At 40.8% G+C, this 221,559-nt stretch overlaps 2 protein-coding genes, 1 long non-coding RNA gene, 2 other non-coding genes and 1 pseudogene across 5 annotated transcripts; 5 read left to right on the top strand and 1 right to left on the bottom strand.

Moving 5' to 3' along the window:
• Positions 1-12,838: 12,838 nt before the first annotated feature.
• On the bottom strand, positions 12,839-12,900 carry LOC117063123. The gene has a single exon (XR_004428740.1). It is a non-coding gene; the product is annotated as a U7 small nuclear RNA (small nuclear RNA).
• Positions 12,901-42,870: 29,970 nt separating this feature from the next.
• On the top strand, positions 42,871-43,857 carry LOC117062979 (annotated as a pseudogene).
• A 41,449-nt stretch (positions 43,858-85,306) lies between these two features.
• Positions 85,307-193,472, top strand: PSME4 (proteasome activator subunit 4). Its single transcript, XM_033175714.1, is given in 48 exon segments — positions 85,307-86,357; positions 107,084-107,224; positions 107,819-107,935; positions 116,948-116,992; positions 120,035-120,184; positions 120,726-120,789; positions 121,398-121,472; positions 122,483-122,605; positions 124,435-124,527; positions 125,170-125,435; positions 129,544-129,730; positions 130,360-130,449; positions 131,794-131,858; positions 132,124-132,274; positions 134,271-134,369; positions 134,576-134,645; positions 135,430-135,497; positions 136,412-136,627; positions 137,172-137,329; positions 138,610-138,705; positions 147,946-148,001; positions 149,233-149,289; positions 149,507-149,562; positions 149,654-149,752; positions 151,213-151,275; positions 151,384-151,479; positions 154,092-154,223; positions 156,689-156,898; positions 158,252-158,388; positions 159,906-159,959; positions 160,251-160,380; positions 161,620-161,701; positions 163,404-163,472; positions 163,475-163,556; positions 164,063-164,132; positions 165,333-165,458; positions 166,153-166,305; positions 168,526-168,630; positions 169,841-169,932; positions 170,628-170,759; positions 171,140-171,348; positions 173,159-173,244; positions 182,187-182,315; positions 183,440-183,595; positions 188,056-188,218; positions 190,615-190,748; positions 191,272-191,410; positions 191,956-193,472. Coding segments are annotated over 47 exon segments (5,529 nt in total). The 5' UTR covers positions 85,307-86,115; the 3' UTR covers positions 191,407-191,410; positions 191,956-193,472.
• Positions 193,473-196,995: 3,523 nt separating this feature from the next.
• GPR75 (G protein-coupled receptor 75) lies at positions 196,996-204,580 on the top strand. The gene is made up of 2 exons (XM_033175726.1): positions 196,996-197,622; positions 202,271-204,580. The coding sequence occupies exon 2, from the start codon at positions 202,389-202,391 to the stop codon at positions 204,006-204,008; it is 1,620 nt and encodes a 539-aa protein (XP_033031617.1). The 5' UTR covers positions 196,996-197,622; positions 202,271-202,388; the 3' UTR covers positions 204,009-204,580.
• Positions 204,581-207,095: 2,515 nt separating this feature from the next.
• LOC117062312 lies at positions 207,096-208,250 on the top strand. The gene is made up of 2 exons (XR_004428300.1): positions 207,096-207,911; positions 207,994-208,250. It is a non-coding gene; the product is annotated as an uncharacterized LOC117062312 (long non-coding RNA).
• Positions 208,251-217,148: 8,898 nt separating this feature from the next.
• Positions 217,149-217,253, top strand: LOC117063180. The gene has a single exon (XR_004428791.1). It is a non-coding gene; the product is annotated as a small nucleolar RNA U13 (small nucleolar RNA).
• Positions 217,254-221,559: the final 4,306 nt, after the last annotated feature.

Here is a 221,559-nt window from a genome sequence, read left to right on the forward strand (position 1 = left end):
GTTAGAGTTCAACTCTTTTAAATTTATAAGAAATATGCTGTGCATGAGTGTGTGGTGATGATTCACAGATTTGAAAGAACACCTACTCTCCTGCGGTTCTGGCACAAAATGTGTCAGTGAAGCCTGCAATTAGGAAAATTATCTTGGCCTGTCTTGCCACAAGATGGTGACGTCAATATATACATCCAGAGCAGAAATGTGTCCCCAAAATGGGTTTAGAAAACAGTTATCCAGCCTTGCTTGGTGCCTTAGTTACTTTGTGCCTTTGCAATGTCATCTAAATCTTTGTCACTGATGATAACATGAATAATATCTAATGAAAACTGCAATCTAGTTTATTTTAGTCTTCACAACAGTCCTATGAGGTAGATACTACCAGGGTTCCTATTTTACTGATGAAAACAGGTTAAATAAGTTGCCCAAGATTATACAGCCAGGTAATGGTAGAACTCGGATTTGAACCCAGCTCTCTCAGACTCAGATGTTCACTCTTTTGACTAGGATTGGCTATATAATTTGAAGGGTCCAGTGCAAAATGAAAGTATATTGCCCCCTTATTCAAAAATTATTAATAATTTCAAGATGGCAATAACGAGGCATTGAACCAATGGGTGCAAGCCCTTCTAAGCCCAGGGCCCTGTGTGATTAGACAGGTCATACATCTCTGAAGCTGGCCCTGCTCTTGGCCATATCACTTTCTTCCACTGTGGCCTCATCCCCATGCCTCAACCTAATTCAACAAATATGTTGACCAGACCATACCTCCACTGAAAGAGGTCTTATGTTGATCCATGAGAGATACAGATCCAGCCTGGAGACAAACAACATGTATTTCTCAAGCAACTTTTTCTTATTTCTTCTTTTTTGTTTTCATTACTTTTCTTTTCTTTCTTTTTTTTTTTTTTTTGAGACAGTCTTGCTCTGTCACCAGGCTGCAGTGCAATGGCACAATCTCAGTTCACTGCAACCTCTGCTTCCCAGGTTCAAGTAATTATTCTGCCTCAGCCTCCTGAGTAGCTGGGATTACAACTGTGTTCCATCATGCCAAACTAATTTTTGTATTTTCAGTAGGGATGGGGTTTCACCATGTTGGCCAGGTTGGTCTCAAACTCCTGACCTCTAGTAATCCACCAGCGTCAGCCTCCCCGCAAATATCTGGGATTACAGGTGTAAGCCACTGCACCTGAACCTTTGTTTTTTTGACAGCACCTGGCTTTGTCACCCAAGCTACAGTGCAGTGGCATGATCTCCGCTCACTGCAACCTCTGTCTGCTGGGCTCAAGCAATCCTCCCACCTCAGCCTCCCAAGTAGCTGGGACTATAGTCATGTGCCACCACGCCCAACTAATTTTTGTAGTTTTTTAGAGATGGGGTTTTGCCATGTTGCCCAGGCTGATCTAGAACTCCTGAGCTGAAGCAATCCACCCACCTTGGCCTCCCAAAGTGCTGGGATTACAGGCATGAGCCACTACTCCCAGCCTAGCCAATCCTTTTACTTGTTGAGATTTCACGTCATACTGAGCAGCGAAAGTGTTCTACATTTTTTTTTTTTTTTTTTTTGAGACAGAGTCTCGCTCTGTCACCCAGGATGGAGTGCAGTGGTGCGATCTCGGCTAACCACAACCTCTGCCTCCCGGGTTCACGCCATTCTCCTGCCTCAGCCTCCTGAGTAGCTGGGACTACAGGTGACTGCCACCATACCTGGCTGATATTTTGTATTTTTAGTAGAGACAGGGTTTCACCATGTTAGCCAGGATGGTCTCGACCTCCTGACCTCGTGATTCGCCTGCCTTGGCCTCCCAAAGTGCTGGGATTACAGATGTGAGCCACCGTGCCTGGCCAGTGTTCCACAATTTTATGAGTTTTCAATATCAAACCTTCTCTTTGGTTGGTCCCTAAAGCCTCTCTTTTAATTAGCCTGCTTCTCTCTTAAAAACAAAACACAAACTGTGACAAGACCAACAGTTTCATATCCCCACTGCATAGTAACAGACCAATACACTGAGACAGGAGGGCTTGCAGCAGAGAAAGAATTTAATGGCTGCAAGGTGCTGAGTAAGAAGATGAGAGGTGACCCTCAAATCCATCTCCCCAAGGAACTATAGGCTGGGGTTTTTAAGGGGATCAGAGAGGGTGAGGATCTGGAAAATTGGGGTCATTGATCGGTTGGAATAAAGGGGATGAAACCATTAGGATGTGGAAACTGCATTCTTTGGTGAGTCAGCTCCTTTTGGGGTCCTTCAGACCAGCTGATGTCAGCAGTTTCATTGGTATGCAGGACCTGAAGGAATATCTCAAATGGAAAACAATGTTTTATAATGTTCAAGTTGTTACCGATAAAGCACGTAAGGGGAACTATAATCTTGTAACAGGATCTATGAAATTCTAATCAACAGGCACTAAACTATGAGGAAGCAGGTCAAAGAGGGAGCCGACCTCATGATTAACGCCGACTATGCTGCAAGCTTGGTTTATTTTCATTACTGTCCCTCCCTTCTTTCCTGATTAGTTTTGTAAAGTTTATAGGGATGGTTTCACAACAACAACAAAACTTCAACCACTTTCCACTGCAGTTTCTAGCATAAAACATGGCAGCAGATGTGACAGGAGGTCATTGCAGAAAAACAAAAACAAAAACAAAAAAAAGGTGGTGTCATGCATTACTCCCTCCTGCTGTGATTATTTGCAGCTGCTTCACCCTAATTATGGGAAAAGGCCTTATATCCTTGTAATTGTAGGGTCTTGATTAACAAACCATTTGCCTCCCAGGATCTTTCTTTGGTTGGCGGTGGGGAGGGGCTGGGGGCACAGAGTCTTACTCTGTTGCCCAGACTGGAGTGCAGTGGCGTAATCTCAGCTCACTGCAACCTCTACCTCCTGGGCTCAGGTGATCCTCCCACCTCAGCCTGGCACTGTGCCACCACACCTGACTAATTTTTTTTTTTTTTTTCAGTAGAGACAGGGGTTTGCCATATTGCCCAGGCTGGTCTTGAAGTGATCCACCTGCCTCGGCCTCCCAAAGTGCTGGGATTACAGGCATGAGTCACTGCACTCAGCCCTAGATCTTCTTTTGAAAACCTTTCCAAAACTTTCCCTTGGCACCTTTATTCAGTGGAATGTCTGGAGCTGAGTGGATGACATATTCTGGTGTAAACACATATCCTGAGAACAAAGGGAGTCTGTTTGTGGTGTCTATGGAGTAACTGTGACTTGCAGTTGACATTTCTAGAGACAACAATGGGCTGTGTGTGTACATCTGTGGCAGGGGAGTATTTGGAGGCGGAGGTCTAGAAGAGAAATCTCGTCTCTGTCCCTGATGGGGCTTTCTACTTAATTTGATGGCCAGCCCCGAACTCTCCTTTCCCTTGCTCCTGTCACCAGCTGGAGCTTCTTATTTCCCATCCTCACACACATTTTTACTGTGATTCCCTTTTCCCTAAAAAATGTGGGTAGTTCCTGTTTTTAGTTCCCTCCTAATTGGGATAAGGAGGAGGAATCACAGCTAGCCCCCAACCGAGACTCTTCACACCTTAGGATTTAAATGTGGACTGCAGGGTTTGATGCATTGCTACCTTTTATGAATAAGGTTAGATGCAGTTATAGACAACCTGTAAATTTGCCAAGGAAGGATGTCTGGATACATATAAGTATTTAGCATGGTAGTTTTCCATCATATCACACTCATTATCCCCTTTGTGTAATAAAACATTGCCTTTATGATTTTAAATGAAATCATATATCATATAATCTAATTTCGCAAAGGAAAAAAACTTTTTTAATTTGCATAATGCCATAAGTATAAAATAAAGAAGAAAGAAAACTGGAGTTAGGGTCTATGTTGAAATAATTATAAATAGATTTTTCATCCATATCAATGCCCTGCAGGGCATTTGAAAGTCGGGCAGAACAGTTTCTTTGTTCTATGGAACTATTCCACACATCTGTCAGTCTTGGCCCCAGTCACCAAATACCACTGAGCACACCCTCAATCACTGTGATAACCAAAAATGCACCCATAATTCCCAAACCACGTCCAAAAAAGCGGTCCTGCCCCTGTTGAGAACCACTGGTCTGAGTAGGAGTGCCTGTATATTGGAATCCTTTTGATTGTCCCTTGGTTAAGATATTCAGGTAATAGAATAGATGTATTATACTTGCCATCCTCCCAGGCTAAGAGTTCTGGGGTTTGGCAATCCTGAACTCAACCACTCAACCAGCATGCATTTTCTATGTGTACACAACTATTTTTAGGCCACTAGTTTTAAAATAGCAGACACACACACACACCACACACACCCCATATTCACCAAGGTTCCTGGCCGCATACAGTAACATGGCTTTGGTCAGGGAGTGGCTGTGCTATGCATGGACTGATGGCTATGTAGAGCAAGGTAGACAGAGCATTTATTTTGTACTATATTTAACTTATAGGGAGGTGGAAATGGTGGGTGTGCTGATGTGGTTAGGTTCCTAAGAAAGATTGGTTGGTCTTCCACGTTGCTTCTTGGTTCTGTCTGATCTCCAGCTTGGATGAGTGAAAGGAGAGTCTGCATTGTAAATATGTTTTCCCTGGCCAAGGACAGATGGTAGCATTTGCCTCTCTTTCGGCCTGCTGAATACAAATTTGAAGCCAAACAGGGACCCAAAGGTAATAAGGGTCCCCTCACCATCATGCTCTTTGACACACACCCCTAATTAGGATCTACTCAAGTATCATTTACCAGACACTAATAAAAATAGTGAGTCCTGGCCAAAAAGGAAAAGAAAAAAAGTTGTATGTTTGTGGAAACTTCTGTGAGTCACTCTCCAGCATCTACCCTGGGTCAGTGTGTTTTGCTCCCAGAATGAGCTAAAATTTGAATGGAAGAAAAATTCTAAACAATCTAAGGAAAAATTTAAACAGAATAACCCCTGTACACCAGGACCTATGATATAAAATTTGCTCCTCTTAAATTATTCTGATCCAAGAGCAATGTTTACTAGCTTAACACTAAGCTTGTTTTCTTGGGGGTACAGTTCTTATATGGACCACTAAGAATTAAGTGAGTTTGAAGCAATGGACAGGAGACAAAAAATGAATTCCAGAGCTGGGTGAGGTGTCTCATGCCTGTGGTCCCAGTAACTTGGGAGGCTCCAGTGGGAGGACTGTTTGAGCCCAAGAGGTTGAGGCCGCAGTGAGCTGTAATCATGCCAGTGTACTCCAACATGGGTGACACAGCAAGACCCCACTCTAAAAAGAAAAAAAAAAATGCATTCTAAGTGGGGAAACAATTTATTCTTTCATGTATGCGCTCATTTGATACCTCACCCAGCTTAAATTCACTTATATTATATTGCATGTACCCTTAGCTCCCTTGCCCCCTCTGACACTGAGATACTCACTTGACTAAACAATGACCTTTGTTAAAGAAGACATTCCGCACAGTCCAGTCGCACACCTGTGCAGCCAAATGCAACTAGTGAAGAATCAAACCATACTAAGACATCTCACTTTAAATTCATGATCATAAGTTTTGAGCAGGCCCTTAATGCGGCTAACAATCATGCTGAATTTCCCTGGCCCTTTTATTCTCCCACTCTCCTGGGTGACTATTTCACACCTTCTCTGTCCTCAAACCTCAAATACTTACTCACCTCCCCTCATCGTTCTGATGCCCTTGCTTCCTATTTCTCTGAGAAAATAGAATGAATCAGAAGAGAGCTCCCACAAACACCCACCACTGCATCATGCCCATATTCTGGGCTTCCTTCCTGTGACTGTAGAGGAACACTCTGTGCCCCTAGAGAAGGCCACCGCTGGCTGGGCTTGATGGCTCATGCCTGCCATCCCAGCACTTCAGGAGGCAGAGGCAGGCAGATTGCATGATGCCAGGAGTTCAACACCAGCCTGGGCAACATGGTGAAATCCCATCTCTACAAAAAAATACCAAAAAAATATACCAAAAAAAAAAAAAAAAAAAAAAAAGAAGAAGAAGAAGAAGAAAGAGAGAGAGAGAGAGAAAAGAAAAGAAGGAAAAGAAAAGGCCACCGCTCTCCTTGTAAACCGGACACCACCTACTGAAGGACATCACTCCAGCAGTTCTCCTCTCAATCACCTGCATCAGCTCATCCCTTTCCCCTGGATCTTTTCCACCAATCTATGAACATTATTTCTCCCATTTTTTAAAAATCCTCTGTTGACCTCACTTCCTCCTTTGGCTACTACCTCCATTTTTTTCTTTCTTAGGGGTTGTCTATATTCCCCGTGTCTCTTAAACCTAATATAGTCAGTTATGTATCCAATCCACTTCAATTAAATTGCTCTTGTCAAGGTCTGCTCCACTTCTCTGTTGCTATATCCAACAGCCAAGCCTCAATTTTCATCTTACTTGATCAATGAGTAAAATGTGATTACTCTTTCCTTCTGAACCACTTTCCATATAGCTTTTAGAAGGGCACTTATCCAACCTTTCCCCTATTGCTCTGGCTGCTCATTGTCAGTCTTCTCTGTTGGGTCCTGTTCATCTCTCTGACCTCCAAAACTCAGAGCATCCCAAGATTCAGCCCTTGCACCCCTTCTCTTTCCCATCTTGACTGACTCATTTGGCAATCTCCTCTAATCTCATGAGTTGAACAATCATCTAGGATGTGCTAACAGTGTCCAATCTGCATGTCTCCCCTATACCCCAGATTCACACATCCAGCTGCCTCCTTAATATTATCACATCTCAAGTTTAACAAGTCCTAAACTCAACTCCCGATTGCTGCTTACCGCTGCGCTATCACCAAACCTGTTCCTTTTCTTCTCTTCGCCTGTTGCAGAGTTCAAAGCCTTGAAGTCATACTGGATGCTTCTTTTCCTCCCACACCTCACATCTGACCTATCAGCAGATCTGTCTGATTAACCTTCAGCATATGTCCAGAATCTGACCAATTCTCACCACTTCCACTACTACCACTGCTGTCTTTTACCTAAATTACTGTGGGAACCTCCAAACTAGTCTGCCAGCTTCCATCTTTGACATGCTGAGATTCTTCTCGACACAGAAGCCTGGACCAGGCACAGTGGCTCATGACTCTAATCTCAGCACTTTGAGAGGCCAAGGCACAAAGATCTCTTAAACCCAGGAGTTTGAGGCTGCAGTGAGCTATGATTGCACCACTGCACTCCAGCCTGGGCAACAGAGCAAGGCCCTGTCTCAAAACACACACACACACACACACACACACACACACACACACACACAGAAAACAAGTATAAAACACAGAAGCCTGAGTGATACTGATAAAAACATAAATTCAAGAAGATCACTCTTCTGCTCAAAAACCCTCCAAGCTCTCCAAAGGGCTGGATGTGGTGGCTCAGGCCTGTAATCCCAGAACTTTGGGAGGCTGAGGTGGGTGGATCGCTTGAGCCCAGGAGTTCGAGACCAACTTGGGCAACATGATGAAACTCCATCTCTACAAAAATTAGCCAGGCATGATATTGCACACCTGTAGTCCCAGCTACTAGGGAAGTCGAGGAGGGTGGATTGCTTGAGCCCAGAAGTTCAAAATCAGCTTGGACAACATCATGAAACCCCATTTCTACAAAAAATACAAAAATTAGCCAGGCATGATAGTGCACACCTGTAGTCCCAGCTACTAGGGAGGCTGAGGCAGGAGGACCGCTTAAGCCTAAGAGGTGGAGGTTGCAGTGAGCCAAGATCACACCACTGCCCTCCAGCCTGGGTCACAGAGTGAGACCCTGTCTCAAAAAAAAAAAAAGAAAAAAAACAAAAGAAAAAGAAAAAAAGAAAAGCATGATCTAGGCTGGAAGAAAAAAAAAAAAACCTCCAAAGGTATTTTTAGTAAAAGTTCAACTTGAAAATTTATTTTAATGCCCTACATGCTCTGCTCACTGCCCATTCCCTCCCAACCTCATCCTCGACTTCTTTCCCGCTTCCCTGTTCTATTCTAGGAGCATGCTCTCCACCCTTTGCTGTTCCTGGAACATTCCAGGCGCCTCAGGACCTTTGTACTAGCTGTTCCTGGGATGTTCTTCCCCCAGATATGACTCACTCACTCACCTCCTTCCCTCAAATATCTTCTTCTCAGTGAGCCCTTCCCTGTTAACCCATCCAAAATTGCAATTCCAAGGGCTCCTTTTCCCACTTACTGGCTTTTTTTTTTTTCTGCAGAATTTATTGCCACCTATGGAACAAATGTTTATTTTATTTTTCTCTCTCTCTCTTTTTTTTTTTTTTTTGCTTATTCTGACAACCAAAATGTGAGCTCCAAAAGGGTGGTGGTTTTTTTCATCTTTTTTCATTGCTGTATCTTAGCACTTAGAAGAGTATATATATATATATATCTATAGTATTCAATAAATATTTATTGAATGAACGAATGCCTACTGTATGCAAAGAATTACCTTTAGGTTCTGGTGGAACAAGGAGGAATAAAGTTACTGAACACTCTACACTTCAGGTTCCTCATCTACAAAATGGAGATAATAATAAACCTCATGGGACTATTACAAGGATTAAATGACCGAATACTTAAGTGGTGCTTGGAATAGCACCGGACACTTAGTAAGTACTATGTTAAGTAAATAAAATACATATATATATATATATTTAAATCCCTGACCTCAAGAAGCTCACATATAGCGGAAAGTAAGATATATTTGCACAAAATACAGAGTACGCAGTGTTAACAAAGAAGATGGGAAAAGGGTCAACTTACCCTTAGGGTGAAAGAAGCCTTAGCAGAGAAGCTGATACTTAATGTGAATCTTGGAGAATGAGGAGGTGTTCACCAGGCCAAAAATAAAGGCATCCTAGGCCAAGGACAACCAAACAAATGTTTGAATCAGGAGGCTCAGTGGTTAGAATAAATCTGTCCTCCCACCTTCCAGGAAGTGTTGATCCAGAGTTGTCTCAATATATCCAGCTTGTTTTTCCTACTTTATGCTTTCATTTCCTTATTATGTAAGGGAAGGTGTTGGTAACACTGAATATTAAATTGTAGTAATTTCACTGTGTAGGAGAGAAAGCTCAGGAGATTGTCACACCCAGGGAAATATTTATTCCAATCTGCTTGATGCACACAGTGAAAAGCACCTGCTAGCTCTAAGTCACCTTCATATTCCTAAAAGAATTTTCAAGTTTCTTATAGTTTGACATTTATAATGTTGATATTTTCAATCTTCTGATATGACCATTGATAACCACCTAGGTTAAAAGTCTTACATTTCATTTGTTTCAAAAGCACTCTGATTTCAATTTTACTATACATTTTATTCACTTTTTTTTTTTTTTTTTTGAGATGGAGTCTCGCTCTGCCGCCCAGGCTGGAGTGCTGTGGCCGGATCTCAGCTTACTGCAAGCTCCGCCTCCAGGGTTCACACCATTCTCCTGCCTCAGCCTCCCGAGTAGCTGGGACTACAGGCACCCGCCACCTCGCCCGGTTAATTTTTTGTATTTTTTTTAGTAGAGACAGGGCTTCACCGTGTTAGCCAGGATGGTCTCCATCTCCTGACCTCGTGATCTGCCCGTCTCGGCCTCCCAAAGTGCTGGGATTACAGGCTTGAGCCACCGTGCCCGGCCCACTTTTTTAAAGTTAATTAAAAGCATGTTTTAGGCTGGGCATTATGGCTCACTCCTGTAATCCCAGCACTTCGGGAGGCTGAGCGGACAGGATCGCTTGAGGCCAGGAGTTCAAGACTAGCCTGGGCAACATTGTGAGATCTCATGCTTACAAAAAATTTAAAAATTAACTCGGCATAGTGGTTCAGGAGGCAGAGGTGCTTGCATCACTTGAGCCTAGGAGGTTGAGGCTGCAGTGGGCCGTGGTTGTGCCACTGCACCTCAGCCTGGGTAATGGGGCAAGACTCTGTCTCAAAAAAACAAAACAAGCTTGGCGTGGTGGCTCATACCTATAATCCCAGCAATTTGGGAGGCTGAGACAGGTGGATCACTTGAGAACGGGAGTTTGAGATCAGCCTAGGCAACATGGTGAAACCCTGTCTCTACCAAAAATACAAAAAAATTAGACAGGCATGGTGGTGGGCACCTGTGATCCCAGGTACTTGGAAGGCTGAGGACGAAGGATCACTTGAGCCTGGGAGGCAGAGGTTCTAGTGAGCCAAGATTGCACCACTGCACTTCAACCTGGGTGACAGAGCAAGATCTTGTCTTAAAAAACAAAACAAAACAAAACTCTAATGTCCATCGAAATATTTTCTAAAGGAATTTTTCTCTACATTAAAAAATATTAGTTAGGTCCTTTGGCCAGAAACTCAATGTAAAACTCTCTCTCTCCCTAAATAAAAATTAGGGACAACATTACTTCATCCTCTTGAGTGAGTGATCTAGAAATCAGAGGAGAGAGACCTGACCATGAAGCAGTCAAGGTGTCATCCAAGGAAGACCGCAGGAGCCATACAGGAGGTACCAGAGCACCATAGTTGGATGTCCACTTTTCAGGATATGGCCCACAGTCCTGCCAATGTCCTGGGTGTAGGCCCTGACAGATCCCAGACATCCAAATGCCACTTTAGTGCATTGCCTGATTAGTGCATTTTCTCCTTGACGTCAAGGCAAAGAGAAGCCAATTCACCATCAGAAGACACTTTACTAACTTACCATGAGAAATCTCTATCATGGGGACAGAAACTTCAAGGTCTGAATGCTCTGTGCATTTTCTCTCCATAGACAGCCTATGTGGGAAGTCAAGTCATAATCTGAATCCTGCTCAGCAGTAACAAAAAAGATAGATAATCAGATATATGGAAATGGGCGAGAAGACCCCGTGGCACACTGAAGAAGTCCCTCAAAGATGCCCACAGAACCTGTGAGTGTTACTTTACATGGCAAAAGGGACTTTAGGCTGGGTGCGGTGGCTCACGCCTGTAAACCCAACACTTTGGGGGGCCAAGGTGGGCGGAAATCACCTGAGGTCAAGTTCGAGACCAGCCTGGTCAACATGGTGAAACCCTGTCTACTAAAAATACAAAAATTAGCCAGGCCTGGTAGCACACTTCTGCAATCCCAGCTCCTTGGGGGGCTGAGGCAGGAGAATCGCTTGAACCTGGTAGACGGAGGCTACAGTGAGCCAAGATCATGCCACTGCACTCCAGTCTGGGTGACAGAGTGAGGCCCTGCCTCAGAACAAAACAAAACAAAACAAAACAAAACAAAACAAAAACAGAAAGAAAGAAATATGTATGCTAATGGTTAAGACTTTCTTTCCCCTACTGTAAACTTGGAGAGGTACTGCCAGTTTTTTCTATATGTTTACCTAGGCCAATCAATCCTTTTTTGACTGATATCTTTAGATATATTAATATATATTTAATTATATTGCTGACATTTTAGCTGGCCTAAGAGTCAACCTGTCTCCTTCAGAAAATTTAATATTTTTCTGCTCTGATCCTACAGTTTATTCTCAGAGGGCAATCTTATATCCTCATTCCCAAGTCCTTAGAAAGTACTTCTTCATGATCACCCAACATGTTAACAAATTATAAGAAGGGGACATCTACCATTGGGTTAAAACCTGGTGCCAACAGATAAGTTTCACTCTCTTCTATAACCTAAAATTATAGGCAGCCATTCTAATCCTAGAATTGTCCGAAATTTGTCACAAATGGGTCAAACTCTGATCATGTAGATGGTTGAGTATAAATTTAATACTACTACTCAAAAGATAACTGAACAATTTGCTTTTGAAATTGTCTCTACTTAGAGCCAGGGCTGGTCTAAAAAGTAGGTGAAGTGGATATCTATGTTCATGAAATTACAACATGGTAGCAACAGTTGAAATCTCCATTTCACTGAAAAATAAACTGGGGCTTAGAGTTGAGGGATTTTGCCCAAGGCCGGGGCTCTTAAATGTCAGAATGTGAGGATTCAAACCTCTTAACCAGAGTGTAGACTTTTTTTTTTTTTGAGACATAGTCTCATACTGTTGCCTGGGCTGGAGTACAGTGGTGTGAACTCAGCTCACTGCAACCTCCACCTCCCAGGTTCAAGCGATTCTCCTGCCTCAGCCTCCTGAGTAGCTGGGATTACAGTCTCCCGCCACCACGCCCAGCTAATTTTTTGAATTTTTAGTAGAGACGGGGTTTCACTATGTTGGCCAGGCTGGTCTCGAATGCTTGACCTCACGATCCACCCGCCTCAGACTCCCAAAGTGCTGGGATTACAGGCGTGAGCCACTGCGCCCAGATGAGTCTAGTCTTTTAACCATTACACTGCTGATACGATTTGAGAAATATGGGAAACATCCCTGTTGTAAACATACTGTGTCATGTGTCACTTAATATTGAGAATGTGTTTTCAGAAATTCATTGTTAAGCAATTTCATCGTAGTGCAAACATCTCAGACTGCACTTACACAAACCTCGGTGGTATAGCCCACTACACATCCAGATGACAGGGGGATAACCTATCGCTCCTGGGTTACAAACCTGTACAGCATATCACTGTACTGAATACTATAGGCAACTGTAACACAATGGTAAGTATTCATGTATCTAGACATATCTAAACACAGAAAAGGTAGAATAAAAATACAGTATTATAGTCTTTTTGGGAGTGGGGTGGGGGATGGAGTCTCACTCTGTTGCCCAGGCTGCAGTGCAGTGGCATGATCCTGGCTCACTGCAACCTCCACCTCCTGAGTTTGAGCAATTCTCCTGCCTCAGCCTCCCGAGTAGCTGGGATTACAGGTGCCCACTACCACGCCTGGCTAATTTTTGTATTTTTAGTAGAGACAGGGTTTCACCATGTTGGCCACGCTGGTCTCAAACTCCTGACCTCAAGTGTTCCACCCACCTTGGCCTCACAAAGTGCTCAGAGTCTTTTCTTTTATTCTGGGCTTTCTGGCAAAAATCAAAAAGCCTGCTTGACAAATTCTAAAAGAGCTGTGACACAATTATTATAGTCTTATGGAACCACTATTATATTTGGTCTATCATTGATCAAAATGTCATTATGCGACACATAACTGTATTTCCCCATTATCTTTCAGGATGTCTGAAATATTACCATTCAGTTGATCTTGACAGCATATATTTCTGGGAAAAGTGAAGCTAACTCTTTAGAGAATCTAGGGAGAAAATATCATTATGTTCTTTCTGTATTTCTGTTACTAACACCTTACTTCAGGCCATACTCATTTCTCACCTGGAATATGGCAACAGTCATCCAGCTGGTCTTCATGCTACCTTGGCTGGCTCCTTACAATCTGTTCTCCACATTACAGCCAGAGCGATCTTCCCAAAATGCAGGTCTGATCATGTCACTCCCCTGCTTGAACATTTTCAGGGGCTCCCGATTGTCTTCAGCATGGTCTACACCAGTGGTTCTCACCCATTAGGCAAAACCTTATATAACACACAATTTTCATCATTTCCCCACTCTCCTGAAAGGAAATTCATGCAGAAATGTGTGGGTAGGCCAGGCATTGTGGCTCACACCTGTAATCTTAACTCACTGGGAGCTGAGAAAGGAAGTTCACTTGAGCCCAGGTGTTCGAGACCAGCCTGGGCAACACAGTGGGACCCTGTCTCTACCAAAAAAAAAACAAAACAAAAAACAAAAAAATAAAAAATTAGCCAGGGATGGTGGCACACAACCGAGGTCCCAAGTACTCAGGAGGGTGAGATCAGAAGATCGCTGGTGCCTGGGAGGTCAAGGCTGCAGTGAGCCTTGATTAGAACACTGTGCTCTAGCCTGGGCAACAAAGCAAGACCCTGCCTCAAAAAAAAAAAAAAAAATTGCCCACAGGCATGAGTGAGGGGCATAACCATACTCCCACACTCATATCTCTGTGAGCCTGATTAATTTTGCAGACCTCACACAGCTCAGACTGCTCTGATTAGTTTGCCCTGGGCTCTAATCCTCATAAACTGCCTAAATACCCAACATCATACATACAACGGTTTTTCTTACTAGTCTTTGTAGAAGCCACTTTCTCTGCCTGGAGCTCTGTTTTTCCAGCTTACTCTGGCTAACTCCTTCTCATTCAGGTCCCTGCTTAGAAGTGTTTTCCTTGGGCAGTATGGCCAGTTTCACCATATTGATTCTTCCTATCCATGAGCATGGAATGTTCTTTCATTTATTTGTGTCCTCTTTTATTTTATTGAGCAGTGGTTTGTAGTTCTCCTTGAAGAGGTCCTTTACATCCCTTGTACGTTGGATTCCTAGGTATTTTATTCTTTTTGAAGCAATTGTGAATGGGAGTAATGTATAGATTCAATGCCATCCCCATCAAGATACCAATGACTTTCTTCACAGAATTGGAAAAAACTAAAGTTCATATGGAGCAAAAAAGAGCCCACATTGCCAAGACAATCGTAAGCAAAAAGAACAAAGCTGGAGGCATCATACTACCTGACTTCAAACTATATTACAAGGCTATGGTAACCAAAACAGCATGGTACTGGTACCAAAACAGATATATAGACCGATGGAACAGAACAGAGCCCTCAGAAATAATACCACACATCTACAACCATATGATCTTTGACAAACCTGACAAAAACAAGAAATGGGGAAAGCATTACCTATTTAATAAATGGTGCTGGGAAAACTAGCTAGTCATATGTAGAAAGCTGAAACTGGATCCCTTCCTTACACCTTATACGAAAATTAATTCAAGATGGATTAAAGACTTAAATGTTAGACTTAAAACCATAAAAACCCTAGAAGAAAACCTAGGCAATACCATTCAGAACATAGGCATGGGCAAGGACTTCATGACTAAAACACCAAAAGCAATGACAACAAAAGCCAAAATAGACAAATGTCATCTAATTCAACTAAAGAGCTACTGCACAGCAAAAGAAACTACCATCAGAGTGAACAGGCAACCTACAGAATGGGAGAAAATTTTTACAATCTACCCATCTGACAAAGGACTAATATCCAGAGTCTACAAAGAACTTAAGCAAATTTACAAGAAAAAATCAAACAATCCCATCAAAAAATGGGCAAAGAATATGAACAGACACTTCTCAAAAGAAGATGTTTATGCAGCCAACAGACACATGAAAAAATGCTCATCATCACTGGCCATCAGAGAAATGCAAATCAAAATCACAATGAGATACCATCTCACACCAGTTAGAATGGTGATCATTAAAAAGTCAGGAAAAACAGGTGCTGGAGAGGATGTGGAGAAATAGGAACACTTTTACACTGTTGGTGGGGACTGTAAACTAGTTCAACCATTGTGGAAGACAGTGTAGCGATTCCTCAAGGATCTAGAACTAGAAATACCATTTGACCCAACCATCCCATTACTGGGTATATACCCAAAGGATTATAAATCATGCTGCTAAAAAGACACATGCACACATATGTTTATTGTGGCACTATTCATAATAGCAAAGACTTGGAACCAACCCAAATGTCCATCAATGATAGACTGGATAAAGAAAATGCGGCACATATACACCAAGGAATACTATGCAGCCATAAAAAAGAATGAGTTCATGTCCTTTGTAGGGACATGGATAAAGCTGGAAACCATCATTCTGAGCAAACTATTGCAAGGACAGAAAACCAAACACCACATGTTCTCACTCGTAGGTGGGAATGGAACACTGAGAACACTTGGACACAGGGTGGGGAACATCACACACCGGGGCCTGACGTGGGATGGAGGGAGTGGGGAGTGATAGCATTAGGAGATATACCTAATGTAAATGATGAGTTAATGGGTGCAGCACACCAACATGGCACATGTATACATATGTAACAAACCTGCATGTTGTGCACATGTACCCTAGAACTTAAAGTATAATAATAAAAAATAAATTAAAAAAAAGAAGTGCTTTCCTCCAAGAAGCCTTCCCTGACACCAATGAGACATAACCTACTGAACTTCCTCTGTTATGGCACATGTCACACTGTGTTTGCACCCCTTACTGCTTTGGCCACCTCCTAGAGGATGAGTTTCTTGAGGGCATAGAGTATGTTGTGGTCACTGTCACACACACAATGATTGACACAGACTTGACATTCATAATGAAAAGGAAAAGGAAGTTGAAGAGCTTCAGTGACTAATTTGGGTGAACTTGTTTATATTTCTACTGAAGGAAATTTTGGGAAAGGAAAATAATGAGGTTGGGAGTACTAAAGGTCAGTTATTATTTTTTAGAAACATTATTTTGGAAATGTATAAGAATGAAAAAATAAAACCACATATTTTGAAAGTAATAAAATGGCCTTTTGGCTGGAACCAGTAATTCACGAAAATAACGAACACAAAGGGAAAGAGGAGAGGCACCTGGTAGATGTTCTCTAGGCCTTTTAGAAAACGTGGAGTTGTTCCTTTGGCCATGTATATGCGAATCTGTGGCAGGCCAATTCTCCCTGACAATCGCACAGACGGGGCTGCATGACAGTCACACACACAGGCCTGCATAGCACTCCAGTTAGACAGACAGGTTTCCATAGTGCTGCCTTAACACTGAGCAAATCGTTAAACCTAGGGAAATCAGTGCCCAGACATCAAAGCTAGGAATGAAACATACGGTCAGTAGATGCCTTGCGTGGGCTTCTCCCTAACCTGGAGCAAACCAAAATAATAGAGACAGTCATACTTCCCTTGTGCCAGGAGTCAACGAAATCTGAGACGAGTCAAGATAACAGAGGCAGCTGTTTGAATAGATTCATTGGAGAGTCTAAGGCAGCTTGCCAGACCAAGCTGTAAAGGAGATAAGATAGAAATAATCACTCTGGTACCACAGTAGACAGGCCTTGAAAGTACTGAGGCCCCCACAGTTTAATCGGACTTAGCAAGCATTTTTTGCCTCTGATCTTCTAGTTGCAACAAAATTAGTTACCAATAGACTTAGGTGAATGTTAGACTGCTCTTAGGCTCATAACCTCAACCTACAGAAGCACTAAGAAAATTGTAACACTTTGAATTGGTCTGGTGGAATTATCTCCGGCCTTCTCCCTGTGTCTGGTTATAGCAATAAATTCCCTTCTTTCCTAGTTCATCTGCTTCTCATTATTGGTGGGCCCGAGAAAATGCAGCTAGACCCGGCGTGGTTCTGGGAACAAATCTGTAAGAAAGGTGATATTGTAGACATCAAGGGAGTGGGCACTGTTCAAAAAGGAATGCCCCACAAGTGTCACCATGGCTAAACTGGAAGAGCCTACAATGTTCCCCAGCATGCTGTTGGCATTGCTGTAAACAACTAAGTTAAGGGCAAGATTCCTGCCAAGAGAATTAATGTGGGTATTAAGCACATGAAGCACTCTGCAAGCTGAGATAGTTTCCTAAAACACGTGAAGGAAAATGATCAGAAAAAGAAGGAAGCCAAAGAGAAAGGTACCTGGATTCAACTGAAGCACCAACCAGCTCCACCAGGAGAAGACACTGTGTGAGAACCAGTGGGAAGGAGCCTGAGCTGCTGGAACCTCTTCCCTATGAATTCATGAATTTTATATGTATATATACACACACACACATATATACACACACACGTATACATGTATATATGTGTGTGTGTGTATGTATATATGTATATATATATGATCGCTGGACTGTGAAAAGAAAAAAGCAGTAAAATGTAAGAAACCTGGCAACTATGACCTCAGGTAGGTAGGTCATCAAGATAAACATCAACAGTGAGAAGTTATGCTGGTAGTATGTACCCTTGATATGTGTGATGTAGTTTTTGTAGTTTTTGTAGGAGCGAAGGGAAAACGTTCTCTTCACCCTCTGAAGGTTCACTGAAAAATCAGCTGACAAAAGGCAGATTTGTTTTTTTCTTTTTCTGAGACAAGGTTTCCCTCTGGCACCTAGGCTAGAGTGCAGTGGTGTGATCATGGCTTACTGCAGCCTCAACGTTCCAGGCTGAAGCCATGCTCCTACCTCAGCCTCCTGAGTAGCTGGGACACGGGCAAGCACCTCCATACCTGGCTAATTTTTAAAAAATATTTTATAGAGATGAGATCTCACTGTCTTACCCAAAGTGGTCTCAAACTGCTGAGCTCAAGTGATCCACCAGCCACCAGCTCTCAAAGTGCTGGGATTACAGAAGTAAACCACTGTGCCCAGCCAGATTAATAGGGGAAATGGTGTGCAAATGTGTTAACGTGGGCGGGGAAGAACCACAGAGGTTGCTGCAAATGCCATTGTTTTGTTTCCTTTTATGGCTGAGTAGTATTCTATGGTATAGATACACAACTATTTTTTATTCACTCGTTGATTGATGAGCATTTGGGCTGGTTCCATATTTTTGCAATTGCGAATTGTGCCGCTATAAACAAGCATGTGCAAGCGTCTTTTTCATATGATGACTTATTTTCCTCTGGGTAGATGCCCAGTAATGGGATTGCTGGATCAAATGGTAGATCTACTTTTCATTCTTTCAGGAATCTCCACACTGTTTTCCATAGTGGTTGTACTAGTTTACATTCCCACTAGCAGTGTAAAAGTGTTCCCTTTTCACCACATCTACGCCAACATCTATTATTTTTTGATTTTTTAATTATGGTTGTTGTTGATGGTATCGTATTGTGGTTTTGATTTGCATTTCACTAATAATTAGTGATGTCACACATTTTTTATATGTTGGTTGGCCATTTGTATGTCTTCTTTTGAGAACTGTCTATTCATGTCCTTAGCCCACTTTTTAATGGGATTGTTTTTTCCTTGCTAATTTGAGTTCCTTGTAGATTCTGGACATTAGTCCTTTGTCAGACGCATAGTTTGCAAAGATCTTCTCCCAGTCTGTGGATTGTCTGTTTGTTTCTTTGTTTATTGAGACAGAGTCTCGCTCTGTCACCCAGGCTGGAGTGCAGTGGTATGATCTCAGCTCACTGCAATCTCCACCTCCTGGGTTCAAGTGATTCTCCTGCCTCACCGTCCCAAGTAGCTGGGACTACAGGCGCCTGCCATCATGCCTGGATAATTTTTGTATTTTTAATGGAGATGGGATTTCACCACATTGGCCATGCCGATCTCAAATTCCTGACCTCAGGTGATCCACCTGCCTCGGCCTTCCAAAGTGCTGGGATTACAGGTGTAAGCCAGCATGCCTAGTCAGGATTGTATGTTTACTCTGCTGATTATTTCTTTTGCTGTGCAGAAGCTTTTTAGTTTAATTAAGTCCCATCTATTTATCTTTGTTTTTGTTGCATTTGCATTTGGGTTCTCAGTCATGAAGTCTTAGACTAAGCCAATGTTTAGAAGGGTTTTTCTGATGTTATCTTTCAGAATTTATATGGTTTCAGGTTGTATATTTAAATCTTTGATTCATCTTAAGTTGATTTTTGTATAAGGTAAGAGATGAGAATCCAGTTTCATTATTCTACATGTAGCTTGCTAATTATCCCAGCACCATTTGTTGAATAGGATGTCCTTTCCCTGCTTTATGTTTGCTTTGTCAAAGATCAGTTGGCTGTAAGTATTTGGCTTTCTAGGTTCTCTATTTTGCTCTGCTGGTCTATGTGCCTATTTTTATGCCAATACCATGCTGTTTTGGTGACTATAGCCTTATAGTATAGTTTGAAGTCAGGTAATGTGATGCCTCCAGATTTCTTCTTTTTGCTTAGTCTTGCTTTGGCTGTATGGTTTCTTTTTGGTTCCATATAATTTTAGGATTGTTTTTTCTAGTTCCGGGAAGAATGATGGGAATGGCATTGAATTTGTAGATTGCTTTTGGCAGTATGGTCATTTTCACAATATTGACTCTACCCATCCATGAGTATGGGATGTGTTTCCATTTGTTTATGTCATCCGTGATTTCTTTCAGCAGTGTTTTGTAGTTTTCCTTGTAGAGGTCTTTCATCTCCATGGTTAGGTATATTCCTAAGTTTTTTTGTTTTGTTTTGCAGCTATTGTAAAATGGGTTGAGTTGCTGATTTGATTCCTAGCTTGGTCACTGTTGCTGTATAGCAGTACTACTGGTTTGTGTACACTGATTTTTGTATTCTGAAGCTTTACTGAATTCATTTATCAGTTCTAGGGGCTTTTTGGATGAGTCTTTAGAGTTTTCTAGGTATGCAATCATGTCATCAGGAAACAGCGACAGTTTGATTTCCTCTTTACCAATTGGATGCCCTTGATTTCTTTCTCTCATATGAGTGTGCTGGCTAGGACTTCTGGTACTATGTTGAATAGAAGTGGTGAAAGAGGGCATCCTTGTTTTGTTCCATTTTTCAGGGGGAATGCTTTAAACTTTTCACCATTCAGTACAATGTTGGCTGTGGATTTGTCATAGATGGCTTTTATTACCTTAAGATATGTCCCTTCTATGTCAATTTTGTGAGGGTTTTAATCATAAAAGGATGCTGGATTTTGTCAAATGCTTTTTCTGTGTCCATTAAGATGATCACATAGTTGTTTTTAATTCTGTTTATGTGGTGTATCACATTTATTGATTTGCATGCATTAAACCATCCCTGTATCCCTGGTATGAAACTCACTTGATCATGGTGGGTTATCTTTTTTTCTGTGTGTGACAGTGTCTTGATCTGTTGCCCAGGCTGGAGTACAGTGACAGGATCTTGGTTCACTGCAACCTCTGCCTCCCAGGTTCAAGTGATTCTCCTGCCTCAGCCTCCCGAGTAGGTGGGACTACAGGCGTGTGCCACAGCACTCAGCTAATTTTTTTTGTATTTTTAGTAGAGATGGGATTTTGCCATGTTAGCCAGGCTGGTCTCAGACTCCTGACTTCAGGTAATCCACCCACCTTAGGCTCTCAAAGTGCTGGGAGTACAGGCATGAACCACAGCACCCAGCCTGGATTATCTTTTTGATATGCTGTTAGATTCAGTTAGCTAGTATTTTGTTGAGGATTTTTGCATCTATGTTCATCAGATATACTGGTCTGTGTTTTCTTTTTTTGTTATATCCCTTCCTGGTTTGGGTTTTAGTGTGATACTGGCTTCATAGAATGATTCAGGAAGGATTCCCTCTTTATCTTTTGGAACAGTGTCAACAGAATTGGTACCACTTCTTCTTAGAATGTCTGGTAGATTTCAGCTGTGAATCCATCTGGTCCTGGACATTTTTTGTTGGCAATTTTTTATTACCATTTCAATCTCGCTGCTTGTTATTGGTCTGTTCAGAGCTTCTATTTCTTCCTGGTTTAATCTAGGAGGACTGTATATTTCCAGGAAAAAAACTTAAAGTTTGTCTTTAAAAATTTGGCAAAAATACATACAATACCCAAAAATGGTATATAAACGCAATAAGCCTATGAAAGGACACTCAACACCTTTAGTCACAGACAAATGCTAATCAAGTCACAACGCAATACTGTTAGCAATACACTAAAATGGTTAAAATGCAAAAGACTAGAAAATTAAAGGGTTCATGTGGATAGAAAGCACCTGAAATTCTCAAACATTGACTACAGGAAAACAAAATGATACAGTTGCTCTAAAAATCAGGTTGGCTATCATCTCAGGTACTCAGGAGGCTGAGGCAAAAGGACCTCTTGAGCCTAGGAGTTCAAGACCAGGCTGGACAACAAAGGGAGACCCCTCTCTTAAAAAAAATTAGTGTGACATGTCTTATAAAGTTAAACACATACTTTCTATAAGAGCTACCAATTCCACTTCTGGGTAATTACTCAAGAATAATAAGATGTATGGTCACAACACACACACACACCACACACACACACACAAAATGTAAAATGAAATGATCAACAACAAAAAGCATAATCACCTGGAAATGAACGACAACTCTTTGAAAGGTTATGAGGCTATGCATGCTGGGTAAGGAAAGAAAAAACATTTTTTCTTCTACCCTTTTTGGTCAGGTTAGATCTCAAAAGCAAAAGACAGATTAACAAGAGAAAAGAATATACATTTATTTAATGTAAGTTTTATATGATATGGGAGCCTTAATAAGGAAAACCAGAGCTGAAGAAACAATTAAACCTGTGTGTTTAAACACTAGGTTTGATGGAGATTGGAAAGTCGTGAAAAATATGGTAGAACAAAAGAGGTATGAGCTAGGGAAAATAAACTGAGGGAAACAGTAAGGCCTGTCCAATCGGATTCCCCTTGCGGGGCATCTCTCCATCTTCAGAGAAAAGGGGAATGGAGAGGGCACCTCTTGCCTGAGAGTCCTATGACTTGTTTTAGTGAATGGTCCGAGACTCCTTTCTGCATCTACCACTTCTCAAATTCCTTCAGCTTAAAATATTAAATATGGGCCTGGCACAGTGGCTCATGTCAGGGTAATTCCAACACTTTGGGAAGCTGAGGTGGGAGGATTGCTTGAGCTCAGAAGTTCAAGACCACCCTGTGCAACATAGGGAGACCCCACATCTACCTTAAAAAAAAAAAAAAATGAGCCAAGCATGGTGACACCTGCCTATACTCCCAATTACTCAGAAGGTTGAGGCAGGAGGACCACTTGAGCCCAGAAGTTCAAGGCTGCAGTGAGCTGTTATCATGCCACACTGTACTCTAGCATGGGTGACAGAATGAGACCCTGCCTCAAAACAAAACAGAACAAAATAAAAGCCCAAAATATTAAATACGACAGATCACCATATGTTGGGGTAGCGAATCCTGAACCCTGTCAGGGGTAAGATGTCATGGCATCTGCAACTTCTGAAAGAATTTAACAAAAGAAAAAAGGAAGGAGGGAAGGAAGGAAAGAAGGGAGGGAGGGAAGGAGAGAGGGAAAGAAGTAAATGTGGCAAGACATTCAAAATTGGTGAATCAAGATGACAAATATATGAGTTGCTATTCTTGCAACTTTCCTATAGATTTGAAAATTTTCAGAATAGGAAGCTGTGGGGGACAGCAAGCTTAGTAATAACACTGGTAAGATGACAGGAATTTCTCTAGGGGTCATTTTTGTATTTTTTACTTGGCTCACTGGCTCAAGGCTGGCCAAAGCATTTATGTTGCCCGAGCACTTAAAATGTGCCTGTCTTCACAGAACAGTCTGTTCTCACTGTTTATTAAGAGTTGCCCAGATGGTTCAACTAAATATAGGATTATGTGTTTAACGCCAGTACAACCCAGTTGTAAAATAAAAAGCTCCCTCATATAACTTCTTCTGTACTCCATGACTCCAAATAATGCTCAATTTATTTGTCCAGTTGTTTTGGATTATGTGGACATTTGTATTCAGCATCAATTTTTAAAGAAAGCAGAGGAAGCAATAAATATGCTTATGTCAACAATGCTACTGTTGCTTAGACATTTCTGGGAACCCCACTTTTGTGCTTCCAAGCCTTTTAAGAACCTCATAATAAAATTAGTATAGTTATTTTAAATACATCCACATTTTATTTTGGATGAAACAGAATCAGAACAAGTGATCAACCAACTTATTTATGGTAGGATATAATAAATTCTTCTTCAAAGATTTTAGACTGTAAATTGTTAAGTACAGTGAGTTCTGAGATTCTCTCCAAAGAACCAATGTATCAGTATGTTCAGCTACCCTGTTCTTCATTCTCCATTTTAAAGGTTAACTTCCTCTTTCTGCTTGCCCCTAGTTTCAGTAAACAACCTTTCCTACCATTTCTCATCAGTAGTCCACATCTATTCCCCTGGTCACCTGCTCCGTCCTGAGACACCTGTGGTCACCTGCTCTGACCTGAATCATCCTGAGTCACCTTTTCTGTAACGGTCCTTCACACCAAACAACTCACCCTACCACTCCAGCTCATACCCCTGCTCACTTTAAAACAGTCAACTGGAATTAGCTTAGACTGTATGGTCCAACCCTAGCCAATAGAGGAATAACATAGCAGTAGGGGCTACCTGGGTCAGGAATAAAAGCCCTTCCCCTCCCTTGCTCAGGTGTGCTCTCGCCATTGCTCCATCTGTGAGCTACACACTTTTATAGAAGTAAAAATTGCCTTGCTAAGAAAATTAAATTGATGTTCGAATGCTATTTCCTTGTGGCACCGAAATTTTATTTTAACATTTACCATTCTTTAACACAAATGACTGCTGGCATTTCTGAAAAATCAAGTCTATTTTAACAAATTAAAATTTGCAACATTGATGCTATTCAGAAAACTTCCCATGTTTCTAAAATTCAACAAGAAACAAAATAAGAGCTCCAAAACTATTTTAGGCCAGGGATTGGTAAACTTTTTCTGTATATATTCAGATGATAGATATTTTAGGCTTTGTGGGTCATATGGATTCTCTTACAACTAACCAACACTGCTGTCGCAAGAAAGCAGCTGTAGACAACACTTAAAGTGAGTTTAGATGTGTTCCAATAATTTTATTTACAGGAGCAGTTTGTGGATATTTGACCCACAGTCCGTAGTTTGCCCACCCTTTTTTTAGGTAATGACAGGATAATTGCACTAATTTGATAGCCTTCCAATGTGACAGTAATTACTGAGCTTTGTAATTTTTGGCTTTTTTTTTTTTTAAGCAAACATTTGAACCACTGTTTATAGTCTTTGGTAGGGCATTTTAAAATCTTGTTTAGGAGCATTATTTTTTAATAGCATTTAAAGAAAGTATTGTACTGATACTTCCTCTCGTGGAGGGAAAACTATTACAACACAATTACAGTTTTATCATTCAATCAGCAGGAGCTGTATTCTGATTAAGAAGCATCATTAAGGCCAGGCACATTGGTTCAGGCCTATAATCCCAGCACTTTGGGAGGCTGAGGCTGGCGAATCACCTGAGGTCAGGAGTTCGAGACCAGCCTGACCAACATGGCTAAACCCCGTCTCTACTAAAAATACAAAAATTAGCCAGGCACGGTGGTGGGCACCTGTAATCCTAGCTACTCAGGAGGCTGAGGCAGGAGAATCCCTCGAACCCAGGAGGTTGCAGTGAGCCAAGATCACACCATTGCACTCCAGCCTGGGCAACAGAGTGAGACTCCGTCTCAAAAAAAAAAAAGAAGCATCATTAAAAAGATAACGCCAGGTGCAGTGGCTCATGCCTGTAATCCCAGCACTTTGGAAGGCTGAGGCAGGTGGATCACCTGAGGTTAGGAGTTCAAGACCAACCTGATCAATATGGCGAGACCCCATCTCTACCAAAAATACAAAATTTAGCTGGGCATGGTGCTTCATGCTTGTAATCCCAGCTACTTGGGGGTGTGAGGCAGGAGAGTAGCTTGAACCTGGGAGGCAGAGGCTGCAGTGAGCTGAGATCATGCCACTGCACTCTAGCCTGGGTGACAGAGTGAGACTCCATCTCTAAATAATAATAATAATAATAATAATAAAAGCACAGGGGCCAGGTACGGTGGTTCATGCCTGTAATCTCAGCACTTGGGGAGGCTGAGGTAGGTGAATTGCTTGAGCCCAGGAGTTTGAGATTAGCCTGGGCAGTATGCAAAATGAGGCCAGAGGATTGCTTGAGCCCAGGAGGTGGAGGCTGCAGTGAATGATGATTGCACCACTGCACTCCAGCCTGGGTGACAGAGTGAGGCTGTGTGTCAAAAAAATAAAATTAAACTAAAGGCCAAGCTCAGTGGCTCAATCCTGTAATCCTAGCACTTCAGGAAGCTGAGGTAGGAGGATAACTGGAAGACAGCAGCTCAAGAGCAGCCTGGGTGACATAGGGAGACCCCCCCATCTCCACAAAAAACATTTTTAAAAATTAGTCGGCCGGGCGCGGTGGCTCAAGCCTGTAATCCCAGCACTTTGGGAGGCCGAGACGGGCGGATCACGAGGTCAGGACATCGAGACCATCCTGGCTAATACGGTGAAACCCCGTCTCTACTAAAAAATACAAAAAAAAAAACTAGCCAGGCGAGGTGGCGGGCGCCTGCAGTCCCAGCTACTCGGGAGGCTGAGGCAGGAGAATGGCGTGAACCCGGGAGGCAGAGCTTGCAGTGAGCTGAGATCCGGCCACTGCACTCCAGCCTGGGCAACAGAGCAAGACTCCGTCTCAAAAAAAAAAAAAAATTAGCCACGTGTGGTGGCATGCACCTATAGGCCCAGCTACTAAGGAGCCTGAGGTGGGAGGACTGCTTGAGCTCAGGAGGTCGAAGCTGCAGTGAGCCATGATTGTGCCACTGCACTCCAACCTGGGTGACAGAGCAAGGCCTTGTTGCCAAAAAATAAAATAAAATAAAATAGGCCAGGCATGGTGGTGCACGCCTGTAATCTCAGCACTTTGGGAGGCCAAGGCGGGTGGATCACCTGAGATCAGGAGTTTGAGACCAGCCTGGCCTTAGTGAAACCCCATCTCTTCAAAAAATACACAAATTAGCCAGACATGGTGATGCACACCTGTAATCCCAGCTACTCAGGAGGCTGAGGCAGGAGAATTGCTTGAGCCTGGGAGGCAGAGGTTGCAGTGAATTGAGATGGAGCCATTGCACTCCAGCCTGGGTGACAGAGTGAGACTCTATCTCAAAAAGTAAATAAATTAAATTAAATTAAATTAAAACTATTTACTCAGATAGAGACTGATTTTGCAAATGCTTAATATAAAGAGCAAAAGCCATAAGCAGTTTTATTTTGTATTTTACTTTTACTTATTTATTTATTTTTGTAGAGAAGGGGTTCCGCTATATTGCCCAGGTTGTTCTCAAACTCTTAACCTCAAGTGATTCTCCCATCTCAACCTCCCAAAGTGCTGGGATTACAAGCATGAGCCACCACACCCAGCCCCCACCCTTTTTTGTTGTTGTTGTTTTAACCTGTGCCTTTTATTTTGTTCATTTTGCAACAATTATTTGAATTAATTGTTACAATTTTCACACTGTCAAAAGAAAAAAGACATCAGAAAGAGCCTAATTTAAAGTTTTGTGTTCATTGGGTTCTTTTTTTCCCTTTTGATGTTTTCTTTCCCACTATAACAGGGGCTCTCAAGTATGGCCCTTGAATCGGCAACATCAGCATGACATGGGGACCTAATGGAAATACAAATTCTTGGGCCTCACCCACTGCAGACTTCCTGAATCAGAAACTCTGAGGATGGGGCTCAGTGAAACCCTCTAGGTGATACTGATGCTTCCATAGGTTTGAGAACTACTGTTCTACATCTAGGCAGATGGCTACCTAGCTATTGCAATACAGAAGAAAACGTGCTCTAGGTTGCTGGGTTCCAACACAGGTCCATCGTTTCCCCATGTTCAGTAGATCTAAAGGAGAGGTGCTCAGATCTAATGGAGGGGAGAGTGAAGATGTGTATTCAAATAGGAACACTGGCCAGGTACAGTGGCTCACACCTGTAATCCCAGTATTTTGGGAAGCCAAGGAGGTAAGATCACACGTGGCCAGGAGTTCAAGACCATCCAAGACAACAAAGTGAGACCCTGTATTGAAAAAAATTTTTAAATAAAACAAATAGGAACACACACTCACTCATAACTGCCACTCCTTCCACTCACCCCTGACTATCAAACCCACACAGACATAATACAGCAGCATGTGAGATGCCTATACTTTCTCACTCAGCAAAAGATCAAGGACCAACAACACAAGACAGGGATAAAGGAATATTATTTTTCATAAGAAGAATTACAGAGCCACTGACTCCTAAACTATGTCTATCTATAACATTGAATGCAATAGTATCAGAAATATATTTTTAAAAAATTTCTATGGGCTGAATATGTTTTCCAAAATTCATATGTTGAAACTTAATGGCCTGGCCAGGCACAGTGGCTCATGCCTGTAATCCTGGCACTTTGGGAGGCTGAGGTGGGTAGATCACTTGAGGTCAGGAGTTCAAGACCAGCCTGGACAACATGGTGAAACCCCGTCTCTACTAAAAATACAAAAATTAGTGGGGCGTGGTGGTACACACCTGTAATCCCACCTTCTCGGGAGGCTGAGGCAGGAGAATCACTGAACCCGGGTAGCAGAGGCTGCAGTAAACTGAGATGGTGCCACTGCACAGAGTGAGATTCTGTCTCAAAAAAAAAAGAAAAGAAAAGAAAAAAGAAAAGAAACTTAACGGGCAATATGACAGTATAAAGAGGTGGGGCCTTTAGGAGGTAATTAAGACATGAGAGCTGATCCCTTATGGATAGGACAAGGGCCCTTACAGAACGGCTTGAGGGAGTGGGTCCATTTGCTTCTGCTCCTCTGCCATGTGAGGACAGTGCTTGTTCCCTTTTGCCCTTTTTGACCATTCTGCCATGTGAGAATCAGCAAGAAGGTCCTCAAAAGACACTGAAGGGCAGGGTGCGGTGGCTCACACCTGCAATCACATTACTTTGGGAGGCCCAGAAGGGTGGATCACGAGGTCAGGAGATCCAGACCACCCTGGCTAACACGGTGAAACCCCGTCTCTACTAAAAATACAAAAAAGTAGCCGGGTGTGGTGGTGGGCACCTGTAGTTCCAGCTACTTGGGAGGCTGAGGCAGGAGAATGGCATGAACCTGGGAGGCAGAGCTAGCAGTGAGCCAAGATCGTGCCACTGCACTCCAGCCTGGGTGACAAAGCGAGACTGCATCTCAAAAAAAAAAACAAAAAAAAGACACTGAAGGCAGGTGCCTTGACCTTGGATTTCTCAGCCTTCAGGACTCTGAGACATAAATTCCTATTGTTTATAAATGACCCAGTCTGTGGTGTTTTTAAGTAGGAGCACAAACAGACTAAGACAGAGATCTATTAGAACCTTCTTTCTAGAACACTCCCTTATATAAAACTCTTCTTTGGGTAATGATGCGTAGTCAAATGTCTCTGAAATAACTGCACCCTTATTAGGGTGTGATGAAAATCCAAAGACACGTGAGCACATTGCTTCCAGTTTCTCCCTGTTTGGCCTTAACTCCTGCTTGGTTAGAGAAATCAGAGCCTCATAAATTAGCAAGCCTCTTCTGAATAATAAAAAAAAAATTAATAAGAATGTAACTAGACTGGGTGCAGTGGCTCACACCTGTAATCCCAGCACTTTGGGAGGCTGATTTGGGTGGATCACGAGGTCAGGAGATCGAGGCCATCCTGGTTAACACGGTGAAACCCTGTCTCTACTAAAAATACAAAAAAATTAGCCGGGCCTGGTGGTGGGCGCCCGTAGTCCCAGCTACTTGGGAGGCTGAGGCAGAAGAATGGCGTGAACCCGGGAGGCGGAGCTTGCAGTGAGCCCAGATCTCTCCACTGCACGCCAGCCTGGGCGACAGAGCGAGACTCTGCCTCAGAAAAAAAGAAGAAAAAAAGAATGTAACTAATGAATCAAAAAACTAATACATGCACTGTATTGTGTTAGGTATTCATGAGTGGGCAAGTCTACTTTTTTTTTTTTTATGGCACTGGGACAGCTACAGATGTTTAGAGAATGAGACAGCACTGTGAGCTAAGCCAGGCAGCAGTGACCTCCAAACAGATGTGGACACTGAGCAGACAGACAAAGCAAAGACCATGAACATAGATCCGGAATATGTTTAGCATATTTGGAGAACAATTAAGCCAAGCAATTTAGGTGAAATAGGATATTAATATAGGAAAGACTGGGGAAGTAGGTAAGGTCCATCTTACTGTGGCCATAAATGTCAGGCTGGGGCTTATGGCTTGTTATGAGACCAATGAGAAACATTTAAAATTCTAGTTACCTGGGTGTGGTGTCTCCCATCCGTAATCCCAGCACTTTGGGAGGCTGAGGTAGGAAAATCGCCTGAGGCCAGGAGTTTGGAGATCAGCCTGGGCAACATAACAAAATCCCATCTCTCCAAAAATATAATAATAACTCAATGTAATCTTCTCTAGATTACAGAGTAGATTACAGCTGGGCCTCTCAAACTGTCATATGCATCTGAAATCACCTGGGATCTTGTTAAAATGCAGATTCTAATTCAGCAGGTCTGGGGCGTAGGTTGAGATTCTGCCTTGTGTGTGTGTGTGTGTGAGACGGGGTCTCACTCTGTTGCCCAGGCTGGAGTGCAGTGTCACAATCATGGCTCGCTGAATCCTGTACCTCCCCAGACTCAGGTGATCCTCATCTCAGCCTCAGGAGTAGCTGGGACTACAGGCACTCACCACCACACCTGGCTGACTTTTTGTTGTTTTTTTTCCCCGAGAGGGAGTTTCACTCTTGTTGCCCAGGCTGGAGAACAATGGCACAATCTCAGCTCACTGCAACCTCTGTCTCCTGGGTTCAAGCGATCTCCTGCCTCAGTCTCCCGAGTAGCTGGGATTACAGGCACACAACACTACACCAAGCTAATTTTGTATTTTTAGTAGAGACAGGGTTTCTCCATGTTGGTCAGGCTAGTCTCGAACTCCCAACCTCAGGTGATCCGCTCACCTCAGCCTCCCAGAGTGCTTGGGATTATAGGCATGAGCCACTGTGCGCAGCCTGTAATTTATTTATTTATTTTTTTTAGCAGAGACAGGGTTTTGCCATGTTGCCTAGGCTGATCTCAAACACCTGACCTCAAGTGAGCTGCCCGCCTCAGCCTCCCAAAGTGCTGGGATTACAGGCGTGAGCCACCACGCCCAGCAAGACTCTGACTTTCTAACTCACTCCCAGTGATAGCTAGTATACTGCTCCCCAGACCCCACTTTGAGTAGCCAAATATTAGGGTATTGTCCTAAATTCAAGGCATCTACTACGATATAATATTGAAATAGAAAGAGAAAACACACCAAAATATACGAAAAACATGGAGGGGCTGGATACAGTGGCTCATACCAGTAATCTGAGCACTTTGAGAGGCTGAGGTGGGAGGACTGCTTGAGGCCAGGAGTCCAAAGTTGCTATAAGTCATGATTGCACCACTGCACTCCAGCCCAGGGGACAGAGCAAGACCCTATCTCAAAAGATAAATAAATCAAAAGAAAAAAAAGAAAAAAATTTTTTTTACAAATTTATTATTCTAGTTTGCTAACTTATTTGCAAGGAACAAGCATTTCTCACTCAATCAGCTGAAGTAAAAAGAGCTTGTTCAAAAAAAGGCATAGGGGATGGCTGTACGTGGTGGCTCACGCCTGTAATCCCAGCACTTTGGGAGGCCAAGGTGGGCGGATCACTTGAGGTCAGGAGTTTGAGACCAGCCTGGCCAGCATGGTGAAACACCGTCTCTACTAAAAATACAAAAAATTAGCCAGGCATGGTGATGGGCACCTGTAATCTCAGCTCCTCGGGAGGCTAAGGCAGGAGAATTGCCTGAACCGGGGAGGCGGAGGTTGCAGTGAGCCGAGATCGTGCCACTGCAGCCTGGGTGAAAAAATGAGACTTCACCTCAAAAAAAAAAAAAAAAAGAAAAAAAGAAAGGAAAAAAAAAGAAATAAAGTGAAGATAATCCTGACGCTAGCCCCACCCTCATCTTCACGGCAGGAGGTGAAGAGGAAGGAAAACCACAGAAACTGAAAGGTTTGCATTCCCCAGCCTGCCCCGCCTGCCTTAATTCTACTGAGTTTCTTTCTTTTTTTTTTTAGACAGAGTTTTTTTTGCTCTTGTCCCCTAGGCTGGAGTGCAACAGCGTGATCTCAGCTCACTGCAAATTCCGCCTCCCAGGTTCAAGTGATTCTCCTGCCTCAGTCTCCTGAGTATCTGGGATTACAAGTGCCCGCCAGCACGCCCAGCTAATTTTTGTATTTTTAGTGGAGATGGGGCTTCACCATGTTGGCCAGGCTGGTCTTGAACTCCTGACCTCAAGTGATCTACCCGCCTCGGCCTGCCAAAGTGCTGGAATTACAGGTGTGAGCCACCACACCCAGCCTCCACTGAGTTTCTTAAGCCTTCCATTGTAACCACAAATTGTTATCCAGTTCCCAGTGTGTTACTTCATCTAGTACAATTTCTTATTCCTCAAGCTAACTACTAAGTGAATTCACTCAACTCTCTCTTTTTTTTTTTTTTTTTCTTTTGTAGCGCTTCTGTGTCTGGAACTGTTAAATAAACTCCTCACAGAACTTACAGTCAAGGCTTTGTATAGCAGTGCAGGCAATAAATAATACACAGGTTAAAGTTTATTAGATGGTGACCGTGCGCAGTGACTCATGTCTGTAATCCCAGCACTTTGGAAGGATGAGGCGGGTGGATCACCTGAGGTCCGGAGTTCAAGACCAGCCTGGCCAACATGATGAAACCCTGTCTCTACTAAAAACACAAAATTAGTTGGGCCTGGTAGTGTGTGCCTGTAATCCCAGCTACTTGGGAGGCTGAAGCAGGAGAACCATTTGAATGTGGGAGACAGAGGTTGCAGTGAGCCGACATTGTGCCTCTGCACCCCAGCCTGGGCAACAGAGCAAGACTCTGTCTCAAAAAATGTATATAATATATATTTGTATATATATATTTAAATATATTAAAAATTTTTTGTATATTTTATGTGTGTGTGTGTGTATATATATGATGGTGGTAAACATTATATTAACCAAAACATGGCAGGGGAAGGGAACAGAAATTGCTAAGGTTGTGGAAGCTGGGGAGCAGGGGCGGGTGGGGAGAGCTGAATTTAAAAGGGGTTCGGAGAAAGCCTCCCTGAGAAAGTGACATTTTGAGCAAAACCTTGAAGGGGTAAGGGACCATGTCATGCATGCAGATAGATAGATATATCTGCGGAATGTGTTTCCTGCAATGACAGTGCACGTCTTGAGGTAGGAGCATCTTGGCGTATTCAAGGAACAGCTAGGAACTGGTGTAACTGGAGCAGAGGGAGAGGGAGAGTGGGAGGTGAGATCAGAGAGGAAGACAGGCCAGAGCACTCATGGCCTCATAGGCTGCTGTGAACACCACCTTTCACTCTGAACGAGATGGGAAGTCACTCCAGCGCCAAGAGTGACTTGACCTGTCTTAGATTTTAATAGGAAAACTCTGGCTGCTAGTTGAGTAAAAGGATGGTGTAGGAGTGCCAAAGCTGGCCAAGCAACTGGAAGGCTGGGGAAACAACTCACGCCAGACAGAGATGACGGAGGAAAGGACCGTAGATCAGACGAGTAACAGAGGAGCTGAGCAAGGAGAAGTCACCAGATTCTGGTGACTGACGGCCTCAGTGCTGTACCAAGGGGGACAGTGTCATGCTTCTAGTCGGCATAGGGAGAGCAGAAAGACAAATACAAAACACTTTATTGATTGATCGATTGATTGAGACAGGGTCTTGCTCATGCCTAGGCTAGAGTGCAGTGGCACAGTCATGTCTCACCGCAGCCTCAACCTCCTGGGCTCAAGTGATCCTCCTACCTCAGCCTCCTGAGTAGCTGAACTACAAGCATGTGCTACCATGCCTGGCTAATATTTATTATCTATTTACTTAGTAGATAGGAGTGAGGTCTTGCTATGTTGCTCAGACTGGTCTTGAACTCGTAAACTCAAGTGATCCTCCTTCCTCAGCCTCCCAAAGTACAGGTGTGAGCCACCATGTCCAGCCCAAGTATTTATTCATTTATTTATTTTTGAGACAGAGTCTCACTCTCTTGCCCAGGTTGGTATGCAGTGGCACAGTCCCGGCTCGCTGCAACCTCAACTCCACAGGTTCAAGTGATTCTCCTTCCTCAGCCTGCTGAGTAGCTGGGACTACAGGCACACACCACCACGCCTGGCTAATTTTTGTTTTTTTAGTAGAGATGGGGTTTCACCATGTTGGCCAGGCTGGTCTCAAACTCCTTATCTCAAGTGATTCACCCACCTCAGCCTCCCAAAGTGCTGGGATTACAAGAGTGAGCCACTTCACCTGGCCCCAGGAGTATTTTAAATCAGAAAGGCTTATAGTTATGTTTCAAGTTAAAAAAATTTCTGAGGTAGACAACCTAAAAGCTAGAAGAGACTTGAAACCATTTAAAATTCAAATCAAATGATCTGAAAGCATTTATGTATGTGAGAAGATAACTTACTGTGCCGGGCGTGGTGGCTCAAGCCTGTAATCCCAGCACTTTGGGAGGCCGAGATGGGCGGATCACGAGGTCAGGAGATCGAGACCATTCTGGCTAACACAGTGAAACCCCGTCTCTACTAAAAATACAAAAAAACTAGCCGGGCGAGGTGGCGGACGCCTGTAGTCCCAGCTACTCGGGAGCCTGAGGCAGGAGAATGGCGTGAACCCGGGGAGGCAGAGCTTGCAGTGAGCTGAGATCCGGCCACTGCACTCCAGCCTGGGCGACAGAGTGAGACTCCGTCTCAAAAAAAAAAAAAAAGATAACTTACTGAGCTACTCGAGAAGAAAATGCTCTAGAATGGAGAAACAAATATTAGATTTAAAAAAACACACACACCAAAAAAGACATGAATATAAAATGGCTGAAAATACACTGATGTTTCCCAATTTGTCAGAATATCTTTTGTTATTTCTAATAGCAAAGCTTATTGCTAAATGACACAGAGCATTTTCCACTAGGGAAAGGGCAATCAGTAGAAATAAAAAGGTTCCCCAAAATGCAAGATACAATATTAAATGTCTGTGGCTTTAAAAGAGATTAATAAATGCATATCAGAGTTATCTTCTCCCTATTATTATGAGAGAGAACTACAAAAAGATGCTGGGTACTCATGGAGGAAGATGTAACACAAATCTAAGAATGGAAGCAAGAGACACTTTTGAAATGTCATCAAACAGTGCCAATGAATATTATTTCTGCTAAAGAGCAGGAGAGAGAATGTTTTATTCAAAAATATCTAAGGAAATAAAAATTACGTTTAAATGGGATGTGTCAGCAACATCAAAAAATTTTAATGAAAAACAGAAAAGGAGCTCCTGGGAGTAAAAGCATTCTATTTTTATTCTGGGAATAAAAGTGTTATGTTATTTCCTATATATTCTTATAACTGATTACTTAGACATTTAAACTTGATTCTCAATGCTAAAATGAGACAAGCCAAGCAAAGAAAGATTTAACAATGTATTGAGAGTTTTTATTTTACTTTGTTACAACTAGCCAACATTGTTAATAATGCGACATGTCTTTCAGCCTTTCTTTGTTCCTCACCTTTCTCTTAAGTAAATAAAGGAGGCATGTGTGGTCCAAAGTGGAGGGAGGGGCTGGGTGAGGCAGTTCAGGCCTACAATCCTAGCACTTTAGGAAGCCAACGTAGGCAGATCACCTGAGGTCAGGAGTTCGAGACCAGCCTGGGCAACATGGTGAAACCTGGTCTCTACTAAAAATACAAAAATTAGCCAGGCATAGTGGCACATGCTGGTAATCCCAGCTACTTGGGAGGGCTGAAGCAGAAGAATCACTTGAACTCGGGAGGCAGAGGTTGCAGTAAGCCAAGATCGTGCCACTGCACTCCAGGCTGGGCAATAGAGTGAGACTCTGCTGCCGAAAAAAAAAAAAGAAAGGAAAAAAAAGGAAAAAGGAAAAAGGAAGGAAAGGAAGACCAAAGTGGAGGAAGGGGAGAGATGATAATGGATTACATAGTCTCCTTTGAAATTTAATCCAAATACTGACACCCACTCTTCTCTTTCCTATCAAATTTGTCTACCAGCTTTGGGAATATCCCTTATATTCCTCAGTACCTTCAAGAACTTCACCTTTTCTCTCCAACTGTATCATCCTTGGCAGCTTCAACATCCCTGTTCATGACTTCTAAAAAATTTTTGATTAAAAAAAATTTTGGGGGTACATGGTAGGTATACATATTTATGGGACATATGAGATATTTTGATACAGGCATACAATGTATAATAATCCCATCAGGGTAAATGGTTCATGACTTTTTTTTTTTTTTTTGAGACAGAGTTTCACTCTTGTCACCCAGACTGGAGTGCACTGGCACAAACTCGGCTCACTGCAACCTCCGCCTCCCGGTTCAAGTGATTCTCCTGTCTCAGTCTCCCGAGTAGCTGGGATTACAGGTGCCCACCATCATACCCAGCTAATTTTTGTATTTTTAGTAGAGACTGGGTTTCACCATGTTGGCCAGGATGGTCTTGAACTCCTGACTTCAGGTGATCCACCTGCCTTGGCCTCCCAAAGCGCTGGGATTACAGATGTGAGCCACCACGCCTGGCCAGTTCATGACTTTTTGACTGGTTGATCTCACATCATTTCAGCTTTATTGACTTCTTACCATCCACCTTCCTAGGATATCATATCTGCTCAACCTCCAAGATTTTTAATTTAAATGCCCATTCCTAGCCATCCTCTTGTTTTGTCATTTTTCCCATTCTACTGAACCTGGTATTTGTTCTCAGAGTAATTAGAATTTAGTCATCCCTCAACCAGTAGGACTGAGGTTAAAGCTGCAGATTTTAGGGGCAAACTGCCTGGGTTTAAACTGACGCTGCCCTTCACTAGCTGAGTGGCCAGAGACAGATTACTTAATTCCTCTTTGCCCTAACTTTTTTTTTTTTTTTTTTTGGGACGGAGTCTCGCTCTGTCGCCTAGGCTGGAGTGCAGTGGTGCGATCTCCACTCACTGCAAGCTCCGCCCCTCGGGTTCACGCCATTCTCCTGCCTCAGGCTCCCGAGTAGCTGGGACTACAGGTGCCCGCCACCTCCCCCGGCTACTTTTGTATTTTTAGTAGAAACGGGGTTTTACAGTGTTAGCCAGGATGGTCTTGATCTCCTGACCTCGTGATCCGCCCGTCTCGGCCTCCCAAAGTACTGGGATTACAGGCGTGAGACACCGCGCCGGGCCTGCCCTAACTTCCTCACAGACTTCCTGTGAAGGGTTAAAGAGATAATTTACATAAACCTAGTACAAATTAAGTACATGATAAATGTTAGCCAGTTAGTGTCTATTCCATTTAGATTCATTTCTCCTCCATGTAACCTGGTTGCTATGTTCATCCTGGCTGTCTCCCATGCCAGGTGGTACAAGACAGGATTTCACCATGTTGGCCATTGTTCATGTTTTTCATCCCAGCTCCTGGATTGTGTTGTACCTTGATTTCTTCCTGAATCTAATTGCACTCTAACTCTAAATCATCAGGGACACTCAGGAATTTATTATTATTATTATCTTTTTTTTTTTGAGACAGTTTCGCTCTTGTTCCCCACGCTGGCATGCAGTGGCGCAATCTTGGCTTACTGCAACCTCTGCCTCCTGGGTACAAGCGATTCTCTTGCCTCAGCCTCCCAAGTAGCTGGGATTACAGGTGCGTGCCACCATGCCCAGCTAATTTTTTTGTTTGTTTGTATTTTTAAGTAGAGACAGGGTTTCATCATGTTGGCCAGTCTGGGTTCGAACTCCTGACCTTAAGTGATCTGTCTACCTCAGCTTCTCAAAATGCTGGGATTACAGGCATGAGCCACTGAATCTGGCCAGGAATTTTTTAAATAATTAATCTCTCTTTGGCTCCTTATTTCATTCCCCACAATAGTATTCTAAACCACCCCTACTTTCCTCAAGTACTCAAATCTTTTGCTGCCTGAATTTTTTTTTTTTTTTTTGAGATGGAGTCTTGCTCTATTGCCCAGACTGGAGTGCAGTGGCACAATCTTGGCTTACTGCAACCTGTGCCTCCCAGGTTCAAGCGATTCTCCTGCCTCAGCCTCCCAAGTAGCTGGGATTACAGGTGCCTGCCACAACTCCCGGCTAATTTTTATTTTAGTAAAGATGGGGTTTCATCATGTTGGCCAGGCTAGTCTCGAACTCCTGACCTCATGTGATCTGTCTGCCTCAGCCTAGGAAAGTGCTGGGATTAAAGGCATGAGCCACCATGCCCTGCCTGCCTGAAATATTTTTTTGACAAAACTTTGTCTCCTACTTCACTGAGAAGATAGAGGTTACCTTGCTAGCAGAGAATGCTTCTCTTATACACTTGTGTCTTCCCACGTAGAAGGAACATTTCTCAGTGGATAGATCACAGGAGTTCACAAGATCAGCCTGGGCAACATGGCGAAACCCCATATTTACAAAAACTAATAATAATAATAATTAGCCAGGTGTGGTTGGATGTGCCCTATAGTCCCAGCTACTTGGGAGTCTGAGGTGGGAGAATCACTCGAGCTTGGCCAATGAATGTAATTCTTGGCCTCTGTGCCTCTGTAGTCACTCTGCCTTAGCAGAAGTGGAGTGATTCTCTTGATTGGTAAATTTGGTAGAATAAACCAATATTTTCTAATTAACCTTCAGATTATTCACGTAGTCTGGATTTATTTGCCGTCTTCCTGGCCATAAGGTGCACGTGAGGCAACCTCTGTCACTGCCGGGCAAGGGAAACCTGCAGTTTGGAAAGGAAGTATAGCTCTGAAATCTGAAGACCTCCAATTGGATGAATGTTGAGGAATATTTAGAAATAAAAATCAAAACTTGGAACTTGGAGGAGCTATATAAATTTAGAGGTGTGAGTGGACTTTAGTGTGTAGGCAGAATGTTTTGAGCTTGGCAGTTGCATGGTCTTTGAATAGCTGCAGTCTAGGAAAGAGGCATTAAGCCTCAGAGCACATGGTAGTGTAACCATAGGGAGGGACTGGAGTTTATGGTGGCTTGGTCCACAGGTGAGTGAGTGAAACTGCGTTTGCAAAATTACAACAGTAAGAGAAATTCTTACTCTTACAGCTATGTTTAGCTGACTCCATGTTGCCTCTGACCTCCGAAGTGTCCTTGGTCATTCCTGGGCATACGCCAAACTAGCTTTGGGAGGAATTTAGTTTACAGTTTAACCTTAAAGCAAGGATGACTGTAGCCCTTCCCAAAACTAAACCACCTTTGTTTTTTTTTGTTTGTTTTTGTTTTTTGAGTCGGAGTCTCACTCTGTCACCCAGGCTGAAGGGCAGTGGTGCAATCTCAGCTCAATGCAACCTCCACCTCCCAGGTTTAAGAGATTCTCCTGCCTCAGCTTCCTGAGTACCTGGGATTACAGGCACACACCACCACACCCAACTAATTTTTGTACTTTTAGTAGAGACAGGGTTTCCCCATGTTGGCCAGGATGGTCTCGAACAACTGACCTCAGTTGATCCACCCACCTCAGCCTCCCAAAGTGCTGGGATTACAGGTGTGAGCCACTGTGCCCAGTCAACCTTTGTAAACCTAATGAAAAACCATGAAAGGCGGGGCGTGGTGGCTCATGCCTGTAATCCTCCATCTCAAAAAAAAAAAAAGAAAGAAGAAAAACCATGAAATTGGAGTTATGGGAGGGGCCTGAACTCTGCTAAAATGTAGGCATAGTTTCTTTTCTTTTTCTTTTTTTCTTTTCTTTTCTTTTCTTTTTTGAGACCATGTCTCTCTATTGTCCAGGCTGGAGTGCAGTGGTGCAATTTCGGCTCACTGCAACCTCCACCCCTGCGTTCCACCTCCTCGGTTCAAGCGATTCTCCTGCCTCAGCCTCCCGAGTAGCTGGGATTACAGGCACATGCCACCATGCCTGGCTAATTTTTTTATTTTCAATAGAGATGGGGTTTCTCCATATTGGCAAGACTGGTCTTAAACACCTAATCTCAAGTGACCCAACCACGTCGGTCTCCCAAAGTGATGGGATTACAGGCGTGAGTCACCGCACCTGTCCAGATGTAGGCATAGTTTCTATAATCCCTTACTGCTTAGGAGTCACGTGCCAGAAGTCACAAGATTTGTGGCTTCCCCAATTGCACCTATAGATAATATCTCCTATAGATTATACACCCTAAGACTGATCTTTTGAGCTGTTTTTCAGACTGACTCCACCTGGACTCCTGACTCTTGACTCAACTCGTCCTGTGTCCCCACCCAGAGGTGGGCTCAGTACAGGAGTACCTGTTTCCACACCCTTAGATTCTATCCCCAAGCAATCTGCAGCACCCATTCCCTAGACCCCTGCCCACCAAACTATCCTTGAAAAAACCTAACCTCTGAGCTTTCAAGGAGACTGATTAGAAAAACTCCATCTCCTGTATGGCCAGTCTTGGGTCAATGAAACTGTCTACTGCTTTAGCATGGGCTCCTTGAATCGGTTTTGTCTGCGCAGCCGGCAGGAAGAAACTGTTGGGCGATTACGTGGGTGTTTTTACAAAAGTAGGATCTCAGCAAAGTATCGGAGGCCACAAGATTCTCAGGTTAGACACATGACTTGTGAATGGTCTCTGCATCCTCTGGAAGGCGAGGCCAAACAGGCAAACACTGTGCACCCACAAAGGCTAGATGGTGGCAAGATTACATCCTTTTAGGTATTTGTTGCTTGTACACTACAAGCCAAATTCAAAATGACCTTTAGAAAACAAAAGTTCTAACTTTCAATTGTTAGTATCTTTCAAGGTAAAGGACAAAATTGCTTTTCTTTATTTTATTTTATTTTTTATAGAGATGGGGTCTGACTATGTTCCCAGGCTGGTCTCAAACTCCATGGCCCAAGCAATCCTTCTGTCTCTGCCCCTCAAAGTGCTGAGATTATAGACATGAGCCACCACACCTGGCAAGACAAAATTAAGGAACTAAACTTCAGTGTTCTTGGCTTGTTCACAGACTCAGAAATAGAAAATAACTTAAGCATTACTGTCAACTTGGTGGTTGTTGATGGGTGTGCAGGAATCTTCTGTGCCCCATGGGAATGACACCACCTTTGCAAAATTATGACTGAGAAAGTGAAAGAGACCTAACTTAACCGACTCCATCTTGCTTCTAACCTCTAAACTGTCCTTGTTCATTCCCAAACACAGGCTGAACTCACTTCAGGAGAAACTCAGTTTATAGTTTAAAACAAAGATGATAACAGCCCTTTCCCCAAAGCAGACCTCCTTCTTGCCTGGGGACTAGATTGCCTTTGTAGGAATAACATGAGCCACAAGATTAAAAATTACGGTTTAGGAGTCATGCAGCTGGAGGCTACAAGATTCTGACCATCCCTAAACTGCTCCTAAGATCAGTGCTTGAGATATTTTGTTGACCCTGCACTTGATGGATCAGCTAACACCACCCAGATCAATTAACTGGCTCATTTGATCTTGCGGCCCCTACCCAGGAACTGACTCAGCGCAAGAAGACAGCTTTGACTTCCTATGATTTCATCCTTGACCAGTCAGCACTCCTGGCTCACTGGCTTCCCCCCACCCACCAAATTGGCCTTAAACACTCTGCTCCACGAATCCGGAGACTTACTTGAGTAATAATAAAACTCAGGTCTCCCGCACAGCCAGCTCTGGGTGAACTACTCTTTCCGTATTGCAATTCCCCTGTCCTGATGAATCGCCTCTGTCAAGGCAGCAGGCAAGGTGAACCCACTGGGCAGTTATAGGAACATGCCTGAGAAGTTTACAAAATTAAAAAGAAGAGGAAACATAGTGTCTCGTGGAGCATTTGGCAAAAGTATTGATCCTTGCTAGAGGGTAAAGTCCTAGAGGGACAGACCTTAGAAACAGGAGCAGCAGTTTCAAAATCCGCTGATAATTATTTTCCAGTGAAACAAATGCAAGGACAGGATGAAAATACCGATGTATGTTAGTCTCTGCAAACTAGGAATAGAGGGAAACTTCCTTAACTTGATAAAAAAACATCCACAGGCTGGGCCTGGTGGCTCAGGCCTGTAATCCCAGCACTTTGGGAGGCCAAGGCGGAAGGATCATTTGAGCTCAGCAGTTCAAAACCTGTTGTCTGGGCAACATGGCAAAACCCCATCTCTACAAAAATTACAAAAAGTAGCCAGGCATGGCAGCAGTCCCAGCTACTTGGGAGGCTGAAGTGGGAGGATAACTGGAGCCTGGGAGGTTGAGACTGCAGTTGAGCTGTAATCATGCCACTGCACTTCAGCCTGGGTGACAGAGGAAGACCCTCTCTCAAAAAAAAAAAAGAAAATCCAGAAAAAAACTACAGGTAGTACCATACTTAATCTTAAAAAAAACTAGAACTTTTCCTGCTAAGATCAGTAAAGATGTCTCCTCTCAACACTCCTTTTCAACATCATTTTGGAAGTCCTACCTAATGCAATAAGACAAGAAAGGTAAACAAAAGGTTGGAAAAAAGAAATAAAACTGTCTTTGTTCATGGATGACATGATTGTCTATGTAGAAAATCTGAAAGTATAAATTTAAAAAAACTTCTAGAACGAATAAGTGATTCTAGCAAGGTTACAGGGTACAGAGTTAACCTACAAAAGTCAATTGCTTTCCTATATACCAGCAGAGAACAAGTAGAATTTGGCATTAGAATCAATACCATTTATATGATCATACCCCAAATTGGAATACTTATGTATAAATTCAACAAAATATATACGAGATATATATAAGAATAACTGCAAAACTCTAATGAAAGAAATCTAAGAACTGGGGGGTGGTCGGGAGGATGAAGAGGAGTTGGTTAATGTTTACAAAAATACAGATAGAGGAAATAAGCTCTAGTATTTGATAGTATGCTAGGGAAATTATGGTTAACAACACTTTATTGTGTGTTTCAAACTAGTTAAAGAGAAGAATTTTTATGTTTCCAACACAAAGAAAAGATCAATTTTTGAGGTGATTGATATGCCAGTAACCCTGACTTGGTCACTCCACACATTGTACACATGTACCAGATATCACATGTGGCCAGGTGTCGTGGCTTATACCTATCAGCCCAGCAATTTGGGAGGCCGAGACAGGAGGATTGCTTGAACCCAAGAGCTTGAGACCAGCCTGGACAACATAGTTAGGCTCTATCTTTTAAAACAAAAACAAAAACAAAAACTGACATATACCCCCAAAATACGTACAACTATGTTACATAAATTAAAACTTTTTTAAAAAGGCAAAAGTAGGAGACAGTGTGACAGGCCTCCTCCTCTGAAATCTAAAGAAGCCCTCACAGATTTTATTTCTTTATCTTATTTTATTTTATTTATGTTTTTGAGACAGAGTCTCGCTCTGTTGCCCAGGCTGGAGTGCAGTGGCATAATCTTGGCTCACTGCAGCCTCCACCTCCCGGGTTCAAGGGATTCTCCTGCCTCAGTCTCCTGAGTAGCTGGGATTACAGGCATGTGCCACCACACAGGGCTAGTTTTTGTATTTTTAATAGAGACAGGGTTTCACTATGTTGGTCAGGCTGGTCTCAAACTCCTGTCCTCATGACCTGCCCGCCTCAGCCTCCCGAAGTGCTGGGATTACAGGCATGAGCCACCACTCCTGGCCACCCTCACAGATTTTAATTCCCACCCTCACAGATTTTAATTCCCACTCTAGATTCTGTATCTAGATCACCATGGCAAGTGGACAGAAGTTGATGAGAGCTGTTAGAGTTTTTGAATTTGGTAGACCAGAAGTCCTGAAACTGCAGTCGGATATTGCAGTACTGATTCTGAAAGACCATCAAGTTTTAATCAAGGTCCAAGCATGTGGTGTCAACCCCGCGGAGACATTCATTCACTCTGGTACTTACAGTAGAAAACCACCCTTACCCCATACTCCTGGCTCAGATGTGGCTGGGATGATAGAAGCTGTTAGAGATAAAGCACCTGCTTTCAAGAAAGGTGACAGAGTTTTCACTAGCAGCGTGATCTCTGGGGACTATGCAGAGTACAATCTTGCAGCAGACCACAGTTTACAAACTGCCTGAAAAACTGGACTTTAAACAAGGAGCTGCCATGAGTATTCCATATTTTAGTGCTTATCGAGCTCTGATCCGCAGTGCCCGTGTGGAAGGTGGAGGGTGTTCTGGTTCACGGGGTGACCGGAGAAGTTGGATTAACAGCCTGCCAAATTGCTAGAGCTTATGGCTTAAAGGTTTTGGGCACTGCTGGTACTGAGGAAGGACAAAAGGTGGTTTTGCAAAATGGAGTCCATTAAGTGTTCAATCACAGAGAAGTTAATTATACTGATAAAATTAAGAAATATGTTGGTGAGAAAGGAATTGATGTAATTATTGAAATATTAGCTAATGTAAATCTTAGTAAAGATTTGAGTCTTCTGTCACATAGAAGATGAGTGATAGTTGTTGGCAACAGAGTACTACTGAAATAAACCCATGGGACACCATGGCAAAGGAGTCGGGTACAATTGGAGTTACTCTCCTTTCCTCAACCAAGGAGGAATTTCAGCAATATGCAGCCGCCCTTCAAGCTGGAATGGAAATTGGTTGGTTGAAACCTGTCTATTACAGGTTTCAACCTCAATATCCACTGGAGAAGGTGGCCCAGGCTCATGAAACTACCACTCTTGGCAGTGGGGCTACTGGAAAATGATTATTCTCTTATGATGATTAATTATTTCATGGCTTTCTTATGTAATTAGACGTATTGTCTTTCTCCCAGTTGTACTTACCCTATCTTTTCTTTAATTAACATTCAATTCAGTGAGTTTCTTATGTGAAAAAATGAGATTTTTCTTTAGAGAGCAGAGGCAGAAGAGTAACATTCATTTTATAGCCAGCAATATTTTTTATGCCATCTGTCTCAAATCTAGGAGTCATCATAGTAGCAAATAGCATGTTAGTGGTCATTTGGCATGAGGGTGCATTCCAGTAATTCTTAATTGTTACTTGATTAATTCCATACGTTTGATCAAAACATGCTAGTTCAAAATAAGACTGCTCAGTTTCCAAGTGTTTTCAAGCCTACTTACCTTTATAAAGGTTCTCTAGTCTCTAATTAGCCATGACTGTATTAGACATTGAACATTTTCTAGACTAAAAACCTCTATTCTAAACTAATCTCATCTGGATCTCTAAGTACTTCTTTTTTTTTTTTTTTGAGAGAGAGTCTCGCTCTGTCATCCAGGCTAGAGTGGCCTGTCTTGATCGTGGCTCACTGCAACCTCCGCCTCTCAGGTTCAAGTGATTCTCCTGCCTCAGCCTCCTGAGTAGCTGGGATTACAGGTACTCACCACCACACCTGGCTAATTTTTAAATTTTTAGTAGAGATGGGGTTTCACCATGTTGACCAGGCTGGTTTCGAACTCCTGACCTCAGGTGATCCACCCACCTCAGCCTCCTAAAGCACTGGGATTACAGGCGTGACCCACCATGCCTGGCCCTATAAGTCTTTTATGAAAGCAAGAATAAATAATGTCCATGACAATTTATTAGTTTTCTAAGTATTTTCCTAAATATTACAATATTCACTTTATTACTGGTTGGCTGCCAATGACCCCATATGTTCTGTGAGAACAGGAGCTTTATCTCTTTATCTTTCATATAATACATAGTCTCCGAATAGGTAATACTTCTCAATTCATTATATTTTCAGAGTAGATTTAGAGTTACCTGTTTGTGTGGTGAGCGTCATACATTTTTGTTGAAATTAATAAGCTCACAAATTTGACAAATTAGGAATGATATGCATTTGTCTCATAACATAATTATGTGTAATAAAACCTATAGAAAATTAAAAACAACAACAACAAGCGGCCAGGTGGTGTGGCTCACGCCTGAAATCCCAGTACTTTGGGAGGCCAAAGAGGGTGGATCACCTGAGGTCAGGAGTTTGCAACCAGCCTGTCCAACATGGTGAAACCCCATCTCTGCAAAAGTTACAAAAATTAGCTGGGCATGATGGTGCACACCTGTAGTCCCAGCTACTCAGGAGGCTGAGGCAGCAGAATCATTTGAACCTGAGAGGCAGAGGTTGCAGTGAGCCAAGATCACGCCACTGCACTCCAGCCTAGGCCATGGCTGAGACTCTGTCTCAGAAAAAAAAAAAAAAAAAAAAAAGGCCAAGGTGGGAGGATTGCTTGAAGCCAGGAGTTCATGACCAGCCTGGGCAACAAAATGAGACATCCATCCGTACAAAAAACAAATTAGCCAGGTATAATGGCAGGCAAGTGTAGTGCACTACTTGGGAGACTGAGACTGAGGCTGGAGGACAGTTTGAGCCCAAGAGATCAAGGCTGCAGTGAGCTGTTTTCACCCCACTGCACTAGCCTGGGTGACAAAGTAAGCCCCTGTTTGGGAAAACAGAAAGTAAATACATAAACAAATCTAAGAAGAACTAAATAAATAGAGAGATATACTGACTGGGCATAGTGGCTCACACTTGTAATCTCAGCACTTTGGAGGACCAAAGCAGGAGGATCACTTGAGCCCAGAAGTTCAGACCCAGAAGTTCTGGGCAGCATAGCAAGACGCAATCTCTACAAAAAATTAAAAAATTAGCTGGACGTGGTGGTGCATGCCTGTAGTCCCAAGCTACTTAGAAAGCTCAGGTGGGAGGAACACTTGATCCCGGGAGGTTGAGCCTGCAGTGAGCTGCGATCAAGCCACTGCACTGCAACCTGGGTGACAGAGTGAGATAAAGTCTCATCGCGCCCGGCCTATATATTTTTTAAAGACAGATACACCATGTTTATGATTAGGAAAACTCAAAATTCTCCGGATGTCAGTTCTTTCCAACTTATATAGATTTAATGCAATTCCAATCAAAATTCTAGCAAGTTATTTGGTGAATGTCAACCAACCGATTCTAAAGTTTATATGGAGAGGCAAAAGACCCAGGATAGCCAACATAATGTTGAAGGAGAAGCACAAGGTCAGAGGACTGACACTACCTGATTTCAAGAGTTTACTGTAAAGCTACAGTGATAAAGATGTATGAATGTGTCAAATGAATAAATGAATTGATCAATGGAACAGAAAAGAGAACCATAGGCCTTCAGGCTGGGGGTGGTGGCTGACACCTGTAATCCCAGCACTTTGGGAGGCTGAGATGGGTGGATCACCTGAGGTCAGGATATTGAGACCAGCCTGGCCAACATGGCGAAACCCGTCTCTACTAAAAATACAAAAATTAGCCAGGTTTGGTGGCACATGCCTGTACTCCCACCTACTTGGGAGGCACAGGCAGGAAGATTGTTTGAACCTGGGAGGTGGAGGTTGCAATGAGCCGAGATTGCGCCCCTACACTCCAGCCTGGAAAACAGAATAAGACTCCATCTCAAAACAAAACAAAACAAAAAAATAGACGTTCATAAATAGAGTCAACTGATCTTTGGCAAAGCAACAAAGACAATACAATGGAGAAAATATAGTCTTTTCAACAAATGGTGCTAGAGTAACTGGATATACACACACACATATGCACACACAAATCTAGATATAGACATTACACCCTTCACAAAAATTTACTCGAAATGTATCATAGACCTAAATGTAAAATGCGAAATGATAAAACTATAAAACAATATTGAAGAAAATCTAAATGATCTTAAATTTAAGGCTCTTTTTTTTTTTTAGGGCTAATTCTTTAGATAAAACACCAGAGAGACACTATACAGAGAATGAGAAGACAAGCCACACAGTGGAGAAAATACTTGCAGAAGACATGTCTGATAAAAGACTGTTAGACTGTTATTCAAAATACACAAAGAGCTCTTTTCTTTTCTTTCTTTTTTTTTTTTTGAAACAGAGTCTCACTCTATTGCCCAGGTTGGAGTGCAGTGGTGTGATCTCGGCTCACTGCAACCTCTGCCTCCCAGGTTCAAGTGATTCCCCTGCCTCAGCCTCCCACACGTAGCCGGGACGATTAACTCTTAAAGCACAATATTGAGAAAATGAAAAATCTGCTTTAAAAAAATGGGTAAACTGGCCGGGCGCGGTGGCTCACGCCTGTAATCCCAGCACTTTGGGAGGCTGAGACGGGCCAATCACGAGGTCAGGAGATAGAGACCATCCTGGCTAACAAGGTGAAACTCCGTCTGTACTAAAAATACCAAAAAATTAGCCAGGCATGGTGGCGGGTGTCTGTAGTCCCAGCTACTTGGGAGGCTGAGGCAGAAGGATGGTGTGAACCTGGGAAGCGGAGCTTGCAGTAAGCCAAGACCGTGCCACTGCACTCCAGCCTGTTGAAAGAGCGAGACTCTATCTTCAAAAAAAAAAAAAAGGCTAAACTATCTGAATAGACACCTCACCAAAGAAGATACACAGATGACAGGTAAGCATATGAAAAGATGCTCAACAGAATATGTCATTAGGGAATTGCAAATTAAAATGATGAGGTAGGCCGGGTGCAGTGGCTCATAACTGTAATCCCAGCACTTTGGGAGGCCAAGGTGGGCAGATCACCTGAGGTCCGGAGTTCAAGACCAGCCTGGACAACATGGTGAAACCCCATCTCCATTAAAAATGCAAAAACAATTAGCCGAGCCTGGTGGCACGTGTCTGTGTTTCCAGCTGCTTGGGAGGCTGAATCAGGAGAATCGTTTCAACCTGGGAAGCAGAGCTAGGAGTGAGCAGAGATTGCGCCATTGCTCTCCAGCCTGGATGACAGAGCGAGACTCTGTCTCAAAACAACAACAACAACAAACAACGAGGTACCACTACACACCTATGAGAATGGCCAAAACCCTAAACACCGACAACAATAAATGCTGGTGAGGAGCTAGATCCACAGAAACTCTCATTGTTGCTAGTGGGAATGCAAAATGGCATAGGCACTTTGGAATATGGTTTGACAGTTTTTCATAAAATTATACATACTCTTATCATACAATCCAGTAATCACATTTGGTGTCAGTATTTACCCAAATGAGTTGAAACATGTTCACACAAAACCCTACACATAGATGTTACTAGCAGTTTTATTCATAATTGCCAAAACTGGGGAAAAAACCAAGATACCCTTCAATCGGTAAATGGATATATAAACTGTGGTACATCCAGACAACTGAACATTATTCAGTGTTAGAAAGAAGTGAGCTCTGGGTTGGGCATGGTGGCTCATGCCTGTAATCCCAGTACTTTGGGAGGCTGAGGTGGGCAGATCACCAGAGGTCTGGAGTTCAAGACAAGCATGACCAACATGGAGAAACCCCATCTATACTAAAAATACAAAAATTACCCGAGTATGGTGGCGGATGCCTGTAATCCCACCTACTTGGGAGGCTGAGGCAGGAGAATTGCTTGAACCCAGGAGGTTGAGGTTGCAGTGAGCCAAGATTGCGCCATTGCACCCCAACCTGGGCAACAAGAGTGAAACTTCATCTCAATAAATAAATACATAAATAAATAAATGAGCTCAGCTGGGCACAGTGGTTCACACCTATAATCCCACCATTTTGGGAGGCTGAGGCAGGAGGATCACTAGAGGCCAGGAGTTTGAGACCAGCCTGGCCAACATGGGGAGACCCTGTCCTTATTAAAAATAAAAAAAATTAGCCGGGCATGATAGCTCACACCTATAATCCCAGCTACTTGGGAGGCTGAAGCTCAAGAATTCACTTGAACCTGGGAGGTGGAAGTTGCGGTGAGCCTAGATCATGCCACTGTACTCCAGCCTGGTTGATAGAGTAAGACTCTGTGTCAAAAAATAAAAAATAAAATGGCCAGGCATGGTGGCTCATGCCTGTAATCCCAGCACTTTGGGAGGCCGAGGCAGGCAGATCAGTTCAGGTCAAGAATTCAAGACCAGCCTGGCCAACATGGTGAAACCCTGTCCCCCATCTCTACTAAAAATACAAAAATTAGCCGGGCATGGTGGTGTTCACTTATAATCCCAGCTACTTGGGAGGCTGAGGCAGGAGAATTGTTTAAACCCAGGAAGCGGAGGTTGCAGTGAGCCAAGATTGTGCCACTGTGCTCCAGCCTGGGCAACAGAGCGAGACTCCGTCTCAAAAAAAAAAAAAAAAGAGTTATAAAGTAATGAAAAGACACAGAGGAAATTTAAATACATACTACTAAGTGAAAGATAACAATCAGAAAAGTCCACATACTGTATGACTCCTACTGTACAACATTCTGGAAAAGTCTAAACTGTGGAGACAGTAAAAAGATCAGTGGTTGCCAGGTGTTAAGGAAGGGTAGGAATGAATAGGCAGGACATGGAGGATATTTAGAACAGTTAAATTTTTCTTATGATACTATAATAGTGGATACATATTATCATACATTTCTCAAAACCCATAGAACGTACACCACCAATGGTGAACCCTAATGTAAACCATGACTTTGGGTGATAATGATGGGTCAATGTAGGTTGATTAATAGTAACAAATGTATGACTGTTGTGGGGTATGTTGATAGTGGAAGAGGTTGTGCATGTGTGGAGACAGGATATATGGGAACCCTCTGTACTTTTCACTCAATTTTTCTGTGAACCTAAAACAGCTCCAAACAATTAAGTCTATTGAAAACAACAGCAACAACCAAGCTATAGCAGGAGGAAGATTTCCTTGGCCTAACAGAGGGTATTTTCAGAAGTCAGATACTTGGGCCTTACCCCAAATCTACTGAATCATTTCTGCAGGAATGGGACATAGAAGCAAGTATTTTTGGCTAGACACAGTGGCTCACTCTTGTAATCCCAGCACTTTGGCAGGCCGAGGCGGGTGGATCACCTGAGGTGAGGAATTCGAGACCAACCAAGCCAACATGGTGAAACCCCATCTCTACGAAAAATACAAAAATCAGCTGGGCGTGGTGGCATGCGCCTGTAATCCCAGCTATCTGGGAGGCTGAGGCGGGAGAATCACTTGAACCCAGAAGGCAGAGGTTGCAGGGAGGTGAGATTGCGCGGCTGCACTCCAACCTGGGCGACAAGAGCAAATCTCTGTCTCAAAAATAAAGAAGTTTATTATTTTTTTTAGACAGAGTCTCGCTGTGTCACCCAGGCTGGAGTGCAGTGGCACAATCTTGGCTCACTGCAAGATCTGCCTGCTGGGTTCATGCCATTCTCCTGGCTCAGCTCCCCGAGTAGCTGGGACTACAGGCGCCCACCATCAGGCCTGGGGTTTTTTGTATTTTTAGTAGAGACGGGGTTTCACTGCGGTCTTGAATTCCTGACCTTAGGTGATCCACCCACCTTAGCCTCCCAAAGTGCTGGGATTACAAGCGTGAGCCATTGCACCAGGTCAAAAAAGTATTTTTAAATTTGTTATTGTTTTTTTAGAGATGAGGTCTCACTATGTTCAGGCTGAGGTGCAGTGGCTATTTACAGGCACCAAACGAGTGTACTGCAGCTTCAAACACCCAGACTCAAGCATTCCTCCCACCTTAGCCTCTCAAGTAACTAGGACTACTATGGTAGTGTGTGCCACCATGTCCAGCTAATTCTTAAATTTTCTATAGAGATAGAGGTCTCACTATGTTGTCCAGGCTGGTATTGAAGTCTTGAACTCAATCACTCCTCCTGCCTCAGCCTCCCAAAGTGCTGAAATTTTAGGCACAAGGCACCACACTCAGCCGAGGAACAATGTTTTTTTTTTTTTTTTTTTTTTTTTTGAGACAGAGTCTCGCTCTATCGCCCAGGCTGGAGTGCAGTGGCCGGATCTCGGCTCACTGCAAGCTCCGCCTCCCAGGTTTACGCCATTCTCCTGCCTCAGCCTCCGGAGTAGCTGGGACTACAGGCGCCCGCCACCTCGCCCGGCTAGTTTTTTGTACTTTTTAGTAGAGATGGGGTTTCACCGTGTTAGCCAGGATGGTCTCGATCTCTGACCTCGTGATCCGCCCGCCTCGGCCTCCCAAAGTGCTGGGATTACAGGCTTGAGCCACCGCGCCCGGGCAGGAATCAATATTTTTAATAAGCATCCAGGAGATTCTTTTCCTCCTACTAGTTTGGGTAACACTGGTTTAAGCTATGCTATAGTTGAAAGCAGTCACAGCAGCCTGTGGCCAAGGACTAAAATTGTCAGCTCACATGATATTTCACAGCAGCTTTAGTGGACAAAACTCGCTCTAAATGTACCACTGAAGGGGAAAGAACTTGGAGCTCAAAGGCAAGGTTGTCCTTCCTTATTCCCTTTGAAGTTAGAAGACCATATGACGGCCAGGCGCGGTGGCTCAAGCCTGTAATCCCAGCACTTTGGGAGGCCGAGACAGGCGGATCACGAGGTCAGGAGATCCAGACCATCCTGGCTAACATGGTGAAACCCCCGTCTCTACTAAAAAAAATACAAAAAACTAGCCAGGCGTGGTGGCAGGCACCTGTAGTGCCAGCTACTCAGGAGGCTGAGGCAGGAGAATGGCGTAAACCCGGGAGGCGGAGCTTGCAGTGAGCTAAGATGGCAGCACTGCACTCCAGCCTGGGCAACAGAGCGAGACTCCGTCTCAAAAAAAAAAAAAAAAAAAAAAAAAAAAAAAGAAGACCATATGACATGGTTTGGCCAAAGGCATGTGAATGGAAGATGTGTTCTGTTCTACTTTTGGGCAGAAATTTTCAGAGCCAGGGCACATCTTATCACATTCCCTTGCCCCTGCTGGGGTCATCATGAAAAACACCTGTTGCAATTCCAACTTCTGGTTCCTTAAATGAATATAGTGTGATCAGAACCCTGTCACTTCTCAACTAATGTGTAGTATGAGTGAAAAAATAACTTGTTGTTTCAAGTCTCTAAGAATTTGAGGTTCTGCGTTATCACAGCATAACCCAGCCTATCCTGACTGACACAGGCTTCAAATTCTATTACTTTCTAAATGAAAAGGAAAAGCTTCCCCCTTAGAAATGGAAAATTCAAAGTGCCAAATTTAACATCTTGTAATTAAGTATATGTTCACAGATCATGGATTCCAGAAACCTCACATCAGATCAACTACCTTGGCAAAGCTAAAACTCAGAATTTCTCTTCCTCACACCTCTGACATCAGCCTCTGACCTGGTATTTGGCAACACCAATTAATGGGATCTGGGGACATACCTTTTCTTGGAATAACTACACAAGAGTCTGGGGAATAGCTTTTTCTAAATTTGATGGGTGTGGGGACAAAACTATAATAATTTTGGGTGTTATTTACTTTTTGAACTCCTAAAAAGCTCAATGAGAGACTTGATAGTAAATTAATACAATTTCTGTCCAAGCTGCAACAGCTTAAAAAAAAAAAATCCCAACCCTATTCAAGGCTTAAGAACCCCTCTAATTAAGATTGGGTAAAATACAGAGATGATGAATTCTGAACATTAATTTCTTTGAAGTTTAACTCTCAAGGGCAAGTGGATTTGACTTCAGACACTAATTCCTTTGGACTTAATTTGCATGGGGTTTTCATCTGTGCACTTTAATTTTCCCTGGGAATTTGATCATGGGAGAGAGGGTCTCTGTACTTACTGTATTTTATTATTAAAGTATTTTAACGGTGACAGGTAGTATCATTGCAAGCTCTCTGAAATGTGAGATTGGACAATGCTACTGTAAATGATTGTTATGGAAAATAGACCAGGGGATTAATTTTCACATTTGAAGTTTCTTTAATTAATGTATTATTTGTGGTGGTTATAAAATAGGGCCTGTGTTATGTCTTGTCCTGGCAGCATCTCTCCTATGCAGGGCTTCATCCTGGAAGGGTGCTTAGGTTGGTTTTGAGCACTGACCCAAAGGGGCTAGAACATTCTAATCTTCCCACAATTCCCTTGGGTTCACCTGCGAAATGGAACCCATGAAGTTCCTCTCTGATTTGGCTGCTATCCTCAAATGGGCCCTCTAAGATTTCACACACCAAGTGGGACTCCTTCCTTCCCAGGCATGTTTTGCTAACTTGGCTTTTGGCTTTGTTTTATTTAGCTCCCTCTGCCACCTCCCACCTGTGAATCTTGTTGCTCTCATGACGTCTCCTTGTATATGTATATTTGAGGGCTCATAAACCTGCTATTGATGTTGTTCACAGGTTTTAGGTTTTGCCATCCAAGTTACTCTATTTGTGTTTGTGGCAAGTTTTGGGGCTATTAAAAAACTGTGCCACTGCCCACGGCCCAGAATTCCTTTTACTTTTTTCTTAATTCCTTTATGTAGCAGAGATAATTATATCCTCCCACATCCTTTTTTGTATTTCCTTTACACTTCCCTACCCTTCCCCAACAATTAAGCATGGCGATGTGGCAGGTTGTCACTAATAAAACATGTGTGGAAGTAACAGGTGTCACTTCAGAATGGTGGCCATGTAATCCCTCCACATGACTCTAGTCTCTTCCCCTTCAGTCATGAACAGAGGGCCCAAAGAATGAAACAGGCTGGATTCGTGAATCTCAGCATAGAGGGCAGCAGTCTATATTTGAGTTTGCATTAGCATGGAGATTTTTTTCTTTTCTTTTTTTTTAAACTCCATCCCCCAGGATGGAGTGCAGTGGTGCAACTTTGGCTCACTGCAACCTCTGCCTCCCAGGCTCAAGCCATCCTCCATCCTCAGCCTCTCAAGTAACTGGGACTACAGGTGGAAGCCACCATGCCCGGCTAATTTTTGTATTTTTAGTGGCGTTGGGGAGTCTCCCTATGTTGCCCAGGCTGGTCTTAAACTCCTGGGCTCAAACGATCCATCCCCCTCAGCATCCCAAAGTGCTGGCATGAGCCACTGTGCCCAGCTGGAAATAAACTTGTATGCGTTAAGTCATTAATATTTTGGGGCTGTTGCCATAGCATAAATCCAGACCACCCAGACACTTTCCCACCTAATTCGTTTATTAATCATCCCCTTTCCCTTTTTCTCTTAATATGCTCAAGTATCTCCCATCCAGACAAAACCCTTCCCCTGATCCTACAGTTCCTTAAGTTATCATATAGATTTCTTCTCATACACTGATACATTTCAGGGAGGAAAAGTCTGTATCGGCTACTTCCACATCCTCACCACCCACTCACTCTTTAATTCTTGGGGATATGGGCTTCCGCTTTCTTCATTCTTCACAATCTATTTTCTTTAAGATTACCAGTGACCTACTACTTGCCAAATCATGCTCAAGTCTGCTTGACCTCTCTTCTAAGGCCCCAAATTCTGGGCAAGTGGTTTTAAATCCTTTTATGATCACAGACCCCTTGAAAATCAGATAAGAGACGGATCCTGTTCCTAGAAAAAATGTACATACACATGTATACAAGGTTTTTTTATACATTTCAAAGAGTTTTTGATCAGCAAACACCACCAAAGTCTATTCATAAATAGCCTCAATAGGTCTGTACTTTGTGTAAAGAATTCTGCCCTAGTCTTTACTAAGAAAGAAACAGAAGAGGAAGAGGGTCATTCCTTTGCATAAAACAATCACATGTAGTATTTTTTAATTTCCCAGTATATTTTCCTATATCACCCTGATGTTTTAACTCAATTTTATTGTTTGCAATTCTGTAGTGGCTTCTTAATCTATTCTCCTTCTATCTCTTCATTCAATCATGGAGTAGCTGCTAAGCTATAAACACTGCGTTCCTATTACACCAAAGGAAATGACATAGAGCTGAAAAAGAGATATGTTCACGTTAAAACTTGAGTACTAAAAGAAGGAAAAATATGGCCGGGCATGGTGGCTCATACCTGTAATCTCAGCACTTTGGGAGGCCAAGGCGAGTGGATCACCTGAGGTCAGGGGTTCAAGACCAGCCTGACAAACATGGTGAAACCCTGTCTCTACTAAAAATACAAAAGTTAGCTATGCTTGGTGGTGCACGCCTGTAGTCCCAGCTACTTAGGAGGTTGAGGCATGAGAATCACTTGAAGTCGGAAGGCAGAGGTTGTAGTGAGCTGAGATTGTACCACTGCACTCCAGCCTGGGCAACAGAACAAAACTCCATATCAAATAATAACAATAATAATAATAATTTTAAAAAGAAGGAAAAATATGATCGAGGAGACATATTGACACACTTTTGAGGAAGGGTCTATACTATACTATACTATACTACAGTATACCTACTATACTTTCTACAGGAGAGTAAATGTCAACTGTTCTTCAAAGACAGGTTTGGTTTTGATAGGTAGATAGAAGAGAGAATGGTTTGTCAAATGGGGTAAAAGGTATTACGTGAGCAACAAGAGATCTGTAAATATAAATGAATGTTGGGAAGATAATGAATAGGTTCCACACCTGTTGACCACAGAGGACACAAAGTTATATAAAAACAGAATGGTAGGTTGGGGCTAGTCTTTTGTCAGCCTTGAGTATCAGGCTAAATAGTCTGGGCTTTATTTTGTAGATAATAGGGAGACACAATTTTTTTGAGCAAAAGACTGACAAGGTAAAAATTATCTTTTAGAAAGATTAATCTGCTAAAAGTATTTAATACAGAGATGAGGGAATGGTCAAAAGAAGAAGAATTAAGAGAGTGCAACAGTCAGTGCTCTGTACTTGTGAAGCATAGATCTGAAACGTGTGAGGAGAACAATATTAGCAAAAGGGGCACAGCTGATGTAGCAGGCATGAAAAACATTGCTTGGATCTCCTTTTAGCTGAAAGAGTGCACTTAGCTAATGGCCATCAGCTGCAGCACCTTTGAAATCTACCACAGCAAGCTGAGGTTATGATCCTCCCAGGCAGCCCATACCAGTGGTGGATCATGGCAGCATTAACAGGACCAGTTCTACCCAGTGCAAAACTTCCCTTAACAGGCAATCTTTGCATCTCTCCATTAAGTAGGCTGAGACTTTGCTCAATATGTATCAAAGTCTGAGGCTCTCCCAGCCCGATCCTCCTTACTCCCCTCTTTCCTTTCACAGGTATCAGATCAGCATCCAGATTTGAAGTCTTTCTTTACCCAATCCTCCATCCTCCTTTTTTATCTCTCATAGGTGTACATCCCCACCACTATCCCAGTCCCTACACCTCTTGCACTTCCAACTTTCAGTGTCTGCTCCCTGAAGGACCCAAAACTACACAACTCTAAGTAGAAAAGCTGGATGTATCTATCAAGGAATCTTATTCTCCTAGAACCCACTATGCCTAGAATAGCCCTTTGTACATTGTGAGTCTTTTTTTGGGTCGGGGGGACAGAGTTTCGCTCTTGTTGCCCAGGCCGGAGTGCAGTGGCACAATCTAGGCTGACTGCCATCTCCACCTCCCAGGTTCAAGCGATTCTTCCACCTTAGCCTCCCAAGTAGCTGGGATGACCAGCTCACGCCACCACACCCGGCTTATTTTTTTTTTTTTTTTTGGTAGAGACGGGGTTTCACCGTGTTGGCCAGATTGGTCTCAAACTCCTGACTTCAGGTGATCCGCCCGCCTCTGCCTCCCAAAGGGCTGGGATTACAGGCATGCGCCACCATGCCGAGCCCACTGTGGGTCTTAAATAAGTGTTAAATATAAAAACGCTTTGAAAATATGTGGGAAGTTACACCCTACAAAATTTACACAAGTAAAAAATTAACAGCGTTGAGGCCAGGCCAGCTGGCTTACGCTTGTAATTTTAGCACTTTGGAAGGCCGAGGCAGACAGATCACTTGAGGTCAGAAGTTTGAGACAAGCCTGGCCAACATGATGAAACCTTGTCTCTACTAAAAATACAAAAATTAGCTGGAAATTGCTGGAATCCAGGAGGCAGAGGTTGCAGTAAGCTGAGATCATGCCACTGCACTCCAGCCTGGGCAACAGAAAAAGACTCTGCCTCAAAAATAAATAATAGCATTGAATTAATTGTATCTAGAATTAAAGAACATATTTTAAGTTTAATTACTTCATGCACTAGTAAATAAAGAAATGTGATGATTTGAGAAAAACGCATTGAGAAAAACACCAAGGTCACTGTAGATATGGATGTTTTATACATGCTGAAATCTTTCATCTGATTTAACTTGAGATTAAAGAAGAGACTAAAGTAGCTATTTGGACATTTCTCCATTTAGAGGAACTGATTTTTTTTTCAAAGAGAATATCTTCATCTCACAACTGAAAGTAATAATGAGATAGATAGGCGGGACAGAGCAGTTCTCTGAGACAAGAGCTGCAGCTGGAGTTTAGCAACTATGAGAGACAGAATATGCACTAAAGATATATCCTTCAGACAACAAAGATTCTTAAATTTTCTTTTGAGTATTCTTTATGCCTTGTTTTCATGAGACACTGATGCAAAAATAGAAAGACACTCTTGTCATGGCAGTGTTGAAAACATATAGATAAAGAGCTGTCACATAGTATACCAACTCAAATTCAGAATATAACGGAAACGCTACATGACAGACCATCTAACACTATCAGCCAAACATAACCACTCTTCCTGTTTTGTTTGATGGGGGAAGTTATAATGTAATGCCAGAGGTATATTTTGTGTGTGTGTGTTAGGCTGTGGAAGCTGGTTGACTGGCTTTTGGTCACTGAGTTTCAGATGTTCAGTTCTAGAATAATTCAGAAATAAAATTGTTATCCTATAGTAGTTTTCAGCTATTAAGAACTATTTGGTTGAAGGTCTGATATCTTATTCCATTCTTAACTGCTACTCAACACAATATTTTCCTTTTGAAGTAGGTCTTGGTAGAGATTGAAGCATTTCAACGATACAATTCTGAATTATTGCCTCGCATCAATAACATATTTAGAAAATAATTCCATAGTCCACCCTAGCATGCCCTCTTTCCTGCCAGTTTTTTTTTGTTTTTTTTTGTTTTTGTTTGTTTTTGAGTCTTGCTCTGACACCCAGGCTGGAATGCAGTAGTGCAATCTTGGCTCACAGCAACCTCACTACAACCTCCGCCTCCTGGGTTCAAGTGATTCTCCTGCCTTAGCCTCCCGAGTAGCTGGGACCACAAGCACATGCCACCATGCCTGGCTAATATTTTGTATGAGTTTTAGTAGAGACGGGGTTTCACCGTGTTAGCCAGGATGCTCTCAACCTCTTGACCTCATGATCCACCTGCCTTGGCCTCCCAAAGTGCTGGGATTACAGGTGTGAATCACTGTGCCTGGCCTAGTTTCCTATATTATACATCCTCTTTCCCAAATTATTTTCTTCCTTACTACAAATTCTCAACTTTCTACTTTGTCTTCTGAACTTCCACGTCTTTTCCACAACCCTCTACTCTCAACTGAGGATGTTGCCTACTTCTCTGAGAAAATAGAGACTACCAGAAATAGCCTATCTTTTGATTCCCAAATCTCTTTTTTCTCTTCACTCTGTCGCCCAGACTGGAGTGCAGTGGCATAATCTTGGCTCACTGCAACCTCCGCCTCCCAGGTTCAACCGATTCTTGTGCCTCAGCCTCCTGAGGCACAAGACTGAGACTACAGATGCCCACCACCACACCCAGCTAATTTTTGTATTTTTAGTAGAGATGGGGTTTCGCCATGTTGGCTAGGTTGGTCTGGAACTCCTGACCTCAGGTGATCTGCCCACCAGAAGGCTGGGATTACAGGTGTAAGCCACCACGCCTGGCCTGATTCACAAATCTGCACCTGTACTTTTTTTTTCCTTCCTTCCAGTTTCAACAGTGGGAGTGTTCCTCCTCCCATCATTTCACTCCTGCCCTTTGAACTTAATCCTTCCGTCTCTACACCATCATCTCTTTCTTTCTAACAAATTCCGATTTCTGATCCCAAAGATGGGCTAGCACCTCTTATCTGAGAAAGCAAAACAAAACAAAAACCTTTTCTTGTCAACCTCTGTTGCCCATGCTGAAGTGCAGTGGCACCATCTCGGCTCACTGCAACCTCTGCCTTCTGGGTTTAAGTGATTCTCCTGCCTCAGCCTGACAAGCATCTGGGACTACAAGAGTGTACCAACCACATTCGGCTAATTTTTGTATTTTGGGTAGAAATGGGGTTTCACCATGTTGATCAGGCTGGTCTGTAACACCTTGGTTCAAGTGATCCCAGGCCTCGGCCTCCCAAAGAACTAGGATTACAGGTGTGAGTGAGCCACAATGGCCGACCATAAAATCTTTTTTCTGATGTGTATTCTCTTTAAGTTACTTCTCTTTCTTTTGCTTCCCCTCACTGGAAAACTTTTTTTTTTTTTTTTTGAGACAGAGTTTAACTATGTCCCCCAGGCTAGAGTGCAGTGTTGTGGTCTCAGCTCACAGCAACCTCAGCCTCCTGGTTTCAAGTAGTTATCCTGCCTTAGCCTCCCTAGTAGCTGGGACTATAGGATCACGCTACTATGCCCAGCTAATTTTTGTATTTTTAGTAGAGACGGGTTTTCACCATGTTGGCCAGGTTGTTCTCGAACTCCTGACCTCAGGTGATCTGCCCACCTTGGCCTCCCAAAGTTCTGGGATTACAGGCGTGAGCCACCGTGCCCAGTCTCCAAAATATTTCTCATCTCTGACTACTTCTCACTGTCTGCACTATTTCTACCCTGATACAAGCCATTGTCATCTCTCACTGAATTGCTGAAAAAGCCTCCTAATTAGTCACACTACTTTCATTCTTATCCCCATATAATCTATATTCCATTCAGAGTCAGGAGAGATCTTTTGAAAGCTTAAATCAATTTATATCATTTTCCTGATTAAAAACTTGTCTATAGGTTTCCATTGCACTTAAATTTAAGTGCTTGTTTCACTAACTAGGTTAAAATTAAAAGTAAGTGCTTACTATGACACTGGTGAAAAGGAAGGAAGGAAGGAAGGGAGGGAGGGAGGGAAGAAGGAAGGAAGGAAGGGGAAGAAAAGAAGGATGGAGAGAGGGAAGAAGGGAGGAAGGGAGGAGGGAAAGAGGAGTAAGTGCTCTTACATTGTGAAAAAGCTTGGCTTGGTCAAGAAATGGAAAGAAGCTGGGTGTGGCGTCATGTGCCTGTAGTCTTAGCTACTTGAGAGGCTGAGGCAGGAGGATTGCTTGAAGCAAGAGTGTGAGTCTGTAGACCCCTATGAGCGCACCTGTGAATAGCCACTACACTGCATCTTGTACACATAGTTAGCCTTTATCTCTAAATTTAAAAAATAAAAATAAAGAACCTAAAAAAAATGGAAAGAAGGTCGGAGTGCCTGGAGCAGGGTGAATGAGGTAAAATCAATATATGAGATAAGATATGACCGGGCATGGTGGCTCACGCCTGTAACCCCAACACTTTGGGAGGCTGAGGTGGGCAGATCACCTGAGGTCGGGAGTCTGAGACCAACCTGAGCAACATGGAGAAACCCCATCTCTACTAAAAATACAAAATTAGCCGAGCATGGTGGCACATGCCTGTAATCCCAGCTACTCAGGAGGCTGAAGCAGGAGAATCACTTGAACCTGGGAGGCGGAGATTGCGGGGAGCCCAGATCACACCATTATACTCCAGCCTGGGCAACAAGAGTGAAACTTCATCTCAAAAAAAAAAAAAAAAAGAGAGAGATGAGATATTAAAAGAGGAAGGGATCATCTCTTGCATAGCCTTGTGTTTGAGAATTTATTACACAAGTTTCTGCTAGCATACGGAAGCAAAATTCAGAATGACACAAAAGTGTTCCCTAGTGAACTGATCATTTATAAAATTATTCTCTACTCAAATATTTTTCTGTACAAAACACTAGCACTTACTTTCCCCACTATATCTCATCTAGTTACCCCTCAGCTGACATTGGTATTGACTTGAGTTTTGAGATTGTAATAAGCATTCAAAAACATCTATCAAATGCAGAAAGAATGAAACTACAGAATTTGTAACAGATAAAGGATTTCAAAAAGGAATAATTTGAATTCAAGCAATTAAAACAACCTATTAGGAAAATTAATGAGGCTCTTGAAAATTTTTGTCAAAGTGACTCTCTATCAAGGGAATAGGGGTAGGGAAGGCTGCAGAGTGGGAGAAAATATTTGCAAATCACATATGTGGTACAGAATTTATCCCCAGAATTCATAAGGAACTAACAAAACTTAATAATAAGAAAACAAACACGCCCCCCAAAAGGAAACTATGACTGGTTGCAGGGGCTCACGCCTGTAATCCTAGCACTTTGTGAGGCTGTGGCAGACGGATCACCTGAGGTCAGGATCATCTGAGGTCAGGAGTTGGAGACCAGCCTGGCCAACATGGCAAAACCCCGTCTCTACTAAAAAAGATACAGCTGGGCTCGGTGGCTTGAACCGGGGAGGTGGAGGTTGCACTGGGCCAAAATTGCACCTATTGCTCTCCAGCCTGGGCAAAAGAGAGAGACTCAGTCTCAAAAAAAAAAAAAAAAAAAAAGGGGGACAAAGGTTTTAATAGACATTTCACCAAGAAAGATATATAGATACAGCTGGGTGCAATGGCGTGCACTTGTAGTCCCAACTACTTGGGAGGCTAAGGCAGGAGGATGGCTTAAGCCTAGGAGTTCAAGTCCAGCCTGGACAACATAGCGAGATTCCATTAAAAGAAAAAGATAACGTAGATATGAAGTGCATTTGTCTGTTCTCGCACTGCTATAAAGAAATACATGATACTGGGTAATTTACAAAGAAAAGAAGTTTAATTTGCTCACGGTTCTGTAGACTGTACAGGAAGCATGATGCTGGCATCTGCTTGGCTTCTGGGGAAGCCTCAGGAAACTTGGAATCATGGCAGAAGGCAGAGAAGCAGGTTTGGCTTACATGGTTGAAGAAGGAGGAAGGTAAGGCGGAAGAGCCACATACATTTATTTATTTATTTATTATACTTTAAGTTCTAGGGTACATGTGCACAACGTGCAGGTTTGTTACATATGTACACATGTGACATGTTGGTGTGCTGTACCCATTAACTCGTCATTTACATTAGGTATATCTCCTAATGCTATCCCTCCCCCCGTCCCTTCCCCACAATGGGCCCCAGTGTGTGATGTTCCCCTTACTGTGTCCAGGTGATCTCATTGTTCAGTTCCCACCTATGAGTGAGAATATGTGATGTTTGGTTTTCTGTTCTTGCGATAGTTTGCTGACAATGATGGTTTCCAGCTGCATCCATGTCCCTACAAAGGACACGAACTCATCCTTTTTTATGACTGCATAGTGTGTATATGTGCCACATTTTCTTAATCCAGCCTGTCACTGACGGCCATTTGGGTTGATTCCAAGTCTTTGCTATTGTGAATAGTGCCACAACGAACATATGTGTGCATGTGTCTTTATAGCAGCATGATTTATAATCCTTTGGGTATATCCCCAATAATGGGATGGCTTGGTCAAATGGTATTTCTAGTTCTAGATCCTTGAGTAATGGCCACACTGTTTTCCACAATGGTTGAACTAGTTTACAGTCCCACCAACAGTGTAAAAGTGTTCCTATTTGTCCCTCTCCAGCACCTGTTGTTTCCTGACTTTTTAATGATCACCATTCTAACTGGTGTGAGATGGTATCTCATTGTGGTTTTGATTTGCATTTATCTGATGGCGAGTGATAATGAGCATTTTTTCATGTGTCTGTTGGCTGTATGAATGTCTTCTTTTGAGAAATGTCTGTTCATATCCTTTGCCCACTTTTTAATGGGGTTGTTTGCTTTTTTCTTGTAAATTTGTTTGAGTTATTTGTAGGTTCTGGATATTAGCCCTCTGTCAGATGAGTAGATCGCAAAAATTTTCTCCCATTCTGTAGGTTGCCTGTTCACCCTGATGGTAGTTTCTTTTGCTGTGCAGAAGCTCTTTAGTTTAACTAGATCCCATTTGTCAATTTTGAGCCATACACTTTTAAACAACCAGATATCTCGAGAACTCACCCACCATCCGGAGGACAGCATCCAGAGGGAAATCCACCCCCAAGATCCAATCACTTCCCACCAGGCCCCACCTCCAACACTGGGAATTACAATTAGACATGAGATTTGGGCAGCGACACAGATCCAAACTATATCACTAAGTAAGCAGTCACCGAGCCCTGCCCCTCCCCCCACCGCCTCCCTCCCTCCTTCCTTTTTTCCTTCCTTCCTTCCTTCCTTCCCTCCCTCCCTCCCTCCCTCCCTCTTTCCTTCCTTCCAGTGATCCGCCTGCGTCGGCCTCCCAAAGTGCTGGGATTACAGGCATGAGCCACAGCACCCGGCCCTTCCCTCCCTCCCTTTCTCTCTCTCTCTCTCTTTCTTCTCAATACCAAAAAAAAGTGAATACATTTTCTTTAAAAGTTACACATTGGCTGGGCATGGTCGCTCATGCCTGTAATCCCAGCACTTTGGGAGGCTGAGGTGGGCAGATCACCTGAGGTTGGGAGTTCGAAACCAGCCTGACCAACATGAAGAAATCCCGTTTCTACTAAGAAATGCAAAAGTAGTCGGGCATGGTGGTGCATGCCTGTAACCCCAGTTACTCGAGAGGCTGAGGCAGGAGAATCACTTGAACCCAGGAGGCGGAGGTTGCGGTGAGTCGAGATTGTGCCATTGCACTCCAGCCTGGGCAACAAGAGTAAAACTCCTTCTCAACAATAACAAAAAAAGTTACTCATATGGCCAGGCACGGTGGCTCACACGTGTAATCCTAGCCCTTCAGGAGGCTGAGGCAGGCGGATCACAAGGTCAGGAAATCGAGACCAGCCTGACCAACATGGTGAAAACCCCGTCTCTACTAAAAATACAAAAATTAGCCAGGCGTGGTAGCAGGTGCCTGTAATCCCAGTTACTTGGGAGGCTGAGACAGGAGAATCGCTTGAAACTGGAAGGCGGAGGTTGCAGTGGGCCAAGATCACACCACTGCACTCCAACCTGGGCGAAAGAGCAAAACTCCATCTCAAAAAAAAAAAAGAAAGAAAGAAAAAGTTACAGATACACCAGCCATTCTGTGTCTAGGTATGTATCCAAGAGAAAAGTAGTTATATGTCCATAGAATGACTTATACATGAATGTTTATGGAAGCTTTATTTGTAATACCCAGAAACGGGGAACAACCAAAATGTCCATCAACAGATGAATGGATAAGCAAACTATGATATGTTCATAGAATGGAACACTACTCATCAATGTTTAAGAGAAAATTATAAAATCACAACATCTGATGAAGATGAGCAGCATCCCTTTGAACACTTGACCAGCAGCATCACCTGGAAACTTGTTAGAAACGCAGATTCTTAGGTCACCTCCAGACCTACTGAATCAGAAACTCTGAGAGTAGGAGCTCTCTCAACCACTGGTTTAGGCTGATTTGCTGAAAGTGAGGAGTCTTTTTTTTTTTTTTTTCTTTTGGCGAGATGGAGTTTTGCTCTTGTCTCCCAGGCTGGAGTGCAATGATGCCACCTCAGCTCACTGCAACCTCCACCTCCTGGGTTCAACAGATTCTCCTACCTTAGCCTCCTGAGTAGCTGGGATTATAGATGGCAGCCGCCACACCCAGTTAATTTTTGTATATTTAGTATATTTGGGATTTCAACATGTTGACCAGGCTGGTCTCGAATTCCTGACCTCAGGTGATCAACCCGCCTTAGCCTCCCAAGGTGCTGGGATTACAGGCATGAGCCACGGCTTCCAGCTATGATTCTTGATATATCAACCATCTTGATTGTTAGAACTGACCTCTGGCTAAATTAAATAGAAGATGAATTTACTGAAAACTGTTATATGCCAGGCATGGTGGCTCATGCCTGTAATCCCAACACTTTGAGAGGCTGAGGCAGATGGATCACTTGAGGTCAGGAGTTCAAAACCAGCCTGGCCAACATGGTGAAACCTTGCCTCTACTAAAAATACAAAAATTAGCCAGGTGTGGTGGTGCGTGCCTGTAGACCCAGCTACTTTGGAGGCTGAGGCAAGAGAATTGCTTGAACCCAGGAGGCAGAGGTTGCAGTGAGCCGAGATCACACCACTGCACTCCAGCCTAGGTGACAGTGTGAGACTTCATCTCAGAAAAAACAAAAACAAAAACAAAACAAACAAACAAACAAAAAACGGGTTTATGTACCTCACAGAAGTGATGAGAAATGATGAGAAACATTCTCAAACAATTGGCTGGGACCAAGGGAATAGAAGTGGCAGGAACAGACTGGTGGAGATGCTGCTGCCACCACCAACATATGACATCTCTGGTATTTGACACAGTGGCCACTGTAGGTGGCCACAGCCCACAATAAACACAGCCTTGATGCCAAACTGTGAATACCAGAGCTACCACAGATCCAATATCACTTATCATCCCTTCATCTTGGCATTGCTTACTCAAGACTCAAAGTACATAGTGGCTAAATCTGGGTCAAAAGGCTGTCAGGGGAGTTAGTAGAGGGTGAATCTCATCCCTTAGGCTTCTAAAGTTAGAGGTCAGAGCCTACTTCCCACCAAGACCTAGATAATGGGAGATATCCCAAATCTAGCAAGTGGGTTCAGATGCTGGGCAGCCAAAAACAATTACAGATGTCCATTACGATAAGTAACCTAAATACACACATTAGGTGCATTTTAGCAGGACTATGCCCTAAAAGAAGTGGACAAATATATTCTTTGTTTTACTAATATCTGACTCAAGAATTGTCAGGCGGGGCATGGTGGCTCATGCCTATAATCCTAGCACTTTGGAAGGCCGAGGCAGGAGGATTGCTTGAGCCTAGGAATCCTTGTCTGTGGAAAAAAAGAAAAAAGAAAAGAATTGTCTACCAATCTTACTTTTTGTTGTTGAAAGAGATGTCTTCTTATTTAAGTATTGGCTCACGGTAGATCATAATAGTGGATGGTGCCAGCAGGCACATGCTGGTCTGATAGCCTTTCCACTGCATGGTAGAGTAATGTTGAAAAGAAATGACTGGGTTTGGAATATTCCTACTGGGACTGGACTCTTGGTGGCCTGCAGATAGTGTTATTTAAAACTGAATTATAAGTTGGGCGTGGTGGCTCACACCTGTAATCCCAGCACTTTGGGAGGCCAAGGCGGCAGCTCACCTGAGGTCAGGAGTTCAAGACCAGCCTGACCAACATGGCAAAACCCCGTCTCTACTAAAAATGCCATAAAAATAGCTGGGCATGGTAGCACACGCCTGTAATCCCAGCTACTAAGGAGCCTGAGGCAGGGAGAATCGCATGAACCCGGGAGACGAAGGTTGCACTGACCCGAGATCATGCCACTGTACTCCAGGCCAGGTGACAGTGAGACTCTGTCTCAAAAAAAACAAAACAAAAACTGAATCATGGGCCAGGTGTGGTGGTTTACACCTATAATCCCAGCACCTTGGGAGGCTGAGACTGGCAGATTGCTTGAGTCCAGGAGCTCAATGCCAGCCTGGGCAACATGGCAAAACCCTGTCTCTACAAAATATATATATATATATAGTGAGAGAGAGAGAGAGAGAGAGAGAGAGAGAGAGGAGAGAGAGAGAGAGAGAGAGAGACAGCGAGCGAGCCAGGCATGGTGGCACATGCCTGTGGTCCCAGCTTCTCGGGAGGCTGAGAGGCAAGAAGATCACTTGAACCTGGGAGGTGGAGGTTTCAGTGAGCCGAGATCATGCCACTGCACTCCATCCTGGGTGACAGAGCAAGGCTCTGTCTAAAAATAAAATAAATAACAAAACTGAATTACTTGGACATTCATAGGCAAAACATAAACCTTGACCTAAACGTCATGCCACATATAAAAACTAATGATGAATGACGGACTTAAATGTAAAATATAAAACTATAAAACTTTTAGAAAAAGAACTTTGGAATCTAGGGCTAGGCAAAGAGTTTTTAGATTATTATTATTTTAATATGACATCAAGTCTTGCTATGTTGCACACGCTGGTCTTGAACTCCTGGTCTCAAGAAATCCTCCTGCCTCAGCCTCTCAAGTCACTGGGATTACCGGTGCGCAACACCATGCCTAACTTAATTCTAAGATCTCACACTAAAAGTTTGACACATTAAAGGAAAAATTGATAAACTGGACCTCACCAATGTAAAAAACTTTTGCTCTGTAAAAGACCCCTTTAAGAGGATGAAAGACAAACTACAGAAATAAAATATTTGCAAACCACATATCTGACAAAAGAATAGTATCTGGACTATATAAAGAACTCCCAAAACTCAACAGTAAAAAAACCAAGCTATCCAAAAACCAAAAAATAAATGAAAAAACCCCACAAGCAATCCGATTAGAAAACATGCAATAAGCATGAGCAGATATTTCACCAAAGAGGATATAAAAATGGTAAATAAGCACATAAAAGCATGTTCCTGTTCAACATCATTACTCATTAGAAGAATGCAAATTAAATCCACAATGAGATCATTGCAGGCTTATCAGAATGGTGAAAATAAAAACTAGTGACAACATCAGGTATTGGCAGAGAAACTGGATTGCTCATACATTGCTGATGAGAATGTAAAGTGATACAGCCACTCTAGAAAACAGTTTGACAGTTTTTTCTTTACAAAATGAAACACACAACTACCATTTGACCCAGCAATTTCACCCCTGGGCATTTATCCCAGAGAAACTAAAACTTCTGTTTACACAAAAACCTGTCAATGAACTACTTTGTTCTCTTTGCTAAACGGGAATTAGGAGCCTACGCTTTGTAAAGAAGTCTGGAACTGCTTCCTTTTCTTTTAACTTTGTATACATATATAAAAGCGGAATCCACATCTATAAAAAGGTAGGTATCATAAATGTACAGCTCAATGAATTTTAACATGCTAACCACACTCATGTAACCAGCTCCCAGATGGAGAAACAGGACATAAACAGAACTCCAGAAGGCCTTTTCATGTCGTCTTCCATTCTGTATCCTACCCTCAGGTGTGACCACTTTGTGAACTTCTCATATCACAGATTAGTTTTGCCTGTTATAACACAGAAATGGAATCATACACAACATGCTCTTGTGTGTCTGCTTTTGCTTCAACATTCTGTTTTCAAGATTCATCCATATTGTTCCATGTATTTGTGCATTTTTCATTCTCATTGCTGTGTAGTTGTCCTAGTCCATTTGTGTTGTTATAAAGGAATGTCAGAGACTGGATAATTTATAAAGAAAAGAGGGGCCGGGTGCGGTGGCTCAAGCCTGTAATCCCAGCACTTTGGGAGGCCGAGACGGGTGGATCGCGAGGTCAGGAGATCGAGACCAACCTAGCTAACACGGCGAAACCCCGTCTCTACTAAAAAATACAAAAAAAACTAGCTGGGCGAGTTGGCGGGCGCCTGTAGTCCCAGCTACTTGGGAGGCTGAGGCAGGAGAATGGCGTAAACCCGGGAGGCGGAGCTTGCAGTGAGCTGAGATCTGGCCACTGCACTCCAGCCTGGGCGACAGAGCGAGACTCCGTCTTAAAAAAAAAAAAAAAAAAAAAGAAAAGAAAAGAGGTTTGGCTGGGTGCGGTGGCTCACAACTATAATCCTAGCACTTTGGGAGGCCGAGGCAGGTGGATCACCTGAGATCAGGAATTCAAGACCAGCCTGACCAAGATGGTGAAATCAGTCTCTTACTAAAAACACAAAAATTGGCTGGGCATGGTGGTGCATATCTGTAATCCCAGCTACTCAGGAGGCTGAGGCAGGGGAATCACTTGAATCCAGGAGGCAGAGGTTGCACTGAGCCAAGATCACACCACTGCACTCCATCTTGGGCAACAGAGTGAGACTCCATCTAAAAGGAAAAAAAAAAAAAAAAATTGGCCAGACTTGGTGTCTCACGCCTGTAATCCCAGCACTTCGGGAGGCTGAGGATCACTTGAGGTCAGGAGTTTGAGACCAGCCTGGCCAACATGGTGAAACCCCGTCTCTGCTAAAAATACACAGATTAGCTTGGTGTGGTGGTGTGCACCTGTAATCCCAGCTACTCAGGAGACTCAGGCAGGAGAATCACCTGAACCCAGACGGCAGAGGTTGCAGTGAACTGAGATCACGCCACTGCACTCCAGCCTGGCCAAAAGAGTGAGACTCCACCTAAAAAAAAAAAAGAAAAAAAGATGTTTATTTGACTCAAGGTTCTGCAGGTTGTACAAGAAGCATAGTGCTGGCATCTGCTTCTGGTGAGAGCTTCAGGTTGTTTCCATTCATGGTGGAAGGGGAAGAAGAGACAGCATGTACAAAGAGCACATGGTGAGAGAAGAGGCAATAGAAGGGAAGATGCCAGGCCATTTTATTTTATTTATTTATTTATTTTCATTATTATTATTATTTTTGAGATGGAATCTCATTCTGTTGCTCAGACTGTAGTGCAGTGGTGTGATCTCGGCTCACAGCAACCTTTGCCTCCTGGGTTCAAGGGCATTCTCCTGCCTCAGCCTTGCGAGGAGCTGGGATTACAGATGAACGCCAACACACCCAGCTAATATTTTGTGTTTTTGTAGAGATGGGGTTTCACCATGTTGGCCAGGCTGGTGTCAAATTCCTGACCTCAAGTACTTCTCCTGCCTCAGCCTCCCAAAGTGCTGAGATTACAGGCAAGAGCGACCGAGTGCTGGTCAACCAGGCTAAACAGCTAGCTTTCAGTTGAAATCTCATGGGAACAAATAGAGCCTGAACTCACTCATCATTAGGAGAAGATCGTCAAACCATTCATGAGGGATCCACCCCCATGATCCGATCCCATGATCCGCCTCCATCAGGCCCCAACTCCAACATTGAGGATTAAATTGCAACATGAGGTTTGGAGGGTCAAATATCCCAACTAAAGCAGTATTATTTCATTGTGCAAATATATCACCGTTTATCCATTATACTGTTGATATGTTGATAGGTATTTGGATAGTTCTGTATTTTAGACTCTTTGGGGTAGTGCTGCTATGAATATTTAAGTAGATATCTTTTGGAGAACATATATACATATATGTACACACATTTCTGTTGGGTATTTTCCAGATAGCCATCAGCCTGGGTCCTGGAGTGAGGACAACATGAAGCAGGATCCCCTTTTCACTCAAGATGGAATATAGTATGAAAAAATGCTAAATCTGGTCGGGTGCAGTGGCTCAAGCCTGTAATCCCAGCACTTTGGGAGGCCGAGATGGGCGAATCACGAGGTCAGGAGATCGAGACCATCCTGGCTAACACGGTGAAACCCCGTCTCTACTAAAAAATACAAAAAATTAGCCAGGCGTGGTGGCAGGCGCCTGTAGTCCCAGCTACTCGGGAGGCTGAGGCAGGAGAATGGCGTGAACCCGGGAGGCGGAGTTTGCAGTGAGCTGAGATCCGGCCACTGCACTCCAGCCTGGGCGACAGAGTGAGACTCCGTCTCAAAAAAAAAAAAAGAAAAAAGAAAAAATGCTAAATCCTAAGCCACTGAGATTTTAGGATTGTTTATTAATGCTGTGCAACCTGGCCCAATTTATTCATAAAATTAACATCCTTGTTTTGTTCTTGAGTTTAATGTGTTGGCTTCCAAAGTTTCATTATTAGGTACAGAGATTGATAAACATTTTATTAGGTTTTAAGAAGTTTACTTTTATTTTCTTATTTGGTAAAAATTGTTATCATGAACTAGTAAATGCTTTTTCTGCATTCATCCTACAACATTTGTTAAGATGTTGGGTTTTGTTTTGTTTTGTCTTGCATTAAGGTAGTGAATTTTATTGGTAGATTTTCTGACATTGAACTAGCCCTGTGTACCTGCAATAAACCCTGCTTGGTCCCAACGTATATTATATTATATATATATGTATACTATATGTAATATATAATATATAATTATATTATAACACCTACAATATATACATATATAATATATACATATATACAATATATACAATAGATACATGCAATATATACAAACTTACATATGATATATACTTATATAGTATATATACTTATATATTACATATGATACATACAATATATACATACATACAAACAATATATACAATATGTACAATATAGACTATATGTAATATAATACATATTATATATTATATATACTACATATACCATATATTATATATGTGCATACATATATAATATGTGCTATATTATGTTATATTATATATAATATATGTATGCACATATATAATACACAGTATATATAATATACTATATTACATTATATATCATATTATATATATTATATAACATATGTATGCACACACTCTTCTGGATTCAATTTGCTAGAATTTTTTTTTAAGTTTCGCTTTTGTTGCCAAGGCTGGAGTACAATGGTGCGATCTCGGCTCACTGCAACCCCCACCTCCTGGGTTCAAGAGATTCTTCTGCCTCAGCCTCCCAATTAGCTGGGATTACAGGCATGCACCACCACACCCAGCAAATTTTGTATTTTTAGTAGAGATGGGGTTTCACCATGCTAGCCAGGCTAGTCTCAAACTTCTGACCTTAGGTGATCCACCCGCCTCAGCTTCCCAAAGTGCTGGGATTACAGACATGAGCCACCTTGCCTGGCCAGAATTTTTGCTGAGTTTCTCCATCTATGTTCAGGTGAGACTGGGCTATAATTTCCTCACTGAGTTTTGGTGTGAAGTTTAAATTAGCTCTTGCTCCTAATTGCTAGCTAATTAGCTAATTAATTAGCCTTCATCATTTACCTCTAAAGCACCTCACTGTCCACCACTGGTTGCCTCTTCAATGTGCTGGGTACCTTCGTTATGATGACGATGGTGATGATGATGATAACGCCCAGAGTTATCTTTCTAAACCACAAGGCTCCTTGTGTCATGCCCCTACCTCAATGCTTACAGGATAAATCCCCAGCACACAAATCCATGACCATTTGTAATTTGGACTCAGCTTACCTCCTTGTCTCTTCTCTTGCCATGATATACATTTTCTGTGCTCCTATCACATTGCACTCATTGTTCCCTGGCCTAACTGGGCCCACTGAAAACTCTTGATCTTTCGACATACTGATGCCTCTGCTGGGATATGCTTATTAACTTCCCTTCCAGACTTGATGAGTCAAATGTCACCCCTTCAGCTTCCTCCAAGTATTTGGTTACTACCCATAGCACTGTATTGACATATCTGAAGTAGCTTTTCAGAAAAAACTCAAAATTCTTAACCCAATTTACAAGGTGCTACATGATCTAACTCTGCTTCAGCCGTATGTACTATTCTTAATCTCTCTCTGAGCATATGGGTGTTTTTCCAATTTCTCATACAAGCCAAATTCTTCCTCTAACTCAAGCTTCCAGTCATACTGTTTTCTTTTCTTTTTTGAGATAGGGTCTTGCTCTGTTGCCCAGGCTGGAGTACAGTGGTACAATCACATCTCACTGCAGTCTCAACCTCCTGGGTTCAAGTGATTCTTCCACCTCAGCCTCCCAAGTAGCTGGGACTACAGGCATGTGACACCACACCCAGCTAATTTTTGTATTTTTTGTAGAGATAGGGTATCGCCATGTTGTCCAGGTTGGTCTTGAACTCCTGGGCTCAAGTGATCCTCATACCTTGGCCTGCCAAAGTGCTGGGATTACAGGCATGAGCCACACTGTGCCTGGCCCACACTATTTTCTTAGCTGAATCATTTCCAATCATCCTCCTCCCCAAGTCTTCTTTCATCAAATGTTGCTTCCTCAAAGAATTTGGTCTAGGCCTCGCATCCTAGTCCTTGTCCCCCTGTTCTACATAACCAGAGCAACATTTATCCTATTAAAGCGTCTAATAAAAGTATAACTAAGTACTTGTAAAGTGAGTTGTTTACTGTGTGGCTGCCCCTCTCTAACAAGTGATCTCCATAATAACAGGAACCATGCAGAAATGGATCTTCAGGAAAAGGAATATTTCATGCTAACTTACAGGTTGTTCATATTTCCAGCATATAAATCCTTGGTTCTCCCTGAACCTATTTATATTATACACACACACACACACACACACACACACTGTCTTCTGTGAAGGATTTGTTATATGGAAATTGTGAAAATCAAGGAAAATAGCCAGGCTTAATGTTTGGGTTGAAGCAGTGCCACACTGGGACAACAGAAGCCTCGTGCTAAGACAATCACTCAACAGGGGTAGTTTAGTAGGAGTCAAAGGTTAGAGATGAGAGTGACCATAAAAATATAAGTCCCATCTTTCAAAATTGATAAGACTATTGAATGAGTGATTGAATTCTAGACAGTGGGTGGAAGAGAGTTTTAATTAGTTGTATCTAGAGATCTTAAGATGCAGGGAAATCCCAGCTGACATTAGGTTATAGTTTTGTTTGTTTTCATATCTGTCAGTCTACTAGAAAGTGAACTGCTTGAGGACAGGTACTGTGTCATTCATCTAATGATCTCTGACTTGGCACTCCGGGGGCATAAATAAATGTTTACTGAATTAATGAATATATAATACACTCTGGAGAATTTGGAATTTGATATCCCTCTTATGTGTCTGTAAATTTCAAAGGATATTCTGCTTAGTACAAAGAAACAGATTGGAAATAGTAGCAGTTCAAATATCAGATGTGATCAAGTGTGAATGTCTTGCTGGCTATTCAAATTATGCAGGCAGACAATCCTATTGTCCACCTATGAGCAAAGTCTGTTCTGTTTATACATATAAAAACTGGGGGGGTAGGTGGAAAGAGTGTACGTCCTCTTTGTGCATTAGTTATTATCTCTTCACTGACTCTATTGTGAATTTTTTCAACTACCATTAAAAAATACATCTCTTTACTATATTTGATTATGAGGGAAGCTGTCACCTCCTACATTATTCACAGCTTGACAAAAAGAAGAAACACAAAGGGATTTGGTGGTGCTGAAAAACTCTTTTAGTATTTAAATATCAAATACATGTTTTAATAAATTTGTTATCATTAAATATGTCACTTAATGAAGGAGATATGTCTGAGAAATGTATTGTTAGGCGATTTCATCATTGTACAAACATCAGAGTGTACTTACACAAACCCAATTTATGTGTCCTATTACACACCTTGGCTATATGGTGTAACCTGTTGTTTCCAAGGCAGGAGACTAGGGTCTGGTGGCCCATAACCTAAGGCTGATTCACACTGACTTCCTAGAACTAAATCCAAAGGAAAACCCCAACTTTCCAAAACTAAGTAAGGAAAGGACCAGAGGCCACTCCCTTTGCAACCCCCCTCCCCCTTTTCTGCGTGGCAAATGGAAAACTGAAAGTATCTCTGACTGGTTTCTTTCGGCAACCAATCAGACTGATTGCGAGCCCAGTCTTGTTCTGTGTAAGGGTTTAACTTTGTAACTTCACTTCAGCCTCTGATTGTCTGCTTTCCACAACCAGTCAGACTGATTGTGGGCCACTACTTCTCTTACCTACAGTGTACGCCAAGTGGCCAATGGGAAATCACTAGAGGGTATTTAAACCCCAGAAAATTCTGTAATGGGAAAATTACTGAGCCCCTATGCTCAGCCCACTCTCACCCTGTGGAGTGTACTTTCATTTTCAATAAATCTCTGCTTTTGTTGCTTCATTCTTTCCTTGCTTTGTGTGTTTTGTCCAAATCATTGTTCAAATGCCAAACACCTGGACACCCTCCACCGGTAACACTTCTAGGCCACAAACCTATACAGCATGTCTGTACTGAATACTATAGGCAATTGTAACACAATGGTAAGTAGTTGTGCATCTAAACATAGAAGAGGTGCAGTAAAAATACAGTATAAAAGATAAAAAATGGTACACCTGGCCTGGTGTGGTGGCTCACACCTATAATCCAAGCATTTTAAGAGGTGGAGGTGGATGAATGGCTTGAACCCAGGAGTTCGGGACCAGGCTGGGCAACATGGCAAAACCCCATTTCTACAAAAAATAGAAAATTAGCAGGGCATGGTGGCACACACCGGTAGTCACAGCTACTCGGGAGGCTGAGGTGGGAGGATCACCTGAGCCTAGGGAGGTCAATCCTGTAGTGAGCTGTGATTGCACCATTGCACTCCAACCTGGGCAACAGAGTGAAAGCCTATCTAAAAACAAAAAAAAAAGTACACCTATATAGGGCACTTACCGTGAATGGAGTCTGCAGAACTAGAAGTTGCTCTAGGTTATGTCAGTGACTGAGTGTGTGGTGGGTGAATGTGAAGGCCTAGGATATCATTATACAACACTGTAGACTTTATAAACACTGTACACTTAGGTGACACTCAATTTATAAACAGTATTTTCTTTTTTTTAAATGTTTTGTAGAGATGAGGTCTCACCACGTTGCCCAGCCTGGTCTTGAACTCCTAGCTCAAGCAATCCTCTGGCCTCGGCCTCTCACACTGCTGGGATTACAGGTGTGAACCACAGTGCCCGGACTCAATATTTTCTTTCTTCAATAATAAATTAAATTTAGCTTACTGTAACTTTTTCATTTTATTAAAAAAAAATCTTTTTTTGGCTGGGCGCAGTGGCTCACGCCTGTAGTCCCAGCACTTTGGGAGGTCAAGGCAGGCGGATCACGAGGTCAGGAGATAGAGGCCATCTTGGCTAACACAGTGAAACCCTGTCTCTATTAAAAATACAAAAAATTAGCCGGGTGTGGCAGCACGTGCCTGTAGTCCCAGCTACTCAGGAGGCTGAGGTGAGAAAATGGCATGAATCCAGGAGGTGCAGCTTGCAGTCAGCCGAGATAGCACCACCGTACTCCAGCCTGGGCGACAGCGCGAGACTCCGTCTCAAAAAAAAAAATTTTTTTTTTGAGACGGAGTCTCGCGCTGTCGCCCAGGCTGGAGTACAGCAGTGAGATCATGGCTCACTGCAGCCTCCACCTCCCAGGTTTAAGCAGTCCTCCCACTTCAGCCTCCCAGGTAGCTGGGACTACAGGCATATTCCATCACACCTGGCTAATTTTTAAATTTTTTGTAGAAATGGAGTCTTGCTATGTTGCCAGGGCTGGTCTTGAATTCCTGGGCTTAAGTGATCCTCCTGCCTTGACCTCACAAAGTGCTAGGATTATAGATGTGAGCCATGGTCCCAGCTATGAACTTTTAAATTTTAACTTTTTGACTCTTTCATAATAACACTTAACTTAAAAATCAAACACATTCGGCCGGGTGTGGTGGCTCAAGCCTATAATCCCAGCACTTTGGGAGGCCAAGGTGGGTGAATCACTTGAGGTCAGAAGCTCCAGACCAGCCTGGCCAACATGGTGAAACCTTGTCTCCACTAGAAATACAAAACAGCCAGGCGGGGTGGCACAAGCCTCTAATCCCAGTGACTGGGGAGGCTGAGGTGGGAGGATCCCTTGAGGTGGAGGTTTCGGGGAGCCAAGATCACACCACTGCACCCCAGCCTGGGCCACAGACTGAGACAACGTCTAAAAACAAAAACAAAAACAAAACAAAACAAAAACATACATTGTACTGCTGTACAGAAATATTTTTGTATCCTTATTTTTTTTGTTTCTGGGACAAAGTCTCGCTCTGCCGCCACGCTGGAGTGCAGTGGCACGATCTCAGCTCACTGCAACCTCCGCCTCCCAGGTTCAAGTGATTCTCCTGCCTCAGCCTCCCGAGTAGCTGGGACTACAGGTGCATACTACCGTGCCTGGCTAATTTTTGTATTTTTAGTAGAGATGGGATTTCACCATGTTGGCTAGGATGGTCTTGATCTCTTGATCTCGTGATCCGCCCGCGTCGGCCTCCCAAAATGCTGGGATTACAAGTGTGAGCCACTGCTCCCAGCCTGTATCCTTATTTTTTATGTTCTTTTATATTTTAAATTTTTTATATGTTTTTTTCTTTTTAAATTTTTTTTTGTTAAAAATGAAGACACAAACACACACATTAGCTTAGGCCTACACAGGGTCAGGATCATTAATATCACTCTCTTCTACCTCCACATCTTGTTGCACAGGAAGGTCTTCAAGGGCAATAACATGCATGGAGCTTTCATCTCCTATGATAATAATGCCTTCTTCTTGAACCCCTATTGAAGGACCTGCCTGAGGCTGTTTTACAGTTACCTTTTTTTTTTCTAGTAAGTAGAAGGAGTACAGTTTAAAATAACAACGAAAGGTATAGTATAGCAAATACATAAACCAGTAACAGCCTTTTATTTTTTTTTTATTTTTTTTTTATTTTTTTTTTTGAGACGGAGTCTCACTCTGTCGCCCAGACTGGAGTGCAGTGACCGGATCTCAGCTCACTGCAAGCTCCGCTTCCCGGGTTTACGCCATTCTCCTGCCTCAGCCTCCCTAGTAGCTGGGACTACAGGCGCCCGCCACCTCGCCCGGCTAGTTTTTTTATATTTTTAGTAGAGACGGGGTTTCACCGTGTTAGCCAGGATGGTCTCGAACTCCTGACCTCGTGATCCGCCCGTCTCGGCCTCCCAAAGTGCTGGGATTACAGGCTTGAGCCACCGCGCCCGGCCGCCTTTTATTATTATCAAGTATCATGTGCTGTATGAGTATATATGCTATACTCTTTTAAGTTTGAGATGAGGTCTTACTCTGTCATCCAGGCTGGAGTGCAGTGGCACTATCTCAGCTCAGTGCAACCTCTGCCTCCCAGGCTTAAGCCATCCTCCCACCTCAGACTCTGGAGTAGCTGGGACCACAGGAATGTGCCACCATACCCGGTTAATGTTTTTGTATTTTTGGTAGAAGGTTTTGCCATGTTGCAAATATATATTTTTGAATATTTGGGTTTTGTTATATTGTCCAGGCTGGTCTTGAGCTCCTGAGCTCAAGCCATCTGCCCACCTCAGTCTCTCAAAGTGCTGGAATTACAGGTGTGAGCCACTACCCCTGGCCTGTGCTGTACTGTTATACAAACTGAAAGTGTAGTAGGTTCATTTACATTAGCATCACCACAAACATGTGAGTAATGCCTTGGGCTAGGCTACCCTCACTCGGTTATAGGAACTTTTCAACTCCATTGTAATCTTGTGGGACCACTGTCTACGTGGTCCATACTTGACCAAAACATCATTATGCTGCACATGACTATATAACCTGGTGGACAGGCATCACTAATCACCTACAAGATTTGATGAGGACTCTAAGAAAGCTCTTAATCATTTATATTCTCAATTTGTGCTCCCAATAATTTCTATAATATTTTAGAATTAGAAGTTCTTTTTTTTTTTCTTTTTTTTCTTGAGATGGAGTCTCGCTCTGTCACCCAGGCTGGAGCGCAGTGGCCGGATCTCAGCTCACTGCAACCTCTGCCTCCTGAGTTCAAGCGATTCTCCTGTCTCAGCCTCCCAAATAGCTGGGATTACAGGCATGTGCCACCATGCTCGGCTCATTTTTGTATTTTTGGTAGAGATGGGGCTTCTCCATGTTGGCCAGGCTGATCTCGACCTCAAGTGATCCACCTGCCTCAGCCTCCCAAAGTGCTGGGATTATAGGCGTGAGCCACCATGCCCAGCAAGAAGTTTATTTCTTAATGGTTTTCCAGTTCCAGATGTGCCAGCCTGAGCCAGGAATGGTTGTATTAAACATAACAACAACAGACAACCATAAATGAGCTCACACACAGAAAAAGGAAATCTCCAGATGCCAGAAACAGAGGAAAGGAAAGTCAGAATGTTAAGTACGTGAGCTGAGTGGATCAAATTTGAGGCAGTGTTACTGGATCCAGAAACAGCAAGTGACTTGGTTTTTAATTTTTAATTAATTAATTAATTTATTTATTTATTGAGATGGAGTCTTGCTCTGTTGCCCAGGTTGGAGTACAGTGGCACAATCTCAGCTCACTGCAACCTCCCTCTCCCAGGTTCAAGCGATTCTCCCGCCTCAGCCTCCTGAGTAGCTGGGATTACAGGTGCACGCCACCACACCCAGTTAATTTTTTTGAATTTTTAGTAGAGATGGGGTTTCACCATGTTGGTCAGGCTGGTCTCAAACTCCTGACCTCGTGATCCGCCCTCCTTGGCCTCCCAAAGTGCTGGGATTACAGGCATGAGCCCGGCAGTGACTTGGGTTTTAATATCTACCCAGGGATAGAAGTTCAAGTCCAGGACCTAAGGGAGTTGGAAGTAAAATACTACATAAAAACAGAACTCTCCAAGGGTTAAATTCCCAGGCCTGACACTTGCATAGGCTAGAAATACAAATTTATACCAGCTGGAAAATGAACATAAATATTTTTGCTCATTTGTTTGTTTGTTTGTTTTGAGACAGAGTATAGCTGTCATGCAGGCTGGAGTGCAGTGGCACAATCTCGGCTCACTGCAACCTCTACCTCCCACATGAAAAATAAACATAAATGTTGATTGGCAGTGGGCCTGTGATACATCTATGGATCTGGTGCAAGTAAACAAAAAATTGCTATGCATCACATGCAATTCCCACAGAGAAAAAAAGTACCTTTTGAAGACGATCTCATAATATACAAAATCACAAAACACAAGTAGAAGAAAATCCAACAAGAGCAAAGATCAGTAAACACAATAACATCCCTAAGAATTTTAGGTTGTAGAAAGCGTGTTTAAGTATAATTTTCTAAAATAATTAAATATGTATAAATGATTAATCATTGGAGCCATAAAGAACAAAACTCAATGAAAAATGGAATACATAGACTCAGACAATAATAAAATAGAATGTCTAAAATGAAAAATGGCTGGGTGCAGTGGCTCCTGCCTGTAATTCCAGCACTTTGGGAGGCCGAGGTGGGAGGATCACCTGAGGTCAGGAGTTTGAGACCAGCCTGGCCAACATGGTGAAACCCCATCTCTACTAAAAATACAAAAATTAGCCAGGCATGGTGGCGGGTGCCTGTAATCCCAGCTATTTGGGAGGCTTACTTGGACCCTGTAGGCGGAGGTTGCCGTGAGCCAAGATCATGCCGTGCACTCTAAGCTGGGTGACAAAAATGAGACTTTGCCACACGTACACATACACACACACACACACAAATAAATAAATAAAATGAAAAATACGGAAACGAAAAGCTCAATGGTCAGGTTAAGCAGCAGATCACACAGATGAATAAAGAATTCAAGAACTAGAAACTGATCTGATAACGCCATCCAGAATGAGGTAGAAAGTCAAAGACTTGCAAACTATAAGAAATATGGGGCCGAGCGCGGTGGCTCATGCCTGTAATCCCAGCACTTTGAGAGGCTGAGGTGGGTGGATCATGAGGTCAGGAGTTTGAGACCAGCATGGCCAGTATGGTGAAACCCCATCTGTACTTAAAAACAAACAAACAAAGAAAAATTAGCTCAGCATGGTGTCGTGTGCTTGTAGTCCCAGCTACTTGGGAAACTGAGGCAGAAGAATCGCTTGAACCCAGAAGGTGGAGGTTGCAGTGAGCCCAGATCACGCCACTGCACACCAGCCTGGGCGACAGAGACTCTGTCTCAAAAAAAAAAAAAAAAAAAAGAAAGAAAAGAAATATGGATATTAGAATGAGAAGTTACAACAAATGTCTAATAGGAATTCTACAAGGAGAGGAGTACAAAGAAATCACAAAAAGATAATAGTGAAAATTTTGCATAATTGATGAAGATGAATCTTTTGACTCAAGAAATACAAATCCCCCGAAAAATAAATAAAAAGAAGCCCACATCTGACTACATTTTAGTGAAATGACAGAATGCCTAACAAATGCCTAAAATAATGAGAGAAAAATTCATTCCTTTAGCTGTGTTTTACCTTATGAGAAACTGAACTCCACATATACTCTAGTTCAAATTAAGTGAAGTGGATACAATGGCTGGATGAAAATGATTTTTGAATGAAAAATTCAAAACTTAAAAATCCTACAGGAACTAGAAAAAACTTCTCAACATTTCTCAGATCTAATATTCTTTTTTTCCTCCCAAATCCTCAGAACAGATCTAACATTCTTGTTCCTTTAATAACTGCAATTCAGCAGAAGCCTGGATATTTAATTACATTGCAATGAATCATTCTAATTCAAATATTTCTAAAGATTATGTTTCTGGCCAGGTGTGGTGGCTAACCCCTGTGATCCCAGCACTTTGGGAGGCTGAGGCGGGCAGATTGCTTGAGCCCAGGAGTTCAACACCTGCCTGGGCAACATATTGAGACTCTGTCTCTACAAGAAATTAAAAATTAGCCGGGCATGGTAGAATGCACCTGTAGTCCCAGCTACTTGGGAGGCCGAAGTGGGAGAATCACTTGAGCCCAGGAAGTGGAGGCTGCAGTGAGCTGTGATTGTGCCATTGTACTCCAGCCTGGAAGACAGAGTGGGACCCTGTCTAAAAAAGAAAAAAAAAGATTATGTTTCTGGCAACAGAGATTCATTTACTTGCCAATATATCTCTAGCCCCAAGTATATCATATATACAGAGAAAACCAAGTTGGGCAAGATGTGACACTAACAACGTGTCATTTTCTGTTCACTGCTAATAAGTGGATTATTAATTAGTGGTCCAGTAAGCACATGAAAGACATAAATATTTGATTGAAAATTGTCTCTGCTAATCCCTCCAACCTGAGAAGGAACCTCTCTCTTCAGAATATTTTCTTTGGAGGGCCACTGCATTTTCTGGGTCTTGCAAGAAGAGTGATTATAGTCTGTTTCCTTGAGGAGTCTGATAAGAAGTCAGTGTCTCCCTCCGGGTCTGGTTAAAAGGATAATGTCCTGTTTTTTGTTTTGTTTTGTTTTGTTTTTGAGAGAGTCTCGCTGTGTCACTCAGGCTGGAGTACAGCTGCGTGATCTTGGCTCACTGCAACCTCTGCCTCCCGGGTTCAAGCGATTCTCCTGTCTCAGCCGCCCAAGTAGCTGGGACTACAGGCATGTGCCACCACGCCTGGCTAATTTTTTGTATTTTTAGTAGAGACGGGGTTTCAGCATGTTAGCCAGGATGCTCTTGATCTCCTGACCTCGTGATCCACCTGCCTTGTCCTTCCAAAGTGCTGGGATTATAGGTGTGAGCCACCCAGCCCAGCCTCAAAAGGATAATGTGCTGTCATCCTTTGGCAGAGTCTCCTGACCTTCAAGAGATAACAAGTTGGACTGAGAAGAGAAAATCCACCCCAGACTTTGGGTTACTGTCTCCACTAATGAGCAGACCAGGTCCCCGAAAGAAAGGTCTTCTAACTTTCTCACTGGGAAGCATTTCGATAGTGTTTTCTGTGAAACTTTATTCAGAATAATAGGAAGAGACCTTACTTTGCTTGCTCCCCTAATTTCCTCAACTTTTCCAATTCAGATGTTTGTTTCTAGGGAGTTCAACGTCATCTGGGACTGCTTCTTTGAAATCTTTTTTTTTTTTTTTTTTTTGAGACAGAGTCTCAGTCTGTCGCCAGGTTGGAATGCAGTGGTGCGATCTCAGCTCACTGCAACCTCTGCCTCCCGGGTTCAAGCAATTCTTCTGCCTCAGCCTCCTGAGTGCACTACAGGTGCATGCCACCATGCCAGGCTAATTTTTGTATTTTTAGTAGAGATGGGGTGTCACCGTATTGGCCAGGCTGGTCTCTTTGAAATCTTAAATCCAAACATTTCTATTTTTCTAGATCCCTTGCTCAGGCGAATCCTTTCATCTTTACCTTACAGATCATCAGGATGTAAGTCTCTTGACATCTCTCTACTCCTTCCCTATTAGCTTCTACTCTCTTCACTTACACTTCAACCAAACTTAGACTTTACTCTCTTTCAAATATTCTCAACTCAATTATCTGTAGAGAATTCAGGGAGATAATGTAGGTAAAGCACTGGCAGAGAGAAATGCTCAATGAATGGTAGCTAACACCACTACCATCACTACTAGCAACATAAAAAACATTCTCTTGATCTTTTGTCATTCTAGTATGTCACTAGTATATACTGTATGTCACACAATCCTGCCCGCTAAATAGTATTGGGGGAAGAAAATCACTAAATTGTGCAGACAGATAGATAATAGTAAATTCAAGCTTCCAGCCTTACCTGACAAACAATTCTAACTTTTAAAATCAGTTCTCTGAATTTTGAGACTACCCTAGGCCTTCTTCAATTTCCTCAAATCTACCTACCACTTCCCCATAATTCTCATTCTCATTTCATAGGAAAAAATAGAAACTATAGAAAGAACTTCTTCAACTTCCAGTACCAAACATTCCTGCATCTGCACCAATCCTTCCTTCCCTGCTTTCCTCCTCTGACAACAGAAGCAGTTTGATTCAATTCTAAAGGTCAGTGACTCCATATTCTCTCCCACTCTTTGTCGTCCTTACCCACGTATCTTTAACTTCTCTCTCCATTGGCTCCTTTTCACCCATATATAAATATACCTAAATATGGCTGGGCTCAGTGACTCACACCTGTAATTCCAACACTTTGGGAGGCCAAGGCGGGCAGATCACGAGGTCAGGAGTTCCAGACCAGCCTGATCAATATGGTGAAAGCCTGTCTCTCCCAAAAATACTGAAAAAGAAAAAAAAAAATTAGCCTGATGTGGTGGCGCACACCTGTGGTCCCAGCTACTTGGGAGGCTGAGGCAGAAGAATCACTTGAACCCAGGAGGCGGAGATTTTAGTGAGCCGAGATCGATCCATTGCACTCCAACCTGGGCGACAGAGTGAGACTCAAAAAAAAAAAAAAGAAAAAGAAAAAGATATATATACACACACATACATATATATATCCCACATTCAAAAATCCCTTTTTATTCCAAGTACCTCCTCATCTCTTTCTTGCTCTCCCTACCCCATTATTTTTTAAAAGATTGTCCATATTTGCTGCCTCTATTTATTCACTTCCCATTTGTCCTTTGTCACCATAATCAGATTTCCATTCTTTTTTTTTTTTTTTTGAGACGGAGTCTTGCTGTGTTGCCCAGGCTGGAGTGCAGTGGTGGGATCTCAGCTCACTGCAAGCTCCGCCTTCCGGGTTTATGCCATTCTCCTGCCTCAGCCTCCCGAGTAGCTGGGACTACAGGCGCCCGCCACCTCGCCTGGGTAGTTTTTTGTATTTTTTGGTAGAGACAGGGTTTCACCGTGTTAGCCAGGATGGTCTTGATCTCCTGACCTCGTGATCTGCCCATCTCGGCCTCCCAAAGTGCTGGGATTACAGGCTTGAGTCACCGTGTCCAGCCTCAGATTTCCATTCTACACTCCAATGAAACTGTTCTTACGTGCTTTATCAATAAACTATCCAATAAACCCTTTTCAGGTTTCACTTCATTTGACCTGTTAGCTGCCTAAGGCAGGATTGTTCACTTCTCCATACGAGACACTCTGGTTTTAGTAATGCCTAGTTTCCTAGAACTCTTCCTCTCTCTGACTGCTTTTTGTGAATACTCTTTGTGGCCTATCTTCCTTTTCTCTGTCTGTCCTTAAATGTGGGGTTCCTCAGAGATTTGTCAAGGGCCCTATTTATTCATACTGTATATTTCCTTCCCTCCTGTCATCCATCTACACGCTAATTAACATTTCAGTTTAGATCCCCCTCCTGATACATATGTCAACATACCCATCCCATAGGCATTCTGCCTCCCAAGCTGTTTCTGCTGTGTTCTTCATCTCATTGAAGGACTTCACCTATCTACCCAGCGTCATCTTGTCTCTTTCCTTTTTAATTTTTCACTTTCAGTCAAGTACTAAGCCCAAGCCATTCTGCTGCAGTAGCTCTCAATTTCAACTGACATCCAGGCCATAATTATGTCACACCTTAAGGGGTCCTCCAGTTCCCAATCTTGTCAGTTGCAACCAATTTTCCAGACGAAGCCAGAGAGCCAGAGTGATTTTTTATTTTTTAGAGACGGAATTGCGCTCTTTTTGCCCGGGGTGGAGTGCCGTCGCGCGATCTCGGCTCACCGCAACCACCGCCTTCCGGTTTCAAGCGATTCTCCTGCCTCAGCCTCCCGAGAAGCTGGGATTACAGGCGTCCGCCACCATGCCCGGCTAATTTTTTTGTATTTTTAGTAGAGACAGGGTTTCACCATGTTGGCCAGGCTGGTCTTGAACTCCTGACCTGGTGATCCGCCCGCCTAGGCCTACCAAAAGTGCTGGGATTACAGGCGTGAGCCACCGCGCCCGGCCGCCAGAGTGATTCTTTAAAAATGTAAATTATATCATCCCACTGCTATGCTTAAAATCTTTTGGAAGTTTGTCTCTCGGATAAAGCTCTGAATTCCTTAGGATTTCTTTCTCAGTCTCATTTCTCCGTTCCCCTCTCTTACGCTATTTTGAAATTTGAATTTTTAGAATACATGCTTGCAGCCTCAAGAGCTGTTCTCTCAGCTGAAATACGTGTTCTCCTCCCTTCCTTTTTCTAATCAACTTTGCACTCAACCCTTACAGCTTAATTTAAGTATCACTTCTAGGAAACTGACACCCTCTCAACCCCCTAGTTTGAACTTCTCTGTAGAGTTTCTAAGGCTTCCTGTACTTAACTAGCAATTAAGAGCATTATCTTGTAATTCACGTCTTTATCTCTGCTAGACTAAGTCCTTGGGAGGGCGGAAACCAGGTTAAACTTTCCATCTCAATAGCCTAAACGGAGCGCCTTACACACAAAACATTTGTTCAATTAGCATTTATTCAGTGAGTTAACGATTTTCTTCTTTGGAATGATGGCGGCCAGAATACCAGAAAGATGGGGACTTAAAGGGGACAGAATAATTAAACCTATAAGGAACAAGTGGGATGGACTAAATAAATCTATAAGGAGCAAGTGGGTACGTAGGCTTTTCCATAAATCCCTGTAACCTAGAAGCCAGGGCTGCTCGGCTGGGGGACCAGGTCGACCTGGCTGCCGCCTGTCGCCGCGCCTGGGGCTCCGGTGGGCGCTGCCTGGAGTGCGCGACCCCCGGCGAAGCAGGACAATAGCTTGGAATTCGGCCTCGTGTTTCCGGTGAGGCAGCCTCGCGCTGGGCCGGTGAGGCCCGGGGTGGGGGCTCCGAGTCGGGCCCACGGCAAGGGAGGCGCGGCCCGCTGGGCTCCAGCCGCTGCCACCACCGCCTCTCCCGAGGCCGTCTCTCCGCCCCGCCCCGCCCCGGAAGTGACTTGAGACCGGTCCGGAACCTCTGAGCCCGGCGGCTGCAGCGTCACCAGCCGAGCCGGTGCGGGGCGGGCGGAGCGGCCGCTGTCGCCGCCAACGAACCGGGAACCGCGCGGGGCCCAGCAGCACGCCGGCCAGGGAAGGGGGCCTAGCGATCGGTCAGAGGGCGACGGGCCGCCGGCGGCCGCAGGGCGACGAAGACGCGGAGGAGGCGGAGCCCGGAGAGGGGTGGGGGTCGGGGAGGGTTAGGGTGGGAGGGGGTAGGGGGGGTGTCCCTGGGCTCATGGAGCTGGCCGAACGGGCAAGAGTCGGAGAGCCCCCGGAGCCGGGCGGGCGTCCCGAGCCGGGCCCGCGGGGCTTCGTCCCGCAGAAGGAGATCGTCTACAACAAGCTGCTGCCCTACGCCGAGCGGCTAGACGCCGAGTCCGACTTGCAGCTGGCCCAGATCAAATGCAACCTGGGCCGGGCGGTGCAGCTCCAAGAGCTGTGGCCCGGGGGCCTCTTCTGGACCAGGAAACTCTCCACGTAAGTGTGCCCAGGCCTGCAGGCCGGGCCGCGGGGAGAGGCTTAGTGAGAGGTGTCGGGGATGGGTGCTCTTGTCCAGAGGGCTGGACCCTTAGGTCTGTCCTCCCTGGAGCTGTCCCCGAGCGGTGGTCCCAGGGTCGTGACAGAGCCTGTGAAGCACTCAAGCCGTCCTCCCTGACACTTTCTTACCGGGATTCCCGGGTCCTCACTAGTCTTCCACGTCCTCTCCATCTGCTTCTCCCGAAGTGTTCGGGTTGTTGTCTTCCCACCTGGGGGGTCCTGGGGAGCCCAAGGGCCCCAACCCCGAGGGAGAGAGGTGAGCCTTTCCCAAGGGTCCTCCGTGGACCTTTGCGCATAGGAGAGGCGGGGCAGAGAGGATTTGTCTTTGGGGGAGTTCTGTGACTTCTCTCCCTGCTTCCTCCGGTTCTTCCTTCCCCTACGATCCCCGCCTCTTCACATCTCCGTTGGCGTCTAGTAACTTTCTGAATGGAAAGGAAACCATCGGGAAACTTACGGGTTCTGCTTTTTTGGGGCCCGGTCAGACCTGGCGGAGTTGATCGAAAAGATTGGTTTAAAGTCAGACTTCATTCTTGAGCTTAACGTCTTAGACGTTAATGTGGACAATGTTGTTTAAGATCCTAAGGATTGTGTGTTGTTTCTGTTGTGACATTTCTTGTGGAGAGGCCTTTAAGATACTGAGGAAAGTAGGGAAGAGCACTCTCAGGATGTCCAGGGCGATACTAGTGTCAGGCTTGTGTTAATATTTTGAGTTACTCAGATTAACATAGGTTACCTGAATCAGTTTCAGGAGTTCTGTTTGTAAACTAGCTTCAAACTATAGTGTCACTGAAATTAGAAAAAAAAAAACAAAAAAGAAAGAATAAAAATACAGTGGGGGAGGAAAGGTTACATTTACCTGCTGGGTGGGCATCTTTACTGTGTCCGAAGAGCTTTTTAAGAAATGATTTTGCTGTATCTTGTTTGGTTAACTGTACATAAAATCTAGTAACATGGTATGTTCACGCATGTGGGTATGGATGAGTGAACACACAAGACATAAGTCACTCATTCAGTGTTTACCCAAATCTACTGATTGAGCTGAGTGATGACTCAGGGTTTTATAATAGTTTTGTCCATATTTCTTCACTGGATGATTCTCGTCAGCCGATTATTAAGGGGCCTCTGACAAATTTCTCATTTCCACTTGAGGGGTGGGTGGGACCTAAAATTAAAAAGAAGCAAAACTGAAACATGTAATTTGCCCTCTTCAGAGAGTGATTATAAAATGTCAAGGTTAACAACTCTCCTCCTGACTAGAGTATAAAGAAGTTTTTGGTGTTAACGATCCTTAGGAGAATGGGGGTGAGGGGCGGCAGAAGCAGGAATGCAACAGGGAGAATCACGTTTAGTCAAAAAAGAATACTTCATAAATAGTTACAATCCAAATGCTTTTTGAAGTGAGACTCCTAGGTTTTTGTGTTACTCAGGCACAGTAAAAATAGTCACTTTGTTACAGTGATTCCCCATTTTAATCACTTGGATTAGACTTGCCGGGAGAATACCTACCATTTTTGGGGACACAAACAGCTTTTTTTAGATGTACAGTATATAAATATGCCATGGTGCGAAGGCATATCTGGTTTGGATTTATGAACCTAGAATCTACCAAGGCATACTTAAACATTGATTTCTGAAGTATTTATTGTTCAAGTTTGGCAAATTAGCACTCCGGGTTTTGTTATTGTTTTGGCTTATTAGGTAAAAGTTTTTACTTAGAAAGGGCTAAAAATAACAGTGGAGCTAATGTTTGGTGTTTAGGGCTTGATTGCTGATGGCTTAATACCCATGAACCTATAACCATTTATATCTAAATAACCAACAAGAAATGCTATTGGGTAAAATTTTGTTTTGGAATAGTGGTTAGATGCTGGAAACTGCTTCTTGGTATTGCACTATGAGACATTTTGAATGCAGTGGGACATGTTGTGATCTTGAGTGTGTTTTTTTTCCTAAGTCATGTTAAGGTGACCTGTTTATAGTTGTGCTTGTTTTTTAAGCCTTCTGTGTTGCATAAGTGAACATCTGAATGATGCCAAAATGTGTGACGAAAGCTGAGTGGTGATCATATTTAGTACTTCGTAGAATAGAAAGTGGTAATGAAAAGAAAATCTAGTTTCTCCCACTAGCCCTGAGACTGTGGGAAAGTTACTTAATCATGTGTTTCAGTATTCTTGTGCGTGAAATGAGGAGATTGGACTAAATAATTCTTTTTTTTTTTTTTTTGAGGTGGAGTCTTGCTGTTGCCCAGGCTGGAGTGCAGTGACGGGATCTTGGCTCACTGCATCCTCTGCCTTTCGGGTTCAAGTGATTCTCCTGCCTCAGCCTCCCAGGCAGGTGGGATTATAGGCGAGTGCCACCATGCCTGGCTACTTTCTTTGTATTTTTAGTAGAGACAGGGTTTCACCATGTTGGTCAGGCTGGTCTTGAACTCCTGACCTCAAGCAATCTGCCTGCCTGGGCCTCCCAAAGTGCTAGGATTACATGTGTGAGCCACCGCACCTGACCTGCACTAAATTCTTGAGAAGCATTTCTACTCTGATATTCTGCAGTTTTATTTTTTAATCCTGTCAAGCTTCACATCAGTCATTGTGTGTATCTACAAGAACTGTTTGAATAATTTGTAAAATACTAGAAACAGTTGCATAGATCAGGTACATTCCTAAAGACCAAAGTGTAAATGCAGTTGATAGTTACTGGGACTATCTTGCCGATCAGAACTGTGCACCCCAATCTGGACATCAGAGGTGTGTTTGGGATCAAGTTCTGGTTTGGGAGGTTCTCAGGCTTTATATTTGGTCCCTCTTTTTGACTTTTTTTTTTTTTTTGAGACAGTCTCACTCTGTCGCCCAGGCTGGAGTGCAGTGGCAGTGTCTTGCTCACTGCAACCTCCACCTCCACCTCCCCTGTTCAAACGATTCTCCGGCCTCAGCCTCCTGAGTAGCTGGGATTGCAGTTGTATGCTGCCATGCCTGGCTAATTTTTGTAGTTTTAGTAGCGATAGGGTTTCACCATGTTGGCAAGACTGGTCTCGAACCCAGGTGATCTGCGTGCCTCGGCCTCCCAAAGTGCTAGGATTACAGGCTGAGCCACCGCGCCCACCCTTCTTTTTGACATTTTTCTTCATTTTTAGTAGTTTCAATCCATTTCGAAACTTGCAGATCTGTTTAGCATCTCTGAAGAAAGGTTATTTCTATATTTTCAAATACTTTGCCATGTGATACAGGCTTTTTCCAGTGAGATATAGACAGTTGAATGTACTAGAACTGGTCAAGAGAGTTTGTGTGATGTAATGTATCACAAGGCAAATTTTTAATAAGGGAGAAAACAAATCAGAGAACTTGAAACAAATTAGAGAAAGTAGGAACAAGTTAATGGTCTTTGGAAAATGGCACACAGCTCATGGACACTGTAAGTGAAATATTGGTAGATAACTTGTATGGCCCATGTAGAGAATGAAAGGAGTTGAAGAAAGGTATTCTTAAAACTTGATTTTGTTATTCCTGTAATCCCAGCACTTTGGGAGGCTGAGGCAGATGGATCATGAGGTCAGGAGTTCGAGACCAGCCTGACAAACATGGTGAAACCCCATCTTTACTAAAATTAAGAAAATTAGCCTAGCATGGTGGCCTGTGCCTTTAATCCCAGCTACTCAGGAGACTGAGGCAGGAGAATTGCTTGAATCTGGGAGGTAGAGGTTGCAGTGAGCCGAGCGCCACTCCAGCTTGGGCGAAAGAGCGAGACTCCGTCTCAAAAACAACAAACAACTCAAAAAACTTGATTTTGCCCCCTTGCCTTTCTGGACCTTTCATGAGAGGCTGTGAGTGCTGGTTAGAACACCTCAGGTTAACATATCAGGTTACGTGAGGTGTATCTGGCCTTGCCACCAACATTATTATCTTTTTTTATTTTATTATTATTATTTTTTGAGACAGAGTCTTGCTCTGTTGCCCAGGACAGAGTAGCTGGGATTACAGGCATGTGCCACCATGCCTGGCTAATTTTTTTGCATTCTTAGTAGAGACAGGGTTTCACCATGTTGGCCAGGCCAGTCTCAAACTACTCCTGACCTCAAGTGATCTGCCCGCCTCGGCTTCCGAAAGTGTTGGGATTATAGGCATGAGCCACCGTGCCCTGCTTAACATTATTATCCTGGTGAGAATTTAGATTATTAGTGGGTTTTCAAACTTTAAATTTAGTAGTGGAGTGCTTTATTTTTTATTTTTATTTTTTTTGAGACAGAGTCTCACTCTGTCATCCAGGCTGGAGTGCAGTGGCACAATCTAAGCTCACTGCAACCTCCACCTCCCAGGTTCAAGCAATCCTTGTGTCTCTGCCTCCAGGTAGCTGGCATTGCAGGTGAGTGCCACCACACCTGACGAATGTTTGTATTTTTAGTAGAGAGGGGGTTTCGCCATGTTGCCCAGGCTGTCTCAAACTCCTGGCCCCAAATGATCCACCCATCTCGGCCTCCCAAAGTGCTAGGAATAAAGGCATGAGCCACCATGTGGCACCAGTAGTGGGGTGTTAAAAAAACAAATTTTGGCCAGGCGCGGTGGCTCACGCCTGTAATCCCAGCACTTTGGGAGGCCGACGCGGGTGGATCACAAGGTCAGGAGTTCGAGACCAGCCTGACCAACATGGGGAAACCCTGTCCCTACTGAAAATACAAAAAAACGCCACAAACAACTGGGCGTGGTGGCGGGTGCCTGTAATCCCAGCTACTCAGGGGGCTGAGGCAGGAGAATTGCTTGAACCTGGGAGGCGGAGGCTGCAGTGAGCCACGATCGCACGGCTGAACTCCAACCTGGGTGAAAGAGCGAGACTCCAACTCAAAAAAAACAAAAAATAAAAATAAAAATAAATAAAAAAAACCCAAATTTTAAACATGAAATTGGATTCCTCAGGCAAATTAAAACCCCACTCATTAAAAAAATGTATTACTTCCTTGATAATAGATCTTCTGAAACTTCCTGAGTGCTCCAAAACATACAGTTCGAAATATCTCTTGGGTGCACTGGGTGTCGTGGCTCACGTCTGTAATCCCAGCACTTTGGGAGACTGGGATTACTTGAGGTCAGGAGTTCCCTGGCCAACATGGTGAAACCCTGTCTCTACTAAAAATACAAAATGTTGCCGGGTGTGGTGGCACTCACCTGTAATCCCACCTACTCGGGAGACTGAGGCAGAAGAATCGCTTGAACCTGGGAGGCAGAGGCTACAGTGAGCCGAGATTGCACCATTGCACTCCAACCTAGGCAACAGAGGGAGACTCTTGTCTTAAAAATAAATAAATGAATAAATAATAACTTGGCCTTTCTAGCTCTTTGTTCTTTTTAAACTGATCTGGAAGAAAGGGAGGGAAAAGGATGGAGAATAAGGGAATAGGTTACTATTTCCTACAGCTTATCCCATCCATGATTCTCGTGTGTGTGTGTGTGTGTGATTTAAACAGAATTTTGATTTTAGTAAAGTATGTGGGTTTGGTGTAAGATGAAGCAAATTTAGATCCCTTGTTTGCTACAGTGACATGTTCTGTATTGTTTTATGATTAAGTGACTGTATTATACTGTGAAGTCATTTTAATTGCTAATTAAAACTGTGGCAGCTTTTAGAATTGAAAGTACAGTTGTTTAATTATTATTACAAATATTATGTAGCCTTCCTAGATTGACTATCCCAGTTGAAACCACATAATATATTTAATTAGATTATGTAACCACCAGAAACTTAAGTGTAGTCAAGGTATGAGTTATCAAATACACAAACCTTCTCTTGTGGAAAGTGGTAAGTGGCCACAGGACCACCCACATTCGTATCATCCCCGTGTTGGGATAGAAAGGAAATGCTAACTGCTGCATCTGTATTGTCTGGTATAAGGCATCTAAGAGTATCTAATGTTTGAGTATTGAAATTGAAGTATACAATAAATGCAAGTGGTTTTATGTGTAAATGAATCTTGAAATCTTGACAAATTACCAAACTCATCAGTGAGAACCAGTTAGACAGAGTGATAGAAGAGGTTTGTCTTTGTTATTAAGTGATCATTCAAAATAGGAACCAAAATTTCTTTGTAGTGAGAAAGTTGATTTTCCATAAGGGGGAAGAAAAGGAACTGTTTTGGAGAACATGAATTTTTTTGATAAAGTTGTATAATGTAATAGCACAATAAGACACATTTCATATTTGATTTTTTCAAAACTAATAAATTTTATTTCTGAGAGCAAGTGTAGGTTCACAGCAGAATTGAGTGGAAAGGATAGAGTTTCCATATACCCTCTGTCCCTACACATGCACACGTTTGATATTTCATGACGCTGTCACACATACACTTTTATTTGAGGCCCTTACTGTTTTCCAGAGATCTCTCAGTAATTTCTTGAAAACAGCTTTTCAGTTTTCTTTTCACTAGTTAATTGGCTATTTCTTCCTGAACATCGTTGGCTGGTGAGCCTATGTGTGTTTCTGATTTGAAATTTTCTAATATTTAAACTTTTTTCATTAAATATTTTTTATTATGAAAAATACCAAAAATATACAAAAGATAATAATATAATGAACCTCATCACCCATCTTCAATTAATTAACTCATGGCCAATTATGTTCTTTTCATCATCCCCTTTCCCCATTGTTTTTGAAGCATATTATTTATTCAAAAATGTTTCCAGTATGTATCTTTAAAGGAAAAGGATTTTTTTTTTAAAAAAGCAATACCAATACTATTATAAAACCTAAAAAATATTAACATCTGTTATCACTTTGATCAGTCTCATGAGTTTCTGCTTCTTTGCCAAATTGGTGATTTTACAACTGAGTTTCCATTTCATTTGGATTTTTTTGTCTAAGGTTTACTATAATCAAATCTCATGGACAGAGGTCAAGAAAATAGCTAATTAATGAACATTTTCACATTATGACATCTTTCATTTCTGCCTCTTATCTTCGAAGACTTAGACTCAATCCTGGGGTAACAGGTATTCTCTTAAGTTACCTTCATTTAAAAAATGAAGACACAGAGGCTTATAAGTTATTGCACAGTCATGGGTTAATACAATGTAATAGAGGCAGACATCAGTCTTTGAACACAATTTTTTGAGTGCATTGCGTGGACTGGGCACTGGTTTTGGCGTTTGGGATGTATCAGTGCAAGTTTTCAGACCTCTGGAAGTTCCAGTATGCTCTTTCTTATAGTGTGTGTTTTTTTTTGAAGAGACAGTCTTGGTCTGTTACCCAGGCTGGAATCATAGGGAGTGCAATCGTAATTCCCTGTTTTAACCTTAAGCTCCTGGGCTCGAGCGACCTCCCACCTCAGGCTCCTGATTAGCTTGGACTACAGACATACACCACCACGCCAAGCTAATTTTTAAAGTTTTTGTAGAGATGAAGTCTCACTATGTTGCTTAGGCTGGCCACCTTGGCCTCCTGAAAGTGTTGAGATTACATGTGTGAGCCTCTGCATATGATATGTGTGCCTTTTTTTTTTGGAGACTGAGTCTGGCTCTGTCACCCAGGGTGGAGTGCAGTGGCGTGATCTTGGCTCACTGCAGCCTCTGCTTCCTAGGTACAAGTGATTCTCCTGTCTCAGCCTCCTGTGTAGCTGGGACTACAGGGGCAGCCACCATGCCCGGCTAATTTTCCTATTTTTAGTAGAGGTGGGGTTTCACCATGTTGGCCACTATGGTCTCGATCTCCAGGCCTCACGATCTGCCTGCCTCATCCTCCCAAAGTACTGGAATTGCAGGCGTGAGCCACCGTGCCCAGCTGTGTGCTTTCTTTCAGTGCACACTTTTATTCATTTAGGACAGACTAGGCCAGGTGGTAATGACATCAAAAAATTTGAAGAAAATAGGAATTCTGAATGTATTATTTGAAAAGAAAATCTCATTCTGACCACTGTGTTTTAATGCCTTACTTTGAGGCACTAAGAAAGGCAGTTAGAAGAAACATGTACCGTGTGATGTTCTTCTGAGATCTGAATGTCACTTAAGAATGGTTTTCCCAAGTGTTCTTTCTGCAGTGTTGTAAAATAAAATTGTATTTGAAATACATGTTCTTAATTGAAGTGGAGGCAGGTTTTTACTGGTTTTTTGGCAAGCTTGTAAATAAACATATAACTATGTGACTTCTAAGAACTGTTTTTCTTATCATGGAACCTGGGAATTAACTTTTTTCTGGTTAATGATACTTATTTTTAGAGAACCCCCTTCTCCCTTGTAAAAAGTAAAGAAGCAGTTCCTCTTTGAAGACAGACTTTCCTCAGAATAAATAGTAACTTCTCTTAGAAGCAAAATTTATTCAAAGACCTGTGCTAACATTCTTAAGTATCTGCTAGCCATAATAAAGAAATCAGTGTACTTTATGTTCTTAGCTCCCACAATTTAGCTTAAATATTTGCCCTGGCGTGCTTATACTGGTTCATGCAAGCATTAGGTCATAGCCTGTTCCTCTACCTTATTTGAAGGTGTTTTTACCTTTCTCAGCATTCCACAAGTTTCTTCCTCCTTCCTTTGTTCTCTGCCTTTGCCTCTTTTAAGAAGTTCGAAGTTGCTAGCCAGTCTGGATAAATACAGAATGTGAGGTCCCATTCCAACCAATGGAAACCGGACACAGCAGTAGGGTGGACACGTCAGGTTATAAATGACCCTGTCTCCTTTGTTAGGTGTGCTTTCATGGCAGAACTGCTGGCGAGTGTACCCTTTCTGCAGAAAGTATAAAAATGACCTTGCTGAGGAAATTGTATTTATGTTCAAGTGCTGTTTCTTTATGGCACCTGGGAACAAGCATTTCAAACATCCCCTTTCCCTCCTTTATTTTGAGACAGGGTCTTGCTCTGTTGCTCAGGTTGGAGTGCGATGGCGCCATCACAGCTCACTGCAACCTCAACCTCCCAGGCTCAAGCAATCTTCCCATCTCAGCCTCTGGAGTAGCTGGGACTACGGGCATGTACCAGTACACCCAGCTAGGTTTTTATTATTTTATTTTTATTTTTGTAGAGACAAGGTCTCACTGTGTTGCCACGGCTGGTCGCAAACTCCTGGGCTCAAATAATCTTCCTGCCTTGCCCTCCCAAAGTGCTGGGATTACAGGCATAAGCCACTGCACCTAGCCCCTCTTCCCCCCTTTTTAAATACAAAAATCCAAATCTATGTTTCTGTCTAACCTTTGCAGAAAATTAGATGAAAATCTCATTCTGTATGAACACCAAACTGAGAGCATGGTAATAAAAACGTAAGCAAACTACAGCAGCAACAGAAAACCCTTGCATTCATTGAGACCTCTATTGGAATGTTAAAAGCAGCACATACTATAAGTATTCCCATTTGGAAGACCTTGAGGTAGATGACTTCCATATTTGGTTTACACTTAACATTTCTTCTCTCTCTTTTTTTGAGGTGGAGTCTTGCTCTGTCACCCAGGCTGGAGTGCAATGGAGCAATCTCGCCTCACTGCAACCTCTGCCTCCCAGGTTCAAGTGTTTCTCCTGTCTCAGCCTCCTAAAGTGCTGGGATTACAGGCGTGAGCTCCCATGCCTGACTTCCTATGACTTTTAATTCTGCAGATGTTCCGATTATTTTGACCTCGGGTTGCCTCTTCAGAGTATAACTTAAGTGATGACAGCTTTCTAAACTTTCAAAGTCAATGACCACTTAATATATGATGAAAATTCAGCTGAAAAAATCAATCCAAAAAACTCGATTAATGCTTTATTTTATCTCACTTTTACATGTTTTGTTTTCCAGGTACTTGGAGTCTCGTACCTAACTGTCTTATTTGGTTGTGAGTTCTTGGCCCAAAGGAACTATTTGAGTCATTTTTGTCTTGTATGTGTTGTTTGCTCTATAAATGCTTTTTGAATATAGAGGTAATTGATTGAAAATAGGAGAGGTGAGTTTACGAAAAAACCCTGTTACTTGTTCGCTCAGTGTTTCTGGCAGTGAGAAGCTTTATCTACCTTTTTAACATTACAGGTAATGATGAAGGACTTAGTCTTAGAATAAAATCACAGTAATTTGTTCCTGATCCCTTAGTTTTCTCTGCTACTTTTACCTCTCGTTTTTGATGTTTCTATATGGTTAAACCTTGGGAAGAGAAGGAAAAGACTGGAACCGATATAGCTATAGTGAAGTGTTCATTTTGGGTGGGCAGGAGTTGAAGTTACTGCCTGAAATTAATTCAGGGGGTTGTTTAGAAATGTCATGGGTCATGGTATTTTCCTTGCTGTAAAATATTTGTCATTTAGCCCTAACTGTCAGGGATTAAGCAGCTTTTTTTCCCCCCTCTTTTTTTTTTTTGAGACAGAGTCTCGCTCTGTCACCTAGGTTGTAGTGCAATGGCATGGTCTCAGCTCACTGCAACCTCTGCCTCCTGGGTTCCAGCAATTCTCCTGCCTCAGGCTCCCAAATACCTGGGACTACAGGTGCGCACCACCTGTACATACAAAATAATTAATAAAAAATACAATAATAATAAATAAAAAATACAAAATAATTTTTGTATTTTTAGTAGAGATAGGGTTTTGCTATGTTGCCCAGGCTGGCTTCAAACTCCTGGATTCAAGCAATCCACCTACCTTGGCCTCCCAAAGTGCTAGGATTACAGATGTGAGCCATCATGCCCGGCTCTTAAGTGGTGTTTTAAAAGGTCCTTATTTCTCACCATTTCTTTAAATATTTTACATTTTAGTAAAGTTTTAACATGTAATTCCTGTATATTTCTCTTTGAGAAATTTTCAATTAATCTTTTTGTTGGTAATTTGAATGGAACAATCTTCCTTCAACTCTGTTACTTTTTATCTGGATGCTATACAGTAAGGCTCCTGACTTTTTTTTTTTTTTTTAATATTTATTTGGTAGATTTTAAAGTTTAGTCTAAAAGTGTGTTTTTTTTTAAGTTGTTTCAGATGTTTTAGGTATAATCATAGCATTGACACCATACTTTTAGTTCCACCTTTCCTGAAATAATTACACTAATTTTTATTACCTATTCTTTTGATCTAGATTCAGAATAATGCTGAATCATAATGGTAAGAATAGTCATTATTGTCCTGAATCTGACTTTAAAGGAAGTGCCTCTTGGGGGAGGAATGCCTTAAAGTCTGATATTGACTGTTTAATTAAGACTCGTGTGTTTTCAAATGGATTTGGTTTCTCTTGGTTATGATCCCATTAATATTTTCTGGTTTACATTGTATCATAATCAGATTGTTTGGCCAGAATGATTTCTGTGTGTTAAAGTTAAGTGAGTTTTTTTTTTTTTTTGTGGTTTAGTTTATGACAAGTTTTTTTTTTTTTTTTTTTTGAGATGGTGTCTCACTCTGTGGCCTGGCCTGCAGTGCAGTGGCCCTATCTCAGCTCACTGCAATCTCTGCCTCCTGGGTTCAAGCAGTTCTCCCACCTCAGCCTCCTGAGTAGCTGGGATTACAGGTGCGTGCCACCATGCCTGGCTAATTTTTTTTTTTTTTTAAAGATGGAGTCTCTCTCTGTCGCCCAGGCTGGAATGCAGTGGCACCATCTTGGCTCACTGCAATCTCCGCCTCCCAGGTTCAAGCACTTCTCCTGGCTCGGCCTCCTGAATAACTGGGATTATAGGCATCTGCCACCAAGCCCAGTTAATTTTTGTATTTTTAGTAGAGACAAGGTTTCTCCATGTTGGTCAGGCTGGTCTCGAACTCCTGACCTCAAGTGATCCGCCCGCCTTGGCCTTCCAAAGTGCTGGGATTATAGGCATGAGCTACTGCTCCTGGCCAACAAGTTTTTATATGTGTTCCACAGGGGATTGAAAAGGGAACATAGTTTTTGTAAGCTCAAAATTTTCATATTTGTCTCACACAATATTTTGTTACCGTTATTCAGCACATAAAGTTTTGCTTTCTTTCTCAAGACTGTGCAATAGGTGGTATTATATACTGTTATCAGGAGATGCTTAATGTCTTACTTCTTCAGTGACATTAGTAGCCATTTTACATCGTTAGGGATTCCAAAATGGTGATACTTAAACATTTCGCTCTGCTTATTTGGTGAGAATCTCTAAAGCAGGGGTCTCCATCTCCCAGGCCACGGACTGTTATCTGCTGTGACCTGTTAGGAACTGCGCTGAGCCGAATTTACAGCCCCTCCCCATTGCTCACATTACCACCTGAGCTCTACCACCTGAGCTCTACCTCCTCTCAGATCAGTGGTGGCATTAGATTGTCTTAGGAGCACAATCCCTGTTGTGAACTGGGCACGAGAGGGATCTAGGTTGCGCACCCTTTGTGAGAATCTTGTGCCTGATGATCTGTCACTGTCTCCCATCACCCCTTGATGGGACTATCTAAGTTGCAGGAAAATAAGCTCAGGGATCCCAGTGATTCTACATTATGATGAGTTGTGTAATTATTTCATTATGTGTTACAATTTAATAATGATAGAAATAAAGTGCACAATAAATGTAATGCCCTCAGATCATCCCGAAACTACCCCCACCATCTGTGGAAAAATTGTTTTCCACATATCTGGTCCCCAGTGCCCAAAACGTTAGGGACAGCTGCTCTAAAGAACTTTTCCTCATGAAATGTTGTTTATCCTGAGTGCCTGTAGGAGTGGCAGGGTAAAGCTTAATTGTTCCCCTTCATTTACCAGTTTTTAAATTAATGACTTGGTTCCCTGGCATTCCTTAAAGATGTGGTCTGTGAGGTTTTGTTTTGTTTTGATATTTTTCATGAACTCAATGGAATTAAACATATCCATTGCAATTACCTTGATTTTTTCATTTTTCATTTTTCACCTTTTCATTTTTGGTTGGTGAGAAACCTATTCAAGTTGACTCTTATGACTTTAAGTAGTCTTTGATAAGGGACATTTAAATTAAGATAATACACAGAAATGCAGAAATATTGATTATCTGATTTTAAGCATTGTATTTTACTTTAGAAGTTTGATACTAATTTTTTCATTGTTAATTCTCATTATAAAAATAATTCCTATTAGCCCAGCATCATGGCGGGCGCCTGTCCCAGCTACTTGGGAGGCTGAGGCAGGAGAATCGCTTGAACCTGGGAGGCGGAGGTTGCTGTGAGCTGAGATCGCGCCGCTGCACTCCACCCTGGGCGACAGAGAGACTCTGTCTCAAAAAATATGGAGAATAAGAATTCCTGTTTATTTTTGACATTATTATTATTATTACTACTATTATTTGAGACAGCGTCACTCTTGTCGCTGAGGCTGCAGTGCAAGGGTGTGATCTTGGCTTGCTACAACCTCCTCCTCCTGGGTTCAAGCGATTCTCCTGCCTCAGCCACCTGAGTAGCTGGGATTATAGGCACAAGCCACCATGCCCGGCTAATTTTTTGTATTTTTAGTAGAGACGGGGTTTCATCATGTTGGCGAGGCTGGTCTCAAACCTCTGACCTGAGGTGATCCTCCCGCTTTGGCCTCCTAAAGTGCTGGGATTGCAGGCCCAAGCCACTGTGCCCAGCCTGTTTACTTTAGAGAAGTGAAAAAACTGAAAATGTGTTTTGAAAAACACAAAAATCACTCAGTTTTACCACCAAGAGGTAGGTTTTGTTTTTCTTTCTTTCTTTCTTCCTTTTTTTTTAATTTTTAACTTTGTGGAGAGATGCGGTTTTGCCATGTTGCCCAGGCTGGTCTTGATCCCCTGGGCTCAAGCCATCTGCCTGTCTCAGCCTCTCAGACTGCTGGGACTATAGGCGTGAGCCACTGCACCTGGCTTCCAGAGATAATATTTTATGGTATTTACTTTTTTCTTTTTTTTTGAGACTAAGGTCTCACTGTTGCATAGGTTGGAGTACAGTGGCACCATCTTGGCACATTGCAACCTTCGCTTCCCAGGCCCCACCCATCTTCCCACCTCAGCCTCCTGAGTAGCTGGGACTACAGACATGCGCTACCATGCACAGCTAATTTTTGTATATTTTGTAGGCACGAGGTCTCGCAGTGTTGCTCAGGCTAGTCTCAAACTCCTGGACTCAAGTAATCTGCCTGCCGTGGCCTCCCAAAGTGCTTGGATTGCAGGCATGAGCCACCGTGCCTGGCCTGCTTTATTTCTTTTTCCTTGAATGATTATGTATTTTTATTTAGTTATATCATATTGTTTTGAGCCTTGCTTTAAAAATATTCCATTGCATATTCTACTAAAGGTTATTTGAAAACATGATTTTAAATGACTGCATTGTAGTCTAAAACACAGGTGTCTAATCTTTTGGCCTCCCTGGGTCACACTGGAAGAATTGTCTTGGACCACACATGAAATACACTAATGCTAATGATAGCTGATGAACTTAAAAAATTGCAAAAAAAACCTAAACGTTTTAAGAAAGTTAATGAATTTGTGTTGGGCCACATTCAAAACAATCCTGGGCCACGGGTTGGACGAGCTTAGTCTAAAGGAATAAGCCACACTTTAACAAGCCATTCTCATACTAGACTTTTAGATATTTTTCAGGAAATTTTGAAAATTATATATGTGCATTTGGCTTTTTAAATTTTTTTTTATTTTTGGAGAGTCAGGGTCTTGCTCTGTTACCTAGGCTGAAATGCAGTAGCAAGATCATGGCTCGCTGCAGCCTCAACCTCCCAGACTCAGATTCTCCTCGTGGTTCAGCCTCCCAAGTAGCTGGGACTACAGGCACGTGCCATCACACCTGGTGATTTTTTTATAGAGACGGGGTCTCCCTGTGTTACCTAGGTTAGTCTTGAATTCTTGTCCTCAAGTGATCTTTCCTTCTTCTCAACTTCCCAAAGTGCTAGGATTATAGGCGTGAGCCGCAATGCCTGGCCTATTTTGGCATTTTGACTTTGATATTCTGAATTACTATTATTATTTTTTGAGACAGGTCACTCTGTTACCTAGGCTGGAGTGCAGTGGCGCAGTCTTGGCTCACTGCAACCTCCGCCTCTGGGGTTCAACTGATTCTTCTGCCTCAGCCTCCCGAGTAGCTGGGAGTACAGATGCCTGCCACTACGCCCAGCTAATTTTTGTATTTTTTTTTTTTTGAGACGGAGTCTTGCTCTGTCACCCAGGCTGGAGTGCAGTGGCCGGATCTCGGCTCACTGCAAGCTCCGCCTCCCGGGTTCACGCCATTCTCCTGCCTCAGCCTCCCGGACTACAGGCGTCCGTCACCTCGCCCGGCTAGTTTTTTGCACTTTTTAGTAGAGACGGGGTTTCACCGTGTTAGCCAGGATGGTCTCGATCTCCTGACCTCGTGATCGCCCGTCTCGGCCTCCCAAAGTGCTGGGATTACAGGCTTGAGCCACCGCGCCCGGCCTAATTTTTGTATTTTTTAGAAGAGTCAGGGGTTTTGCCATGTTGGCCAGGCTGATCTTGAACTCCTGACCTCAAGTGATCTGCCTGCCTCAGCCTCCCAGAGTGCTGGGATTACAGGTGTGAGCCACTGCACCTGGCCTAAATTATTTATTCAAGATAATATTGCTAGGTGTAGGATTTTTATTAATTTGTTATTATTAAATTTTTTAATATGTATAGTAGAGATGGGGGGTCTCACTATGTTGCCCAGGTTGGTCTTGAACTCCTGCGTTCAAGTGATTCTCCTGCTTCTGCCTTCCAAAATGCTGGGATTTCAGGTGTGAGCCATGGCACCTGGCCCACTATCTTATGATTAAAAATTAAATCATTTGATTAATACACTGTAGGGCCATGAGGAGGATGCAGCTGGAAATGGTATTGTGTTACCTTTTACTCTTTTTTTTTCTTCCCCTGTGGGAGGATGGAATAAAATGACTTGTCATCCATATATTCTGGATGGTTGAAAGATATATTCTGTATCAATCATGACTATTTACCAGGGTTTTCAGATATTTTGGGGCACCTAATAGTAATCGTTAGTCTTAAAACTAATGTGAAAATTAACTGGAAGGAGGGAATGGACCATCTGTAGATATAGTCTAAAGTAGGGTTTTTGAACTTAAGTGTACAGGAAAGTCAAACCAGAGTAGTCTAAAAAATGAAGGTTGGTAGTCTTTACTCTAGCACTCCAGGAATTTATTTTTCAATCACCTTAAAAAAAAAAAAAAAAGGGCCGAGCGCGGTGGCTCAAGCCTGTAATCCCAGCACTTTGGGAGGCCGAGACGGGCGGATCACGAGGTCAGGAGTTCGAGACCATCCTGGCTAACACGGTGAAACCCCGTCTCTACTAAAAAATACAAAAAGCTAGCCGGGCGAGGTGGCGGGCGCCTGTAGTCCCAGCTACTCGGGAGGCTGAGGCAGGAGAATGGCGTAAAACCCGGGAGGCGGAGCTTGCAGTGAGCTGAGATCCGGTCACTGCACTCCAGGCCGGGCGACAGAGCGAGGCTCCGTCTCAAAAAAAAAAAAAAAGACAAACAGCTTTACTGAGATTTAATATTCCTAGGATTTTTGGATCCCAAGAATAATGCATTTTAAAAGTTACCCTGCATCGTTCTTCTTCTTTTTTTTTTTTAAATAGACATGAGGTTTCACCATGTTGCTCAGGTTGGTCTTGAACTCCTGAGCTCAATTGATCCTCCCGCCTTGGCCTCCCACAGTGCTGGAATTACAGGTGTACTATGCCCAGCCTTTTCCCCCATTTTTAATTGCATTATGTCTTTTTCTTATTAGTTTGTAGTAGTTCTTTACGTAATTTGGAGATGACTTCTTTGTCAAATATATGTATTTCAGATATCTGGGCTTTTTACTTTTAATGGTGACTTATTGTGACTAGAATATAAAGACCGATTTATTAATTTTCTTTTTATGGTTAGAACTTTTGTGCCCTTTTAAAACAAATCTCTTGCACCACATTTTGATAAATGCTGAGATAAGGACCACTTGCTGGTTGGCGAGGAACTGGGGGAAATAGAAGCTTTCTGAGGAGTCCCTCCAAAATCTTCCCCAGCAGTCCTAGGCTTTCCAGGAATCCCCCCGTTGGTCTCTTTTTATAGTATTAAAATTTGACCTTTGTTAATTTTATGTCCCTAACTAATGTTAAACATACAGTTGTCTGTCTACTGCAATGAAAACAATGGGCTGTAGCTAAGTTACTTCAGTGTTACTCTGGCTTGGAGCAGGGGCCCCCCAACGCCCAGCCCAGGGACTGGTATGGGTCCGTGGCCTGTTGGGAACTGGGCTACACAGCAGGAAGTGAGCAGTGGGCAGGCGATTGGGCATTACCGCCTGAGGTCTGCCTCCTGTCAGATGAGCCTTGGTGTTAGCTTCTCATAGGAGCTCAAACCCTATTGTGAACTGCCCGTGCAAGGGATCTAGCTTGTGCACTCTTTATGAGATTCTCCCTGGTACCAAAAAGGTTGGGGACTGCTGGCTTAGAGTACAGTGTTTCTCTAGTTTTTCTGCAGAAGTATCCTAACCACAGGGGAGAATGAGTGCATGACTCCAGGGGCATCTGGAATATTTTTGTTTGTTTGATTGTTTGAGACCGAGTCTCGCTCTGTTGCCCAGGCTGGAGTACTCTAGCATCATCTCGGCTCAACTGCAAACTCCGCCTCCCGGGTTCAAACAATTCTCCTGCCTTAGCCTCCCAAGTAGCTGGGACTACAGGTGTGCACCACCATGCCCAGCTAATTTTTGTATTTTTAGTAGAGACGAGGGTTTCATCATGTTGACTAGGATGGTTTCCATCTCTTGACCTCATGATCTGCCTGCCTCGGCCTCCCAAAAGTCCTGCGATTACAGGCGTGTAGTAGAGACATGGTGTCACCATATTGGCCAGGCCAATCTCAAACTCCTAACCTCAAGTGATCTGCCCACCTTGGCCTCCCAAAGTGCTGGGATTACAGGCATGAGCCACCGTGCCTGGCTGGCATCTGGAATCTTGACAAGGCCTGAAGCAGCCACTGAAAGCAGGGGATTTTTCTTTGACGTCTTCTATCTTTATCTTAAAAGTGTGTGCCAGTTTTTAGGGAGATTGTTTTCATTTAAAATAACATTTTAATGATTCCAGCTTTTGCTCCTAAATTTAGAGTGACATTGGGGGAGGCGTCAGAAGGCTGTATCATTATGCTTGTTCAACAGCCCAAAATAATAATATCTTTGGGTGTAGGATGTTTTGTCTTCACTAATCTATGTGCGTTGCCATTTTAGGGTGTTTAAGAAACTTTTACGATAATTATGTTGAATATCCCTTATTTGAAATTCTGGGACCAGAAATGTTTAGGATTTTGGATATTTTGAGGTTTTGTAATATCTGCATTATGTTCTTACCGATTGAGCATCTCAAATCAAAAAATCAGAAATTGGAAAACTCCATGAGCATTTCCTTTGAGTGTCATGTTGTTGCTCAGAAAGTTTTGGATTTTGGAGGGTTTTGGATTTTCGGATTAAGGGTTTGCAACCTGTACTGGCAGAGTCAAAACAAGATCTCGGGTCTCATTGCTCCTCCCTGTATACTTGCTGGTCTCATAGTACTAATGTGAGATCATGGGATTATACCTTGAAACGACAGAAAAGAGCTGGATAAATTCAGACCAGCTTGAAAAAATAAAAACGAGTTAGGGAACCAAGAATTTTGAAGAATTTCTGGAAGATAAAAAAGCAGTTAGATGCCCTAACTTTAGAAATTAAATGTAAGTGCCGGGTGCAATGGCTCGCCTGTAATCCGAGCACTTGGGAGGCTGAGATGGGGAGATCACAAGGTCAGGAGCTTGAGACCAGGCTGGCCAACATGGTGAAACCCCGTCTCTACTAAAAATAGAAAAATTAGCCGAGTGTGGTGCTGGGCGCCTGTAATCCCAGCTACTGGGGAGGCTGAGGCAGGAGAATTGCTTGAACCCAGGAGGCAGAGGTTGCAGTGAGCTAAGATTGAGCCACTGCACTCCAGCCTGGGTGACAGAGCAAGACTCTCTCTTGGGGGGGAGGGGGGAAGAAGTTAAATGTAAGTTTAATTTGCTCTTAGGTACTGGGGGAGTGTTAAAGATCTTATGAGGAATACTAATGCTCTTTTTCCCGTTGATTTATGTGTTTAATAATAAAATGACCCTCCTCAAAGAGTTTTATGATTTTAATTATACAGTAATTTGTTCGGATCATTTACTTCTGAATTATTAAATATACTCTGATTTGTTGTTCTTGGGTTTTGGGACACCTTTCTCTTGTCTTTCTTTTTTTTTTTTTGAGATGGAGTTTCGCTGTTGTTGCCCAGGCTGGAGTGCAATGGCGTGATCTCAGCTCACCGCAACCTCCACCTTCCAGGTTCAAGCGATTCTTCTGCCTCAGCTTCTCTAGTAGCTGGGATTACAGGCAAGCGCCACCATGCCAGGCTAATTTCGTATTTTTAGTAGAGATAGGGTTTCTCCGAGTTGGTCAGGCTGGTCTCGAACTCCTGACCTCAGGTGATCTGCCCGCCTCGGCCTCCCAAAGTGCTGGGATTACAGGCATGAGCCACCGTGCCCGGCCATTGGGACGGCTTTTTCTTAAATTTGCTTAAAGTTAATGCTTTTGATTACATTGTTTATAGTTAGAAATTAACAATGTAATTTTGGATAAAATATTAATTTTTGGTGGTAACCTCATGGTATTGTAATTATAAGTTAACTGTTAGAAACAAATAGTACAAGTTATGTAACTTGTTTACAATAAGAGAGCAGTGTTTTAATTGGTCATTAGATGTTGATGATAACTCAGTTACCATTGGTTATTAAGATACTTATTTGGTAATCTCTCTTTTTTTTTTTTTTTTTTTTTTTGAAGACAAGGTCTCACTCTGTCGCCTAGGCTAGATGGAGCACAGTTGCGCCATCACAGCTCACTGCCTGCTTGACTTCCTGGGCTCCAGTGATCCTCCCACCTCAGCCCTCCCCCGACCTGAGTAACTGGGACCACAGGCACACGCCATCATGCCTGGCTAATATTTTGTATTTGTTGTAGAGATTGGGTTTTGCCATGTTGCCCAGGCTGGTCTTGAAGTCCAGGGTTGAAGCGATCCTTCCACTTTAGCCTCTCAAAGTGCTGGGATTACAGGCTGGAGCTGCTTTGCCTGGCCTGGTAATCTCTTGATTAAAGTACAGAATAATTCTTTACTGCATAACAGTGAGAATAGATATAAAATACTTAATCATCAAAGACATTTGAAATTGTTACCACACCTGTTTTAAAAAATTGTCATTAAAAATAAATATCAAGTTTATCTTAATTAAGTGTACAATGCAGTGTTGTTAACCATATATACGTTGTTGTACAATTTTTTATTTTACGTGACTGAAACTATACCCATTGAATAATAGCTCTCCATTTCCCCCTCCTCCCAACCCCTAGCAGCAACTATTCTACTTTCTGTTTCTATGAGTTTGATTACTTTAGATACCTACACAATATTTGTTTTTTGTGACTGGCTTATTTCACTTAAGGTTCGTCCATGTTGTAGCTTATGCCTGGATTTCCTTCTTTTTTAAGACTGAATCATCCTTATCCACTGGTTCTAGCTGAAGTAGGATGGGATCATTCTTCCTGGCAAATAAATTCCCGTCTCTATCCAGAAAACCAAGAAAAAGTTTTCCATGAAATGTTAAAAAAAAAAAAAAGACAATCCATTTTATTGCGTATGCCACATTTTCCTTATCCATTCATCCTTCTGTGGCCATTCAGGTTGCATCTACATCTTGGCTTCTATGGATAATGCTGCATTGAACATGGGTGTATCATTATACCTATTTTTAAAGGGTATATCTGTTTTTCTCTTGCAGATATATTCGACTTTATGGGAGAAAATTTAGCAAAGAAGATCATGTTCTTTTTATAAAGTTATTGTATGAGCTGGTATCAATTCCAAAACTGGAAATCAGCATGATGCAGGGATTTGCCCGCCTTTTGATCAACTTGTTAAAGTAAGTCTATTTCCAGTGGTTTCCGTTAAGGTTTGTTTGTTTCTTCAGGGTTTTAGGGAATGAGGACTAAGTCCTTTTGGTAAGAAGACCAAGTCTCAAATTGCCAATTTGGAAAATGATTGCAAAATACATTATCTTTAGTTTCATCAAATGTGTTAATTAGCTTTTTAGTTAAAATTGCATCTCTTCCATGACATCGTCTCTTCTCTAGCACCCATTGAACTTCCCCTTTTATAGGTTGTTAACTCCCTCGAGAAGACAAGACAAATATTATAGATTCTTTTGCTTACCCTGAAGCATCCAGCTCAATGCTGGAAACAAATATTCCATAGTGTGGGAAAACATGAAATTCATCCACAGTGATGGTGACACAAATTTAAATGCCCTCTTTTATCTGCAACTCTTTGATGTTTGAGCAGCAGCAAGAATTGGGTGCATTATTCTTATATTCTGCTAGTGAGTGGCCGTGGATGGGGAAAAGCAAAACCTGCTGTGATGAGCAGCAATATTTCACTGTCCCTGTGTAGTATTTGTGGTATACACACATCTGTGCACATATGCATACGTAGGTATTTGTTTTATTTTACTTTTTAGGAAAAAGGAACTTCTTTCAAGAGATGATTTGGAGTTACCCTGGAGACCACTTTATGACATGGTAGAAAGAATATTATATTCCAAGACAGAGCACCTAGGATTAAATTGGTTTCCTAAGTAAGTGTTTCCATTTAAAGCACTTATTTGGGAGTACTTGGGTTCTTTTAGGGGGTGATCATGATTGAAAAATATTGGGTTGTTTGAAAGAAACAAGCAGATATTTTAATGTGCATATTTCTATATAATTTGACTCCTGAAGCAATTCATTGCCCTCTATAAACTATCTGAAGCTGCATCTCTCTTGCAGATCATTGACTTCTTCCATCTACAGCCTGCCTCTTGGAGACCTAATTTTTGGTTTTATATTTTATTCTGAGTTTATATAATAAAATAGCATCTGCCTTTTTTTGGTTAATAGTGATTTCATACTTGACTGACAGGTATCATTTCTATTCAGTTGTAGTCTAGCTTTAAATTTTCTCAGTTTTAGCATGTTTGGCTTATCATTCTTCTTTTTTCTGAGAAAGGTCTCCCTCTGTTGCTCAGGCTGGAGTGCAGTGGCACGATCTCAGCTCACTGCAACCTCCGCCTCCCAGGTTTAAGTGATTCTCGTGCCTCAACCTCAGGAGCAGCTGGGATTACAGGCGCGCACCACCATTCCCAGCTAATGTTTGTATTTTTAGTAGAGATGGGGTTTCGCCATTTTGGCCAGGCTGGTCTCGAACTCCTGACCTCAGGTGATCTGCCTGTCTTGGCCTCCCAAAGTCCTGGGATTACCGGCATGAGCCACCATGCCCGGCCTCTTTGGTGGTTTTTTTTTGTTTGTTTGTTTCAGACGGAGTCTCGCTCTGATGCCCAGGCTGGAGTGCAATGGCCTGATCTCAGTTCACTGCAAGCTCCACCTCCCGGGTTCATGCCATTCTCCTACCTCAGCCTGCCCAGCAGCTGAGACTACAGGCACCCGCCACCACGCCCAGCTAATTTTTTTTGTATTTTTAGTAGAGACAGGGTTTGACTGTGTTAGCCAGGATGGTCTCAATCTCCTGACCTCGTGATCCGCCCGCCTCGGCCTCCCAAAGTGCTGGGATTACAGGCATGAGCCACCGCGCCTGGCCGCCTATTCAGTTTGTAATAGCCAGCTGTTTTTTCTCATTGTCTAGAGTCATTTGTGATATATACTCGTTTCTTTTTCTTTTATTTTTTATTTTTTGAGACAGAGTCTCGCTCTGTCGCCCAGGCTGGAGTGCAGTGCCGTGATCTCGGCTCACTGCAAGCTCCGCCTCCTGCGTTCAAGCCATTCTCCTGCCTCAGCCTCCCGAGTAACTGGGACTACAGGCGTCTGCCACCACGCCCGGCTGATATTTTTGTATTTTTAGTAGAGACAGGGTTTCACCGTGTTAGCCAAGATGGTCTCGATCTCCTGCCCTTGTGATCCGCCTGCCTCGGCCTCCCAAAGCGCTGAGTTTACAGGCCTGAGCCACCACTCCCAGCCTGTGTACTCATTTCTTGAAGAGCACCATTCTCTATGCCTGTATTAATTTCCTTTTTCTTTTTTATAAATTAAGTCTTTAAAGACTTCTGCGGTTTTCTCTCTCAGTCTTAGGCATGTCTACATTATTTCATTATTTCTTGTTAAATTCATTTAATCTATGATTAGCCCTCAGCCTTTACTTAGGTCAACAGTCTTTGTCCCTTACCATAGAATTTTTTGAAAATAAGTGCAGATGGCAAATGTGAAATGGTGTAAATGGAAGAGGTAAAACATGATCTTCAACTTAGGTCCTAATTGATTTTTGGACAGTTTGGGACAAGTAAAGTGGTTAGAAGTCATTTATTTCTTGCAAGTTTCATGTGTTAAAACAAGGAAACTTATTTCAACCATAAAAATGCAAATTTTTTCATGAAATAGAGTAGTACATTGTGCAAGTATGCTTTTACCAGTATTTGTTATGTTTTCTTCCCTCCCTCCCTCCCTTCCTCTCTCCATTCCTTCCTTTCTTCCTTTTTCAGGGTTGCTCTGTTGCTCAGGCTGGAGTGCAGTGGCAAGATCTTGCATCGCCACAGCCTGGACCTCCTGGGCTCAAGCAGTCTTCCTGCCTCAGCCTCCTGAGAAGCTGGGACCACAGGCATGTGCCACCATGCCCGGCTAATTTTTAAAACTTTTTATTTGTAGAGACGGGGTCTCACTGTATTGCCCAGGTTAGTCTTGAACTCCTGGGTTCAGGAGATCCTCCCGCCTTGGCCTCCCAAAGTGCTAGGATTACAGGCTTGAGCCACTACACTCAGCCCCAATATTTATTAAGAAAACTCAAAATTGAATACAAAAGCTTTGTTTGTAAAGATTCCTTTTGGGTGTTATTTTTGCCACAGGGACTATGATCTCTACTGGTTTGAATGAGTCTTCTTTAAATGAGAGGTCAGGGAATTTCTTACTGGCTTCACCATTTCAGATGAGATTGGGCACATTCAGGGTGTTATGGCCATAGACAGGCTTCACCATTTCATAGATCTCAGGGACCTTTGAACTGTGTTCAGATCAGTTATCCTTCTGAGATTTTTCTGGCTGATAATTTTGGCTGCTTCTGAAAGTATTTTGTAAATGAAAGGAGGAGATAAGGCAGTTTCTTCAGTGATACGCTGTTCTTTAGTATGCCCTCTTCGCTGCTTTATAACCAAGCGTCCTACTTTCCTGCCTTAAAGGTCTACCTTTGCAAAGGCACATGCTGCTTTTAAAGTCCTGTGTGGTCCTTAATAAATATCCATGGCTTTCCTCTTCAATGATAAGAGCTGTTTGTCTGGAAATTTTCTATTAATATTGGTCAGTCAGTGCTTATTGATGATGTTTACCGTGTCTCTTCCTAAAGTGTCACATCATCCTTGTCCTTACAAGTTTTACCATGACTGTTCTTGATCTTTTGAAGACCCGTTGTGACTGAAACACGGTACTGATTCTCAGCTCTTAACAGACTCAGCATTTCATTTTGTAATTGTAATTATTCTAAAATAAAATCTATAAATCATATAACCTACCTATACTCATTACCTACACTGTGACAATTTTGAGTTTTTTCATCTTAGATATATTCTGCCACATTTTGAAACAGTTTTGTTGGCTGACTACATGTGTTCATACTATTTTTAGAATGCTATTTTTATAATCAAAAGTGAAAGATTGCTTAATTTGTTAACTGTCTTTCAGATTTTAAACTTACGTGCCTTATTTTTTGTCCTTATTGAAATCGCTGCTTAGGGTGGTGGCATGTATTTCAACATAATTTTAAAAGCTAGTTCTATTGTTTGAAGCAAAGATTATCAACTTCCCTCTCTTCCCTTCCTCTTTACCTTTTCCATCCTCTCTCCATCCCTTTTTGTATCCTTGTTTCCCTCTTTTCTTTTCTTCCTTACTTCTTCCTTCTAGCTTTCCTCTGTCTTTTTGCCTCTAGGGCAAAAGACCCTTTTTAGTCTCTTTATCCCCATCTCAGTCTACTTTTTACTGGAGAAAGAATTGGTAGTGTTTTTTATGCAATAGAAGAAGTAAAATTGGAAAGGAGATGAGTGTGAACTAATTGTTAGCAATATAAGAATTATTATTTACTTTATAAATGAAGCTTTTGAATCTTATGGACATGGTTTTATTTTATAAAACAATGTCCCCTGCACTTACTTTGACTAGCATATTGCGAGTTATATCATAGGCAACACACTAGTGGTGTTGCTCCTCACAAAATGTGGGAGAATTATGCATAGATCTGCTTTTACAAATGGGCACAAACAATTCATATTTCAATTGCTATGTGTATAAATTTATTTAGTATTATTACCACTGATTTGGTTTTTGTGGGTGGTTGTAAAGGTTTTCATATTTGCATCATGAGTAGCTTGGGCCTACATAACTTGTTTACTACTTTTTAAAATTTATTTTTAAAAGTATCTATTCTCTTTTACATGTATTGTTCTAAGGGTATCATATAGTATTATATTTTCATTTTTTTCATATTAATCTGCCTCTGGAGAAATTATGAGATATTTTCTTTTTCTGGTATTTGTTTATGGCATTTGTTTCTCTACTGAGTCATTAAAGAGCTGTTTGAATTGGTGCTCTTTAAGATACAGTTAAATCCTTTGTCCTCAGCTCCCCACATTCACCACATGGAAATGACATTTTCCAGACCTCTGTTTGGGGTTTCTTGGCACATGTGGCCATACTTAGGAGTTTAAATTACTACCAGCAGCTCATGGATGATCTTCTCTAGCTACAAAATTTAATATGATAATCAAATGACGAGAACAATTTCTCCTAAAACCCGTTGAAATTTAAAAGATTTTATGGTTGTAAACCATGATTATTAATATGGTATTTACAGTTATTTTTTAATGTATTTGAAGACTATCCTATTTATTTTTAAAAATATTCTTTTATTTGGAAATTTAAAGTTTTAGTAAAATTTGGCCGGGCATGGTGGCTCACGCCTGTAATCCTAGCACTTTGGGAGGCTGAGGTAGATTGGTCACCTGAGGTCGGGAGTTCAAGACCAGCCTGGCCAACATGATGAAACCCCATCTCTACTAAAAATACAAAAATTAGCCTAGTGTGATGGCGCATGCCTGTAATCCAGCTACCCAGGAGGCTGAGGCGGGAGAATCGATGGAACCCGGGAGGCAGAGGCTGCGTTGAGCTAAGATCATCCCACTGTACTTCAGCCTGGGTGACAGAGCCAGACTCCCATCTCAAAAAAAAAAAATTTTTTTTACCAGATTTTATTAATGTTTTGGATAGTGTTTCTCACAAAAGTTGTTTCTGTGCTACAATGTTCTTTCTTTAAAAACTGATCTTTTGAAAGCAAAGTTAAAAAATACTTAGTTCAACTTCAAGTTGATCAGGCTTATTGTCATTTAAAACAATTATGCATGCTCTTTTTATGTGAGTGGTAAGGGTTATTATAATTTACTAACACTTACCATAAAGGTATACTTTTTAAAAGTAATTTTAATGAAAAGTCAATGCTAATGGGCATCAGTAAGGACAATGTTGTACTTATTATTTATACCTTTTTTTTTTTTTTTGAGATGGAGTTTTTTTTTTGCTCTTGTTGCCCAGGCTGGAGTGAAGTGGCACAATCTGGGCTCACTGCAACCTCTGCCTCCCAGGTTCAAGCGATTTTCCTGCCTCAGCCTCCTGAGTAGCTGGGATTACAGGTGTGCACCACCAAATCCAGCTAATTTTTTGTATTTGTAGTAGAGATGGGGTTTCATCATGTTGGCCAGGCTGGTCTTGAACACCTGACCTCATGTGATCCACCCACCTCAGCCTCCCAAAGTGCTGGGATTACAGGTGTGAGCCACCACACCCGGCCTATTTATACCTTTCTTTATGGTGAAATTATCTTGGCCCTAATTTTGAGTGAAGTGGCTATGAAAAATGACTGCTTACTAGTTTAACTGAGCAATATTAGATTTTGAAGATTAGATATCAGATGGATAATGTCTAACCAACTTACGGTGGATTTGTTTGGATTTAGAGAAGGCAAGTAAAACTAGATGAGTGTTTGGCACAGGTTTAAGAAAAATAAATACTGTATAAGCAGTTACCATTAAGTTATGAAGGGATGAAGGCAGATATACAGAATAGTCCATTGTTACAGTTAACCAGTTCATTTATGAAAAAGCAAATATTATTCTGAAGTTAAATTTTAGTTCAAGAACTGTCAAGTGAAGCTGCAAGTACTTCTGGCTATGAGCAGTCTAGTTTACTCTCATCTTGAGTATTTCATTTGCTGTACTTTCCCCTGGTTTAGAAGTGAATATTGTCCTGATAAGGCCAAGGAGGCAGGAGGCATAAACCTCCAAGTTTATATGAGTTCACTGTCTCAGTAACTGGAGGCTAAGACTATTGGTTTTCCTCAGGCTTATGTGCTAATATTTAACATTTACTTTATTAATGGCATCATAAGGAAATCAAGGTCCAGAGAGGAAAATTCACACAGAATCATTGGTTGAAACTGGAACAAGAGCTTAAGAACTAGGACAAGGACTCACTTTCTACCCTTAATAATAGGGTGGCAGTTGGGGAGGAATTTCCTATTTTGATGTGATTTCCTAAGTCATAAATTAGTAGCTACTCAGAGGCAGTAGAATCAATGTAAGAACAAAATAAGCACAGAATTTTAATTTTTAAGGAAATTGAGGATATAATTTATTGTGGCTAAGTATGAAATAATAGATAACATTTATTATCCTTAATTCTGGGCCATATACCTGCTTTCTATACATTTTCTCATTTATTTTTGTAACAGCTTTATGAGAGGTAGGTATTATTACTCATATTGATGAGAAAACAGCTATAATACAACCAGGAAGTAGCAGAACTGATACTCAAATTCAGATCTGTCTGACTCTAAGCCCAAACTGTAAACCATTATATGCTCTACTGTGGCTTTCTTTTTCAACCTAACATACATTTTTCAACCTAATGTATCTTTTTAAAGAGGAAATAGGGTATAAGAAAACCCATCCAAAGCTTAGTCACCCTTTTGATTTTAAAAAAAGAAAAAAGTGTTTTGAATTGTTATCACTTTAATATTATACATTTCCAACAGTTGGAAAGTATTTAGTGATTATTCAGTCCCTCTAAAAATTAGTGAAATGTAGTCTAGTAGCATCTAGCCTTAACCTTTTATTTTATTTTTAAACAGAAACATTGTTCCTTTCATCTTGAGAGATTACAAGAATCACAAAAGGTCACTATACAGATATCACAGGTTAGAGAGATTGTACCCTTTTCTGGATAAACATCGTAAATCCAATGGTACAGGCCTTATGTATAAGAAGGGATTGAAATTGACTTTATTTCGAGTAACTAAATTGCATTCCCACATACCCTAATCCTCTAATAAGTGAAGTGACTCTATCAAGTGTTACAATTAACTTCCTATTCTTCTGAAGCGTGAAGGGAACTGGAGAAAACATGTAGCTTTGCAGCCTTTTATGACTTGCTTTCTAGAATCATTTATGACATTATGCGAAAGTATGTTGGTATAGCAAAAGTCCTAAGTGAAAACAGCAGGTTTTCTGTGTAGCGCAGAACCAATAAAATACATGCAATGTTAATGAGAACATGAACGTTAGGACTGATAGAATTGTAGATCTTGGCCGGGCGCGGTGGCTCAAGCCTGTAATCCCAGCACTTTGGGAGGCCGAGGCGGGCGGATCACGAGGTCAGGAGATCGAGACCATCCTGGCTAACACGGTGAAACCCCGTCTCTACTAAAAAAATACAAAAAACTAGCCGGGCGAGGTGGCGGGCGCCTGTAGTCCCAGCTACTCGGGAGGCTGAGGCAGGAGAATGGCGTGAACCCGGGAGGCGGAGCTTGCAGTGAGCTGAGATCCGGCCACTGCACTCCAGCCTGGGCGACAGAACGAGACTCCGTCTCAAAAAAAAAAAAAAAGAATGTAGATCTTATGCTCATTTTCATGGATAAACAGTTTACAATTTTAAAATTACCTTTTAAAAATCTGCATTTAAATTGAGCAATTTAGTTTAAAACTAGATGACTCTTGAAACTTTAACTGTTAATTCTATACTTTGTTACTAAATGGGATTCTTCTATCTAAACTAAAAGAAGACCCAAGATCTGTGCTTTTTGTTACTCTGATATAAAATGTTTATTATTATAAACCAATAGACAGAAAAGTATAAATATATGTGAGCAGACAGCCTTTTTATAAGCACTTTGGAAATGCCCGGAAATAAAAATCACAGCCGTGGTCTTCAGAGAGCTTTAAACATAGTTGGATAGAAGTTTGCCCTGTTTTTTTCTTTTTACTGGGCAAACTTAGATGTTCTCTAAACTGTGTTTTTGAATTGCTTAGCCTTCCTAAAAGAAAAAGAAGAACCTCTCTCTCATGACGAGAGACAGTGCTTATTGATGGCCCTTTGGCCATGTATTTTTTTTTTTATTTTAGAAGTCATTTCGTGAGTTGTAACCTAGTTGCCTCTTCAGTTAATTTTTCTCTGAGTAGTTTTGAAATTAAAGAGGATTTCTGCTGCTCCAAGTAGTGAGATTATAGTTTTCCTTTCTTGGTTATATAATATATTGATTATTTGTGATGAGTTTGCTTTCTGTTATTCCTTGGAATTTCTTTGCAGATTAGTTCCTAAACTTTCAGAGAAGTTGGATAGACTTCTGGACTTCAGAATTTCAGAAAGCTTAATAAGAAAGTATCAGGTGGAGACATTGCCTGAAAGTTACTCCTTTCCCATATATGTATATATACATTTTTTTGAGATTTGGGAATTTTATTTTTACTTGTACATATCATACTGTAAGTAGTCACACATGTATTTTTAAATTCCAGCTCAAAATTACCTAGTGCTCCGCTCTTGTTTGTGTTGTTTGTTTGCATTTGACTGCTTGACTGTGATCTAGTAAATATTTAAATATTCCATTCTGGTCATGTGTTTAAACCAGTACACATTGGCCTTTTTATTAAAAAAGAAATGTTGATTATAAATTCATACATACATTTTTATGTTGGTCTCCTGTATTCACTTGAGGCAACTACACGTTGTAAAGTAAGTTATAATTTTTAATGTTACTGGACTAACTTTATAAGTATCTGATCTGCTCAAAGAGATGCTATTGTTCTTTTTGATAATTGTTGCTGGCCGTAAAGTGCCTTGGAGGGTTATTGAACTCATGAATTGGTTGTGAAAGCTAATTTCTGATGGAAACACCCAGATTTTGGTCTGTCTGCTGCTTGTGTTTTGATGTAAAAGTATTTTAGTAAAAATTATTTGAAGTGTTAAGCCACTGTGCTGATAAGTATGGTGTATGGTCATTGCTGCCTACCTTGTAAAGACTGAAAACAATTTGTTCTTTTCCCAGTGTAACATTTTTTTCCCTTTAGTTCATACCAGAGACAATGAAATGAGGGCAAAGGAAAGAGCAGATTAAGGAGTTTAGGTAGTTAATCCTTGCAGTTCTGTCTGTATGAAAGGGAAGGCTTAGTTATTACATATAAACAAATAATATCTGAATGTATGAGCTTATCTCAAAGGTATTTATTAATTGAATTAGATGTGTTCTTAAAATATACCAATCTAATTATCAAATGGCTTTCCCCCCCCAGTTCTGTAGAAAATATTCTCAAAACACTCGTGAAAAGCTGCCGACCGTAAGTAGCTTCTCAATTTATAAAGCCTCTTGTTGTTTCTATGGGCTTTTCCACATCTTTAGTATGGTTTGAAGAGGAAATGAAAAGTATAAATAGTTCCTGACATTGTGATGTTAGTCACTGAGCACAACATACCATTTCCAGTTCGTGAACTGAATTTCTCAGATTTCATTTAGAAATTTAGAAATTTTAAAGTCATCCATTGTAAAGTAAGAATACCGTATTTTACATAAAATCATCTTTATTTGGAAGCATTTTCTAGAGTATTGTTGTTATTCAGATAAAAAATGAGTAATGCCAATAAGGTGGTTCATAACTTTTTTCAACTATGTTCTGTAGAATATTTAAATATCCCATATTCTTTTCTTTTTATTTCAATATTTTTTGTAGAGAGTGGGACCTTGCTGTGTTGCCCAGGCTGGTCTTGAATCCCTGGCCTCAAGCAGTCCTCCCACCTTGGTGTCCCAAACCATTGGGATTATAGGCGTGAGCCACCACTCCCTGCCAGTTATCCTATATTCATATGATTAAAGATAAGTGTGGATAAAATTAAATTTTAATTTTTTTGGTTATCTTTTTTTTTTTTTTGAGACAGAGTCTTGCTCTGTTGCCCAGGCTGGAGTGCAATGGCGCGATCTGGGCTCACTGCAAGCTCCGCCTCCTGGGTTCACACCATTCTCCTGCCCCAGTCTCCCGAGTAGCTGGGACTGCAGGCGCCTGCCACCTCGCCTGGCTAATTTTTTGTATTTTTAGTAGAAACGGGGTTTCACCGTGTTAACCAGGATGGTCTCGATCTCCTGACCTTGTGATCCACCTGTCTCGGCCTCCCAAAGTGCTGGGATTACAGGCGTGAGCCAGTGCGCCCAGCCGGTTATCTTTAATTTTAATTAAAGCTCAATTTTATGTACTTGAACTTTTTTTGGTTGTTATCAAGTTATTCTAAGGCCGTTTAGATGGTATGGAATCAGTGAATCCTTTTTGGCGAAAAGCCATGTATTATATGCTTGTAATATTCATCTTAAATACATATTTAATAAATCAGATATTTATTGCTGACCTTCTGTATTACTCAATGTTGGGCAAATGTATTTGCGGAATGTGAGATACCTGTCTCTCAAGCGACGTGAGATTCACCCTGAGTCACAAGCACCAATGAACGGTGTCATTTTATGCGAGGCAGTTACCCTCTTGGCCTGTGTTTCCTCACTGGAAACTTGATTATCACTTCAATACTTACTGGCTCATAGGTAATTCATAGAACTCCCAAGTTTTCATTTTGGATTACAGTGTTAACAGTTGACTCAGAAAACTTACTAAGGGGAATTGATCCTTGATATGTGATATCTTTGAAGGTGGAGCATAGTTTGTTTTGTTTTTTTTTTTAATTCCAACCTTTTACACAAGGACCTGACACATAAATGCTTTGTGAACTCAACAGAAGTATTCTTAGAAATATAATCTTATTTTTCATGTAGAAGATTGCAGTATGATTTTAATTAACACAAGTATATGAAGATACAATAGGATTAATAATATGATGTGTGTGCCAAGCCTATAAGTCTATTTGAAAAAGTTTTCCAACTTACTTGGAAAGAATCAGAATTGTTCATATGCTGTTTGTATTTTAAAGCTCTTAAGGCTGGATGCGGTGGTGCTCTCCTGTAGTACCAGCTACTTGGGAGGCTGAGGTGGGAGGATCACTTCAGTTTAAGAGTTTGGGTCCAGCCTAGGCAACATAGTAAGACTCTGTCTTTAGAAGAAAGAAAAATGCCTGTTAAGATGTATTTAGCAGTTATACATGTATCCTCTTTATTTACCTTTGTTTTGTGTGTATATGCACACTTTGGATTTTAATTTTGTAAATCTACTCCAGGGACACTCCTGCCCATTTCCTACAGTTAGGGAATATCACAGCCTGTAGACCAGATCATGTAGTCCTCTTGTATAGGGGAGGACTCTGTGTTCCAAGGAAGGTAAATGGTTTATTCAACATGCCTAGAGATTGCTGGGCTGATGTTCTCTTTCTCATCTACTGGTAATCCTTTTCCTATTTAGACTGGATTCTTTATGACAGGATTTTTTTTTTTTTTTTTTTTTTTTTTTTTTTTGAGACGGAGTCTCGCTCTGTCGCCCAGGCTGGAGTGCAGTGGCTGGATGTCAGCTCACTGCAAGCTCCGCCTCCCAGGTTTACGCCATTCTCCTGCCTCAGCCTCCTGAGTAGCTGGGACTACAGGCGCCCGCCACCTCGCCCGGCTAGTTTTTTTGTATTTTTTAGTAGAGACGGGGTTTCACCGTATTAGCCAGGATGGTCTTGATCTCCTGACCTCGTGATCCGCCCGTCTCGGCCTCCCAAAGTGCTGGGATTACAGGCTTGAGCCACCGCGCCCGGCAGACAGGATTTTTTTTCAATTGCTGTTACATAGCACAAAGGAAGTAAAACAAAAACCCTGTTTACTTTTATAGGTTACTTGAGTGACTCGTATTTTATCTGAGTTTTATCAACTTTATAGTGTTTAGAAAAATTCCCTTAGACAAGAGGAGAATTTACTTTATGCCAAGTATAATGGAGAATTTTATTTTATTTTATTTTTTTGAGATGAGTCTCACTCTTGTTCAGGCTGGAGTGCAATGGTGCAGTCTTGGCTCACTGTAGCCTCCATCTCCTGGACTCTAGTGATCCCCCAACCCCAGCTTTCTGAGTAGCTGGGACTATAGGTGTGTGCTGCCATCATGTCTGGCTAATTTTTTGTAAAGACTTGAGTTTTGCCATTTTGCCCAAGCCGGTCTTGAACTCCTGGGCTCAAGTGATCCATCGACCTCAGCTTCCCAAAGTTCTGGAACTACAGGCATGAACACCTCGCCCAAATGGGGAATTTATTTTAGTATTGTGAAAATGTGTGTTAGTTTGGACATTTATATACTGTGTTACATCCTATGATATATATTCTCCTCCTCCCCTGGCCTTTTGGTAAGTTATATATATTGCTGTTGTAGAGCTTTTAGCCAATAATCAGATACATGAAAACCTTCTTTTTTTATTAGATATTTTCCAGCAGATGCCACAGCTGAGATGCTAGAAGAATGGCGACCTTTAATGTGCCCTTTTGATGTAACCATGCAAAAGGCCATCACTTACTTTGAAATATTTCTTCCTACCTCCCTTCCTCCAGAACTTCATCATAAAGGTTTTAAGTAAGTGTATGCATATCTTGACAAATTCTAAAAATACAGCAGGAAATACAGATATAGAAACTAGTAAAGCAGTAACAAGTAGAAAAATCGTTTTGCAAACTCAGCCATTATTGTACTTCAAATTTATTATACTTGAAGTGTGTTAAGGCTAAAACGGTTATAAGATTGAAAGTAAAGAGATGACACCCAAATAAGATGAGGGCTTTAATTTAAGAAATTAAAAGAATTGCCAGAAGGGGTAATAAAAGGAAAACAGATAAAAGGAGAAAGTCAGGGAAAAGGAAGTAGAAAATTGAAAGCAATTGTTAAATAAGAATGGACAGTACTTAGTAATGAAGCAGAAGCTTAATTTGTGAGATCAGATTTAAATCATGAAAGGAATATTCAGACAAAAACTCCTTTATTAAGTTTATAACTTCAGTATTATTTTTTCTAGTTATGTAGTTATCAGTAACAATAGATTATAAAAAATACAAAGGATACCTGGCATTGAACCACTTTAAAGTCACTTGCTGTTCATAACAACATTTTTCTTCTTTAGACTTTGGTTTGATGAATTAATTGGCCTTTGGGTTTCGGTGCAAAATCTCCCACAGTGGGAGGGGGTAAGTATCCCCTTTTTTCCCCCTATAGTTTCGTTTTTCTTTTCTTTTCTTTCCCCACCCCCCCATACTTTTTAAATTTGGAGATAAATATAAGTAGATCATTTGGTAAGTAACTTGAAGTTCCTTAGGATTGGCTGTTAGCCCTGTTATGATCAGTTCCTTCTCAATTTTATATTATTTGTTGTATTCTAACAAAAGTATATATTTATTTTGGTTTTATCAATATTTAGGAGTATACACATGTATTGTAAAATGCATGAAATGTAAGATCCTGTTGTTTGCTTTCTTTGGTACCTGTACTGTCATGGTGCTAGATGTATAGTGGATAGTTTCAACATATTTGTTGGATTAAACTTTTCTGTATTCATTGTGGATGGTGCTTTGTCATTTTACTTTTTAGGAGCATTTTAACTGCAGCTGATTTTAAATGTGTGACATGAATCAGTTTACATTTGGAGGTTTTTTTTAAAAAAAACTAAGTCATAAACTATTTAAGTAGATTGCACTAATGATTGCTGAAAAGAACAAATGGAGGAGGGGTGTGATTATGACACTTAAACAACAACAACAACAAATATATTAACTTTGTCCTTTTTGTTTACTTTCAGCAACTAGTAAATCTCTTTGCTCGATTGGCTACAGATAATATAGGGTACATAGATTGGGATCCATATGTACCAAAGGTAATTAACATTTTGGGGGAAAGCCAGTCATGATGGTAGGCACCTGTAATCCCAGCTGCTCAGGAGGCTGAGGCAGGAGAATCGCTTGAACCCAGGAGATTGAGGTTGCAGTGAGCCAAGATCGCACTACTGCACTCCAGCCTGGGTGACAGAACTAGACTCTGTCTGGGGAAAAAAAAAAGAACATTTTGAACATAAATACAATAGCGCCGACAACAATTCTATGTTGTAAAGAAGAAATGGTTTTTCTATGCCAGTTCCAAGTGGCACATAAAATTTTCTTTGATAATTAGTAAAAACATAACAAATAATTTACAGGGCTGGGTCCAATGACCTTTTCTAAAGGTAATTAGACCACATGAAGGTATCATAAATGTGTTCTGTTGTTTGGCCATTAGAAACTAATTGAGGAAGAGAAATCGTTTCTTCCCACCTTTGGGCCCCTACCTATTGGTAATGATAGATTTGGAATATAAATTTAATTTTATTGTAATATAGTTGTTAAGTGATTGACTAAAATACAAATTCTTAGGGAAAAATCAAATCACCGTTAAAATTTTGAAAGGGAAAGCAATCTGCTAGAAGATACTTGCATTTAGGTTGGTGCTGTTGTGCATGCTTGACATGGAATAGGAGCTTAGGAAAAAGTATTCGTGTATTTGGGACAAGAAAGGAGTCAAAATATTTCATGTTTAGCCACTGTATGTGTGTTTTTGCCTTTTTATATTTAGCCATAAATAATCACATTTTGTCTGTTCTTTGGATACATGGACACAACTGCTTTATGTCCTTGTGCCTGTGACCTTAGAGTGTCATACAGCACATCTGTTGATATTTATATGTAATTTTTAAAGAATAAAGCAAGTTACCAAATACTATGTAATTTCACTTAAAAACCCTTGTGATAAAATGAGAATATCTTCAGTAACACTAATATACAGCACTTACTAAGTTAAAGAATTATTTTGATACCTGCAAATATCCTTAATTATTGTTTTTTCTTTTAAAAGATATTTACAAGAATTCTGAGAAGCTTGAACCTCCCAGTGGGAAGCAGTCAAGTGTTAGTACCAAGATTTTTAACAAATGCTTATGATATTGGACATGCTGTAATATGGATCACCGCCATGATGGTTTGTAATACATTATATTTGTTTTCTATAGTTTACCCCTATTTCGTGTTAACCTTACAAAAATTCTGGATAGTCACAGAAGTTGATAACAGTGGCTTGGTTGGTGACGTGATTCTTGGATGTTTTCTGATGTCGCAAGCTCATGTTTATCAAATGCAGAATATAGTGGTACCATTTTGAAATCTCCCTAACCAATAGACATTATAAATTGAGTCATAAATCTAGAGTTTTGAGGGATTTGCAGTGTCTCACATTTTTACTGTCCGGGAACCAGACTTGTAACCCAAAAGACTTTCCCAAGGTAGGATTACAACTCGGGATTTGCATGTGCTTAGACTCCGTTACTTACTCACTGCTAATGTTCACATGAAACATTATATTGAACATAAAGCTTACTAACAAAGTAATCTTTGTGAAGGGAGAGATGTGAAGGATTATTTTGTTGACATCATTAAAGGAAAGTGAAGACATATCCACAAACTTAGATTTCAGTGTCATCTTTCAAATAAGAATATTAGGATAATTTTCTATTATAATTTTCTAGCTTATCATTCATATATTGCTTCTGCAGCTATTTCTTCGTATTCCGTTTTACACATTAGCTTGTTTCTGTGGAAAAGCCAATTTTTTTAATGTAAAAGTTTACTTCTTAAATTTCATTGTAAGAAAAACAAATTTAAGTCCCCTTTGTTTTTGCCATTTTATTGTTAAACAGAAAAATCCCATTTTTCTTAATCAGTAGGAGCAAACACTGAAGGATGTTTACTATCTTACATATGCAGTGAGTTGAAACTGGATTTTTGGGGGCTACAGAATTGGATAGTGATTAGTATTAGTTATTGTTTGAATGAGTTTTGCTCTGCTTTCTCACACAGTTCTCACTGGCAGCTTCATTTTGTGTTAAGTGTGAAAATATGGCCAAGTACTATGGCTCACACCTGTAATCCTAGCACTTTGGGAAGCCAAGATGGGAGGATAGCTTGAGCCCGGGAGTTTGAGACCAGCCTGGACAACATGGCAAGACCCTGTACAAAAAAAACAAAAGTAAAGTAAAAAGCACGGGCATGATACCATGTGCCCATGGTAGTAGCTCCTCAGCAGGCTGAGGTGGGAGGATCGCTTGAGCCTAGGAGATTGAGGGCTGCAGTGAGCCATGTTTGTGCCACTGCACTGCACCCTGGGCAACAGAGGGAAACCCCCCCTCCTTTTTTTTTTGGAGAGTCTTGCTCTATCGCCCAGGCTGGAGAGCAGTGGGGCAATCTCAGCTCACTGCAACCTCCACCTTCCAGGTTCAAGTGATTCTCCTGTCACAGCTTCCCAAGTATTTGGGACTACAGGCACCTGCCACCAGGCCTGGCTAATTTTTGTATTTTTAGTAGAGACAGGGTTTCCCAATGCTGGCAAGGCTGGTCTCGAACTCCTGATCTCAAGTGACCTGCCTGCCTCAGCCTTACATCAGGTTTTTTATGCCTGATGTTAGCATTCTTGGTAATTTTAAGATGATAATCTTAGTGATAAATTTTAGTATCCAGGTTATTTGCTGCAGAACAGTAAAATACACTGTTTGCTATCCCAAGTTGACAGGTATTTTTTTAGTTTTTTATGTTGGTTCAAGTAAGCTGCCCTTATTTGTAGTAGAATATTTTGAGTTGATTTGCATGAAGTTCATCAGGGAATTGCTTTTGACTCTTATTTAAAGGTAGAACTGATTTTTGTCATCAAGTTGACTATAAACTGCGTTAGTGATTTACATATAGGCTTGGGCCTGTTGACCTCTGTTTTTACAGTATGATATGGGTACTGACATTTTTACTTTTTTATCTGGACAGGGTGGACCAAGTAAGCTAGTGCAAAAACACTTAGCTGGTTTGTTTAACAGCATCACATCTTTTTACCATCCTTCAAATAATGGGCGCTGGCTGGTGAGTAACTTCATTTTGCATTATAGGGCTTGGAATTTTAAAGATATGGTCATCCTTGACTATTGCCTATTGTATGACCTATAATACATTTTCTGTCCTTCATAGCTTTAGCTATATGTAAATGCTTACATTTAAATTAAATTACTGTGTTGTAGAGCACATAAATTAAGACAATATCGGTGTGGTAACTGTTGACAACATGCCTCATTTTTGCAAAAAAATGGTAACAAAAATGGCTTAGAAGCATGGAACCATCTTTTCAGTTTTATCCTGTTATCTGTTTTTGTTGTTTTTTTAAGTTGGCCAGTTAAAATGGCTTTCATGTAATGGAAAATTTATATGCTAGCAATTTTTTTTAGACTGGAATTTGAAACTCATTTTCATTATTAGGAATAATAATAGGAATTTATAATAGGAATACATAATAATAGGAATAAATAATAGGAATAAAAGGAATAATAATAATTAGGAATAATTAATTGGTAACTTTTAATTCTGTCTAGTTGTGCTGTGCAGTTCTTTGTAATAAGATAATAATAACTGTTATTTTAAAAATCTTTTCTCGAGAAGCTAGAGAGCAACCATGAATATCTATGTGGGAAAGTAGACCCTACTTAGAACTTTTTGCTTCTGTGTCCCCAGAACAAGTTAATGAAACTACTTCAGCGGCTGCCAAACAGTGTTGTTAGAAGATTGCATCGTGAAAGATACAAGAAGCCCTCTTGGTTAACTCCTGTGCCTGATAGCCATAAGCTTACTGATCAAGATGTTACAGACTTTGTACAATGCATTATTCAGCCTGTCCTCTTGGCTATGTTTAGCAAAACTGGTAGTCTAGAAGCAGCCCAGGCTTTGCAGAATCTTGCACTCATGAGACCTGAATTAGTAATACCCCCTGTACTTGAAAGGTAAGTGGTGAGTGAGAGTCTGAGCCATAGCTAGGTTTTTCTTTTGGTCTGTTCAGCTTGATTCTCTTTTCTCCTCTGTGGCTTCTTAGAGAAGTAGGACATTTTAATGTAATGATTGGTAACTTGATAAAGATTTATTGGAAAGAAAAAATTTGAAATGAGTAACACATCTTTTTGGGTTATTCACACATTTTAGTTACGAAAATTATGTGCTTATGAATTAAGATCTGGCCTTTTTTTTTTTTAGATCAAAATGTTGAGTGTCATTAAGGATTGAGAACATGGTAGTGAAAGTGGTTTTTGGATTTCTTTCTTAGAATCAGTGATAGAGAAGAAAATTGTATTTGTTATTTTCATGTATTATATATTCAGGTGTGTTGTTTTTACAGAGTAAATTTTATTTTATTCATTTTGTTTTGTGTGTTGAAATGGTAAGGAAAACTCTTTACTTACCTAGCCACTGTCACAGAATAGGTGTGATGTACTTACAAAGAGAGAGATGGCTACTTTTTTTTTTTTTTTGAGACGAAATTTTGCATTAGTCCTCCAGGCTGGAGTGCAAATCTTGGCTCACTGCAGCCTCTGCCTTCCGGGTTCAAGGATTCCCCTGCCTAAGCCTCCTAAGTAGCTGGGATCACAGGCGCCTGCCACGACACCCAGCTAATTTTTGTATTTTTAGTAGAGACGGGGTTTCACCATGTTGGCCAGGCTGGTCTGGAACTCCTGACCTCAGGTGATCCACTCTCCTTGGCCTCCCAGAGTGCTGGGATTGCAGGTGTGAGCCACTGCGTCCGACCTACTCTTAATTTTTTGAGAGCAATTTTTAAAGTAATTTGTTCAGGCCGGGCGCGGTGGCTCAAGCCTGTAATCCCAGCACTTTGGGAGGCCGAGGCGGGCGGATCACGAGGTCAGGAGATCGAGACCATCCTGGCTAACACGGTGAAACCCCGTCTCTACTAAAAAAATACAAAAAACTAGCCGGGCGAGGTGGCAGACGCCTGTAGTCCCAGCTACTCGGGAGGCTGAGGCAGGAGAATGGTGTAAACCCGGGAGGCGGAGCTTGCAGTGAGCTGAGATCCGGCCACTGAACTCCAGCCTGGGCGACAGAGCGAGACTCCGTCTCAAAAAAAAAAAAAAAAAAAGTAATTTGTTCAAGAGTAAATTACTTAAGCTTTCTGTTGTACCTCTGCTTCCTCTACTGGCTAAACTTAAGCTTTATGATCTCTCTCTAAATGTTTTTGTCAAATATAGAGGAGGAATGTTAGTTTTTAGAACCCAGAAGGATCTAGCCATTAAGTTCCATAAAAATTTGTCCAAGGTCCCTAGTGGTAGAATTCAAACTATAGCCTCTTTCCTGTCTTATTGTTGAGACAGAATAAGTATTGGTCATATTTACTTGGGGAAGAGTACCATGTTCAAGGTCTTAACCAAAATGGACCTCCATTATCTATAATTTTCAGCTGTTTATGCTGCCTTACCTGCCCTCATTGCCATAAATATTCAAGTTAGACTGTACTTCATTTTCCCAATTTATCTTATTTTTACATACACATCTTGGGGCATTGAAACTCTTCCAGCATATAGAACTTAATTAGGAAATGGAGTGGGGGAAGATAGGCAGTTTCCTGTCTGTCTTCAACCCCTGTATTCTTTGCTTCTTGGCCTCCACAGAGTAGCAGAAGCTAACAGTTAATGGCAGGTTCCCTGATGCTCCCTGGAGAGGAGGGACTTCATCTGTTTGCTTAGCTAAAATTTTGAACTTTGGAGTGTTTTTGATGTTTCTTTCTTTCTTTTTTTTTTTTTTTTTTTGGGACAAAGTCTCGCTCTGTTGCCCAGGTTGGATGGAGTGCGGTGGCGTTATCCCGGCTCACTGCAAGCTCCGCCTCCCAGGTTCACGCCATTCTTCTGCCTCAACCTCCCCAGGAGCTGGGACTACAGGCGCCCACCACCACACCCGGCTGATTTTTTGTATTTTTAGTAGAGAGGGGGTTTCACGGTGTTAACCATAATGGTCTCGATCTCCTGACCGTGTGATCTGCCCGCATCGGCCTCCCAAAGTGCTGGGATTACAGGCGTGAGCCACCGCTCCTGGCAGTTTTTGATGTTTCTTTACTTCCCCTTTGTTTTGTGATTTTCAGCTGATTAATTATGAATAGTGAGCTAAATTCTTAGTAGAAAGAACAAAGCTTATAAATAAATAGACCCATCACATTTTTCTTTAGTCCTAAAATTTTGGACAAATTTAATATCAGCATATTAAGTGATATTGAATGCTTGGCCAAGATAATAAACCAAATTGACAATACAATGACATTTTTTGAGATTTTCAAGTGTAATTTTGTGCTGTTTTGAAGTGGCATGACCTTTTTAAATTTTTATTCTTTTATTTATTTATTTTGAGACAGACTCTTGCTCTGTCACCCAGGCTGGAGTGCAGTGACATGATCTCAGCTCACTGCAACCTCCACCTCTTGGGTTCAAGCGATTCTCCTGCCTCAGCCTCCCGGGTAGCTGGGATTTACAGGTGCCTGCCACCACGCCCAGCTAATTTTTGTATTTTTAGTAGAGATGGCGTTTTACCATGTTGGTCAGGCTGATCTTGAACTCCTGACCTCAAGAAGTCCACCTGTCTTGGCCTCCCAAAATGCTGGGATTACAAGTGTGAGCCACCATTTTATTTTTAATAAAAGCAAAACTTTTTTAAAAACTAAAAATGTAGGAAAAAAATTTTAGACGCTTAGTTTTACATCTCCAAGAAAGCTTCTGTTAAAGAGTTTGGTATGTTTTCTCCATTAAAAAAAAAAAAAAGTGACTAGTCTGGCTCACGCCTGTAGTCCCAGGACTTTGGAAGTCTGAGGAAGATGGATTGCTTGAGCTCAGGAATTTGAAACCAGCCTGGGCAACATGGCAGAACCCTGTCTCTACAAAAAAAAAAAAATACAAAAATTAGCCGGGAGTGGTAACGTGTGCCAAGTAGTCCCAGCTACTTGAGAAGCCAAGGTGGGAGGGTTAGCTGATCTGGGCAATGTGGAGGCTGCAGTGAGCTATGATCACACCACTGCACTCCAGCCTGGGGCAGAGTAAGACCCTGACTCCAGGGTTGGGGGTGGTCAGGGGAAAGAAACAGTGGAGTATTTGTAACTTGTTATTCCACTGACTGACCATTAGATTAGTATAATATAGATTAGGACAGCTGAAATAAAGCAGTATCTACCAGTTGATGCTCTTTTGGGTTTTTTTGAGACAGAGTCTTGCTCTGTCGCCCAGGCTGGAGTGCAATGGCATAATCTTGGCTCACTGCAACCTCCGCCTCCCAGGTTCAAGCAATTGTCCTGCCTCAGCCGCTGGAGTAGCTTGGATTACAGGCATGCACCACCACACCCCACTAATTTTTGTATTCATAGTAGAGACAGGGTTTCACCATGTTGGCCAGGCTGGTCTCAAACTCCTGACCTCAGGTGATCTGCCTGCCTTGGCCTCCCAAAGTGCTAGTGTTACAGGTGTGAGCCATCACGCCCCGACCTCTACCAGTTTGTGTTCTTTTTTGACTGTGGAATTTGCATGGAAAGAGTTGGTAAGGTAGCAGGGGATTGGGGACAGGTGCAATAAATAATCTGTGTATCTTTCCTTTATTTGTGTACAGTAGTGTCTCCCCTTATTGGTGAGGGATGTGTTTGAAGACCCCCAGTGCATACCTGAAACCATGGATAGTACTGAACCCTATGTATACCATGTTTTTTTCACATACATGCATACCTGTGATAGTTTAATTTATAAATTAGGCACAGTAAGAGATGAACAACAATCATAAAATAGAACAATTATAAAAACACATTGTTCAATATAGTAAAAGTTATGTGAATATGGTCTCTCGTTCTCAGGACACTGAAATACTTGGTTAACCTTTGTTAACTGAAACTACGGAAACTGCAGATAACGGGGCTACTGTAATTCTGTTAACTTTGATAGCAGATTTTCACTCTGAGTATTTTGCTGACTTACAAACCTTTAAGTCAAAGTACAGTTTATGAATTTACAATATTTAATGTATTATGGTATTATGCATATCTGTGATGGAGACTTTAAAAATTCTGTTTTCAAACTTTAGAACGTATCCTGCATTAGAGACATTAACAGAACCTCACCAGCTCACAGCCACTTTAAGTTGTGTAATTGGAGTAGCCCGCAGTTTGGTATCAGGAGGCAGATGGTTTCCTGAAGGTCCTACACATATGCTACCTCTGTTGATGAGAGCATTGCCTGGGGTGGATCCAAATGACTTTAGTAAATGCATGGTGAGTATATTGATGATTATACACTCTATATTTAGGTAGGAGGCAGAGTAACTTCTCAGTGACAAAAGGTTGGAGAACTTTGTGCGTAAGCCTAATATAAATATGAAAGTAAATGTTGTATAACTTCCTTATTAAAGTAACAGTTATTTATTTATTTATGTAGAGATGGAGTCTTGCTCTGTCACCCTGACTGGAGTGCAGTGACATGATCTCGGCTCACTGCACTGCCATCTGCCTCCTGGGTTCTAGCGATTTTCCTGCCTCAGCCTCCTGTGTAGCTGGGATTATAGGCACACGCCACCACGCCCGGCTAGTTTTTGTATTTTTAGTAGAGACAGGGTTTCACCATGTTGGCCAGGCTGGTCTGGAACTCCTGACTTCAAGTGATCCACCCACATCGGCCTCCCAAAGTGCTGGGATTACAGGTGTGAGCCACTGCGCTTGGCCGACAGCTAGTTAATTATGAAGATTCTTAAAAGTGTTTAATTCTAAATGAGGAATACCCAGAGAAACTGTTGTGGGATTTTGATCAAGATAATTTATTAGGGTAATTTATTGTAGTTCATGGTATACTTGTATTTCTGAATTAGAATTATGTAATGTTGAAAATTCTTTGTATCTTTCCACAGATCACATTCCAGTTCATAGCAACATTTTCTACTCTGGTGCCTTTAGTAGATTGTTCATCTGTACTACAAGAAAGAAATGACCTCACAGAAGTAAGGGTATTTTACGGTTATAAAAGGGCTAAGATGTTCTAATTATTATTGCATATGCATAGTAACACTTCACAGTTTAGAAACAACTTGGGAAGTAAAATTACTATTTTGTGACTAGAATGGTACATATGGAGGGCCAGGACATCATTGGCAAGAGAGTCTACAGAGCACCCATCATAGGAGGTGGCTCAAAAATAGGCCGTTTCTATAAACTTCTGACATCTGGAGGTGTATTTCAGTTTTATGTCACTTTTCAATATTTTGTTAAGCAAAAAATGGTGATATTTTATTTTTCCATCATCTTAGGTTAGTAATAAATCTGTCCAAGGGATTGACATCTAATGAAGAAAGATTTTCTTCATTTCTGTCTAGCTTAGCTTTTTCAGAACTTCTTTCTTTTTTTTTTTTTTTTTTGAGATGGAGTCTTGCTCTGTCACCCAGGCTGGAGTGCGGTGACATGGTATCAGCTCACTGCAACCTCCTGGTTCAAGTGATTCTCCTGCCTCAGCCTCCTGAGTAGCTAGGACTACAGGTGCGCATCACCAGGCCTGGCTAATTTTTTGTAGTTTTAGTAGAGACGGGGTTTCACCATGTTGGCCAGACTGGTCTCGAACTCCTGGCCTCAAGTAATCTGCCCGCCTCGGCCTCCCAAAATGCTGAGAGTGCAGATGTGAGCCACTGTACCCAGCCCCCAGAACTATCTTCTTTAATGCAAGCATGTCGCCCAGGCTGGAGCGCAGTAGTGCCATCTTGGCTCACTGCAGCCGCTGCCTCCCGGTTTCAAATGGTTCTTGTGCCTTAGCCTCCCGGGTAGCTGGGATTACAGGCGTGTGCCACCATGCCTGGCTAATTTTGTGTGTGTGTATTTTTAGTAGCGATGGGGCTTTGCCACGTTGGCTAGACTGGTCTTGAACTCTTGACCTCAAGTGATCCGCTCGCCTTGGGCTCCGAAAGTGCTAGGATTCTAGACATGAGCCACAGTGTCTGGCCAGCCACTGCACCCAGCCGAGAGCATATTGTTGTTTATGTTTTTTTGGACATTCAGGTAGTGAGAGAGTAGACTTTACATATATCAGCAGTTTGAAAACTGAATTTATAATAAAGATAGCTGCTTGACTTCTGTATTTGGCCCTTGTAAAATAACATTAATTGCTTCTTTCTTTGGTTCCTAGAAAGTAGTAGATCAAGTCTTTCTAAATTGATAGGCAAGTATGGTGCTGTTTCTCATAGTACCCAATATAATGGTTTAGTGTAGATACATTTGGGAGGCAATAATTGAATTTCTTAGTTCAGGAAAAAAAACTAAGGCTATATGTAATCTTTCTTCGCATTGGGATATTATAGGTGGAACGAGAACTTTGTTCAGCCACAGCTGAATTTGAGGACTTCGTCTTACAATTTATGGACAGGTGAGCTTGTAACCCACACCAGCGTTTAGCTGACATTCTAGAAAATGACTCTTCTATCCCAGAAACTTTAGTTTATTTCTGCCTTATAACCTTTATTTAGCTACTACTGGTGCTCCTGAAGTTATAAAAGGATAATCAATTTGTGAACCACATAGAAATTAAGTAGCTATCACTTGGTTAGGACAATAGAGAGTTACTTAATCACCACCAAAAATGTCAAACCAGATTTTAGTTGCTGAAATTATGCTTTGTTTGGATTATTTAGATGCTTTGGACTTATAGAAAGTAGCACATTGGAGCAAACAAGAGAAGAGACAGAAACTGAGAAAATGACACACTTGGAGAGTTTGGTCGAATTAGGTCTGTCTTCTACGTTTAGTACAATCCTCACCCAATGTTCCAAAGAAATATTTATGGTAAGAACATTGCTACAAAAATTAAACTTCCAGCTTTTAAGTTTCATTTGATGTTTTAAAATTGACTTCAGGTTACTTTGTGTATATCATGCAGTTTATCATTTACATTCATACTGAAGTTTTAAAGAAATGTACAGTTGCTCCTCATTATTTGCAAATTTCATATTTGCAGATTTACCTATTTGCTGTAATTATTTGCAACCCGAGAATCAAAGCCTTTGTGACTGACAAAAATTTAGCTACCTAAATTTGATCTCACATATACCATGTGTTCTCAGCTGAGAGCAAACTAGGCAGTCTGCCTTCTTATATCCAGCTCCACTTAAACAACTGTCCCCTTTGCGATCTATTTAATGCCATGTTTTTACATTTTTGTGCTTTTTGTTGGTGATTCTGCTGTTTAAAAATGTCAAAAATGGCTCCCAAGTGTTTAGTGTTTAAAGGGGTTTAAAGGGTTCCTAAGATAAGAGAGTTGTGCTATGCCTAATGGAAAAAACACTGTGCTAGGTGAGTGTTAACAGGCATGAGTTACAGTGCTGTTGACTGGGGATTAAATGTTAGTGAATCAACAATATGGATTAAATAGGTTGTCTGTAAACATAAACACACTTAGGATTATGTATTGATCAGTTGATGAAAATGCTGTCACTATAGGTTCACAGGAACATAATCCTGTATTTCCCCTGGGAGCAATGGTTCAGTATTTGCTAGTTCAGTTGTCATAGCAAATTTATAGAACATGACTACCATGAACAACAAGAAACAACTGTATTGTTTAATTTTACAATTAAAAACAGTTACTCAGCTGAGTTTTAGAAATTGCTTATGACATCACTGGCATGATAGAAATTAAATCCTAAGACTAATTGATGGATTAGAAGTAGTTATCTTCGTAAGACATTCAGTAAGCATTGACTTATTCAATATTGGTTGGTACCTGTTACCTGTAGTGTGGTACCTATTATCTGTAGCCTTTAAGACTACACCATATTTTCATTTCTGTTTTTTTCCCCATCATCTGTAATTATCACTGTTAAATATGTTAATCCTGAAAGCCAAATTGCCTTACAACTGGGTGAAATAAATGCTATGATTATGTTAGTATAAAGAAATGAACACAAATCATCTCTTGTTTAACCAAAAGGAGTTGTTTATACTTTTCAGTATTGTTAACCCAGGTTTAGAACTCATTGTTCCAATGAGCAAGTAAATTAAAGTTTTGTGACATGATTGTAAAATAAATAGACTGCTTCAGGTCTTTTAGGGTAAGGATAGATATCTAGTTTGTAGTTGTCAGGATGACAAATTATATTAGTTATTCCGAAAACTTCCCTTTGTTGTATTCAGTTAGCCAGGAAGATAATTAAATTGCATGTTTCCACCAGGTATAATTTTATGTGTAGGGTTTCTGTGACAAGTAAAATCTTATACCTCAATTTTTTTTTGTTTTTTTTTTTGTTTTTTTGTTTTTTTTGTTTTTTTGTGAGACAGAGTCTCACTCTGTCACCCGGGCTGGAGTGCAGTGGCACGATCTCGGCTCACTGCAACCTCCACCTCCCCAGTTCAAGCAATTCTCATGCCTCAGCCTCCTCAGCAACTGGGACTGTAGGCATGCACTACCATGCCTGGTCGATCTTCGCATTTTTAGTGGAGACAGGGTTTCACCATGTTGGCCAGGCTGGTCTTGAACTCCTGATGTCAAGTGACCCTCCTGCCTCAGCCTCCCAAAGTGCTAGGATTACAGGTGTGAGCCACCGCACCCAGCCAGTACTTCAAATATTTTGTTCAAGTTAGGATCGTGGACAAAGATTGTTCTTAGACCTGAATGTAACATTATTAAACAAATTCTTTTAAAATCAGATGGCTAAAAATTGCCCATTTGTTTATTTTTGGAATTGTCTAAATATATATATCGTTTTCTTTTATGTTCTATAAGATGTTTAATTTTCTGAAAACATGCTCTTTAGACATTTTCATTTCTTATATATCTTAACAGGTGGCCCTTCAGAAGGTTTTTAATTTTTCTACTTCACATATATTTGAAACAAGAGTAGCAGGTCGCATGGTGGCAGACATGTGCCGCGCTGCTGTAAAGGTGAGTTTATTCTTTTGAACTGATGTATTAATGACTCAACAATCAACAAGTTTATATGGTTAATTATTTCAGAGGTGCTTGTATGCTTAAAATACATAGTTCTTTCAGTAGCTGCTTATTTATAGCTTTTTGTTACCACTGAAAATAATAGTGCTAGTATATATTTGCCTTTCAAAAAAAACTTATTTATACAAATATGTTTTCAGTGCTGCCCAGAAGAATCTTTGAAGCTCTTTGTTCCCCACTGCTGCAGTGTTATAACTCAGCTTACAATGAGTAAGTCATAAGGTCATTATTCTCTCTTTACAATTTTGGATAAGTTTTTTTCTTGGTTTCTAAAACTGTTAATGACAACAGATTCTTTTAGCTACACAATATTTTGTAATTTGAGGAGAAATTGTCTCCAAAAAGGTATCATCCAGATTGGCAGTAGCTTAAAAATGTTACTTTATTAATATTTGTATACAACAACCATCCAGAGGTTACCTTCAATATCAGTTATTGGCCAGGTGCAGTGGCTCACACCTGTAATCCAAGCACTTCGGGAGGCCAAGGCAGGCGGATCACGAGGTCAGGAGATCAAGACCATCCTGGCTAACATGGTGAAACCCTGTCTCTACTAAAAAATACAAAAAAAAAAAAAAAAAAATTAGCCGGGCGTGGTGGTGGGCCCCTGTAGTCCCAGCTACTTGGGAGGCTGAGGCAGGAGAATGGCGTGAACCTGGGAGGCAGAGCTTGCAGTGAACCGAGATTGCACCACTGCACTCCAGCCTGGGCAACAGAGCGAGACTCTTTCTCAAAAATAAATAAATAAATAATAATATCAGTTATTTTGTGAGATATAGAGGAGCAGAAGTCTTGGTTGGTGTGTTTATTTTCTTGAAAATTTTGTTTCTGCCTCCTTTTGGAGCAAGCTCAGCTTCATGAAGAAGAAATAATAAGTCTTCCTAAAAGAGGCTTTCCTCAGCTATTGGAAATATTAAATATAAATATTTTAAAATGCTGTATTTAGTTGAATGCATAGTTTTTTCCCCCCTTAATACTATTTTGCTGCTTTTAGATGATGATGTATTAAATGATGAAGAGCTAGACAAGGAATTACTATGGAATCTTCAACTTCTGTCTGAGGTATGGTAAATCTTTGGAATAAAAAACATGACTATGAAAACACTGACTTGCTTTTAGGATTTAGCTCTTCCTGACAAAATGACTTTAAAACATATGAAAAGTCTTGAGTTTTGGAAATTTATTGATGAGGCTTCAGAAAGTCAGAATATATCATACTCTTACTGTCAAAGGAGTGGTACAGTTGATCACTGCATGTTCAACCATCTACTTAACTTAGTTTTACCAGTTAATTCTAATATGGGTAACTCAGTAATTGAAAAAGTTGATCAGATTTGGGAATTTTTTTTGTCTACTATTTAAATTTGGCCATCAATCAAACTTAAGTTTTCTTTATCAGTTTTTTCAGAAGTTTAATTAGGGCTGGGCGCAGTGGCTCAGGCCTGTAATCCCAGCACTTTGGGAGGACAAGGCAGGCGGATCACGAGGTCAGGAGATTGAGACCATCCTGGCCAACATGGTGAAATCCCGTCTCTACTAAAAATACAAAAATTAGCTGGGCGTGGTGGCGTGTGCCTGTAATCCCTGCTACTCCGGAGGCTGAGGCAGGAGAATTGCTTGAACCCGGGAGGCAGATGTTGCGGTGAGCCGAGATCGTGCCACTGCTCTCCAGCCTGGCGACATAGCAAGACGCCCTCTCAAAAAAAAAAAGTTTAATTAGGTGTAGTCTTCTTAGGAAAATAGACTCTTTTGAAAGGGATGTTACTGTGATGCATGAAAACTTAAGCTCAGAAAATGTGATTTCACAAAAGAATTACTAGAATGCAGTTAAAATGAAAATCCTAAAATCAGTTACAGTCATTTAGAGAAACACTATCTTAGACTATGTTAGTGGCCAAACATTGAATTTTGCATTAATGACTGGTTCTTGGTCTTTTAACCAAAATATCTTCAACTATTTTTTCCCTTTTTTTTAGATTACTCGAGTGGATGGAAGGAAGTTGCTTCTTTATAGGGAGCAGCTTGTAAAGATTCTCCAAAGAACCCTACATTTAACCTGTAAGCAGGGTTACACTCTGTCTTGTAACCTTTTGCATCATCTTCTCCGTTCTACCACACTTATCTACCCTACAGAATACTGCAGTGTGCCAGGTGGCTTTGACAAGCCTCCTTCTGAATACTTTCCTATCAAGGCAAGCATTTTCATTACTTTAGGATTCAAGGATATGTTGATGTTTTTTGTTTTAAGGGATTCAAAGTGGTTTTTTTTTGGCATATAAAGATGTTAGTTTTTTATTTTTAAGATAGATTATTAAAACTATTATTGGAATGTGTGAAACTTGTGCTGTCTCACTTTGCATGGAACTAAAACTCTAGTTTTCTTTCCTGTTGGTATGTGAAACAACTTGGTATGCCATATGTAATGTCTGTAGTCTAATATAATTTTATTGCTAAACTAAGCCTCACATAAACTCATCATCACTTTTATAGTATCACTCTTAGAGCAAACTCATATTATAATGAGTACTCTTCAGGGACACTTTTTTCAGGAGTGATAACGAAGAGGCAATAAGATGTTTTCATGCTACTTTTTTGTATGTCATTTGCTAGCTTAGGTTTGGATTATGTGTACATTTTCTTTTAAATGTTAAAAATTGTGTATATGTATGTGGGTTTGTTGCTGTTGTTACCGTTTTTAATTTCTCAACTTGCTGAGTAGATGCTGTTCTTTTCTAGGACTGGGGCAAACCCGGGGACTTATGGAATCTGGGAATCCAGTGGCATGTACCTTCTTTAGAAGAAGTGTCTTTTGCCTTTTATCTTTTGGACTCCTTTCTTCAGCCTGAGCTTATCAAACTCCAGCATTGTGGGGATGGAAAACTTGAAATGTCTAGGTTGGTTTTATTTTATAATTAGAGTTATTCAGTTGCAGAGTACAGATGTGTTTTGTCGCTTTATCTGGCATAGCTCGTATTCATTTTCAATTGTGTTTTGAAAATCTGCTGTACATGTACTTAGAAAATCATTTAATATAATGTTGTATAACAAAATTTGACAACACTTAAACATTTTAAACACAAAAAGTCTGGGTTTCTTTTTCTAATTTTTTTTTATTACCTTCTTCTTAGCAGGTTCACTTGTATATCTTTTGGAAAGTGTGTGTAGATATACCTTCTTTGAAAGGAATGCCTGTTTTCCTAGACTCAGCTAAGATTTTATTGTGTTGTTCTCAAAATGTTATTTTGAGAATTATTTCTATGAGATTTTTGTTTCTTGTTCCACAGGTATTTAACAAGAAATAAGTATTTGAAACCATTAGACTTTCATAGTTTGAATCTTTGAAAATTTCTGAAATAATAGCAAGAAAATTAATATGTCAAACGCCACAAATTTTTCATAAGCAGATTTAGGAATGGGCTTGGAGAAAGAAGTGTGATTGACTAACATTAACTCTGTCGTGCTCTGAACTGCTTTTTGGAGTAAATTTTTTTTTTTTTTTTTTTTTGAGACGGGAGTCTCGCAGAGTCTCGCTCTGTCGCCCAGGCTGGAGTGCAGTGGCCGGATCTCAGCTCACTGCAAGCTCCGCCTCCCGGGTTTACGCCATCCTCCCGCCTCAGCCTCCTGAGTAGCTGGGACTACAGGCGCCCGCCACCTCGCCCGGCTAGTTTTTTTGTATTATTTTAGTAGAGACGAGGTTTCACCGTGTTAGCCAGGATGGTCTCGATCTCCTGACCTCGTGATCCACCCATCTCGGCCTCCCAAAGTGCTGGGATTACAGGCTTGAGCCACCGCGCTCGGCCTGGAGTAAATGTTTAGTCCCATTTTTAAAAGATGGAATAAGCTGGAAGATCTTCTGTAGCGTTATTTCCTCTTTTTATTAGTGGCAGTGGTCTTCGGTAAAGGGATGCTTAAATTAACAATTGTTTCACAAAGGGCAGTTAATTATTGTTACTTGTGATTATTTAGAGCCTGTTTAAATGTAAGCAGGCACAGTGTTAGCAATAAATATATGTTTAATTGTTCTTTACTGTTGGTAAACTGAAGACATTTGTTATTTCTTTACCTTAATCATTTATATCCCCACATGATAAAACTTTTGTGCTAGGCTCTAGCAGGCTTATTAAATAGGGATTTGGAGTCTTCTAAAATATGAAAATGTCTTGTTTTTTTCTAGAGATGATATTCTACAGAGTCTGACTATAGTGCACAACTGTTTAATTGGCTCTGGAAACCTCCTACCTCCATTGAAAGGAGAGCCAGTTACTAACTTGTAAGTAAAAATAACTACTTTATTTTGCCACTTAGCATATATTTTAGGTCTTAGTCACTTAATGAGTTATTGGTTTGTTATTGTTATTGCTGTTACTTCTGTATCAGTTTAACCTTTTTATTTGTCACTGTTAAGGTCAAAAATACCAGAGGTACAATTTAGGTCTATAAACCTGAAGGCTTTATTCAGATTTTCCCATGGTACCAGGATAGAATAACTTCAGGTATTAATTTTAAAATATCAAATGTGAAGATACTAAGTTAATCTATTAGTTTACTGAGTTAATTAAAATAAATAATGTTCTTTTAAAAAGGATAAATACTGCTTTTTTTAAATCTATAGCAAATGTTGATTTAGGATTTTGTAGCAAAAAACTTTAAAAAAAAAATAAAGATTTCTTCAATCTTATTCATTATGATTTTGAACTTTTTGTATCTCAGTTTGTTATGATTTTTTAAGTGTTTTCCGAGTGTTATTATTTTGAACGAATAGCTAAATTGAATCCATTGTTAGTTCTGCCATTTAAGGTGAAAAAAATCAAGTTAGAATAAAATCAGCAGAGGCCCAGTGTGGTGGTTTATGAGGCAGGCAGATCCTTTGAGTGCAGGAGTTCGAGATCAGCCCGGATGACATGGCAAACTCCTGTCTCTAATAAAATATAAAAATGAGCTGGGCGTGGTGGCATGTACCTGTAGTCCCAGCTGAGGTGGGAGGATTGCTTGAGCCTGGGAGGCGGAGGTTGCAGTGAGCCGAGATCATGCTGCTGCACTCTAGCCTGGGCAATAGAGTGAGACCCTGTCTCAGAAAAAAAAAGAAAAAGAAAAAGCATAAAATCAGCAGTATATATTAATTTTAGCTTAATTATTAAGTAGATCATAATTTAAATATATTAAGATCATTTTTTTCAACATCAGTATCTTGTTACTAAGCAAGTTAATGAAATCACACGTAAATCACATTCAAATTAGTAAGTGCCCTCTCTTCCCCCTCAAAAAACACAAAGGGGAAAATGATGTACTGATTTTGCAACAAAAACGTTAAAAAGCCTCAAGAAGTGGTTTCAAAATGTGGCTTACGTGTCTTTCCCATACGTTGTGTAGTCATTGTTTGGAGTCATGCATTTCCCATTTTTTTCACTCCAAAAAATTGTTCTTAGGCATTGAGCTTTTTAGATTATTAAGTTTAAGAAGGAGAAGTCAGGGTCATTTCAGGTAAGGACATCTGTTATAAGTGTGTCTAGGAATTTGCCGAATTCTTTTTTAAAGGACTTTTGTTTTTCATTAGTTTTGTTGTTTGATATAAGAGGAGTTATACCAGAAAAAAAGATTGATTTTGAACAATATTTAAAAATAAGAGCCTTCAAAAATTATTTTGATTTTCACCTATGATCTTAACAGTGTGTATTACAGTAAGAACTTGACCCTTTTATGGCATGCAAAAAGCTATTTCATACTTAGCAAACCTAGCACGTCAGCAAATTGAGTTCTGCTTGAAGGTGGCAACAATTAGAATTGTGGTCATTTAATCCAACAATTTAAGAGCAAAAGCATGTGTTTTTAATGTTAGTAAATTTTTAGTACTGAGTGATCATTAGGATGCACTGCTGAAGGGTCTGCTAAAGAGGCCAAGGAATTTTCCTTGCATTTTGTATCAGCCTGTGTCTTGATGACATGTACATTGTAATAGTGAGTTGAAGCAAAAGGCTTTATCCTTTGAAATAAATGTGCATCATGACAAAAGCTTCATATATTTGATTATAAAACCAATTAGATTTTTGTATAATGAAGTGCATCTTAATAAGGAAAAGAATATATTATGATAATCTTATGAATACCATATAATACAGACTATTAGTTTATATTACTATATATTATAAGCTATAAAATTGATCCTGAGTATCCTTTTATTGGCTTTTCCCAGAAAAGTTAAAAAGGAAAGATAAATTTAGCCTGAAAGGTTTTGCGTTTTAACGCTAGCATATTTAGAGTGAAAATTTAATGTAATAATGTAATGAAGTAATAAAAATCTATATTAAATATATGTACATGTTTATATATTTAAACACATATAGATAAAAATATAAAATGCTTCCTGATATATACCTAATAATATGAAATAAAACTTCAATTTTTAAAAATCATTGAATAATACATATTTTTAGGGTTGTTTTTAGTTACATATATCTGTGGGGGATAGTGATTATATAAAGTAGAATTAAGAATAAATGAACATCTCTTTGTCTTTGAATTGCCAAAAGAGGGAGTTTTAAGTCTTCCTTTGGCTTTTACAAGTTCTTAATAGAATTGTATTTAATTTATAACTGGCATTACCTTCAGCTGAAGCTTTGTTTTGACAAAGTATAGCTTTTGACATTTATTTCCTACGTGTAACATTTTTACTTTTTTTGACAGATGGTTAATCTCATAAAGTATCATAAAATAGCCTTTAAAATTTCTAAAGTGCTTATTTTAATATAGGTTAGTAATTGTTAAAATCTTCTAAATCTAAATTGATTTGAAAAAACTAATACAGTTATTCCAATAGATGGTCCCATGGTTCTGTGATACAAATTCATACTGCCTGGTGTGAAGAATGAATATCTGTAGCATAATTTATGGTGATTATCAGCAGATCAGTTTGAAACTAGTAGAGAAAGAGAATTAACTTAGCACATTAGTTGCTCCACAGGAAATGGGAAAATGTACTAGGTCAGGGAGAAAATTAAACACATAATTGTAATGAATATTTTAGTGTAATGTCTAAGATGTCTGAGGAAAATATCTATTGTTAATAACAGTTTGGCTGTGGTATTAGGAGACATTATGCATTTTCTGAAATACCAGACCAGTTTTTAGAAGCACATAGCAATTCATGATTTTTTTTTTTTTTTTTTTTTTTTTTTGAGACAGTCTCGCTCTGTTGCCCAGGCTGGAGTGAAGTGGTGTGATCTCAGCTCACTGCGACCTCCACGTCCCGGGTTCAAGCGATTGTCCTTCCTCAGCCGCCTGAGTAGCTGGGATTATGGGCACCCGCCACCACACCCAGCTAATTTTTGTATTTTAATTTTTTTTGAGGTGGAGTTTCGCTTTTGTCACCTAGGCTAGAGTGCAATGGTGCTATCTTGGCTCACTGCAACCTCTGCCTCCCGGGTTCAAGCGATTATCCTGCCTCACCCTCTCAAGTAGCTAGTATTGCAGGCGTATGCCACCAAGCCTGGCTAATTTTTTTTTTTGTATTTTTAGTAGAGACAGGGTTTCACCATGTTGGCCAAGCTGGTCTCGAACTGCTGACCTCAAGTGATCTGCCTGCCTCGACCTCCAAAAGTGCTGGGATTATAGGCGTGAGCCACCACATTCAGCTTTATATAATTCTTTTTTAAAACATTTAAATTTATATAAATCTTAGGTAAAATTCTAGCTGGTATAATTTTCTTTGTCAGATTACTCAGTATTAAGATTGCCTTGTATGTGTAAGAGTAGTCTTTGTCTTCTGGAAGAAAGAGTACAGTGATTAAAAAAACCAACCAAACAAAAAAAACCCTAGAAGCTTAGTTTACTTCTTTTTTTTTTCTTCTTCTTTAACAAAAAATGGAGACAAGGTCTCACTATGTTGCCCAGGCTGGTCTCTGAGCTCACGTGATCCTCCCACCTCAGCCTCCCAAAGTGCTAGGATTACGGGTGTGAGCCACCACACCAGCTTTTTTATTTATGTATTTATTTTTTTAGTTTTTTTGAGATAGGGTCTTGCTCTGTTGCCCAGGTTGGAATGCAGTGACACAATCTTGGTTCACTGCACCCTCCATCTCCTGGACTCAAGTGATCCTCCCACGTTAGCTCCCAAATAACTGAGACTATCGGCGTGGGTCACCACGCTCAGTTAATTTTTGTATTTTTTGTAGAGATGGGGTTTCGCTATGTTGCCTAGGCTGGTCTCAATTTCCTGAGCTCAGGTGATCCACCTGTCCCCACATCCAAAAGTGCTGGGATTACTGGCAGGCATGAGCCACCACACCCAGCCAAAGCTTAGGTTACTTTTTAGTTTTCCTGTGAGAATATCTAACTTAGTCCTAATAGGGTATGTGGGATGGTCTTAAAATCTCATTGTTCAGGGGAGTGGCTACTAAATGGGAAAACCTATCTTCTGTGCTATATTATTATATTAGAGATTGACAAAAAATAAAAAGCCATGTTCTAAGCATGAAAGTAAATGATCTACCTATTGGTATCCACTTTGGGGATACCATGTACCTTTGGGCCTTTAGCAATATAGGGTTACTAAATATCTTTTTTTTTTTTTTGAAACGGAGTTTCACTCTTGTTGCCTAGGCAGGAGTGCAATGGCACAATCTCAGCTCACTGCAGCCTCCGCCTCCCACGTTCAAGTGATTCTCTAGTCTCAGCCTCCTGGGTAGCTGGGATTACAGGCATATGCCACCATGCCCAGCTAATTTTTGTATTTTTAGTAGAGACGGGGTTTCACCATCTTGGCCAGATTGGTCTTGAACTCCTGACCTCGTGATCCACCTACCTCTGCCTCCCAAAGTGCTGGGATTACAGGTGTGAGCCACTATGCCCAGCCACTAAATATCTTATACTTACTATAAACTTTACAGTTTCAAAGGATAGATATAATAAAGTAATTGTGGGTAATTAAGGGTAAATTTTGTCTTATTTTGTACCATTGAAAACAATTTGAATTTCTAACAGTTTTGTCAGATATCACAGGTTGCTGAATTAATCTTAAAATAAGACCTATTTTGCTCTTGGAACCTTTAGATAGTGTTTTAAGAGAAATATTTGTGGTATAGTTTATACTCATAATTCTACCTTTATAGATGTGGAAGTTGGATTATGTCTTTCCAGAGTCACAGGAATTTTGGACACTTGCCTTTAATCCTGAAATCGTCATTAATTTTTCCTTTTGCAGTCCATTCTCTAAATAATCTTTTAGGTCTAACCAGCTATCACAGGATGCAAAAAACTAACATCTAAAAAACAGGGTTACTCAAGGTAGAGGAGTCATTTTTCATCTCAAAATATTTCTTTACTTTGTGCCCCCTTTCCTCTGATAGATTTATTACGTTATTTTTAGTTAAATCATCCTTAGGATCTCAGCTTTTACTAACTTTTCACTCAAAGAAATTCATACTTAAGGTCTGATAGTGAGACCATTTCATTGATATGTGAAAGGATGTGTTGCTTATGCAATGAGGGGCAGGGCTAGCTAACCTCTCTTGGCACCTCCAGGAAACTACCCAGCTCTGCTGGGGGAGCTGCACACAGAAAAGGAAACAGTTACTACTCCACGGTGAGTAACCCTGTTTTCTCCTTATTTCACCTTCTGACTGTTTTCATTTATTTTTAAAAGCTTGTATGTCAGACTTGGAAATAGTTCCTGTTTTCAGAGTTAATTTAAAATCTAGCAGCATATAAGATTTCTCTTTACTTAGCAACCCTTTGTTCACTTGGCAGGGTAAGAGCCAGGTTTTCGTTTGTGTTTGTAGTTATTATTGCTACCTAGGATTGAATTGGATAATAGGACACAAAAACAGGCCTAATTGTCTCTTGTGAAACATTTATACTTTGAAGGGAAAAAAAAATCTTTTAGTGGCTTGGTTTTACATCTTTTATGTTTATTTTTATTTCGAAGGGGAAGGGTTATTGGGAAGATAGGATGTTCTTTCACTTATACACAGGAAGAATTTTATATTATTGTTTACAGCTGTTTCATGACAATTCACCCAGCCTTCATTTACATATGTGATTTGTATTATATATATTGTTTTTGTGTTAATAGTTATTTTTCACCATCCCTTCTTTCTTTTTTTTTTTTTTTTTGAGTCGGAGTTTCGCTCTGTCGCCCAGGCTGGAGTGCAGTGGCCGGATCTCAGCTCACTGCAAGCTCCGCCTCCCGGGTTTACGCCATTCTCTCGCCTCAGCCTCCCGAGTAGCTGGGACTACAGGCGCCCGCCATCTCGCGCGGCTAATTTTTTGTATTTTTTTAGTAGAGACGGGGTTTCACCGTGTTAGCCAGGATGGTCTCGATCTCCTGACCTCGTGATCCGCCCGTCTCGGCCTCCCAAAGTGCTGGGATTACAGGCCATCCCTTCTTTCTTACAAGTGATTCTTTTCATAGTTCTGCTCTAATCATATCTAAAGAAGATTGCCATCTAGTGGTATGAATACTATAGTTGTTGAAAATTCATAGGTCTTTTTTTAGTGGTACAAATATTTTAATACATTTTACTATAAGTTAGGTGGCCTGGTACTACCTAGAAGCTATGAAGCAGATTTAACTTTATTATTATATAGAGGTGTTATTTACAGTATGTTGTGCTGGAATTATTTTTTTGAATTGTAGTGTTCCTTAGGTTAAATGATAATATGGTTTATAAAATGAACTAGTCAATGAGTAGGATGGATTTCACATGGGGAAGGGGGAGGTAGTGATGGAATCTGATTTAACTTACGTACTATTACTATAGCTTTTAGTCAGAATATAGATCTGTAAGACAGTGCCTTAAGCCTATTCACCTAAGATTATGTGCATAGCTAAAAGCTACTAGAACCATTTTATATATCAGAGATGACATTCTGGGTACAAGTAGATCTGTAACGTCACAAAGAGACAGAGTCATAATATTTTACTTGGGTAATGGATAGAGATTTCTTTTCGTAAAAAATCTTCTAAAGATCAGAAGAGGTAGGGCACTATGGCTCATGCCTATAATCCCAGTGCTTTGGGAGGTGGAGGTGGGAGGATTACTTGGGACCAGGCGTTTGAGACCAACTTGGGCACCATAGCGAGACCCTGTCTCTACCAAAAAATAAATAAATTAGCTGACTTGGTGGCGTGCAAGAGCCTCAAGTGTGTGTGAGTCCACTTGAACTGAGAAGGTTGGGGCTGCAGTGAGCCATGATCATACCACTGCACTGCAGCCTGGGTGACAGAGGGAGATCCTGTCTTGAAAAAAAGAAAAAAAATAAGTAGCTACACTTGCTGAGAAGCAGTTACTGTAAAACATGCTAAGCCAGTTAATTTGTGGTAGGCAAGAAAATATCAAATTATGGTGGATAAGAATAAATAAAAGCTGTAATGTGTACTACCCAGATATATCCTATATATATAGTCTTCCCTTGGTGTAGTTAGGAGATTGGACCCACAGCATACCAAAATCCACTCATACTCAAGTGCCACAGTAGGCCCTGTAGAGCTCGCATACACGAAAAGTCAGCCCTCCATATGTGTAGATTTCTCATCTGGCTAATACATTTAGTTGAAGAAAAAATCTGCGTGTAAGTAGACCCACACCTGTGTTGTTCAAGGGTCAGCTCTTTGTAGGAGATATGGAATCTGTATTTTAATCCAAGTTTTAAAAGTAAAGGAAGAAGATAAGGCTTTTATTTAAATATATTACTTAATATTTTACAATCTTATACAGGATTTTTAAAAGTAGTCAGCATAAGTGATAATTTTTCAGATTCCCTGGTAACAAAACAATTCAAAGTGTCACATGGATTTAAAGAAATTTGGTGTCAGGACTCTTAGATGAAACTTGTTTGAAAAACTTTAAATTCCCAAATGACAGCTTTTTTGATATAGTAAAACCTATGGAGAATAATTGATCATAAAGAATGCTTTTTTTCTCTTTTTTGTATAATATGACTGTAACTAAAGTGACAGTAATTAAAATTCATGCTTGACTTAATGTTATATGGCATTAGATACAGACTGGGTAAGCTGCAGGCTGTATATTTCTACCTCAGGAAACTGTTTATGGCAGCAGTGCGGGAGACACATACTCTAATGGGATGGCTCACAGCAAGCACTTCCCCTTGCTCTAACAATGGGAGGGGCGGGGGAGGGTGGGAACCCTCTTGTGCTTTATTCTTGTTACTTTTGAGTACAGACCTTTTCTCTTTGGTGAAATCTAATTTCAGTAAAGACTTGACGTTCATGTAAAGGAATCTGATTGTATTTTCTACTAACAGATTTTGGATACATACATATTTTTGATCATGCAAAAATATATAAGATGCTCAAGTTTGCCAGTGGTTGAAGCTTTATAGAAGGAAAACAAATATTAAGCTTTGAAGTAAGTTAGTGAAAAAGAAGCCATTCTTTGTTTATACTCTGTGGGCTTGGTTTTGAAACTTGAGAAGGTATTGTTGCTATCCTCTGTACTGGGTTATGGTGAGGAACATAGTTAAATAACTGACATTTTAGAAATGTTTTTTCCTATTGCTTAAATTCATAATTGTCAAATATTAAGGTAGAGATAACCCATTTAATTCAGCTACTTTTTGAGGGTGTACAATATAGCTCAGGCTGTACTGATGTAAAAATGGTATTTTCTTCATGGCAAGTGCTGTGCAGTTCATTGGTGATTAGTAATAATAACAAGATTGCTGTTTATTAACTGTATATGCTTGCCGCATTTGTGCCTGTTTTTCCTTTTAGAATGTATCTCTTTGTTTAATAAAAGCTTTGAATTGAATCTCATATTTTGAAATAAAATATTGAAAATGAGGTATATTTTTCACTAGCGAAAATGTAGATTTCAGATATATCAATTCTCATTTTCCTATAAAATCTGTTCTTGGCATATGTAAAAAGTGACTTTTAACTGTTTAATGAATTTAACTAGTTGGGTCTGGTTGTGGTAGCCTTGCAGAGCAGGGCTATCGCTTATAGGCTCAGGGTAGCCTCTGGTTGTGGCATCATAATTCTTTATGGCAGATCTTTAATTAGGAAACAGTGATTTTTACTTCTGAATTTCTTCGAAAAGAGGTCTTTTTATTGCACATGTTAGGAGAGATGTGTTTGACTGACTTTAAGAGGAAGGGTAATCATTATCTAAATAAGCTTGTCAGTTCTATATGCTTTAGTAAAATGTGTGAGTTTTAACTGTTGTACCATTATTAAGCTGACTTTTCTTTATATAAATGTTTATCATATTTAATTTTTTACATTTGAATATTGGATATCAATATTATCTTCCTTTAGGAGGCCCCCTGAAGTCACTACATTTTTTCTTTAAGATAAATAACATGATTCTTACTGAAACTGCATTGATCTTGAGAAAGATAGATCGATTTTTCCCATTGAAGATGGGAAATCTGTGTCTGTTAAAAGAACATAATCTTTGTTTTGGTTTAAACAGTCCAGCAATGCAACTTTTCCCTTTAATACTTCATATTGGTATTATTAATAAATGCAAGCACTCTTGTTTTTATACAGAGTACCAAGTATGGTGTCCTTGGAAGAGACAAAGTTGTATACTGGACTTGAATATGGTATGTGAATCCTAATCCTAGTAAATCTGTGTGGATTATTTTTGTCAGTAACTCCACAAGGACAAAATGAAGTATGAAGTAGTGTTTTTGTTTTGTTTTGTTTTGAGACGGAGTCTCACTCTGTTGCCCAGGCTGGAATGTGGTGACGTGGTCTCTGCTCACTGCAACCCCTGCTTCCCTGCCTCCCGGGTTCAAACGATTCTCCTTGCCTCAGCCTCCCAAAGAGCTATGATTACAGGCATGTGCCACCAAGCCCAGCTAAGTTTTATATTTTTGGTAGAGACAGAGTTTCACCGTGGTGGCCAGGCTGGTCTCCAGCTCCTGACATCAAGTGATCTACCCACCTTCGCTTCCCAGAGTGCTGGGATTACAACCGTGAGCCACCCCGCCCAGCCTAAAATGAAGTAGTTTCGTATGATGATGTTCCTAATCTCTTTTTTGATATATGAAAAGAATATTAATTATACAGTAGTCATTTCTGCCTATTCTGGAGAAACTGGAAAATTATTATATAAAGAATAGCCAGTAAGAAATTGGGTCAATCTGTATTTGAATGCTATGTACAGAGGTAGGCTTTTATATATCATAATGTTCATTTATGTTTAAAATTATTCTAGCACTTATATATTATACTTGGTGTAAATAGGAATATCGTAACCCTATATTTGAATGAACTTTATACCCTCCTATCATAATAAAGTTTTATAATAACATTTATGTAAAACATTTTATCATTAATGTTCCAAATATAACATGACTAGAAATTTAGCACCCTTTCTCATTGCTGGATTAACACTAAAGTTAGTTACATACATTAATTGCTAGGGTGTAATTGCTTGATTTAGGTCACCCACTAATTATAAAATTCCATGTATTTTAATCTCTAATTAGTGACTAGAGCCTTTCAAATATCAGCAAAGGTGGTTTTTCTTTCCCTCGCCCCTCCCACCTTCTTGCCCCATGAAGTTTTATAAGCAGGTCATTTTATTTATTGTTATTATTATTTTTCTTTATCTTGAAGCATGATAGACATCTCATAAGCAGGTCATTTAAGTGTAGAGGTTTTAGAAGTTGCTGTAACATGCCTAGCCACTAATCCAACTATGGTGAAGGCAGACCTATTTTTTCCTCCAATACTTTATCCCTTCTTGACCTAACCTGTTGATACTAACTTTAAAAGTCTGAGGAGCATTCAGTGTCTAAAATACCTTCTTTTATTTTTTCAAAATAGATCTGTCTCGAGAGAACCACCGAGAAGCAATTGCTGCAGTTATAAGGAAACTTCTTAGTAAGTATATCTGTACATTTAACTTATTTGTACTTTGGAATAAGTATTTTGGAATTTTAATCTATAACATACATGTGTTTACTTAACGTTTTTTATTCTAAATGGTGAGAATATTGCGCAGTGATTTTTTTCTTAATGGATTCTTAACTAATGCCTCAAGATTCTTATAGTAGTTCAAAATATTTTAACCAAAATCCTTTTCCTTCTCCCATTATAGACCACATACTTGATAATTCAGAAGATGATACCAAGTCATTATTTCTTATTATAAAGGTACAGTTGTCATTTAATAGTTGCATAATTATTAATATGATAAAGCTTGGATTGATGACTTGCAAATACAATGTGAAATTCTTTGACACAGATTATTGGAGACCTTTTGCAATTCCAAGGATCTCACAAGCATGAATTTGACTCACGATGGAAAAGCTTCAACTTAGTAAAGAAATCAATGGAAAATCGGGTCAGTATTTTCACCTAAAAGTCTGCACTAATTTTTTTTTTTAAAGATGTATAATAATCTCCTAGTTTGGATATTATTCATCATATAGAGGAAGTTTCCCTAAAAGGAAAAATAGTAGATTTAAAAATATGTAAAAGTTAAAAACATCATGGTAGAAATCAAATGGATCCTAGCAAAAAATGTGTTTTTCTTATACAGAATCTTCTGCCTGTTTCCATGATAGTCTCTAAACTCTCAATGGCAATTTGGACAATAGCATTGAGACTACCTTGTAAGAACTTGAAGGAATTTAAAAATAGGAGGAATTATCTACAGGCATGAACTTAAAGCATTGCACTTTATGTAGATCTGAGAAAATTACCTTGTATTCATGCTGCAGTAGAAGTCATCGTAAGCTTCTTTGGGACCCCGGAATAAAGAGTATCAGTGTAAGCCAAGAGATGTTCATGGCAGTGTTCTTATACCAGAAACTTTTACTGAAATTGAGTGTAAAAAGGTTGTGTGAGTTCGTTGTTTAGACAACAGTTGCTAGATACTTCAGGCAGAAGGAATGGCATGTAAAAGGGCAAGGAGATATAAAAACATCGCATGTTTTAGGGGCCAGCGGCTGTAGGGGGTAAACTAGGTTGTTTATACTTTGTTGTGAGAAAGTGCTTCAGTTTTATATTCAGCAGTGGGAGAGTCATTAAGGGTTCTTAAGTAGATCTGATTTGAATATTGATTGGAAAAGTCAACACTCAATTCACTAAACATTAAAAAGCTCTGCCACCACTGTGAACAGTAAGTACAAAGAGATTGATACTGGAAGCAAGAAAGGGAGTTAACTATTACACTCCAGGTGAAAAACACAGCCTGAGTCAAGTCACTGGTGTTGAAATGGAAATAACATGTTTTGAAAATGGTAGAATTGGGAGGCTTAATGACTAAGGAGCTGTGGTGTGGAAGAAGAAGAGTCTTTGAGCCTCAACTATCTGCCTTTGGTGACCAGGTAGAAGATTATATGGATAAAAGCTTAAATTATAACTTTTAGAAATCTAAAAGATATTATTATTAAATTTTGTAGTAAACATATATTATTACCCTGAAAGGCTATGGCTATTTATAGATTTAAGAGAGTTGAGCAATTGTCTTATTAGGCTGTTTTTGTACTTGCAATATTTAGCTGAATAAGAACACAACTGTTGCTCTCCCATGCGTGGGTCTAGTAGTAAACTATCAGAGAAAAACAGGGTGTTGGATGGGCTATTTAAAAGGGGGATATTTCTACTATTACCCATAAAATTAATTAAGATAGCATATTTTTATATAAGCCTGATGTCTTTAGAATAAAGGAAATACCACCACCACTCACGAGCCAACCAGGGACCTTTTTGACCGCTTACTAAGGTATTTTAGAGGCATCTATTGTTGAAGTCAATTAGTGAAAATGTTGAAATATTTGTTGCTACTTTGTTTTCCAGCTCCATGGGAAAAAACAACATATCAGAGCACTGTTGATTGATAGAGTAATGTTACAGCATGAGGTAAATATGTTTTTCATAATGATTTTTTAAATGCCAGTTTTCCAGATGAGTATTTAGTTGTGTTTTCATAATTAAATTTTAGTAAATACTTTGCAATTCTTTTCTTAGCTACGGACACTAACTGTTGAGGGTTGTGAATACAAAAAGATACATCAAGATATGATCAGAGATCTTCTTCGCTTATCTACAAGTTCATACAGTCAGGTAAGGTTTATCCAAACACGGCACTCTCCTCCTGCCCTCCCATTTTATTACATGCAATCTTAATTTCCCCCTTTTAACAAGAGAGTTTAAATAATTTCTCCCATAATTGGAATTATTCTCTCAACTACTGGAAATTGTAATTTCCAGTAATTACATCCAGGAAGTAATAAAACCAGAACCAAAAGCTAGGCTCTCTTAACTCACGTTAGCATAGAAAACAGCTTTCATGCCGGGCGCGGTGGCTCAAGCCTGTAATCCCAGCACTTTGGGAGGCCGAGGCGGGCGGATCACGCTGTCAGGAGATCGAGACCATCCTGGCTAACACGGTGAAACCCCGTCTCTACTAAAAAATACAAAAAACTAGCCGGGCAAGATGGCGGGCGCCTGTAGTCCCAGCTACTCCGGAGGCTGAGGCAGGAGAATGGCGTGAACCTGGGAGGCGGAGCTTGCAGTGAGCTGAGATCCGGCCACTGCACTCCAGCCTGGGCGACAGAGCGAGACTCCGTCTCAAAAAAAAAAAAAAAAAAAAGAAAACAGCTTTCAAATTGCAAATATATTCAAGCTAAGTTTGCTAGTCATTTTTTTAAAATGCTTAATGTTGCTATTTGCAATTACTTCTCATTTATTTAAATTTGGAAGACAGTGCTAGTGTGATATTGAAGTCCAGTCTACGAAGGCCACATAATTCCTCCTAGACATTATGCTTAGGTTTTAGGAAGCTGCTACCGCATGAATTGTGAGGGCTGTCTTTTAAGATAGTGGAGGCAAAAGAGAATCATGTGCAACAATTATTCTATCTTTGTAAAATAATGTAAATTAGCTACAGGTTAAGCATTGGAAACCCAAAATGCTCCAGAATCCAAAACTTTTTGAGCACCAACATGATGCTCGAAAGAAATGTTTATTGGAGCATTACTGATTTCAGATTTTTGGATTTGGGATGATTACCCAGGAAGTTTATAATCCACATGTTTCAAAATCGGAAAAAAATCTCAAATCCAAAACATTTCTGGTCCTGAGCATTTTATTTTACTTTATTTTTATTTTTTGAGACACGGTCTCTGTTACCCAGGCTGCAGTGCAGCAGTGTGATCACAGCCTACTGTAGCCTTGAGCTCAAGCTTTGAGCTTGAGCTCAAGCGATTTTCTCACCTCAGCTTTCTGAATAGCTGGGATTACAGGCATGCGCCACCATGCTGGACTAATTTTTTCATTTTTAGTAGAGACAAGGTCTCACTGTATTGCCCAGGCTGGCTGGAACTCCTGGGCTCAAGCCATCTTCCTGCCTGGGCCTCCCACAGTGTTGGGATTACAGGTGTGAGCCACCATGCCTGGGCACCTGAGCATTTTAGACAAAGGATACTCAACCTGTAACTAATCTCTGGCTCAGAGATTCCCTCTAAAGTAATGTTTAAAATGAGTTTGAGGCCAGGTATGGTGGCTTATGCCTGTAATCCCAACACTGTGAGTGGGAGGCCAAGGCGGGTGGATCACTTGAGATCAGGAGTTCAAGACCAGCTTGGCAACATGGTGAAACCCCCTCCCTCCTAAAAATACAAAAAATTAGCCAGGTGTGGTGGCATGCACCTATAGTACCAGCTACATGGGAGGCTAAGGCAGAAAATCGCTTAAACCCTGGGAGGCAGAGGTTGCAGTGAGCTGAGATGGCACCACTGCACTCCAGCCTGGGTGACAGAGCGGGAAAAGAAAAACAAAAAAAACTGGTTATAGGAAAAGCAACATATTGTGCATATTTCAAACTCTTTTTTTGTTTGCTTGTTTGAGATGGAGTCTCGCTCTGTCACCCAGGCTTGAGTGCAGTGGCGCCATCTCCATTTACTGCAACCTCCACCTCCTGAGTTCCAGCAATTCTCCTGCCTCGGCCTCCCCGGTAGCTGGGACTACAGGCATGCACCACCATGCCTGGCTAATTTTGTATTTTTAGTAGAGACGGGATTTCACCATGTTGGCCAGGCCAGTCTCTAACTCCTGACCTCAGGTGATCCACCCGCCTCAGCCTCCCAAAGTGCTGGGATTACAGGTGTGAGCCACCGTGCCCAGCCTACTATAACCAGTTATTATCCATTACTGTTTAACTAGTTCATAAGTTGTAAATTTATACTTAATGTTTTGTTTGGGTCAAAAATATGTGAGATTGTGCTTAAGGTTTGCCTTAAGAATTTTAAGTTGTTATGTGTCTGTTTTGGTTTATTTAAGTTCCTCCTGGAAATTCTTTAATTTTCCTTGTGTGGACAGAAGAGAAAATCTGGCTCTTCATATGAAAAGTAATTCAGAATAAAAAATTTAATAGTATGCTGATTACTTTTAGCTATGTTACTGAGCAAATGCATATTGGTTCCATTCAGTCTTGCTTTTATCAAACATATTTCAGTCAGTGTAACCTAAACCATGGATATGGTTGGTGGTAATGTGCTTTCCTTTTGGTATAAGTAAAGATAATCATTTACTTGTTTTTTAGGATATTTGCTTTGAAATTTCTTTTGTTAATGAGAAAAACATGTAAATTATCATTATTGTTTTTGAAATTTGTTTTAAACTGCTTTGTACTTTAATATATAATAAAAGTCCTTTGTTAATAATACTTCCTCCAGGTGAGAAATAAGGCTCAGCAAACATTTTTTGCTGCCTTGGGAGCATATAACTTCTGTTGCAGAGATATCATTCCCTTGGTTTTGGAGTTCTTAAGGCCTGATAGACAAGATGTTACACAGCAGCAATTCAAGGTATGGGGTTTTTTTTCTGTTTCACTGTAAACATTTTCAAATATACTGAAAAGTTGAAAGAATTCTACAGTAAACATCCATAGCTTCACCATTGAGATTCTATATTTAAGATTTTGCTATATTTGTTTTATCGCATATCTGTTCAGTTTTTTTATGTATTTCAAAGTAAATTGAAGATATCAACGCGATTCACCTTTAAACAGGTATAATCTTTGTTTCATATCGATATGAGAAGACTCATTATTTACTTATTTACCTCTGTTTGTGATCAGTATTTTGATGAAGAAAATGTAAGAAGCAGACTTTCCTGAGGAAAAGAATTGTTGAACTTGAGTGCTAGTGGCCAAGTAGTCTGGCTGGCCTGTGGGAGAGAGGGATGAAAGACCAAGAAGTTTAGAGTAGTATGACCAGCATGAAGGAAGGGCTTAAGACAGGAAGGAAGAAATATGGTAAGTTTGAGCAATGATATGAAAGCTTATGTAATTGGAGTAGAGAAGAAAAGAAATGATACTGGATAAGACAAATATTACATCCTATGGGGATGTAATAGAGTATAGGTAATATATAATGATTGCTTATACTGTCAGGTAGAAAGAAAGAGATTGAGAGTGAATTAAGCGTGAGAACAGATAGGACTTGGTGATTGAATATGAGGGGACTGAAAAAAGGAAATGTGAAAATTATTAAGCTTTTGGATCATACAACTAGTTGTTGGGCACATCAGAGAGAGCGAGAGTAGAATAGATGATGACATAGTTAATTTGGACTAGTTTAATTTGAAGTGGTTCCAGTGAACTAAGAGCACCGTCAAGTGGGCAGTTAGACATCTGAGTCCGAAGATACCATTTCCATGTATGTCGATGATAATTGAAATCTATGGGCATGGATAAGAAAGCCTAGGAGGAGATTAAGAAGAGGACCAAGGGGCATATGTTGAGAAACTCCTTTAGAAGCCAATAGAAGAGCTGAGTGACACTGGAGAGGTCAGAAAGGTATCAAGAAATAGGGAAGAATCACAGAAGGCAGGGAGAGGTCTTTCTAGAAGGAAGAGTCAGTGAGTACGTTCATTGTTTTTTTGGAGATAATGAAGATGAACCCTAAACATGTTCCGTGAAGCTTGTAAGATAGAGGTGTCAGTAAACTATAGCCCAGGGTCAGTTGCTATTTGCTTTTGTAAAAGTAAAAGCTTGCTTTTTTAAAACTTCTGTTGAAACACAGTCATGTTCATTCCTTTATGTATTATGTATGGCTACTTTCACTCTACAGTGACAGAGAAGAATAGGTGAGACAGAGCAAATGGCTTTGCTGTTTACTTTCTGGCCCTTTATGGAAAATATTTGCTGACCCCCAGTGCAGATGTATAATTCAAGAGTCTTGTAGGTTTGACTCATTGACTATCCTGTTGTTGACCTTAATGAGAGCAGTTTAAATGGACAAAATTAGAGAGGTCAAGTACAATCAAAATAGGAAAAATATCTATTAGATCAACAAAATCCAGGTTATGAGTGACCTTATGGAGAACCAGTAGAGAGGAGTGGAATACAAAGTCAGTAACAAGCTAGATTGGAATCAAGTGAGTTGAATTGGAAATCAAAATATTTTGATACTAATAACTCTTTTTATGAAAAAGCCCTTTAGAAAGGATACCTGCTGTCATCAAAGGATACCTGCTGTCATCAGAATCATTGTGGTTAATTGGACTTTCATGAGTAATAAATACACAATATAGTTTTTATGTACTTTGTAAATTACTCAGCAACCGGGTGTTAACTACTATTTAATAAATTATTTCAAACACCAAACATTAGACCCTAAAATTTTAAGAGTGGCACATTTTGTGGTTTTTATGATATAGTTGAAGAAAATTACTATGGAATATGTGTTCTTAGAAACATCCTTACGTTTCTTTATTACCTTATTAGTAGCCATTCTTTGAGCAATTTCTTTTTTTCTTTTTGGAGACAGGGTCTCGCTGTGTCACCTAGGCTGGAGTACAGTGGCATAAGCACAGCTCATTGTAGCCTCCGACCTCTTGGGCTTAAGTGATCCTCCCACCTCAGCCTCCTGAGGAGCTGGGACCACAGGTGTGTGCCACCATGCCCAGCTAATTTTTGGTTTTTTGTAGAGAAGAGGTTTCACCATGTTGCCCAGGCTCTCAAACTCCTGAGCTCAACCGGTCTACCTGCTTTGGCCTCCCAAAATGCAAGAATTACAAGTGTGAGCCACCTCACCTGTCCCAAACTCTGTATTAAATGACTTAGAGAAAATATTAATGGATGCCACTTAAATGTCAAGTTAAAGTTTCTAAAAAGTAACATGTTCAATGTGTGAATATATTTTACTAACCAATGTTAAGCATTTAAGTAATCAGTACTCATTTAAAATCAACATGTAGGTGTGTTGGCTACAACTACACGATGCCTCTTATTTCCTATGTAAACATATGTATATATTTTTCTCTGCAGGGTGCCTTGTACTGTCTCCTTGGAAATCACAGTGGTGTGTGCTTGGCAAACCTTCATGATTGGGACTGTATTGTACAGACTTGGCCAGCGATTGTTTCTTCAGGGCTTAGCCAAGCAATGTCCCTGGAAAAGCCATCAATAGTGAGACTGTTTGATGATCTTGCAGAAAAGATTCATAGGCAGTATGAAACAATTGGCTTGGACTTCACAGTAAGCAATGTCATTCTTTCATTCAAGTTTTAGTGGAAATCCCGCCTTGTTAAAATGCCCTTTATTCTTCTTGCCCTTTTTCCAGTAATAATATTCTTGGCATTTGAGTCCAGTGTTCTTTTAAAAAAGCATTTGTTACCTGTTTGCTTTTGTTACCTGATCACTTTCATTGATCATTAAGTACTTTCATAGATAACAAGGTAGAGTAGCAAGTTGGAGCGTGGTGGGGAGACAGCCAGGGCTCCACAAAGGCTTACTGATTTGTTGTATTTACCCTTGTTTTGTGTGTGCCCACAGCTTCATTTTTCAAAGAGTTAATTATATTTTATGAGGTTTACCATGCTAGCCAAAGTCACAAAAGATCGACTACTGGGTCCGGGTCTGTAATTTATAGTGAAGAAAACTAAAATTGAATGATTTGACAAATGAAAGACTAAATGTAACTTTCAGTGTGGTGCTCAGGTTGAGAGTTATAGCAGGTTTTCTAGGAACTTGCAAATCTGTATTTTACCCCCTCAGAACATGGGGGTGAGTAAAAGAAGGATGAGCACAGCTGAATCCCCCTCTACCTTGAAGTGACTATGGTTGACATCTCTCCCCTGGTTTAAAAACCACTGTTCTAAATATATTCCTTTTAAATCAAACATAGGGTTGCTATTTGCAACTGTCTTTAGATTATACTTTATTTTTTAGAAAAAAAATTTAATTGAAATGTAATTCACATATCATAAATATCACCCTTTTAATATAGACAGGTTGTATGCACAATAGTATAGTCACAGGACTGTGTAAACACTCGAATTCCAGAGCATTTTCCTTTTTGTTTGTTTCTCATTCTCATTCTGCCTCATTCTGTCCCCCAAGGCTAGAGTGCAGTGGCATAATCATCCCCTGCCTCAACCTTCCTAGTAACTAGGACTATAGGTGTGCACCACCACACCCAGCTAATTTAAATTTTTTTTTTTTTTAGAGAGACAGGGGTCTTGCTGTGTTCCCAGGGCTGGTCTCAAACTCCTGGCCTCAAGCAGCCCCCTCACCTTGACCTCCCAAAGTGCTGGGATTACAGAGATGAGCCACCATGTCTGGCCTCCACAATATTTTCATCGCCCCAAAACAAAATGAGTACCTAATAGCAGTCGCTTCCCATTCTTCCATACCCCAAAGCCCTGGAAACAAACCACTTTCTTTTTCAGTAAATTTGCCCGTTATTAGATATTTCATATAAATGGAATCATAAAATATGTGGACTTTTGCGTCTGGCCTCTTTCACTTAGCATAACATTTTCAAGGTTCGTTCAGGTAGTATGCATCAGAACTTCATTTTTTTTTTCCTGCTTTTTTCTTTTTAACAAGATTCCAAAGTCATGTGTTGAAATAGCGGAATTACTTCAACAGTCAAAAAACCCCTCTATCAACCAGATATTGCTTAGCCCAGAAAAAATTAAGGAAGGAATTAAACGCCAACAAGAAAAGAATGCTGATGCCCTAAGGTAACTGATGAATGGTGTACTTCAATAGATGATATATAGATAGTAAGTTTTGGCTTTTCTTGAGACAGAGTCTTGCCCTGTTGCCCAGGCTGGAGTACAGTGAGACGGTCATGGCTCACTGCAACCTCCACCTCCCAGGTTTAAACTGTTCTCATGTGTCAGCCTCCCGAGTAGCTGAGATAATAGGCATGCACCACCACACCGGGATATTTTTGTGTTTTTAGTAGAGGCAGGTTTTCACCACATTGGCCAGGCTGGTCTTGAACTCCTGGCCTCAAGTGATCTGCCCACCTTGGCCTCCCAAAGTGCTGGGATTATAGGCGTGAGCCACCACGCCTGGCTGATAGTAAGTTTTTAACATCTCTAAAATATAGATGTATACCATAATTGCTTAATGATGTTTACAGATTGACTTCTGAAAAAAAATACAAAGAAATCGAGAGATAGTTATTACAAAGATTCCTGTTTTCTCTTTGTAAGCTATGGAGGTATAAAATACCATCTTAAAAATAAGGTCAAGCGTGGTGGCTTTTGCCTGTTATCCCAGCACTTTGGGAGGTTGAGGTGGGAAGATCGCTTGAGCTAAGGAGTTCGAGACCAGCCTGGGCAACATGGTGAAACGCTGTCTATACAAAAAATACAAAAATTAGCCAGGCATGGTGGCATGCGCCTACAGTCCCAGCTACTTGGGGGGCTAAGGTGGGAGGATCGCTTGACCCTGGGAGGCAGAGGTTACAGTGAGCAGAGATTGTGCCTCTGCATTTCAGCCTGGGTGACAGAGCAAGACCCTGTCTCAAATAAAACAAAAAGTTATTTCACTGTCATATCTTTTTTTTTCTTGTCAATTATCTTTTTTTTTTTTTAAGGTAGTAATATTTCAGAAACTACATAACTGGTACACATCAGTCATTAATTCCTAAATTCAAGTTTAGCAGATGTATCATTTTATAGTTCATATAATAGGAATGACTTTTTGGTCAAATTTGGTATCAGGATTTTAATAAACTGTTTTTGGATTCTTGGTACCAAAGTACTTAAATCCTTCAGTGATGACACTCAAGCAAGAGTCTTCCTAACTTGATTTTGTCTTTGCCTTATAATTAGTATATGAATATGCCTCTTTGTTGTTTTCTAAAATGTCTATAAATAATAAACTCTTATAGTCTATCTAATGTATTTCCGATACCTGGTGTATCGTGTGTGTGTGTGTGTGTGTGTGTGTGTGTGTGTACCACTCCCAATTAATTGATTACTACTTACAGAGTTACTTGTGCATGTCCACTCAGGAAAAGTTGAGTTCACTCTCCTAGCCTTTCATGAGCTTTTCCCAGCATCTCTGTTCACCTGTCTGCTTTCATTCTGGCTTGCTTCTCACCAGGCCCTTTACAGTCAGGTGGTGAGAAGTAAGTGGGGAAGGAGGGTGAATTTGGCTAGAATTTGAATTTCTATTATATTTTTTGATGTTCATTTTAGTATTATAGTAAAGTAATACCTCACTTGATTTTTTTTTTTTAAAGGAACTATGAAAATTTGGTAGACACTTTGCTAGATGGTGTGGAGCAAAGAAACCTGTAAGTGCAAAAGATTTTTGTAATTCTCACAGCATTTATCTTAAATACTATAGGAGTTTTCTACAAGGAAGGCTATGAATGACTGTGTCACAAAAAGTTGTATTCTGATTTGTGTATTTGTAAGCAGATTAAGAGGAAAAGAGATGGAGGGAAAGTTTGGGATTAATAATAGCAGCATTCTTCAGTAGACCTATTTTAATTCTTGAGAAACTTATAAAGTGTTTCACATACTTTTTTTCTTTTCAAGTGGTTTTATGTGTGGTATGCTTTGTCATTTTTCCTCCTTTTAAGGCCCTGGAAATTTGAACATATAGGCATTGGGCTTCTGTCTCTACTGCTGAGAGATGACCGAGTGTTGCCTCTTCGTGCCATACGGTTTTTTGTTGAGAATCTCAACCATGATGCAATTGTAGTTCGAAAGGTACATACCTTGTTTTAGCTACAGTCTTGGGTTTGAGACTATGTATGTGACCCGAGGTCTTTAAATTCTTCACAAACAATACACACTTGGTTAATAAATATCTTGAAGTGTATTGATTTGAAATCTACCCCGCTGGTTCAAAGATGATAATGATTCATCTAACAAATATATAAGGACATGCTTAGGCACTGTGTGTTTAAACCCTGGGAATATAGCAGGAAATAAGTTTATAGGCTAATGGGAAAGATTGAAAAATTAGAAAATTAGATGTGTAGTGTTTCAGGAGGGGTACAGTTTTGTACTCTCCAAGTGTCAGAGGTGAGGTGGGGGATGGGGAGATGGCCTAAGCTGAAGCATTGGAGAACGATCTTTAAAAATACCCTGAGGCTGGGCCAGGCTTGGTGGCCCATGCCTGTAATCTCAGCACTTTGGGAGACTGAGGCAGGCAGATCACATGAGGTTGGGAGTTCCAGACCAGCCTGACCAACATGGAGAAACCCCGTTTCTACCAGGAGTACAAAATTAGCTGGACGTGGTGGCGCATGCCTGTAATCCCAGCTACTCGGGAGGCTGAGGCAGGAGAATCGCTTGAACCCGGGATGGGGAGGTTGTGGTGAGCCGAGATTGTGCCATTGCACTCCAGCCTGGGCAACAAGAGTGAAAACTCCATCTTAAAAAAAAAAACCCAGCACTTGGGAGGCCGAGACGGGCGGATCACGAGGTCAGGGATCTAGACCATCCTGGCTAACCGGTGAAACCCCGTCTCTACTAAAAAATACAAAAAAATTAGCGGGTGAGGTGGCGGACGCCTGTAGTCCCAGCTACTCGGAGGCTGAGGCAGGAGAATGGCGGGAACCCAGGAGGCGGAGCTTGCAGTGAGCTGAGATCCGGCCACTGCACTCCAGCCTGGGCAACAGAGCGAGACTCCGTCTCAAAAAAAAAAAAAAAAAAAAAAAATACCCGGAGGCTAAGATTTGAAGAATGAGCAGGTATTGGTTTAACAAAGAAAGGGTCAAAGTTTTCTAGGAGGAGAGACTAGCATGGGTCAAGACTGTAGAGTAAGAACTGCCTGTGATTTATTCTAAGTCAGATTTAGCACTCACATGGCTGTACTGCCAGATGTCAATAGGTTAGGTGTTTTTTTTAAAGAAACAGAATCGATTTCTCCTTTGAGTAGAGCAGGCAACCAGTTAAACGATTTAAATTTTTTTTTATAAATGTACCTTTTTTCTTTTCTAGATGGCTATCTCAGCTGTTGCTGGTATCCTTAAACAGCTAAAAAGAACCCACAAAAAGCTGACCATTAACCCATGTGAAATCAGTGAGTACTACCAGAAGTAATTAATAGTACTTTCCAATAAAACTCAGAAAATTTTCTTGACATGTATACATTTAGTTCTTGACCTCAAATATTGTTCTATGGATATTAACACAAAATATGAAATAACATTATTGCCGGGCGCGGTGGCTCAAGCCTGTAATCCCAGCACTTTGGGAGGCCGAGACGAGCGGATCACAAGGTCAGGAGATCGAGACCATCCTGGCTAATACGGTGAAACCCCGTCTCTACTAAAGAATACAAAAAAAAAAAAAAAACAACTAGCCGGGCGACGAGGCGGGCGCCTATAGTCCCAGCTACTTGGGAGGCGGAGGCAGGAGAATGGCGTAAACCTGGGAGGCGGAGCTTGCAGTGAGCTGAGATCCGGCCACCGCACTCCAGCCTGGGCGACAGAGCCAGACTCCGTCTCAAAAAAAAAAAAAAAAAGAAATAACATTATGAAGGAAACAGTTGACTTAGTAAAAGCCAGTGATAACTATCTACAAAAATAGATTGATTTTTTCTGCCTTCATATGCTTTATCTCACCCACTAAGCAATTATACTAATTATTTCATCAACCATATTTCAAAGACTTAAATTGCTGTTATTAATTTGTTAAATGTTTCTCTTTGGGTGGTGGGATTAGGGACAAGGTGAATTTTCTTCCTCATACCTTATTGTATTACCAGAATTTTTCAGAAGAAGAAACCATTTTTTTCTGGTCTCCAATCCAGGATTAAAACATTGCATTTCAATTGTATGGTATCTTTAGTTTCCTTTAATGCAACGTTTAATCCTGGATTGGATTATAGTCCAGAAGAAAATGTTTAAAAATTTTTTTTTAATGTAAAGTACATTCAGGCCGGGCGCGGTGGCTCAAGCCTGTAATCCCAGCACTTTGGGAGGCCGAGACGGGCGGATCACGAGGTCAGGAGATCGAGACCATCCTGGCTAACACGGTGAAACCCCGTCTCTACTAAAAAAAACACAAAAAATTAGCCGGGCGAGATGGCGGGCGCCTGTAGTCCCAGCTACTCGGGAGGCTGAGGCGAGAGAATGGCCTAAACCCGGGAGGCGGAGCTTGCAGTGAGCTGAGATCCGGCCACTGCACTCCAGCCTGGGCGACAGAGCGAGACTCCGTCTCAAAAAAAAAAAAAAAAATGTAAAGTACATTCAGTGGTACAGCCTTCCAAATTTGAGTAAAGTCTGTTGATGAAATAATTTTACTGTATTAATGTAAACTTTGAGAATTGTATTTTGATTATTTGAGATGATGTCTACAGTTGATACTCATAGTTTTGATAAGTATGTGTGGAGAGAGAATATCAAAATGTCAAAATTTGGGTGTCTCAGTGAAAGTTATGTGGGAAATCTTTGAGCTTTGTAAGTCTGGAATTATTATTTCAAATCTAAATAGTTTAAACAAAATTAATCCATTTAATTTTGGTAAAAGGAATGAAGTACGTTTCATCCTTGATCTTTTCCCCCAAAATAACTGATTCAACAAAATTTAGTAGATAATCCCATCTTCTCTGTTTTGAAATGTGCCCCCAATTGCTCATACATATGTTACCTTGTCTTGAGAGAATTTTAATAGTGTTGTATTGTGAAGACAAAGTTACACTGGTACTGTTGATTGAAATTTGAGAATAACTGTTGGGTGAATGTTTTTAAATTCATCAAATGTGATTGTCTTTTCCTTAGGTGGATATCCTAAACCCACCCAGATTATTGCTGGTGATAGACCTGATAATCATTGGTTGCATTATGATAGCAAACTTTACCAAGAACTAAAAAAGAATGGGAGTCAAGTTGCTTTGTGGAAAAAACTCACTGGGGATACTACACCTGGCCGAAGTAAGTAACTTACTGTGTATCTTATCATTAAATGCCTTTGATATAACTGTTTTATCATATTTCAGTTTCTGGGGAGATTCAGAGGCACTTGAAGGTTCTTTTATCTTTCCCCTTCCCTAGTCCTCTCTTTCTTTTGCTCCTGCCAATGCTACGCCTCATTCCTGCCTCTTTCCTTGTATGAAAACCCTTAGCCTTTCTGAATCCCATGGTTATATGGCTAAGGAGGTTATTAATAGCTGCTCTAAATTATATTCCTACCTATTAATAATACACATGCCTAAGCCAGCCCAGAGAAATACATATTTTTCTCTCCTTATTAACTCCATTTGTCATTAGGACACAGTGATCTGATAGATTTTTAAGGCCTAGACTGTTACTGCTGTACTCATCTCCCCAAACTTAGCATCTAGTTAGAGTTCATTAAAAGTGCCTTCTAATGCTTTCTATCCATGAAGCTCTAATATTTTTTTCTATGCATATGATAAATATGAACTCTTACTATATAGGAATATGGTTGTTTATGCTGGTGTGGAAGAGCAGCCTAAGCTTGGCAGAAGCAGGGAGGATATGACAGAGGTAAGCATTCCATTTCACCATGGTTCAAATGCATCTTATTTTGGGCCACTTATTTATCTCAACCTCACTTCAGTTCTTCTTTTTCTTTTTTTTTCTTAATACAATTTGTGTTTTTCAGTATAGCGCTGCATAAATACTGGTGACTATGTAATCCATTCTCCCCAACCCCTTTATACCAGTGCCAGTTGACACAGATCTTGATGTATCTAAGACTGAGTTACTGCCCCCTTCAGCACTCCTTTGGCTACTGCTTAATGTAGTTTGCTGCTCATTTCTTGTATCAGTTCTGTTACAAGTGTTTTAAAGGAAAAGTTAATGACTGATTTTTAGTTTTCTATTGCATATAAATTATGGGTACTCCGTAAATACATATTGGTAGATTTCAGTTAAAACTTGACTTAAACTTCATTTAATTTACTTCATTTTGAAAGTTGACTTGGCTGGGAGCCATCACATACCTGTAATCCCAACACTTTGGAAGTCTGAGGCAGATGGATCACTTGAGCCCAGGAGTTTGAGACCATCCTGAGCAACATGGCGAACCCCTGTCTCTACAAAAAATACAAAAATTAGCTGGGCGTAGTGGTGCACACCTCTAGTCCCAGCTACTTGGGAGGCTAAGATGGGAAGATTACCTGATTACCTGCAATGAGCCATGATCACACCACTGCACTCCAGCCTGAGTGGCAGAGTGAGACCCTGTCCCAAAAAAAGAAAAGAAAAAAGAAAATTGACAAGGGTTTTTAAGTTTATGTATTCCTCAAGTTAATGGTGGTGTAACTTTTTCTGGTCCTTAGCGGTTGGTTTACCTTTTTAACTTCTGGTGTTTTATAAATATGGAAGTGATTTGTTGGGGCTTGATTTATAGTTTTGGGGATTTTAACAAATTGCACACCAGATGTCACAGTTGCTTTCGGTCTTCATTTCCCAAGCAGAACATTTGTTGATTTTTAATTCACGGTGTGAGAAATAGGATTCAAACTTGAGAATCTGAAGGAAAACTTATTCTTACTGTTTTAGCATTTTTAGAGGGAGATACTTGGTTTTAGAAATCATTGTTATCTATGAGAACTAAAAATTCATTGAAACAAAAATACAGCCTGTTTTTGACTATCAAAATCTTGTAATTTTAACTTTTTCAGAATCATGTATTTAAGTGGATTTTAAACCCTGAATATTCTTTTTTTTTTAACTTTATAGGCAGAACAGATTGTATTTGATCATTTTTCTGATCCTAAATTTGTTGAACAGTTAATTACTTTTCTATCATTAGAAGACAGAAAAGGAAAAGACAAGTTTAATCCACGACGTTTTTGTCTCTTTAAGGTAACTATATTATTTACGTATCCTCTTTGTGATGCTTAGTAACTATTCAGTTTGTAGGTTCATAACTTACAAATATTTGATCAAGGCTAGCCATCTGCTTTCATCTAAAATGGCACTGGAATTTATACTGACCATGTACAGACTTTTGTTATTGTCATTATTCCCTAAACAAGACATTATAACAAGTATTTACATAGCATTAATATATAATACAATTGGTAAACATTGTATTATATCTTATAAGTACTCTTAAGATGATTTAAAATATACAGGAGGATGTAATACCATTTTATGTAAAGGACTGGAACATTTTGGTATTCTGGAGTGGGGATCTTGAAACCAGTTCCCCATGTACACCAAGGGATGACTGTATTTATCTTTAATGTTTGTTGTAATTGGCACTAGAAGGAAAAAAATACCCAAAATTATATGTGTTTTTTATGTTTAGTTGCTTTTTTTGAGGTGTGATACTTAGGAAGATTATTACTGTTTATTTCATTGGTTACATTTCAATGTGATATTTAAAATGACAATATTCTTACTATTTTAACTTACCGGAATTGTTAAAGCAGTTCTAAAGGGGAGTGCGCTTGGAGTTTTTAAGCACATTAGTAATGTACAGAATAATTACAAGCATAATTATAATTGAGATGATAGCCATTTGAGTACTGAAGAGCTGTCTTTGTTTTTATAGGGTATATTCAGGAATTTTGATGATGCCTTCCTGCCAGTTCTGAAGCCGCATTTAGAACGTTTGGTTGCAGATTCACATGAAAGCACCCAGCGATGTGTTGCAGAAATTATAGCTGGTTTAATCAGAGGTTCTAAACATTGGACATTTGAAAAGGTGATGTATTAATATTTCTACAGAACATTTCCAGTTAAAGCTATGTTACTCATTTTGGTGGCAATTTCCAATACATTAGATACTGATAATTAAAATATGAAATGTTCAGTGATAGGAAATAATGCTGATATTTAGACATTGCTTTTGATTACAGATTACAGCCTAATGGTCTCTAAGAACATTTACTGTCTTTAAATTTTTGAAATATTTACCCACATTGGTGGAAAACGTTCAAAAGAAAAGGAAGAAGAATTCCAGTTTCTTGAAAAAGAGGAAGATCCTGGAACACTGGTCCTACATTAATGCACTGTGTCACTCTGCTGATGGTGCATGTGCACTTCTCCCTTCATTAAGCCATTCCAGCTTCTCATTAAGTCCTTTCTCTTAGCCTCCTTACCATTTATATTACTTGCCTAGTCTTCTAAACAGTTGGAGTTTGACTCTCCCTTTTAGAGTATCCCTCTTTTTAATTATACGATGTAGTTTTCATACACCTGCCTTTAAGGTTAGTTTGTTAGCAAAATGCACCAGACTAAAAATAACCTGGTCAAATGTCAGGACTACCTGAACATAAGGTAGATCACTATGTTGTCGAAGAGAAGACACAAATAGGGTTTTTTGGTCAACTTTTAGGAGGACTGCAAACACTTTTGCTTACAAGAAACAATTTCATTTTAAAATGTCACATGTGGTCTTGTCTTCTGTTACGTTACTAAAGCCACTCTTGAGTTACCTGTTTTGTAAAACATAAAACTCCTAGCTCTTGAACTCTGCCTACCTTGGCCTCCCAAAGTGCTGGGATTACAGGTGTGAGCTACTGTGCCTGGCCTTCATTCATTCTTTTTTTTAAAACAAATTTCAGATTTTTTTTTTTTAGAAACTTAAAAAATTGATAACAGTAGCTGTTCATGTTTATGGGGTACATGTGATATTTTGATACAAGCACACAGTGTGTAATGATGAAATCAAGGTATGTCCTTTTTAACTAAGGTACAGTCCATGGACCTGCAGCAGAGGTCGCACTTGGGAGCATTTTAGGAAAGTAAGATCTCAGGCCCACTTGAGATGAATCAGTCTGCATTTTAAGACCTCAAGTGATTTGTATGCTCATTAACCTATGAGAAAATCTATGTGCGTAAATGCAGTCTCTGTACAACTGTACGTGTTTTTAAGGACTGTTTATCCAAGACTTGGAATTTGAAGATTATATCTCAGACTACTTACTAAATTAAATTAAAATGTCATTCATTGCCTCTACTTTAAGATTTAATCAAATGATCTTGAGAAACGTGGAAAATTGGATTGAGGTTTTGTTTCAGCCTAGTGTACTATTATACAAGATTTTTAAGAACACTTATCAGTCATATGAGAGATTTGTTTTGTTTTGTTTTTTGAGATGGAGTCTCGCTCTGTTGCTTAGGCTGGAGTGCGGTGGGATGATCTTGGCTCACTGCAACCTCTGCCTCCCAGGTTCAAGTGATTCTCCTGCCTCAGCCTTCCGAGTAGTTGGGATTACAGACATGTGCCACCACGCTCAGCTAATTTTTGTATTTTTAGTAGAGACGTGGTTTTGCCCTGTGGCCAGGCTGGTCTTAAACTCCTGATCTCAAGTGATCCCTCTGCCTTGGCCTCCCAGAGTTCTGGGATTACAGGTATGACCCACTGCACTCAGCCAAGAGATTTTTTTTTAAAGAGCCATACAAAGTATTTACTCTTTTCTGAATATTTTTTGGGAAACATTTCACCTATATCTGGATATGTATGATGATAATGTAGTAAGGTACTTTCCTGGATTAATTGGGTGCTCTAAAAAATAATTGGGGCCAGGCATGCTAGCTCATGCCTATAATTCCAGCACTTTGGGAGGTCAGGGTGACAGGATTGCTTGAGGCTAGGAGTTCAAGACCAGCTGGGGCAACATAGCAAGATCCTGTTTTTACAAAAAGTAAAAAAACATTGCCGGGCATAGTGGCACATACCTATAGTCCATGCTCCTTGGAAGGCTGAAGTGAGTGGATCACTTGAGCTCACAAACTTAAGGCTGCATCGAGGTATGATCGTGCCACTGCACTCCAGCCTGGGCAATAGCGTGAGACCATGTCTCAAAAATAATTTGAATGATGTATTTATATATGTATACATTTCCAGGTAAAGAAAGATATTTGGAGAAAAATGTTCGGAGTGTCATTAACTCTTACCCATATATTTTGTTTTGAGTAGGTGGAGAAGCTGTGGGAGCTTCTGTGCCCTCTGCTTAGAACAGCACTGTCCAACATTACCGTAGAAACTTATAATGACTGGGGAGCTTGTATAGCAACATCTTGTGTAAGTTACCCTACATCTTTCTTTGTCTAACTCGTGTATTCAAACTGTTTGATACTGTCTCTGTTTTCTATTTCCATGGGATTAGAGACTATTATTCTAAGTGAAGTAACTCACTTCTTGAATCTTGAAAATTTGTTCATACTTTTGTCATCTTACATAATTGCAGATGGCTCTATTCAACCTTTCAAATAAGTCTTGAGAGGTGACTCAAGTGATTATTTTATCTTCTCTGCTGTAGTAATGCATTTTAAAATTAAGTGACAATCATGTATTTGGAAATGTCACTTACGTATAGTAAAAGCCACATAATACAAAGTTAAGGTATTATTTTTTATACCAGATATATCCATAGCTTGTGTACTTTAAGACAATCCATTTAGCTAACAACAGTTTTCTCACTGTTAACTTGAACTATGATCGTCACATTTGAATCTGAGTCATCTGTCAGTTTTAGTTTGATTTTCTTCTTCTATACAGTCAGCCCTCCATATCCATAAGTTCCACATCTGTCATTTCGGCCAACCTGAGGAGATGGAGAATATTTTGGAAGAGTGGGGGATGGTTGTGTCTATAGTGAACCTGTTCAGATTTTTTTTTCTTGTCATTATTCCCTAAACAATACAGTATAACCACTATTTACATAGCATTTACATTGTATTAGGTATTACAAATACTCTAGAGAAGATTTAAAGTGTACAGGAGGATGTGCATAAGTTATATGTAAATTCTACACCATTTTCATAAGAGACTTGAGCATCTGTGGATTTTGGTATCCTAAGGGAGTTCTGGAACCAATCCACCACAGATACCAAGGGGTGACTGCACTTATATATGTTTTTAGTATTTCTAAAATAATTGAATATGGCTGGGTACACTGGCCCTCACCTTTAATCACAGAACTTTGGGAAGCTGAGGCAGGAAGATTGCTTGGAGCCAGGAGTTGGAGACCAGCCTGGGCCACGTAGGGAGACTCTGTCTCTACAAAAAATAAAAAATCAGCAAAGCACAGTGGCACGTGCCTGTGGTCCCAGCTACTTTAGAGGCCAAGGCAGGTGGATTACTTGAGCCTGGGAGGTAATCACACTACTTCACTCCAGCCTGGGCAAGAGTTAGACCTAGCCTCAAAAATAAAATTAAATAAAATAACAATATGATTTACTTATAGAATTGTAGGTCCCCTGTTAACTGTTACATCATATTTTAAACACAGGAAAGCAGAGATCCCCGGAAACTTCATTGGCTTTTTGAACTGCTGTTGGAATCACCATTGAGTGGTGAAGGAGGATCCTTTGTAGATGCATGGTAAATTTTTTAAAAAACCTATGAGGTGTTTATAGAATGGTCTATACTTGTGAAGTCTAGATGAAGTAATTACTTTCTTCTGGAAGGTGTTGTGATCTGGTTCCATACAACATGTGATACTTAATAAGAGTTATTTATTAGTTGGATAAGTAAGTGAGATGTAGGCAACCTGAGCAATTTAAACACAAATTAGAGTCAGCATTCTTTGCTGTCAGATCTTTTATTGGAATTGTGTTTTGTGCTTTTGTGTCTTCATCACATCTTATTTTTCACTTTTTCCTGTTAAAAAGATACAAAGAGAGAGTAATCATTTTAAGGAAAAACTGCCTTGGTTGGGGCATATGGTGCTGTAGAAAGTTAGACAATAGAAATATGGATGATTTCATTCAAAAGAAGTAGTACTTAATTAATGAGAAAACTTGAATTCTGATGTTTAAATATTACTCGGTGAGTATTCTGAAGTCAGTATTTCTTTCAGTTGTCTAGTAGCGGAGATGAAATGCAAATACAGAGAAAATGATGGAGGAAAAATAAAATCTTCATAAAGAGGCTATTTTGAATTGTGGATATTGTAGTATTTATTAGGTGAGAAAATGAAAAAGTTTTAAGTGAAATACAGATATTGTCTGTCCATACTGTCAATATGTAAAGGCAGAAAGGGTATCCAATATAACACTACGATGCTTTAATTTTAGTCGACTTTATGTACTACAAGGTGGCCTTGCCCAGCAAGAATGGAGAGTGCCTGAACTATTGCACAGACTACTGAAGTACTTGGAGCCTAAACTCACCCAGGTTTACAAAAATGTCAGAGAAAGAATAGGAAGGTAGGTACTGTTTTCTCTGTGGTATACCTCTCGAGTGCTTTGTTTTTTAAACTGTAATAGCTAATAATACATGCTGGTTATGTTGTCAGTGGGTTTCATGGTGTCTTTCTCAGATTGTTTGCTAATGTGTCTTGGGAACCAAGATGAAACACTGAATGTAAACTAGGACAGCAGCGTCCTCCGAAGCCAAAGATGAGCAGTCACAACACTTAAGTTTCAATACCTCTTAATTATAAGGCTTCTTTTACACACAGGCATAATCGAAGACCCACTCCAGGAATTGTCTGGGGACAGTTTACTTTGATTGGGTCATAACTTTTGAACCTCATTTTTATTGGTAATGTGGTACCTCTTCCTATATGAAGTATTTTATTTTGCAGCGTGCTGACCTACATATTCATGATTGATGTTTCTTTGCCAAATACTGCACCAACCACATCGCCTCATGTCCCTGAGTTTACTGCTCGAATTCTGGAGAAATTGAAACCTCTCATGGATGTGGATGAAGAAATTCAGAACCATGTTATGGAAGAAAATGGAATTGGTGAAGAAGATGAACGAACTCAGGGCATTAAACTCTTGAAAACCAGTGAGTGGATAAAATTAGTAGAAACTCATTTGAAAACATTTACTTGATTATCCTGTGAAGTTTTTTCCCACCTCTTTTTTTATTGTGGTAAAATAGACATAATGAAAAATTTACTGTTTTAACCATTTTTAAGTGTGCAGTTCAGTGGCATTAGTTACATTCACACCCTTGTGCAACCATCACGACCATTTATCTCTGGAATTCTCTTCACCATACGAAACTGAAGCTCTGTACCCTTTAACAACAGCTCCTCATTTTCCCTCCCCACATCCTTTGTAACCACTGTCTACTTTCCATCTCTGAATTTGCCCACTCTAGGTAGGTCATATAAGTTGAATCATAAGTCTTTTTTATGTCTGGCTTATTTCATGTTACATAGTATTTTCAAGTTGAATGAATGAATTTCTGATTCATGTTGTGTCATTCATCTGTTTGCTGGATATTTGGGTTGTTTCTACCTTTGGCTATTGTGACTAATGCTGCTCTGAACATTGATGTTTGTATAAGTACCTGTTTGAGTGCTTGCTTGCAGTTCTTCAGGGTATATACCTAGAAGTGGAATTGTGAGACCACGTAGTATTCCTGTGCTGAAGTTTTTGAAGAGCTGCCAGACTCTTCTCCACAGCAGCTGCACCATTTTACATTCCAGTCAGCAAATGCACAAGGGTTCCGTGTTCTCACCACTTGTTTTCTGTTCGCTTGCTTTTTTAAAGTATAGCCATCTTAGTGGGTATGAAGAAGTATCTTGTGGTATACTTTTTTAAAGTACAGCCATCTTAGTGGGGACGAAGAGGTATTTTGGTTTGCATTTCCCTAATGATTACTGATATTTCAAGAATCTTTATAAGCCATTTGTATTTCTTGTTTGGAGAAATATTTACTCATGTCATTCATTACCCACCCCTCTGCTACCTTTCACTCTGTCGTCCAGGCTGCTCACTGCAGCCTCAACCTCCAGGACTCAAGAGATCCTCCCACCTCAGCCTCCTGAGTAGCTGGGACTACAGGTGTGCACCACCACCACCACACTCAGCTAATTTTTAAATATTTTCTAGAGACGAGAGTCTCCGTATGTTGCTCAGACTGGTCTTGAACTCCTGAGCTCAAGGGATCCTCTTGCCTTGGCCTCCAGAAGTGCTGGAATTACAGGCATGAGCCACTTTACCCAGCCCATTTCTGAATTAGATTGTTTTGTTGTTTTTGAGTTTTAGTTCTTTATTCTAATATCAATGCCTTATCAGATACACAATTTAGAAATATTTTCTCCTGTGGGTTGTCTTTCTACTCTCTGGATAGCATCTTTTTATGCATAAAAGTTTTAAATTTTATTTTGGGTGCTGTTATACTGCTTCTCAATAAGTGTCTTATTTATTTATTTATTTATTTATTTATTGAGACGGAGTCTCGCTCTGCCGCCCAGGCTGGAGTGCTGTGGCCGGATCTCAGCTCACTGCAAGCTCCGCCTCCCGGGTTCATGCCATTCTCCTGCCTCAGCCTCCTGAGTAGCTGGGACTACAGGCGCCCGCCACCTCGCCCGGCTAATTTTTTTGTATTTTTTAGTAGAGACGGGGTTTCACCGTGTTAGCCAGGATGGTCTCGATCTCCTGACCTCGCGATCCGCCCATCTCGGCCTCCCAAAGTGCTGGGATTATAGGCTTGAGCCACCGCGCCCGGCCAAGTGTCTAATTTATGAAGTAACATTGAAGAGCTGTTGGAGTGGCTATCTGACACTAACATTACAGTATTGTTCTACTTTGTGGTCTGTAAATGAATAGCAAAGACTTACTCTGCATCTTTGTTTTCAAAATAGTATTGAAATGGCTGATGGCAAGTGCAGGAAGATCCTTTTCTACAGCAGTCACAGAACAACTTCAGCTTCTACCTTTGTTTTTTAAGGTAAGGTTTTGCTGAAATTAAGAATGCATATCCTTTCTTCAGATAGTGTATGAATTTTGATTGGAACTCTAAAAAGTAAAATGGTCACAGAAAAATCATTAGGTGATAGTGGTTTAATATTTGTTGAAATTGTGTTTTTAGTATTAGGTGATAGCAGGATTTTGACAGCTACATGAAATTTTAACAGCATATTGTTTTACCTGATAGCTAATTTCTCAGTAATAATAGATTAGAGGGACTATTAATAGTTAAAAGAAAAGCTACAAAGAAATTTTTTAATATAGCCATTTCCGACTTCTTTACTAATATAATCTACAAACGACAGTGTTCAGTATATTTTGTTTATTTTACAATGTTAAAGGGCCCTATAACTGTTTTTAACAAATATCTGCAGGAAATCATTTGCCTCTGGTATCATATAATGACATTTTGTTAATGAAAGGCATGGTTTGAGGAGGTTTTATCTAATCATCTACTCAGGGGATGCAGTTAGTAGAACTAAGGTCACAGGTTGACTCATTAGTTTCCAAAATCATAGTTTGCAATAATGATATGGTTGACTGTGGTTAGGAAAACAGTGTTAATTATACATTTGAAAGGCTTGGCATAAACATCACCACTTTTTGACATTATTCATCAGTACAGTTATTATTATCTAAGGAGGAGAGCCCTTACTATTGTTGATAAACAAATGGCATGCTAAACTTTTGATTTGCTATAGTATACTTTGTCTTTAGGAAATTTCAAACAGATAACTGTACCAGTAACTTTCAAAGATTGAACTACTAAAATATTTTAAGAATGCTATGCAGAGGATGATACCCAGGAATATCCCTGGGATCTTTTGGGGTATAAAAGCAGACAGTAGCTGCTAGTGTATAAGTCCTTCTTACCTATAGGTCTTTGGTGTCCGTAGGATTTGTTTACCTAGTACTTAAATGTTTTTCCTCTGTCACATACCAAGCAGATAGAGAACATTCATAAATTCATAATGTGCAATGATTGTTAGGATAGCTGGGGTTCTTATCGCTTTTCTTTCATTCAGAACAAATATAGGCAAGTATGTAAGAGTGCAGTTGGTAGAAGAATGATTTGAATTCACTTGAAGTTTATGAAAAACTTAGGTCATTAGAAAGCTGTATGATAGAGGCCGGGTGCAGTGGCTCACACCTGTAATCCCAGCACTTTGGGAGGCCGAGGTGGGTGGATCACAAGGTCAAGAGATCGAGACCATCTTGGCCAACATAGTGAAACCCCGTCTCTACTAGAAATACAAAAATTAGCTGGGCATGGCGGCACACGCCTGTAGTCCCAGCTACTTGGGAGGCTGAGGCAGGAGACTCGCTTGAACCCGGGAGGTGGAGGTTATAGTGTATAGTGAGCTGAGATTGCGCCACTGCACTCCAGCCTGGCAACAGAGCGAGACTCCATCTCAAAAAAAAACAAAGAAAGCAAGCTGTGCAATATAAGTTACCATTGACAAGCCTAACATTTCACCTGGATATACTAATATTGAGGTTGAGAATCTCCTAGGCCATCATGATGAATGGGGCCAGAGGTACAAAGGCATCACATCATAGTTATTTTGCACATAAATCAGATGTGTAGAGGGCGAGGATAAAGAGAGGCGTTTAAAAGAAACCTGTTTACTAAACCATGAGAGGAGCACAGAAGGAGTTGACGAGGAGGTCAGAAATTCCCTTTCCAACATATTTCAGATGTTTAGAAGACTTGTAAGTCAAGATGCTTTTATAAGTGAAGATAATGGGTACACATTCAGAGTTCAGTGGAGCAGTGCAGCCTGGTGGTACAAACTTGAATGTCATCAACATAGATGGTATTTAAAACCATGAAATTGAATGAGATCATCAAGGGAATGGGTGTAGATGGAAAAAAAAAAGTATAAGAATTGAGCCAACATTCACAGGTTAGAGGTGATGAGAACACAACAAATAGAGGTGATTCAGTTAGCATATGCCTCATAACTTACTTATATGAACTAAATTAGAACCATTTAAAGGACTAGATTATTATCAACTATCCAAAGTTTAAAACCCAAATTACCTGATTGTGGGTGGTCAACAACATGCATTTCAGAGGAGAGACCAACGGATGGCAGCTTATCACCTGGGCCCCCCGCCCCACCCGCCCCTTTTTTTTTGTTTTTTGAGACAGTCTCCCTGCAGTGGTGCAGTCATGGCTCACTGCAGCCTCAATCTCCTGGGCTCAAGCAATCCTCCTGCCTCAGCCTCTCGAGTAGCTGGGACTACAGGTGTACACCACCATGCCTGGCTAATTTTCTCAAAAATTTTTATACAGGTGGGGTCTAATGTTGTCCAGGTTGGTCTCCAGTGGTCCTCCCACAATAGCCTCCCAAAGTGCTGGGATTACAGGTATGAGCCACTGTGCTCGGTCTCCCATTCCTAGTTTAATAAAAATGAGTTTCATTACTTTGAAGTTTGTGGAAAATTTCAGTAACAGTGTAAGTTTAATTTCTCTCCTTTTAGAAAGAAATAAATGCCTATTGAGAGAAAACTTAGAAAGTTGGAGGGAAATATTCATAAACTACCATTACCATTAACCTTTCTCATATGTATCTTTTTTTCTTAAAATTATTGTGAGTTTATAAATGCAGCACATACTCATAAAAAATCTGTAAGATAGACTGACAAGACTAATTGTGTATGATAACAGTCACTGTTCATAGTTTTATTTATATTATTTCTATTTATATATATTTCTATTTTGATTTATATTTCCTCAAATGTTATTTTCCTACATAGTTGTTTTTCAGTAGAGTCATGCCAGTAGCTCTACAGCTTCCCTTTTATGAATGTAATCAATATATGTACCTTTCCACATCAGTAAGTAGATATCTGTATTATTCCTTAGGTGACTTATAGAATTTAATATCCAGTGTGCTCTCTAGTAGTAGATTTTTGGTTTTATCACAGTTGTTCCCTAGGTAGACAACAAGAGGCAGTGAGTGGAGTCATTAATAGCATGAAGTTTTGAGCCAGGCTGCCTGGATCAAATTCATCTCCATGGCCCATGAACTCATTATGTAATCATGGGCATCTAATTCAACCCCTCCGAACTGTATCCCTCTCATCAGTAAAATGGGGGTAATAACACCACGCATCCTGAGGCTGTTACAAGGATTAAGTGAGTTAATACGTGTCCCTCATTATCCAAATTGAGGAGTGGGTGACTGAGTCTGATAACAAGGAATTATGTACATTTTCCATTTCCTGAGTTGCCATTAGCAAATAGCAAGAGTTTAGATTAAAAGATATTGCATCCTAAATTGAGAGAATAAGGGGTGCTTACATATGCTAAGTGCTTAAAGCAGCATCAGGCACATGGTAAACACTGTAGACATGTTCCTCCTCATTAATGATACAGTGAACATCTTATATATATCTTTTGCACTTTGCACGTATTTTTTATAGGATAAATCACGAGAAGTGAAAATGCTGGATCTACTTCAGCTAACACATTGTTGTAAGAAACATATGGTACATTGGCTGTTCTGTTAAAAATCTTATTTATCCTATCCCATAAAAAGCAGTTTTATATCCATAAAAAACCTTGAAATATATATTTATTAAATTTATATTTATATATATCTATATATAAACTTGCCTATTCTGGTCTAAGAGTCTTCATATTCTTAAGATTAAAGGAAGAGGTTTTCCAACCAATAATAGCTTACAAAGTCCTGGCTTTCGGGTAAATAGAGTCCTAGTTTAAAATCCTGCCTATAGGTTGGGCACAGTGGCTCACACCTGTAATCCCAGCACTTTGGAAGGCCAAGGCGGGCAGATCACTTGAGATCAGGAGTTTGAGACCAGCATGAACAACATGGTGAAACCCCATCTCTACTAAAAATACAAAAATTAGCCGGGCGTGGTGGCAGACACCTGTAGTCCCAGCTACGCAGGAGGCTGATGCAGGAGAATCACTTGAACCCTGGAGGCGGAGGCTGCAGTGAACCAGATCTGGCCACTGTACTCTAGCCTGGGTGACAGTTTAAAAAAAAAAAAAAAAATTCTGCCTGTGACAGGTGCTTTGTTTGTGACCTTGCACAAGCTTCTGAACTTCTCTCCTATATAAAGAGTGTGAGTTTAATATCAGTATCCCTTATAGAATTGTTAGAAGGATGAAATGACATACCTGGAAAGCAGAAAGCACAGTCGTAAAGTACATACTTATATTATTATTTTACTGATCTTTAACTGAATTTTAATTTGGAACAATTAAGGGCTCAAATGGTGGTGGTCAGGAGGGAGGAGAGGTATTTTATCCTAAGTTTCAAACTTCAAAATGCTCCTCAAAATCCACCACTATAGTTTTGCATATGTGAAACTTAGAGAAGAATGTACAGATATTGTGGTACATTGGATACAGTCACCTCACATTGATGGTATTTCTTTAGAAAAACTTTTTTTCAATAATCAGGAGAAAAATATAAGGTCATTCCTTTGCTAACTAAATGAACCGCATTTTCTACTGGTTAACATAGTTTAGTATATAATCTATCTGGTGAAATTTATCTATTGGATTTTAGGATTTTACTGTTTTTAGTAGAACATTTTCACCCATGCTGTACTTGAGAGTATTGTGTCTTAACTTCATTAGAAAAACACATTTTTTCCATAATGGTAGGAGGAGAGACTGCTGATTCAACAGACGAGTGAGTCGTCTTAAATTCTGGTGGTAATAGACCTTGCCAGCAAATGAATATCTTCTTTTTTATACCACAGTTAACTACCCAAACTGTAAATCACCTCATATTTACTGTGAGTGTGAATAAAATGAGCAGCAAAACAACTCCACCTGTAATGCCTAGAGATGTGAACTGTTGAGTATTTCCCATTTGTACCCTGACTTTGTTGGTGTATGTCTTTTTATACCTTTGACTGTGAATGTGTCTCTGCTATACCCTACAAATGTGTTTGTGAAGTTGTTTTATGAATAACAATTACTTAATTCTGCAAAGTGATTTTGGTTTTTAACTCAGTATATCATGTCCATCTTTTCATATCATTACACAAAATTGCCTCTTTTTATGACTAAATTGTACCATCATTTAAAAATTTAACCAGTTTTCTGTTGATGGAACCTCTGGCTGTTCTTAAGTATCTTGCACATGTGAGCATATTTGTAGGATACTTCCTAGGTGTAAAATTGCTGGGCAAAAGAGATGTATCTGCATTTTTTTTTTTTTTTTTTTAAAGAGATGATAACTCACTATGTTGTCCAGGATGGCCTCAAACTCCTGCGCTCAAGTGATCCTCCCACCTCAGTGTCTTGTGTAGCTGGAACTAGGCTGCTCTCAAACTCCTGGCTTCAAGTGATCCTTGTACCTTGGTCTCCAAAGTGCTGGGATTACCGGCAGGAGCCACTCTGCCCTGCCCACGTTCACTACTTTTAAGCTTTTGCACACCTCTTTGTCTCTAAAGAAATACCCTGGCCGGGCGCGGTGACTCACGCCCATAATCCCAGCACTTTGGGAGGCCGAGGCGGGCGGATCACGAGGTTAGGAGACCGAGACCGTCTTGGCAAACACGGTGAAACCCCGTCTCTACTAAAAATACAAAAAAAATTAGCCGGGCGTGGTGGCGGGCACCTGTAGTCCCAGCTGCTCGGGAGGCTGAGGCAGGAGAATGGCGTGAACCCGGGAGGCGGAGCTTGCAGTGAGCCGAGATTGCGCCACTGCACTCTAACCTGGGTGACAGAGCGAGACCCCCGTCTCAAAAAAAAAAAAAAGAAATACCCTATACTGCTCATTTTTTATTTTCCAACTTAAGTTACTTTTCTATGGATGTCCTGCCATTTTGGAGATGTGGTTAAATTACTTCAACCATATTCTTCCTCACCCACACCAAGGCAGGGTTTTGAATATCCTTGTCAAGTTTATACTTCTGTAATTTTTTTAAACCTTTATAAACACAGTTCCTACTGGGATTGAATTAAATTCATAAAGTAATTTTGGTCACATACCAGGGATTAAAAAATAATGTGTTCTGACATCGCACCAATTGATGTTCAATAATTAATGTTCAGTGTTATTTCCTTTTCCTTTTTTTGTCACCCAGGCTGGACTGCAGTGGCACAATCATAGCTCACTGCAGCCTCAATCTCCCGGGCTCAAGGGATATTCACTGTTACTCAGTTGGTTAGTGTTTCTGGGCACATTTTCTAAAGAGAGATAGCTCGTACTGACATTTACAGTTCAGATTTGGGATTACTAAGATTTTATTTAACCACTTGCATTTTTATATCTTTTACCTCTCATGTGAAAACTCTTGGTTCCTGTTGACAGTTAATCTTTATACATGCCACAAAGCATATATTACGCTGTTTTTAAAAGTCACTGCTCTAAGTATGTCTCTGTCAGCCAGATAAACAGTGAGATTCGCTTATTTCATTTTGCTTTTGCTTTTTTTCTGAAGAGATTTTTAAGGGATTACTTTATAACAATAGGAATGGTTCATACGATAGGATATCTAAGCTACAAGGATGTACTACAGTTTATTTAACCAGACACTCTCCATATCCAATAGATATTTGAATTACTTCCAGTGTTGTGCTTTTGAAATAGTGCTACAATGTACATCTTTGTGTAGTCATTTCCTATGTTTGCCAGTGTATCTTTGAGATAGGCGGGTAGACACACATTGCCAGTAGAAAGTAAATGAATATGTGCTTTTGCTAGACGCTGCTCCACACCCTTCTTTATTGGTTATTTCCTCAGAGACTCACTTTTACAGTATGATATTAAACATCCCGATTTTTCCCAGTAGGACAGGTGAAAACATATAACTCAGTATGGTTTTAATTTGCAAAAAGTAATAAGTTTTATTCTAAAATACCAAGGATTATATTTAACTGAGGTAAAATACTTAAAACTCAGCATTATGAAATATCTTTGAATACCCATAACAAAAAAGAACTGAATCATGCCTTCATTATGACAAAGACTCTCCTTGACCAAACTTAAGTCAGCTCCTCTGAGTAAGCCCTCCTTCTGACTAGATCTCATCCTTGGGCTCCGTCTTTGGCCTCTCTGCTTTGGTCCAGTTTTAGCAAGACTGTCTCTAATTTAGTTTAGAAAGAATCCCCCACCCTTGGTATCTGATCAACCTATTCTGCCTTTTGCAGGAATCCTGTTAAGTTGGTTTAGGAGGAATCCCCCTACCCCTGATGTCTCTGAATAAAGTTTTCCTTTCGATTTTAACAAATGTCAGAATAATTTTTTTTAACAACAGTTTAAAGCTGAGTGTATTAATTCACTATGATAGTTTGTCCAGTGTTTGATAGAAATAATTTCCCTTAGCAAACGTTATTGTTTTTAAGAGACAGGGTATCACTCTGTCACCCAGGCTGGAGTGCAGTGGTGTGATAATAGCTCACTGTAACCTTGAACTCCTGGGCTCAAGCAGTCTTCCCACCTCAGCCTCCCCAGGACTATAGGCATGTGCCACCAAGCTGAGCTAATTTTTTTTTTTTTTTTGTAGAGACAGGATCTTGCTCTGTTATCCGTGCTGGCCTCATGAGATCCCTCCAACTTAGCACCCCAGAGTCCCTTAGCAAACTTTGTTAAAACTTTCCCCTACTGAATGTGCAAGGGTGTATTTTTAAAATATTTAAAATGAATTTAAGGCATTAAACAGCATACATTCATAATCAAAGTATGGTACCAGACAAACCTGATTTCTTCATGAAAACAAATACGGGTCCTGGGTACAGTGGCTCATGCCTGTAATCTCAGCACTTCGGGAGGCCAACGCAGGAAGATTGTTCAAGCCCAGGATTTTGAGACCAAACTGGGCAACACAGTGAGAGTCTGTCTCTACAAAAAAAAAAATTAGCTGGACACGGTGGTGCGTACCTGTGGTCCTAGCTACCCAAGTGGCTGAGGTGGGAGGATCACCAACCCCAGGAAGTTGAGGCTGCAGTGAGCCATGATTGTGCCGCTACACATCAGCCTGGGCTACAGCGCAAGACCCTGTCTCAAAAAAAAGAATGACAGCGGCTATAGCCATCAGATTTGTTGGAATTCATAATGATAATCTTTGAGGACAGACGGGAAATCATTATTCGGAATGAGGGAAAACTTTTATATATATATAAGTATTCTAGCTAATAATGAAGAAGGAATGACCATTTCGCAAATCTCTCTTTTTGTAATGGATTATCAGAGAAAGACAAAACTAAATATCAATGAAAGAAATACATAGCGCCGCTTACGTTGTGCCCAAAAAAGTAAACTTCAATAAAGTCAGACCTTTACATCTAATAGCCAATTTATAAGACTTACTGGGGCCAAGGAATACCACTGCAGGGATACAGTCAGGGAAGGCCACAGTGGGGGAAACTACAAAACAACAGACACAGCCTTTTTTCTCAAGGAAAAAAAATACAGAGCAAGGGATTTTAAGACAGTAGGGGGAATATATGCATTGAAAGAGATTTATGAAACATACGAGTATGGTCATTATCTTAAACCTGATTTCAGAAAACCAGTTGTAATAACACATGAATGCGGTAATTGGGGAAATCTGAGTACTACTACATATTTTATATTATAACTCTAATGAAGTTTTATGTGTGATGATGTCCATTACATGATTCTTTTTTAAGAGACCTTTTAGAAATAATATAATAAAATATTTAGGATAAAATAGGGATTTGCTTCAAATAATTTCATTGGGGAATGGGAGTCAGAGTGGAGCAAAAAATGAAACAAAAGATTATGAGTTTGTCATTATTGAAGAGGTGATTGGCTCATGGGGGTTCATTTTACTATTCTCTATATGTTTGAACTTTTCCATAAAAATTGTTTAAAGTAAAGATCTATTATCTCTCACGTAGGATGCCTTTGTACTTACTGGCAATTATTTTTCCCTTTTTGTCCTTTTTACATTGTTTTTTAGATTGCCCCAGTGGAAAATGACAATAGCTACGATGAACTGAAAAGAGATGCAAAGTTATGTTTATCATTAATGTCTCAGGGGTTGCTTTACCCTCATCAAGTGCCTTTGGTACTTCAGGTGCTAAAACAAGTAAGAGTGTTTATACTATTTATGTCTTTTGATTAGGATTTTGGTTTACCATTCTAAGAATTTCACAGTCAGCTGCAGTGCACACAGCGCCTGGCTTTTGTTTTGAATTTTCTTAGTATAAGAGAAGACATATATATTGACCAAAGAAACAGACCTAGATTCTGTGCCTGGCTCTGCCACCGCCTTCGGTGACTTTGGGCAAGTCACTCAAGCCAAAAATATGCAGAGAGCTAATTCATTATTAAGTGCTTTGGATAAAAAGTGCTTATGAGGAAGGGGGATGGTGGTTCCTTTCTACCAGTTCTCCTTTGTTTTGCTCACTTCTGTTACCTGGTCTATTCTAGAGAGACCCATATTGACTATACATTCTCTGCTTGCATTGTTAGTATACCGTATGGTCAGCTTTTTCCAGACATTATACATGTTATATAGAAGTGGATATAGCTTTCATTTTAAATTTGGTAATACACTGGAAAATATTTTCAACAACCTCCAGTGGTATTTCTTTGTAGTAGAATTTAGTAGTTGTTAATCATTTGCTTTCCAGACCATGCTGCTGCTACCAAAAGTAAAATAATGTGCCATCCTCAGAGGAGTTAGGAGCCATTAATCATGACTGATTATCTCTTGTGAAATTGACTTTTACCTTTGTATGGGTATTTTTGTTGTTGTTTTTGAGACAGAGTTCGCTCTGCTGCCCAGGCCGAAGTGCAGTGGCACCATGTCTACTCACGGCAACCTCCGCCCCCGAGGTTCATGAGATTCTCTTGTCTCAGCTTCCCAAGTAGCTGGGATTGCAGATGCCTGCCACCACACTCAGCTAATTTTAGTATTTGTAGTGGAGACAGGGTTTCACCATGTTGGCCAGGCTGATCTCAAACTCCTGACCTCAGGTGATCCACCCACCTCACTCATCCTTCCAAAGTACTGGGATTACAGGCATGAGCCACCGCACCTGGCCTCATTCAACCTTTTATTAATAAGGAAATATAAGATGAGCTTGTCCTAGCTGTAGCTGTGAAAATAGAGTTCAATTAGAATATTACATTGTTTGTATGTAATGTCACTATCTGTCACCTCATGTTCTCGTCAGTACTGCTTTATCATTTATTTCTCATTCACAGACAGCAAGAAGCAGTTCTTGGCATGCACGATACACAATACTGACCTACCTCCAGACCATGGTATTTTATAACCTCTTTATTTTCCTAAACAATGAAGATGCAGTTAAAGATATCAGGTGGCTGGTTATAAGTCTTTTGGAGGACGAACAACTAGAGGTAAAATTTAAGTTATAGAAAATGGAAATTCAGTCAATTTAAAGAAACCATCATGGTTCCCTTTTTAATAAGTATTTGTGGCCAGGTGCAATTGTTTATGTTTATAACCTCAACACTTTGAGAGACTGAGTCAGTGAGATCACTTGATGCCAGGAGTTGAAGACCAGGCTGGACAACGTAGCAAGACTGTCTCTACAAAAAGTACCAAAATTAGCTAGATGTGATGGTGTATGCCTGTGGTCCCAGCTATCCAGATGGTTGAGGTCGGAGCATTGCTTAGCCTGGAGGTTGAGCCTGCGGTGAACTGTGATTGCACCACTGTATTCATCCTGGGCAGCAGAGTGAGACCCTGACTCAAAAAAATTAAGTAAAAGTAAATTTAATTTTAACATAGCCCTATGTGAGTAATTTTGATACCCTAATCATGATTCCTTATAATACAAATGGAAGAAAAATTGGGCACATTTTCATTCTGTTTTCTTTGCAGTTGGGCAAATAATACTCGTGAACCCAAGTTTTCTTAACCATGAGAAATTGGGGATGATAACTGTAATTGTTCCACTAGTTGTACTGATTTTTAAGGACTTAATGAGAATGTGCACGATGGCAGTTTCAAAGGGAGTAAAAATCTACACATAGACGCTGCTATCCAGTAGACTTAAGATAGGTTTGCTGTCCTTTTTTTGTTTTTCTTTGGTAGAGAAATTAAAGATAACTTTGTGGTGAGGTTGCATTAATGTTTTGTACAAAAAGATAATGTATTATCCCATACAGCCTAATGTAAGAAGCATGTTGGCAGTAAATATGGTATGAGATACTACTTTTTAAGTTGGCATTAAGGAAGAAAATGTAATTGAATTTTTGGTGAAAATGTTGCTTGTTTTATGGACTTCATAGTTTTTTCTTATAGTAAAGTACTCACAGTATTTTATATACTTATTAGAGTTGAAAATAGATTTTACTCACAGGAAAAGTAGGAATGGAAATTTCTTTACCTTCCTAATGAGCCTATTTATATTTCTTACATTCTGAGTGTGGATATTTTCTAGTCCCAGTAGTACTCACAGACTGGTTATAACAACTCTTAACAGGCTTCAATTAAAATATTTACAGCTGTGATTTTTTTTTTTTTTCCTAATTTCTTATTGTATTCTTTAAAAACTAACATAAAGGAGTGGAAAGGTTGAAACCTTGTCATTGTCTCCTAACTTTAATTATTATACCATTTGCATTAAAAATGTAGTTTTTAGGAGCTTCTTTTAGAACATTTTTATGGTGGGGTGTTTTTTTTTTTTTTTTTTTGAGACCGAGTCTTGCTTTGTTGTGCAGTGGCACAATTATGGCTTGCTGCAACCTCTGCCTTCTGAGCTCAAGTGATCCTCCCACCTCAGCCTCCTGAGTAGCTGAGACAGTGGGCACTCGCCACCACATCGAATTCCTTTGTTTGTATTTTTGTAGAGGCAGGGTTTCGCCATATTGCCCAGGCTGGTCTCAAACTCCTGGGCTCAAGCAATCCACCCGCCTTGGCCTTGTAAGTTATTTTTATGTTTTCTTCCATATAGAGGTTTAAACATAGCTGTTATGTAAACATAACCATGATGTTCATGAAAACTATCATTTTTTAAAGCAACATGTAGTATCAAAAAGCAGTAATAATTTGCTAATTTCTATTCGTTGATAGTATGGGGGAAACAATGTTATCTAAATGAGAACTGTTTAAAGAAACCTTACTGTATTTAGTCTGGGTGCTGTGGCTCACACCTGTAATCCCAGCACTTTGGGAGGCAGATCACGAGGTCAGGAGATCAAGATCACTCTGGCTAACGTGGTGAAACCCCATCTCTACTAAAAATACAAAAAAAATTAGCTGGGTGTGGTGATGGGCGCCTGTGGTCCTAGCTACTCAGGAGACTGAGGCAGGAGAATGGCGTGAACCTGGGAAGTGGAGCTTGCGGAGATCATGCCACTGCACTCCAGCCTGGACGACAGAGCAAGACTCTGTCTCAAAAAAAAAAAAAAAAAAAAGGAACCTTACTGTATTTAAAGGAAAATTATTAGAAATAGAGGAAAAGAGTATGTTTTTAGCTGAGAAGGCTAAATATATTCTTTCCTCACTTTTCAAAGTTAATTAATTATAGACATGTACTCTGGAGTAATATATCTCAGAAATAGACCCTATCACTGGAAAACGGCATAAATCAGTTGGAGGTGTTGGGGATCATTTGTTAGCAATTTAGAGTAAGGGAAAAATTAAAAATTAAAATGTTTCATATTACAGTATATTTTTGATATAGTAAAGAGACTCACCTTCTCCCCCACTTTTTGGAGACAGAGTTTCACTCTTTTTGCCCAGGCTGGAGTGCATTGGTGCGATCTCAGCTCACTGCAACCTCCGTCCCCTGGGTTCAAGTGATTCTCCTGCTTTAGCCTCCCGAATAGGTGGGATTACAGGCACCCGCCACCACGCCCAGCTAATTTTTGTAGTTTTAGTAGAGACAGGGTTTTACAGTGTTGGCCAGGCTGGTCTCAAACTCCTGACCTCAGGTGATCCACCCACCTCGGCCTCCCAAAGTACTAGGATACAGGCGTGAGTCACCATGCCCGGCCAACCCCCGCCCCCTTCCGCATTTTAAAAAATAAATTAGGAGAAAGTGGATTTGGATGTTACTTATAGGAACATAATAGAAGCAGAAATGACTCTCTAAGCCTTTGAGTTAATAGGTGTCACATCAAAACATGCACAGATCTGACTACTTAGAGTGGTAGTGGTATTGTAATAATGTATACACTTAATGACACTACATGCTATAAGCAATAAAAAGTCACACCTCCCAATGTCCAGGAAAATGCAAACTTGAAACAATGAGGCATTTTTACCTACTCCTAATTTAGTGTTTTCCTCCCCTCACAAAACAAAAATGTGTAGTAATGAAAAGCAGTGTAAGGTACAACAGGTAGTTCACATTTAAGTTTTGTGTCATTATATGTTAGCACTGGCTTTTTTGAAAAGCAACAAATAGCCATAAAATTAACAGTAAAATTGTTTATATCTTTACATTTACTAATCCCAATTTTCGTAATATATTCTAAGAAAATACACTGCAGGCCGGGCACGGAGGCTTACGCCTGTAATCCCAGCACTTTGGGAGGCCAAGGCAGGAGGATTGCTTGAGCCCAGGAGTTGGAGACCAGCCTGGGCAACAAAGTGAGACCCAGTTCTACAAAAACTAAAAACTTAAAAAACACAGAGTGAAAATATATACTGTAATATGAAAAGTTACACAAATTACAAATATTTGTAGCATGGTACTTAAAATATGAAAGCAATCTAGTCAGTAGTTAATTATGAAAATAAATTTTGGAGGCCAGGCGCGGTGGCTCACACCTGTAATCCCAGCACTTTGGGAGGCCGAGGCGGGCAGATCACGAGGTCAGGAGATCGAGACCATCCTGGGGAAACTCCGGCTCTACTAAAAATACAAAAAAATAAATTAGCCGTGGTGTCAGGTGCCTGTAGTCCCAGCTGCTCAGGAGGATGAGGCAGGAGAATGGCGTGAACCTAGGAGGTGGAGCTTTCAGGGAGCCGAGATCACGCCACTGCACTCCAGCCCGGGCGACAGAGCGAGACTCCGTCTCAAAGAAAAGAAAAATTATGGCGTATAAGCTTTATAGGAAATAGTGCAACCAGTAAAACACTTTACAATGTATTTCATATGCTAGTGTAATGGACGCAGGAAAGAACGTTATGTACTCGACGGACTATGATAATAAACTTATGAAAAAGCTTTTGAAGGAATACAACAGGGCAAAACATCTGTTTTTTAAAATTATCATTGTGTATTATGAACATTAAACATAAATGTGATTTATATGTGAAACGATGCCTTTTTACTGCTTTGTTTCCCCCAAAAGTTGAGTTACCATTCCAATTTGAAATGAACTGTGTACACGCTTCATTTAGTATTTGTATAAACTGTTTATAATCTGACAGCAGCCTGTGAAATTCATAAGAATTAAACAGGATATAAGTCTCTATGATGTATGCCAATTACAGAAATTAGGTTGGTCTGTGCTTTGTTACTAACAAAAATAGCTAAGGCAGTGGCCTTCAGAGATGTAGTCTGGGAAAACTTGATCTTAATGTCAGGCTCTGGCACTGCTTTTACAGTTATAGCCCTGATGAGAGCTATCAGTAGGGAAGATAATTTATGGAGAAATTTAATTTTTCTAAAAGAGGTAAAAGTTTATGCTCATAACTCTAATGTAGTTTTTATCCATTATGAGGCCACAGACTCTGAGACTCTGCTGAAATCTCTATTAAGAAACTGCCAAAGAGCATACACAAAATTTGCATGCAATTTCAGGGAAGGTCTTCACCCCAGTTCCCACACTACCCCCTATCCTCCATTATTCCCTCAGACTTAGAATGTCAGTTCTAATAGAAATAATTATATCTACAGGTTCGAGAAATGGCTGCTACTACCTTAAGCGGTCTGCTACAGTGTAACTTCCTTACCATGGACAGTCCTATGCAGATTCATTTTGAGCAACTTTGCAAAACAAAACTACCTAAGAAAAGAAAGCGAGACCCTGGTTCTGTAGGAGATACCATTCCTTCTGCAGGTAACATTGCTGGTAGAAAACACTCATATCCTATTGGGAATTAACGAGGGTTAACCAGGCTTACTCATATTTATTGAATACTTGTATGTATGTGCCCAGGTCTATGCTAGGTTTTGGGAAAAGTTTTCCCTAGTTTTGAGGAATTTTGCATATAGAAAGCAGGACTTGGGAATGTAGAAAAGCTAAAATTGAGGTAAGTACAAAGGAACCTGTAGAACTGCTACCTAATAACTATTGTAATCAGTCTACCCTCCACCCAGAATAGCTTCGTAAAAGAGATACTCAGATTGGTTATTTTGGAGGGTCTGAAATACCTGTTTTTGGAATTTAGAACTTAAATGTAGATGTACTGACAGAAAAAACTAAACAAAGCAAGCCTTGTTTTGATTTGGAGATGGAGATTGTTTGGTCCTTCTTTAGTCCTTTGGTGAGAGAGTGCAGAGTCATTGCAGACGCTGCCAATCTAGCTGAATATAGACACAAGTTAAACACGAGAATAAGATCTGACTACTATGTCATGTTTAAAGAGAAATGTAAATGTGATTACAAAGATGCATCTTGCCACGTTAACTATAATCCTAATAGAAAATACATGAAAAGATTAATAGTAGGCATTTTATTGAATTTAGAGGAAGTGCTTAGGATATAAAACTTTTACTGCTGATTAGTGTCTTAATTATGTCATAAAGTTACCTAGTAACAGAATCCAATAAAATATCAATGTACATTCTAGTATCTTTGCTTTTTGGGATATATATATATATATATATGTTTTATATATAATATATTATAAACATATTTTATAATACATATCTTTTGGAAACAGGATCTTCCACTGTCGCCCAGGCTGGAGTGCAGTGGCATGATCTTGGCCCCCTGAAACCTCCACTTCCTGGGTTCAGGCAATTCTCATGCCTCTGTTAGCTGAGTAGCTAGAATTACAGGCACGCACTACCACACCGGCTAATTATTTGTATGTTTAGTAGAGATGGGGTTTCACCATGTTGGTCAGGCTGGTCTTGGACTCCTGACCTCAAGTGATCCACCACCTGGGCATTCTAGAATACTGGGATTACAGACGTGAGCCACAGCACCGGCCGGAGAACTCTATTTTTAAAATGATAAAAGTGCCAAAGTATTTTTAGGTCTTTGTTACACCAAATGATATTGTTTACAATTTTGACCAGTCCAGATTCTCTTTTCCTTACCTTCAACTCCGTTTCCCAAGTGTCACATATACACATGTAATATGCCTTAAAACACATGAATACACACACCTTTATTGAGAAACTGAGAATTTGAAACGACTTTAACTTACAGCACTACAGAAAGAATAGAGACTCTTTAGAATACAGACATGCTGCAATTCGCTGTTTTAAGAAATAGACCTTCTTCATACATGATGTGTTAACTAATGAATCAATGTATTCTGGGTAGGGTCATCACATTCAGAAAAAAAAAAAAAAGCTGCTAATTTTGATTGGAGATTGTTTTAGAATCAGGGATTGTACTGGCCTAGGTACAATTATGCTGTCATGGATGAACAACTATGGAAGTCTTGAAAATTTTTTTTTTTTTTTTTTTTTTTTTTTGAGATCAGGTCTTGCTCTGTTGCCTTCCTTGGAGTGCAGTGGTTTTGAACAATAGCTCACTGCAGCCTTGACCTCCCAGGCCCAAGCAATCCTCCTGCCTCAGCCTCTTGTCCAGCTGGAACCACAGGCATGCACTGCCATGCCCAGCTAATTTTGTTTTTGTTTTTGTTTTTTTTATTTTTTTTGAGATGGAGCCTCGCTCTGTGGCACAGGCGGGAGTGCAGTAGTGCGATCTTGGCTCACTGCAACCTCTGCTTCCCCAGTTCAAATGATTCTCATGCCTCAGCTTCTGGATATCTGTGACTTTACATGCCATCACACCCAGCTAATTTTTGTATTTTTAGTAGAGACAGGGTTTCGCCACGTTGGCCAAGCTGGTCTTGAACTCTTGACCTCAGGTGATCCACCTGCCCCGGCCTCTCAACGTACTGGGAATATAGGCATGAGCCACCATGCCTGACTGCCAGCTAATTTTAAAAATGTATTTTTGGAGAGACAGGTTCTCACTTTGTTGCCCTGGCTGGTCTCAAATTCCTGGCCTCAAGTGATCCTCCCACCTTGGCCTCCCAAAGTGCTGGGATTACAGGTATGAGCCACTGTGCCCAGCTGACACATTCTTAAAAACAGTATTATTTTTAGTTTAGCCTCAAAATCAAGTTTTTGATGTGTATACATGTAGATTCATTTTAAATGCAGAAATTCACATATTGAAAACAACACAATTGAAAACTAATTTTATTTCACTGTCACAAGTACATTAGAGACATGTAAATATTTGCACATATGTTGCTGTTTTCTTTGCAGAGTTGGTCAAACGCCATGCTGGGGTGTTAGGTCTTGGCGCATGTGTTCTTTCTAGTCCTTATGATGTTCCCACCTGGATGCCCCAGCTCCTCATGAATCTCAGTGCACATCTAAATGATCCTCAGCCTATTGAGGTACAGTTCTTCCTTATTAGTTTGTACATGTAGTATCAGTGATGTTTTCTAAGAAACCATAATAATAATTTCCTATACACTCTGAACTAACTGCTTTCATAAAGCTACTGCCTCTGCCAGGGCTCAGTCTGTTCACCAGTAATTATTTAAAAATTACAGAGACCTTGCTGCCATGGATATTTGAGATCTTTTGGTAGTGAGGAAATTATTGTAGCTTCTATCCCTCCCAGTTCAATGGAAGTAAAGTACTGTCACTATAGCTGTGATAAATTTTATGTTTCTATTTTTCTAGCACTGCAAAGTATTTTACTGGAAGTTAGTATTAAATAGGAAATTACGATGGCATTTTTAGTAACTCAGAAGACCATTGACTTTGTCCTTCTCATCGGCTTTTTGGTTTTGTAGCATTTGGTATTGTGTGAGATCTGAAGTCTAGAGGGATGGTAATTTAACTAAAAATATCCTACATATGATCCTAGTTGTCCAGAGAGGTGAAAACATATGTGGATTTTCTACTTTACAGATGACTGTAAAAAAAACCTTATCCAATTTCCGAAGGACTCACCATGACAACTGGCAGGAACACAAACAGCAATTCACTGATGACCAACTGCTTGTTCTCACCGATCTTCTTGTGTCACCATGCTATTATGCATAGAAATGTAAGTCGGCAAAGTTCTGAATTTAAAGATGTGACATCCTCAGGCAAATGTCATTGGTTTGGTGACTGAAAAGTAGGTATTTATTGTTTTTTTTTTTTTCTTTTTGCTGACATTCTTAGATGTCAGTGTTTAGATAAAGTTGGATGGTGGGGGTTGTTTGTTTTTAAACATGGCTTTTGCCACAGCCATTGGAAATGAGAATTTTTCTGTGCCTCCTTGCTTTAGTAAAGCAGAGAAAATGTGTGACAGCTTTTGAACCTTTGTTAATGAGTGGTGTCAGCAGCCTGGGAATAGTTAGATAAAGGAAAATAAATCTTATTCTTAGTTGCCTCCTAGGTGGGACTGGGACATTTTGTGTGGCCCTGAGGACTCTGGGTTCTAGAAAGTTGTGAGAACATTTCATCTGGATTCTTACACCCATTCTGTTAAAGAGGGAGCACCCAGAAGCCTTTCTACTAGAATAGGAAGAATAAAAATTTCATGTATTGGGCTTTTAGAGTTGGATGTCCTGTTACCTAATTGAAATTTTTTCCTCCCTGATACAGATGACTAGTCCTCACTTCAGGCTCTTTTCATCAAAAATTCCACACCCTCAGGTACCATCTGTGGTGGCTCTCTGCAAGTTTTAAAACTGCCTCTGCTGAGCTCTCATCATTTTGGTGGTTTCTGTGTTAGATCTCATTAGTGTGCGTTCCACAGCTTCTCAGTTGCCATTTGATTTCCTAACTTGTCCGGAAGTGTTTCCAGAATACTGATCACTTTTTTTTTTTTGAGGCATCTGACAAAGTCACAAAGTCTCAGACTAGAAATAATTACCCAGTATGATCATGGCATCCAAGACCAGAGTCTCAGAACTCATTAAGAAACAGTTGACTTGGAATGGAGAATGCCCATCTGTCTGTCACACAGGTCCTGTCATTTCATTCTTCTCAAGTTATTTTCAGTTCTTCCCAAATGGCTGCTGAATTTAGATGGTAGTAGGGCTGTGGGCCATAAATCTGAAGCCTTGAGAACCTTGTGTCTGGAGAGCCGTGAAGAGGGAAGGAAAAGAGGGCAAGTCCTGAACCTAACCAATGACCTGATGGATTGCTCGACCAAGACACAGAAGTGAAGTCTGTGTCTGTGCACTTCCCACAGACTGGAGTTTTTGGTGCTGAATAGAGCCAGTTGCTAAAAAATTGGGGGTGAAGAAATTTCTGATTGTTGTGTGTATTCCATGTGTGATTTTAAAAATAAACAGCAACAACAATAAAAACCCTGACTGGCTGGTTTTTCCCTGTATTCTTTACAACTATTTTTTGACCCTCTGAAAATTGTTATACTTCACCTAAATGGAAGACTGCTGTGTTTGTGGAAATTTTGTAATTTTTTTCTTTATTTTGTTCTCTCTCCCTTTTTATTTTGCCTGCAGAATCGTTGAGAGACTAATGAGGCTTGATATTTAATTGATTTGTTTAATATATGTTATATAAATGTAAAAGATTGTATAAACTGTAGAGATAGCATTGGCAAGACTTTGTACAGATGCAACCTTTTACACAACATCATTGTGTAATTTGTAAAGATTCACATGTAGTTCTTTATTATAGTGATTTTGGGCTTTTGTACCCACTGAATGCCATTTTTTGTGTTTTTAAATTATTTTCTTTATCTTTCTTTGTTATCAAAACTGAAATGTGGGGTTTTTCTCTTTTTTTCAGTTCATTTATCATTAGAATGTCTGAACTTTTATGTAACGTTTTTGTGTGCATCTCTCAATGCTAACACCACATGTTTGCCTATGACAAGTTTATAGAGTGAAAGGTATCTTCTAGATTGAAATAATTCACAAATTGGTGAATATCATCTTGCAACACACCCTGTACAGTCTTCCTTAAAGGAACACTACAGTATATTTTTAGTATCTACATGCTGAATGACTCAGTACAGACCTAAGCACAGCAGTGGTCCTGGTACAGTATTTAAGTGTCAGCGTACACAGGCGTAATCCCTGTATAAAGTAGTGCCAAATTGATTTCAATTGTGTAACTAGTTTAAAACCCAATAAATGGATTGTTTTTAACACCTGGCTTTTGTCTTCATTAAGAGGAGAAGACAGTTCTGTAGGCAATGACTCCTGTGGATTTCCTTTTGCAGCTGTAGATTTGTATCTGTAAATGTATGTCCTCTGACCAGTATAAATTTTCTAGGTCTGCCCTGTACAATACAGTAGCTCCTAGCCACATCTGACTGTTTATATTAATTAAATAAAAAATTTATTCCCTCAGTCTCACTGGCATATTTTAAATACTCTTTAGCCACATGTGGCTAGTGGTTACCACACTGAATAGCATCGATGAACTTTTCCATCATCACAGAAAGTTCACCTAGCGCTGACCTAAGTGATTGATTATTTTTGTGTGGGGGTGTGGGAGACAGAATTTTGCTCTGTCATCCAGGCTGGAGTGCAATGGCACAATCTCAGCTTACTGCAACCTCTGCCTCCCACATTTAAGCAATGTTCATGCCTTAGCCTCCGGAGTAGCTGGGACTATAGGCATACACCACCACCCCCGGGCGATTTTTGTATTTTAGTAGAGACAGTTTCACCATGTTGCCCAGGCTGGTGTCAAACTTGGACTCCCAAAGTGCTAGGATTACAGGCGTGAGCCACTGTGCCTGGTCCTAAGTGATTGGTTCTTAAATTGATGTGTCTAAGAATCATGAGGGGATTTTGTTAGAATGTACATGGAATTCATTGTTCCCACTTTGTGATATCAATGCCTGCCTGAGGCCACACATTGAGAAGTGAGGCTTTACGTCGTATGTTGACCACTTCAGCTTTTTCTAATTAAGCTGTATGAAACTGCTTTAGCAGTGGTTCCTAAATGGGAACTTTAAAAATTAAAGAAGATACTGGGTGCCCTCTCTGTTCCTCAATGAAAACTTCTCTGGCAGGGGTGCTCAGGCATAACAATATTAGAAGCTCTATGATGATTCAGTTGTTCAGCTAGGATTGAGAACCACACAAAACCCACCACAGACCTAAAAACAGGGTACCTTGAGTGCCTAACATGTTCCCAAGTCATTCTGATTCTGGGTTTGAAAGTTGCTTATTTGCTATTTCCCCCAGTGACACTGTCCTGTGAATTAAATTTTTACCAATAGGAAAAATGAAATGTTTTACCAGGAGGGAAAAAGAGGAGGTGGGGGAGAAAAGAGTTGCATGTTCTTATATGGTCTAAGATAGTTCTTAAAATGTATATGGTGCATTAAAAAGCATGAGAAGGACAGCAGGAACTGTGTTAAGGTGGTAACAAGGTTTACTAGAGGAGGAGGGGTGAGGCTGACCTGTGTTTGGAAGTCACTGTTGACTGGGCATGGAAGAGAGCATGGACCGCTCTATGGGGGTGGATGAGAAGTGAGGGGAAGAAAAAACCTGTGTATCTTTTTATAAGGTCAAATACATCTTTAGTTTCTGAATGGATCCTTTAGAAAGCAAAGACTGCAGATTGTGCTTCAAAATTTAGGAGGAAAATTAATTCACCTATTAATGTAAATGACTGAAAGTTTACGTGCAAATATACGAGAAAGCTGTTTTCAAATATTTGAAATACTTATCATTACCAAGTCCTTTAAGCTGCAGGGCACTTTTGGTAATTAGTAGTGTGGCCGGAAGGACCAGAGAGCAATTTTGTTTTATTAAAAAATTAACTTTTGGCCAGGCGCAGTGGCTCACATCTGTAATCCCAGCACTTCAGGATCACTTGAGCCCAAGAGTTTGAAACCAGCCTGGGCAACATAGAAAGACCTATTTCTACAGACAGTGGAAAAAATTAGCTGGGCGTGGTGGTACGTGCCTGTAGTCCCAGCTACTTGGGAGGCTGATGTGGGCGGCAGAGGTTACAGTGAACTGAGATCAGGCCACTGCACTCCAGCCTGGGTGACAGAATGATACCTTATCTCACAAAAATAAAAAAATCGTGAGCTATCATCATGGGAAAAGTAACTTTTTCTACATGGTCTTTGTAATTGTTTTTGTAGACTTTGTCTCTTAGTATATCCTAATTGTTTTAAGTGCTCCTTTTTAACATCAGGGTTGTTTTCAGTTTCCTGTACTATGAATTACACTGCAGTGCACATTTTCATACCTTTATGCTTTAAAACTCTTCTTTTGTTGGATGTTGGAGCAGTTCCAAGGAGTAAGAGATGCTTAGGTCAAGAATTTTTTTTTTTTGGAAGACCATTTTAACAGCTCTCATATATGCTGTTTTCCTCAAAGTGCATATGTGTCAATTTGCATTGCAATAATAAGAGTGTATTAGAAGAATGCTAGTGTCAGGGCAGATTGATAGCCAATTCATGATCTATAATTAGCCCTGCTTATTTATTTGCAGATTTTCCATTTTTTTTACTACCAATGTTTTTTCCAATTTCGCTCACTTATGGATTTTATAGATATACTAGTTCTAGCCTTGTTGAAAGGTTCCAGCTAGTTCTGGAACTTTGATAAGTCCTGATTTCCTCTTCATCTCTAGAATCTTTTATGATTTGTGGTTTTTTGTTTGTTTTCAGTTTGAGACCATTTCTCTGGTAGGTGTAACTCTGATGGTCTCAATCCAGCCCAGACCTGTTGTAATCCCCATTCATATAGCCAAATGCCTGGAAATGGACTAGCATTTATTTATGCAGTAGCAAATTTTTATAGAGAGGTATATAGTTTTGATCAGAATTCCCACTCCAAATGCTAATGAGTATTTTTCTGTTGATTTGTTTGTGGGACTCAAGGTTACCATTATTGACAACATACATTGGAACTGCTTCATTGCAAGTGGTTGGAAAGTGGAATATGTGGAAAGTGGAAAACTTTCTTGAAGTTATTTCTAAACAGAATTCTGATAGCATACTCGGCTCCTGGACTGAATAATAAACTATCCAGCCTCTTCATGTTTTTTGTTTTTTCAGGTTTTTTTGTTTGTTTGTTTTATGAAAGCATAGGGAACTGAAGAAATTACATTAATTAAATTACTTGATACTTGTTAGTTCTGTTTTATAAAGATAAACCGTTAGCTTAAATGAAGAATCCAGTAGCAACATTCTAAGTATTTCATCTGAACAGAATCAACTTTGGTTTTATGGTAACCAGAGTGAATGAAGCACAGGGCCTTCAAATAACATTCTGTTTCTAAATAGCATCCCTGAGGTTAGTAAAGTAGTAAGATCCTAGTTAGCCAGGTTGGGATACTGAAGCAGGAAGAGTTTAACTGGTTTCATTTTGTACCCATAATAGCAGACATACTTAGGAGTGTTACTTGATTGTTCAGACTAAAACCTATCTTAGAAGTTCATTATTTTGGACATGTATGAATTGTAGAAGAATGAGAGAGGATGGTAGTTTTAGTTTTGTGTTTTTGCTTACTAAAATTAGCCTATACATTGCATTATGACTTATTAAGACTTTTTACATTCAACATAGTATTAAGTAATACATTAATATCCATGATTCCTGGGCTTGGTCGTTTTATTTGCGTGGGTAGTTTCTTTATACTTTTCATGTTTCCTGCCAATTAGTCCCCTTGCTGAGTTCCCTCAGTTAATTAATACCTTAAGAGAGCTTAGGTAAGTTCAAATTGGTTTAATTTAAATTATATTACAATGACTTGATTTGTAAAATCTAGGTCTCAAAGTTCCAAACTGGAAGCCGCCGCCAATTTCGGGGAACGTGGAGGAGGTGGGCTGCGGGCAGGGTAAGCAGCCTAGGGAGGCCCGCAAAGACCTCCCTGGGTCCCTGCGTGCCATCAGTACCCCTATCTTTCCCTTCCTTCCCACTCCACTTTGCTCTGCGTTTCAGGTTTTGGCTATATCAGGAAGCCTGAGTTCCCCAAACAGCAAAATCGCGAGCCTGAAAAACCTTCTGGCTCAAGCGCCCCTCGTGCGGCGGGCAGCGGAAGTGTCCGGGCTCTGGGCCCTGGGAGGCCGCGGCGGAGGCGCGGAGGGTGCGGAGTGCAGGCGGGGCACCAGGCCCGGTGTCCGGCGGAGGGGGCGGTGCCCTGGGCGTCTCCGTGACTGCGCCTCTGCGCCCGCGTCTTGCCGCGGCTCCCGGGGTGCGCGGAGGCGGAGGCGGTGGCGATGGCGATGATGCCTCTAGTCCTGCATCATCCGGAGCGGCAGGCGGAGCCGGGGTCCGGACTGCGAGATGGAGGAGGAGGGGAGGCGCTGCGGCCACCTGGCAGGTGAGAGGCCGCGGGCCCCTGGAGGAGGACGACCCCACGACGCTGGGGACGGCTCCCGGAGACCGGCGGGATAGCGAGGAGCGCGGCTGCGCTGGGCCAGGCCCGGCTCCGCATACCTGTCTTCCTGGTGCGGCCTGCAGGGGTAGCCTTCTCGCCCGTCCTTGCCGGTTCCCAGGCTCTGCTTAGCCGTGGAATCCCCCAACCAACCAACGCCCCTACCCTGGCTGAGCCCTCCTAACCCATCACCCCTCTGCAGATTCGTTTACAAGCTTACCTGGCGCGGCCTAGGCCCTCCTTACCGTCACCTCACCCTTGTCTGGGAAGCGCCTACCTACCGCCAGCCCCTCACGGGGGGTCGACCTCCCCTGCCTGCAGTTTCCCACTCTGTCCTCAGGCTGAGGGTTCCATGGCCTCTTCATCCCTCCCATCAAATGACTCAGGCCTTCCCATCCCATTAGCTGCTCCGGGTTCAGTGTAGTTCTGCTGGATAGAAAGAGCAAGGGCTTTGAAATCCGATAAATCTGGCTCGACTCTTAGTGATCTTGGGGAAGTTATCTAACCTCCCTGACGTTTTCCTGATCAACAGAAATACAATGGGAATCACAATAATACAGAACCTTGCTCTCTCTGAGGGTTAGGCTCTGAAAATGCTAACCTAAGACATTCTGGGGGTCGCGGGGAATGGGTTGGAAGAATTCAGGTCGTGAGTTAACTTATAAAAGCCCCTATAACATGTTTTAATATTTACTAAAATTTTAAACAGCACAGTAGATATATCACAGGCTGTTCACACATCTTAATGAAAAATCATTGCCACTCAAATTATACAATAAATTTCATCAATATTCTTTGCTTACTTCAGGATGTCTCAGTTGTAAGAATATGCATGTGAATTCGTTCTGTCTTACTGCAGCTAATATGCATGCTTAAGACTGGTGTTCCAACTTAAAATCTTTCTGATTTTATGACTTTAATCACATCTTCTTCCATAACCTATTCTCCGTCTCAAAGATAAAGAGTAGCTTGTATGTTTGCATTGCAGATAACATGGGTAACCTTTATTTAATATTTAAGAGTAGCAAATCAGTATTAATTTACTCCCTTTCCAAAATCACTTTTATTTTCTGCCGTCATCATGTCGTTCCAAATTATGGTCACAGCCTCCTCTTTCTTAAAGTCTCAGGGGTTACTACTAAGACCTGAGTTTACTTTCCCTCAATTTTCTTGAATTCTATTACACTAAAGTGCTTCTGCAAACCTTTTCGTCTATTCTGTCCTCTGCTTTTTCTCCCTTTTCTCTTCCCAGCCCATGATTCCTTTTTTTTTCTAATTTGAGATAATTTGAGATATAGGAGTGATTTATGATTACGTTATATGTGAACTACAATTATCAAATTTGCCAAAAAGATACGTAGAAGAGTGTGTGTGTGTGTGTGTGTGTGTGTGTGTGTCTATCTGTATCTACGTAGATGTAGATATAGCTATATAGATATATTAGAATTTCAGATTCCACAAAGTTTCAGCGGGGAAGGGGTTGCAATACCTATTCATAGGATTATTGTGAGAATGAAATAAAGCTTGATAATTTATGTAAAGCTTCTAGAATAGGTGCCTGGTGTGTAATAACCACTTAATACTTCTGACCTGGGGATGCCTCCCAAAAAGGTTTTTTTGTTGTTTGGCTTAGCGTGGTGGTGAAGAGTTTGGAAGAGCAACTGCTTAGATTCAAATCCATGTTCCACCACTTTAAATAACTTCTCTTTGACTTGGTTTCCTCAACTGCAAAATGGAGATGTTATACCAAATATTTCAGGGTTTCGTGAGGACCCAATAAGCTAATAGTGTGGAACATTGAGAACAGTACCTGGCACATCCTAAGCTCTTGATAAAATTAATATACTAATAATGATGCTGATAATTATACTGCCATTGTTATTTCCTGACCTGGAATTCTTATTTTTTTAAATTTATTGAAGGTTGGGTACAGTGGCTCACACCTGTAATCTCAGCACTTTGGGAGGCCAAAGCAGGCAGATCGCTTGAGCCCAGAAGTTGGAGACCAGCAAGGGCAACATAGTGAGACCCCATCTCTATTAAAAATATATATACGGAACATTTTAAAATTTGTTGAAAAAATGTAACTGTACAAAACGTGGAAGTTGCCTCTCCTCTACCCCAAATCACCTTTTTTCCTGCTGCCTCCTATTCTTGACTTACGTTAGTGTTTCATCATCTCATTTTTCTCTTAATCCCTTTTTCCAAATATCTCTTAGCCTGAAGTCTTCACAACTTCTGTCATCTTACTTCATTATTACCTAGTTACTTTTCATTTCTCTTAGCATCCTAATTCCAGACTCTTCATTCTTCTGACTTCCCCAGGCCAAATTCCTGCATCCCTCTTCACCCCTCTTCATGTCTCTACTTCCAAGGAAACCCTTGGAGATGCGGGGGTTAGAGACACCAGTATCACCTCCCTGCTCTTCCTGCCTCCTCAAATTGTGTTTTCTCTTCTACTTCTCTTTTCATAAATTAGCTCTAGTCCTCCCGTTAGCAATTTTATAAAACAGTAAAAAGTTGTCTTTCTCACTATATAGGTATCAAAAGTGTTCAGAAACAAGTATACAGCCTTTAAGTAGAAATAGAGCTGTCTGGTACTATTTTTAAAAAATTCAAACCATCAAGAAACAAAAGTTCAGGATTTTCTTCTCTTATGGAACTTTCATTTAAAAGGAAAGTATAGAAAAGTTGGTCTCACTTTCCCGTGGACAAATTCACTGTATCGTCCTGATCTGTACCATATGAACGTTAAGAGTATAGATGAAGATATCTTCTTCCTTGATGAAGGACACCAGTCAATTATATGGATTTCCCAGGACTGGTATATGTCTGATAGTCACTGGCATGGCTGTACCTGTTGTTAAATGCAGAGAGACTTCTCTGTTGGGTAGTCCATAGCTGCTAATTGGAGCCCCAAGTAATCCCTGACTGACCTGTTTCATTCCTGTGTACCCCCTTGATCCGGCAACTAAAGGGTTAACAGCTGGAGGCTTCTGGGATCCAGCTTGAGCTGGTGGTTAAGTACACTGAACATCAGCCCTGGACCTCCACAGTGCCACTGATTATTCCTAAAATTCTAGATTAAGGCAAATGCTTTTTGGTTGTCAAGAACATTGTGCTGTCTCCAAGGAACAGCTTAGTCAGTCCCACCAGAAGCATCTGTTGGGAGCAGGTTGGGCACCAAGCCATGCAGGACTTTGGGATTTAGGACAATGTAGAGTTGTGTGAGTGCGCATTAAGTCTCATTGCAAAATAGAAAAAAAAAGTTAGGAAAGCAGGAAGTTATTCTTTTAAAGTAGAGACTGTGCCTTACTCATCCTAGCACTTAGCACCTGGCATAATACTGGCATATGGTATACACATAATTAATGTAAATTGAGTGAACAAATGCAGGAATGGGTGCATGCCTCCTGCTTCACCATCAGGATATTCTTGTTGGGATGATGGTAACTCACATTTATATAGCAGTTTAGACTTTACAATGTGGTGCTTTGAACCTTGTACATTTCTAGTATAATTCCAACATCCTTGGTTACTTCCAGTTTTCCCTCTCACGTGTCGTTGTACACAAGGTTTTTTTCCAAAGGAGAATATGCAGTTAATTGGCCAAGACATTGCAAGCTGGGGGAAAAATGATAAATACTGGGAAATAAAGGATTCTTCGCAGGGAATGAAACAGGATTTGTTAATAATTTATGGGAAATATCTGAAGGGCCACATTATGCATCAACAACACCCTCCAGCCTGTATTTCAAGCACGTGCAGTTTTTTGCCTCAGTGTCTCTGCTGCAAAGACCCACCCCCACTTCTCCTAGCCTGTCTGTCCCCACTCCATACCCCCAACCTTTCATCCAGCTGGCCCCTACTCACTAAAGCTCCCTTCATCCTTTCCCAGCTCCCTTTCCACATTGGAGTAGGTTCCCCCCTTCCATGCTGTCATAGCACCCTGCAACCTTATTAGGCTATAATTACATAGTTAGATTGATCTCCAACTAGATTGTGATCTCTTTGATGGAGAGGTTACGTTCTTGTATATCTTCAGTGCCTGACACAGAAGTGTTTCTAAAAGTAACATCTGCACGCCCCTCAAACAGAATCACAAGGGGCGAGGCCAAGAAATCTGCTCTCTAAGTGATAACTTAAACTTTTTAACATGCTCTCCAGGTGACACTTAAACTCGTTTGAAAACCTCTGTTTCATACAACTAAATATTAGCTGGATGAATGCATCTGTTTGTATCTTTTTCTGTGTTGGGCTTTGTGAGGAGAAGTGCTTTCTGTGCACCAAGTCAGAGCTGAAAAATTCTAGTGCTTTCGTTAAAAAGAGAGAGAGAGAGAGCTGGGTTTGGTGGTGCATGCTGTAGTCCCAGCTACTTAGGAAGCTAAGCCACGAGGACTATTTGAGCACAGGAGTTCAAGTTCAGCCTGGGCAACATGGCAAGACCCCATTGCTAATAAACGAATAAATTTTTCTCTCAAGGTGAGAGATATTAGTACTAATACTACTACTAATAATGATGAGATCACTGTATGAATTCCTTTGTTTCTACATTAATCCCTTTCTGTTTCTGGGTGTGCATTTTTGTGTGTAGGCTTATCTGCCTTGGGCCTCTTTTGTCACATATTGTTCATGTTGTTCATCTGTGAGCTGAGGTCCTGACTCACTGAGTGTTTTTGGGGAGCAGAAGAAGGAGACATTTCTCTCTGAAGATGAACTCAACAGGCCACCTTCAAGATGCCCCCAATGCCACCTCGCTCCATGTGCCTCACTCACCGGAAGGAAACAGCACCTCTCTCCAGGAGGGTCTTCAGGATCTCATCCACACAGCCACCTTGGTGACCTGTACTTTTCTACTGGCAGTCATCTTCTGCCTGGGTTCCTACGGCAACTTCATTGTCTTCTTGTCCTTCTTCGATCCAGCCTTCAGGAAATTTAGAACCAACTTTGATTTCATGATCCTGAACCTGTCCTTCTGTGACCTCTTCATTTGTGGAGTGACGGCCCCCATGTTCACCTTTGTGTTATTCTTCAGCTCAGCCAGTAGTATCCCAGATGCTTTCTGCTTCACTTTCCATCTCACCAGTTCAGGCTTCATCATCATGTCCCTGAAGACAGTGGCAGTGATTGCCCTGCACCGGCTCCGCATGGTGTTGGGGAAGCAACCTAATCGCATGGCCTCCTTTCCCTGCACCGTAGTCCTCACCCTGCTTCTCTGGGCCACCAGTTTCACCCTTGCCACCTTGGCTACCTTGAAAACCAGCAAGTCCCACCTCTGTCTTCCCATGTCCAGTCTGATTGCTGGAAAAGGGAAAGCCATTTTGTCTCTCTATGTGGTCGACTTCACCTTCTGTGTTGCTGTGGTCTCTGTCTCTTACATCATGATTGCTCAGACCCTGCGGAAGAATGCTCAAGTCAGAAAGTGTCCCCCTGTAATCACAGTTGATGCTTCCAGACCACAGCCTTTCATGGGGGTCCCTGTGCAGGGAGGTGGAGATCCCATCCAGTGTGCCATGCCGGCTCTGTATAGGAACCAGAATTACAACAAACTGCAGCACATTCAGACCCGTGGATATACCAAGAGTCCCAACCAGCTGGCCACCCCTGCAGCGAGCCGACTCCAGCTGGTATCAGCCATCAACCTCTCCACTGCCAAGGATTCCAAAGCCGTGGTCACCTGCGTGATCATTGTGCTGTCAGTCCTGGTGTGCTGTCTTCCACTGGGGATTTCCTTGGTACAGGTGGTTCTCTCCAGCAATGGGAGCTTCATTCTTTACCAGTTTGAACTGTTTGGATTTACCCTTATATTTTTCAAGTCAGGATTAAACCCTTTTATATATTCTCGGAACAGTGCAGGGCTGAGAAGGAAAGTGCTCTGGTGCCTCCAGTACATAGGCCTGGGTTTTTTCTGCTGCAAACAAAAGACTCGACTTCGAGCCATGGGAAAAGGAAACCTCGAAGTCAACAGAAACAAATCCTCCCATCATGAAACAAACTCTGCCTACATGTTATCTCCAAAGCCACAGAAGAAATTTGTGGACCAGGCTTGTGGCCCAAGTCATTCAAAGGAAAGTGTGGTGAGTCCCAAGATCTCTGCTGGACATCAACACTGTGGTCAGAGCAGCTCAACCCCCATCAACACTCGGATTGAACCTTACTACAGCATCTATAACAGCAGTCCTTCCCAGGAGAGCAGCCCATGTAACTTACAGCCAGTAAACTCTTTTGGATTTGCCAATTCATATATTGCCATGCATTATCACACCACTAATGACTTAATGCAGGAATATGACAGCACTTCAGCCAAGCAGATTCCAGTTCCCTCTGTTTAAAGTCATTGAGGCTATAGGATCTTATGTAAACAGTTTTTGTTTCTGGTACTAATGGACTTTATTCTAACTTTGAGTTCAATGGCGGATCAAAACCTAAAAGATTCAACTGAAAAGTTGGCAGTTATGGTTTTCTTTCGTCCGATGTGTCAGTATGTGTTGATTTGCTTTGTAGTTTGTTGGCATCTTAAGATTTGATGTGAAAGTTTTAGATTTTTACCTTGATCTTTGCCCCAGTCTTTTGTACCAAACCTTTAAATAGATGCCAGGAATGAAGCTACTGTGTTAAAGTAGAAAGTCAACCGATTTTCATGATTTGAGTCAGTGTTATGTGTCTTCAAAATAAGATACTGACTGGACTTTTTTAAAGAATGTGAAGGTGTGATTTTTGCTGAGGTGTTATTTTTATTAAATGCATTGTAAATTTTGATTTTTTGAAGTGTTGAAGTTGGGAACACTATACCTTTTTGGTAGCAGGTTGATTTGAATAAATAATATATTGTTAGCTGGGTGCAGTGGTGTACACCTGTAGTCCTAGCTACTTGGGAAGCTGAGGCAGAAGGATCACTTGAGCTCGGGAGTATGAGTCCAGCCTGGGCAACACAGCAAGACCCTGTCTCTAAAAGAAATGTATATATTCTTTTTTTTCTTTTTTTTTTTTTGAGACAGAGTTTCATTCTTGTTGCCCAGGCTGGAGTGCAATGGCACAATCTCGGCTCACCGCAACCTCCACCTCCCGGGTTCAAGCGATTCTCCTGCCTCAGCCTCCCGACTAGCTGGGATTACAGGTGCACACCACCATGCCTGGCTAATTTTTGTATTTTTAATAGAGACAGGGTTTCTCCGTGTTGGTCAGGCTGGTCTTGAACTCCCAACCTTAGGTGATCCGCCTGCCTTGGCCTCCTAAAGTGCTGGGATTACAGGCGTGAGCCACTGCACCCAGCCAGAAATATATATATTCTTAAGGCAGAAAAGGAGATAACTCTGTCTTTATCAAAAACACTCACATAGGCATTAGGTACTTTTCTTTCATAGGACAGTCAACTAAGAATATAGTAGTGTGATTATTGCCATTTCTTATTATAGACATATTTTATGTCAATTGAGTAGGTTTACAGTTCTTTTGAAAAGAAATATGTTTGGGCCAGGCACGGTGGCTCACGCCTATAATCCCAGCACTTTGGGAGGCTGAGGCGGGTGTATCACCTGAGGTCAGGAGTTCGAGACCAGCCTGGCCAACATGGTGAAACCCCGTCTCTACTAAAAACACAAAAATTAGCCAGGTGTGGTGGCAAGTGCCTGTAATCCCAGCTACTTGGGAGGTTGAGGCAGGAGAATCACTTGAACCTGGGAGATAGAGGTTACAGTGAGCTGAGATTGTGCCATTGCATCCAGCCTGGGTGACAAGAGCAAGACTTCATCTTAAAAAAAAAAGAAAAAAAGATATATTTTTGCTTGTTAAAAGTGAATTCTATTTTTTTTTTTTCTGAGATGGAGTCTTGCTGTGTCACCCAGGCTGGAGTGCAGTGGTATGATCTCTGCTCACTGCAACCTGCACCTCCCGGGCTCAAGCGATTCTCCTGCCTCAGCCTCCCGAGTAGCTGGGGTTACAGGCATGTGCCACCACGCCCAGCTCATTTTTGTATTCTTAGTAGAGATGGGGTTTCACCATGTTGGCCAGGCTGGTCTTGAACTCGTGACCTCAGGTGATCTGCCTGCCTCGGCCTCCCAACATGTTGGGATTACAGGCGTGAGCCACCCCACCTGGCCCAAAAGTGAATTGTTTCTGAATGATCTTACTCAAGAAGCCTAGTGACGAGGACTGCATCTATGGTAGAGGTGCACTGTTCCCGGGAGAGAAGGCACTGCTGTAATCATCTCAGTTGGTGGTGTTCTGTGGAAAACAGTGTGGACTCCTGTCATGCATTGGGCAATATTTATTATTGCTTAACAAGGTGTAGAGATGAGATTGGGAATGTTTTGATTTATGTTTTCCTTCTGTGTGAGAAGAGTTTGCTAACCGCCTGACAGTATTCAAGTAACTATTTAGAAATGACTTTTTTGTCTTTATATATTACTATGGAAGAAAAATCTCAAGATAATCTATTTTGCAACTAATTGTTTTATTTCTCTCCCATTAATCTTAAACTGGAAATAGGCAGAAAGAAAAAATGGATTAAGTATTTCTTTACCTGAAACTAATTTTACTATATGCTCTGCGATTCCTAGCATAACAACTGTGAACTCATATTTTTATGTAAAAATATTTTCATTATACAGTTAGTATTTGAACTCACTAGGTTTTTAAATGTTAGACACCCAAGATGAGCATCAATATAGAACACGTATCTTTATAAATTGTTATATTCAAGGATTATTATTGCACATTGGAAGGAACTTTGTTCCTTTACATAAAAGGGTTTTTTTTTTTTTTTCTTTTCTTTTTTTTTTTTTGTAGAAACAGAGTCTCATTCTGTCACCCAGGCTAAAGTGCAGTGGCATGATCTCAGCTCACTGCAACCTCCACCTCCCGGGTTCAAGCAATTGTCTGCCTCAGCCTCTGGAGTAGCTGGGATTACAGGTGCCTGCCACCATGCCCAGCTAATTTTTGTATTTTTGGTAGAGACAGGGTTTCACCATGATAGCCAGGCTGGTCTTGTATTCTTGGCCTCAAGTGATGCACCTGCCTCGGCCTCCCAAAGTGCTAGGATTACAGGCGTGAGAAACTACATCCAGCTGAAAGGCATTTAATTTATAGTTTCCTCCCCCAGTTATCCCCAAATACAGGGGTCATGAGAGGTATGGAGAAGACAGAATAGATATTCAGTTAGAACTCTGCTCAACCTCATCTTACAACTGTTACCTTTCAGTATTGATCAGTTATTTCTATTTTTGAGATTTAAATATGAGGCATACGTTTTATTTTGTTTTCCTTTTCTTCTAAATGTTTTTCTTGCCACACCCAGGGATAGCCTCAGATTACTTTGTTTTTAAGTTCACCTTTTAGACTGATTTGCCTACCTACTCCCTCCTTCTTTCCCTTTCTCCCTCCCTCCTTCCCTTTTTCCCTTTCTTTTCTTTTCTTTCTTTCTTTTTTTTTTTTTTAAGATGGAGTCTCACTCTTGTTGCCTAGGCTGGAGTACAGTGGCACGATCTCAGCTCACTGCAACCACCACCTCCTGGGTTCAAGCGATTCTCCTGCCTCAGCCTCCTGAGTAGCTGGGACTACAGGTGCACACCACCATGCCCAGCTAATTTTTGTATTTTTACTAGAGACAAGGTTTCACCATGTTAGCCAGGCTGGTCTCAAACTCCTGACCTCGTGATCCACCCACCTCGGCCTCCCAAAGTGCTGGGATTACAGGCATGAGCCAGTGCACCTGGCCTATTATCTCTTTTTAACAAAGAATTAAGAAATGTAATATTCTCTCCCAAGATCATTTGAAGAATTGTGGCAAATTAGGAATTCGATTTTTGTCTTAATTCAAAACCTGGTATTTACCCCAGTATGCCAAATAACTTTATAAAGAATAAAACATTAATCAAGAATCACATTTTTAAAGGCATACATCTATTTTTTTGGCTAGGCATTTCAAATGTGATGTAATAAAAGATTAACACAAAAGTAATTTCTATTTATAAAATTTAAAATGGCAGGTTTTCTGTGTGACATTTGAGTCTGAGATGATTTGACTGGCATGAGGCCCATCATTGGGAGGTAAAAATTATAGCACAAAGAAAACTAAGCAGGTGCATATGAGGTATTGTCTCTTTATGCTCATCAAAAAATTATCTCCAAAAGAAAAGTTTAAAAAATGAAATGATTGTTATAAATTGCATGAAATATGTAGTGGGCTCGATTCGCAGCCCCTCCATATCTGTATCTCTATATGTAGATATAGAGATGTAGACATCACTTGTTTCTTCGTAAGTTATATATGTCTACCTCTACCTGTGTTAACATAATAAAGGTGTCATGGTACAGGAGGTAGACATATATAACTTACCTCTTCATAAGGGCTAAAATGAGAACTAAAAGTAATGAGAATTCAGTTGAATATGATTAATTATCAGGATATGTCAATTAGTTCTCTTGATGCTTACTGTGATGCAAAGTATGTGATGTATTTTAAACATTTTATAATAATTGTTCTTATGTTAACCATTAGGCAAGATTTGTATTTCTAATGCTTTTAATGTTCTTTTAAAATAATGTTTGGAAAATAAAAATATTGAAAATCCTAACATTTCTGAACACCAGTTTGCAATATAATGACTTTCCTGTCTAATCATTTTAAAACTATCAGAGCATGGCAATGATCATTTTTGCACAATGGATAACAATGTGTTGAACTGCAGAGAGCTCTTTCCCCTTAAGAGATGAAATAACTTGTTTGACTATATATATATATGTATTTTTTTTTTTTTTTTTTTTTTTTTGTAGAGACAGTGTCTCCCTGTGTTGCCCAGGTTGGTCTCCAACTCCTGGGCTCAAGCAATCCTCCCGCCTCAGCCTTCCGAATTGCTGGGAAAGAGGCATGAACCACTTACGGTGTTTGACTACATTTTGTATCATATATGCTCAGACTAACCAAGGATAGATAATGCCAAAGACTATTTACAAAACTAAGTTTCTTACTCAGTGAAAAGAGGCTAAATGAACATTTCAACAACTCATTTAAATGAGATTTACCTGGAAAAAGAAAATTTTCGAATTTTTAGTTTACCGATCAGAGTTTGGATTTAAGAATCAAAAAACATTAACATAAGCAGGAACGGGTTTCATATAGGAAACTAGATGTCTACAGAATGGTTACATAGGGCTCTATGATGAGTCTCCAGGAAAGATTCCACCATAAACATGACCAGCCGGACTAGCCAGAAATGCTACTACTTCTGCTCCAACCAAGAAGAGAGGAAGTCAGGAAGCCCACCTTGGACTTTTGACTTCAAGAACACACTGTTAAAGTTGTCCAGCAATGAGGAAGTTGCTGCCACCACTATTTCCACAAAAAACTCTCTTGACACCTTCAAAGCAAGTATCTGAACAAGACATTGCTATAGGAAAAATCTGGCACCATGCAATTGGGTAGAGAAACTAACTTTGCCTCTGGAACCCTAGCTTCAGGGGAATCTGGAAAGTGTACTAACACAAAAGTATACTCAAAGGAGATGCAGAGTTCTAATCTGCTCTGTCCACAGTGGTTCACCTTGTTAGTCAACAATTTTTTTTTTTTTTGAGATGGATTCTCACTCTGTTGCCCAGGCTGGAGTGTAGTGGTGCAGTCTTGGCTCACTGCAACCTCCACCTCCTGGGTTCAAGCGATTCTCCTGCCTCAGCCTCCTGAGTAGCTGGGATTAGAGGCATGCGCCACCGTGCCTGGCTAATTTTTGTAGCAGAGACAGGGTTTCACCATGTTGGCCAGGCTGGTCTTGAACTCCTAATCTCAGGTGATCCATCTGCCTCAGCTTCCCAAAGTGCTGTGATTACAGGCATGAGCCACCGTGCACAGCCAGTAGTCAACATTTTTTATACATACCTCTAGCCATACTTCCAAACAACAGCAGTAGCCATACCACCATTCCCCCTCTTGAAATAATGCAGCTTCTCTTATTTAACCAAAAGTGTGTACTTTGCTAGGGGCCGCGGTAATCTTAGCACTTTGCGAGGCTGAAGTGGGAGGATCACTTGAGCCCAGGAGTTTGAGACGCACCTGGGCAACATGGCAAAACCCCGTTTCTACAGAAAAGTTACCTGAGCATGGTGGCAGGTACGTATAGTCCCAGCTACTGGGGAGGCTGAGGTGGGAGGATCGCCTGAGTGAATCTAGGAGGCCTGAGCTTCAGTGAACCCTGCAGAGTGAGATCCTGTCACAGAACAGAACAAAACAAGAAATGTGTACTCTCCTCCAGAGGGAAGATGCTAAGTCTGATCAGTCTCTGGGTTTCTCAGTCATGTTCATTATTCTTCTAGTTCAGTCAAAAATCTCTACGTGATGCTCTGTAACCTAAGGACTAAATTATAAAACTTACCACCAACAAACAAATGTAATCATCAAGGGAAAACAGAGTACAAAGAAGAAATTGGTTGAAAGGTTTCATAGACACACACACACACAGACACACACACACCCTAGGATAAAGAAGAAATGGGGATTAGTACAGACTTTGCTTGATTCCATTGGTCAGGAAGCTGTGATTGGGATTTTATAATGTCTTCCACTTCCCGTTTCCTATCCCTTTGCCATTAGCTAGCTTATCATATAGTCTGAGAAAGTAAGTTTTATCAAATAGCAGAGGGAATGAAATACTAAGAGAACAAAATTTATAAAACATAATGTAGGATTACAGAAATAACTGGATAAATGGAAATGCTTAATATCATATATAAAAGACAAATCTTTGAATTAAAAAACAACATGAAGGCCAGGCGCGGTGGCTCGCGCCTGTAATCCCAGCACTTTGGGAGGCCGAGGTGAGCAGATCACTTGAGGTCAGGAGTTCAAGACCAGTCTGACCAACATGGTGAAACCCCATCTCTACCACAAATACAAAAATTAGCCGGGCATGGTGGCAGGTGCCTGTAATGCCAGCTACTCGGGAGGCTGAAGCAGAAGAATTGCTTGAACCTGGGAGGCAGAGGTTGCAGTGAGCCAAGATCACGCCACTGCCCTCCAGTCTGGGTGACAGAGCGAGACTGCGTCTCAAAAAAAAATAAAAAATAAATAAAAACAACATGAAAATATATGTAATATTTGCTACTTGGAATAGAGAAACACGAACTGGAGTAAAAATTAAGATACAGACAAAAGTAGATAAGTCTTCATGAACAAAAAATGATGGTGACAATATTAATATCAAAGAACGGAAAGCAAAACCACATTCTAGAAGATAACTAATACTGATTGATAAGAGGAACAACCAAAAACTAAAGCAATAAGTTTCATTCATTCAGCTGATATTTGTTGAATACTATGTACCAGCTTGAGATACATGGGTGAACACAATAATGAAGTTTCTACCCCTATAACACATTATACTGCAGATGAAAAATATGTAATTTTCAACACAGGATCCCACAGTAATCCATGGGGGATATGTCCCAAGACCCCTCGTGGATACCTGAAACCTGGGATAGTGCCAAACCTGAAATATTCCATACTTTTTCCTTTACACACATACCAGTGATAAAGCCTAATTTATAAGGCATGGTAAGAGATTAACAATAATGAATAATATTGTAATAAAAGTTATGTGAATGTGGTCTCTGTCGAAATATACTACAGGAGACTGAAACCAAGGATAAGGGGGGACTACGGTAGTGATACGTTGTATGCAAATGATAAAATAGTAAAAGCAGAGAAAGTATGGGGGCAGTGGGGATGTGATTTTGACACAGGGAAACTAGAGATAGTCTTTCTTAGGAGATATTTGAGCAGCATCTTGAATGAAGTCTAAGGGATTGAGCCAGGAACATAGTTGGGACAAGAGCTTTCCAAGTTCCAGGAGTAGCCACTAAAGGCCCAAAACAGGCATATGTTTGGCATGTTCAAGAAAATCGGAGTTGGGGTGCGGTGGCTCATACCTGTAATCCCAGCACTTTGGGAGGCCAAGGCGGGCAGATCATTTGAGATCAGGAGTTTAAGACCAGCCTCGCCAACGTGGCGAAACCCCGTCTCTACTGAAAATACACAAATTAGCCAGGCGTCGTGGTGTATGCCTGTAGTCCCAGCTCCTTGGGAAGTTGAGGCAGGAGAGTCCCTTGAACCCGGGAGGAGAGGATGGCAGTGAGCCGAGATCACACCACTGCACTCCAGCCTGGGTGATGGAGTGAGACTCTGTCTCAAGAAAAAAAAAAAAAAAAAAAAAGTTTGACAGAGAGAATGGCAGGAAATGAGGTAGCCAGGAACCAGATCATATAGGCTCTTTGCAGAACTTGACAAGTGTTTTAGATTTTTATTCCACATATGATGAAAAATCATTGCAAGGTTGAGAGCAGAGGCTTCATAAAACCAGATTTGTCAAAAACAACAAAGTGCACAAAGCAAAATCTGTTAGAACTACAAGAAGAAATGGGCAGAAACATGAGCAAAGTAGATTTTAATACCCCACTAAGTCTAGGATGGACCAAGAAGACAAGAATAATAAGAACATAGAACAGTTTACAAATATATAATTAGAAAATAGAATTAATATTGAGGTATTATACATAATTTTATATACCTCACAGCAAATAAGCTTTCTTTTACATGTTAGCAGAAATAAAGAAAACTGATTAAATTAATAGACCAAAAGAAAACGCTAAATGAAATAGAAATGCTGAGTCCCAGTGTAATAAACTAACAATGTTGTACACAATTTAAGCTCTATTTAGCTCCATTCAACTTTTGTTATTTTTGCCATTTTTAATTCTCATCTGTTTTTATTTTGAACCTGACAAGATATTACAGTTATTGTGTGGTCAATATCCTTTTTTTTTTTTTTTTGAGACAGAGTCTCACTCTGGAGTGCAGTGGCATCTCTGCTCGCTGCAACCTCCACCTCCACTTCCCTAAATTAAGCAATCCTCACACCTCAGGCTCCTGAGTAGCGGGAACTAACTGCACAGGCCACCATGTCCAGCAAATTTTTGTTGTTTTTGTTGTTGTTTTTGTAGAGGCAGAGTTTCACCGTGTTGCCCAGGCTGGTCTCAAATTCCTGGGCTCAAGTGGTCCTCCCGCCTCAGCCTCCCAAAGTGCTGGGATTATAGGTGTGAGCCGCCACACTTGGCCTATTCATTGATATTTACCCATATATTATCACATTTCTTAAAATTTTTATTTTTTATTTTTGAGACGGGTCACTTGTTGCCCAGGTTGGAGTGCAGTGGCACAATGATGGCTCAATGCAGCCTCATCCTTCTGGGCTGAAGCGATTTTCCTGCCTTAGCCTCCCAAGTAGCTGGGACTATAGGCACGCCCCACCGTGCCTGGGCTAATTATTTTTTGTTGTTTTTTTTTAGTAGAGATGGGGTCTCCCTGTGTTGCCCAGGCTGGTCTCAAACTCCTGGGCTCAAGCAATCCCATTTTGGCCTCACAAAGTGCAGAGATTACAGCCATGAGTCATCATGCTCGGCCCTTAAAATTTTTAAATAAATTTTCAATTGTTTTGATTCAGCAGGTAAGTTATTACATACTCCTTAGTGGATTCTGACTTCTGACCTCCATGGCCCCCATCTAGCTTATTTTCCTCCCTCCCTCCCTCCCTTCCTTCCTCTCTCTCTCTCTTTCTCTCTTCTTTTCAAAGAGATTAGGTCTTGCTCTGTCAGCAGACTGGGGTGCTGTGGTGCGATCTTGGCTCACTGTGGCCTTCACTTCCTGGGCTCAAGTGATCCTCCCACCTCAGCCTCCTGACTAGCAGGGACTATAGGAGTATGCCACCAGGCCTGGCTAATTTTTTTGTAGAGGCATAGTTTCTCTATGTTGCCCAGGCTGATCTTGAACTCCTGGGCTCAAGCAATCCTCCCACCTCAAGCCTTCCAAAATGCTGGGATTATAGGCATTAACCAAAGTGCCTGGCTTATATTTCTTCCTCACTATTCCTTCTTGCATCTCAGAACTTTCATTTGGTTCCGTTTCCTTCTGTCTTAATGTGTTGTTTAGAATTTCCTTTAATGTTTCTTTTCTGTTAGTGAATGATCTCTGTTTGTTTTCTGGTAACATTTTTATTTTGCCATCAATCTTAATTTTATTTTTTATTTTTATTTTTTGAGACAGGGTCTCACTCTGGCACCCTGGAATGCAGTGGTGCAATCACAGCTCACTGCAGCCTCAACCTCCCATTGCCTTCATTCTTACAAGAATTTTTTTCTGAGTAAAGACTTTGTATTTTATCTTTTAGTGTAGTAGTGTATTCCCTACTTCTTGGTTAGTGCTTCGTTAAAAAAAAAAAAAAGAAGGAAAGTATTATTCCATTGTTTTCTGACTTTCACTGTTGCTGTTACAAACTCAACTGTTTGGCCAGGCGCAGTGGCTCATGCCTGTAATCCCAGCACTTTGGGAGGCCAAGGTAGGTGAATCACCTGAGGTCAGGTGTTCGAGACCAGCCTGGCCAACGTGGTGAAACCCTGTCTCATCTAAAAATACAAAAATTAGCTGGGCGTGGTGATGGGTGCCTGTAATCTCAGTTACTTCGGAGGCTGAGGCAGGAGAATCGTTTGATCTCAGGAGGTGGAGGTGGCAGTGAGCCAAGATCGTGTCACTGCACTCCAGCCTGGGTGAAAGAGTGAGACTCCATCTCAAAAAAAAAAAAAAAAAAAAAATTTAGCTGTTTGACTGCATGCTCCTTATTTGAATACATTCTCCCTACCCCATTCCGTATCCCACCTCCTGGCTACTTTTATTATATTTTTGTCTTTGGTGTTCTACAGTTTTAATAGATGTGTATTTTTTAATTTATCTTGGGATTTGTTGGACTTCTCAAATTTATGGCTTGGTGTCTTTCATCAACTGTAGACAATTCTCAGCCATTAATCTCTTCAAATATTGCTTCTGTCCCATTCTCTCTACTCTCTCCTTAACCTTTCATTTTTTTCATCTCTCGCTTTCTTTTTTTTTCTTTGAGACGGAGTCTTGCTCTGTTGCCCGGGCTAGAGTGCAGTGGCCGGATCTCAGCTCACTGCAAGCTCCGCCTCCCGGGTTTATGCCATTCCCCTGCCTCAGCCTCCGGAGTAGCTGGGACCACAGGCGCCTGCCACCTCGCCCGGCTAGTTTTTTTGTATTTTTAGTAGAGACGGGGTTTCACCCTGTTAGCCAGGATGGTCTCGATCTCCTGACCTCGTGATCCGCCCGTCTCGGCCTCCCAAAGTGCTGGGATTACAGGCTTGAGCCACCGTGCCTGGCCTATCTCTTGCTTTCTTTGTTGTAGTTTGAATGACTTCGTCCACCCTATCTTCTAGTTCATTAAGTCTCCCTTCTTCTGAATCTATTCTGTTAACATTGATTATCAAATTATCAATTTTAATTATGATTACTATATTTTTCATTTTGAGAAATTTTCTCATGTTAAAAAAAAACCTGTTGGCCAGGTGTGGTGGCTCACACCTGTAATCCCAGCACTTTGGGAAGCCAAGGCTGACTAGCATGGTGAAACCCCATCTTTACTAAAAATGCAAAATTAGCCAGGCATGGTGGCATGCGCCTGTAATCCCAGCTACTTGGGAGGCTGAGACAGGAGAATCACTTGATCTCAGGAGGCGGAGGTTGCAGTGAGCTGGGATAGCACCACTGCACTCCAGACTGGGCAACAGAGCAAGACTCTGTCTAAAAAAAAACCCCCCAAAACAGAAAACAAAACAAAAAAACACCTGTTAGGTTATATTTTTAGAGTTTCCAGTTTCTACATATAATTAAAAGTTCAGTGGCTCACGCGTGTAATCCCAGCACTTTGGGAGGCTGAGGCCGGGTGGGTGGGTCACCTGATATCAGGAGTTTGAGAACAGCCTGACCAACATGGAGAAAAACCCCATCCCTCCTAAAAATACAAAATTAGCTGGGCATGGTGCCAAATGCCTGTAATCCCAGCTACTTGGGAGGCTGAGGCAGGAGAGTCACTTGAACCCGGGAGGCGGAGGTTGCAGTGAGCTGAGATTGCACCATTGCACTCCAGCCAGGGCAACAAGAGCAAAGCTCCATCTCAAAAAAAAAAAAAAAAGAAAGAAAAGAAAGTGCATCATTTATTTCTTAATTAGTGCAAGGATAGTTTTCTAAAATGACTGATAATCCTATTGTAATATTTGATTTTCATAAAATAGGACTTTTGTCAATTATTTTTGCTGGTAGTCCTTCATCGTGCCTTGTTTCCTTCATTCTGTGTTTACTTTTACTGTGAGTTGCTAATTTTCCTTGAAATTTTTTGGTGAAAATTTTCACCCCGGTTGATAGCACTGCCTTAAGTGAAGGTACATTTCTCCAGAAAGAACTTGCATTTGCTTCTTCTAGGTGCCTAAATGCATTACCAGTTCAGGACCACTTTAAGCTGAGCTTGGAGTTCTTTTGAACTACTTAGGTGATGTGGGTGTATAGGTTACTATCTATAAGGCACTAAGTTTGCGATTATAACCTCTAAGAGATAATTTTTTCCATTTCTCTGTTTATATCAAGGACAACTTTTCTTGAGGTTCCCTGGACATGAGGTAGAGAGGAGTGGGATGGATTTATTTCCTCTTTACCATTACCTTGAGGATGTAGCACTTTGGAGTCTTAGTTTTAAGGAAAGTGGGTCTCCTTCCAAGAAGCTTCAGTCATCAAAACTGAAGCCCAATTTCTCTAAGGTTGGCAAATACCTTCAGGGCAAAAGTGTCTACCATCCTTCACTTACCTCTTGGAATCCTCTCCTTAAGAGTCCTCTCCTCTCCCCTCCTCTGCCCTCCCCTCCCCTCTTCTACCCTCCCCTCCCCTCCTCTCTTCCCCTCCCTTCCCCTCCCCTCCCCTTTCCTTTCTCCTTCTCCTTTTCTTTCCTTTTTCCTTTCTTTTCCTTTCCTTTCTTCCCCCTCCCCTCCCCCTGCTCCCCTTCCCTTCCCTTTCTTTCCCTTCGCCTTTCCTTTTTGTTTGAGACAGATTCTCACTCTGTCACCCAGGCTGGAGTGCAGTGGTGTGATCCTGGCTCAAGTGAGCCTGCCACCTCAGCCTCTCAAGTAGTTGTTACCACAGGTGTGCGCCACCATGGCCAGCTAATTTTTCATATGTTTTGTAGAGACTGGGTTTCACCATGTTGCCTAGGCTTATATTTTTGTCTTGTAATTTTTCACTCTTTTATCAGCTCTTTGAAGTTTTTAAGACGTTTTATGTATTGGAGTATATTGTGAAGTTGAAATATTTATTGTTAACGAAATTAGAGCGTTGTTATTATCATCAACCTCTTACCCAAACTGCTCAATTTAATAATAGTAATATCATCTACATTGTGGACACTTCTTGCCTATCTTTCCAGACCTACTGTATGTATATACCCATGTATATGTAGAGAAACCTGAGAAAATAATGCAAGGTATAAAGTAAATGCTATAGGGATGTATAGGCTGCTACTGGAGTGCAAAGTAGGGAACAGTTTATTTAGAGTGAGAAAAAGGGAAGGCTTGATTAAGAAGAGAAGGGAGATGGGGAGATCCTTTTGTAGTTCGTAAGTGTGATGATTAGGTTTTCACACGCATGTTTGAGATATGCCTCCCTCAAACCTGTATTAGTCTGTTTTCACACAGCTATAAAGAACTACCTGGGACTGGATAATTTCTGAAGATGAGAGGTTTAATTGACTCAGGGTTCTGCAGGCTTAACAGGAGCATGACTGGGAGGCCTCAGGAAACTTACCATCATGGCAGAAGGGGAAGGGGAGGAAGCACCTTCTCCACGTGGTGGCAGGAGAGAGAGGAAGCGAGGAGGGAAGTGCCACACACTTTTAAACTATCAGATCTCATGAGAACTCACTCATTATCACGAGAACAGAACGAGGAAATTGCCCCCATTATCCAATCACCTCTACTGGGTCACTCCCCCAACATTGGGAATTATGATTCAACATGAGATTTTGATGGGGACACACAGCCAAACCACATCAAACCTTGTTACAACGTGGGCACATTACCCATCTGACATGAATAAATAAATAATAAAAATTAAAAGAGGGAGAAAAGGAAATTGATGTATGGAACACGCACAAAATGCCTGTACAGCATTGAGGTTAAGAATGACAGCCCACATACTGCATTTCCAGGGTTTGAATGCTGGCTTGGGTGACTCTGGACAAATTTAATTGCTCTAAGTTTCAGATTTTTGTACATAAAGTTGAAATAATAATTGTATCTTATATGATCTCTTTGCAACTTACTGAAGAAATACTTCTCACCATAAAACGTAAATGAACTGATGGATATATTCATTGGTGTGATTAATCATTCCATATTTTGTATGTGTATCAAAACATCCCATTGTACCCAATAAATTTATACAATTATGATTTGTCATCAAAAATAATTTAAAAAGAAATGCTTCTTTCTAGAGGTCATTCAAATATGCTATATTTTCTTTTTCTTTCTTTCTTTTTTTTTTTTTGAGATGGAGTTTCACTTTGTCACCCAGGCTGGAGTCCGGTGGCACCATCTCTGCTCACTGCAACCTCTGCCTCCCAGGTTCAAGCGATTCTCCTGCCTCAACCTCCCAAGTAGCTAGGATTACAGGTGTACACCACCACACCTGGTTAATTTTGTATTTTTAGTAGGGACGGGGTTCCACTATGTTGGCCAGGCTGGTCTCGAACTCCTGACTGCAAGTGATCCACCCACCTCAGCTTTCCAAAGTGCTGGGATTACAGGTGTGAGCCACTGCGCCCGGCCAATTATTTCTTTTCTTAAATTAATGTTTGTTTTTTGCTGAGGCATAGAAGTGCAATATTTTATGTAAATCAATTTTATATCTAGCCACTTGACTAAACTCTCTTATTTTTAATAATGTATCTAACACGTTTTGGGGTTATGTAGAAAAAAATGTTATCTACTTGACAGAGGGAACTGTTTTGTAATATTTTCTTTTTTTTTTTTTTGAGAAGGAGTCTCGCTCTGTCGCCCAGGCTGGAGTGCAGTGGCCAGATCTCAGCTCACTGCAAGCTCCGCCTCCTGGGTTCCTGCCATTCTCCTGCCTCAGCCTCCGGAGTAGCTGGGATTACAGGCGCCCGCCACCTCGCCCAGCTAGTTTTTTGTATTTTTTTAGTAGAGACGGGGTTTCACCGTATTAGCCAGGATGGTCTCGATCTCCTGACCTCATGATCCGCCCGTCTCGACCTCCCAAAGTGCTGGGATTACAGGCTTGAGCCACCGCGCCCGACCTTTTGTAATATTTTCTAAAAATGTCATTTACAAATAATAATGTTTTGGTTTTTGGTTGTTTTGGATTTTTTGTTTGTTTGTTTGAGACAGAGTCTTGCTCGGTTGCCCAGGCTGGAGTGCAGTGATGCAATCTCAGCTCCCTACAACCTAAGCCTCAAGTGATCCTTCCATCTCAGCTTCCCGCATAGCTGGGACTACAGGTGGGCACCTCCACACCCTCCTAATTTTTGTATTTTTTTGTAGAGATAGGGTTTCACCATGTTGCCCAGGCTGGTCTCTAACTCCTGAACTTAAAGGATCCGCCCACCTTGGCATCCCAGTGTTGGGATTACAGGTGTGAGGCACTGCATTTGGCAATAATGGTTTTGTTTCTTCCATTCTAAGCCTTACACCTCCCCCTTTTCTTGTCTTATATGGTTAGCTAGAAATTCAGTACAAGGTTGAACAGAAGTGTTAACACTAGGCCTCCATTCTGGTTGTCGATTTGAAATTTTCATCAACTCTGACAGTGTTGTAGGTTTTTGTTAGACACCCTTTATCAGGTTAAGAAGATTATCTTTTGTTCCTGGTTTATTAAGAACTTTTATTATGGCAGAGGGTTCAATTTTATTGAGTGACTTTTCTGAATCTGTTGAGATAGTCATATGATTTTTCTCATTTTGGCAATGATTTTTTTTTTTAAACACTACTAAATCAAGGCTGGGCATGGTGGCTCACACCTGTAATCCCAGCATTTTGGGAGCCTGAAGTGGGAACATGGTTTGAGCCTGAATTTGTGGCACCCTGTCTCTAAAAAAAAAAAAAAAACTAGGCATGGTGGCACTCGTATGTAGTCCCAGCTGCTCAGGAGGCTGAGGTGGGAGTATTGCTGAGCCCCAGAAGTCAAGGCTGTAGTGAGCTGTGATTGCACCACTGCACTCTTAGCTTGAGTGACAAAGTGAGACCCTGTCAAAAAAAAAAAAAAAAATACTAGGTCAATTTGCTAATATTCTAAGATTTTGCATCTGTTCATAAAGAAGTAACACTGCAATTTTCGCTTCTCGTAATTCTCTTGTCTGTTTATCCTGGTTTCATAAAATGGGTGAGAAATGTAACTTCGTGTTCTATGTTATGGAGCAATTTGTTTAAAATTGGAATTATTTTTCCCTTTAATCTTTGATAGAACACTCCTGTGAAACAATCTGTGCTGCTGTTTGCTTTGGAGGAAAATTTTTATCTTTTGATTCAATTACTACAATGGTTGTATAATTTATCTAGTTTTTAAATTATTATACTAGTATTAGTATTATTATATGTAATATAATACAGTAATATATTTTCTAAGATTTTTTTCCCATTTTACATGTATTTCAAACTTCTTGGCATAAAGTTATTCACAATATTCTATAATGTCTGTTAATTCTGTACAGAATCTGAGTTTTGCCACCTTTTTCATTCCCTTTCTTATTTTTGTATGCCTTCTCTTTTTTCTTTTTCTTTTTTTTTCTTTTTTGAGATGAAGTCTCACTCAGTTGCCTAGGCTAGAGTGTGCAGTGGCGTGATTTTGGCTCACTGCAACCTCCGCCTCCCAGGTTCAAGCAATTCTCCTGCCTCAGCCTCCCAAGTAGCTGAGATTACAGGCACACACCACCATGCCCAGCTATTTTTTGTATTTTTAGTAGAGACGGAGTTTCACCATGTTGGCCAAGCTGGTCTCGAACTCCTGACCTCAGGCGATCCACCAACCTCAGCCTCCCAAAATGCTGGGAGCCACCATGCCCAGCCCTCTTTTTTTCTTTTCTTGGCCCACCTTACCAAATATATTTATGGTGCATGTATTAGTCCATTCTTGCATTCCTATACAAAATACCTGAGGCTGGGTAATTTATAAGGAAAATAGGTTTAATTGGCTCACGATTCTGCAGGCTGTACAAGAGGAATGGCGTCAGCATCTGCTTTGCTTCTGGTGAGGCCCAAGGAAGCTTTCAATCATGGCAGAAGGCAAGTGGGGAGTTAGTGTATCACATGGAGACAGTGAGGGCAAGAGAGAGATGGGGGAGGTCCCACAAACAACCAGATCTCACATGACCTCGCAGGAACTCACTCATTACTGCCAGGATGGCACCAAGCATTCATGAGGGATCCACCTCTGTTACCCAAACATGTCCCACCAGGCCCCACCTCCAACACTGGGAATCACATGCAACATGAAAGTTGGAGGGGACACACATCCAAACCATGTTAGTGTATGACATGATGTTTCAATATATGTATTCATCGTGGAATGGCTAAATCAAACTAATGAACATACGCATTACCTCATGTACCATTTTTTTGTGGTGAGAAAACTTAACATCTACTCTCTTAGCAATTTTTGAGTATAAATACCTTGTTATTCATCATAATCACCGCGTTGTGCAATGGATCTCTTGAACTTATTCTTCCTAACTGAAATTTTGTATTCTTTGATCAGCATCCCCCAATGCCACATCACTCACTAACCCTGGTAACTACCATTCTACTCTGCTTTTCAGACTCCACATGTAAGTGATATCAGAAGGTATTTGTCTTTCTGTGCCTGGCTTATTTCACTTAACATAATGTCCTCCAGGCTCATCCATGGTGTTGCAAATAATAGGATTTTCTTCTTTTTTAAGGCTGAATAGTATTCCATTGTGTATATACACCACATTTTCTTTATCCATTCATCTGTTCAGG

The sequence above is a fragment of the Trachypithecus francoisi genome, unplaced genomic scaffold, assembly GCF_009764315.1.
Source record: "Trachypithecus francoisi isolate TF-2019V2 unplaced genomic scaffold, Tfra_2.0 Lachesis_group17, whole genome shotgun sequence".
Lineage (NCBI taxonomy): Eukaryota > Metazoa > Chordata > Mammalia > Primates > Cercopithecidae > Trachypithecus > Trachypithecus francoisi.

Excerpts from the sequence above, each read along its gene's own strand:
- GPR75 (XM_033175726.1), top strand. The coding sequence starts at position 202,389 with ATGAACTCAACAGGCCACCTTCAAGATGCCCCCAATGCCACCTCGCTC.